The sequence below is a fragment of the Mesoplodon densirostris genome, chromosome 7 (genome assembly GCF_025265405.1).
Source record: "Mesoplodon densirostris isolate mMesDen1 chromosome 7, mMesDen1 primary haplotype, whole genome shotgun sequence".
Lineage (NCBI taxonomy): Eukaryota > Metazoa > Chordata > Mammalia > Artiodactyla > Ziphiidae > Mesoplodon > Mesoplodon densirostris.
Window position 1 is genome coordinate 14,138,331 of NC_082667.1, and position 239,551 is coordinate 14,377,881.

The following is a 239,551-nucleotide window of genomic DNA, read 5'->3' on the forward strand; positions in this document are numbered from 1 at the left end:
GCCCCTGAAAAGATATATCCATATCCTCATCTCCAGAACCTGTGAATGATACCTTATTTAGAAAAACAGTCTTTGCGGATGTAGTTAAGGATTTTAAAATAAGGAGATCATCTTGGATTATCCAATTAGACTGTAAATCCAGTGGCAAGTGTCCTTAGAAGAGTGAGGCAGAGGGGGATAAGACACAGACACAGAGACAGACACACAGAGAAGATGATGTGAAGAAAGAGGCAGAGACTGGAGTAGCATGGCTGTCAACCAAGAGATGCCAAAGAAGCTACCAGATGGCCAGCAGCCAACAGCAGCCAGCAGAAGGGCAAGGAAAGATTCTCCCCCAGAGCCTGGGGAGGGAGTGTGGCCCTACCAACACTTTGGTTTTGGACCTTTGACCTCCAGAACCATAAGAGAAGAAATTTCTGCTGTTTTAAGTCACCAGTTTGTTGTATTTGTTATGGCAGCTCTAGGATGCTAATATACTCCGTATCTGCCATGGGTGCTCAGTATCACCAAGAAGGAAAAATCGTTGGTGAGCCCTCACATTCCCACTTCCTAGCTGTGTCCTAAAGCAGATCTGCACCGCTCTAGGTCTCTTTCCTCGTTCGTAAACTGGGAAGAATAAGTCCAACTGGATAGGGTTGTTACGAGGCTGAGGTGACCAAGTGCTGAGCAGCATACCTGCGATTCCACAGCTACTCCACAAACTTTCCCCCGACCCCCTTTGTCCAGCCTCACCTCAGGCACAGAGCTCTCATTCTGAGGTTGAGCTGCACAGTTTCTATACCTTCTTCCAGGTCTCAGGCTCATCAGTGAGATTCAGGATAGTGCCTGGCCCTGCCTTTTTGACACATTCTCAGATCAACATCTCAAACCTAAACTGTCCAAAGTGAAGTCTGGGGACTTCCCTGGCAGGCCAGTGGTTAGGACTCTGTCCTTTCACTGCTGAGGGCCCAGGTTCAATCCCTGGTCGGGGAATTAGGATCTCACAAGCCCTGTGGTACGGGGGAAAAAAAAAAAAAAAAAAAGACAAAGTGAAGTCTGATCCTCCCCTCTCCTCCTGCCTCTTTACCATTTTCCCCATCCCAGTAAATGACCTGTCTATGTAGATACTCAAGCTGAAAACCAGGGTCATTTTTACTTTGTTTTAATCTATTTTTATTTTTCAACTTCTCATTTTGAAATAGTTTCAGACTTACAAAGAGTTGCAAAAAGGTTACAAAGAATTTTTGTTTTAATGTTTATTTATTTATTTTGGCTGCGCCGGGTCTTAGTGGTGGCACGCAGGATTTTAGTTGCAATATGTGGACTTCTTAGCTGTGGCATGCATGCAGGATATAGTTCCCCGACAAGGGATTGAACCCCGAGCGCTCTGCATTGGGAGCGCGGAGTCTTACCCACTGGACGACCAGGGAAGTCCGAACAAAGAATTTAAATATACTCTTCCCTAATTCCCCAAATGTTACATCATACAGAACCACAATACAATGATCAAGGTGAGGAAATGAACAGGAATGACACTATTACCTAATCAACAAACTTTATTCAAATTTTGTCAAGTGCCCCACTAATGTCCTACTCTGAGTCCTCCAAACTTATGGGAGGGAGTCTTTTTTTTAATATTTATTTTATTTACCTATTTATTTATTTAGGCTGCACCAGGTCTTAGTGGCGGCACACGAGATCTTTGTCGCGGCACGCAGGATCTTTAATTGCGGCATGTGGGATCTTTTAGTTGTGGCATGCAGGCTTCTTAGTTGCGGCATGCATGTGGGATCTAGTTCCCCGACCAGGGATCGAACCCTGGCCCCCGGCATTGGGAGCTTGGAGTCTTATCCACTGGACAACCAGGGAAGTCCCTGGAGGGTGTCATTTTGAAATGTCTCTCCCCCCTACCATGCACACTTGAGCAAATTGTATCGATTCTCTCCCCCGGATACTTCAGGCCACGCACTGAGCACCTCCACGGCTACCACCTAGAACAGGTCCCTATCATCTTGCACCTGATGACTACAGCAATCTCCTAATTGGTCTTCCTGTAATCCAGGAGTTGGCATAGTTTTTGTGTAAAGGGCTTGATAGTAGATATTTTAGGCTTTGCAGGCATGCAGTCACCATTGCAACTACTTAGCTCTGCCACTGCAGTGCCAAAGCAGCCGTAGACCATTTGTAAGCAAGTGAGCGTGGCTGTGTGCCAATAAAACTTTATTGAAAATTTTAATTTCAATAAATAATTGAAATTATTGACACTGAAATTTGAATTCCTTAAAACCTTCACATAACACATAGAGTATGCTTCTTCTTTTGATTCTTTTTAACCATTTAATGATGTAAAAAACATTCTTAGGGCTTCCCTGGTGGCACAGTGGTTAAGAATCCACCTGCCGGGCTTCCTTGGTGGCGCAGTGGTTAAGAATCTGCCTGCCAATGCAGCGGACATGGGTTCGAGCCCTGGCCCAGGAAGATCCCACATACCGCAGAGCAACTAAGCTCCTGCGCCACAACTACTGAGCCTGCGCTCTACAGCCTGTGAGCCACAAATACTGAGCCCACGTGCCACAACTACTGAAGTCCGCACGCCTAGAGCCCGTGCTCTGCAACAAGAGAAGCCACAGCAATGAGAAGCCCACGCACTGCAACAAAGAGTAGCTCTCGCTCGCTGCAACTAGAGAAAGCCCACACGCAGCAACGAAGACCCAACGCAGCCAAAAATAAATAAATAAAATAAATTAATTAATTAAATGTCATTTAAAAAGAATAAACATAGTTATATTAAAAAAAAAAAAGAAGAATCCGCCTGCCAATGCAGGGGACACGGGTTTGAGCACTGGTCTGGGAAGATCCCACATGCCGTGGAGCAACTAAGCCCATGCGCCACAACTGCTGAGCCTGTGAACCACAACTAACGAAGCCCGCACATCTAGATCCCGTGCTCCACAGCAAGAGAAGCCACAGCAATGAGAAGCCCGTGCACCGCAACAAAGAGTAACCCCCACTCGCCGCAACTAGAGAAAGCCCGCGCACCGCAACTAGAGAAAGCCCGTGCGCAGCAACGAAGACCCAATGTGGCCAAAAATAAATAAATAAAGTAAATAAATTTTTTTAAAAAAGGATGAGTTGTATCCTTCTTTAAAAAAAATAAAATAAAATAAAAACCATTCTTAGCTTGTGGGCCATCCAGGCTACAGTTTGCTGATCCCCTGCTCTAATCCATTCCTCACACAACATCCAGAAAGACATTCAGGTCTCTTTTCTGCTTAAATTCTGCACTCAGAATAAAACAAAGCCTGCAGTGTCCGGGTGCTGCCTGCCCCTCTTTACCTCACCCTGGCCCTCTCACCCTCTCACTCACCACGCCTTACCCACTCTACCTTCTTTCCCAGGTCAAGTTCCCATTTCAGAGACTTTGCACACATCAGTCCTTTTGCCTGGAATCCTGTTTTCTAGGTTCCCTCTTTACCTAGCTAACTTCCATTTGTCTTTTGGGTCTTTTGGGCCCTTATGGGGTAGAGAAGCTTAAACTTCCTGAGAGAGATATTCTCTGACCCCCTGACAATTTAAATTATGTTCCCCTTGTTATTATTCTCTCATAGCACTTATCTTTTTTATTGCACTTTAAAACACATATCACAATTTGTAATTATGTACTCAGGCCTTTGACTTTAGTGGGAAACCCCATGGAGTCAGGGACCATGTCTGCTTTGTTTGCACTGGACCAAGCACCCAGCATCGTGTCTTGCATAGTGGGTGTTCCCTGAAAGTCAGCTAGATTAATGGATCCCCCACTAGAACTCCTCTTTCACCAAAAAGGAGGTCCCCAGTGGACTTCGGGGAAGGGCCCCAATGAAGTAGGGCAGGCCTCCTGAGCAGAACCCTTGCCTGTGGAGCTGAAACGTGGACTATGCAACTGTACCTTCCAAAGAATCTGCCCCGGGCAAATTCCTGACTTTCTCTACGGTCCCTGCTCTGAAACCTGCTACACATTTCCACTCTAATGCCATCCGTCTGCTGTTCTTCCTGTGTTCTAACCCAGAGACAGCCTCCCCCACTGAGGTTAACCCTTCTCAATAGCTCGGTCAAGTTTTTCCACCTGGGGTTGCCTGAGATCTGAAAAATATAGCTGTTTAATCAGAGTACCTTACTCAGCTGCCCATCTGGAATGCTGGGGCAATGTCCAGAGGCCACAGAGACAAACAGTAGCCTCCGGAGGAGATAAACCTTGCCTGCAGCCCTCTGCCTCCTCTAATCTACACTCTGAAGGGCTGCCAGAGTTACCTTTTAAAAGGATAAATCTGATCTAGTCACTTCCATTCATACTCCTTACTGTCTATAGGATAAAACCCAAACTCCTTAGCCCATCTTGCAAATCACCGTTCAATCCCAACCCATCTTTCCAGCCACATCTTCCATCTGCCTCTACCCCATCCTGAACTCAATGTTCTAGATATTCTAGCCGGGAACTGTCCAATACAGTTGCCACTGGCCACACATAGCGGATACATTTTTAATTAACTAAAATTAAATTAAATTTAAAATTCAGGGACTTGCCTGGTGGTCCAGTGGGTAAGACTCCATGCTCTCAATGCAGGGGGCCCAGGTTCGATTCCTGGTCGGGGAACTAGATCCCACATGCATGCTGCAGCTAAGAGTCCGCGTGCCGCAACTAAAAAGTCCGCATGCTACAACTAAAGATCATGTATGCCTCAACGAAGTTTCCGTGTGTCGCAAGTAAGACCCAGTGCAGCCAAAATAAATAAATAAATAAAATTAATAAAATTCAGTTCCTCAACCACACTAGCCACATTTCAAGTGCTCAATAGCTACATGTGGCTAGTGGCTACCATATTGGATAGCACAGCTATAGAACATTTTCATTAATGCAGAAAATTCTATTTGGACAGCACCGTTTCAGACAATAAGACCCATCACCATCTCCTAAAACAAAGCTCTTTATTTTAATGATATATTTTACACATAAGTACATTCTCATTGTTAATTTTCAAACATTACAAAACCCTCCCTCACCAATTCTCTCTAGAGAGAATCACCAAAATCAGGCTGGTGTAGAGTCTCTGAATATTTTGAGTGTGCTGCTTTTTCTTCAACAGTGTCTTGGAGGTTTTCATATAAGAGCACATCTCTACCTCCCCTGTGCTTTAGTTATTGCAGAGTAATCCAAGAGCATGAATGGACTTTAGGTTATTCAACCATTGCCTTCATTTTTTAAAAAATATAAATTTATTTATTTTATTTTATTTATTTACTTTTGGCTGTGTTGGGTCTTCGTTGTTTCACGCGGGCTTTCTCTAGTTGCCGCGAGCGGGGGCTACTCTTCGTTGGGGTGTGCGGGCTTCTCATTGCAGTGGCTTCTCTTACTGTGGAGCATGGGCTCTAGGTGCACAGGCTTCAGTAGCTGCGGCTCGCGGGCTCTAGAGTGCAGGCTCAGTAGTTGTGGCGCACGGGCTTAAGTTGCTCCGAGGCATGTGGGATCTTCCTGGACCAGGGATTGAACCTGTGTCCCCTGCACTGGCAGGCGGATTCTTAACCACTGTGCTACCCAGGAAGTCCCTCAACCATTGCCCTCTTGATGGACATTTGTTTCCAGTTTTTCCCTTACTGCAAACAATACTATATGCAAACATCCTTGTACACTTTTCTGGACTTGTACATGTTTGTCTATGGTAGATACTGGAAAGTGGAATTGCTGGGTCACCAAGTCATATGCTAACACCTCTGGGGCTTGGCACACCCAGGTGCTCCCGCCTAGAATGCCTCTCCACATGACTAACTCCTGCTTATCAAGACCAGTCAAGTGTCATCACCTGGTGAAAAGTGGTCTCTTCTGCTTCTGTTTTCCCATAGTACTTCCTGTCCATATTGTATCATTGTCATACCCTTAGGACTCTGCCTTATTTATCTTTGTATTCAACATCCAGCATAGGGCTTCTCATAAAGCAAAAATTTTAATGTTTTCTTAACTGGATGAATGAATGAATAAATAAACACATGAAGGTACAGTGGTTAGGACATTCCAGAAACTCAAGATGAGTGAGTCTGTGAATGTTGTGAACTTGGGCTTTGGACCAACCTGCCACCTGGTGCCCCGGGCCAAGCTACCTCTGGGTTTCTGTCTGTCCAGTCCTCTGACCTTGAGCATCTCATCTTGAACTCTGTTCAAGTTGGGTACCTCACTGATGGAGCCATGTGTGTGTAGGGGCTCTGGCCGCCGAGCACAGCAATCTGAGCACTGGGGCGGCACTAGCCTGGGGTTGGTTTTCCAAGGTCGGCTCTGTGTCCTTTCACCCTGGAAACAGCTCAGTATGCTCGGGTTTGGTTTTGTGTTGGGTTTTTTTTCTCTCCCTACAGTACCTTAGGGGCAATTAAGATCAGTGGCAACATTTGTGCTCTCTGCCTCCAGATTTGAACCCAAGGGAAGCCAGATGTTTACCACTCCGCATTCCCTTCTCCTTGTGGTCTGATGAATAGCCCTGTTTTTTGTTTTTTTTTTTTGTCCCTCTGTGGCCTGGCTTCCCTAGATCCCAAAGCCTGGCTTGCAGTCTTTATTTTTAATAGGGTTTTAATAGGTGGCTCCTGTAATTAATTTCATTCTTGTGTTTTCACACTTTCTCACCAGGTGCCTAAAGGCCCCAGGCACTTGGTGGGATGTTAACTTATCTTGAAAAATACAAAACAGCATGGCTGTCATTAGATATTACCTCAGCTCCTCTCATTTGCAGTCGTTTTATAATCATTAATTGGCTGGGGCACATACCCGTTTGGGAGGTCAGCCCAGTCACCTGTCATGTTTCATAGAGGTAGAAACAGATATGCAGAAAAGGGACTTGTCCAAGCCCCAACAGAGAGTGGGTGTTGAAACTTGTTTCAGAAGCTGCACCCTGAGAGCGCCAAGGCAAGCATCCACTACTCAGGTACGATTGGCCAAACGCGGCTTGTCTCGGGTGCCCCACAGGCGGTTTCACCCTCCCACAAGGACTGCGGAGCGAGTCCGCCCTCAGCGGCTAAAATTACCACCTGAAATTACCCGCCATTCTCTTCAGGGCCCCTTTCCATTTTACGAGCGGATTTATCTGCACAAAGAACGCGTCCGTGATTCCTCCCGGATTTAGAAACTACATAGTTTTGCTATTTTTAAAGTCGCCGTTTACAAATCCGTACACACGTACTCACACTCCTCGGGGAGTGGGGGTGGGATGGGCTTGCGGGGAGTGAGGGCGAAGAGTACGTGCTGGAAAGAGAACAGCGTGGCTCTTGGCTTCCCAGAGCGCCGCGCGGTCCCCTGGGGGCGCACTCCTCGGAGCGCGCGGCGGGGTTCGCAACCGCCATCCGTGTGCGCGGTCTAGACCCTCTGAGTGCCCCCGGCGTCGGACCGCGCAGACCTGCGCTCCCTCCTGCCTGCCAGGCGGAGGGCAAGGCCGCCCGGTCACCGGGCCCAGGAGGGAGAGGGAGGGGCGGGAAGACCGAGCAGGTGGCGATTAGGTCAGCCTCAGAACATTCTTGGACCGCTCCAGTGGATATAAATAACCGATGGACAGGCTCCGAAAAATCCCGGGGTGGGGGGCATGGGGGTGAGGAAGAGGGATTTATTAAGGGGCGGGGGAGTGGCATCGTGGCGATCTGCAAAGATCTACTAACAAAGGGGGTGGAGGGGCGAAGGGATTTAAGAATGAATCGTGGTACAAAATCTGGGAATAAGAACACGGAGGGGGAGGAGCTCGTGCCGTTCTGCCCCACCTCCACTACTTGTCTGCCCAGTCCTCAGAATGGGCCCTCGGATTGGCAAGGAGGGCTGTGCAAGGAAAGGGCACGGCTTTGGAGTCCCGACCCTGCCCGACTACAGATCTTGTGCAAGCTACTAAAGGTCACTGAGCCTCAGTTTTTGCATCTATACAATGGGAGTGCTAATGCTTACAAGGGGATGGTTGTGAGTCTCGTGGGAGTTAAGAAAGGTGTGCTCAGCAAAAAGAGTAAGGCAGGGTAGCCCCCAGGCCTCCCTCCAAAGGGAGCCAGTCCAGGCCCGATCCCTTCGCGTTTCCACCGGTCTCCCAGGCTCTGCGGAGGCCGGGGAGGGGCAAAGCCGAAATCTGACTCCCTATAGCCGCGCGGCGCCACCCTGGGGAGTCGGCCCTGGCGCTTCTCAGGCGGGAGCCGAGACCCCACGGCCCGCGCCCCGGGAAGCGCCGGTCGCTGCTATGCCGGCAGCCCCTACCCCGGCCGCTGGCCGGTGGGGTTGCGGCCGCAGCAGCGAGGAGAGGGCGGGGCCGGGGGCTGGGCTTCCCGGGGGAGGGCCCGGCGCGCACCGGGAGGCGGCGGCCCCGGCCCGGGAGCGGCAGGACTTGGGCCGGAGCGTGGCCGGACCCCCACCCGCCGAGGCGCCCAGGGAGGACGCGGTGAGTGCTGCCCGGGCGGGGCGGGGAGGCGGCGGCGGGAGCCGCGGCTCGAGCACGCCCTCTCCTCCTCCGGCTCCTGAAGTTTGTAATGGCAGTGACTCCCTCCCCGGGAGCCCCCGGCCACCGCGCTCTGCGGGAGGACAGCAAGAGCTGCCGCCGAGCCGAAGGGGTGTATTATCTGCGGCGCCGCGCACCCGGCGGGGACCTGCCGGGGAGAGGGAGGCGTCGGGGCTGGCGGGCCACACCATCTCCTGGGGCCCCTAAAAGGCCCCAATCCGCCCTGGGACCCCAGTAGGGGCCTTACTCCCCAGCGACCCCTCGCCCTTAGCAAAGATCCCCAATTCCTGGGGCCGCAGCCCCGGGCAACCATCTGGAGTTCGAGGCGGCGCCGGCCAAGGCAGGGTGCGCCCCCTCCCCTCAGCAATGACCGGCTGGCCCCACCCCCGCCGAGACCAAGTTCAACAAGTTTGCCCAAGAAGTCCTAGCTAGAGTCTCCATGGCTAGGCCTGGCCCGGCCGCTCCGCGTGGGCTCCATGGGCTCTGGGTCGTGCAGCGCCGGGCCCGCAAGGGGGCCAGGTCGAAGGGAGCCCTCCTTAAGGGTTGAGGTTAGAGACGGCAGCCCCTGGCCTCCGAGGTTTGGTGTGAGCGCTCCGGCTTTGGCGCGCGTCATCTGGGAGCAGGCACCTCAGGCGGCAGGTCGGGTTTCCAAAAGCGCCCCTTTGTTATGCCCCTCCCTGGCCCTGCCTCCTCTTCTTTCCCCGCGCCACCCCCTCCCCCAGCCTCCCGGGCCTCTCTGACTGCTGGTTCCAGTCGCTCTTGCCTAAGTACCCCTCTCTGGACCAGTCGACCGGCCCCTTCTGTGCCTTCAAATCCTCGGGCTGCGGACGGATCGGGAGGGGCGGCTGGGAGAAGAGGTCCTGAGGCCAAGCCTGTGCCTCAGGACAGAGGATGGGCAGGGAAGGGCAGTAGTGCTCCCTCCCAGGGACATGCCCCCGGCTTCTGGAAAGGGTGGGGGCTGGTCTGGTTGGGGGTACATACCAGCCTCAGGTAAGGGAGTGGGTTCTTCCCTGAACTCCAAGACTCCCTACCTTGGCTTAGCAAGCTGTGAGAAGACCCTGCCAAGCCCCAGAGGACTTGTCCCAGCCCGGTAGGTGCTGGGTCTCTGGGCTGGGAAGGTTCATTATCTGCTTTCTGAGCGCTTGCCTGTGGCGGAGCGTGTTCTGGGCACCAATCTGGGTCTCTGCTGGGGTCAGGAGGCACAGGGTGCTGGCCCTTCTCCGCAGGGGCCAAGGCACAAGGCCCACCCCTGCTGCTAGGTCCCGTGGGGCAGTGGGGCCTGGCTGTGCCTGGGGCTTGGGCTTGTGTTTGCTCTGGGAGGCCGAAGGGAGCAGTGCCAGCCCTGCACACACAGCTTGCTCTGTTCTGGGGCCAGAGAGAGGGAACGGGTGGGGGGCAGCTCTCCCGGGAGCACAGAGGCTGGAGCAGGCAGGGGGCCCAGGCCCCTGGATGCCTGACTGGGACAGCTCTGAGGCCCTGGGATTTACAGCCGCAGCTGGGTTTCTCTCCATCTGGTTGGCAAGTCCTTTCTGGGTAAGTGGGACAGACTCAAGTGGGAGCCAGGGGAAGTGCTGAGGACCCTGGTGAGGCCAGCTGCTCTGCTGCTCTGCTGCTCTGGGCCCAGGCACCTCCACTGTAGGCCTGAGCTCTCCCTCCTGCTAGCTGAGTGGTGGAAGCCCACTCAGGCCATGCTTTCTCAAAGCTGCTATAGCCAGTGGGTTTCCTGGTCTTCAGGTGGATGTCATTTGTTTTTTCATTCAGCTACTCACTCACTCCAGTGCCTGCAGAAACACAAACTGGACCCTCAGAAAGTCTCTGCCAGTGACTGGGGACAGATCCTGTCCTGTAGTCACAACCCAATGGGGTATAGAGGGGTGACAGAGGGGTGGGAGATGGGGATGGAGGAATGGGCAGGGGGGCTGGAGAAGGTGCCTCACTCTGAGTTTTGAAGGATGGGGAGGGAGTTATCAGTTTGGGGAGTACTGTGATAAGAGCCCTGCTTTGGGAGCAACAAGCACACTGTCCTCCTGGGTCTGGCGGTGTCCCTTGGGCTTGCTCAGAGGAGGAAGTGATTCCCTTCTAGGGGCTTGAATTGATACTGGGGACAGCTGAGACCCTGCCCAGAGACAGGAGGGGAGTGGCCGCATGCCACTGTGTCCTCTAGCCCCTGAGGGTGGTGGCTCTGGGGTTGGAATCTGCCTTGTCCTCCTCCGCAGTTCTGGAGCACACTGTCATAACTGGCTGATCACCTGTCTGACACCCCGTGCCTCCCCATACTCTGGGCTTTTTGAGGGTGGGGCTGAGTTACTCATTATCCACGGAGCCCTTTGGGACCTCATAGTGGATGCTGTGGAGCAGGATGTGTGTCCCTCGTGACTGTCGGGCCCCTCACATTTCTTGTTCATTGCCTGGTTTGAGTCTTGTACCAGCCCTGGCACAGAAGCAGACCAGGAGGCGGAATTTCCATCTTAGGAGGGAGCTGAAGCCCCTTAGGAGAGGACAGTCTAATGCACTTGTTCAAGCTTCATGGCCAAGATAAGACTCAGGCCTCTTGGCTCCCAGTCTGCTCTTCCCAGCACGGGGAGCTACTGCAGTGTGGCTGGGCACCCTCTGACCTGCCCTGGTCTGGTAAAGGGTCGCCATGTTCAAGGAGAGGCCACAGGGCCCTGGCTTGGGCAGGCGTCCTCTTGTCTCATCTGCGGTTGGGGCAGTGAGAGGCTCTCTGCCCACTACCCACCCCCGCCAGCCATGTAATCCCCAGCTGGACCATGTGACCCGACTGGCATTCTCCTGGTTGGAATCTGGCGCTTCTGACAGCAGTTGCTATATTGGGGGAGCTGGGCACCGCCCTGGACACTGTCAGCTCCACCCTCACCCCCTGCTTTGCTCTTGTTAGCTCCAAGGCAGAATCACAGTGGCAGCTTTGAGAGGTGGACACCCAGGTCCCTGAAGTGAGCTCTAGGCCCCAGGTATATGGAGTGAGGTGGTGGGGAGGGCAGACCAGGGCGAGAGGAGGAGCTTTGCAAGTACCATCTTTGCCCCCGCCCTGGGCCCTCCTGGGGACTTCCAGACCCCTGCCTGCTAAGTCCTGGCTCTTAACGGTTCCTTGGGTAGTGGGGATGGCAGTGGGGGGTAAACGCCAGGGATAGGAGAGGGTCTTTTCCTATCCCCAAAAGTGTGTGTCTGGCTTCCCTGCTTACCCCTCTGCCCTCTACAGCTCTAATCCGCCACCATTCCGTGCTGCGGGGACACCATGGCTCCAGAGGAAGATGGAGGGGAGGCCCTAGAGGGCAGTTTCTGGGAGGTGAGCAGCTAGCTGGGTCCCAGGTCTGGGGGTGGCACAGAAATGCTCACCCCTCTCTGGGCCCAGTCATCCGTCCAAGGGAGGAGCCTAGCTGTCAGCCCCGGCCCTTGCCGGGGTCTCCTCCCTGGTGACACCATCCTTCTCGTATCCTCCCCAGGCCGGCAACTACAGGCGGACGGTGCAGCGGGTGGAGGATGGGCATCGGCTGTGTGGGGACCTGGTCAGCTGCTTCCAGGAGCGCGCCCGTATCGAGAAGGCCTATGCCCAGCAGCTGGCCGAATGGGCCCGCAAGTGGAGGGGCTCCGTGGAGAAGGGTGAGCCTGTGCTTGGGCCTCACTGGGAGAAGAGGGCTGCCGAGGGTGGGGTGACCAGGCAAGGCAGCTTCTTTTTGCACCTCTCGTGGAAAAGTTCGAGGCTTCCACGTCTGCCTTCCCTTTAAAGCGAGACGATCCTCCTGGTTATTCTTACAGCTGTGCTGATAGAGTTCCCAAAGTACCGTCATGAGTCATTTTGATATTTCTAACAACCCTATAATGGAGATGGTCTTCTTCTACCCATTTTCCAGAGGAGAATGTGGCAGTTCAGAGAGGCTAAGTGACTTGCCTGAAGTCACACAGCTAAGAAGAACTAAAGCTTGAGCCCAGGCCTTCTGACGCAGGAGCTTGAGATCTTTCCATCCAAACAAGCTGCCTTCCTTGGGGACGGACACTAGTTCCTCCCTCTGAGGCAATAGAGTATAGTGGATTATACCACAGACCTGGGCTTGAATTTCAGCTCCAATTGTAGCTATAATGCTTTGGGCAATTACTTTCACTTCTCTGGGCTGCCTTTTTGGTTGTTCCATGTTGTTTGTGACACTGTCTTCACAATGGTGGATGAGACAAGGATCCAGTGAGATCTCGTATGTCCAGGTACAGATTAGGTATTCAGTAAGCAGCAGCTGACATTATTTGTTGTTCATCTTTGCATTTCTGCTCCATGTCTGGCACCCAGGGCAGCACCCGACGAGAGGGGGTGGGCTCATTGCAAGTGGCATCCCCGGCCCAGCCCCAAGCCCCTTCCCTCCCTGCAGGCCCTCAGTATGGCACGCTGGAGAAGGCCTGGCATGCCTTCTTCACTGCGGCCGAGCGGCTGAGCGCCCTGCACCTGGAGGTGCGGGAGAAGCTGCAGGGCCAGGACAGCGAGCGGGTGCGCGCCTGGCAGCGGGGGGCCTTCCACCGGCCTATGCTGGGCGGCTTCCGCGAGAGCCGGGTTGCCGAGGATGGCTTCCGCAAGGCCCAGAAGCCCTGGCTAAAGAGGCTGAAGGAGGTGAGCCTGGGCGGGATGGGCAGCAGAGGCACACGCCTTCCTGGGGTGGCCTGGGGCTAGAGGGGGCCAGAGCGTGGCATGCAGGGTCCAAAGTGGTCCCGGTGTGTGTGCCAGGTGGAGGCCTCCAAGAAGAGCTACCACGCGGCCCGGAAGGAGGAGAAGACAGCCCAGACTCGGGAGAGCCATGCGAAGGCAGACAGCGCTGTCTCCCAGGAGCAGCTGCGGAAGCTGCAGGAGCGGGTGGAACGCTGCTCCAAGGAGTCTGAGAAGGTACTGGCTGAGGGACTGGGCTGGCCCAGGTCAGGGCTTCCTGAGTGCCTTTTCCAGTCCCCAGCAGTTGTATTGCTCTCATCCTCACCTGCCACCTTCTCTCCAGATTATCAGTTAAGAGAGGAACCTGAGAAAGATGATGCTTTACTCAGGAGAGAAATGGTGTGGTTTAGGGCACTGGGATAATCTTCGCAGTTGCGGAGAACTTCCCAGCTCCTTTCCTTTCACAGTGTCCCACCTGGGACAAGTTCTCACGTTGTCTACCCTTCCAGAGCGCCCTTCCTCCAGCTCTGCACATCGAGATCCTCCCTGTCCTCTGAGGTGCTGCTCAGTTTCCACCTCCTCCGGGAAGCCTTTTCTGATTTCTCCCACTGCTCCCCATAGGTTGACCTCATCTCACTCTCCACCAGACTCTTAAAGATGCTGTGCCTGAATGCCACCTCCCTTGTTAGGCTCCTGGGGTTCCTCGAGGGCAGGAGCCAGGTTTTGGGACGCTGGTGCCTAGCCCACGGTCTAGCCCACAGGAGGTGCTCAGTAAATACTAGCAATACAAGGTCTTGTCCTCACCAGACCCCCTCCTCTCCCACCCAGATGAAAACCCAGTACGAGCAGACACTGGCGGAGCTGCATCGTTACACCCCACGCTACATGGAGGACATGGAGCAGGCCTTCGAGACCTGCCAGGCTGCCGAGCGCCAGCGGCTTCTCTTCTTCAAGGATATGCTGCTCACCTTACACCAGCACCTCGACCTCTCCAGCAGTGAGAGGTACGGCCTGCAGGGTGGGCATGCAGATCTGAGTGATGCTGGGTCTCCTCCATCTCCCCTGGGCTCTGGCTGGGCTGAATGAGATTGGGGTGCGCAGAAGCCCAGGGCTTCCCAGCCTGAGGGTTGTGCCTGGGGCACAGGTTCCACGAACTCCACCGAGACCTGCATCAGGGCATCGAGGCAGCCAGCGACAGTGAGGATCTGCGGTGGTGGCGCAGCACCCACGGGCCGGGCATGGCCATGAACTGGCCCCAGTTTGAGGTACGTGTTCCAGGCAGGCTGGGGCTGGGAGGTGGGGTGGGCTCCCACTGGGCTCGGCCTGGACCTCAGGAGGGAGGCTGGGGCTTGGGACGAAGGAGGTCAAGGTGGTCTGGGTGGTCCTGGCGGCCACCAGAGCCTGCAGCCCCGCCTGACCCTGAACACTGTCCCCATAGGAGTGGTCCTTGGACACACAGAGGACAATCAGCCGGAAGGAGAAGGGTGGCCGGAGCCCTGACGAGGTTACTCTGACCAGCATCGTACCCACAAGAGATGGAGCTGCATCCCCACCCCAGTGCCTGGGGTCCCCAGGGTGAGAGCCAGGATTCGAGCTGTGGGGAGGAAGTAGCTCCGCCCCCTGCTCTGCCCTCCTTCCTCTGTTCCTTCCCTTCGTTCCCATCACACCTGAAGTGGGTTGAAAATCGGTGCCAGGTACCTTAGGACATGCTTATGAGTTGTAATGATGCCAGTTTTTATGGTGGTTTAGATTTGCCAGGCGTTTCCCACATTCCCTCTCATCTACTGCTCATGTCAGCTCTGTGTGGCAGAAGTGTGCCTGAGCTTGCAGGCATTCATGGCAGAGGTCAGGCTAGAATCTTGCAGCTTTTCCCCACCTGCCTCTCCCTGGGTTCCTCCAGGAGGTAAGCCCTTGGCCCTGAGTCCTAGGCTCTCTCGCTCATGTTCCTTGTGACCTGAGGCTGCCCCTTTGTCCTTCCCTCTCTAGCGGCGGGCAGGATGAGGAGTGGTCAGATGAGGAGAACCTCCGGAAGGTTGCTACTGGGATACGGGTGCGGGCACTCTATGACTACGCAGGCCAGGAAGCTGATGAGCTGAGCTTCCGAGCAGGTACCCTGGAACTCCTTTCTTTTTTTGTTTGTTTGGTTTTGGTTTTTTTGCGGTACGCGGGCCTCTCACTGTCGCGGCCTCTCCCATTGCGGAGCACAGGCTCCGGACGCGGCCATGGCTCACGGGCCTAGCCGCTCCGCGGCATGTGGGATCCTCCCGGACCGGGGCACGAACCCGTGTCCCCTGCATCGGCAGGCGGACTCTCAACCACTGCGCCACCAGGGAAGCCCTGGAACTCCTTTCTTGATCCTTTCCAGACTTCAGCCCCTCCACCCCTTTCCCCTGCCCCTTTACTAGCCTGAGCAGGATTGTGGAAAAGGGAAGCCAGACATCCACTTATCAAGGGCCAGTTCTCTGACTCTTAAGGCTGCTCTGGGTCCAGCCCCCAGGAGTCAAGAGTGTCCGCTTGGAGTCCTCATCTGCCTCTCAAAGTCATCAGCTGGGGCCTGACTGCTGCATTCAGGGTTGGGGGTGGAGTGGCTGACTTTGACCTCCCTGTGCCTGAGCCAGGTCTCTTCTAGCTGGGTTCTCCGAGTACCCCCTCCCCCTCAGTCCTTGACCCAATTGCAGGAATGGGGCTGGGCCAGGACCATTGCCAGTGACCAATCCCCCTTCTCGCAGGGGAGGAGCTGCTGAAGATGAGCGAGGAGGATGAGCAGGGCTGGTGTCAGGGCCAGCTGCAGAGTGGCAGGATTGGCCTGTACCCTGCCAACTATGTGGAGTGTGTGGGGGCCTGACCTGCCCTGGCAGCCCTTCTGCAACGTTTCTCCACCCTGGGTCAGAGCCCAGCTTGTCTGGACAGCGGGACCTGAGGGCCCTGAACCATCCTGCCCCTGCTGCCCCTCCGTCCCTTGAGGAGGGAGGAAGTCCTGGGACCCAGGGAACGGGAGGGGCCTGTGTCTAAGAAGGGACTGGTAGGGAATGGCCGACTGAGTCTAGGCTGAGGGGAAGATGGGGAGGTCAGGAGGTGACAGAAGGGCCCAGGGGTGCCTGGGCCTCCCCAAGAGTCCTCCAGTCTCCCCAGGAGCTGTGGACGCAGTTCCTGATCTCTGTGTTTTGGGGTTCCTGGGGTTGGCTTGGGGTGAGCGTAGTTCTGGGCTAGCAGCGCTCTTTTGTGGCTTGTTCTAGTGTGTATTAAACTTGGAAGAAAAAACAAAACAGGCTTGTATGCATCTTTTTCGCTATTCCACTCTTGCCAGGCTGCAGAGGGCATCTGGAGAGAGGCACTGAGGAGGTCGTGGGCCTGGAGTATATTGGGGGGCGGGGGTTGGGCGAAGGTCTGCCAGGCTGGTACCTGTTCTGGGACTTCGGGACCCCAACCTGGGGTGGAAGGGACTCGAGATCAGAGTTGGTGTGAGCCATCCAGGCTTGGTGGAGGCTGGGCACTGAGTTCTGAGCCAGGCGGGAGCCCAGCCAGTTTATCTTCCCGTCCAGGCCGGCGGGACTACGACTGCTTGGTAGGACTGTTAATCATTACTCACCGTTCGGGAACTGGCCTGAGCTAAGGCCGGGCGCCGGGCCTCGCAACCCACGTTTCTGTGAGGTGGCTCCACCTTCTGGGGATGGCGGGGCCTGTGGGCTGCTCTGCGGCGAGGTTTGGGCCTCTGGGCCGGCCGTCGCCCCGCCCCGGCTGCGGATTGGCCTCGGCGCGGCGCGGCGCGGCGTGGATTCGGACGACCTCGTGGGGCCCGAGACGCTGACGTCTCGGCGCCAGCTCCGCCGGCCGCCCATTGGTCCAGATCGGGACAAATCACCCCACCCCTCGGAGGGCCGGCCCCCGCTGAGGCCCACCCAACTGTGCCGCCTTCGCGGCCGCGGATTGGCCCGTGACGGGACCCGTCGATCGCGCTGGTGTCTGGGAAGGAGAGAAAATGGCGGCCGAGCCGAGCAAGACAGAGATCCAGACCATTTTTAAGAGGCTTCGCGCAATTCCGACCAACAAGGTGCGTGAGAGGAAGACGCGCGGCGCCCGGCGCCGGCCGAGAGGGACTCTCCCGGCTCCCCTGGGTTCTGAGGGAGGGAGAGGGGCCGGCGCGGGCTGTTTTCCTAGGGTGTCAGCGCCCGGCCTCGACTCGGGGCCCCTGACCATTCGCTCATCTCCTTCTCCACCCAGGCCTGCTTCGACTGTGGCGCCAAGAATCCGAGTTGGGCCAGCATCACGTACGGTGTGTTCTTGTGCATTGACTGTTCCGGGGTGCATCGCTCCCTGGGCGTCCATCTCAGCTTCATCAGGTGGGGTCTCCTCGCGGTCGGCCGGGACTGGGTGCTCAGCAGGGGAGAGTGGCTGCCTGGACTTGGAGCGCCCTGAGTTTTGTGTTCGCCAGCTTCTCACGGGAGGCAGCCGCCAGTGTGGGCCCCTTGTTACACAGGCGGTTCGTCTTCGCGTCTGGGTCAAAACTCCGTTATTTCCTGGTGATCAAACTCGACACTCCAAGCGTTAGTTTCAGAGAAAAGTTATCTCCGTTGTTCTTGTCGCTGATGCACTGGAGCGAGACTGTGGCTGTCCTTAAGGGAAAGGCCGAGTCCAAGTTTCGACCTCCTTTCGCATCTGGAAAATAATTAGTACCTTTTGGACTAGATGAATGAAGAGCAAAGTTTTCTTGGACAGGGTAGAGTGGAGGAAACAGGGAGGTGGCCGATGAATGTTTCCTGGGTGCCTACTGCAGCCCGAGGCCAAATGACAGGTGTGGGTCTGCCAGGGAAGCGTCTCCTGGAACCTGCTGGTAGGTGACACACAGCCCTTGCACACAGGTCCACAGAGTTGGATTCCAACTGGAACTGGTTCCAGCTGAGGTGTATGCAGGTCGGCGGGAATGCCAATGCGGTAAAGCTCCTCCTTACCATCCTCCTGCCCCCGTTCTTCTGCCTGGGTACTGACTTCACAGTGACTTCTTGGAGCCCCTCTCAGTTTCTCTGTTCAGAGGATTCTCTGGTCTATGGCCACACTGTACACTATTCTCTAAACTTGGACATTGGTCGTTGTTCTTTTCCAAGGGGCTTTGGATTCAAACTAAACTGGACAGACGTTCTTGGGGGAGAGGCCAAGGGCTTGGGGCCCCCACAGTTGTCTGGGTCTCGTGGGCCTGGATGAAGGCTGGGCAGAGTGGGTACAGCATGCTGTCCTCAGGCAGAGCTGAGTGAGGTCTGGGCTTCAGTCATTCATCGTAGAGGATGGGAGGCTGTGTTTTTTGTAGGAGTTTCTGAGGAACTTTGTGAAAAACTGCTGGTGTCAATAGAGCTTATTGTCCTGTATAAGTAATAACCAGACTGTTAGAAGGAGGTGTCTGTTTTGCTCTGGGGAGAATCACCTGTAGCAACGTTCTCCTCTCTTCTTTGCTCACCAGACAGCCTTCTTCCGCCAACATGGATGCACAGCCAGTGATGCCAACACCAAATATAATAGCCGAGCTGCCCAGATGTACCGGGAAAAGATCCGGCAGCTGGGGAGTGCGGCCCTGGCTAGGCATGGCACTGATGTAAGTGCCTGTTCTCCCGGGCTGGGGTCATGGGGTAACTGGGAATATTCAGAGTCCTGTGTTTCAGTTGTGTCTTCTTTCTAGCTTTGGATAGACAATATGAGTAGTGCTCCCAGTCACTCCCCAGAGAAGAAGGACTCTGATTTCTTCTCGGAACACACTCAAGTGAGTGCACACAAGGAATGTTTCCCACAGTTGTTCCTGACAGGTGGTTTACTTACTGAGGCCAAGGCCCACAGTCATGGGCATGGATTCCATTCGCCTTGGTGTGATACCTCATACGGGGAATGTTTGGGGCCCACTGCTGGATAGACCCAGGTGTTTCCTCTTCCCACGAGTAGCGGTGCAATGTGGCCCTCCTTAGGAACACACCCCTATAAGCTGGGGTGGTAGGGAGGACGAGAAGCTTCTTAAAGGCTCGAGGTATCAGGAACCCCAAATAACTTTTCCTGGATTCTTGCCCTATGAGAAAGGCACTGTGGTTGGGGACAATGAAGGGATTCCCTCCCAAGCAGCCCACCCCTGGGAGGAGGTTTCCCCTCTACCCACCCACTGGGTGCTGAAGTCAGACTCTGTTTGAATCCCTGCTCCTCTACTTAGTCTTTCTAGAGTGGTGGCTAAGACACCTAACCTCAGTCTCTAAGATGGAGAACGTATCTACCTCATAGGCTTGTTGTGATAATTAAACATATTTACATGTAAGAAGCCCTTAGACTTGTACGTGGCACATGGTGAGTGCCCGATGTAATTATTAAATTAGGGGAATGGGTTCTGGCTCTAAGTAAACAGTGAAGGGATGGAGGTGGCTGCTAGTTTTGTGCTGCTTTCTTCCATAGTGAATAGCAACTATAATTTTGATTGCTAACCTCCAGTATTCTTTCCTCATGGGCTTGGAGTAGGGCCTTGTACCCACAAGGTATTTGGCGCTCTTTGCCAGCAGGAATGGCTCATCAAGGCTTCTGTCATCTGGCTTTTCAGCCCCCTGCCTGGAATGCACCAGACACGGACCCATCAGAGACCCAGGAGCCAGCCCCATCTTCAGAGAGCAGTGGTCTGGCACGTGAGTTTAGCCCAGATTCCAACTATGTGCCTTGGTCCTGGCAAAGGGGCTAGGAATGGGACACCTGGCCAAGGTAATGGGAGTGAGGGGTCTCCTACTATCTCTGGGTGGGCTGGGATTCACGTAAGTCCCTCGGAGGAGGTGGTGGGCATTCTTTCTCTATTTTGGTGGCCTCAGAAAGCTGAGGAAAGCCGGTGCCCCTACTTTTACCCCATCACTTCCCTTAAGGGGAGGTCATAGGAAGTTTTGAGTCTTCCACCTGATTCCCATCATTGCATCCACAGAGCCGGAGCACGGCCCCAACATGGAGCTGATTGGCACCTCACCCAAAGCTTCTCTGGGTCAGTATGCCAGGTGGCAGGTGTGGGGTGCCTGGGAGAGGGTGGGCCTCGGGGGTTCTTTTCAGACCTGCTGCTGCCTGGTCATGTGGACTGAGGTCCCAGGAGACTGAGCATCTGATCTCTCTGGAGTGGGGCTTGGGATTGAAGTTGTGGCTGCAACATCGACCACAAGGACTTGAGAGCAGGCACTTGGCGGCCGGTGTCCCAGGCCTGGGATTTGCCTCTGGGGGTGGGGCTGGGGCTGGCCAGCGTGAGGCTGGACACCTAACCCTGGGGGCCGAGGCAGGATTGGCCTGTCTGGTCCATTTCGTGAGAAAGGGGACAAATCTGAGCTGCTAATGGCTGGAGGCAACATTGTCCTTTCTTGGCCAGTCCCTTGCTTTTCAGCTCTTTTTTACTCTTTTCTTGACGTCCTTCAGACTTAGTTCAGGGTGAACAGTCCATTTGCTGCCCTGGTTTGTTCTGTGGACCTTTGGGGATTGGGGCAGGAAGCCAGCAGAATAACCGTCAGTCTGACCCCATGGGAAGGCTGGCATGGCCTTGTCCGGAGTGAGGCTCTGTAGAGGCCTCTGGGCTTGGGAGCTATATGGAGGCTCTGAGGTGGGACCCCCTGTTAGCCACAAGTCTGTTTTTCTCCAGAGTCCATGTATCTGTCCCCTAAAGGGGCCCTTCCTGCCAGAGGTAACCAACAGCTGCTTGGGGAGCCCCTTGCACGCCCGCTCCCTGCTCTAGGAGCCGAGGCTGGTGTTCGGCGCTGCCCCTGCCTGGCGGTCTTCGTGTTGGGTCGGGGACTTTGGTGCTTCAGGTCTAGGTTCTTAGGTCCGTCGGCTGGGAATCAGTAACCTCCTCTAACCTCGTCTGTCTTGGCTTGGACGTCCTGCCACCACTGGTTGGAGCTGGTGGTGGCAGCTTTGCCTTCCCCTGCCTGAAGCTGTCCTTTGTAGACGCTCTTGCCAGGAAGCTGCATGATGTGGACTGAGCTGCTGCCTCTGACCTCCCTTTGTCTCTGCTCACGCCCCACCCTCTTCCTCACACAGAACTGAAAACCTCCCTCATTGGCAAGAAGAAGCCAGCAGCAGCTAAGAAAGGGGTAGGTGGGGAGAGGCAGTATGGCAGAGTGGTTAGGAGCTGGAGTCAGATGCCTGGGTTCCCCCTTTCCTGACCACTTACTGGCTGTATGACTGGAAAGGTGCTTAGCTTCTCTGCACCTGATCTGTGAGGGGCTGTCAAGATGCTTGTCTCTAAGGGGCTCCTGGGAGGAGTCAGTGAGATTGTGCACATAAGTGCTTGGCACATCCCGGGCCTGGTAGCGTTAGCCATTGTCCTCCGGCCCCCAGGCCTCTGCTGGGGTTGTGTGGGCCACGTTATGCTCAGCTCCAACAGAACCGCTGTTCTCCCTCTCCACCATGCTGACGGGGCTCCTATTTTTTTTACACTAAACTTTAAGAAGGAACCCTTTCCTTGTGGGTGTTTCCACGCCGGGGAGGGGATAGAAAGCATTGTGGTTGGCAAAGCTCTCATCACATAATTCTCCCAGCTGGGTGCCAAGAAAGGCCTAGGGGCCCAGAAGGTGAGCAGCCAGAGTTTCAGCGAGATTGAGCGACAGGCCCAGGTGGCAGAGAAGCTCCGTGAGCAGCAGGTGGCTGATGCCAAGAAGCAGGCCGAGGAGTCCATGTGAGTGTTTGCCAGAGGGGCCCCAGCTTGTATGGGATTGGGTGGGCAGGTCGGACAGGTCAGGATGGTGCCGGCCTCTGACACGTTTGTTCCCTCTAAGGGTTGCCTCCATGCGTCTGGCCTACCAGGAGCTTCAGATTGACCGTAAGAAGGAGGAGAAGAAGCTACAGAATCTGGAAGGGAAGAAGCGAGAGCAGGCAGAGAGGTTGGGCATGGGACTGGTGTCCCGAAGGTGAGGCTCAGCTTTGGTGTGTGGCAGGGAAATGCCATTGTTCCCCTGGGAACCATTGAAGGTTCTTCCCAGCAATTTGGGGTTCTAGGCTTAGTCTTCCTCCAAGGCTGAATAGATGACTTTGCTTATTGTCTTCAAGCCCCTAGTGTAGTGCTTGGCACATAGTAGGTACATGCTTGCTAAGTATTTGTTGAACAAATGAAACACAGGATCAGGTGCTCTTTTGATATGTCCAAGAGACTAGGGTGGTATTTCTTTTTTTTTTTTTTTTTTTTTTTGATATTTATTTATTTGGCCGCACCGAGTCTTAGTTGCGGCATGCGGGATCTTTAGTTGTGGCATGTGGGCTCTAAGTTGCAGCATGCGGGATCTAGTTTCCTGACCAGGGATTAAACCTGGGCCCCCTGCATTGGGAGCGCGGAGTCTTAACCACTGGACCACCAGGGAAGTCCATAGGGTGATGTTTCTTAAAAAGGGTGCTAACGGCACTTTGAACGGCAGGACAGTTTTCTCAAGAGCTTCCCAAGAATCGCAGGGCTTTCAGCATTCCTAATACCTGTCCACTAAATGCCATTAGTGTTACCAGATACCATAACACCCAGAAATACCCCCCCGATGCCCTTTGGTTGGGTGGTACCCTTCCTGTTTCAGGACCAATGGGTTTATGTTGCTGTGGTTTTCTTAAAAAAAAAAATAAGAACAAGGGCTGCTAACCAGTTCTCTTATGCATTTTGTTTGCTTCACAATAAGAGTTAGCATCTAGAGATTTTAGTAATACTAGGTTTTTTATCTCTCTTAAAAATTGGAATATCTGGCAGTGCCAGGGTGAGCAATCCTGTCTACAGTGAGCTTGTGCTAAGTGGTGTCTGCTCCTTTCCAGGGGGCCTGAGCTTCGCCAATGGCCTTATTTACTTAAACACAGCAGTGTTATACAGGAGGTATTGTTTTCCCTTTTTACAAATGAGAAAATTGAGACTCAGAGCAATTAAGCAATTTGCCTAAAGCCCCAAAATCTAGTAATTGTTTACAACTAGATTTTGAACAGAGAACTGTTTGATTTCATATTTAGTATTTGTAGCCATTATGCCCTACTTCTCTGGAAGAAGATACAGCCGGGTATTCCTACTTAATCTTTCAGGACATGGCCAGTTGGATTTAAGTTATTCCCTTTTAGTCTGTGTGCTACTGGTGTAACCCACAGTAAGTCAGGTAGGCAAAATTTTATCCCCAAAGGACTTTCCTCTTCCCTGTTCTGGTCACAGGAATGACTGGATTAAAGGGTATATTTAAAACTTTTTTTTTCTTTTTTGCACTACAGTAGAATCGTTTAGACCCAGCCACCTTACTTAAAACCCTGTTGCAAACTATTCACTCCTTGGAGTTCTGCCAACCAAAAGCGGTAGATATTTTTTAATGACTTTATTTAAATGAAATTAATCCTTAAAAGCCTCTGTGGAGCTTAACACAGGAGGGAAGAGAGGCATCACGAGTTGGTACTGGCTGCTAAATTCAATGCCTCTTCTCATTGGGAAACCAAATAGCAGATCCAGGTTTTAGTGCGTAAGGCCAGACTCTCTTCTTTGAAATGCTTTCTTCTTTAAAAAAAAAAAAAAAAAAGGATGGGAGAATTAAGAACTCATCCTTTGATGCCACTAGACTCATTTCCCTGGTTCTGGGGCATTTTTCATCTTTTTTGTTTTATGTGTCTATCTTGGTGAAGGATGTGGCTCATGGTGCAGCAAGTTGAGGACAGAAAGCACTATTATTTGGTGCACATTATTGTTAAAATTAAAACAGGCCAAGCAGTCATTCGTCAGGGAAACCCTACTTGGAGAAAACAAAGCTGATGTGTTGACAGGCGAGGAGTGCTCTCCAGTTTCGCACAGTTGCTAGCACTCCCTGCTGGGTCTTGCCCAGCCCTGGGCACAGTCAGGGGAAGAAGGTTCTGGGTGGTGCTCAGTGAAGGAGAACCCAGGTTTCTGCCAGCAGCTGGGCATCTTCTCTTCTCTCTTTTTTAAAAAATAAATTTGTTTATTTATTTCTGGCTGTGTTGTGTTTTTGTTGCTGCGCTCGGGCTTTCTGTAGTTGCAGCGAGCAGGGGCTGCTGTTCGTTGTGGTGTGGGCTTCTCATCGCAGTGGCTTCTCTTGTTGCGGAGCACAGGCTCTAGTCGCACGGGCTTCGGTAGTTGTGGCTCGCGAGCTCTAGAGCTCAGGCTCAGTAGTTGTGGTGCAAGGGCTTAGTCGCTCCATGGCATGTGGGATCTTCCCGGACCAGGGCTTGAACCTGTGTCCCCTGCACTGGCAGGCGGATTCTTAACCACTGCACCACCAGGGAAGCCCTGGGCATCTTCTCTTGTGCAGTGACACTGAGCCTCACTCCTGCTTTTCTCCACAGTTCCGTCTCCCACTCGGTGCTGTCTGAGATGCAGGTGATCGAGCAGGAAACCCCAGTGAGTGCAAAATCCTCCCGCTCACAGCTGGACTTGTTTGACGATGTTGGTACTTTCGCCTCTGGACCCCCAAAGTAAGGCTGTTGTTGGGGTGCAGACTGGGCTACCATGTTCCTCATCAAGCTTCTCTGAGCCACTGTACTGTCTCCCCAGGTACAAGGACAACCCCTTTTCCTTGGGGGAGAGTTTCGGTTCGCGCTGGGATACAGATGCTGCCTGGGGTCTGGACGGGATGGAGGAGAAGGAGCCAGAAGTGACTGTCTCAAGCGTCCGGCCCATTTCAGAAAGGTGGAGTGCTCCAGGGCAGCACGGTCCAGTAGGCTGCTCTGTGATGCTGGCAGTGCTCTGTATCTGCACTGTGTGCTGTGGTAGCCACCAAGTGTGTGGCTAGCGAGTCCTTAAAAAGTGTCTAGGGTTAATTGAGGAACTGAGTTTTGAATTTAATTTGAATACATTTGAATAGCCACATGTGGCTAGTGGCTACCAGATGAGAGAGCGCAGGAATCAGGCTTTGGTTTGAGCTGTGCTCTACCATTGCAGGAAGCCTCGTAGCCTCTTTTGCTTGAGGTCCATTTCTCTGGCAGGAGGAGCCTGATTTTACGCTTCAGTTCTTTTTTTTTTTATTAAATTTTTTTTTTTTTTTTTGCGGTACGCGGGCACTGTTGTGGCCTCTCCCGCTGCGGAGCACAGGCTCCAGACGCGCAGGCTCAGCGGCCCAGCTGCTCCACGGCATGTGGGATCTTCCCGGACTGGGGCACGAACCCGTGTCCCCTGCATCGGCAGGCGGACTCTTAACCTCTGCACCACCAGGGAAGCCCTACGCTTCAGTTCTGACCGCCCAAGGATTATGTGTCTCTGGCCTTCATCTAGTAATTTTTTAAAAGCATATTCCATGTTAATCGGGGTAGTCCTTAACTGATAAATTATCTGCAAATAATCCATTTGTAAAATGGGGACATAACGAATGACTTCAGAGCTGCCCTAAGGATTAAATGTAATGAAACTTATAAAACACCTAGCTCAGTGCCTGTGGCAGTGCTAGGTGGGAGTGACCGTACACCTTTTCAGCCACACTGGCATGCTTTTGAGAGAAAAAGGCGGGTAATAGTAATAATTACACCAGGAGAGTAGGTATAAATCCAGGCAGACTGAGACATTTGATATCCTAGTGGTTTGGGGCAGAAGCGTCGGCCCCTCCAAACCCTATTTCCATGCTACCTAGTGGAGGGAACATACGCTCTCTGTGCCTTGGCTTCAGTGTGGAGAAGAGAGGGCCCCTGGGTCCCAGAGCCGTAGTCACATGGGGCCATGGTGAGCATCCCCAGAAGGCCACTGGTGCTTTTTTCGGCCTCCGGTAGGAATGGGATAGTAATGCTAAAGTGATACTATTGCCTGGTAGCCATGGAAAGAGAGCTGTCCCACCTCCACCCCTCAGAGTCACAAACCGGAGGGAAGTGGAAAGCCGGAGCTCAGGCCTCGAGTCGAGTGAAGCACGACAGAAATTCGCAGGAGCCAAAGCCATCTCATCTGACATGTTCTTTGGGCGGGAGGTGGATACTGAGGTAAGTAGAGTTGTCCGCTTACCTGAGCCTGGAGGCAGCAGGTAGAAGCAGTTTCTTCCCTGCCGTTTTGGGCTTTGGCACCAGGGTGGCTGGGCCTGGATGAGTTCTTGGGCCGTTGGCCCAGAGGCCCCGAGGCCTTGCCTTTTCTTCACCGCAGCATGAAGCCAGGTCCCGGCTACAGCGGCTCTCAGGCAGCAGCGCTATCAGCTCTTCGGACCTCTTCGGGGACATGGATGGCGCTCATGGAGCAGGTAGGCCCCAAGCGAAGCCTGCGAGCAGAGCTGGGGCCCCCTGGACTAGGAAGGGCTTCCTGCTGGGCTCTGGGTCACCCTTGCCCTTGCTTTGACAGGTAGTGTGTCTCTGGGGAACGTGCTGCCCACAGCTGACATTGCCCAGTTTAAGCAGGGTGTCAAGTCTGTGGCCGGGAAGATGGCTGTGCTGGCCAATGGCGTGATGAGTTCTTTGCAGGTGAGGCTGGGACTGCTTGACCTGGGGTGGGAGGAGACCAAAGGGTAATGCTTGGAAGTTGGCCTTCTCCACCAGATCCAAATGTAGCTGCACGGTAGCCCTCAGCCCGAGAGAGCATTTTCTTTTCCTGAAGGGCAGCTTCCTTCCTTTGAGCTTGGTTTCAGGGCTGGGCCTCTCCCTAAGACGGTGCCATGTCTGCAGTGATTTTCCCCCACTCTTGTCATCTGTACTGTTTCTCCTCCCTCTCCAGCTTCTGTGAGATCAGGCAGGGCTTCCCCCTTGGGATCTGGCCACAACCCCTTTCCTGGGTCACAGTAAAATAGAAAACAGTCTCTGCCAGGGTGAGATTGGTGCCTGATTCCCCCGCCTGCCAGTACCCCAGTCCCGTGGGGTGTGTTGGGGGAGGGTGTGCATGCTGGAAAGCTGATGCAGGTTAGAGACCCTGACTTTGTTTTTTCTTTCCCCATCCCCAGGATCGCTATGGTTCCTACTGATCCAGGCTCCATGGCTCAGACATATGGTGTTGACAGCAGCAAAAACCTCATGATTCCTAGGCCTGGGATGCTTGCCTTGTGGAAGCTGGGGAGGAATTGTTATTTTATACCTGTGGTGTGTGAGTGGGTGGCCTTTGAGGATCTCGGGTGAGGGATGGGCAGTATTAGCCCCTGACCTCTGCCTGGAGATTGAGCCCTTTTATTCTCTTCTTCTCACACTCCCACCCCTGTGTGCTAGATTATTGTTAATCCAGTCCTGCCCCCAAAGCTGCTGCTCACTTGTCCTGCCACACTGGGAGTGAAGGGGGGGGGGAGTTCCCTCAGGATGGCTTATTCTGGGTCCAGGCCTTCCCCGAGTAGGGAAAGTAAAAAGTATAAGGCTTTTTTGCTGGCTCTAGGATCCTTCCAGATTGTCTGGGGGTTTGGCCCCTGTCCTCTGGAACCAGCAAGGAGGTCTAGAAAGAGTTCTGCTGTAGATCAGCCCCCAGGGGAGGGAGGTTCTGGACTTGGCTGCTGCTGTTGCTGCTCCAGTGGTCTCTTCTGGGCACCAGGAGAGGGCAGGGGAGGGGAAGGACCTTCTTCTGGGCCTTACTGAGCGCTAAACACTTTACCTGGTACCTGAAGGTTTCATTTGGGGTCAGACTGGAGGCCCGAGTGATCTTCTCCTGTCTCACGGCCCCTTTTTACAGCGGTCACTTGGAGGGTCACTTCTCCTCCTGGGTGTCTCGGAGGCCTCCCACACCATCCATTGTGGACCACAGGACCCTGTGTCCCTTCTTCTCTGGCTTGGTGGCCATGGTGGGTCTCAACTGCCCTGTGCTCTGCTCTGGATGCTGTGAGTGTAAAGCTGGCCAAGAAAGCAGAGGACGTGAGGGACAGAAGCAGGTTCCTGGGGCTCAGCTTGCTTCCTCCGCATCACGTGGGTCTTGGGGCCTGGACAGCACCCCACCCCTGAGAGCGTGAGGCGCCTACAGAGCTGCAGGTCTCACCCCTCTGGGCCACACACTCATCCTTGGTGCCATCGTCCCCTGCTGCGCTGGCAGCCTGGGCCCCCCCCACCCCGTGGTGGAGGGTTGAGGTCCCAAGCAACACAGACCACTGTTCCCACCACCCCCTCACCCAAAGGGATGTGACTTTCTTTCTGGACTGTTTGTATTGAAACTAAGTGGTGTCAAATAAAGCCCCGACGGGGCCCTAGGCCTCTGTTGGTCTGAGTGAAGTAGTGTCCTCTCTGGATCCTGCCTCCCTGCCCCGTGCAGGCCCCTCACCTCACTCTCTGGGCTCCCACCAATATAGGTAGGGCGTCGGTGCCGAAGCTGAGGGCAATCTCTCCGGGGCCTCCAGCTTGTCCCTTCTCTGAAAGCCAAAGGCCCCCGGCTCCTTGGCCCTGTCCTGCTGTGAGGTCCGGTGCAGCCTCGACCTCACCACCCCGTGGCACGCAGAGGGCAGAGCTGGTATTAGTTGGCCCTTTAACTCACCCACTGAGCCATATGGCTGCAGGTAGGCGAGCGACTTCAGCAGTGTACACCTCATCCTAACGGTAGGCTTGGTTGGTGGGGGGTCTCAATGGAGTTAAAAAAAAACAAATAGACCTTAATGGATCTCTCTTAAATCTAGGAAGGAGAGAGAGAGAGAGAGAGAGAGAGAGAGAGAGAGAGAGAGAGAGTGTGTGTGTGTGTGTGCGCGCGCGCGCGCGCGCACGTACCCCTGGCTTGGCAACCGTTTTCCCCTATAGGGGCTCTTGGAACATCTGTGTGCCACCTTAGGGGTCTTCGGGGTACAACTGTAAACCACTGGTCTGGGAGATGGGTGATTTGAAAGGATGGGTGGAGGGAGCCATGGGGGCTCTAAGCCAGTGATTTCCAAAGGGGGGGGGATCTTGGAGCTTTGGAATCATCTGGAGTGTTCATAATGGAGATTTCTTTGCCCCACCCCAAGCTGGAGCTTGGTCATTTGCGTTGTAAGCAAGCTCCCCAGGTCAGGATTTTTGAACTGCTCTCAATCAGCTGGAGGCTGGAGATGGCTGGTCCTGAGTCCTCACCACATGCCTAGGAACTTCCAGTCCTGGCCCGGGGCTGCAGAGCTTTGGGAGCCAGTCCCTGTAACTATCCAGGGGTGCTGGTCTGGGCAGGGAGGAGCCCAGGAAAATGTGTGTGCCCAGTGGCTTCAGAGGAAGCATCCTGCTCTGGGTCCCTAGGTGGGTGTTCCTGCCCAATTCAAGGACCCCTGCCCAATTCAGGGAAGTTGAAGACCACCTGCCTTACCTTCCAGCCTTGGCTGGAAGCTGGTACTCCTTGGCCTGTCTTGTTCACAGCTGCATCCCCACTGGCCTAACCCTGAGCAGGTACTTAGAAAATGCTTAATGAAACTCTGGCTGAGAGGCTCTGCAACGCTAACCCTTCATGGCCAAAGTCTCTAAAGTTACGGGAACCTGGCCTTGAACCATCTGAGCTTGTTCCCTGAAGGTCCATTCCAGCTGTGAGGCACCTTTCCCATGAAAGGCTGAGGACGTGCAGGAGGTAAGCCCATCTTTGCCATTATCTGAGGCAGTTCTCCAGGCTTGAGTGGTCCTCTGGCCCCCACTTCCCAGTCCTGCCAGAAAAAAGCTGGAACTTGGCACCAAAAACTCAAACTTGCTCCTTCCCTTCACCCCCTCAATCTAGTGGCTTTAGACTCACCACTTACCAGACACAAGGGACTTTATTCATTTCACATATTTAACTATTAGACACAGAGGAGACGAAGCAGTATTTGAAAGTGAAATTTGTCTTTTCACCCACCCTTCTCCATCTTATGGCTAGTGGCTATTCCTCCAGCAGAAGGCCACCATGGCTGTATCCTCCTAATACTTGCATCACTGGGTGTCACCCTTTACCATGCAAGGTCCTGCATGGTTATGCACCGTCTCCCTCTTCCTGGAGTTGCTGTGAGGAGATGGGGACCGTCAGCAAAAGGCTAAAGCCAAGTCACCTTTCTGGTGGCCTCAGCTCAATCTGCTGTCAGCTTGGGGGCCTGATGAAAGGCTGACAGAGCCAGGAGAGTAGGCTGTTAACTTGCTAGGGTCACTGCTTAGCTTGGGCTGATCATTAGAACCCCTCTGGCGGGTCTCTGGGCTGGGGCCGTTATTTGGCCTTTTCACCAGCAGAGGGCAGCATGGCACGGGGGTGGGAGAGGAGGTGGCTGGGAGTCCCAAGGGCTGGAGGGGAGCGGGGGAGGTGGGGGTGGGGGGCGGGGAGCCGGGTACTGGGCGTTGTAGACAGGACCCTTCAGACTCCTCAAGTCTCGGACTCATCTGTTTCTTCGGTGGAGCCGTCGCTCTCTGCATCCACTTTGCGGGCGTGATGCAGGGGTCTCCAGGGGGAGCCAACCCGGGGAGGGGTCCGGGCAGGCAGGCAGCTGGCCTCTGGACTGGCAGTGACCGAGTTGACCAGGCCTGGGATCTGCGCCAGCCTGAAGAAGGGAAGAAGCCCAGGGGGCAGCGAGGTGCCTCCCGTCCGGAGACCAGGACCTCCGCACTCACTCTTGCATGTGGATGAAACCATGGGCTGTATTCCCAAAGGACTCAGAGAGGATCCCTCAGGCCTCTGCTGGCCCCCAAACCCCTCCCCGACCGATGGACAAGTGCTGTGTGACCCATGACAGGGCACTACCGTGTCTGACTGAGGTTTTGTCCCCACAAGGGGGCAGCATCTTCCCACCCGACACTTACAGCCGTTCTAGTTCCTCATCCAGAGCCGGGTCGTCCATCAGGTCCCCTTTGTCAGGCAAAGCTCCTAGGAAATAATTGGGGGCACAAAACTTAATCTGAGGATCCTTCACCCGGGCTGCAGTCACACGGCCCCATGCCCAGCAGATGCCTATGTGCCCCTCACCTTCATGTCTGCCTATTCTGCCAACCCTGGGAGAGCTGATCTAAAAGCTTTGGGGAACAGAAGTTTAAGAGATCTGCTAGGGGGGCAGTAAGTCCTAGGTACTGCTGGAAAAATTTAGTGAAGCCCATTGCCTACCCTCCCCAGTCATAGCTACGAGACATCCCCAAACCTCAAGGTCATTGCACACACAGGACCATCTCCTTCCAAGACTAGATGGTGGGTTGTGAGCAGGTACTGAGGGTTTGGTCCTTTCTTGAGGACCCAGTTACTGAGCTGAAAAGGAGTCAGAGACACAGGATACAGCCCAGGCCCCAAAGACCATAAGTTATCTAGTTTTGCCTCTAAATCAGGGTGACCCCACTTTGGAGACAGAATGGCCAAAAACGCTGCCTCAGCCTCTCCAGGGAGGGTCCCAGGGTGAGAAGAGAAGGCGGGGTCAGGATCAGACCAAACTCTCCTCTGCGTGGCCAGAAGCCACCGGGAGGGCAGCTGTCCCTTCTCGGCCGCAAATCTCTTTGAGCTGGTTTCCTCAGCTATAAACTAAGGGAAGTAATTTTTGGATACTGGGGAAAGGTGAGAGGAGAGGGTCTAGGATGCTCTTTGGAGCAGTTAACAGTGGGAGGGAAGGTAAAGCTGAAGCCTGCAGATAGAAAGACTTTCTTAACAGCAAATTGTTAGAGAAAAGAGCTTCACTGGTGGTCAGAAGCAAGATGTGGCTGCTAACCGTGCTAGTCTCTGGAAAGCCTCAAGCTTAAAATTATCCATCTGGCTCTAGTTCAATTCCTGACTTTTTCAGATGATGCCTCCTGGCCCCTTTTGTTCTAAGTGGTGTTTAAACTATGGTCCGATGGAACCCTCTTGTTGTTTTGTGTCTGTGAGTGGGTGGGGTGCCTTGAGGAGGACTAAGGGAACAGGACAACCCCTCCACAACTGGCTGCACCTGGGGGACCTCAGGTCTCTATTTCATACACTGGAGATGCAGGTGAGGGTAGAGACCATACACTTCTTTCCGTCTCCCACTTGCCCAACGTTAGTGCTCTGTAAGGGAACTTAAATGAATGACTGTCCTTCTTAAAGGCCCAGAAAAAGTGAAGGCATGACGTTAGTCTACGCTGTGACCCAGATGCTACTTAGCTTTTCCTTTTTCTTCCTAGTGGCTGACTTGTGGACAGGAAGGGAGGGTCAGTTACCTAGGAGTGTAAAAGAAAACCTAAGCCAATTCCCCACTCCCTGCCCCCTTACTCTTGACTCCTATTTGCCACATTTGTATTCCTCCTCCAGCTGGTGACCTTGGCTACCAACCTCATTCAGCTGAGGGGTCCCCAGAACCGTGCATTGTGGCGGACTGGACCCTCAGTCAGTCCTGCTGAGGTTTGTGCTCCTGTGCACCCAGGCCACCCCTAGCAGGCTCGCTGTCCTGTAAGATCTAAAGCATCTAGCCCAGCACTTGGGCTGCTGTGGCTGGCATTTAACGAATGTTCAGTTTCCTTCTCTTGACCCCATTCCCGCAACTGGCAAAAGTCTTCTTTTGAGACTCAGGAACCTGGGATCTCAAGCACACCTGGATATCTCTTGAGGAGAGAGACTAATAATAAGAACACCTCTCAAGCTCTGTGGAGATGACAGCCTGGTGGCCCCTCCCCTGGGAGGGCAGCAGGTGTGGGAGGGGGAAGAGGAGGGTGGGTGGGAAGGCCAACCAGTGAGAGTAAAATGATGGACAGGAAAAACTGGGCCAGTGCGGGCCTCTCTCCGCCCCCCGCCCCCCTTTTTTCCCACTCCCTTTCAGACTAATAAGATATTTTTTCCAGATGGGAAAAAGGTCTCCCCAGACACACCTTTGCCCTGTTTACAAATGGGATTCAGGTGCCTCTGATACATAAGCTCCAGAGCCACTGATTAAATAGCCCTGTGTCTGCCCAACCTGCAGGCTACTCCCCAAAGCAGAAATGAGGATTCCATGGGAGGGGCTGGGCACGCCTCTGCCATGGAGAGGCTGCTTCATGTTGGGGCAGGACCTCGGGCGGGGAAGGCTCTCCCTCACCACGGGAGGGTGAGAGGCCTCAGAGGGCACATCTTGTGTTATGCACGTTCTGGCTCCCTAGGCCTCAGAGTCTGGCCCTGAGAAGTCAAGGCAGACATGGTGAAGCTGCCTCCCCCTTGGGATTCTGTCCACCAACATGGGCCGGCTCCTATGTGGCTTTGCACTGTAGGGGCAGGAGAGGCTGGCCACGGCTAGCTCTGGCTTACCTAGGGCTTGATTGATCCCATGATGCTTTGAGAGGGCCACGAGGAATCCATAGAAGGTCAGTCTCTGAACGTTGCTTAGGACCTCTTTGACGAGTGCTGGGGGTGGGCAGCTAGAAGGGAGAATACAGATGCCAAATTCAAAGACTAGTGAGTCTGAGTGCCATCTTTTCATCCAAACCTTCAGGCTTAGGGGGATGCCCAAAGCCAAGACCGAGGGATCTGCCTACCCTGGGAGCCCTAAGACCCTGGGGAGCATAGCAGATCTCCAGGAGCAAGGCCTTGACTGTGAACAGAAAGGCTGGCATGTTCCCTAACTGGTGCTTCACTGGCAGGGGTGGGAGTGGGGGAAACGGTGCTGGGCAAGGCCTCCGCTTGGAGGAGACCAAAACTGGCTGCTTTGTCCCCAGGGGGACTTTGTGCTACACAGGACAGCTTAACCCTCCCTTTCTGTAGGGTGAATTCCTCGCACAGTGAATATTTTTTTCCTTCTCTCTAAAAAGTCAAGACCAATCTATCTCCTGGCAAGGAGAAGGGGCCCAGGTTGGTCATCTACAGCTGCTCTTGCCCAGGTGAAAGCAATCCTTCCTGTGAGCCACCTGGGAAGACTTTCAGTCAAGAGCCTGGACTGGGGGCAAATGGCACTGTTCTAATTTATACTATGACCATCAAGGGCCTAAAAGCCCTGGGCCAGTCAGAACAGCCTGCTGGAGATCTGTTCTGGGCCAGGAGCCTGCAATCCTGGGGCTGAGGTGGGGTCTGCGTGCCTATTTCTCACCTGTACTTGTGCCGGTCACACAGGTTCTCCAGGCACTGGTAGAACAGTGACGCCTCCACGCCCTCCAGCACGCTGGCCTCGCCCAAGGTAGGCCGCTGGCGGTGCTGCCCACTGGACGATGTCGGCACAATCACCGTATTGGGGTTCTTGCCTGACAGCAGGTCCTGATAGATGGCAGCCACGCTCTCCAGGAATTCTGGGTACAGGGGTAGAGGGGCACAGGTCAGGCGGGGACGACACACTTGGTCCCCTCACAGTGCCCTCCCTTCTCTGTGTGTGAGCTCAGCTCCACACCAGCCTCAGTCCTCAGCACACAGTGTCCTGGGAGCAGGGGCCCTCGGCCTCATGTGACCACTACACTCATGAGAGATGACACTAATATGTGTTTCAGCTCAAATGTCCCCTCCTCTGGCAGTTGTTCCTAGACCAGGTGAGACTCCCTGTGACATCCTTTCATGCACCCTGTACTCCTCTGTAGTGCTTATCCAGTGAGGGGTTTTCTGTGTAACTACTTGTTCACTCTGTCTCCTTGCTGGAATGGAAGATCTTGCATAAAGGCCTGGATCATGCCTTGTCAGCCTTCCTGTCCCAGCACCTAGCACTGTGCCCGGCACATAGAAAATGCTATAAATTTTTTTTTTTTTTTTTTTTTTTTTTTGCGGTACATGGGCCTCTCACTGTTGTGGCCTCTCCTGTTGCGGAGCACAGGCTCCGGACGCGCAGGCTCAGTGGCCATGGCTCACGGGCCCAGCCACTCCGCGGCATGTGGGATCTTCCCGGACCGGGGCATGAACCCGTGTCCCCTGCATCGGCAGGCGGACTCTCAACCACTGTGTCACCAGGGAAGCCCTGCTATAAATATTTTTTAAAAATTTTGAAGGGTGAACGTGTGCACACTCCTGCTGGTAAGCCCCATCTTGCGAGCCACCTGCCTCTCTGACTCAAGAAAGCAGGTTGGAGGGCTTCCCTGGTGGCGCAGTGGTTGAGAGTCCGCCTGCCGATGCAGGGGATACGGGTTCGTGCCCTGGTCTGGGAAGATCCCACATGCCGCGGAGAGGCTGGGCCCGTGAGCCATGGACGCTGGGCCTGTGCGTCCGGAGCCTGTGCTCCGCAATGGGGGAGGCCACAACAGTGAGAGGCCCGCGTACAGCAAAAAAAAAAAAAAAAAAAAAAAAAAAAAAGAAAGCAGGTTGGAATACCAGTGTGGGAGAGAAAGCTTGCAAGCTGCTAATTTATTAAACATTTGAATTCGTTTTCAAATGTTAGTAGCTGAGCCCTCATAGGTAAGCAGAGACTTATGGCCCATCTCCCCGCTGCTGCTCCATCCTGGGAGCACTGTGAGGAGAGAGCCCCGACAGACAGCCAAGGGAAGAGGGTCTCCACACGTGGCTGCTCCTTCTCTAGGGCCCAAGAAACTTCAGAGAAATGGGAAACAGACGCCTGGAGCTGCTAAGAGCAGGTGGCAAGACCCCAGGCTCCAGCCCCTGCCTGACCAGGCCCTTGGGCCACCATCAGGAAAACAGAATGTGGCGCCTGAGTGAGGCCAGGGCTGGCTGGGGCCACCCGCTGGCAGGAAGGCCACGTCCAGACTCCAAGGACAGCCTTCTGTTTACTGGAAGAGCCTGTTTTAAACAAGTTTGTTTATGGACATAGCCAGCAATTTCTAAATCCAACATTCCATTTGATGTTGCTGTGTGTGAGCTGCTGGGCACTGGTGTTCATTCATCTATTTTTATTCCACCTGAGCCCAGAAGGTATTTAAGGGCACAGCTGGTGAGCACTGGGGGGCAGGGTGGGAGTGTGAGAGAGGACTGGTGTGCGCTTATTAAAAGCCGTGTGGGTGGAAAATGTGTGCTCACACATCTGAGTCAGGGCCCAGGGGGAGACCCCCGATCGCAGTGACACAGCAAAGTGGCTGAGCACACTGGCTGTGGAGTGGGCCCTCTGCAGGTCTGGGCTCCACCCCCATAAGCGCTGTGTCTCTGGCAGCTTTACCTCTGTGAGCTTCTCTCTTAAAGGACATACCCCTCAGGGCTGCTGTAAGGATTAAGGTGCTTAGTGCTATGCCCGGCACACAGTAAGTGTTCGCTAGTGAATCTATCGGGTGTTGTTCCAATAGTGTGTATTGTTGTTACTGTCGCTTCACTTAAACTGATGCGTCGCGCTGCTGGCTAGAAGCACTGTAGTTTCCTATGTCTTGAGGAGGCCGAGGGAGTCGGCTCTGCAGACTGAATCTAGTGATCACCAGCGAGAACTAGACATCCTGCTAGTGGGTGACCGGCTGTGAAGCACTCCACGGAGGGAGGAGGGGAGAAGTGCATGCGCCGGGCACCCCGATGGAAAGGGCAACAGGGTAGGAGAGGGCACGTGGCCCTGACAGGAGCCACAGGGGTCCTGGGAGGCTCTCACCTGAGTAGTAAAACTGGATCTGGAAGGCAAAAAGGAAATCTGAAAAAGACATCAAGCAGTCCATGGCGCCGTCCATGAGCACAATCCTGAGGGGGAAAGAGAGAGAAAATATGAGAGAATGCGTGTACGTGTGTGTTTGGGGGAGCATTCGAGCGAGCCATTCCTGGGGATCCAGTCTCCCTTGGGACAGCAAGACACTGGGGAGAGGGCTCCCCCAGACAAGGTCCTCCTGGTCATGCCACTTCTCCATCGTTTGGACTCTGTCACCCAACTGCACTGAAGCGGGAGGCAGGCTCCCGCTTCAGTGTCTGTGGCACCAGCTGGAGGATGGGACATGGGTGGGTGCTGACAAGGAGAGGGTGAAGCTGCAACGCAGCCAAGACCCCTTTTCATACCTATAAGCAGTAAACATTTCCATCCTGCAGTGAGGACCATTTAGTTCAGAATAAATACAGCTGATCAGAAAAGGCAAAAAGAACAGCCAAGAGGCTTAAAGGGGTCTTGGCAAGTGGCACTGAGATGTAATAAGCTACCAGGGGCCTTCAGAACGGCGACAGGCATCTCCGTGCTGGGACACAGCTGGCACCAAGAGCAGAGGGTACCGCTGGGGGCCTGCGCTTGACAGGGTCCAAGAACACACCCCACCCTGCGGTGCTGCGGGTCCTCCACGCACGCCGTCCGCTCTCACAAGCTGGCCGCCTCCTGCTGTCTGCTCTCTCTACCCCTCCGCCCGCGCACTCCCCTCGCAGGAAGAAAACCACGTGACCACTAAAGGGCTCAGACCGAGGCCACGTTCCTACTCTGCTCAGGGCCTCACTGGACAGGACAGGAAGAGAAGGAAGTTAGCACTCGCTGGACTCCATCCATGTGCCAGGCAGGGTGCCAAACTCACCTACTGGTGGGAAGCTGGGCCCCCCATCTGTTTCTTTTTTTTTTTTTTTTGACTGTGCTGTGTGGCGTGTGGGATCTTAGTTCCCCGACCAGGGATCGAACCCGCACCCCCAGCAGTGGAAGCACAGAGTCCTAACCACTGGACCACCAGGGAAGTACCCACCCCCACCTCCCCATGTGTTTTTGACTGGGTCCTATCTTTCCTTTAAAAACAAAAAACCTTTTATTTTGCTCTCTCGTGCATTTTTCTAATTCTCTCTCCACCTCCCAGGGTCCGAGAATCCCCAGACTGGCAACTGGATCAGCTCCAGAGAGAGCAGGCATTGCTCACCTCTGGGGAAGGGGCCTTAGAGGGAATATAATGTGAGCGGTGCCCCTGGAATTGTGCCAGGCAGCTGCCCTGGTTTCAGGTCTCCCCAAAGAGAGAAATGGTTCCTACCTCTAGTCTTCAGTTGTAATAATGGTAACGATAGAAACAGGCAATACTGACTGAGTACTTACTTCATGGCAGGCACTGTATAAGGTATTTTACTTATATTAATTAAAATTTATTCCCACAACAATCCTATGACATAGGTCTTGTTGATTATTCCCATTTTACAGGTGAAGAGATCAAGTCTCAGAGCAGTCAGCTTGCTGAGGTCGCACAGCTGGTGAATTTGCTCTACACGTCATGTACTTACTTTCTACTAGGTCTCACTGCCTCTTTTAAAATAAAGATACAGAATATGAACACTTGCACTTTACTTCTTCGTTTATTAGCTGCCTAACTTATCTTTTTTCTTCTCACCTATATCTTAGGGCCTTAACTGTTTCTCATGTATCTCTTGCGGAAGACAAAAGCTGCCTCAACTACCAGAATTCAACATTAAAATTCCAGCTGGAAAAAAATTCGAGGCCAGAGTGGGAGGAAGCAATGCTGCCAACGGCCACAGGAGGGCGTCCTGGTCTCTCCGGCAGAGGCTCCTGGGCCCAAGCGTTGAGCCGTTTGCCAAGTAGTTACCCCGTTTCTCATAACCTCAGGCAGGCGAAAGGGAAGAGAGGGGGCACAAAGCCCAGATTCTGATATCTGGAGGGGGAGAGAGAGGCAAGAGAGGTAGAGAGAGGGCAGGTAGCAGGGACTGGGTGACAGAGACACCCAAACTACAGAGGAAGAGTGAGCTCTCCCAGAGCCCCAGGGAGGAGGAACCACCAGCACCTCCAAGTCTTTCCTTCCCAGGCTCACAGGGAAGGAAAAGGCCCCGGAGGAGGGAAGGCAGTGACCTCTCCTTCCTGCCCCACCCCCAGGACAGCTGAGAACCCGAATGGCCTGAAGATAATTGCTAGGGAAGAGTGCCGGGCTGAGAACACTCCCAAGCAGGAAACCACGACGGGAACCAAAGCCTTTGAAGGTGTTACATGGCTTCTCTTGGTTTATCATCAACCTGGGACCTGGTGCTCCTGTTTATCGCAGTTACGTCCATTTACTATTTCTCTCTTTACCTATTTATTCATTCATTTCATACAGATGGTCCCCGACTTACGATGGTTCAACTTAGGTTTTTTGACTTTACAATGGTGTGAAAGCAAGACGAATTTGGTAGAAACCATGTTTTGAATTTTGAATGTTGATCTTTCCCTGGCCTAGTGATGCACAGGACATACTCCCTCGTGATGCTGGGCGGTGGCAGCTCCCGGTCAGCTACACGGTCACCAGGGCGGACACAGACAGCCATTCTGTACCAGACTACCATTCTATTTCTCACTTTCAGTACAGTGTTCAATCAACTACATAAGAGATTCAACACTTTATTATAAAATAGGCTTTGTGTTAGATGATTTTGTTCAACTGTAGGCTGATGTAAGTGTTCTGAGCACATTTAAGATAGGCTGGGCTAAGCTATGACCTTTGGTAGGTTAGGCGTAAAAACGCATTTTTGACTTTTTATATTTTCAACTTACAACAGGTTTATCAGGATGTAACCCCATTGAAAGTCGAGGAAGATCTGTATTGCAATATAATTCAAATACCATAAAATTCGCCCTTTAAAAGTGTACAGTGGTTTTTAGGGCTTCCCTGGTGGCGCAGTGGTTGAGAGTCTGCCTGCTGATGCAGGGGACACGGGTTCGTGCCCCGGTCCGGGAAGATCCCACATGCCGCGGAGCGGCTGGGCCCGTGAGCCATGACTGCTGAGCCTGCGCGTCCAGAGCCTGTGCTCCGCAACGGGAGAGGCCACAACAGTGAGAGGCCCGCGTACCGCAAAAAGAAAAAAAAAAAAAAAGTGTACAGTGTTTTTTAGTATATTCACAAACTTGCACAATCATCACCACTGTTTAATTCCAGAAGTTGTCATTCTTGCTGATCATCATGCTCCTGAGACAGGCCCTGCCACGCCAGGGCTTCCAGCCAATTGCCATAAGCATCTTCCTCTCCCAGCTGCAACAGGACTGGCAGCTGCAAGCAGGGCCCGCCCTTCCAGCCCCAGACCCGGCTGCAGCTTTCTGTCAGCAGCCATTCTTGACTAGGAACGTTAGCTCCCTCTTCTGAGAGGGTGGCAGTCTCCGGGGGAGCAGGGCGACCCTGCGTGTGCTCTGGTTTTGGCCCCTGCTCCTCGGTGGGCTGAGACTCAGATTGGTCAGGAGGCACCAGCAGGCTAGCTGGGGGAGGCAGACGGGCAGCAGGGCCTTTCTTTCTGAGGGACAGGTGGCTGGAATCCCAGCAGCACCTGTGCCTAGGACTGAGGGGTTTTGTTGATTGCAAGCAGTGAGACGGGCTGCCAGAGAAGCCGACTGGATCTCAGCTGTCATTGACAGCAACACTCCTCTGCTCAGCCAGAAACCTGGAATCCTCCTCACATCCTGGAAACTCCCTCCCTTGCCTGCCTCACATCAGTCGATCACCGAGTCTATCAGTCCTCTTCTGGACATTTCTCTTGAATCCGTCTACTTCTTTCCACTTCCACAGCCCCCATCCAATGCCCACCTCCACCTCTTCTTCCTGGACAACGGAACGACCTCCTACCCAGTTTTCTGCAACATCTTGCCTCCTTCTAATTGAGTATCCATACTGTGGTCAGAAGGATCTTCAAAATGTGAATTTGACCATTTTACAACTCTGTCTGAAACCCTTCATGGGCTTCCCATTGCCCTTAGAGCAAAGTATCCCACCCTTATCCTGGCTTATGAGCCAGCATGACCTGCCCTCTACCTCCGCTCACCTTTCTAGACTCATCGGAGGCCCCAGGCAGGGTCCCTCATGATGTTCCAGCCACACAGATCCTTCAGTTTTTCCTTCCTCCTGCCCTCCATGCCCTTCTCCTCATCGACCTGATTGATGCCTCCTCACTCTTCGGGGTGCAGCCACAGAGCACCCCTTTGGGAAGGCGAGGGTAGGCCTCCCTGCTCTGGCTTCCACAGTTCTCTGTGACCCCCTCACACTGTTCGTGTTTGTCTTTGCCCCAGGACTATAAGATCCACCAAGTTGGGCTTCCCTGGTGGCGCAGTGGTTGGGAGTCCGCCTGCTGATGCAGGGGACACGGGTTTGTGCCCCGGTCCGGGAGGATCCCACATGCCGCGGAGCGGCTGGGCCCGTGAGCCATGGCCGCTGAGCCTGTGCGTCCGGAGCCTGTGCTCCGCAGCGGGAGAGGCCGCAACAGTGAGAGGCCCGCGTATCGCAAAAAAAAAAAAAAAATCCACCAAGTTACACCCGTCTCTCGGTTTGCTGCCTGACTCAAGCGCCAGCGTGGTGCAGGGCACACAGTAGGCACTCAGTAAATATTTGTTGAATGAAGGAAAGAGTGAACAGATGACTAAGAGAGGCTGCGGTACCCTTTTCTTTTCCCCTGGCATGGTGACATCTGGATACTACATTCAGCTCTGGACAGTCCATTTAAGGGGAATAAACTAGAGTCACGGAATAGGGAGGTCAGAGTGGTGGAGTCTGCAAACCAGGATATCAGACAAATGACTGCCTTTAGATCCTTTAGCCTGGAAGAGAAGATGAAGGAGGAAGTGAGGCCGAGGCCCGACTCTTGAAGGGCTGCCTCTGAGGGAGATGTCACAGGGATCTAGAGTTTGGCTCTAGAAGACTTGAAGATGCCCATCTCTGGGACTATGGCTGCTTTGTGAGGGAGTGAGCTGCTTGTTGCTGCAGATATTCAAGCAGAGTACTTCCCAAAAGTATGAAAGAGCTCCTTCTAGCTCTGAGAGAGTGTCATTCCAAGGGTGGAGAGCACTAACAGCTTCTCCTGTTAATGCGGGTTCTGCTGGGGGGAAAGTTGGCTGTTCAGAGGACCATCGCTGCAGAAAAGTCTGAAAGACTTACAAAAAGGTGCTTTTAGAAACATCATATGCTGCACTGTCCATCTCCAGACTAATGCTCTGACCCATAAAAGTTCTGGGCATCTGGCATTGGAGTCTTGGCAGAACTGTGGGGAAAGGCAGGCAGGAGGCTACAGGTCTGTCTTTGCCTTTGGTGACAGGGACAACCCCAGGCTGTAGGCCCTACAACCCACCGACAGCTGCTTCACCCTGAACTCAAACTTGTCACCAGCCCCAAAGGGCTCAAGAGGAGTTTCTTGAAGACAGGTCATCCACGTGTGCTGTTTTCCAGTTGATGGCAGCTGGCTCAAAATCCCTTCCTGCCAGAGGCCTCCTGCTAGCCTGCCAGCTGCGTCTGACACCTGGAGGAGACAGGCCGCCCCTGCTTTGAAGTGGAGCCAGCAGGAAGCTGCTGCCAACGAGAGTCTGTGCAAATCCATTGGATCGCGGAGGGATCCCTGCCGGCCAGGCCTCAGGACTAGAGAGAGGAACTCTGGGGGAGAAGTAAAGGCACTCTAGTTCAGGCTGGCTCTGAGCAGAACCATGTGAAGGGTGGAGTCCAGGGCAGCGACTGGAATGGAGAAAGAGCACTTGGCAGGGTCTGAGCTACTCCCAAGGGGGCTGGCCGTGCTCTCACTCCCATGCTGACTTCCAACAGCTGGGATGGGCTGGCTGGCTGGAAGTTAAGTGGGTGCCAAGGAAGCAACAGCTTTCAGTCCGAACCTACTGACTTGCCAGCTTCCTATTCCCCCTTAAGGGTCAGTATCTCTGGTCTAGTGGCATGAGCTGTACCTGCTTTTTTTTATGTGTGTTTGCAGTTCTGGGTTAGGAGCCCTGGGATCAAATCCCAGCTCTAGAACTGACTGGCCAAGTTACCTTTTCTTGGGCGAGTTACGTTTTCTCCTGGAGTTTCAGTTTCCTCATCTGTAAAGAGGGGATAATTATAGTTCCTCTTTCACGGGATTCTTGTGAAGACTCAATATGGTGATATACTGTGCCTATTCTATTATTATATACGAGTAATCACTCAAAATAAGTGTTAGCTGCTATTAATAAGTGTTCTAGCTGGTTTCAGGTGATGGAAGAGCTCAAAATAGCAAATAAAAAATATAGCTCAGAGGAAGTAAGTGTTGCCAGCACCCGGCCGGGCAGAGGCTCTCAGGCGGAAGCTAGCTATCCTGTTTCAGGTCCACTTTTGGGGGAAGCCAGGCCTAAGCCAGGGCCAGGAAGAACGCTTCCATGAATGCACTTCCTTTGGGAGGTCACACGAGCAGCGTCTTTCATGGGTGCAGCTGAAGCGTGTCTCCGAGTCTGTCTGGGATCTCGGGACACCTCTGTGGACTATGTCTTAAAGTCAGGGCCATGAGTGAAGACGAAACTACACCCTGGCCACCTTCTCCAGGTGTTGTCAAGGTTTCCTGTGACACTTCCTCAGGGTTGCCCCTCTTCTGGACTGTGTCGGAGGCACCCTTGTGCCTCACAAGCTGCCTCCAAGTTCAGGCCCTCAAAGCAGCATGGGCTCTCCCTGGGCTCTGGCCTGCACCTCCAGGGGCTCCCAATCCCACCTGCCCTGTGGTGCCTGAGAAGCTGGATCCAGAGAGTGTGGGAAGCAGCAACAACTACAGCAACACGGTATTCATTAAGGCCTTACTTGGTCAGCGCCATACATCTGTCATTGCATTTTCTTCTCACGTTAATCCTATGAGGTGAGATCAGTGGATATCTTTACCGAGAACATGGAGGCTCAGAAACCTGACCAGGGTCTCAAGGCAGAAGCAAAAGAGCTGTAATTCAAACACAGGCCCCTCTGACTCTAACCACAGTTCCCAGGCCACTGCAGCTGCTTCCAGTAAGAAGTGGCAATAACAGCTCCTGCCGGTGGCGCTGTCCCTCCTCCCACCCTTGGTGTAGAGCCGTGGCCCTCAGGAGGGCTAGAGGCTTAGGTCCGGATACTGCTTCTTCCCTGCAGACACCGTGAAGGGCCCGCTTGGCCACTTCAGCTCCATTATCCTGGTCTCTCCCAAGAAGCTTTATAGATGGTGGGGGTGGGGGAATGTTCCATGATCGTAGGATTAAAAACCCAAATCCAGTGCATGGCCTGTGAGGCCCTCTCTTCTCCCAGTCCCCAAACTCCTCAAACTCCAGGCCCACTGACTCCCCAGTTCCCCTAGGGCCTCAGTGGAGAAAGAGGGGCTTCTTTCCAGGCTGCTTACTTTCCCTAGACAGCCTTTCCCTCTCCCTGCTCCCTCCCTAAATCCTACCCACCCTTTTCACTTTTTTACTTTTTTGGCTGCATTGGGTCTTTGTTGCTGTGCCCGGGCTTTCTCTAGTTGCGGTGAGCGGGGGCTACTCTTCGTTGTGGTGCGCGGGCTTCTCATTGAGGTGGCTTCTCTTGTTGCGGAGCACGGGCTCTAGGCATGCGGGCTCAGTAGTTGTGGCTCGCGGGTTTTAGAGCGCAGGCTCAGTAGTTGTGGTGCACAGGCTTAGTTGCTCCGCGGCATGTGGGATCTTCCCGGACCAGGCCTCGAACCTGTGTTCCCTGCATTGGCAGGAGGATTCTTAACCACTATGCCACCAGGGAAGTCCCCTTTTCACTTTAAATAAAATATTTAAAACATCAGAAAAATTACACAGACTAACATAACAAACATTTGTATACCCACTAGCTAACTTCATCAAAACTTCACATTTTGCCACACTTGCTTCAATGTTTAAAAGCTTTGTAAAATATTACACATATTGATTAAAACACCTGGACACCTGGACACCCTCCCTCATCCGCTTCCTCTACCTTCCTCCTCAGAGATTGTCACTGGGGCTTGAGGGCTTAGCATTCATTCATTTAAACGTGGGCTTGGCATCCCTCCCATGTTTCCATACTATATTAACTCACACAAATGTCTACATTGTTAAAATATTATAGAACTTTGTTTTGCTTGTTCTCAAACTCTATGCATCATTTGGTAACTTGACATTTTGAGATATATCAGTGCTGATGCATATATATCTCCCTGCATTCATTTTAGCTGCTGTATAGATTTCCACAGAATGGAGATAACACACTTTGTCCTTTCTACTGCATAGGGACGGGCAGAGGGTTCCATTGGTAGCTATTACAAATAATGCTACATGTCTCCTTATAACCAGGCACACTTCTTGAACTTTTTAAGATGTGCTCAAATTGCTTCAGAGTGATTATACCAATTTACACTACCACTAGCCGTTTATGAGAGTTCCCACTGTCCCACATTCTCACCAATACTTGTATTATCTCACTTTAAAATTTTTGCCAATTTGATGACTGTGAAGTGGTATCTCAATTTAATTGGCATTTCCTTGATACCAGTGAGTTTGGCCACGAAAATATGCCCAAATGTTTATTAGTTGTTAGGGTTTTCTCTTCTACATATTATCTGTTTGTATCTTTGGACTGTTTTTCTACTGAAGTTCTTCATCTTTTTCTTATTGATTTGTAGGAGTTCTTCATAAGCAATTCTTTTTTTTTTAAAATAGCTTTTAACTCTTTTAAAAAAGATATTTATTTAATTAGTTAATTTGGCTGCACCAGGTCTTAGTTCCTGCACGCAGGATCTTCATTGCCGCGTGCAGGATCTTTGTTGCGGCATGCGGGATCTTTTTAGTTGTGGTATGCAGGATCTTTAGTTGTGGCATGTAGGATCTAGTTCTCTGACCAGGGATCAAACCCAGGCCCCCTGCATTGGGAGCGCGGAGTCTTAGCCACTGGACCACCAGGGAAGTCCCCCATAAACCATTCTTGAGACTAAAAAATTCTGCAGACTAATCTGTTGTTAGTTACATATGTAATAAATATCTTCTAGTCACTGGCTTGTCTTTCAACTTTGTTTACAGAATCTTTTGTTGAATAGAAAATTGTAATCTTAATTCTCCGGTAGTCCTGTGGGTTAGGGTTCAGCACTTGCATCGCTGTGGCAAGGGTTCACTTTGCCATCAGGGAATTTGTGCTTCCTAGCAGATACTTTCCCTTTCTCTAGAATGTCAGCTCCACGAGGGCAGGGGCTTGGTTTTGTTCACTACTCTGTCCTCAGCACCTGGAAGAGTGCCTGGCACAGAACAGGCACTCTCCACGAACACTAGCTGAATGATTGAATAAGTGAATGCAATTTTGCTTGTGGTCAGTTTATCAACCTTGGTATAAATCAATGATACTTCAATAAAAAATAAGTAAAATAAAAAATTTTAAACTGGGCTTGGACTTTAAGAATTTTTATCTTGTTTAAGAATTTTTTAACTGCCTGGTGGCCATAAAAATATTTTCTCCTAATCTCTTTTAAGAGTATTACAGTTTTGCATTTTACACTTAGGTCTGTAATCTATGTGAAATTGACTTCTGAATATGGTCTGAAGTACGGATCTAATTTTATTTTATCCTATGCAGATAAACTGTCGACTGAAAAAAAATGCACAACGTGAGAGTTTTGAGTTAAGTTTTTTTTTTTTTTTTGCTGTACGCGGGCCTCTCACTGTTGTGGCCTCTCCTGTTGCAGAGCGCAGGCTCACCGGCCATGGCTCACGGGCCCAGCTGCTCCACGGCATGTGGGATCTTCCCGGACCGGGGCACGAACCCGTGTCCCCTCTATCGGCAGGCGGACTCTCAACCACTGCGCCACCAGGGAAGCCCATTGAGTTAAGTTTTATTTGGGGCAACATGAGGACTACGGCCTGGGAGATAGCATATCGGATAGCTCTGAGAAACTGCTCTGGAGAGGTAGGGGGGAAGGTCGGTATATATGTGATTTTGGTGAAGGGGACATACATACAATCCAGCACACATTTCTGCAGAAGGCTGTCACTAGTCTTGTGAAGTTTACTGCTGGTCACGAGGAGCAGGTGTCTCCATTAATGATTTTAATGCCTTTTTAGGTATGAGGAGATGCAAGAATTGGGCTCATAAAATCTTCCCTTGAAAATATCTAACTATCTGGGACTTCCCTGGCGGTCCAGTGGTTAAGACTGTGCGCTTCCACTGCAGGGGGCATGGGTTTGATCCCTGGTTGGGGAAGATCCCGCATACAGCGTGGCCAAAAAAAAAAAAAAAAAAATCTAACTATCTGAAGGCCTGTTCTGCCATTTTTCCCCCAGAGCACAGAGCGCTTCATGCCTGATCTCCACTCTGAATCCCACTCAGGGTGTGTTGAAGGTCAGCAGCTGTAGTGGCTTAATCCTTGTAGAGGGAGATGGCAAGTCCCAGATTTTTAGCTGGCATTATGATGGCCTTATAATCAGTCCTAGTAGTTGATAGGGCAAATTCATCTCTTATTAATCCTTCAGGTCTCAGGTTCAACATCTCTGTTTTATGGACAAGTTTTTCATGATTCCCCAGGTTAGGCTGGGTATCCTGTTTATATGTTCCTAGAGCACTTAGCTCTTCATTTATTTAATGTCTGCTGTTAGGCTGGGTATCCTGTTTATATGTTCCTAGAGCACTTAGCTCTTCAGTTATTTAATGTCTGCTGCTCTGTCAGTTTGTAAGTTCTTCCAGGGCTGGAGCAACATTGTCATAGCTCCTCCACAAGCACGACTGGCAATATAACAGGCACTCAATAAATATTTGGTAAATGAAAGAATGGGGAGGGAAAGGATAGTCTGTTTAGGTGAAAGACCTTTGGGTCAACAGTGACACTGTCAGATGACAGGTCAGACCTGGGGAGGAGATCTATGCAGGATGATATTGCAGAGGAGAGGCATGAAGAAAGGAAGACATCAAGAGAGCATAAAGCTGTATCTTCAGGGCATGGCATGAGGTCCGACAGAGAGTAGATGCTCAGTAAACATTTGAAAAATGAATATAGGAATGAAGTATCACTCCCCACTTACTAATGATAATTCTATTCTTTAAAAATAGGTAAGGGAGGGATTTTCCTGGTGGTCCAGTGGTTAAGAATCCGTCTTGCAATGCAGGGGACGCTGGTTTGATCCCTGGTCGGGGAATGAAGATCCCACAGGCCGTGGGGCAGCTGAGCCCATGGGCCACAACGAGCAAGTCCATGCACCACAACTAGAGAAAAGCCTGAGTACCGCAACGAAGAGCTCACATACTAGAACGAAAGATCCTGCGTGCCGCAACTAAGGCCTGATGCAGCCTAAATAAATAAATAAATAAACAAGCAAACAAATAAATAAATAATAGGTAAGGGAATTCCCTGGCAGTCCAGTGGTTAGGACTCTGTGCTCTCATTGCCAAGGGTGCGGGTTCAATCCCTGTTCAGGGAACTAAGATCCCACAAGCCACGCAGTGTGGCCAAAAAAAAAAAAAAAAAAGGCTTTGTGACAGGTATTTTACATACATTATCTCATTAAATCCTAAAATCACTCTATGAGGCAGGTGCTATTATATTTCCATTTTAAAGATGAAGAAATTGAGGCTCAGAGGAGTTGCTCAAGGTCACAAGCCTATGGGTGAAGGAAGTGAGATTTGAACCCAGGGCTGTCTGGCTCCAGCACCTCAGTCCTACACCATTAGGTCATTCAACCTTTGTGATACAGGGACCAGCTGAAAAATGACTCTCTTAAATGGAGGTGACTTGTTAGGTCTAAAACTAGATTCCTTAGAGGAGTTTATGTGCTTTAGAAGCACTATATGTATTCATCATATAACCATGATAAAAGAGCTTTTCCTGTTAAACATATATTACTCACTAGGAAATCTGGCTTTAAGTGAGGGAGAAGTGAGTTAAATAGTGTTTCAGATGACAAGAGTGAGAAGGAAAAGGAATTCCTTTTAAAGCAATCAATTCTAAAATTCCAGAAAGAGATTGGCATGCAATGCTCTAAAGTGGTTCTCAAAGTGTGGTCCCAGACCATGAGCATCCCCTGAGAACCTATAAGGACTATGGATTCTTGAGCCCCACCTCAGACCCACTGAACTCTGAGTATGGGGCTGGGCCATCGCGGTTTAGTAAGTCCTGCAGGCGATTCTGATTCACACTCAAGTCGGAGAACCGCTGCTTTAAATCTTCACCCTTGGAGGGAAGCTTCCCACCCCTGTGTCATTTGGGCCTTGAATGGGTCACAGGTGTGATGGTCCCCCCGGCCCAGGAGGGAGGAGACACAGGCAGTCCTGTCTTTACCCTACTTTTTGTTATATATTATTTTCTGAACTTTGTGAAGGGAAAAAGGGCCAGAAACCACTGCCTTAGGGAACCCAGGAACTTCTCACTTATTTAATTTAATTTTTTAATTGAAGTATAGTTCATTTACAGTGTTGTGCTAATTTCTGCTGTACAGCAAAGTGACTGTTATACACATATATACATTCTTTTTAAATATTTTTTTCCACCATGGTTTATCCCAGGAGGTTGGGTATAGTTCCCTGCACTATACGGTAGGACCTCGTTTTTTATCTATTCTAAATGTAATAGTTTGGGACATCCCTGGTGGCTCAGTGGTTAAGAATCTGCCTGCCAATGCAGGGGACATGGGTTCGATCCCTGGTCCGGGAAGATCCCATATGCCGCAGAACAACCAAGCTCGTGTGCCACAACTACTGAGCCCACATGCCGTAACTACTGAAGGCTGTGCATTCTAGGGCCCGCGTGCCACAACTACTGAGCCTGTGTGCTGCAACTACTGAAGCCTGTGCGCCTAGAGGCCGTATTCCACAAGAGAAGCCACCGGAATGAGAAGCCCACGCACCGCGATGAAGAGTAGCCCCGGGGCTTCCCTGGTGGCGCAGTGGTTGAGAGTCCGCCTGCCGATGCAGGGGACGCGGGTTTGTGCCCCGGTCCGGGAAGATCCCACATGCCGCGGAGCGGCTGGGTCCGTGAGCCATGGCTGCTGAGCCTGCGCGTCCAGAGCCTGTGCTCCGCAACGGGAGAGGCCACAACAGTGAGAGGGCCCGCGTACCGCAAAAAAAAAAAAAAAAAAAAAAAAAAAAAGGAGTAGCCCGGGCTCGCCACAACTAGAGAAAGCCCAATGCAGAAAGCCCAAAGCCAATGAAGACCCAATGCAGCCAAAAAAATACACAAATAAAACCAACCAACCAAACAAATAAATATATGTGATAGTTTGCGTCTACTAACCCCAATCTCCCAGTCCATCCCTCTCTCTCCCCCGCTCCCTCTTGGCAACCACAAATCTGCTCTCTATGTCTGACTTCTCACTTATTTAAAAAAATCTGGTAATAACAATAATACTAACATTACTTTAACAGCAGAAATTATTATTTATTGGATTATATAATGTGCTAAGCAATTTACATATAATTTTTTGTTGAAATCTTACAACCACCCTGAGTTAGTTATTATTATTAGCCCCATTTTACAGATAGGGGAACAGGGCTTGTAGAAGTTAAGAGAGATCCTCAAGGTCATCCAGTTAACAGAGCACACGTGGTGTGTACACCCATGTCTTTCTAACCCTATGATGCCTGTGCTCTTAAAGGTCAAGGTTAATACGACTGCTTCTAACATTGCTCTGCACCAGGCATTATTTTAAGCACATTATATGCTTCTTCAATTATTACAACTATGATTATTCCCACTTTACAAGTGAGGAAACTGAGGCTCAAAGAAATTAAATAACTTTCCCAAGGGCACAAGCTGGTAAGTTGTGGAACCAGGATTTGAACTCAAGAATTTTGGCTCTAGTTGAATGTTCTTAACCGTCAGGAAAGCCTCCCAGTCCTTGGAGGGTGGAGACAGAGATGCTATGGTGACCATTTAGGGATAAAATTACTTAACGACTCCCACTGCTACAGGAGTGTGTGCGGTGGAGGGGCTCTCTGGCTGGGCGCTGTCATGGAGTCTGTTTGCTCTTTGCTCTCCTGTTTCTGGCTCACACCTGCCGCTCCAGGGCCTGGCCACGGTGCTGGCCGCACATAAGTCCGGCGCATGTGGAGCTGCTCTGCCACTGAACAGGCTCTGGCGTACAGCTGTCTGTGGATTACATTCTTTTATGCACACAGCATCAGAGACTGGAGCCTCCTCCTGCGGCCTGTCCCCAGACCTCAGGGCCATGAATACAGTGAGACCAGCAGTGAGACAGGCCTCTTCCAGCTAGAGTAACTGCCTTGGAGGCCTAACCACCCCCATTTGCAGTTCTGGTCAGAAGCCTGGGTTTGTGTGTGAGGAAGTTGGGATCCTGGCCTTCAGGACAAGATGAGAATAGCTTAAACAATCAGAGGGCACTTTCTGGGATGTATGCAATTTTTCCACACACACACCAGCTGGAGTGGAGTGACGAAAGCAGGGCACTGGGGAGGTGGGGTTGACACAAAAGCCTGAGTCCTGAGTTCATCTCTAATTTCGTAGCCAGTATCCTGAGGCTCACGTGGTGCCCTTCTGTTGTTGATACTAGCATCCCCATCATCCCCTCACATTCCCTGCTATTGACATGGACTGGTTACCTTGCTTCCTCTTCCTCAAATGGAAAGGTCTGAAGTTTCTACTGAACAGTAGGCCTCTTGAGGAGGAGGAGGTAAGCTTCTGACACAGCTAGGGGAATGCCACTCCAGAAGCCCCTTGGTATCAGTAATTGTACGAATCTGTGGATCTTAGAGGGTTCCATGCCTTCTAGTCTAATCTTGCCATGCTTACACACATCAGATTGTTTGGAAGGGTCTGGGAGATGGGTGGGGCAAATGCAAAAACGGGGCTGGTGGGGTTGAAAATCATACAGAAGGCTCACCCTCAGACTCGCCCGCTACCTTTCAGGAGTGGGACAGGAGGACAGAGGCTGCTGTGCAGTGACAGAAGCCAAGGTGATGTGACACAAAGTGGTGACAGGCCGTGATCGGTACCCAAGGGCTCCACTTCTAAATCAAATGGCAAGCTCCTTGAGGGGCAGGAACTATATCTTATTCATCACTGTACCCCTAATATGCAGAATAGATCCTGGCACAAAGTTGGCACTCAAGAAATATTTGATGAAAAGAAGTACTGAGACCTGCTACAACGTGGATGGACCTTGAAAAGATAAGGCTAAATGAAAGAAACCAGTCACAAAGGACCACCATACATCATATGATTCCATTTATTTTAAATGTCTAGAATAGGCAAATTTATAGAGACAGAGTGTGGTTGTCTAGGGCTAGGGAGGATGGGGGGATTGGGGAGTAATGGCTAAGGGGTGCTGGATTTCTTGGTGGGGTAGTTAAAATGCTCTAAAATTGACTGTGGTGATGGATGTGAATATACAGTTGACTCTTGAACAACCTGGGTTTCAACTACACAGGTCCACTTATATGTGGATTTTTTTCAACAGCAAATACGCAATCTGCGGTTGGTTGAACCCGCAGGTGCTGAACCCACGGATGCAGAGCCATGTATATGGAGGTACTGTGTATATGGAGAGCTGACTGTAAGTTATACTTGGATTTTCCACTGCACAGAGGGTTGGTGCCCCTAAGCCCCTCCCTGTTCACTAGTCAACTCTACTCTGTAAATATACTTGACTAATTGATTTAGGGAAGCTGGGCATTTAAAAAATTATTATTTAGATTTTACTTTTTTAGAGCAGTTTTAGGTTCACAGTGAAATTCAGGGGAAGGTGCAGGCATTTCCCATATACCTTCTGCCTCCACACATGCTCAGCCTCCCCCAGATCAACATCCCCCACCAATGGTACCTTTGTTACAATCCTTGAACCTACATTGACACATCATCACCCAAAGTCCACAGTTTAGATTTACGATTCACTCTTGGTGTTGTACATTCTATGGATCTGGACAAATGTCTAATGACACGTATTTGTCATGTCTGATATAATACAGAGTATTTTCCTAAAAATCCGCTGTTCTGGCATTTTTCAGAAAACAAGATTTTTGCTATACTTCCATTTGCTGCCTTAGCTCAGGTTTTCAGTTAAATGAGTAAAAGTTAACTGAGGCATAGCCCAACTACCTCATTTGGTTAAACAATGTGAAAGACAGTGAGACCAAATACAGAAATTAGAGGGCTCTAACTATTTCTACCAAGTCTTCCTGGTTCTGGACTAATCTTGAAAACCTTCTTTTAGCATAAGTAATACAATTTATCTCTCCCTCAGTTGGGCTTTATCACCTTCATGTTTTCCAGTCTCGAACTTCAACCCCCTTCATCACAAGTCGCTGTCAAACTTGCCCCATATTTTCTCAGAATGTCCTCTAGGGATATTTCTTTGTGTACGTGCCTCTGTGTGTGTGTGTGTGTGTGTGTGTGTGTGTTTGCCTCTTCATCTCACCACCTCCCAACTCTATCTGCAGACCATAAAACTCCCTGCAGAAACCACCAAAGATCATTTGGCTTCCTTTTGGAAATGCAGACAGTATTGTTTTGGGGCAAATCCCAAATAGACCCCTCTCCAAATGCCAGTTTCTTCCCTATCAGTTTTATTCTCCCCTAATGGTATGTTTGTTTGTATACATTTCAGATTTCTCTCAGAAGCCCGGGCCAAAGAGGCAGCTGAGTTGACTTCAAAAGCCCAGGAGACATACCTGGCTGCTTTCTGAGTGAGCTCCAGCGGGAAATCTGGGCACAGTAATTGCAGCAAGCAGTGATATTCCCTCATGGTCAGCAAATCTGGAGTGGAAATGGATAGGAACACATTAGGTCTCTGCATGTGAAGTCACTGCTGTCTTTTTGATCATTTCATGGGTTTCAGACCTACTCTCAGTAGAGCTGCTCTTTTAAAGGTGAGTCAGTGTTAAGGATGCATTAGCCACTAACCCTCCAAGGGTGAGGTTTTAAGATCAATATTTCTACAAAGTTTTTCCTGGATGGGAGGCACCCAGCTACAACATTTTGGCCTAAGGAGCTTCACTGGTTTGAAAGATGGTCGGGTAAGAAGGGGGAATTAGAGGGGTAACTTTATTAGCCTTCTTATGTATGAAAATCCGCAAGAATGAGTCATTTCAGAGCTGGCTAAGTTTGCTGAAATTCTCTGGCATGGTAACATTCACCACAACATGCCCAAAGACCATCCACAGAATATCTGCAAGCAGTATTAAGGCAAATGCAGTCTCGCAATGTATGGAGGAGAAGAATAGAGCATAGCAACCCACAGACCTTCTTAGTCTGTCATCCAGTATTGTGCAGGCTGGCTCCTTTTGGATGCCTGCACACAAATCTGGTCATCCTATTATAGGAAGCCAAGACAAAGGTCCAAGATATACAATCTAGGCAACCAAGTGACTCCTGATAGACAGAAGCAGTGCTTTGGGAAAGATGAGCCAGGATGAGGCTCTGTGGCCCAGTAGATAAACCCAGAGAGGTAAATCTCAGGGGGGTTTATAGAACGCCAAGGGAGAGGAAATACACTGATGTTTAAAAGTTGTTTTGATACTGCATGTCCCAAAACCAAGAGATTTTAGATCAGTCAGGCAGCTGCAGTCCACAAGTATTCCATATACCAAAGCATTTCAAATATGGAACGACGTGCTGATGGTAAAGCAAGATCAAGCAACCCAGAAGCCCTCCTAACTGGGAGCATGAGTGAGAGAAGGGAATCCAGAGGGCATGGCCACATTTGGGGAATGAAGATGATGATCACAGGCACTTGGTTTCTTTGGACCTAAGTTAGCTCAAGCCACAGGAATCCAGATCTCCTGTCCCTGATAGTTTGGTTGATGCTTTTCCAAGATAAAAACCCCCAATCCCCCGGGACAGGCCTGGGTTCCTACTACTTTTTCATCAAGGCTCAATTCAAGGTGGGGGCATAGAGTTAGACTAACCACACTGCCAAAGTCAGGGACACCAAAGCGACAGACTCAGCGTCAATGTAGGTCAAAGGATCAAGATGGCTTTTGCGGCCTTCGTCTTAGCCACAGTGGGGTGTGCACTTTCCTCTCCTCACTCGCCTGACCTAGGGCACAGCCTAGTAGGAGGTTTTGTTCTTCAAGGGAAGGAGTTATAGCCACTTGTGGGCTCGCAGACTTGGGGTGAGGGACAGGAAAGACGAAAGGGAGAAAAGCCACTGAATCTAATATGTTCCCACTTTATTCTCACTTCAAAACCCCCTGTATAGAGAGAAGTGAGTTCTGGCAGGAACTAAATAAAGGAAAGTTCTATCTTTGAATCATTAGTGCTTTTTTCCCTTTCTTTTTTAAAATTAATTAATTAATTAATCGATTTATTTTGGCTGCTCCCAGTCTTAGCAATGGCACGCGGGATCTTTGTTGCGGCAAGTGGGATCTTTAGTTGCAGCATGTGGGATCTTTAGTTGCGTCATGAGGGCTTCTTAGTTGCGGCATGCATGCGGGATCTTAGTTCCCTGACCACGGATTGAACCCAGGCCCCCTGCATTGGGAGCTTGGAGTCTTACCTACTGGACCACCAGGGAGTCCCCAATTAATGCTTTTCTAGGCTAAGATTTGGTGGATGGATCTGATACCATTCTTAGGGGGAGTCAAAGTATTTCACAGTTATTCATATTTATCCCCCAAATTATCTACAAGATATCCTTGGGAAGACAGACAGGGTAAAGGAAAGTGAGAAGCCAAGAGAGTTGTATGACCCCCTTATTCAATCAAGAAAGACAATGCTGGAAATCGATCTCCTGGTTTCCAGACCCTCAGCTCTCTTTAGGTTCTTGATGATATTCTAACTCATGTGCTTCAAATACTTGCTTCCTAAGTGTAGAAGAATGATTTACAAAAATAATTTTGTACTTCTCCAGTGCAACAACAGTTCTTGGAAATACTAAGTACATCAGAAAAACAGAATACATCCTGTTCACCACTTCTGGAACTTGACTATTCCCAATTTAAAGTGAGGAAGATAGTCAGATAAAGAGATGAATGGGAAGTGCAGGCAAATAAACAACTTAGGCCAGTTTAATTGTGGAAGACAGCAGTTCTATTAAAGTAGAAGTAGGATAATATCAAGGCCAGATAATTTCAAGGGAGAGGCATCTACCACTTGGAGACACTCCTGGGTTTGGGAGAATGGTGAGCACTAAGTGTTGTTCCAAAATCAGAACACTGATGAACAAATGGGAGCTGTCCTCCTCCTGTCCCCCTGGCTTGGGTTCAAATCTTGGCTCTGCAATTTCCCAGGTATGCAACCTTGAGCAAATTGCTCAGTCTCTCTAAATCTCAGTTTCTCATCCGGAAAATGGAAATGATGACACCTACCTTTCAGGGTTGAAGTCAAGATCAAAAACAATGATGTCTATAAAGTACTCAGCAGAATGTCTAGAACATAGTAACACCAAACAACAGGAGCTATTTGGTTTTGTTTTTAAATCCTGGGGGCAAAGGCAGGAGAGGAGGAAGGTGCTTCTTGCTGAGTGTAAATGCTTAAACCCCTTTAAATTTTTTCTGCCTTGAAAATTCAGTCAGATTGCTTGAGCCGAACCTGTTTCTGAATACTCTTCTGCAGTCTGCATTCATTTAATGCCGCCTCCGTTCCCAAGAAGCCAGCGGTCTCCCCAGCTCCAGAGGCTCACACTCAGGCATTGGTTAACCCTAAATGCTCCTGCCTATTTTGGGTCTTTTGGCTTTAAGAGATCTCCAAGATCTGCCTTCCAGGCAGCCCTTGGTGCTTCAGGAATAACAGTAGTGAGACTGACTAGTCACTAAGCTCTGTGCTCAGGCTTTGAATTAGCGTCACTTAACCTTCACAACAGCCTTACAAAGTAGACTCTAGTATTCCCAGCCGCATTTCACAGACAAGGATGTGGAGGCGTAGAGAGATGAAATCAGCTGGTAAGTGAGGAGAGAAGGGTCCAGAGCCTGGGGGACAGGAAGGGGACTTGGCTTCCCAGAGCAAGATCCTAGGCTGGGGTCTAAGGGCTGGATGGGCTTGATAATGATAATAATACTAACAGTTAACATTTATTGAGCACTTACTATGGGCCAGACACTGCTCTTCCAAGGGTTTTACCTGTGCCATCTCATCTTATCTAATCTTCACTATGGTTATCCCCATTTCACAGACACAAAAACTCAGATCATGCTTAACTGCTGGAACTGGAATTCAAACTCTGGCAGTCTGGCTCCAAAGTTTACCCAACTAACATTTTCCGCACCTTGATCTTATCAACCGTCATGTGTGAAGGCTTAATAGCTTGTTCTCCTCCCCAAACAAACTGCAGGAACTAAATAGCTCCAGGTGAACTGGATCAAGGAGACAATTCAAGTGCATTGGGATTTTTTCATGTAAGAAATTAAGTCTGAAAGGTTCTAATTACTGTCAACAGGAAAGACTGCAGCTCCAGCACCACAGCCTTTGCTGAGCCGGAGGCCATGGGAAGGTGGGGGATGAGTACACCTGTGCTGGTGGCTACACAGCCATTTCTCATCCCCGCCCACCTGCCGGTGCTCTCCACCCTGACAGGTGCAGGGGAAGGTAAGCGGTGTGTACCAACAGATGCCTTCTCTAAAGGAATCCCCCCACAATTAGGAAAGCTTCAGCCAGCACGTTCTGAAAGTTCAAAGGCAAAGACATACGACGACTTTGGTATAAGACCAAAATCAGAACACTCCCCACAAATTGGTGCTTCTCTCTTTGTGGGTGGTCAGAGCTGTTAAGTTTTCTTATTCTAAACCTTGTAATAGTCCCATTGACTGTGTGGCTCTGGACCCTCAATCCTATCATCTCAGGAGGCAGCGCAGTACAGCACTGTGGCTCATAGCCTGGACCTTAGAGTTAGACTCTGCCTGGGTCCAAGTCCAAGCTTTGCCACTGATTTCAAATTACTGACCTTCAAGTGCTCTATGCCTCAGTTTCCCCATCTATAAAGTGGTTATAATGGTGGTACCAACATCATTCAGGTGTTGTGAGCTAATGTTAAGAACTAAGAGTAATAGCCCATCGTAAGTGCCCTGTTGGTATCTGCTATCATTATTTTAGAAATAAAGAAACTAGGGTTTCTTTAAGGTTAATTACTTTTCCAAGGAGACAGAACTAGTAAGAGGAGGGAGGACTGAGGTTCAGACAGACGCCTGTCTAGCTCCAAAGGTCCTGCAAGTTCTACTCTAGCAGGTGTGATCTGGCTGGTTAGTGGGGGACTTGACTTCTGATGATAGGAGTGTTTATGCCAGGTGATTGACACACTTTACATCTAAGTTAAAGACTTATTGGGTTGACCAAAAAGTTCGTTTGGGGTTTTTCTGTAACCGTTTACAGAAAAAGCCCGAATGAACTTTTTGGCCAACCCAATATCCAACTTAAACATACAGATACCCTCCAGTTGGGCAGGGCAGTTGTCTTAGTGCAGAGCGCAGACTATGTAATCAGATGACCTGGCTTCAAAACCTGGCCTCCACCACTTACCACCAGTATGACTTGGACAAGTTAGACAATTTTTCTGAACCTTGGTTTCCTCTTAGAAATGTGACTAATCACAGTACCGACCTAATGTGATTGTTGTAAAAATCAAATGAGGTAATTTCTATATAAGGAGCTTGTCTGAAAAATTAGCAAAATGCTCAATAAATGGGAGAATGATTTAATAATTATTAACTGATTAAAACTTGAAGTCCTGAAATTAAGGCATCTTTGGCCTTAACTAAAGCCCTCAGCACAATGCCTGGCATATAGTAGTAAATATCTGTTGAAGGAATGATTGAATAAAAACATGCACCGCACAGTGAGCCAGATGAAAATTCGGAGGGACGAGTTTCTGGTCACTGTGTGAACACAGAGATGGGGGATCTCCAGGCACAGGAGGCATGACTATAAGTTTAGGGCGGTGTGAGGAGGTGCCGGGAGCTGTAAAGTGCTGAAAGTGGAAAACGTCCTGGTTGGTAGTTACCACAGCTCTCAGTGAACTCAATACATTATGGAAGGTGTAACTACATTCCATGGCCTTGCTGACTCCTAGCACTTTCTTATCAAGTGCTCAATCCAATCAACTCGAGTATTTATTTTCATTGGAATAGATCACCAATTTTACCGTGAAAATCAGAAGCCGCTTAGGGTTTACTTCTTAGTGATTCACTTTACTACTGTTACAACTCTAGCTGGAGTTTTGAATACTGGAGTTTTCAAGATAACCAACCCCTGACTCAAAGTATTCTTTTCGGGCTTCCCTGGTGGCGCAGTGGTTGAGAGTCCGCCTGCCGATGCAGGGGACACGGGTTGGTGCCCCGGTCCGGGAGGATCCCACGTGCCGCGGAGCGGCTGGGCCCATGAGCCATGGCCGCTGAGCCTGCGCGTCCGGAGCCTGTGCTCCGCAACGGGAGAGGCCACAACAGTGAGAGGCCCGCATACCGCAAAAAAAAAAAAAAAAAAAAAAAAAAGTATTCTTTTCTTGGCTAGCCCTACTCTAATCCTAGAGAGTGATGGATGAGGTTATTTTGGCTAAGTAAACTAATCTCGTCACAAATTACTGAGGCCCAGTATATTCAAGGGCTAACTCGTTCTCACTTCCTCCTTTCTTGGAAAAGAAGGATTGAAGACCTTCTCTTATCTTTTCTACATCTGGTCTGCCTTCTTGCTGTGGAAATTCTGGTCTCTGAAGCTCTGTGGGGGTAGCCTAGTCATCTCTACATCCTCCTCTCAGACCACCACGTGTGTCCACACATTTGCTCAGAAGAACTGCAGCAGTGTGTGGTTGAAGATTCAGATGCTTCCTGCTCTTCCTAGGAAATGGTGCCTTTTCCAGGGTCAGAGTGGTGTCACTAAAAGAGACCAGTGGAGGAGTGCCAGGTGGAAGGAATGAGGGCCATACCTTTGTTCCTTACTCAGAGAAGCCTTCCCCAAAGCCTGAATCAAGGGTTTTTACCTCCAAAACTCTGGAGGATGAACTGGGGTTTAGTCTGAGTTCGTTTGCATGACTGCCTTCATGCTGAGGGCTGAGTGAGCTAGTGCTGAGACTGGAGCTGGAGATAATGAAATGCTACCAAGCCACGGAGAATCCCAGAGGACTGAACAACCTCTAGTTGGCTGGCTGCATCATCTCAATAGGAACTACCACAGAGGCCAGAGAACACCACAGCCCATGAGTGGACTCTCCAATTTTCAGCTGCAATTGTTTTTATATTCTTTTATGCAGGGGTTGTGAAGGCTCATTCCAAATGACACTCACCCCCAGCCAGGCTGCTCTGCCAAGAGATGCTCGGAAGGACATGGATAATTCAGGGCATGACCATACCACCCCTTCCTTTCCCCAGGGCATTGAGGCTTTGGTACCAGTCCACAGCTGAGTAAATATCTCAGTGCTACTCTGCAAGGAGGGGAAGGGAGAGACGGAGAGTTGGGGGAGGGGAGAGGAAGGAGGCAGACATCTGACAGCTTCACTCCCCACGTGGCACTTTGTACCAAAGTCACAGGAAGATTGCTCACATCCTAGGGCCATGTTCCTGTCAAGCAAAACCCCAGAAGAAGAGCAGACTGTGTTCTTAAATTTTATCTTCTTTGACAGCACTGTTGTTTTATATCGTAAATGGAGGAAAATGATAATTAGTTTACTGAAAGGGAAATGATTTTATAAAAGGAATGAGAAGCAATGGCTTCCAATGACACCTGTGGGGCCATTATTAACACTATCCTTTGCCAACTCATTACTCCCCAGAGTATGTGTAGTGTGTTCAAACAGGGTCAGAAAGCCAGACTCTTTAGTTTTTGTATTTGATTATGACTAAGCCCAACATCAAGTGACTATTACTTTTTGGCCAGTATATATGTTCTAGGCAAAGTACTAAATCAGATATAATAACAATTTCATGGCAATTTTTAGAATGAATAAAAGAAACTTCCCAGGAACTGTTTATATTATACAAAGGTTTAAAGAAATGTGAGCATTTCTAATCAGGGTCTGAAAACTCTTCCCCAGGGATTGTGTGTGGCACATAATGGCAATCCGATCAGGTTTTGGGGCTAACCATGGCCATCTCTAGCCACCACTGTGGGACTGAACCAGTGGGCTGGGCTGATATGTAAGAACCCTCTATACTGTGTATACACCTTGGGGTGTTACCCTCTCTTCTGTACATCCTGATAGGCTCCTGAGAGTTGGAGGACCAAGGCAAGGCTTGGTTCTGGGGGGAGGCACTGTCTTAGACAGCTTTGATAACATGAAACACAACAGGCTGCACATGCCCAGGGTGGGAAGCCACGTGGCATTATGGAAGGAGGCCCCAGCCAGGAAGAAAGAAAGTCTCTCTCCAGTAGCAACAGGGCTAGCTACTCTGGCACAGGCACACAGTCTCCTGACAGTTTACAGAGGAATGGAGGCAGCTTTGGACACTAAAATGTAGAGCAGGATCTTGGCACCATAAGCTCCCAAAGGGCCCAGCAGCCCATCGAGGGAGTTATTTCAAGCCTAGCATTGCACTACCATTTGCACTCTAATCCAAAGACCAACTAGTCCAGCCCTATCAGGTGTTGCTCCTTCACATTTTTGTTTGGAAATGGGAGGATAGGGTGTGCCCTTTGAAGCAGAGGTTTCAGAGCTAAGGTGTAAATTTTTATCCAGGAAGAAGCAGGTGCTGCCATAACCTCCTGTGACCTGCTCCTGTTCTTAACTGAACAGAAACGGTCAAACAGGCACAAGAGCTGGACAATGAACTTCATTTCCCCCTCACGGGAAGTAAAAGTGAGAGGAAAATCCTGCCCTCTCAGTGGTGGTGTATCTGGAATACCTCACTCAATTTTTGAAACAGAGGTAGCATTTTAAAAAGAACTTGGTCTGAGTTCTGCAAAGAACTAATTACATGATACTGGCCACAGGTTTTCTGGACCTCCATTTTCTCACCTATAAAATAAGGATGTCGTGGTATGTGAGGGCTGAACAAAATTTTTGAACGGTATACTTTTTGGAAGGTTTTTTTTTTTTTTGCTGTACCGCATGGCATGCAGGATCTTAGTTCCCCGACCATGGATAGAACCCGGGCTCCCTGCAGTGGAAGCATGGATTCTTAACCACTGGACCGCCAGAGAAGTCCCTAAACAGATATACTTTATAAAAATGGAAATTTTATAAGGAACCTTAATGTATAACATAGATAAAAACAAACCTCTTCTTACCCAACTTTGTCCTCAATAGCCTTCACCGAGGCTAGAGGTGTGGGGATGAGGAGGCTGCGGGAGAAGGCCTGAGGCACTGCTTTAAACTCTGGGCTCTATAGAGGACTGTTTAAAAACCACTGGCCCGGGACTTCCCTGGTGGCGCAGTGGTTAAGAATCTGCCTGCCAACTCAGGGGACACGGGGTCGATCCCTGTTCCGGGAAGATCCCACATGCCGTGGAGCAACTAAGCCCGTGCGCCACAACTACTGAGCCCACGTGCCACAACTACTGAAGTCCGTGTGCCTAGAGCCTGTGCTCTGCAACAAGAGAAGCCACTGCAATGAGAAGCCCGCGCACCGCAATGAGTAGTCCCTGCTCGCCGCAAGTAGAGGAAGCCCATGCACAGCAACGAAGACCCAACGCAGCCAAAAATAAATAATCAATAAGTTAATAAATAAATAATAAATAAATAAATTTATAAAAAACAAACAAACAATCCACCTGCCAATGAAGGGGACACAGGTTTGATCCCTGGTCTGGGAAGATCCCACATGCCGTGGAGCAACTAAGCCCGTGCACCACAACTACTGAGCCTGTGCTCTAGAGCCCGCGAACCACAACTGCTGAGTCTGAGCGTGCTGCAACTACTGAAGTCCGCGTGCCTGGAGCCCGCGCACCACAACGAAGAGCAGCCCCCACTTGCCGCAACTAAAGTCCACGCGCAGCAACGAAGACGCAACGTGGCCAAAAAAAAAGAAAAAAAGAAAACCCCACTGGCCCTGACCCCTAAGTGGGTCTTATATAGTGCCTCACTAAGAGTGCAGGCTCCTGAACCAGCCGACGAGGATCTAAATCCTGGTTCTTAAACTAGCCATGTGGCATTGAGCAAGCCAATTAGAAATGAAAGTGAATAATAATCATCATCACATGAATATGAATAAAGATGATACTAATACTAATCATGAAGAGTTTTTGAGAGGATTAAAAGAGACGATTAAAAAAAAGAGAGAGAGGGCTTCCCTGGTGGCGCAGTGGTTGGGTGTCCGCCTGCCGATGCAGGGGACACGGGTTCGTGCCTCGGTCCGGGAAGATCCCACCTGCCGCGGAGCGGCTGGGCCCGTGAGCCATGGCCGCTGAGCCTGCGCCATGGTCGCTGAGCATGCGCGTGCGGAGCCTGTGCTCCACAACGGGAGAGGCCACAACAGTGAGAGGCCCGCATACGGCAAAAAAAAAAAAAAAAAAAAGAGAGAGAGGTAGTAAACTTAAAGTGCTAGAATATGGCACAGGGCAAGCATTCAATAAAGAGTACCTACTCTTGTTATTACTCTCCCGTGTTTGAGGCACACAGGTGGGATGGCACCTGCATAACAAAAGGCACAGTTCATGGAAGTTCTCCAGCTCTAGCCAGTGGGTGGCTAGAATAATCTTATTCCTTATCTCGTAATTATTTTATCTTGCTTCCTTTGTTCTTATTGACAAGTGAATAACAGACTTCCTGCCTGAAGGCAGGTGTACACCACCTTCCTTGAGAGTCAGTGCACTGCCAATCCTCTCTTCTCACTATTAAAAGTAATGATGAGTCATATTTATAAAGAGACTGTACAATTATGCAAACTGTTTTCATATGCATTATCACTTTTGATTTCCATAAGAAGCTTGTGGGGCAGAGAGAGGAAAATGGGAATAAAAATATTCCCATTTTTATAGGCAAGGAAAATGAGCCTCAGTAAGGGATAAAATCACCAAGTAAATGTTAGAGCCAGGATCAGATCAAGCCTTCCCATTCCAGGGCAAGGCCTCTTTCTATTACACAGGCCAGTTCCCTGTGATGTCTTTTTCTTTCTTGCCATATGGTCCCTGGGACCCTGGGAACTCAGCCTGCTTTTATTTCTTCTATGGATGAAAAACACCTAGCATAGCAAATTCCATAGTGAGAATGCAGTAAATGTTAGCTGCAATGCTATTATTATCATTATTGTTACTATTGAAATCTGCCACCAGCTATTCCACCTCTTTCTATCATCTTTCTCCTAGGCTGACTCCAGTGTCAGATGTAGTCTATCTGGCTCCCAGCTTCCTTTTTGCCCTCCAAACAAACTGACAGAGGCTTTCTATTTTTGGTGACTTGTTGCTAATCTCTATAAGAAAATAGAGAAGGGATAACAAAAACAATAAACACTTAAAGTCATTATTAGCCTGTATCTGCAATGTTAACAGGACCAGACACAGATTAGGAAGAGAAAAGTATATTTAACGTACATAAAAAATACTTCCAACTATCTTTTTCCTTTCCAGTTTAAAATGAGGCTGATAGTTGGCATGGAGTTTCATAAGCTATCAGCAAAACTGTCTGATGAGGACTTGTCTGAGAAAGCAAGCCACAGAAAACAAAAACCAATCAAAGTTATTATTTCTCTGGGCTTTCCACTGTCCAAAGTAGACATAGAATAAATAAGAAGTGGAACAGATTATGCATTTGTTTTGCCTCAAATGCATTTTCCTTCTCTTCTAAATAAACATAATAAGAAGCAGTGGCTAACAGAGTTACTCACTGAGGGTGAGCTGAACCAAGACAGACTAAAAATAAAAAACAATCTAAGTTCCCTGGTCCTCAGTGATTGTGCGAGTATGGGAAGGCTGTTGCCAGCACGTAGGCGTATTTATAAAGACCACAGCCTGTTCTCTTGTCAGAATCCACCAACTTCCACCAATGATGATGGATTTATGGCTACCCATCAACTAAAAAAATAGACTTCAGAAACAAAAAACAGCAGGAGCCAGATAGAGGGTTGGATGTAGATAACACATACATTTCTTCAGATGAATCCACCTCTGTCTTTCCTGCTGTCTTCTGTCGTTTGTGGGCATATAGAACGTAACATATCTATAATTATATGTATATGTGTGGGTAAGAGAAAGAGGCAGCTAGAGACAGACAGTGTCTGACTTTTTTGGGACTGGATGGGAAAGGAAATTGATGTTAGCAGTTTCTGTTCCTTAAAGCCATTGGCTTTGTTTTTCAAAGTATGGTTTTCCTGGTAAAAGATTCTTTGCCTGTAATGTGAGTGAATCACTCATCTTACTTTAAGAAACATGTGAACCAAATGCTACTGGCTCTCCATCCTGGGAAATGACACAATGGTTAGGCTTTCTCAACCTGGATGCTTCTCTTTCAGTGGGACTGGCAGGCATACAAAAGGAAAGGAAAAAGATAAAAAATACCCCAGTGACATCAAAGGATAAACCTACCCAATTTCTTTTAGGCATAAGTATTCTAGAAGACAAAGTCTGGTCTCACTCACCGGAGTTTGGATAAGGTACTTGGTTTGCCCATTGATGGGTGGCCTTCAACTGGGCACCAGCTCTTTATGCCTCAGTTTCTTCCTCTGTCATGCCTCACATACAAATGATCGGGGTCGATGAGACTAAGTTAAATATATTTTAAAGTATGTAAGATTTATACCTTTTGAATTTTGTCATGTTCATGTATAACCCATTTAAAAAATTAAGAAGACAGAAGTATGAGCAGTGGGAAGACATCAACGGGTCTTAAAAAAGCAAGACCATTCAGAACTATAAAAAAATTGCAAATTTTTTGTCTCAATAATCCTCAGGGTTCTATTTGGGTCTAACATTCTAGGATTCTTTAATTGTAATTCTCTGTGGTTAAGGCAGTAGCCTAAAGAACAGGTAGGACATAATTTGCATCTAGGTAGCACATAACTTGCTAGAAGAGTGGGGATGCTATGAAACCCATGTTATTGTCTGCTAGTGCAGTACACATAATAACTAAGGACATGAGATTTGGAATTAAGACAGGCCTGGGTTCAAAATGCCTCTGTTGGGACTTCCCGGGTGGCACAGTGGTTAAGAATCCGCCTGCCGATGCAGGGGACACGGGTTTGAGCCCTGATCCGGGAAGATCCCACATGCCGTGGAACAACTAAGCCCGTGAGCCACAACTACTGAGCCTGTGCTCTAGAGCCCGTGAGCCACAACTACTGAGCCTGCATGCCACAACTACTGAAGCCTGTGCGCTCTAGGGCCTGCATGCTGCAACTACTGAAGCCCGAGCACCTAGAGCCCATGTTCCACAACAAGAGAAGCCACCACAATGAGAAGTCTGCATACCGCAACAAAGAGTAGCCCCCGCTCGCCGCAACTAGAGAAAGCCTGAACGAAGCAACGCAACTAGAGAAAAGACTCAATGCAGCCAAAAATAAATAAAATTAAATTAAAAAAAAAAGCAAGCAAGCAGGCCAGCCAGCCACCCAGCCAGCAAGCAAGAAGATGCAGCCAGTCAACTCTGCATCTTCCTTCAGAAACATATTTCCATGTCCCTCATTCTCAGTGGCTCTATCTGCCCTCTCTAAATCACCTTGTTTTGTCCATAATGAAAAGAGTTTGAAAAGCTGATAATCATCTTTTAAAATCCTTTACAGGCTTCTGGATCTTATTATAATGTCCCTTGGCCCTTCCTTATATCAATACATGCTCACAGTTCGGGCCCAAAGGGGGCACAATAAGATTATACATCCCTTCAAATGAGGGCAGGGGTGGGGGGGAAACACCTATCAAAGTCAGGGCTAAAACTGATTAGTTACAATGCTAATCAGACTTCATTTTTCTTTAGTCATAGTTATTGATGGTTTTCCTTCCTTTCTACAACCTAAGGCGATTCTCTGTTTCCTCCTGGGAACAGTGTGCCTGAGCAGAAGGGAAGGCTCAGAGACTTGGAACCCTGCCTTGGCTCTGCTGGACTACCTCACTTGAGCAGGCTATTTACGCTTTAGGCCTCAGTTTCTTTATCTGTAAAATGGAGATAACAATCAGTTACCTACTTGACAGCAAAAGGCCAGATCTATGATCCTGTGATTCCCAAGGCTCTTTCAAGTTATGGAGCTACAAAATGGACTAACTTCCAATGCTGAGAACAATGAAAATGGATTTTCCAGGTGTCTGTACCCTACACAATAATACCTAACGTATTTAAAACTTAACTAATAGGCAATCTCAAATATCTAAATGCCAATAAGCCTCTAAGTAGGCAAGACAGATGTCACAAAGTTCGCACACTAAAGCTTATGTGGTTAACTTACAGGCTTCTGAGAAATGTCCTGATCATGCTCACAGTTTTAATAAGCTTGGCCATCTAGCTTCTAAACCCAATACAGACTAGACAAAATAACCTAGGAGAGGAAAAGGAACTATAAAAGGCATGTGCAAGGACAGCAATGAGAAATTAGGCATTAACAGCATGATAGAAACATGATAGAGAAGGAGGAAAAAATATTTAAAATACAATTGATGCTTTTAGGGTACACTTCAATAAGCTCTGACGGCAGCAGTGTTTTCCGGCATAACATAATTTATAAGTATATACTTAGATGCCAAGATAAGTTCTATTTAAGAATGCAGGGAACAGTATTTTATACCTATATCTATATCTATATCTAGATATATATATAAATATATTTTGAAAAGATTTCCATGTACATTACAAACAACAAAAATTTTTGGTACTCTAAGTATAAAACAGTAGGCTGTAAAACTGTAACTCTTCTTCTGAGTTTTTCTATGTTTACTGTTTCTGAGCCATTTATTTATCCTGGTGCTGGTTATTTGTTTTTAAGCTACCTTCCTGAGTCCTATACACCCATTACCTCATTTAATCCCTCATAACAGTCCTATTAGGTAAATATTGTTGTTTTCATTTTACTTGCAGATGCAGGGAGGTTAAGTCATTTGCCATTCAGGCCTTGAACCATGGGTCTGCCTGAAGCTAAAGCATGTGCTTTTAAGTATTCCATGATTTATTAATGATATATGTGTCTGTTTGCCCCATTATCACCAAAAGATTGAATCTTGAGAGTGAGGACTTTTATGTACCACAGGGACTGGTACATAGTGGACACTTAGAAAATGTTCCCTGGACTTTCTCTGTGCCTCCTTACATAGATCCCAAGCCCTTAAAGGCAACATAGTATATCCCAATGTATCTCCAAGGATGGTTCATAGATCATCTATATCCCAGACCTACAGAATCTGAATCAGAATCCTCAGGGTTAGGATGTGTGAATGTGCATTTAAACAAGTAGCTCAGGTGACTTTTATGTATATCAAAGTTTGATGGGACTTCCCTGGTGCTCCAGTGGTTAGGACTCCATGCTTCCAATGCAGGGGGTGCGGGTTCCATCCCTGTTCCGGGAACTAAGATTCCACATGCTGCTTGGCATGGCCAAAAAATTAAAAGAAAAAGTTTTTGAGAACTATTGACCTAGTGCTTGAAAGCACGTTCTTTGGAGTTACTCAATCCTGGCTTCAGATCCCAGCTCCACTACTTAATAGCTGAGTGATGTGGGGCAAATTAGTTACTTAAATTCTTTGAGCTTCAATTCCATCATCTTTAAAATGGAAATAACTGAAACACCTACCTCACATGGTTCTTGAAGGGACGAAGTTCACCAGGAATTATAGAACATCTATTGTGTGCCAGATACTCTGCTCTTTAAGGTGCTTGGGATGTATTAGGGAACAAATAGACAAGTTCTTTGCCCTCCCGAAGCTTACCTTATATTGGAGAAGACAGATAAACAAAATAATTAACTATAGAGTAAGTTATTGATAAGTTTAACGGAAAAAATAGAATAGAGCCAGTCGAATAGGGAGTGTGAGATAGTAGTGGTGGCATCCTTTTATAGAAAGGAGTCTAGTTCAGCTTCATGAAGAAGGTGATGCCTAAGCACAGACTTGAAGAAAGTTAAAAAGTAACCTAGGCAGACATCTGAGGGAAAAGCAGTCCAGGCAGAGGGAATAGCCAATGCAAAGGCTATATGGAGGGAACATACCTATTGGGTAAGAAGTACAGCATAGAAGCCAGTGTAGCTACAGCCAAGAAAACAAGAGGGAAAGGACTAAGGAATAGGGTTGGAGAAATAACTGGGACCAGTTCATGTGTGGCCTTTTCGGCCTACATGAAGGATTAAATAAGATAGTCATGTTAGGTGCTTAGAACAGTGCATGGTACATAGTAAACACTTAATGGATGGTATCTACATCTGTATTTACATTAACATCTTCTGGTCCCTAAGCAGAGCTAGTCTGGAAGGTCAGGCTACAGGGACTATAGCAGGTTTTATGTACTTTGGTGGGGTTACAGAATCCTTCAACGTTTCCAAAAGTACAGAAATCAAACAGATCAAAGGCCTGGGTGATCCCCAGCAGCAAGTAGAGATGGTTAATTCTCTGCAGGTGCTCAGAAAACTGAACTAACAGAGACACACAAAGTCAACATAGCATCAATAAAAGACAGGGAAAGAGTGGGGTGTGGATGGGGTGGGCTTGGCTAAAGGCTGAAACCAACAGAAGAGTCGTTAGTAATGTAAGAGAAAAGGCAGTGGAGCGTGCAGCATCGCAGCAGATGAAAAACATTCTCATATCAATGAGACCACAAAGTCAGGAGAAGAATGACTACAAACTGCTGGGGAGTAAGCCAGGGAGCCCAGCAACATGAATGCACTTGTATGGGGGGAAAAGCAAATGAAGAGATTCAGGCAAAACTATCCCGTTTCCTGGTGGAGGAGGCTCTTTAATCTTTAATATCTCTCTCCTGACACTAGGCACTGACCTTGCCCCAAAAAGACAAAGGATAGCGTCTGAGAAGCTATTACTTCTCGATTCGGCAAAGGACTTCTGAGGAGATGAATGCCATGTGGCTGCCAGGCTAAAAGGATGTGTTCTCTCAGTCCTCCTGTTTCACAGCTGGCGATGTCGGCACTAAGACACACCCACCCACCCTCCAGGGCTCTCCCAGTGGGAAGAGCTGTCTGCAGGACCCCGGAGCTCTGGAGAGGGATGTGGTCTTTTTGGGAACTGGAGGCAGGCAAGAGTGTAATAAAGGCCGGATAAAGATACCCAGGCTGGGGGCTTCCCTGGTGGCGCAGTGGTTGGGAGTCCACCTGCCGATGCAGGGGACACGGGTTCGTGCCCCGGTCTGGGAAGATCCCGCATGCCACGGAGCAGCTGGGCCCGTGAGCCATGGCCGTTGAACCTGCGCGTCCGGAGCCTGTGCTCCGCAACGGAAGAGGCCACAAAAGTGAGAGGCCCACGTACCGCCAAAAAAAAAAAAAAGAAAGAAAGAAAGATACCCAGGCTGGGCTTTAAACTGCTTTACATTTTTGTGCCAGTTTCTTCTGGCACCTGCCCTCAGGAAAGCTAAGCCAGGTACTATCCAGTGGAAATCTGGAAGTGGGCCTCCTTTGTGGCCTCAGTTATGCCAGCTTGCCAAGGAAGGGTGAAGTGCTTGGTCTCCATGACCCTGACCTAACCTACTCAATAGGTAACATAGGTGTCACTTTCAGTTTAGTCTGGGTCAGAAGAAGAGAAGAGCAACTCACTTTATGTGATGTTCAACTCAGCACATTCAGTTTGGAATTGAAACCATTATGAAAACCAGTATGAGAAACCTTGTATTTTTATTCCATTCCTCAAACTATTTGTCAGTCTGCTTTCACCATCTCCTGATAGTAACCATATATTTGCTTTGGGGGTTCAGTTAATAAATGTTGTATTTATTCAGTTAATAAATGTTCAGTGCCAACTGTGTTCCAGGGGCTATGCTAGGCTCTGCAGAAACAGCAGTGCATACGACAAAAATCCCTATTTTCCAGTATGTGTGTGTGGGTGAAGAGATAAATAAAATACTTGTAGAAAGTGATAAGGGCGATGACATAAGTAAAACAGGGTGGTGTGATGTGGAGTGACTGAAAGTGAGATACTAGATGGGGTGGTCAAGGATAAGCTCTTTGAGAAGGTGTCATTTGAGCTGGGGTCTAACCAGATGAGAAGAAGCCAAGCATGCGATCTGCGGAAAGAAGAAACAGCACATGCATGGGAACCAGCAGCAAGAGTGTTTTGCTTCCCATTTCCCTACTCTGAACACACATACTACTTCTCTGTCTCTGGCATGTTACAATCTGTTAAAGAAATTGCTCCATGAGGCCTGGGAAAGGAATGATATTGAACGAAACGTAATTCCAAGGCTCACTGATTACTGGAGACACGTAGTGGCATTGGCAGAGGATTGGGAGCATAAGTAGGTACCCTGATCCCAGAGGAAAGATAAGGCAAGGACTCTAGAAACGGCTCTTTCCCCCTTTGTTGCCACATTTCCCTACTATGGTTAATTGGCAAAGCAGTCCGTGTGAATGAGTGCAGGATGTCCAAATTGAAGCACTGTTTCACACATCATCATTTCAAGTCACCAACTGACAGGATTTAGCACTCTGTGTCTGGCAGCAACCAGCAGTGAAGCGGAGAGAATTCCACTGGATTATCCAAAGCATCTGACCCGCAATTGAGGAGTGAGGAGAGCATTAAAAACAACAACAACAACAACTCCTGAATGGTATAATGAGCCAATTCGACACTGAACAGACACACACAAATATCCAGCCACCTCTGAGGCAAAAGGTCAATTTCTTGTGCTTGTCCCTGATCTTCAGAATCCGTTCTTGATCTAAGCTCAGTCCCTCATTTCCAAGCAGAGTCAGGCCAGATGGGCTGCTCTAGGGCAATACTCCCTTGTCTGACTCCAGAGGAGCGTTAGAGATGAAGTGGATGATAGCAGGGTCAGTGGGAAAGGAAGAGGGTACAGTCAGAAGGCAGGACACGTCCTCTAAAGATAAAGTTTTGATAGATTGGTTTTTCAGCTGAAGAAGCTGATATTTGGAGCCAGACCTTTATCTTCGGCAAGCCCACCACAGATCCCAGGTTTGGGATGAGAGGGTAGAATAAAGAAGCAAATTTCCACCTACCAAGAAGTAGACAGTACTGAACTGCCCCTGCTTTGTGGATTTCTGAACATTCTAATTCCCTTAATCAAGTCCGAGACTTCCCATGCCTCATCCTTCTCCCCTCTAAGCCCTCCTCACACAGCTGTTAGGTAAGATTTACTAGATAGAATGTGTTTGCAAAATCTGTTTTATTCATTGGAACATGTTTATCTAGAAAGAAAGAAAAAAAACCCTGTCCCTTCTCACTATTTACTTTTTGGTGACTGTCTTCTGGGATTTGGAACTGGATAAACAGATGGCCTTCACAGAAGGAAGCAGGCGGAACGCCAGGGTGTGTATATATATCTTGATCTCAGTGTATATATCACAGAGAGTTCTCATCCACACAGCTGTGCTGGTTTTGGAGGGAAGTGAGGGGACAGCAACCTCTGGATGAGAGGACTCCCACTGCCCCAAGGTGTAGTGCTCCAAGGGCTCCCTCCCAGGAGTACCTCCCTGGTGGAATCTTGGGCTACAGGATGCCAGACGGTTTCTAGAGTTCCAACCCCAGATATATGACCCCCATTTCGTTTTCTGGCCTCTGGCTGTGGTAATTAAGGTTGTGCCAGATTCAAAACTGTTGCTTATGATTTGTACTGGGTTTGTTTGATATATATGGGTGCCCGCAATGTGCTGAGTGTTTGCATCGTCTATAGTGATTAGTGAGCTTCGAGCGCCTCTGCAATACCTTGGATGCCTCTGTGTTAAGGGCATGCCTGTGAGGGTTGTGGTTGTGTGTGTGTATGTGTGTGCACGCACAAAAGTCATGGAAGGCCTGAAATACAATTATTTTCCAGGCCACGGGAAAAGTCTAACTGCTAGAGGGAACAGGGTACGGCGATCCCTCATGTGACAACAGACTGCTGCTGACAAGGGGTTGGGAGGGTCGTGGAGAAGCAGTTTCCTCCTAATTGTTTGACCTTCTCCGACATAAATGTCTACTGTGCGGGTTGGTGGTGGAGGAAGTAACTCCATAGTCGATATGTTTCAATTCCAAGGTTTGAAGAAACCTCATTACATTTCAGGGGACTCTTCTAATAGCCAAAAAAAAAAAAAAAAAAATCTTCATTTGCTTCACAGAATAGGGTTCAGGTGTATGTTTTCTTCACCCCCCGGCAAAATTCCTTTAAATAACCATGAAAATAAAAGATGACTGTACTGCCCAGACAGAGAACTGGTGCCCAACAGAGCCAACTCAAACCCCCCAGAAATCCCAAACAAAACAACCTCCCTGAGATAAAGTGGTTGCATTCATCAGGTTCAGGTAGCTCAAAGACAAGAACATGAAATGATTAGACTCTAACAGACCAAGGTGCTGGAGGTAACGGGACTTCATAGAGACCGAACAAAAGATTCTGTTTCTAACAAAGGTTCTGCAGACCTTTATACTACAGTGAGCAGTGAGCGTGAGGGATGCTGCCCAGGAAATGAAAGGACTCAGTCGTTCCTCTTCAGTGAGCGGAGACCAGGAGGAGTGTTCCAGGGCACTCTCACAAACACTCTTAAATAATACCATCCAGAGCCTTTGATTCAAGGAACATGCTGAAGAATAAACAGCCTATTAATCGGAGTTTTCTGGTGCGCCTGAGTATACAAAGCAGCAATGAACTAACCCCTTGGCTCTCGCCAGTGTCCCGACGGCGCCCCATCCGCTGCTCCACGGCACTGTTCTGCTCCCCCTCTCCACCGCTGCATGCAATTGGTCCCTGGAAAAGCTTCAGGTTTGGGGGCGCTGATGGTTTCAACTAAGGATGCCCAGGCCAAACCCAGGGTTCAAAGAACTGGAAACAGCGCATCCTTGTTTGGCCATAAGTAGCATAACCATGTGACTTCAGGCTCAAATGAGAACTGTGTGGTAATGTGACTGGGTGAGGAGACAGTCATCAGTCTGCCTCTTTCTGAGCCAAGTTGACAGCCACAGGCCTGGGAAAGGAAGGCCCAGTTTCAATTGCTTCCCAGTCTTGGTTACCTTGGTGGCGGGAAGGGCTCCTGCATGGGTGGGCTTTGGGTGCTATTCTGTGGAAACATTCCTGGGCATTTTGCCTAAGTACAAATTACCAAGTAAGGTCCCTAAGTTTTCAAGGAGGAAAGGAGAAGAAACATAAGTGGCTGTTTCACTCTTAGACTCTTTCACTCTGAGTTGTTCTTTAAAAACAATCAGGTATAGCTTTTGTGATAACAACCATTTGATGAAGGATCAGGGTCTCCTTTCCGCCCTTGAGGAAATCATAGATAAAGAAGCTGATAGTATGAACACTGAGAAATAAACCAGGGTTCAGTTGTTGAAACAGTGTAATTGAGGCTAGGATCATAGGCTCAAATCAGTCCTGAGAGTCAGGCGGCTTCTTTGTGTCCCACAGTCACTGATCTCACACAGGTGTGTGCTTAATCATAAAAGGAACTGGCCTGGTGAGCTGGATAAATCAGTATCAGTGCTACCCAACACACACACACACAAAATCTCAAAGTACACATCCCACTGACCTCAGATTTATATACACAAGGAAACACATCTAGTGAAAGTTTCCTTTCTAAAAATAATTTCAAAGAGGTGCTCTGATTAAAAAAATTAATTCTAAAGTCCTCTGATTCTACTTTCAGAGAACTACTTTGTGTTTGGTCTGTTGAACTAGAGAAAAAGGGCATGGCTCATAAATTTATTTATTTATTTATTTATTTTGGCTGCACTGGGTCTTCATTGCTGTGCGCGGGCTTTCTCTAGTTGTGGTGCAAGGGCTACTCTTCGTTGTGGTGCGCGGGCTTCTCATTGTGGTGGCTTCTCTTGTTGTGGAGCACGGGCTCTAGGCATGTGGGCATCAGTAGTTGTGGCACGCAGGCTCTAGAGCACAGGCTCAGTAGTTGTAGTGCTCGGGCTTAGTTGCACCACGGCATGGGGGATCTTCCCGGACCAGCGCTCGAACCCGTGTCCCCTGTACTGGCAGGCGGATTCTTTACCACTGCGCCACCAGGGAAGCCCAAGGGCACGCATCTTACAAAAGAGAAGGAACAGCACAGAAGCTCACGTATTTTCCATGATTGACTTTGAGATGCCACAGAATGCAGTGATTAGACTGGCATTTGCAGAAAGCATGGATCTTGCAGTCAGACAGATCTATTGTAGATCTGTCACTTGCTGCGTGTAATCTTAGACATGTCACATAAGATCAGTGAGCTTCAATTTCCACACCTGTGAAATAGGAATCACCCTCATGGGATTATATGTGGATTATATAACATATGAAAAATGTTTAGTGCAGTGCCTGGGACACAGTAAGTGCTCAATAAATTACAGCTGTACTTATTACTCTTTGAATCTTCTAAATACAGGCGCAGGAATCAAACATGGCTCTGGGGAGGGACCTAACTGGTAGTCGGCACATGAGCTACATGAAACATAAGTTTCTTCATCTCTTTATTGGACTGGGCTTAGAAGGTCTCCAGATCTTCCCTCAGTACACTGGAAACAAGAGTTTGAGTTTCATGGGGTGATTGATGAAAGGACCATGAGAGATTAAATCCTAGTACTCTGGGGACCTCCATTTTGACTTGCAGATGGACCTGGCATTTTCCCATCCCAGAGTCTGGCTGAGCAGATACAGCCTTCTTCCTCTAGGCTTCCACCTGTTGAGACAGACAGATGTATTCTGAACACAAGAGGGGCCTTGCAGGCACAGATCTGGTATCAGACAGCCTTTCTCGGCAGCATTCCTGGGGTTGTAAAATGACAAACATTCCAGCAGGCTGAACCTAACCCTTCCTGCCCTGTAACTGGGGGCCTTATGAAGCTGCTTCTTGTGATTAGAGCCATCGGTACCTCACTCCAAGACTGTGAGGTGGACTTCATTAATATTGATGAGTTGCAGCTCGTTAACCTCATTTGATGTTTATTTACAACCATTCTTCTCATATGCTAATGAGTGACACTGGGCTCTTCAGATAGAAAGGAGAGAACTGGACCCCCTCTGCCAGCATCTCCTTGGCAAACTCCTGTCCCTTGAAAGAGAAGTTTGCACAGAGGGAATGATGCCAAATGGAGGGAATGCAGCAGAGAGGACAAAATGATGTGAAAAGAATGTCTGCAATGTGATGCGGGAGAGAGAAGCCCAGCTGCTGGGGCCATGGTGTGACTGAGGTTTGGTTACACCCACCTAGTGGGTAACAAAAAGAAGCTGAAGGGTGGGGATCTGAGGAACTATGAAAGGGACAATATGTTAGGTTTGGGAACTGGGGTGGGAAGTGGAGATGAGTGGGCCCCCTGTGGATCAGGGGGCTTGAAGGCCTCTCTCCAATTCATTTCACTTTCTTCTAAGATCTTAAGGAAATCGACAAACAGGGGATTGGGGTAGATTTCTGTAAGACAGTTAAATGCCCACAGCAACTAATGCTTAGCAAATGCTTGGCTTGGAGAAACAGTACTCATTGTCCAGAACATCACTGTGAAATGGGTAAGGAGGGAGGGAAAAAAATCACTGTTTCTCTTTCCTCCAAGTTATGGTTATGTTATGTATATCAAAGAATAGTATAATCAAACAAGGAAGAGTCAGAGACTGGGGGAAAATATTTTTAGAAAATATGGCCATTCTATTGTTTCAGGGATGCTGAGCCTACAGAACACAGGGCCTCTTCCAAATTTCATAGTACGTAGCAAGTCAATTTTGAGACGTCCCATCCATTAAAGAGGTATGAAAGGGGCTTCCCTGGTGGCACAGTGGTTGAGAGTCCGCCTGCCGGTGCACGGGACGCGGGTTCGTGCCCCAGGTCCGGGAAGATCCCACATGCCGCGGAGCGGCTGGGCCCATGAGCCATGGCCGCTGAGCCTGTGCGTCCGGAGCCTGTGCTCCGCAACGGGAGAGGCCACAACAGTGAGAGGCCCGCGTACCGCAAAAAAAAGAAAAAAAAAAAAAGTTATGAAAGACTATATAAGACATATGAGGGGGATGGAAGGATATATAAATGTTTATTAATATCAGCAGCAACATCAAACTTCAAATTTCTTAAACATTTAAACATCAATTCCCACTATATTTCTTGTCTTCGCTCCTTTGCACTTTACATTGCTATTTAGACAATTATTCCCTTCCTGCCTGCGGGGTCCATACCCTCCCTTTTCTCTCAATCTGACGTTTTCTGTGAAGCACTTTGAAGATTGTTCCTATCCTTGATGTGCCTTTCTGTAAGGCTAAAGAGGCAGGAGAAAAAAGGAGTCTCTTACCTTAAGGATTTAACCACATTTAAGTACAAAGTATTGGTTCTAAAAGGATAGATTTTATGTTTGAGTTGTTTGTGTGAGATCATTATCCCTTAGGGTACAAATTTAATCTCTTTCAAGTTTCCTATGAACTCAGTTAATGTTGGAGTGAAGGAATCAATAGCAATCTGCATTCAGTCTGACAATGTGCAGCTCACCTATACTTAGGGACAGACACGTCCAGAAGAGTAATTGACAACTGTATGCTTGTTCTAGACTACAGCAGTGTTTCCCAACCTTTGAAAATCCTGCCCCACCCCAGCATTTTCATACATTTTTTCCAAGTGCCCCACCCCCCGCCGAGAAATTTTCATACCATAGATATACTGTATGTCTATTTTTTTAAGTGGAGGGCCACAAACCACTGTAATATTTAATTTTTTTGCCTCTCAAAGAACCAATATTTTCCCCCTTCAGAGCAATATTGCTCCCACTGAGAATGCATGTTCCAGAGACTTTTTAAAAAGTATATCATCTGATTTCCAGGGTTGAACCCAACATTCTCCCAAAGTGAACCACCAAACACAATTACACCACTGTTCTGATTTCAGAAAAAGAAAGAAAGAAAAAAGGATATCTTTGTGCCTATCTAGTGATAGTTCTTCCAAAGAAGAGAGCAAAATCCTTTTTTTCACACTGGACCTGATCTAGCCACTGAATAATGGCTTACTTTTTGGCTGTGTGTTAACTTTTTACAATACTTCTTTCTGAGTGCTAGAAGAGGTAGTAGATTGTCAAGTCCCTTAGGGACCCCCAAATAGTTCACTCTCCTAAACATCAACAATATATTCCCTTGTAAGAGTAGAATTAAGTTCATTATCTCATTAAACTTCTCCCAAACTCCAGAGGAAGACAGTGATTGGTATTGCTATTCCCCTTTTACAATTAGAGAAATGATATCATCGAGAGATTAGGTAGCTTAATTTAGGTCACAGGGACTGACATTTCTTCATATAACTGTCTTATCTGTCATATAAGGTCACTCTGAGGTTTCTAGACCTCATGTCTTCTGGTTCCTACTTTAATCTAGGATCATGGTACTCTGCTAGAGAAAAGTTTAAGAAGGTTGTTCTGCCTCTGACAACCCCTTTTCTCCATCTGATGACAGAAAAGCAAAAGAAGGTGCTAACAAATAAGAACTGACTGATGGGGAGAGAGGAAGAGAACTCAGGCTATTGTTTCTATTTCACAAGCAAATGGCTTAGGTAGCATAGTACACTGTATAGGGAGGTTCAAAAGTTTTTTCTTTTCTAAGATGAATACCATCATCTTTGTAGGGTTCAGATGAGACAGAGTAAACCATGATATGTTCCTCAGAAGATACAAAGACTCAGATCAAGAACTCCCACAGAGGACTTCCCTGGCGGTCCGGTGGTTAAGACTCTGCGCCTCCACAGCAGGGGGCGTGGGTTCAATCCCTGGTCTAACCAAGATCCCGCGTGCCACGCGGCGCAGCCAAAAAAGAAAAAGAAAAGATAAAAACAACTCCCACAGGCAGTCTTCAAATAACATGAGAAATTCATATTTTATTTAGTAGTTGTGGAAACTGACCACATCGTAGAACTATCCATGCTTGAAACTCACCATAAGTGAGTGAGAGTTGGCAAATCAAATAAAAAGTACTATCTAAAACGGCTCTTCTCTGTAAACTAGGCTTAGGCTCATTTTAATTTTCCCAATTAAATCAGTGTTAAAATTCCCTCAAAATAATATACAACTTATTCGTTCTAAAGAATAAGTGACTACAAGAGATAAAGTCCATCTCATGCCTTCAAGTAGATCTGTATGTAATTAATTCCTCACTACCAGAGTCTACTCTATGAAAACAAAACAAAGACTTCAGGGAAGGTTATTCTGCAATATTGCTTAGTTTAGGAACGTAACACGACACTGAATAACATTATCTCTAATAAATTTCCCTCATATGTGACCTCTGTCCCTCACATTGCCATAGTTCATTCCTTTTTGTTTGAAGAGGTGGAGATGAGCTAATGGTGGGTTAAATGCTTTAACTTTTATTCAGAATGCCCAGAACCAAAAGATACACCCTAGATCAACGCAAACACATTAAGGAGAATTTCAAAGTAGTATACACGTTTAGCTCAACTAGCTTCTGATACAGAAATGTTATGCTAGCCATTTCTTTTGCTATAAACCAGAACAAATTTGAGAGAGGGCCAAAAAAAAAATACAAAAAACAAAAAAAACAAAAACGAAAACAAAAAAACTTCACACTTGACAGCTCCTGTTAGCCAGCCACGAGATTCTCGCGAGATTCGCCTCCTCAATACCAAGCGCCTCTGTCTGGCAGAGCCGGTGTGAGACCAAGAGACAATCCTTCCCAGCCGCCAGGATAATCAAGAGTTTAGGCCGGAACGTTGAACACACACCGAGATAGTGAGGAGCCAGACGGAAAGCACAGACTATGGCGCTGAAACGGATTAATAAGAAACTTAGTGATTTGGCCTGTGACCCTCCAGCACAATGTTCTGCAGGTCCAGTTGGGGACGATATGTTTCATTGGCAAGCCACAATTATGGGACCTAATGGCAGCCCATATCAAGGCGGTGTATTCTTTCTGACAATTCATTTTCCTACAGACTACCCCTTCAAACCACCTAAGGTTGCATTTACAACAAGAATTTATCATCCAAATATTAACAGTAATGGCAGCATTTGTTTCGATATTCTAAGATCACAGTAGTCTCCTGCTTTAACTATTTCTGAAGTTCTTTTATCCATTTGTTCACTGCTATGTGATCCAAACCCAGATGACCCCCTAGTGCCAGAGATTGCACGGATCTACAAAACAAACAGAGATAAGTACAACAGAATATCTCGGGAATGGACTCAGAAGTATGCCATGTGATGCTACCTTAAAGTCAGAATAACCTGCATTATAGCTGGAATAAACTTTAAATTATTGTTCCTTTTTTGATTTTCTTATCCGGCTGCTCCCCTATCAGACTTCATCTTTTTTAATTTTATTTTTTGTATACCTCCCTCCATTCATTCACATGCTCATCTGAGAATACTTAAGTTCTTCCAGCTTTGGACAAAAACTGCTTTTAGAAACTGTAAAGTAGTTACAAGAGAACAGTTGCCCAAGATTCAGAATTTTTTAAAAAATGGAGCATGGGGCTTCCCTGGTGGCGCAGTGGTTGAGAGTCCGCCTGCCGATGCAGGGGACACGGGTTCGTGCCCCGGTCCGGGAAGATCCCACATGCCGCGGAGCGGCTGGGCCCGTGAGCCATGGCCACTGAGCCTGTGCGTCCGGAGCCTGTGCTCCGCAACGGGAGAGGCCACAACAGTGAGAGGCCCGCGTACCGCAAAAAAAAAAAAAAAAAAAAAAAGGAGTATGTGTATTATGTGGCCAATGTCTTCACTCTAACTTGGTTATGAGACTAAAACCATTCCTCACTGCTCTAACATGCTTAAGAATCATCAGAGGGGGAGGGAGATGGATGCTCAGTTGCCACATCAAAGGAAGCAGCATTATTCTAGCAGCATCCATTCTTGTGTAAGCCTTCCACTGTTAAAGATTTGAGGTTACATGATATACTTTATGCTCATAACTGATGTGGCTGTAGAATTGGTATTGAATTTATAGCATCAGCAGAACAGAAAATGTGATGTATGTTATGCATGTCAATAAAGGAATGACCTGTTCTTGTTCTACAGAGAATGGAAATTGGAAGTCAAACACCCTTTGTATTCCAAAATAGGGTCTCAAACATTTTGTAATTTTCATTTAAATTGTTAGGAGGCTTGGAGCTATTAGTTAATCTATCTTCCAATACACTGTTTAATATAGCACTGAATAAATGATGCAAGTTGTCAACGGATGAGTGATCAACTAATAGCTCTGCTAGTAACTGATTTATTTTTCTTCAATAAAGTTGCATAAACCAAAAACAAAACAAAACAAAACAACTTCACACTTTGCCTCAAAAAATGAAACTATAACTATTTTGGACTAAAATAAAAACTAGAGAACACAAGGTATGGAAATCTAAAAAGTGATTCTGGGACTTCCCTGGTGGCGCAGTGGTTAAGAATCTTCCTGCCAATGCAGGGGACACGGGTTCGAGCCCTGGTCCCGGAAGTTCCCACATGCCGCAGAGCAACTAAGCCCGTGCACCACAACTACTGAACCTGCGCTCTAGAACCCACGTGCCGCGACTACTGAAGCCCACGCGCCTAGAGCCCGTGCTCCGCAACAAGAGAAGCCACCGCAGTGAGAAGCCCGCGCACTGCAGGGAAGAGTAGCCCCTGCTCGCAGCAGCTAGAGAAAAGCCCGCGCACAGCAACGAAGACCCAACTCAGCACCCCAGACCAAAAAAAAAAAAATTGATTCTTTTGAGGGATTTAAGTGAAAAATCATTTCCCACCGGGTACCATAAAACAGGAACGAAGCGGGGAGGGGCAAGTCCTTTAAAGTCTTGGACATCAGAACAAAGGAACCAACTGAAAACACTCCGACTTAGAGTAGGTGAGGAGAGAAAGAGAGCCCCACCGAAATCCCATTGGTTGCAGCAGCTGTCAGTGAATTGGAAAGGGCAGTGAGCAGGAATGAGCACCACTGTGCTCCAGTCTTGATTTGCTAATTTCAGAAGCATTTGTCTATCTTGTTCTACCTACATAACTAGTTAAAGAAATAATCCTAGTTTCAGGAAAAGGCTAATTTTTTTCACTGGCAGGTGACCAGAGAAAACACATTCTTCAACGAGCTGTATAATAAGGCAATAAAAACAAGACGGTACTCATCAAACATTTTTATCTGAAGTGCTCAAAACATATGCCAATGTTATACCCAGTTCCCAGCTCCCCTTCACCATCTTCCCACAGCTGTGGGGGAAAAGCAAACCTTCTGTAGGAAGGATGTCTCCTCTGCCTATTGATGTAAGTCTGAATACAACTTTAGGAAAAGGACCTCCCCAAGAGGTTGTGGATGGGGACTTATAGGATTCCTCAGGGTGCCAGATCCTCCAAGCCCTCGGTAAAGACCTTGCTCTACCACTTCAAAGGCAGTGCGGGTAAAGTCCCTCTTGGTAGCCACAGATGCTGCCAAGAAGAACAATTCTGCATTTGGGCCAGGTACCAAAAGGGAGAATTCAGAAGGAAAAGTAAGAAGGCATTTTCCCATCCAGAGATAAGTAAGGAAACAGACCCACTGACTCACTAATCTCTTTTTCTAGAGGTGGTATTGTTATCCTGGTTTTATGCTCAATGAACAGCGGTGTGGAAAGTTAAGTGTTCAAGAAGTAATTCGCTCAAAGTTGCAAAGTAGGTCTGTAACAAAGAGCATTATAGAATCCAAGGGTCAACTTCAGTGATAGATGTAGGTTATCAGAAGGGCCCTTACAGGTTTGAGAATTAGAAGTTGGAATACTTTTTTTTTTTTTTAATGGAGAACAGGAATGTGTAGGAAGACCTTAGGCCAATGATTTATCACGATACAGTGGTCCAACCCCATGGGGACAGAGATCAAAAGCAATTTTATAATGCAAGCTTTAAGTAATTAACAGGTTGTTCCATAGTTTTGCACAAAACACATAATTAGATTACTATGGATCAGACTTATACTGTCAGACAGTGAAGGTCGTGAGTATGTCACAGATACTTGGTCTTAAAAGTTTGAGGAATATGGTTAAAATAAACATTCCAAGTAGTGGCTATTTACTGGGCCTCTGGCACAGATGTCTGAAGTCCTGCTCTGGACAAGATGAAGAGACTTTCTCCCCAGAGTAGTATGCTGAGCACATAAGATGTTCTTTGCTTCACTGGGGTATCTAGAAGAAGCCAGTAGGGCTGCACTCAAGTACTAAATCTTGTGGACCGGATGACTTGAAATTTCAAATTTTTGATGGTTTGAAGTAGATGCCTTTTATAAAAAGAGTTTAAAAAGTCCTAATTCCTCTGTTTTTGAACTTTGGAACAATTTTAATAGTAATATTCTCCTTGTTTTTTTCTGCTGGGCCTTGATATTACAGAAAAATCTTAGAACAATGTAATTGAAAGATGCTTATTAATTTTTAGAGAAAATCAGATAAATATCACCAACTAATCAGTAACCATCTTGAATGAATAGATTTTATAATGAACATAAGTCACGATAAAAATCATTAGGATAAAAGGAATCTACATGATTTCATGAAACCAAAGTTTATAAATATAATTTTCTATTGCTTGAGATAAATCCAATAAATCTGAATGCGACCTTGGCTTGTCATGTCAAGGCACCCAATTAATGTTTGCTTAATCTCACCCATACTCATGCCTCCAGGCAAGAAAGCAATTAAACTTAGGTTAAAAATCAGTTATCTGTCCACTTTTATGAGGTGCCTAGAAGAGGCAAATTCACAGAAAAAGAAAGTAGACTATAGGTTACTAGGGGCTGAGGGTGGGGTAGGGAGAAGCAGGGAGTTACTGGTTGATGGGTACAGAGTCTCAGTCTGGGATAATGAAAAAGTTCTGGAAATGGATAGTGGTGATGGTTGCACAATACTGTGAATGTACTTAATGGCACTGAATTGTACACTTATCAATGGTTAAAATGGTGAATTTATTATGTATATTTTACCACAATACAAATGATATCTTTAAAAAAAAATATCCAGATAAAGGGTTCTTCAATCATCCTTTTATAATAATGTGGCTTAGGCAGTTCCCCAAATTTGTCTGTTCATCAGAATCATCTGAAGTGCTTGCTAAAGTTACAGATTCTCTAGCCATACCTCAAAGTGGCTATTTGGGAACTACTGGACCCCAAGGATCATGAAGACATAATTGGATGCTGTCTGTATTGGGGCACCATGGTGCCAATTCAAGAAGCTTATTAACCCTTAGACCTATTCCTCCGTCCTGTGTTTTCTTTTCTTTTTTTTTTTTTTTTTTTTTGCGGTACGCGGGCCTCTCACTGCTGTGTCCTCTCCCGTTGCGGAGCACAGGCTCCGCAGGCGCAGGCTCAGCGGCCATGGTTCACGGGCCCAGCCGCTCCGTGGCATGTGGGATTCTCCCGGACCGGGTCACAAACCCGTGTCCCCTGCGTCGGCAGGCGGAATCTCAACCAATGCGCCACCAGGGAAGCCCCACAAATTTTTTTATTGTGGTAAAATACACATAACAAAAAAATTCATCGTAACCATTTTTAAGCGTATAGTTCACTGATGTTAAGTACATTCACACTGTTATGCAACCACCACCACCATCCGACTCCAGCGCTCTTTTTATCTTGCAAAACTGAAACTCTATACCCACTAAACAATACCCTCCCATTCCACCAGCCCCTGGCAACCACTATTCTGCTTTCTGTCTTTATGGTTTTGATTACTCTAAGTACCTCACATAAGTGGAATCATACAGTATTTGTGTTTTTGTGACTGGCTTATTTCACTCAGCATGGTGTCCTCAAGGTTCATCCATGTTGTAGCATGTGTCAGAATTTCCTTCCTTTTAAGGCAAGTGATATTCTATTACATGTATGTACCGCTGTTTGCTTATCCATTGATCCACTGATAGTCATTTTGGCTACTTCCACGTTTTAGCTATTGTAAATAATGCTGCTATGGGCATGGGAGTACAAATATCTCTTTGAGACTCTGCTTTGGAGATGTACACAGAGGTGGTAATTCTATTTTTAATTTTCTGAGGAACCATTATACTGTTTTCCATAGCAGCTGCTCTGTTGTACATTTGCACCAACAGTGCACAGTGGTTCCAGTTCCAGTTTCTCCACATCCTTGCCAACACTTGTTCTTTTCTTTTTTTAACAGTAGCCCTCCTAATGGGTGTGAGGTAGTACCTCACTGTAGTTTTGATTTTTATTCCCTAATGATGAGTGATGTTGAGCATCTTTTCATGGCATCTTTTCATTTCATGCATGGCTTATTGATCATTTGCATATCTTCTTTGGAGAAATGTCTATTGTGTCCTTTGCCAATTTTTAAATCAGGGTTTTTTTTTTATGGTTGATGTCCTTGTGTTTTAACAGTTGTCAGATTTATTTTACATAGAGAAGGATATGGTTTGAGCTGCCAATACAGAAGTCATTTTTGAGAGATAGTATGCTGTTGTTTAACTAAGGTTAAACAGTCATTAAGAGCCCTCTCTGTACCAGCCTAGGCACTAGGATTAAAAAATTCAATAAGTTATGGTCTTTGTGCCCAAAGAACTTAAAGTCTAATGGAGAAGACAAAAACTGATTTCAAAACAATCTTGATAAAGTAATGACAGGGAGGACAGGGTTTAGCCTCCTTGGTGGGTTGAGGTAGAGGGCTGCTGAGGGCAGGTGTTCTAGAGGAGGTGCTACCTGAGATGAGTACTGAAGCGGGAGTTTATCCAGGCGGAAAGATGGGGGTGGCAGGGCTACAGGCAGAGCCTCAACAAAGGCATCCCCATGGCAAGCAACATGTGAGATGAGAGGAACTACCAGTACTTGAGTTCAGTATAATCGGAGAGTAGCTTTTCAGGCAAGGAGTTGCTGGAAACGAGGCTGAAGAGGGAGGCAGAGATCAGGTCACAGAAAGTCTTGTGTGCTTCATTCTATAGATGGTGTGGGCACCTTTAAATGGTTTCAAGTAAGAGAAGAATAATAGCAGCACAGTCAGATTTTCTTCGTATATAGATAACTTGACTGTAAAGGGAGCAGAATTTCAAAGGTTCAAGCAAGAACCGGAGCAATGATAAGGCGAATCAAGAAGAAGGGTCGGGAATCAAGAACTATTTTGAAGGGGAAAACAGTGGGACTTTTTAGCTGACTGAATGTGAGAGGAAAAGACGAGTCTAGAATGATAGAGTATAATTTTGGGGAACCCACGAGGAGAGGCAGATTCAAGGGTGAAGGTGAGGAGTTCTGTTTCTGACATACTGAAAATTCGGTGACTGTCAAACATACCAGTAGTGATGCCTGAGGCTGATAGCACACTGCATGTGTGGGTCTGGTGCTCAGGGAGAGTTCAGGGCTAGAAAGTCATTTGCCTAAGGTAGTAGGAAAAGTCAAAGGAGACAAGACTGCTCAGTAACCATGTGTAGTGAGAAAAGTAAGGAGCCAAGAATGGAACCCTGGGATATACCAACATTTAAGACGAATACAGGAGAGTAACTTTTTTTTTTTTTTTTTTGCAGTACGCGGGCCTCTCACTGTTATGGCCTCTCCCGTTGCGGAGCACAGGCTCCGGATGCACAGGCTCAGCGGCCATGGCTCACGGACCCAGCCGCTCCGCGGCATGTGGGACCTTCCTGGACCGGGGCACGAACCCGTGGCCCCGGCATCGGCAGGCGGACTCTCAACCACTGCGCCACCAGGCTAGCCCGAGAGTAACTTTTTTTTTTTTTTTTTTTTTTTGCGGCACGCGGGCCTCTCACTGTTGTGGCCTCTCCCGTTGCGGAGCACAGGCTCCGGACGCGCAGGCTCAGTGGCCATGGCTCATGGGCCCAGCCGCTCCACAGCATGTGGGATCTTCCCGGACCGGGGCACGAACCCGTGTCCCCTGCATCGGCAGGCGGACTCTCAACCACTGCGCCACCAGGGAAGCCCCCGAGAGTAACTTTTTAAAAGACACTGAGGAGGACGTCAGAGAAGTAGGAAGAAAGAGGTAGTGGAAAGGGCATAACTTTGAAGCCAAACAGACTGTTTCGAATCTTTTCTCCACTACTTATTGTATGGCCTTGAACAAATTAGTTGTGAGCCTCTGTTTTCTTGTCTATAATATAGAGACAATACCATGCAGATTGTGATGAGGATTAAATGTGATACTGTAGGAATTATAACTTTAAAAAGTGCCTGTCACAATGCCTACATCATTGTAGGCATTCAACAAATGTTATTTCCTTTTTTTGTTAGTCTGGCCCTTTTGTGTTTCTTTCTCTGTAAGTAACAGGAAGTAGGGTATCCTTAGTTTTTATAATTTTTATATAGCTTTTAGGTTAACTAAGGGTCAAATTGGAGACAGCTTGACCTCGGTCCATCTACATTTACTCTAAACTGAAGCCACAAAGATGCAAGAAATTCAGGTTTGCAATGGTACTCTCAATATTCACATAACTACTGCTAATCTACTATGTTATTCCTGTTTTTCCAGGACACTAGTCCTTGGGAGTTACTTTGCAATGAATAGAATGGGTAAATAATAACATATTTGAAAAAGACTAGGAATTCTAACAGTTGTTAGAGGTGACACCAGTTTCATTTTTGGCTCAAGGAAGATATAGGAGTTTTAAGTATGGCAGTTAGTGAAAAGGTGCTGGAATGCTCCAAAGCATTAACATTAGAAAAGGAAAAATTCTACATGACTCAAAGATTAGTTTGATAAGAGATTTTTTTTCTACTGGAAGCTAAAACACTCTGTCAGGCCTGCTTTTAATAATCGGTAAGCTTCAATGAAGCAATTATCATTTAAGCTTTGAAGGGAGAGAAAAAAGGGTGTTTCAAGTCCCGCAAACAATTTACTGCTCCAGTATTCCTAATAATCACATGAGTATTTTTCCTTTTGACTGGAGAGCAAAGGAAAACGGAAACCTGTGGAAACTGGAGTTGGACAAGAAACAAAGTTCATAGATGAAATCCTGTGTAATACTGGCAACTGAAACAAGACTAACCCCTTACGTCCTTTGCAAAACTGACCCAGCTCAGTCCCTTTTTTTTCCCCTCAGTGATTTTTAAGTGTCACAAAAGGCTCTTCAGGCTGAATGAAACAACCATGGGAAAGTTCTTTCAGGAAAAAGATGCAATGATTGTTGCACTTTGTCTTGACTATGCCCTAGGTAGGCCATTTCCAGGTCAGGAATTTATTTCTCTAATTAGAGTGATGAGCTCAAAAGAAGCAATTTTAAATCAATCAGTAAAAAAAAAATATCTCCAAATAACACAATAGTTTTATTTCTGAGATAATTACCTTCCTTTATTCCAAAATGAAACTGTGACTATCTCTATTTTTTACTGCACGGTTAAAAAAGATGACCTTCAAGAATCTATAAACTAGTTCCTGGGATACAGTAGGCACTCAATAAATTTGTTGAAAGAAAGAATGAATAAATAGAGCAAAACAATCACCTTCTCCTTACAGCCTCTGTTATTCTTGTATTAATCTAAGGCTAATTTAGGTTCATGACAGTCACATCATCCTGTTGCCCAATACTCAACTTAAGTCTCTTGTAGTCTTACTGTTAAGTTGCTTGTCACTATGCCTCTTCTTTTTTTGGGTGCACCTTGCAGCTTGTGGGATCTTAGTCCCCCCCTCACCGACCAGGGATCAAACCTGCGCCCCCTGCAGTGGAAGCACAGAGTCCTAACCACTGGACTGCCAGGGAATTCCCATGCCTCTTGTTCTTTTCTTTCTTTCTTTTAAAAAATATTTATTTATTTATTTATTTGATTGCACCAGGTCTTAGTTGCAGCAGGCAGGCTCCTTAGTTGCAGCTCACCAGCTCCTTAGTTGTGGCACATGGGATCCTTAGTTGTGGCATGTGAACTCTTAGTTGTGGCATGCATGTGGGATCTAGTTCCCTGACCAGGGATTGAACCCAGGCCCCCTGCATTGGGAGCTTGGAATCCTATCCACTGTGCCACCAGGGAAGTCCCCCATGCCTCTTTTTCTTGACCAGCTTTTTCAATTGGGTATTTTTCAAATTCAATTTTTATTTATATTTATTATACTTATATTTTCCTATTTGATTTGTAAAATGAGCCTGTTGCTGGAACACATATCCCTGGAACACAAAGGTAACAGTTAACACACAAATAACAACAGATTAGATTCTCAGCCTCTTTGGCATCCTCTAAATCACCTATCATGACACTCATTATACTTGTATTACTTATGCATTCACTCATCTATTTATTCAACAAATATTTACTAAGTCTTAATAAGTGCCAGGCCCCATTCTCAATGCTGAGGATATAGCAATGAACAAAAGGGACACAAATCCCTGCCCCTATAGAGTTTACATGAGAGTGCAGGCAGGGTCAGGCAAAACACAAGAAAAACAAGTCATGAAAAACAAAATAGTACAGTGTTTGTTCCAGATTAAAAGAAACTAAAGAGACATTACCAAGTACAATGTGTAAACCTTGATTTGACCCTGGGTCAGAAAACAAACAGCTATTAAATATATTTGAGAACAACTGGGGAAATTGTAATTTGCACTGGATGTTAGATTATGTTATGGAATTATTATTCATTTTCTTACATGTGATAACGAGACTGGGGTTATGCAGGAGAAGAGGGGAATGTTCTTACTTTTAGGAGATTAAGTATGTAGGGGTTAAGTGTCATGATTCTTGTAAGTTAGTTTCACATTATCTATCCATCCATCCATCCATCCATCCATCTGCCTATTGTGCACAAATGTAACAAATGTTAGCATTTGGTGAATCCAAGTTACTCCCATAACTTTCTTGTAGGTTTGAAAATTTTTTAAATGAAGAGTGGTGGGTGTAGGGGAAATCTATTGTATCTCTAGTCAGAGATGTGGGACGATTAATTGATTTGACTTTTGTTTCTCAGTATTTTTCCATAAATGTGTTACTCCCTCATCTTGAAAAGATTTCCTTTCATTATACATATAGCAACACTGGTCCCATCACTTCCCCTTTTCTATTGCAGCCATAGGAAAAGCTGGGATATGGGATAGCCATAGGATAGGATATTCTCTCAAAATAAAATACCTCTTTGTTATGACTTTGTTAAATCAACATTTCTTTCTTTTTTTTTTTTTTTTTTTGCGGTACGCGGGCCTCTCACTGTTGTGGCCTCTCCCATTGCGGAACACAGGCTCTGGACGCGCAGGCTCAGCGGCCATGGCTCACGGGCCCAGCCACTCCGCGGCATGTGGGATCTTCCCGGACCGGGGCATGAACCCGTGTCCCCTGCATCGGCAGGCGGACTCTCAACCACTGCACCACCAGGGAAGCCCACATCAACATTTCTTAAGTGGAGCATAGGGTACAGGATATTATCTTGTTCAGCAACAGGCCACAAGATAAACTGAAATAGAGATGTTTATTACGGACAGGTCCTGGAGGAAGCACAAAGCATACCTTAAGGGGCCACAGGGGGAGGTCAAGGCAGAGTGAAGACAGAGAGTGACAGGACCTGGGGCAACAAGACTTTATTAGGGTCTGTGGGTGGAGAACTTTGGGGTTCCTGGGCTAAGGCCGGATTGGTCAATTCAAACCAAAAGAGTGGGCTTTTGGTAAGCTCCCATGGGGGTCTTATCTAAGGGACAAGGTGAAAGCCCTGGGAGGCAGGGGAGACTGCTAGTGGTAAAGTCATATCAGGAACTTATATTTGTTTGTGACTTTGCAGGCTGTTATCTAAGGCATGCACTTGCTGAGGAAGCTGGTATCATTTTAAGGTCTCTGCAGGCCAAACAAAATGGACTGCAAGGCAGCAAAAGCATGGAGCAACTTAGCTAAACTCTCAACACTCCTCAAACTTGATCTGAAATAATGCTTTTATAACTGAATTCAGAAAAGTAATATAATAATTGCAAAGTGTAGGAAAAATATAAGGACAAAGTGCAAAGGAAATAAACCGTGAAGCCAGTAATATGGGGTGTGTATTAGAATCTTATAGTTGCTTTAACAAATTACCATAAACTTGGTGGCTTGAAATTCCTGAAATTTATTCTCCTATAGTTCTGGAGGCCGTAAGTCCTAATTGAGTCTTAACAGGGCTAACATCAAGGTGTCAGAGGCCCGATTCCTTCTGCAGATCCGGGGAGAATCTATTTCTTTGGCTTCGCCATCGACTAGGGGCTGTCCTCACTACTTGGCTTGTGGCCCCGCATCACATCACCTTCCCCTGTCCATTGCTTCCAGCTTTCACATTGCCTTCTTCCTCTTCTGTCATAAAGTCTCCCACAGTCTGCCTCTTATAAGGATACTTGTGATTACATTTAGGTCCACCTGGATAATCCAGGAAAATCTCCCCCATCTCAAGATCCTTAACTTAACCATATCTGCAAAGTTCTTCTTGTCATATAAGATAACATTCACAGGTTCCAGGGATTAGGACCTGGGTATCTTTGGGTGCTATTATTCAGCCTACCACAGAGTGAGAGAAAATAAAGGGTCACATGAATAAGTAAGAAATAAAGGAGGCTGGGACTTACCTGGTGGTGCAGTGGTTAAGAATCCGCCTGCCAATGCAGGGGACACAGGTTCAAGCCCTGGTCCGGAAGATCCCACATGCCACGGAGCAACTAAGCCTGTGCACCACAACTACTGAGCCTGCACTCTAGAGCCCGCGAACCACAACTACTGAGCCCGAGTGCTACAACTACTGAAGCCCGCGCGCCTAGAACCCATGCACTGCAACAAGAGAAGCACTGCAATGAGAAGCCCGCGCACCACAATGAAGAGTAGCCCCCGCTCGCCACAACTAGAGAAAGCCTGCACGCAGCAACAAAGACCCAACGCAGCCAAAAATAAATACATAAATAAAAATTTATTTAAAAAAAAAGAAATAAAGGAGGGAATCTTCAATCATCCTTTGAAAATAAATTAGAAGGCACAATGTCATTCCTCCTCAGAAAGGGTATTTCTCATCACCATAAAACACTTAGACTGAGCTGGGAAACACGAATGGATGTATTCAGACCTTGGTTTGATTCTGTTGCACTAATTATTTAACTGCTATACCTCAATTTCCTCATTTTTAAAATGGAGATAATAATAATACTTAAATGGTGGTTGAGAAGATTCAATATTATAATGCATGTAAAGATTTAACACAGTTCTTCACACATGGTGAGTGCTCATTAAATGATGGCTACCATTATAATTATTTTATTATTCACAGAACAGGCTGTGCAACCCTCATGATGCTGAATCAGTACACAGTTTTTCCAGAGGCCTCTAGTGACCCCTTCTTCTATGTGCATTCTATATAAGTCAATAAATAAAGCTTACTCAAGTGTCAAAACTTAAAAAAAATTTTTTTAAGCATATCTTATCTCTAACTATATCACAAACTTCCTTGGCTTACTAAAAAGATGATAATAAACACAAGTAACCTTTTGTTTATCAACTCTGGTTCAACATTATGACTATTGCTTACTGCCCTGGCCATAACAGAAAGATACCCTCGATGAACAAAAAGATTAATAAAGCGTTTACATGTCCCCTATATGGTAAATTACCTTAAAATACTGTTTGCTTGTTTTAAATATGGATTTTCTCTTGTTTGTCTTTAATATGGATTATCTCTTCACTGGTTCTCTAGTGACTTTCTTTTCTGATAACATTTATCACTGTCAGTGTGGCTAAGGCAACACTTTAGACCCTCCTCACTACTTTTTTATCTGCTGCTGCTGATCAGTACTTGAAGGTTATGCATTTATAAGTAAACGGGTTCTCTGTCAAACTCTTGGGAGACTTTCTGCCTCTCCTACAAAGACACATATAAACTCTGTAAACACTGGCTCCTCAGGGGCCATTTTTACTTACTTTCAAATCAGTGACTATGTTCTGAACATGTTAGAAGTTTGATTGCTATGTTGGTGAGTTGCTAAGTAGCGTTCTACCACATCAGACATTAGCCTGAGGATCTGTCTAATGATTAATACAAATCAAAACACTAGTAAATGAACCAGTTTAGGGTGTAATAATATCTTCAATTTAATGATCTTATCTTACAAAAGTGGCCCAGTGAATTACTCTGTCCACCTGGGGGTTCAAGAGTTCTTATGCTTTTGTTTACAAAGAACTCTAGACAATCCTTGAGGCTAGTATGGATGCTATGTATCCATATGTATATGTAAACAGAGGAACTCTAGGTTACCCAGTGATTTAGCCATATTAATTCTTGTTTCTAAATTTTTACTGTCAACATCAACTCTCTGGCTTAATTGAGCCCTTTGTTGATACACTTTTTTGTTTGTTGGTTTAATTCCCCCCTAAATTACTCCTTGCCCTCAGGGAAGGTGTGTGAACTAGCAAGTCTTCTTATCTTTGCTGCAGACTGGGGCCTCTCAGTCTTAGCTGTGGCCCGTTTCTAGATGGAAAGGAGAGCAGGACTCATACAAGTTGATGTACTACACAGTTAAAATTTGAAGAATTTTCGTATTTGTTAAATATAAATATAGGTGTTTATATTTTATCTTAACAAAACCAAACAAAATCAATTTTTGGATTAACTGTCATTTAAACTATCCGTGTCACTGGTATTTGCAGGCTGACTATACATTTTAAGTATGCCTATTAAGTGTTAAATTTTTTTTTATCAGTTATGTTCTTAATGCAATATATGCAGTACAAAAATAGTTCATTCATTTTAGTTTACAAAACAGATATAATGAATATTGTGATATATGGTGCTTCCTTCTCTGTATTTTCCAGGAATCTAAAAATCCATGAGTTTTCCTTGTCCTGCTCACAATAGATTTATAGTAAGGACCATGTGTATTAGGTGTATATTAGTAACAGTATAAAAGCAACTGCCATTTATGGAGTACCTGCTGTGTGCTAAGCGCTATACGGAGCACTTTGTATAATGTGGTGGTTTTACGGTCCACAAAATTCTATGATACTCCCCTCCCTTCCCCTTGAGTATGGGTTAAACTTACTGATTCCCTTCTAAAGAAGAGAATAAAATAAAAGCGACAGTATGTGACTTCAGAGACTCGGTCATAAAAGGTACTGATGCTTCCTGTTTGCTCACTCTCTGAGATCACTTTTTCTGGGGAAGCCACTACCATATCACGAGGAACTTATGATGAAGAACTGAGGCCTCCTGCCAACAGTGATACGAGTGAGTTTAGGAGCAGACCTCCCAGTCCCATTCAAGCCTTCAGGTGGCTGCAGCCCCGACCCAAATCTTGATTTCTACCTTATGAAGGACCTTGAGCCAGAACCACCTAAGTGAGCTGCTCCTGGATTCCTGACCCTCCGGACCTGTGTGACATACGTATTTATGGTTTTAAGCCTCCACGTTTTGGGGTAATTTATTATACACTGATAGATAACTAATACATATATATTTAACTAGTACACATATATTATCTTTTTTATTCCCACAACCACCATGGAAGAGGTGGTATTATCTTCATGCAAATTAGAAAACAAAGGCTCAGGTGGTTAAGTAATTTATTCAAGGTCATAAGCAAGTAATGGTAGACCCATGACACCAAGCCCATATTCTTTGTACTATATTATACTATGGCTTTTCAGGTCCTGTTTCTTTCAGGCAGCTTATTAGCTACCTCTCCCACCTTTGATTAGCCTGCTATCAATGCTTTCATGCAAATAACGGATTAGAAAAAAAAGACAGGCTTAAGAATAGTCCAGAATCATACTTATGGACTATTCCCTTCAGCATGACATGAACTCATTAATTAGCACATTTTGATACGACTGTTCAACCAGTTTTATGTTGTTTAACCAGCCTGTATTCTTTCTGCTTCTTCACAAGGATATCATGGAGATGTTGTCAAGGTCTTGTTGAAACCCAATTAAACTATACCAATACAATAAATATAGCTAAATATTAGAATAATCTTATGATAAGTACAGCTAAAACTAAGTACAGCTTTCTCCCGATTTGTCTGGTAATGCCTTCAAAAATGGAATAAGTTTGCATCAACTATTTCACTTGCTCCTCCTTCAGGATTATTGCCATTACCATCATTCATCTTTTATCACTCCCGTCACAATCATCACTGATTTTGATAAATAAGTGCTTTACACACATTATTTGACTTACAACTCAGGACAACCCTATGAAGTAGGTTCTCTTATTATTTCTGTTTTGCTAATAAGGAAATTTGGCTTATAGAGATAAATAATTTGCCTAATGTCATTTTACTAAGAAGTGAAACCTGGGGTTGAAATCGGGCCTTCTTTACCCACCAAGCCTGGGCTCTTTTTCTTTTCCTTTTCTTCTCTACTCTACTCATCTCTTCTCTCCACCCCTTCCTCCTTCCCTCATCCCCTCCCACCCCCTTCTTTTTCAATAAACCCTGATAGGCTTACAGTGACTAAAACTTCCTTTTCTAAATACCTACAATTTATTCTTTTTAATAAATAGTTGAAGAATATCACCCAAGATGGATGGCAAGGTCATCAGCCTTCAGTCTGCTGAAATGACCTTCTGACTCCAATCTTCTGGAACTTCTCCTCTCCACCTGCCATGCCACCCTCCCCCTGCCCATCCCCCATCCCCTCCACACAACGTGCACACTTTCTGCTTTCTCAAAGACTGCCAGCAGTGGTTCAGCCAGTTTATCGACTGGGCCTTAGCACCTCAGAATGTAAATTAGGCCCAGAAACTTGAGCTCATTAAAAGCAGTTAGGTGATCTCTTATAATCTCAGTTATATTTGATTTCATTCTCTGGAACCAGTGTTTATTTTATCTTTTCCAGTCCAAAGAGCATCCTCTTTGACTGAGAAGACTAAATCAAAATAAGAGGTTTTGCTTTCTCACTTTCATTCATTAATATTATACCACCCACCTAGTCTTCATTGTTCTTTTTGGCTCTGATGTAATTTTTTTAAAAGGAAGACTTTTTATATCATCTTCAGTATTTTGTCACAATTCTCAGTTTTCCTAGTCTCTTATTTTCCCTTTAATTTAATACAATATAAATATAAACATTCATTTGTATATGTAGTTGATCTTTGAACAATTTAGGGGTTAGGGGAACCAGCCCCCCATGCAGTTGAAAATCTGCCTATAACTTCTGACTCCCCCAAACTTAACTACTAATAGCCTACTATTGACCTGAAGCCTTACTGATAACATAAACAGTCAATTAACACATATTTTGTATGTTATATTATTATATACTGTATTCTTACAATAAAGTAAGCTAGAGAAAAGAAAACATTATTGGGCATACCTGGTAGTACAGTGGTTAAGAATCTGCCTGCCAATGCAGGGGACACAGGTTTGAGCCCGAGCCCTGGTCTGGGAAAATCCCATGTGCTGTGGAGCAACTAAGCCCGTGTGCCACAACTACTGAGCCAGCAAGCCACAACTACTGAAGCCCACGTGCCACAACTACTGAAGCCCACATGCCTAGAACCTGTGCTCCGCAACAAGAGAAGCCACCGCAATGAGAAGCCTGTGCACTACAATGACGGGTAGCCCCCGCTCGTCGCAACTAGAGAAAGCCCGTGCACAGCAACGAAGACCCAACGCAGCTAAAAATAAATAAATAAAACAAACAAAAAAAGACATTATTAAGAAAATCACAAGGAAGAGAAAACACATTTACAGTACTGTACTGTTTTTATACCATTAAGTTTACATAGTCTGTTTACAAGTGAATCATCTGTCAGTATCTACAACAATATTGTCTTATATGATACAAAACACTGTTACATGTATTACTAACACTAGACATCAAAAATGAAAAGATAATGTGAAAAAGAAATTCATATTTATTTCCAATTATAATGATTCATGTATTGATAATTAAGAAGCAGCAATACGATTACTGTACAGTAGCCTAGCCTATACACAAATGAATAAATCATTATAAAATTTGTATGGCATACAGTATTATGGTCATATTCATAATACAGTACTGGAAATATTGCTACATTTAAAAAAAAACCACTTACCTGTGATGACAGGATGATACAAAGTTTCTCCAATTACAAGAAAGAGAGGCATACTGTACGGTAATGTAATTCTTTGGAAGCAAAGTTATGAAACAGGAAGAAAACTAACAGATTGTTAACTTTGTATTAAATATCACTCACGTTATGCTGTGTAAGGATAGACTAACCACCTCAATACCAGTCCTGCACACAGTGTTCTACATGATGAATACTTAGGTGATAATGATGGTGATGACACAAAAACATCTCACACAGTTCTTGCTGTTCAGTTATTACATTTTCACACGAAGATACCCACACATACATACACAACAGATAAGTTTATTACATGATTATTTACTCTTCATTAAGTGGAAGTCTTCATGTTGAGTAGGCTGAGGAGGAGGAGGAAGAGGAGGGGGCGGTCTTGCTGTCCTAGGGGTGGCCGAGGTGGAAGAGGAGGCAGCAGAGGCAGGCACACTCGGTGTAACTTTATGGAAATAGATCATAATTTGTCTGACATTTTTGCCTTTTCATTTCTCTAAAAATATTTCTATATAGTACTGATCCTTCTTTTACTGTTTTAGTTTCAGAGCCTGTATCATAGAAGAATAACTGGAACCCTTCTGCCAGACTATCTAATGTCAGTATGTTTTCTGGAGCTACTTCTAAGTCTTCTTCCTCATTGCCTGGCACTGGTTCAAAAGCACTCAACTCCACCAGGTTATCTTCTGTTAATTCCTCTGGTGTGGTGTCTATTAGCTCTTGAATTTCTCCAAGATCCATATCTTGAAACCTCTCAAACCAACCCCCTCAACTTTTTTTTTTTTTTTTGCCATGTCTACAATCTCTTTCATGATTTCCTTGATTGGCTCTGTTGTGAATCCTGTGAAGTAAATGTACAACATCTGGACAGTTTTTGCCAGCAGGAATTTTTGTTTTGGGCTTGACGGCTTTCACGGCTTTTTCTATAACAAAAATGTCATCTTCAATGGTGTAATCCTTACAGACTTTCATGATGTTCTCTCTACTGGGGTTCTCTTTCATAGTGCTGACAATCCTTTCCATAGAGTACCATGTGTAATGAGCCTTAAAGGTCCTTATTATCCCCTGATTTAGAGGCTGAATTAGAGACATTGTGTCTGGGGGCAAGTAAACCACTTCAGTGCCTTCAGTGTTGAATTCATGGGGTTCTGGGTGGTCAGGGGCTTTGTCCAATATCAAAAGAACTTTAAAAGGCATTCCCTTACTGGCAAGGTACTTCCTGACTTCAGGAGAAAAGTGTCGATGAAACCAGTCCAGAAAAAGGGCTCTCGTTGTCCAGGGCTTCTTGTTGTACAACCAAAAGACTGGCAGCTGGTGTTTATCTTTTTCCTTCAAGGTTTGAGAATTAGCAGCTTTACAGATGAGGGTAGTCCTGATCATGCACTTGACTGCATTTGCAAAAAACAGTAGAGTTAGTCTATTTCTTTCTGCCTTAAATTCTGGTGCTCACTTCTCTTCCTTACTAATAAATGTCCTTTATGGCAATTTTTCTAGGATAGGGCACTTTCATCTGCATTAAAAACCTGTCCAGGCAGATATCCTTTCTCCTCAATGATTTTCTCAATGGCTTCTGGGAACTCATCTGTTGCCTCCTGGTCAGTAGAAGCCCCTTCTCCTATTATCTTGACATTTTTTTAAGCCAAACCTCTTTCTAAAATTATCAAACCATCCTTTGCTGACATTAAATTCTCCAGCTTTAGATCTTTTACCTTCCTTTTGCTTTAAGTTGTCATGTAACAACTTCACTTTTTCTCAAGTCATATTAAAGTCTATAAGCATGCCTTTCTTATAGCAATCCTGCACCCAGATAAAAGCTGCATTTTCAATGAGATAAAAAGTGCAATATTCCAGGGAGATCAGCTCAGTGCTTTGTAACCACCTAGGGCGGGGGGTAGGGAGGGTGGGAGGGAGATGCAAGAGAGAGGAGACATGGGGATATATGTACATGTATAGCTGATTCACTTTGATATAAAGCAGAAACAAACACACCATTGTAAAGCAATTATACTCCAATAAAGATGTTAAAAAAAGGTCCAATATTCAATATTTCTCAAAAAGAGCAAGGTTTGTGCGACTGCTGACCTAGCTGCAATGATCACTTTATGAATTTTCCTTTCTTCTTCTTTTTCCTTTTTTTCTTTTTTCTTTTTTATAATAGTCCTTATATTGCATTCATTTATCTTGAAATGGTGGGCAATTGCAGCTGCAGACCTCAATCTATGGTACATATCAAGCAGTTCAACTCTTTCTTGTCATGCCATGACTTTTCTCTGCTTCTGGGGAGCACTTCCAGCATCACTAGTGGCACTTCGTGTGAGTCCACTGGTGTTTTTCAAGGTTTACAGTGTTGTGCTAAACATGATGAAAAATACGTGTGATCTGCAGGAGGTCACCTTTTACTGTGATAAGCAGTACTGGAGATATGAACTGCCCAGGTGGAGATGATTAGTGTCACATTTTAAGTGGATACTCATGATGCTTAAGCTCATTGCAAGAGCAACAGGAGGTGGCTACAAAATTATTACAGTTGTACAGTATGCACTAGAGTTAATTTTATGCAGTTATGATTTAATATTGCATCTTTATGTTTGTTTACATTTCTCTAGAAAGTGAATGACGCCATATATGGTCTGTAAGTATGTGCATAAGTTTTTATAAATTTTAGCTTTTTATAATATATTTGACTATTTTTATGGTAATAAATGATAAAATAGACCACCATCTACATTTATTTTAGGCATTTGTGACATATTTAATTTTAAAAGAATTTTTTTAGATACTTCTAGGATACATTGGTTCATCTGTGAGTTTTTTCAAATTGTTGCAAATCTCTAAAAAAATTTCCAATATATTCATTGAAAAAAAATTCGTGTATAAGTGGATCCATGCAGTTGAAACCCATGTTATCCAAGGGTCAGCTGTACTCTGAATGAGGCACTTTGCTAGATGCTAGGAACCCAGGGGTAAGCAAGACAGAGAAATGTTCTCATGAAGCTTACAGTCTAATGAAGAAGACAGAATTTAAGCAAACAGTTATATGTACGAAAAATGTAGGAAAAGAGCTTATAAGAAGCATATTAAACCTTATTTAAAAGTTCAGAAAAGTCTGCCTAGAAAAAGAGACACTTAAAAAAGAATATTACCAGTATTACATAAATGCCTTCAGAAGACAGGAGGAAATACTTCCAAACTCATTGTATGAGGCCAGCATCATCCTGACACTCCAGACAGATATTACAAGAAAAGAAAACAGCAGCCTAAAATACATTATGCAGATAGATGCAAAAATCATTAACAAAATATTAGTAAAAGGAATCCAATGGTAGATATATAAAAATGATAATAAATCACGACTAAGGTGGATTTATTCACATCATAGCATAAGGGGGAAAATAATATGTTATCTCAATAGATGCAGAAAACCAATTAAAAATTGAATACCAATTCACAATAAAAATTCTCAGCAAACTAAGAATAAAAGTAAACTTCCTCAACCTAATAAAGGACATCCATGAAAAACCTCATATTTAATATGAAAGATTGAAAACTCTTCTGCCATGATTGGGAACAAAGCAAAGATATCTGCTCTCACCACTTCTATTTAACATTGTAATGAGGTCCTACTCTGTGCAATAAAGAAAGAAAAAGGAAAAGAACCCACAGAGACTGGAAAGGAAGAAGTAAAACTGCCTCCGATTTGCATATGACATGATTTTGCATGTAGAAGATTCTCAGGAATCTACAAAAAAACTATGAGAAATAATAAGTGAATTTAGCGGGCTTCCCTGGTGGCGCAGTGGTTGAGAGTCCGCCTGCCGATGCAGGGGACACGGGCTTGTGCCCTGGTCTGGGAAGATCCCACATGCCGCGGAGCGGCTGGGCCCGTGAGCCATGGCCGCTGAGCCTGCGCGTCCGGAGCCTGTGCTCCGCAACGGGAGAGGCCACAACAGTGAGAGGCCCGCGTACCACAAAAAAAAAAAAAAAAAAAAAAAGTGAATTTAGCAAAGTCTCAGGAAGGGGAATATACAAAAAGGAATTATATTTCTATGTTCTTGCAATGAAAAGTTGGTAAAGAAAATAAATTTTAAAAATAACGCTATTTAGGGCTTCCCTGGTGGCACAGTGGTTAGGAACCCGCCTGCCAATGCAGGGGACACAGGTTCAAGCCCTGGTCCGGGAAGATCCCACATGCTGTGGAGCAACTAAGCCCGCGCGCCACAACTACTGAGCCTGCGTGCCACAACTACTGAAGCCCGCACTCCTAGAGCCCATGCTCCACAACAAGAGAAGCCACCACAATGAGAAGCCCACGCACCACAACAAAGAGTAGCCCCTGCTCGCCGCAACTAGAGAAAGCCCACGTGCAGCAATGAAGACCCAATGCAGCCAAAAATAAATAAAACAAAATAAAATAAAATAAAATAACTTTGAAAACAATAACACTATTTAAAATAGTAGCACAAAACATGAAATATATAAATTTAATAAAATGTGTAAGATCTGTATATTAAACACTATAAAGTATTGCTGAGAGACATTAAAGAAGACCTAAGAAAAAATTTACTATGTTCATGGATTGGAAGAGTCAATATTGCAAAGATAACAATTCCCCCCAAATTGATCTACAGATTCTTCATATCTCAATCAAATTCTTTTTTTGTAGTGAGTTAATAACTTTATTTTAGGTAGAATTAATTCTTTACAGTTTTGAATCTGAAGCTGGAACACAATACAGTATGCCTCTTCTTTCTTTCAGGTCTCCTAATACTTCCTTCCTTAGGTTATTTCTAGAGAAATATCCCCAAACAAAATCTGACCAAACCAAAATTGAAAAAAAAAATCAAACGTAATATCACAATAAGCCACAGTCGAAAATCAACCACAAACTTAGAAATGCTTTTCAATGGATATGTCAATCAAATTCTTGTTAGGCTTTTTTTTGTGTGTAGAAATTGACATTTATTCTAAAAGTTATATGGAAATTCAAGGGACCTCTAATGACCAAAACAATCTTGAAAATGCAAAAGTTGAAGGGCATACACTACCTTTCTATAAAGATAAAGTAATCAAGACTAAAGTTCAACAAATAGATCAATGGAACAACATAGAGAATCCAGAAATACACCCACACTTATATAATCAACTGATTTCTTTTACAAAGGAACCAAAACAATGAAGTGGGAAAGGTGAAGTCTTTCAGAGTGGTGCTGGAACAAACAGCTAGCTATCCATATGGAAAAAAACAAAATAAAACCCTGACCTCAACTTCAAACCACACACAAAAATTAATTCAAGATGGATTATATACCCAAGCATAAAAGCTAAATTTCTAATGCTTTTAGAAGAAAATGTAGAGTAATACTGTTACAAACTTAGTGTAGGCAAAGATTTTTTTAGAGCAGACCCAGAAGGCCTAACCATAAAAGAAAAAATTGATTTTTAAAACTTCTGCTCAATAAAAGACTCCACTAAGGAAATAAATAAACAAGCCAAAGAATGGGAGAGAGATCTGCAATACACATATCTCACTTGCATCCAGAGTATATAAAGAACTGCTGCTCAATGATTAAAATAAAATAAACAACCCACTAAAAATTGGGCAAGGGACTTCCCTGGTGGTCCAGTGGTTAGGACTTCACTTTACAATGCAGGGGATACGGGTTTGACCCCTGGTTGGGGAGCTAAGATCCCACATGAGTCGTGGCCAAAAAACCAAAACATCAAACAGAAGTAATATTGTAATAAATTCAATAAAGACTTTAAAAATTGTCCACACATGGGCCTCCCTGGTGGCGCAGTGGTTGAGAGTCCGCCTGCCGATGCAGGGGATACGGGTTCGTGCCCCGGTCTGGGAGGATCCCATATGCCGCGGAGCGGCTGGGCCCATGGGCCATGGCCGCTGGGCCTGCGCGTCCGGAGCCTGTGCTCCGCAACGGGAGAGGCCACAACAGTGAGAGGCCCACATACCGCAAAAAGAAAAAAAAAAAAAAAATTGTCCACATCAAAAAATAATTAAAGGGCTTCCCTGGTGGCGCAGTGGTTGAGAGTCCGCCTGCCGATGCAGGGGACACGGGTTCGTGCCCCGATCCCGGAAGATCCCACATGCCGCGGAGCGGCTGGGCCCGCGAGCCATGGCCGCGGAGCCTGTGTGTCCGGAGCCTGTGCTCCGCAACGGGAGAGGCCACAGCAGTGAGAGGCCCGCGTACAGCAAAAAAAAAAAAAAAAAAAATTAAAAAAAATTTTTTTAATTAAAAATGGGCAAAAGATTTGAAGAGACATTACATAGAGGAAATGGTCAATAAGCAATAAAAAAGTGTTCATCATCATTAGTCATCAGGAAAATGCAAATTAAAACCACGAGATACTAGAAAGGTTACTTCATACCCATTAGAAAAGCTAAACTTAAAAAGACTATGCTTGCTTCAGAAGCACATGTATTAAAATTGGCACAATACAGAGATTGGCATGGCCCCTGTGCAAGGATGACACACAAATTTGTGAAGCAGTCCATATTTTAAAAAATAACATTATTGTGGTAATTATTTCACCACATACACATATATCAAATCATCACATAGTACACCTTAAACCTACACAATGTTATATGTCAATTATATCTCAAAGCTGGAGGAAAAAAGAAGATTGAGAACAACAAATGTTAGCAAGGATGTATAACAACTGGAATTTTCAGATATTGCTGATAGAAGTGTAAAACAGTACAACCAATTTGGAAAACAATTTGTCAGCAATTTCACCCTTAGATATTTACCCAAGAGAAATAAAAACATATATCCACAAAACTCAGCCTCCTTTTTTGTTTTTTAAATTTATTTATTTAATTTACATATTTTTGGCTGTGTTGGGTCTTCCTTGCTGCTCGCGGGCTTTCTCTAGTTGTGGCGAGCGGGGGCTACTCTTTGTTGTGGTGCACAGGCTTATTATGGTGGCTTCTCTTGTTGCAGAGCTCAGGCTCCAGGTGTGCGGGCTTCAGTAGTTGTGGTGGGTGAGCTCAGTAGTTGTGGCTCACAGGCTCAGAGGGCAGGCTCAGTGGTTGTGGCACACGGGCTTAGTTGCTCCACGGCATGTGGGATCTTCCCGGACCAGGGCTTGAACCCGTGTCCCCTGCACTGGCAGGTGGATTCTTAACCACTGCGCCACCAGGGAAGCCCCAGCCTCCTTTCATGATTAAAAACTCTGAACAATTTGGATACAGAAGGAATGCACCTCAACAAAATAAAGGCTGTATATAACAAGTTCACTGTTAACAGGATATTCAGTGGTGAAAGGGTGAAAGCTCTCCCTCTAAGATCAGGAACAAGACAAGGGTGCTGATTCTCATCACCTCTATTCAACATAGTACTGGAAGTTTTAGCCAGAGCAATTAGCCAAGAAAAAGAAATAAAAAGCATCAAAATCAGAAAGGAAGAAGTAAAACTGTCTCTGTTTGCAGACGATATGATCTTACATATAGAAAATCCTAAAAACTACAATCTAATCCAAAAAACTGTTAGAACTAATAAATTAATCCAGTAAGGTTGCAGGACACAAAATCAACATACAAAAATCAGCTGCATTTTTATACACTAACAACAAACTATCTGAAAAAGAAATAAAGAAAATAATCCCATTCACAATAGCATCAAAAACAATAAAATACTTAGGAATAAACTTATTCAAGAAGGTGAAAGATCTGTACATTGAAAACTGCAAGACTTTGATGAAAGAAATTGAAGACACAAACAAAGGCAAAGATATCTGTGTTCACCAACTGCAAGAATCAATAATGTTAAAATGTTCATACTACCCAAAGCCAACATAGATTCAACGTAATCCCTTTAAAAATTCCAATGGCATTTTTCACAGAAATAGAAAAAAAAGATCTTAAAATTCATATGAAACCACAATAGACCCTGAAGAGCTAAGGCAATCCTGAAAAGAAAGAACAAAGCAGGAGGCATCACACGTCCCGATTTCAAACTATATTACAAAGCTAAAGTAATCAAAACAGTATGGTACTGGCATAAAAACAGACAGAGCAATGGTACACACTCGAGAGCCCAGAAATCACCCCATACATATATGATCAACTAATATTTGAAAAGATAGCCAAGAAAGAATAGTCTCTTCAATAAATGATGCTGGGAAAACTGGATACTCACATGCAAAATAATGAAATTGGACCACTATCTTACACCATGCACAAAAAGTAACTTGAAGTGGGTTAAAGACTAATGTAAGACTGAAATTATAAAACTCCTAAAAGAAAGCATAAGGGAAAAGCTCCTTGACACTGGTCTTGGCAACAAGTTTTTGGATATATGACACCAAAATCACAAGCAACAAAAGCAAAAAATAAACAGGAGGGACTACATCAAACCAAAAAGCTTCTCCACAGCAAAAGAAAGAATTAATAAAATGAAAAGGCAACCTACAGAATGGGAGAAAATATTTGCAAACCATGTATCTGATAAAGGGTTAATATTCAATATATATGGGGAACTCATACAACTCAATAGCAGAAACCCAAATAATCCAATTAAAAAACGGGAAAGGACCCGGACAGATATTTTTCCGAAGAAGACACACAGATGGCCAACAGACAGATGAAAAGATGTGCAACATCACTAATCATCTGAGAAATGCAAGTAAAAACCACAATGAGATATCACCTCACACCTGTCAGAATGGCTATCATCAAAAAGACAACAAAAATGTGGAGAAAAAAGGGAAACCTTGTGCACTATTGGTGGTTTTGTATATTGGTGCAGCCACTATGGAAAACAGTATGGAGGTTCTTCAAAAAAATAAAATAGAACTACCATATGATTCATCAATTTCACTTCTGGGTATTTACCCAAAGAAAACAAAAACACTATTTCAAAAACATATATGCACACCAATGTTCATTGCAGCATTATTTACAATATCCAAGATATGGAAGCAACCTAAGTGTCTATTGATAGATGAATGGATAAAGAAGATGTGGTGTAGATATATAATGGAATATTAGCCACAAAAAAGAAATCTTGCCATTTGCAACAACGTTGATAATCTAGGGGGAATTACGCTAAGTGAAATAAGTCAGACAAAAAGACAAAGTGAGATCTACATGATCTCACTTATATGGGGAATCTACAAAAAAAAAAAAAAAAAAACCAAACAAGCAAACAAAACAAAATGAAAACAGTCTCAATAGACACAGAGAACAAATGGGTCATTGCCAGGAAGGTGGGGGGACAAATAGATGAAGTGGATTAAGAGGTACAAACCTCCAGTTATAAAATAAACAAGCCACAAGGATGTAACGTACAGCGTAAGGAATATGGTCAATAATACTGTAACAACTTTGTATGGGATCAGATGGATATTATACTTATAATGGTGATTACTTCATAATGTATGCAAATGTCAAATCACTATGTAGTACTCCTGAAACTAACATAACATTGTATGTCAACTATATTTAAAAAAAAAAAGACAAGTGGTGGCAAGAATCTGGAGAAATGGTAACCCTCATACATTACTGGTGGGAATGTAAAATGGTGCAGCCATTTCGGTAGGCAGGCAGTTCCTCAAAAAGTTGAACATAGAATTATCATATGATCCAGCATCCCACTACTAGGTATATACCCAAGAGAAGTAAAAGCATATGTTCACACAAAAACTTCTACATAAATGTTTGTAGCAGTATTACTCATAATAGCCAAAAAAGTAGAAACAACCCAAATGTCTGTCAGTGGATAAATATCCATTAAATATCCATAAAATGAAATATTATTTGGCCATAAAAAAGAAATATGGTATGGATATGATACATTCTACAACATGGATGAACCTTGAAAACATTATTCTAAGTGAAAGAAACCATACAAAGAAGCCCACATATCGTATGGCTCCATCTACATGAAATGGCCAGAATAGGCAAATCCACAGAGACAGAAAGTAGACTAGTGGTTACCTAGGGCTGGAAGTGGGTGGGTGAGTAGTGGAAAGAGTAGGCGTAAGTATTTAGTAATTAGAGTTATTGCAGAGTATTTTTTGTGTGTGGGGGGGCAGAGAGTGGGTGATAAAAATGTGCTAAAAATGATTGTGGTGGGAATTCCCTGATGGTCCAGGGGTTAGGGCTCCGTGTTTCCACTGCAGGGGGCATGGGTTCGATCCCTGGTGGGGGAACTAAGATCCCACATGCCACGTGGTGTGGCCATAAATAAACAAATGCAAATTATTTTTTAAAATCTAATCCTTTAAAAAAATAAAATAGAGTGAAGTAAGTCAGAAAGAGAAAAACAAATATTGTATATTAATGCATATGTGTGGAACCTAGAAAAATGGTACAGATGAATCGGTTTGCAGGACAGAAATAGACACACAGATGTAGAGGACAAACATGGACACCAAAGGGGAAAGTGGCGGGGGATGCGGGTGGTGGTGGGATGAATTTAGCAACTGGAATTGACATATACACACTAATATGTATAAAATGGATAACTAATAAGAACCTGCTGTATAAAAAAAATAAATAAAAATTTAAAATTTTAAAAAATAAAAAATAAAATAAAATTGATTGTGGTAATAGTTGCACAACTCTGTGAATATACTAAAAACCACGGAATTGCATGCTTTAAGTAATTGAACTGTATGTCATGTGAATTATATCTCAATCAAGCTACTGTTAAAAAAGTATTTTTAAGAATGGTTTATACAATCTTTTGCTTGAATTTTCTGTTTGTTTCCTTCATTCAATTTTCTACTGAGTTTTTATTATTTTTATTATTGAGTTTTAGGAACTCCATATGTAAGGAAATTAGCCCTTCACCTGTGATATACGTTGCAAATATTTCTCCTTGTTTGTTGTTAATCTTTTATCCTTATTTATAGGATTTTTTTTTGTCAAGCAGATTTTTCATCCCTTTTATCTAATGAAATATATCAATCTTTTCTTTTATGGCTTTGATGTTCTCAGTCATATTAAGAAAGGCTTTGCTTTCTGTTAAACTATAAAAACACTTTTCTGTGGTTTCTTTGAGTATGTTTATGGTTTCATTTTTTTTACACTGAAATTTTTGATCCATCTGGAATTTATTTTCATGTAAGGTGTGAGGAAGGAATCCCTTTATTTTTAAAAGATTATGCACATTGATTTAAAAGGTCCTCCCTCCCCCAACGCAGGTTAACTCCATTTTCATATTTGGGTCAATTTCTAGGCTTCTCATTCTGGTCCATTGATTTTTACTTATCTATTCATGTTCCAGTAATGAATGTTTGTATAGCATGGTGATGAAGAACATGTACACTGGAGCCAGAGTACCTGAGTGTAAATTCAACCTCTGCCACTTATTAACTCTGTGAGCTTGAGCAAGTTAATCTCAATGAGCTGTTGTGAGGATTAAATGAATTATTATAGTGAAAAAGCTTAGAACAGTACCTGGCACAGAGTAAGTGTTTTGTTTTAGTAATTATTAGTAGAATTATTATAGCCTTATAATAATTTCTAATATCTGGAAGAGCTACTACTCTATTATTTCTTTTCTTTCTTTTTGAATTGTATTTTTTTTTTTTTTTTTTTTTTTTTTTTGCCGTATGCGGGCCTCTCACTGTTGTGGCCTCCCCCGTTGCGGAGCACAGGCTCCGGACGCGCAGGCTCAGCGGCCATGGCTCACGGGCCCAGCCGCTCCGCGGCATATGGGATCCTCCCAGACCGGGGCACGAACCCGAATCCCCTGCATCGGCAGGCGGACTCTCAACCACTTGCGCCACCAGGGAGGCCCGAATTGTATTTTTTTTTATACAGCAGGTTCTTGTCATCAATTTTATACACATCAGTGTACACATGTCAATCCCAACCACCCAATTCATCACACCATCCCCCCACCCATCCCCCCATCACTTTCCCCCCTTGGTGCCCATACATTTGTTCTCTACATCTCTGTCTCAATTTCTGCCCTGCAAACCTGTTCATCTGTACTATTTTTCTAGGTTCCACATATATGCATTAATATACGATATTTGTTTTCCTCTTTCTGACTTACTTCACTTTGTACTACAGTCTCTAGATCCATCCACGTCTCAACAAATGACCCAATTTTGTTCCTTTTTATGGTTGAGTAATATTCCATTGTATATATGTCCCACATCTTCTTTATCCATTCGTCTGTCAATGGGCATTTAGGATGCTTCCATGACCTGGCTATTGTAAACAGTGCTTCAATGAACACTGGGTTGCATGTGTCTTTTTTTTTTTAACATCTTTATTGGAGTATAATTGCTTAACAATGGTGTGTTAGTTTCTGCTTTATAACAGAAAAAGTGAATCAGTTATACATATACATATACATATGTTCGCATATCTCCTCCCTCTTGCGTCTCCCTCCCTCCCACCCTCCTTATCCCACCCCTCTAGGTGGTCACATAGCACTGAGCTGATCTCCCTGTGCTATGTGGCTGATTCCCACTAGCTATCTATTTTACGTTTGGTAGTGTATATATGTCGATGCCACTCTCTCACTTTGTCACAGCTTACCCTTCCCCCTCCCCATATCCTCAAGTCCATTCTCTAGTAGGTTTGTGTCTTTATTCCCATCTTGCCCTTAGGTTCTTCATGAACTTTTTTTTTTTCTTAGACTCCACATATATGTGTTAGCAAACGGTATTTGTTTTTCTCTTTCTGATTTACTTCACTCTGTATGACAGACGCTAGGTCCATCCACCTCACTACAAATAACTCAATTTCATTTCTTTTTATGGCTAAGTAATATTCCATTGTATATATGTGCTACATCTTCTTTATCCATTCATCCAATGATGGACACTTAGGTTGCTTCCTTGTCCTGGCTATTGTAAATAGAGCTACAATGAACATTTTGGTACATAACTCTTTTTGAATTATGGTTTTCTCAGGGTATATGCCCAGTAGTGGGATTGCTGGGTCATATGGTATTTCTATTTTTAGTTTTTTAAGGAACCTCCATACTGTTCTCCATAGTGGTTGTATCAATTTACATTCCCACCAACAGTGCAAGAGGGTTCCCTTTTCTCCATACCCTCTCCAGCATTTATTGTTTGTAGATTTTTTGATGATGGCCATTCTGACTGGTGTGAGATGATATCTCATTGTAGTTTTGATTTGCATTTCTCTAATGATTAATGATGTTGAGCATTCTTTCATGTGTTTGTTGGCAATCTGTATATCTTCTTTGGAGAAATGTCTATTTAGGTCATCTGCCCATTTTTGGATTGGGTTGTTTGTTTTTTTGATATTTAGCTACATGAGCTGCTTGTAAATTTTGGAGATTAATCCTTTGTCAGTTGCTTCATTTGCAAATATTTTCTCCCATTCTGAGGGTTGTCTTTTGGTCTTGTTTATGGTTTCCTTTGCTGCGCAAAAGATTTTAAGTTTCATTAGGTCCCATTTGTTTATTTTTGTTTTTATTTCCATTTCTCTAGGAGGTGGGTCAAAAAGCATCTTGCTGTGATTTATATCATAGAGTGTTCTGCCTATGTTTTCCTCTAAGAGTTTGATAGTGTCTGGCCTAATGTTTAGGTCTTTAATCCATTTTGAGTTTATTTTTGTGTATGGTGTTAGGGAGTGTTCTAATTTCATACTTTTACATGTACCAGTCCAGTTTTCCCAGCACCACTTATTGAAGAGGCTGTCTTTTCTCCACTGTATATTCTTGTCTCCTTTATCAAAGATAAGGTGACCATATGTGTGTGTGTTTATCTCTGGGCTTTCTATCTTGTTCCATTGATCTATGTTTCTGTTTTTGTGCCAGTACCATATTGTCTTGATTACTATAGCTTTGTAGTATAGTCTGAAGTCATGGAGTCTGATTCCTCCAGCTCCATTTTTTTCCCTCAAGACTGCTTTGACTTTTCAGGGTCTTTTGTGTCTCCATACAAGTTTTAAGATTTTTTTGGTCTACTTCTGTAAAAAATGCCATTGGTAATTTGATAGGGATTGCACTGAATCTGTAGATTGCTTTAGGTAGTATAGTCATTTTCACAATGTTGATTCTTCCAATCCAAGAACATGGTATATCTCTTCATCTGTTGGTATCATCTTTAATTTCTTTCATCAGTGTCTTATAGTTTTCTGCATACAGGTCTTTTGTCTCCCCAGGTAGGTCTATTCCTAGGTATTTTATTCTTTTTGTTGCAGTGGTAAATGGGAGTTTTTCCTTAATTTCTCTTTCAGATTTTTCATCATTAGTGTATAGGAATGCAAGAGATTTCTGTGCATTAATTTTGTATCTTGCAACTTTACCAGATTCATTGATTAGCTCTAGTAGTTTTCTGGTGGCATCTTTAGGATTATCTATGTATAGTATCATGTCATCTGCAGTGACAGTTTTACTTCTTCTTTTCCAATTTGTCTTCCTTTTATTTCTTTTTCTTCTCTGATTGCCGTGGCCAGGATTTCCAAAAGTATGTTGAATAATAGTGGTGAGAGTGGACATCCTTGTCTTGTTCCTTATCTTAGAGGAAATGCTTTCAGTTTTTCAACATTGAGAATGATGTTTGTTTGGGTTTGTTGTATATGGCCTTTATTATGTTGTGGTAGGTTCCCTCTATGCCCACTTTCTGGAGAGTTTTTTTTATCACAAATGGGTGTTGAATTTTGTCAAAAGCTATTACTGCATCTATTGAGATGATCATATGGTTTTTATTCTTCAATTTGTTAATATGGTGTATCACATTGATTGATTTGTGTATATTGAAGAATCCTTGCATCCCTGGGATAAATCCCACTTGATCATGGTGTATGATCCTTTTAATGTGTTGTTGGATTCTGTTTGCTAGTATTTTGTTGAGGATTTTTGCATCTATATTCATCAGTGATATTGGTCTGTAATTTTCTTTTTTTGTAGTATCTTTGCTTGGTTTTGGTATCAGGGTGATGGTGGAATTTGGGAGTGCTCCTTCCTCCACCATTTTTTTGAAGAGTTTGAGAAGGATGGGTGTTAGGTCTTCTCTAAATATTTGATAGAACTCACCTATGAAGCCACCTGGTCCTGGACTTTTGTTTGTTGGAAGATTTTTTTTTTTTTTTTGCGGTATGCAGGCCTCTCACTGTTGTGGCCTCTCCTGTTGCGGAGCACAGGCTCTGGACGCGCAGGCTCAGCGGTCATGGCTCACGGGCCCAGCCGCTCCGCGGCATGTGGGATCTTCCCGGACCGGGGCACGAACCCGCAACCCCTGCATCGGCAGGCGGACTCTCAACCACTGCGCCACCAGGGAAGCCCTGTTGGAAGATTTTTAATCACAGTTTCAATTTCATTACTTGTGATTGGTCTGTTCATATTTTCTGTTTCTTCCTGGTTCAGTCTTGGAAGCTTATACCTTTCTAAGAATTTGTCCGTTTCCTCCAGGTTGTCCATTTTATTGGCATAGAGTTGCTTGTAGTAGTCTCTTAGGATGTTTTGTACTTCTGTGGTGTCTGTTGTAACTTCTCCTTTTTCATTTCTAATTTTATTGGTTTGAGTCCTCTCTTTTTCTTGATGAGTCTGGCTAATGGTTTATTAATTTTGTTTATCTTCTCAAAGAACCAGCTCTTAGTTTTATTGACCTTTGTTACTGTTTTCTTTGTTTTTATTTCATTTATTTCTGCTCTGATCTTTATGATTTTTTTCTTTCTGCTAACTTTGGGTTTTGTTTGTTCTTCTTTCTCTAGTTCATTTAGGTGTAAGGTTAGATTGTTTATTTAAGATTTTTCTTGTTTCTTGAGGTAGGCTTGTATAGCTATAAACTTCCCTCTTAGAACTGCTTTTGCTGCATCCCATAGGTTTTGGATCATCGTGTTTTCATTGCCATTTGTCTCTAGGCATTTTTTGACTTGCTTTTTGATTTCTTCAGTGATCTCTTGGTTATTTAGTAACGTATTGTTTAGCTTGCATGTATTTGTGTTTTTTACGTTTTTTCCCCTGTAATTCGTTTCTAATCTCATAGCACTGTGGTCATAAAAGATGCTTGATATTATTTCATTTTCTTAAATTTACTGAGGCTTGATTTGTGACCCAAGATGTGATCTATCCTGGAGAATGTTCCGTGAGCACTTGAGAAGAAAGTGTAATCTGTTTTTGGTTGGAATGTCTGATAAATATAAATTAAATCTATCTGGTCTATTGTGTCATTTAAAGCTTCTGTTTCCTTATTTATTTTCATTTTGGATGATCTGTCCATTGGTGTAAGTGAGGTGTTAAAGTCCCCCACTATTATTGTGTTACTGTCGATTTCCTCTTTTAGAGCTGTTAGCAGTTGCCTTATGTATTGAGGTGTTCCTATGTTGGCTGCATATATATTTATAATTGTTATATCTTCTTCTTGGATTGATCCCTTGATCATTATGTAGTGTCCTTCTTTGTCTCTTGTAACATTCTTTATTTTAAAGTCTATTTTACCTGATATGAGTATTGCTACTCCAGCTTTCTTTTGATTCCCATTTGCATGGAATATTTTTTTCCATCCCCTCACTTTCAGTCTGTATGTGTCCCTAGGTCTGAAGTGGGTCTCTTGTAGACAGCATATATATGGGTCTTGTTTTTGTATCCATTCAAAAGCCTGTGTCTTTTGGTTGGAGCATTTAATCCATTCACGTTTAAGGTAATTATCGACATGTATGTTCCCATGACCATTTTCTTAATTGTTTTGTGTTTGTTTTTGTAGGTCCTTTCCTTCTCTTGTGTTTCCTGCCTAGAGAAGTTCCTTTAGCATTTGTTGTAGAGCTGGTTTGGTGATGCTGAATTCTCTTAGCTTTTGCTTGTCTGTAAAGCTTTTGATTTCTCCATCGAATCTGAATGATATCCTTGCTGGGTAGAGTAATCTTGGTTGTAGGTTCTTCCCTTTCAGTACTTCAAGTATATTATGCCACTCCCTTCTGGCTTGTAGAGTTTCTGCTGAGAAATCAGCTGTTAACCTTATTGGAGTTCCCTTGTATGTTATTTGTTGTTTTTCCCTTGCTGCTTTCAATAATTTTTCTTTGTTTTTAATTTTTGCCAATTTGATTACTATGTGTCTTGGTGTGTTTCTCCTTGGGTTTATCCTGTATGGGACGCTCTGTGCTTCCTGGACTTGGGTGGCTCTTTCCTTTCCCATGTTAGGGAAGTTTTTGACTATGATCTCTTCAAATATTTTCTCGGGTCCTTTGTCTCTCTCTTCTCCTTTTGGGACCCTTATAATGCAAATGTTATTACATTTAATGTTGTCCCAGAGGTCTCTTAGGCTGTCTTCATTTCTTTTCATTCTTTTTTCTTTATTCTGTTCCGCAGCAGTGAATTCCACCATTCTGTCTTCCAGGTCACTTATCCGTTCTTCTGCTTCAGTTATTCTGCTATTGATTCCTTCTAATGTAGTTTTCATTTCAGTTATTGTAGTGCTCATGTTTGTTTGTTTGTTCTTTAATTATTCTAGGTCTTTGTTAAACATTTCTTGCATCTTCTCTATCTCTGCCTCCGTTCTTTTTCCAAGACCCTGGATCATCTTCACTATCATTATTCTGAATTCTTTTTCTGGAAGGTTGCCTATCTCCACTTCATTTAGTTGTTTTTCTGGGGTTTTATCTTGTTCCTTCATGTGGTACATAGCCCTCTGCCTTTTCATCATGTCTATCTTTCTGTGAATGTGGTTTTTGTTCCACAGGCTGCAGGATTGTCTTTCTTCTTTCTTCTGCTGTCTGCCCTCAGGTGGATGAGGCTATCTAAGAGGCTTGTGCAAGTTTCCTGATGGGAGGGACTGGTGGTGGGTAGAGCTGGCTGTTGTTCTGGTGGGCAGAGCTCAGTAAAACTTTAATCTGCTTGTCTGCTGATAGGTAGGGCTGGGTTCCCTCCCTGTTGGTTGTTTGACCTGAGGCAACCCAGCATTGGAGCCTACCTGGGCTCTTTGGTGTGGCTAATGGCAGACTCTGGGAAGGCTCACGCCAAGTAGTACTTCCCAGAACTTCTGTTGCCAGTGTCCTTGTCCCCACGGTGAGCCACAGCCACCCCCCGCCTCTGCAGGAGACCCTCCAACACTAGCAGGTGGGTCTGGCTCAGTCTCCTATGGGGTCACTGCTCCTTCCCCTGGGTCCCGATGTGCACAGTACTTTGTGTGCGCCCTCCATGAGTGGAGGCTCTGTTTATCCCAATCCTGTCAGAGTCCTGTAATCAAATCCCGCTACGCTTCAAAGTCTGATTCTCTAGGAATTCCTCCTTCCGTTGCCGGACCCCCAGGTTTGGAACCTTGACGTGGGGCTCAGAACCTTCACTGCAGTGGGTGGACTTCTGTGGTATAAGTGTTCTCCAGCTTGTGAGTCACCCACCCAGCAGTTATGGGATTTGATTTTATTGTGATTGCACCCCTCCTACCATCTCATTGTGGCTTCTCCTTTGTCTTTGGATGTGGGGTATCTTTTTTGGTGAGTTCCAGTGTTTTCCTGTTGATGACTGTTCAGCAGTTAGTTGTGATTCTGGTGTTCTCACAAGAGGGAGTGAGAGCATGTCCTTCTACTCTGCCATCTTGGTTCAGGGCCTCCCTATTATTTCTTTTCTTTCTCAGAATATTCCTGGTTATTCTAGTCTATTTAGTTTTTCTGTATAAGCTTTAGAATCAGCATGTCTCACAAAACATAAGCAAGCAAATAAAATTAAATCCTCTTGGTATTTTTTCTGAGATCATGGTAATTATAAATTAAATTAGAGAGCACTGACAGCTTTATGATTTTTAAGTCTTCCTTTCTAAGAACAGACTATGCTTTTCCATATGTCCAAGCCTTCTTTTGAGTTCTTCAGTAGTGTTTTAAGGCTTTCTTCATACAGTTCTTACATATTCTTGTTAGGTTTATTCCTAGGTATTTTATCTTCTTTTGCTATAAAAAGGGACTTTTGTTTTTGTTTGAATAAATAAAGGCTATTTTTTTAAGATTTTTTTGATGTGGACCATTTAAAAAAAATAATAAATAAATTTATTTATTTATTGGCTGTGTTAGGTCTTTGTTGCAGCATGCGGGATCTTTAGTTGCGGCTTAGTTGTTGGCTTGTGGGACCTAGTTCCCTGACCAGGGATCAAACCCAGGCCCCTTGCATTGGGGGCATGGAGTCTTAGCCACTGGACCACCAGGGAAGTTCCAGCAAGTGTTTCTTTAATGATTAGAAAGTGATAAGCAGGAAAAAAAAAAAGAATTAATCAAGTATACTGTTTTTTGGCTGAATGTGACTTGGAACTTATGTCCTGACGTTTGAAATCCCTGTTGCCATGCTGTCCTGACTCAGGCCAGTTTTATGATCATCAAGAATGCTTTATCTATTTCTTCCATCTGGCTAGCTAGCCCACAGTGTAATCCCACAATGATGTCACTTCTCTTCTGCTCTTCTTTTATCTGAATCCAGATGTTCTCAAACATGCTCCCACCCTCAGATTTGTGTCTAGATACCCATGCAGCTATAGATCTTTTTGACACCAAACTGATTTGCTTCTCTTAAGTCTCTTAAGTATATTTCTTTTTTTTTTTTTGCCCATGATTCTCCCCACAAGACTTCTGAATGACCCACAGAAGGAAGTATCCCACAAGCAAACCTGCTCTTTGGTATTCCTAAGCATTAACTCTCCTTGAGCAAGCATTTTTCTAAAGTTTTTGAACCCTGGGATGTCTCCTAAGACACTCCAAGGAAACCCTTCTCTAGCCAAGATGATGACTTACACAACTTTTGGAGTCATAGTGCTCTTGGAGGAAGTCCAGAAACCATACTGATTGGCTTTATTACAAATTCATACAGTCTAACCTCAACTGGATGCTCTTGGCTACCGGGTAATCCTTTCAGTCATCTCCTTTTAACTTTGTATTGCACTCCTTGCAGCAGCTGCCCCAGACATTTTCCATTCTCATATTTCCAAACTAACCCTTTGTTAGTTAACCCCCCAACCCCCAACTCTCAGCAGATAACTTATTTTATTAAGATCGAAGCCATCTGATTTTTTAATCCTTCAATTTCCTTCCTCTACACCTTAATATTTCTCAGTGTCTTCACTTATCCTCACCTCTTCCATCCCTCTCTTAAAGAAAGAAATCTTTCCCTTCTCTTACTAAGCTTAATCTCTCCATCTGTGCTCTTGAGTCCATGTTCTCTCAGTTTCTCTGGGATCTTGCTCTGTCAATTATCCCCCTTACACTTGCATCCTTCATCTTACCTTCTCCATTAACTTCTTGCTATCTACCCACATATGTTTAAGTGGTCCCTTAATCTAAAAAAACTTTCATAGTCTACTTACCAAAGCCAAATTTCTCAGAAGAGTGTGCTATATTCACTATCTCCTCTTTCTTACCACTCATTCATTCACTCAGTAGCCCCTTCAGTGTTGCTTCCATCACATCAAAACTGTTCTCTTGAAAGTTACAATCTCCAATCACCATAGATTCAAAGGACATTTTTTTAGTTCTCCACCTGTGACAACTGATACAGTTGCCCATCCTATCCTTGAAACTCTCCTCCTTTGGCTTATGTAATGGCATATTATTCTATTTCTCTTCCTACATTCTGCTTCTTCCCTCTTTTTCCTTCTCTCACCCTTTAAATATAAGCATTCCCCAAAGTTCTGCCCTTATCTCTCTCTCTCACTACACTTTCATCCCTCAGTGATCTCATCCATTCGCATGATTTAAATTCTGACTATATCTCCACTTCCAATCTCTTTATCAGACTTGAATCCCTGCTGGACAAGTTCCTTTGAAAGGTTCACTGGTTTTTCAAACTCAGTTGGTTCCAAACCAAACTATGGTAGCAACTCTTTTAACCAACTCCACTTGTCTTCTGTTTTTCATTTTTTAATAATATGCTTATGCTGCTATTTCTTGATTTTAAAATTTTACATTATCTTTGGACTCTTAGTTGAAAATGACAGATTATCTTTTTCACCACCTATACACATTTCCCATCCCTCCATCTTTCTAATATAGATATAGTAACAATTTTAGCTTAAAATATTCAGTATTTATATTTTTATACCACATAAATATTATTCACAGCCAATCCACAAGGTATATTATTATTACATTTTCTTTCTTATACAACATTTTGTTTTTCTTGGAATTACCTCTTCCTTGGTTTGGAGTTTCTAAGTATTAATCACTATTTCTTCAACTGAAGTATTAATCTCTAATTCTCCAACTGAATGTAATCTAACACAACACTTTTATCAGTTCTTTTTAAAAAATTTTCTTGCAGACATTCCTCCTGGATGTTTCTGCTGCTGCAGTCTGAACTGCTTGCTATCTAACTCTCCTGCATAAATGCCTGTCCGGGGACTATCCTTCATTATCATCCTAAGAATTCCTTTTACTTCTCTCCTGTGTTGGATCCCTTTTTCTAGATCGCATAATTTCATCTTTTTAGATTTATTCCCATTTTTGGGTGAAACACATCCTCCAGTAGTTTCATGAGAAAAGCTGCACGGGAGTTAAAATTTATAAGGTCTTGCCTATCTAAAAATCTATATTCTATTCTCATTGTTGATTATTAATTTGGTTTGGTACAGAATTCTAGGTTGGAAATAATTTTACTTTTGTATTCTGAAAGCATTGTTCTATTGCTCTACTGATTTTTAGCTTCCAGCATTGCTGTTGAGAAGCCCAGTGGCATTCTAATTCCTTTATCTCTTTCTGGAAGTCCAATTTTTTAGACGTTATACTTCTGGACTAGGCCTCTAATTCTTTTGTATTTTTCTCTTATTTTCTATTTCTTTGCCTCTTCTGGGCCATTTCCTCAATATTTTTAAATTCCAAGAACTCTTTCTTGTTCTTTAAAAAAATACAGACACACACACGCACACAAACACACACACACACACACAGCCATATATGGCAGGCTAGTCTTTTTTTTTCTTTTTAATTTTTGGCTGCATTGGGTCTTTGTTGCTGTGTGCAGGCTTTCTCTAGTTGTGGCGAGCAGGGGCTACTCTTCGTTGCAGTGTGCGGGCTTCTCATTGGGGTGGCTTGTCTTGTTGCAGAGCACAGGCTCTAGGTGTGTGGGCTTCAGTAGTTGTGGCACGTGGTCTCAGTAATTGTGGCTCGTGGGCTTTAGAGGGCAGGCTCAGTAGTTGTGGTGTACGGGCTTAGTTGCTCCGCGGCATGTGGGATCTTCCCGGACCAGGGCTCGAACCCATGTCCCCTGCACTGGAAGGCGGATTCTTAACCACTGTGCCACCAGGGAAGCCTGGCAGGCTAGTCTTATTTAATGGATCCAATACCTTCTCTGTTTTCCCTGAGGCTATTAATGACAGCTTTCTTAAAGTTTTCTTCTGCTCTTTGTATTGTTACTGCTTCTTCTGAGTTCCCCCCTCCTCTACCTTGTTTGTTTGGTCTTCGTTTCTGGCTATCATGTTAGAGACTTCTCCAAATGCCTGGTGATCCTTGAATATGTCCATTCATATTTAGAGTGAGATGTAAAAAAGCTGGTTTTCTAAATGGATGGAGCTTGCTGACATTGAGCTCCATTGCAGAATGGAGACCTGGTCATTTTACAGTGGAACTCCTAAATGTCAGATCTGTAGGGACTTTTCCTGGGGCTATTTAAGTTTCTCCAGGAAATATTCTAGACTTGTGCTTGGGGAGTATCCATTTGGCAGCCAGCATTCTGAGAGCTAAGCAAGGGAAGGGGGGAATGAGGTATCAACATACAGCATGTAGACGTTGGCTTATTTCCTTGTTTTCATGAGGCCATCTCACCTCTGCTCTGAACCTGGTATTCTTGAGTTGAGACTTCCTTCAGTTTAGTTGCTCCAACCTTCTACTGGACGGAGAAGGGAGTGACCTTGATACTTAATGTGGGGAAGAGGATCTGGGGATCTAACCATTCCTTATAAAGACTTGCAGCAAATCCTGTTTTCAGCTCTCCTCACACTCCCAATTCCAGAGTACCTGACACTTCCAATTCTTGAACCCTTCTAGACCTCTGTGGCATAAAGAGATACCTTTCTCTTTTGTAAATTAGTCATCAGCTTTCTTTGCTAAATCACTTCCTATTTATCCATCTGTAGTCCATCTTGTAAAATTTAGTTGACACCTACTACTTACTGTCATCTCTTGTTCTCTTTTGGCTTTATGCCTTTTTTTCCCCCTTTATTATAAATTTAGTGTGTTTTATAGAGAGAGTGCAAATAAATATGTGTATTTGACCTGACACTACCAGTAGTCTATAACTATTTATTTACATGTCAATTTTCTCTCCAACTAGACTATGAGTTCCTTAAGAATAGAACTATTTCCTCCTTATCCTTTTAGTTCCAGCATCTAGAATAATACCTGGCACAGAGGACACTCAACAAATACTGTTGAATGAATGAATAGATGAATGAATGAGTTCTCTGCTTACTTTTCATCACCTAGCAGCACAGTGCTTTGAACACTGAAATTACTTAAAAATACATGAATTCAAAAAGGAAAGCTTTATAGTTGACATTTTGTATTTAAAATTTCAAACATATGGTTCTCTGAAAGACTTGTTTGCATGCTAAGTACAGTTTACATGGCCACAGTATTTAGAGTGTATAGCACACATTTCATGTAGTCATGTTAACCAAGTAACTAGTAAAAGCAAATCCTGACTCCATTGTTTGAAAAGCCTCAATCTTAATGTCTTTTTTAAAAATAATCTATTTTTAAATAAACTTTTGGCCTCCATCCTTCATACCTTACTTTTTGACTTTTAATACAAGAAAGTGTAGGAATATATTAATCATAAATTAAAAGCCTATAGAAAAAGCCACTGACTGAATTGAGACATGGATAGAAATGACAGGATTATAGAGCACATGGACTGAAGTCTTCCATTCTCAATACACTAAAATAAAGAAATGTTCATGGCAGTCATAGTTTTTGTGTCACTTTAGAGTCAGTATTCAGAATAATTATATTTATTTTTCTAAGATCTGATTTTTAAAATGCTCAAGTATACCAAAATACAATTTGCAATGTATCCAAATAAAGATATGGAATAAACTTGGCAATAAAGCAAATTTCTCTATCACAAATCATATTTGCTTATTACTCTATATAAGCTGGTTTCCTCATTGTCTTTTCAAACACCATTATTATTGCTTCAGTGCTCAAGCTGCCTAAAATGTCCTCCTTCCATCCTCCTCGTCAACTTTTGTCCATCTTTCAAGGTCCAACTCGAGCTTCCTCTTTCCAATGAAAACTTCCACATGACCTCTCCTCTTCCTGGTAGCCTCCAGCACTTCTCTGAACCACGTATGCTGACACCTGATTACACTACACTCTACCACCCTTTAGGTACCTTTCCAACTAGAATGTAAACATACTGGTGGCCAGGTCGAAGCCTTCTTTTCTAATCCTTGTAACTCCTAGTACCATTTTGGGCCCATAGCAGATGGTCAAACAAAATTTTCTTTTTTAAAAAATAAAAATAGCTTTATTTTTATTGTGATTATAAAAATGTTACACAGGCATTATAAAAAACTCAAACCATATAAAAAAGTGCGGAAAAAAAGTAAAATCCTAGCACTGAAAGAAAACCACTAATAACATTTTGGTAAACCTCTTTCCAAACATTTTTGTATGCACATAAATACATACAGACATAAAAATATATAATTTTACATAAATGGTATTATACCATCCTGTTGTTCTGCCACTTGAGACAATAAATGCAGATTTTCAGTGTCTTCCTAAAATTGTATTACTTCCTTGTTCATCATTGCTTCCTGAAGTTAACTTTATTTTAAAAGTAGAAATGCGGGACTTCCCTGGTGGTCCAAAGGCTAAGACTCCGCACTCCCAATGCAGGGGCCCAGGTTCAACCCCTGGTCAGGGAACTAGATCCCACATGCTGCAACTAAAGATCCCGCATGCCTCAACTAAGATCAGGCACAGCCAAATAAATAAATATTTTTAAAAATAATAAATAAAAGTAGAATTTTGCTTCCAAGGAATTATTGGCCAATTTGCATGACAAATAAGGTTTCGAACACTGGAATTATATATTTTTCAGACTACTAATTCTTTTGTCATCAAACCCATTTTGATTATAACATGGTTAAATTCATTTATTTGCTCATGTTTTAAAAGATATTAGTTACCTGGAAAACATTTTCGTGGACTACCCATTAATCTTCATATATTTTGTTACACACCTTTAATAAGGTTTCAATTAGCTAAATATATTCTTATATTCCTCCTGCAAGTGACATAGGTGGTGATAAATACTCTCTGGTATCAGTTTTATCTCACTTGTACAGCCTCTTAGCACTAAAATACCCTTGAATGACAGTGGTGATGGCAGAGCCTACTTTGTATAATTTGTTCATGCACAATCTATCAATACTGGGTTTTTGAGAAATGATAATCTAAAGCTCTAAAAGTCCTTCTTGGTCCTATGTATCTAGAAAAACAGCATCTCCATGCCAGATAAGAACTTCTCGAACTGTTTTTAAAATCAGGGCAAGGGGAAAAGAACAGGGCAGGGAATCCTTGGCAGCAACAGCCGGATTCAAAGAATTCAATGTGCTGGGAACAACAGCTAACTGGGTGCGACTGCCTGCACCCTTGCACCAAAGCCAGAGAACAAAGATGAAGGGTGAAGAAATTAAGGAGATTCTTAAAGCGACTTCCCAGGAGGAATCTCAGACCAGCCACACCCAGTCCCTTCATCTTAGTAAATAATTCAGCAAAGCTGCAAATGGGTTTAGCTGAGTCCCTGCAGGAACCTCTCCCACAGAGTGGGGGATTTCTTCTTCATTGCTCCTACTTGCAACTTCCCAGACCCAAGCTTGCCTGCGGGGGAAGTGTGTGCTCTCCCCAAGTCATGGCATGTTTATCTGAAGATGAACAAACAAACAGCAAATAGCTCTTGGAGGGTTTTCCCTATTTCCTGGCAGCAGAAGGAGAGCAGCTGTTGTATGGTTAAACTGGGGATCCGGGCTTTTTAATATAGTTTTTAAAGTTTTTAGTAAAAACCCTACTTTCTGTCTATCTCTGATGGTTAAACTGAAATTTGACTGCTTCTTCCAAGATAGGCCAAACTTACTGGAAATGGAATATGAATAAGCCTGGCCCATCCAATCATCCAGCAGACATTCATTAATTTATTCTTCCAGCATTTACTGAGCACCCACAACAAGCAAAGGTACTGAATGGGGCTTCAGAGATAAACTATGCTGTCTCTCCCCTCAAGGGAACTAACAATGATACCTATCACATGACACAAACAACTGGCATTGATGAAGCAGTTATTATGTGCCAAGATTAACAGGTGCTTTAGTCCATTATCTCATTTAGTTTTCACAATGTTGAAGTAGTATACTCTCCACTTTACAGATGAGAAAACTAAGGCCTGGAAAAAGTAACTTAACCATGGTTACACAGCTGTACCCAATTTAAAGTCTTCTCTTCAGTGCTTCACATGGAGCTTGATATTACACAAGCTGATTTACAAGCTGGATGGAGAGGTAGGAAAGACAAAATCGACTTATTCTTAACCCCGTGTGATATCTTAGGAAAGAAATTATATGTTTGCCAATAACTAATATAAATATGATAGAATAAGTGCCATAAGACAGATCACTTATGGAGGTAAGGGAGGGCAAGGAGGGGAGGAAGTGGGAATTACGAGGACTCTTAGAACTGGGTTTACTTGAAGATGGGCAGGAATGTGACAGACATGCAAGAAAGTGCTACACAAATAGAAAAGCAAAAACAAAGGTGTGCTGGGGAAAAGCATAAGGAGTGTTTGGGGGAAAGTGAATGTCTGTGTGTGGTGAGAGTGTAGGCTGTGAGTAGGAAAGTAGTGGTTGGAACGGCTGAGGTTAGATCATGAGTGGCCTAAATGTAAGGTAATGGAACTCATATTTCATAAGCAGGCAATACCAATAGAACCTTTGATGTTCTAAGCAGGGGCGACAAGCCCAGGGCTATGCTTTATAGAATTATATTTATAAAAGGTCTTGCAGTAGCTCTCAAGCTTCAATATACATCACAATCACCTGCAGAGCTTTTAAAATGCATGGGCCCCACAAAAAGTTCTAGAGCAACAGGAACTCTCATAAACTGCAGTTAAATGTGGAAAATGGGGCTCCCCTGGTGGCACAGTGGTTGAGAGTCTGCCTGCCGATGCAGGGGACGCGGGTTCATGTCCCGGTCCGGGAAGATCCCACATGCAGCGGAGCGGCTGGGCCCGTGAGCCATGGTCGCTGATCCTGCGTGTCCGGAGCCTGTGCTCCGCAACGGGAGAGGCCACAACAGTGAGAGGCCCGCGTACCGCAAAAAAAAAAAAAAAAAAAGTGGAAAATGGTACAATCATTTTGGGAACATATGCTAAAGCTGAACGTATGCATTCCCAACAATTCCACTCCTAAGTACATACCTAACAGAAATCTATACACCAAGAGACATATAAAAGTATGTTTATAGTAACATTGTTTGTACTAGCTTGAAACTGAAAACAACCCAAACACCACCTACTGTAGAATGGATAAACTGTGATTTGTACATAAAATGGAATTCTGTACAATAATAAAAAAGAACAAACTGTAGCTAAACCCAACAACAAATCAGAAATATGTTAAGCAAAAGAAGCCAGCCCCTGAGGAGTGCAGGCTCTATGATTCTAGCTACATAAAGTTCAAGATTAGGCACATCTAGTTTATGGTGATAAAAGTTAGACTAGTGGTGACCCTATAGGGGATTCATGACTGGAAGGGGACCTGGGAGAGGCATCTGGGGCGCTGGTAATGTTCTCTATCTGGATGGACATTACATGAGTATGTTTATTTTGTAGAAATCCATTAAGCTGTACATTTATTATTTTGCACTTTTCTCTAAATGTTGTACAGCAATAAAACCTTTTTACTTAAAACATTAAAAAAAAAAAGTATACGTCCCAACCCATAAGATTCTGATTAAATCGATCTATGATGGGGCATGGGCATCGGTAGTTTTTAAAAGCTCCCTAAATGAACTTGACGTGCAACCAGGGTTGAAAACTGCTGATGTAGAGTAAGGACTGGAGCAAAAGAAAGAAGTTAAGAAGTTATTCAATACTCCCCACACGAGTGATTTTAAGCGTCACCTGATGCTTGTTAAAAAATAAATTTCCGGGGGCTTCCCTAGTGGTGCAGTGGTTGAGAGTCCGCCTGCCGATATGGGGGACACGGGTTTGTGTCCCGGTCCGGGAGGATCCCGCGTGCCACGGAGCGGCTGGGCCCGTAAGCCATGGCCGCTGAGCCTGCGCGTCCAGAGCCTGTGCTCCGCAATGGGAGAGGCCACAACAGTGAGAGGCCCGCGGACCGCAAAAAAAAAAAAAAAAAAAAAAAATTCCCGGGGTCTGGAGTCAAGATGGCATACTAGGAGGACGTGGAATTCGTGGCTTCTCACAACTAGGGCACCTACCAGGGACCAGTGGGGGACCACAGACACCTAAGGGGACGGAAGGAAACCCCAGCAACCAGAGACATGGGGAATGGGGGGAGTGAGGGGGGAGGAGAAGTGGAGGCAGGACGGGACTGGCGCCCCTGAGGGGCGGCTGGGGGAGGGGAAGGGATCCCATGCCCCAAGGGGGAAATTGGGGGACCACTGGGAGGGCAGAGGATCAGAAGGGAGTGTGGCCAGGTTTCCCTGCCCACTTGGGCCCTCAGGAACCTGTTGAGATCGGGGCCTGATCCTTTGCCCACTGAGGCCCTCTCCAGCCGCACGGGTCCTGAGGGAGTGGAGGAAGGGAAGGGGGAGTAAAAGTAAAGGCCGGACTTACGGCACCAGCCTCCCTGAAGGGCGGCTGGGGTAGGGGAGGAGTTCTACACCCAGCAGAACCCACCCACAGTTAGGGGTCTGGCAGCGACAGGGGAGACCCCGGGGGGAGATGGTGGGGGAGGGGCACGAGGTAACAGAAGGGAACAGGACTGGGGCTTTCCCTGTCCACTTAGGCACTGAGAAGCCTGTTGGGCTCCCTGGCCTAATCCTCTGTCCTCAGAGCCTCCCTCCTGCCATGCAGAGCCCAAGCCCCACCCCACACCCTCACTCAGGGCCCTACCTCCAGACTCCGCAACTCCACACTCCAGAGGCCCTCCTTTCCACATGCTGCCGCTCCCCTTCTGCACAGGTCCTAAGCAGAGGCTCCACCCCACACTTGAACGTCGCCCCACCTAGGCCCCACCTCACGCTCAAACGTCACCTCCCCACCAGCCTAGGTCTGGCCCCACTGTAAACACCCCGCCCCTGCCTAAGTTCCAATCCGCCCCCATAGTCAAGACTTTCATTTTTTCTTTTCTTTTTTCCTCTTTTAGATTGGGGTTCTGTTTTACCTTGTTGATTCTTTTATATTTTTATTCTCCTAATAAATCTTCTATTTTTCTAATTTTATTTTATTCTTTATAGTTTGTTAGTGATCTCTCCTTTTGGCTTGTCCCGCCGCCTTTTTTCTTCTTTTTTCTGTTGTTGTTTTATTGTACCTTGTTGCAGTTATTTCAATTATAGTTTTAGTTTTCCTAACATCTTTTATTTTTCTAATTTTTTTTGTTTCTTTTTTTCTTATTATTTGATATTGTACTGCTCCTTTTTTCCTTTCTTCCTTTCTTTTCTTTTTTTTTTTTTTTAACTGTGGCACAAAGCTTGTGGGATCTTGCCTCCAGGCCAGAGGTTGGGCCTGAGCTCCTGTGGTGGGAGCTCCGAGTCCAAACTGCTGCACTAACAGAGAAGCTCAGACCCCAGGGAATATCAACTGGAGTGAGGCCTCCTGGAGGTCCTCATCTCAGCACCAAGACCCAGCTCTATCCAACTGCCTGCAAACTCCAGTGCTGGATGTCTCAGGCCAAACAACCAGTAAGACAGGAATAGAGCACCACCTACCAAAAAAAAAAAAAAAAGAAAGAAAGAAATGACAAAAAAATTTGTTACAGACGAAGGAGCAAGGTAAAAACCTACAAGACAAAATAAATGAAGACGAAATAGGCAACCTACCTGAAAAAGAATTCAGAGTAATGATAGTAAAGATGATCCAAAATCTCAGAAACAAAATGGAGAAAATACAAGAAACATTTAACAAGGATCTAGAAGAACTAAAGAGCATACAGTGATGAACAACACAATTACTGAAATTAAAAATACTCTAGAAACGGGCCTCCCTGGTGGCGCAGTGGTTAAGAGTCCGCCTGCCGATGCAGGGGATACGGGTTCGTGCCCCGGTCTGGGAGGATCCCATATGCCGCGGAGCGGCTGGGCCCGTGAGCCATGGCCGCTGGGCCTGCGCATCCGGAGCCTGTGCTCCGCAACGGGAGAGGCCACAACAGTGAGAGGCCCACATACCGCAAAAAAAAAAAAAAAAAAAAAAAAAAAAAAAAAATACTCTAGAAGGAATCAATAGCAGAATAACTGAAGCAGAAGAACGGGTAAGTGAGCTGGAAGATAAAATGATGGAATTAACTGCCAGGGAGTAGAACAAAGAAAAAAGAATGAAAAGAATTGAGGAAAGTCTCAGAGACCTCTGGGACAACATTAAACGCACCAACATTCAAATTACAGGGGTCCCAGAAGAAGAAGAGAAAAACAAAGGGTCTGAGAAAATATTTGAAGAGATTATAGTCGAAAACTTTCCTAACATGGGAAAGGAAATAGTCAATCAAGTCCAGGAAGCACAAAGAGTACCATAGAGGATAAACCCAAAGAGAAACACACTGAAACACATATTAAACAAACTATCAAAAATTAAATAAAAAGAAAAAAATATTGAAAGCAGCAAGGGAAAAGCAACAAATAACATACAAGGGAATCCACATAAGGTTAACAGCTGATCTCTCAGCAGAAACTCTGCAAGCCAGAAGGGAGTGGCAGGACATATTTAAAGTGATGAAAGGGAAAAACCTACAACCAAAATTACTCTACTAAGCAAGGATCTCATTCAGATTCGATGGAGAAATTAAAACCTTTACAGATAAGCAAAAGTTAAGAGAATTCAGCACCACCAAACCAGCTTTACAACAAATGCTAAAGGAACTTCTCTAGGCAGGAAACACAAGAGAATGAAAAGACCTACAATAACAAACCCAAAACAATTAAGAAAACGGTAATAGGAACATACATATTGATTATTACCTTGAGTGTAAATGGATTAAATGCTTCAACCAAAAGACACAGACTGGCTGAATGGATACAAAAACAAGACCCATACATATGCTGTCTACAAGAGACCCACTTCAGACCTAGGGACACATACAGACTGAAAGTGAGAGGATGGAAAAAGATATTCCATGCAAATGGGAATCAAAGAAAGCTGGAGTAGCAATACTCCTATCAGATAAAATAGACTTTAAAATAAAGAATGTTACAAGAGACAAGGAAGGACACTACATAATGATCAAGGGAACAATCCAAGAAGAAGATATAACAATTATAAATATATACACACCCAACATAGGAGCACCTCAGTATGTAAGGCAACTGCTAACAGCTATAAAAGAGGAAATCGACAGTAACACAATAATAGTGGGGGGGGGGACTTTAACATCTCACTTACACCAATGGACAGATCATCCAAAATGAAAATAAATAAGGAAACACAAGCTTTAAATGATACATTAAACAAGATGGACTTAATTGACATTTATAAGACATTCCATCCAAAAACAAATTATGCATACAAAAACAAGATGCTTATATATGCTGTCTACAAGAGACCCACTTCAGACCTAGGGACACGTACAGACTGAAAGTGAAGGGATGGAAAAAGATATTCCATGCAAATGGAAATCAAAAGAAAGCTGGAGTAGCAATTCTCATATCAGACAAAGTAGACTTTAAAATAAAGACTATTACAAGAGACAAAGGACACTACATAATGATCAAGGGATCAATCCAAGAAGAAGATATAACAATTGTAAATATTTATGCACCCGACATAGGAGCCCCTCTATACATAAGGCAAATGCTAACAGCCATAAAAGGGGAAATTGACAGTAACACAATAATAGCGGGGGACTTTAACACTGCACTTTCATCAATGGACAGATCATCCAAACTGAAAATAAATAAAGAAACACAAGCTTTAAATGACACATTAAACAAGATGGACTTAATTGATATATATAGGAGATTCATCCCAAAACAACAGAATACACTTTCTTCTCAAGCGCTCATGGAACATTCTTCAGGATAGACCATATCTATCCATTTGGGTCACAAATCAAGCCTTGGTAAGTTTAAGAAAATTGAAACTGTAACAAGTATCTTTTCTGACCACAACACTATGAGACTAGATATCAATTACAGGAAAAAAACTGTAAAAAAAAATACAAACGCATGGAGGTTAAACAATATGCTACTAAATAACCGAGAGATCACTGAAGAAATCAAAGAGGAAATCAAAAAATACCTAGAAATAAATGACAATGAAAACATGATGACCCAAAACCTATGGGACGCAGCAAAAGCAGTTATAAGAGGGAAGTTTATAGCAATACAATCCTACCTCAAGAAACAAGAAAATCTCAAATAAACAACCTTACCTTACAACTAAAGCAATTAGAGAAAGAAGAACAAAAACCCCCCGAAGTTAGCAGAAGGAAAGAAATCATAAAGATCAGATCAGAAATAAATGGAAAAGAAATGAAAGAAACAATAGCAAAGATCAATAAAACTAAAAGCTGGTTCTTTGAGAAGATAAACAAAATTGATAAACCATTAGCCAGACTCATCAAGAAAAAAAGGGAGAAGACTCACATCAACAGAATTAGAAATGAAAAAGGAGAAGGAACAACTGATACTACAGAAATACAAAGGATCATGACAGATTACTATAAGTAACTATATGGCAGTAAAATGGACAACCTGGAAGAAATGGACAAATTCTTAGAAAAGCACAGCCTTCCGAGACTGAACTAGGAAGATAGAAAATATCAACAGACCAATCACAAGCACTGAAATTGAAACTGTGATTAAAAATCTTCCAACAAACAAAGCCCAGGACCAGATGGCTTCACAGGCAAATTCTATCAAACATTTAGTGAAGAACTAACACCTATCCTTCTCAAACTCTTCCAAAATATAGCAGAGGGAGGAACACTCCCAAACTCATTGTATGAGGACATCATCACCGTGATACCGAAACCAGACAAAGATGTCTGAAAAAAAGAAAATGATAGGCCAATATCTCTGATGAACATAGATGCAAAAATCCTCAACAAAATACCAGCAAACAGAATCCAACAGCACATTAAAAGGATCATACCCCGTGATCAAGTGGGATTTATCCCAGGAAATCAAGGATTCTTCAATATACACCAATCAATCAATGTGATACACAATATTAACAAATTGAAGGATAAAAAAACAATATGATAAACTCAATAGATGCAGAAAAAGCTTTTGACAAAATTCAACACCCATTTATGATAAAAACTCTCCAGGAAATAGGCATAGAGGGAACCTACCTCAACATAATAAAGGCCATATATGACAAACCCACAGCCAAAATCATTCTCAATGGTGAAAAACTGAAACCATTTCCACTAAGATCAGGAACAAGAAAAGGATGCCCACTTTCACCACTATTTTTCAACATAGTTTTGGAAGTTTTAGCCACAGCAATCAGAGAAGAAAAAGAAATAAAAGGAATCCAAATCAGAAAGGAAGAAGGAAAATTGTCACTGTTTGCAGATGATGTGATACTATACATAGAGAATCCTAAAGATGCTACCAGAAAACTACTAGAGCTAATCAATGAACTTGGTAGAGTAGCAGGATACAAAATTAATGCACAGAAATCTCTTGCATTCCTATACACTAATGATGAAAAATCTGAAAGAGAAATTAAGGAAACACTCCCATTTACCACTGCAACAAAAAGAATAAAATACCTAGGAATAAACCTACCTAAGAAGACAAAAGACCTGTATGCAGAAAACTATAAGATACTGATGAAAGAAATTAAAGATGATACAAACAGATGGAGAGATATACTATGTTCTTGGATTGGAAGAATCAATATTGTGAAAATAACTATACTACCCAAAGCAATCTACAGATTCAATGCAATCCCTATCAAACTACCAATGGCATTTTTCACAGAACTAGAACAAAAAATTGCACAATTTGTATGGAGACACAAAAGACCCTGAACAGCAAAACAATGTTGAGAAAGAAAAATAGAGCTGGAGGAATCAGGCTCCCAGACTTCAGACTATACTATAAAGCTACAATAATCAAGACAGTATGGTACTGGCACAAAAACAGAAATGTAGGGCTTCCCTGGTGGCGCAGTGGTTGGGAGTCCGCCTGCCGATGCAGGGGACGCGGGTTTGTGCCCCGGTCTGGGAGGATCCCACATGCCGCGGAGCAGCTGGGCCCATGGGCCATGTCCGCTGGGCCTGTGCATCCGGAGCCTGTGCTCCGCAACGGGAGAGGCCACGGCGGTGAGGGGCCTGCGTACCGCAAAAAAAAAAACAAAAAAAACAAAAAAAAAACAGAAATATAGATCAATGGAACAGGATAGAAAGCCCAGAGATAAACCTCCTTTGATAAAGGAGGCAAGAGTATACCATGGAGAAGCCTCTTCAATAAGTGGTGCTGGGGGCTTCCCTGGTGGCGCAGTGGTTGAGAGTCTGTCTGCCGATGCAGGGGACGTGGGTTCGTGCCCCGGTCCGGGAAGATCACACATGCCACGGAGCGGCTGGGCCCGTGAGCCATGGCCGCTGAGCCTTAGCGTGCAGAGCCTGTGCTCCGCAACGGGAGAGGCCACAACAGTGAGAGGCCTGTGTACCACAAAAAAAAAAAACACACAAAAAAACAAGCAAACAAAAAAATAAGTGGTTCTGGGAAAACTGGACAGCTACATGTAAAAGAATGAAATTAGAACACTTCCTAATACCATACACAAAAATAAACTCAAAATGGATTAAAGACCTAAATGTAAGGCCAGACACTATAAAACTCATAGAGGAAAACATAGGCAGAACGCTCTATGACATAAATCACAGAAAGATCCTTTTTGACTCACCTCCTAGAGTAAAAACAGAAGTAAACAAATGGGACCTAATGAAATTGAAAAGCTTTGCACAGCAAAGGAGACCATAAACAAGACGAAAAGACAACCCTCAGAATGGGAGAAAATATTTGCCAATGAAGCAACTGACAAAGGATGAATCTCCAAAATATACAAGCAGTTTATCCAGCTCAATATCAAAAAACCAAAAAACCCAATCCAAAAATGGGCAGAAGACCTAAATAGACATTTCTCTAAAGAAGATATACAGATTGCCAAAAAACACATGAAAAGATGCTCAATATCATCACTCATTAGAGAAATGCAAATCAAAACTACAATGAGGTATCACGACACACCAGTCAGAATGGCCATCATCAAAAAATCTACAAACAATAAATGCTGGAGAGGGTGTGGAGAAAAGGGAACCCTCTTGCACTGTTAGTGGGGAATGTAAATTGATACAGCCACTATGGAGAACAGTATGAACGTTCCTTAAAAAACTAAAAATAGAATTACCATATGATCCAGCAATCCCACTACTGGGCATACACCCTGAGAAAATCATAATTCAGAAAGAGTCATGCACCGCAATGTTCACTGCAGCACTATTTACAATAACCAGGACATGGAAGCAACCTAAGTGTCCATTGACAGATGAATGGATAAAGAAGATGTGGCATATATATACAATGGAATATTACTCAGCCATAAAAAGAAATGAAATTGAGTTATTTGCAGTGAGGTGGATGGACCTAGAGACTGTCATACAGAGTGAAGTAAGTCAGAAAGAGACAAACAAATACTGTATGCTAACACATATATACGGAATTTAAAAAAAAGTGGTTCTGAAGAACCTAGGGGCAGTACAGGAATAAAGATACAGTCGTAGAGGATGGACTTGAGGACATGGGGAGGGGGTAGGGTAAGCTGGGAGGAAGTAAGAGAGTAGCACTGACATATATACACTACCAAATGTAAAACAGATAGCTAGTGGGAAGCAGCTGCATAGCACAGGGAGATCAGCTCAGTGCTTTGCGACCACCTAGAGGGGTGGGATAAGGAGGGTGGGAGGGAAACGCAAGAGGTAGGGGATATGGGGATATACGTATGCATATAGCTGATTCACTTTGTTATACAGCAGAAACTAACACAGCACTGTAAAGCAATTATACTCCAATAAAGATGTTTAAATAAATAAATAAATAAATAAATAAATAAATAAATTCCCAGGTCCCTCCCCTGCTGACTCTGATTCAGTTGGTTGGAGATGGGATCAAGGAATCTGTCTTTTTGACAACCTCTCCGATGTGGTTAGTTAGGGTCCTAAATTAGGGCCCAGTGGCAGCAGTGGGAATGAAGAGCAGGCTATGCCAAGCAAAATAAAACTGGAAAAGATTAACTTTTCAACACTACTTATACTTGCTTGTATACACTTCCAGCTTAAAACCCACCAAAACAACCAAATTTGAGTATGGTTTATTAAACTGACATTTTTAACCTAAGGTGGCTTTATTTTGGCTCACAGTGTATACACTTTAATTTAGTCTTTTACTTTTGTTTTTAACTGAATCATGAGAGCAAGCGATTTCAGAAGCCTAAGAGGTACCATTCTGTTTTTGGGTACATCTGCTTTAGAGAATGGGTTTAATAACATCTCATGGTAAAGTCTCACTTTAGCCTAATTTTTAAAAAACCCTTGGTTGTATTTTCAAAGAACTTCCAAGTTCTGCTTGTTGTCCTTCAAAGTATGAAATATGCAGTAAAGTAAGTACTATACTTCCCTCAGTAATAAGAATCATGATTTTTTATTTTAAATAAAAGACAGAATAACAATTTTTTCTCTTGAAGACAGGTAGAGTGGAACTTAAACTTTCCTCCATCTGTTAAGGCAATCAAAGAAGATAGAAAATCACACACAACTGCAATACATTCTTAAACCTTAACTAATCTGATCACATTCTGGGCTAGAAAATTATACATTGATCTCAGAGGCTGAATGACATAAACTATATTGATGTGCATTAAGCATCAGGGCAGAGCACTTGATGCTAATAGCAAGAGCACTTGGTGAGAGTCAGAAGACTCTCTGGGAGACCTCAGGCTTCAATTTTATACCTGTGTGATGGGGAATGGGTAGAGAAACATCAGTAGTTTTCAAACCAGAAGGCTTGAGTTTTTCAGAGGCATTGGTAAGTTTCTACAAATGTTTAATATTAACAGTTTTCTTATTAAAAATATACCTTTGGGGGCCTCCCTGGTGGCGCAGTGGTTGAGAGTCCGCCTGCCGATGCAGGGGATACGGGTTCGTGCCCCGGTCTGGGAGGATCCCATATGCCGCGGAGCGGCTGGGCCCGTGAGCCATGGCCGCTGGGCCTGCGCATCCGGAGCCTGTGCTCCGCAACGGGAGAGGCCACAACAGTGAGAGGCCCGCATACCGCAAAAAGAAAAAAATATATATATATATACCTTTGTTTAAAATTTATAAGAAAAACAAAATGCACACTAAATAGGTTACACAGTAAATTTGAACATATAGACACTACCAACCTGTGTTCTCAGGTTAACTCATCGTGGAGCTTCTCCTGCTCACAAATATATGTATTTGAACTTGTAAATGTGTCACTGACTAGGAAGCTTTTTATCTGCTCTAGCCTTTTTCTTTTCTTTTCTTTTCTTTTTTTTTAAATTTATTTATTTATTTTTGGCTGAGTTGGGTTTTCGTTGCTGCATGTGGGCTTTCTCTAGCTGTGGTGAGCGGGGCCTACTCTTCATTGCAGCGTGCGGGCTTCTCATTGCTGTGGCTTCTCTTACTGAGGAGCATGAGCTCTAGGTGCATGGACTGCAGCAGTTGTGGCACGCAGGTGCATGGGCTTAGCTGCTCTGCAGCATGTGGGATCTTCCCAGACCAGGGCACGAACCTGTGTCCCCTGCATTGGCAGGCAGACTCTCAACCACTGCACCACCGGAGAAGACCCTCTTTTCTTTTTAATCCAGGACAATATTGGCGTAAAGGCTGTGATTACATAAAATCTTTAAATTCTACTGGATGAGAGTACAGATGTTATCAACCCCTCCTTATACTTGTTCCTATACGATGTGGTTATGGAACAAAACAAAGTAGATTTATTACTCTATAAAATAGCTTGATAATTACAAAATAGAAGTATTTAAGTGTTAAGATACTAACAAAGTGGTAAAAATGTAATCGTTTTTATACTGGGACTGGAAAAGCAATGGCAGAAAAAATTGATGGAATAGTGGATCACAGAAAACACAGGCCTTAAAATGTCATTAGATGTTGTGTAGATAAACACTAGCAGTTAAAATTATGTAGGCGTTTTTCAAAACACTATTGGATAATGTTATACAAATTGATACATGCTGTTAATTTTATTAGGATGAGGCTTTTAAATTGTAGACCTTTCAGAGTCATTTGCAGACATATCAGTAGTGATACCAGAATTTATTCTTTTACACTAAAGTTTTCTGACTGATATAAGGCAGTTGTCAGAACAACAGTCAAATAAAATAAGAAATTACTATTATTTCTACCTTAAGTACATCCATTAAATGTAAGTTTATCAACATGGAAATCTTACTGATATTTAAATAAACTGAACAGCTCAATTTAGGCTTATAACACTGCCATACTTACCACCTCAGATAAAATATTAGTGATGAATCAAAACAGGATTTAGATTCAAAATGCAAAATAAAATTAATTTTTCTGTGCGAAAATTATGAGCAAAAATCTGGCCTCTGCCTTAGTCTGCTCAGGCTGCCATAACAAAATAGCATAGACTGGGTGGCTTAAACAACAGAAATTTTTTTCCTCACAGTTTGGGAGACTAGAAGTCCAAGACGGAGGAGCCAGCAGGCTCAGTGTCTGGTGAGGAATCTTTCCTTTGTTGTAAAAGGCTGCCTTCTCACTGTGTCTTTACATGGCGGACAGAGGGGGAAGGCTCTCTGATGTCTCTTCTTTTATTTATTTATTTATTTAATTTTGGCTGCGCTGGGTCTTTGTTGCTGTGCGTGGGCTTTCTCTAGTTGCAGCGAGTGGGGGTTACTCTTCGTTGCAGTGTGCGGGCTTCTCATTGCGGTGGCTTCTCTTGTTGCAGAGCACAGGCTCTAGGCACACGGGCTTCAGTAGTTGTGGCATCTGGGCTTCAGTAGTTATGGCATGTGGGCTCAGTAGTTGTGGCGCATGGGCTTACCTGCTCCGTGGCATGTGGGATCTTCCTGGACCAGGGTTCAAACCCGTGTCCCCTGCATTGGCAGGAGGATTGTTAACCACTGCGCCACCAGGGAAGTCCCTGATACCTCTTCTTATAAGCACACTAATCCTATTGGAGAAGAGCCCTACCCTAATGACCTCATTGAATCTTAATTACATCCTTATAGACCCTACCTCCAAATGCAGTCACAATGGGGGTTAGGGCTTCAATATATGAATGTGGGGGGGACACAATTCAATCCATAGCAGCCCCTGGGGTACCTGATCTTTTAAGAAATAACACTATTGAACAACTCATATGAGATATTATAAGATACATTTATTTTTCTCCAAACAATGCAGTTTTTAAACTAGCTGAGAAAACTCTTCATTGATTTCTCCAAAGTGATTACACATCAATTAGGAAAGTAACTCAGCTTTGGCACAAAAATTTACTATCACTACTTTTTTTTTTTTTGGCCTTGCTCTGTGGCTTGTAGGATCTTAGTTCCCAGATCAGGGATCAAACCCAGGGCCTTGGCAGTGAGATGGCCGAGTCCTAAACACTGGATTGCCAGGGAATTCCCTATCACTACTTTTTTGAATATGTGGATCAGTATAACTAAAAAACTTTTTTTGACCAGATGTCAAGATGTTAAAAATAAATCTATTAGTATTTGCAGCTACTTATCCATGTTAATCACAATTTTCCTGACATACTTTTATCTTAAAACCAAATACTAGAAAATTTTCCCCCAAAATCAGGAACAAGACAAGGATACCTGCTTTTGCCACTTCTCAACATAGCACAGGAAGTTCTAACCAAAGCAATTAGGCAAGAAAAAGATATAAAAGGTATCCAAATTGTAAAGGAAAAGGTGAAACTATCTCTATTTAAAGATGACATGATCTTCTATGCAGAAAACCATAAAGATTATACACATACACAAATACATAAACTATTACAGCTAATACATGAATTTTGCAAAGATGCAGGATACAAAACCAACATACAAAAACCAATTATATTTCTATAAACTAGCAATGAAAAATGTAAAAAGGAAACTAAGAAAAACAGTTCCATTTACAATAGCATGAAAAGAATAAAATACTTAGGGATAAATCTAACAAAGGAGGTGAAAGACTTGCACACTGAAAACTATAAAACACTGCTGAATGAAATTAAAGAAGACCTAAATAAATGGAAAGACTTCCCATGTTCATGGATAGGAAGACTTATCATTGTTAAGATGTCAATTCTACCCAAAGCAATCTACAGATAAAACACAATTCCTACCAGAATTCCAACAGTTTTTTTCCCACAGAAATAGAGAGCTGATCCTCAAATTCATATGGAATTGCAAGGGGGCCCAAATGGCCAGGACAATCTTGGAAAAGAATAAAGTTGGAGGGCTCAAACTTCCCAACTTTGAAACTCAATACAAAGCCACAGTAATTAGAACAGTATGGAAATGGCATAAGAACAGACATATAGACCACTGGAACAGAAGAGAGGGCCCAGAAGTAAACCCTCACAGTAAGATCAATTGATTTTCAAGAAGAGGCCAAGGGTACCATTCATTGGGGAAAGGACTGCTCAAAAAGTCTTTCAGTAGTGGTGCTGGGAAAACTAGATATCCTTCTGCAAATGAAAGAAGTTGGGGGGACTTCCTTGGTGGTTCAGTGGCTAGGACTCCATGCTTCCACTGCACTTCCACTGCGCATGCCATGCGGTGGGAAATAAAAGAAAAGAAAAGAAAAGAAAGAAGTTGGATCCTTATCTCACACCTTATCTAAAAATTAACTCGAAATGGATCAAAGACCTAAACTTAAGAGCTAAAACTATAAAACTCTTAGAAGAAAACAATCCAACAGCTTCTTGACATGGATTTGGCAATGATTTCATGGATATGACACCAAAAGCACAGGGAACAAAAGAAAAAATAGATAAACTGGACTTCATCAAAACTAAGAACTTTGGTGTATCAAAGGATACTGTCAAGAAAGTGAGTAGACAACCTACAGAATAAGAGAACATATTTGCAAATCACATGTCTAATAAGGAATTCATGCCCAGATTATGTAAAGATCTCCTACAACTCAACAACAACAACAACAATAAACAACACAATTCAAAAAAGTGCAAAGGACTTAAATAGACATTTCTCCAAAGAAGATATACAAATGGCCAATAAGCACATGAAAAGATATTCAACATCATGAGTCATTAGGGAGATGCAAATCAAAACCACAATGAGATTCCACGTCACACCAATTTGAATGCCTATTATCAAAACAATGAGAAATATCATGTGTCGGTGAGGATTGGGAGAAATTGTGCATTGCTGGTGAGAATGTAAAATGGTGTAGCCACTGTGGAAAACAGTATGGCAATTCCTTAAAAAGTTATACATAGAATTATATGATCCAGCAATTTCACTCCTAAGTACATATCCGAGAATCAAAGACAGGGACTCAAACAGACAGTTGTACACTCACGCTTATAGCTGCATTATTCACAACAGCCAAAAGGTGGAAACAACCCACGTGTCCATTGACAGATGAATAGATAAACTAAATACGATATACACACAGTGGCATATTATTCAACTATAGAAAGGAATGAAATTCTGATACACACTACAACATGGATGAACTATGAAAACATCATGCTTAGTGGAATAAGTCAGACACAAAAAGACAAATATTGTATGATTCCACTTATATGGGGTACCTAAAATACTCAAACGCATAGAGACAGAAAGTAAAACAGTGGTTATCAGGGGCTGGAAGAGGGGGGAATGGGGAGTTATTTTTTTAATGGGTAAAATGCTTCAATGTGGGAAGATGAAAAAAGGGAGATAGATACTGGTAATGGTTTTAAAACAATGTGCATATAGTTAATACCACTGAACTGTACACTTAAAATGGTAAATTTTATGTTATTTATATTTTACCACCGAAAAAAGATTTCTCAATTTAAAAAGTGGTTAAAATAGCAAATTTTATGTAATGTATATTTTACTGTAAAAAAGAGAATATTAAAAAAACCTAGATTTAGTTTCAAGATGAGAGGACTTTATGGTCCCTTCTAAATATAAAAAATTTTGAGACATCATGATAACAAGAAGAGAGAAAGAGCATCTAGTTGAGGAATAAGATCCTGACTCCTTGTTCTGAATTATGAGTGTAACCTTACCTTTCAAGTGGTTATAAATGGACCAAGAAGTTCTAGCAATGATAGCAAACTCAAATGCCTATAGAGGCCAGGCAGGAGACGTAAGCAGGTGAAGCAAGGCAGCTGGGGATGGTGGTAAATCTGAGTCTACATGCCCTGTCTAAAGAGAGCAGCTGTACCTCTGTCCTGGCGGTAAATCTGAGTCTACATACTCTGTCTAAAGAGAGCAGCTGCACCTCCGCCCTGGCAAACTGTCTTCTTGTTAGAATGTGGTCATGGTATTGGGAGGACTTTCCATTTTTAAGTGAAATTGAATTGAGATTTTTATGTTAAATGTTGGTATCTAATTAAAAATGTGTATTTTTAACACCGCAAACCAAGAAAACATATCTGCAGGCCAAGGCACATGCAGTCAGCTGACCACTAGTTTGTGATCTCTTTCATAGCATAAAGGCTGGACCGGAATACAAAAGAAGGAAAGGAAGTACTACTAATCAGATCCACACCAATGTTTAAAGTTTGCGGGACTTCCCTGGTGGTCCAGTGGTTAAGAGTCCGCCTTCCAGCACAGGGGACGTGGGTTTGATCCCTGGTCGGGGAACTAAGATCCCACATGCCATGGGGCAACTAAGCCTGCGTGCCACAACTACTGAGTCCACACCACAACAAAGGACCCCGCATGCTGCAACGAAGATCCCACGTGCTGCAACTAAGACCCAACGAAGCCAAATAAATAAATAAATAAAATATTTTTTAAAATTAAGTTTGCGGGCTTCCCTGGTGGCACAGTGGTTGAGAGTCCGCCTGCCGATGCAGGGGACACGGGTTCATGCCCCGGAACGGGAAGATCCCATATGCCGCAGAGCGGCTGGGCCCGTGAGCCATGGCCGCTGAGCCTGCGCGTCCGGAGCCTGTGCTCCGCAACGGGAGAGGCCACAACAGTGAGAGGCACACGTACCGAAAAAAAAAAAAAAAAAAAAAAAAAATTAAGTTTGCATACAGATCATGATCTAAATCTTTCTAATCCTTGTTTAGAAGCACCAGTGGGTATTGAATATTGTTTTAATTAGGTGTCATTTAAAATAGTATAGCTTTGAATGGGTCAGTTTTTAGTGGGACACTTAGAACATGAAGTTTAGTGCCTTGCATATAGTAGGTGGTCAATAAGTGGTAGCTACTATTATTTTAAAACAAGGCTCCTACACAATATTGAAAAGTTAGTGTAAAACAGATTTTCAAAACCAACCCTACACCCAATAAAAGAAATGATAATATAACCCATTCAAAAATCTATCCTCTTGTAGTGATTGGGAAATGGTGAGCCTTCATATTAAATAACAAATCATTTATATATGTTGGGTGCTAGGAATAGTTATTGGCAAAACAAGGTTCTTGCCCTCATAAAGGTTACAATTTAATAAGGGAGATGGACATTAAGTAAACAGTCATCCCAAAAATATTTAGTCAGAAACTGTAATAAATGATGACTGAAAATTACAGGATGCTTTGAAAAGAGTAATGAAAGGATTTAATTCAGATGAGGAAGGGTCATAGGGAAGCCCCCTTTAAGGAGCTGACCTTTAAACTAAGACCTAAAAGGATAAAGAGAGGTCAGCAGCCTAAGGGTATTATGTATGGAGGGTGAGGAGGGTTGGGTGGGAGAGGAGGTTGTGACAAAAGCATTCCAGGAATGCTTGTGTGACATGTGTGACACCTCCAAATAACCAAAATAGAAAAAAGGAAAAATTAAATAGAGGGAGGACTTCCCTCGTGGCGCAGTGGTTAAGAATCCACCTGCCAATGAAGGGGACATTGGTTTGAGCACTGGTCCGGGAAGATCCCACATGCCGCGGAGCAACTAAGCCCGTGCGCCACAACTACTGAGCCTGCGCTCTAGAGCCTGCGAGCCACAACTACTGAGGCTGAGAGCCACAACTACTGAAGTCCACGTGCCTAGAGCCCGTGCTCTACAACAAGAGAAGCCACCACAATGAGAAGCCCGTGCACCACAACAAAAGAGTAGCCCCCACTCATGGCAACTAGAGAGAGCCCGCATACAGCAACGAAGATGCAACACAGCCAATTAAAAAAAAATTAAATAGAGGGAAAGAGTAAAGTTATTGGAGGTAGAGAGGGGACAGATTTGAGGGGACATCAATTGTCAATGTTGTCCCTGGAGAAAAGATTCTGAAGAAAGAAGTAAAAATGAAAAAATAAGAGAACATTAGGAATAGAGAAGAAATAAGTAAAATGGGAGCTAGGAAGCACGAACTTGAGGTTGAAGAAATTATTTGTTTACTTATTTAACCTGGCCACATCAGGTTTCCGGGGAAAGTGATGAGAGGTGAAGCACTGGTGGGAACAAGTGGAGAGAACCAGCTGCTAGAGGAGACCTCAGGAGTGAAGAGATCACACTGAAGGATTTTTGTTTGTTTGTTTAAAAAATTACAAAGGAAACAAATGCTCTTTAATATTTCGGACAAGACAGCCACCCCACTCCTGCAGTAAGCACTGTTAATCCTCACAGAATGGCTTTTAGTGGTGAGGATGAGGATTAGTGACAAGCAAAATCAAGTGGAACTTTGAGGCAGTTACATAGAGAAGTCAGACCAAAAGCCTTATTTCAGCCTAAAATGTCTGCATTTTCCTTTGAGATCACTTCACCCACTATAACGTTCAATATTTTAAGTAATGAGTTGTTATTCTATGGTCATAAAGACCCACAGCAATTCCCTGATTCCCGGAATGTGAATTCCTTTTATAAAAGCAGGGATTTTCCCCCCAATCTCTAATTATGAGACCAAACACTCCATGAGAGCAAGAACTTCTGTCTAACCCACTCACTGCTTTATCACTAACAACCAATACATAACTGTTTATTGAATGAATAAATACACCTAGACTATGAAGACAAAACCACAGCAAATTCAGAGTAAAACATCAAAGGTGCAAGGGAAAAAACAAAAAAAAAAAAAAAAAGGAAAGGAAAAAAGGAGGGGAGGGATGAAATTGGAAATAGTTTAGCTTCCAGCATTCATTTTTGACTCTTTTTCTCCCACACACTATACTCAATAAATCTGTAAGTCCTGTCAAACCATCTCTTTAAATAACTTTTCATCTCCATGGCCACTACCTGTTTGATTACAATTGTCTCCTACCTGGTCTCTGGCTTCAGTCTTACTACCTACCTTCCATTCTGGTTTCCATGCTTGTGCCAACGTCATATGTGAAAACACCACACAGATTGATAGGGTTCTACTGTCTTTGGGAGAAAGCATAAACTTTAGAGCACACAAAGCTCTTCGTTACCTGGGGTAGCATGTGTTCAGTCAGTCTAACAGAGTTGTTATGACTGTGGCCTGGGTTTCCCTGGTGGCGCAGTAGTTGAGAATCTGCCTGCCAACGCAGGGGACACGGATTCGAGCCCTGGTCTGGGAAGATCCCACATGCCGCGGAGCAACTAGGCCCGTGAGCCACAACTACTGAGCCTGCGCATCTGGAGCCTGTGCTCCACAACAAGAGAGGAGGCTGCAAAAAAAAAAAAAAAAAAAAAAAACCAAGAGAGGAGCCCGCAATAGTGCGAGGCCCGCGCATCGCGATGAAGAGTGGCCCCCGCTTGCCGCAACTAGAGAAAGCCCTGGTACAGAAACGAAGACCTAACACAGCCAAAAATAAATAATAAATTAATTTAAAAAAAAAGACTGTGGCCTCTGTGAATGAAATAATGCCATTTGCAGCAACATGGATGGACCTAGAGATTATCATATTAAGAGAAGTCAGAAAGAGAAAGACAAATGCCACATGATAGCACTTATATGTGGAATCTAAAATCTGACACAAATGAACTTATTTATGAAACAGATTCACAGACACAGAAAACAAACTTATGGTTACCAAAGGGGAAAGGGGGTGGGGGAGGGATAAATTAGAAGTTTGGGATTAGCAGATATACTACTACACATAAAATAAACAACAAGGTCCTACTGTATAGCACAGAGAACTATATTCAATATCCTGTAATAAACATAACAGAAAAGAATATGTATGTATGAATAACTGAATCACTTTGCTGTACACCAGAAACTAACACAACATCGTAAATCAACTATACTTCAGTTAATAAAAAATGAGGCCTTTGTGAAGACAAGTTTGAATATGAGCTGTGCTCCTTAGAAACTATATAGCCTGTGCAAGTCACTTAACTTCTCTCTCAGTTTCTTTATGTATAAAACAGGATAATAATCACATCAACTCATGTTTGTTGTGTGAATGAAATGAATGAATACATGTATAGCATTTTGCTCAGTGGCTGGCACAATAAGCATTCGGCATCATTTTCTGTTGCCACATTGTTCTTCTTACCATTTTCCAAAGGAACCATGATGTTTCATGTCATCACACTTTCAAAAATCTTGTTTTTTCTTTTTAGAATGTACTCCTTCTTTGCTTAACAGCTTTCTACTACTCCAAGATCCATCCTAATTGTCTTTACTTCTTTTGAGCCTTCCCCAACTTCTGCAGGAAGAACTATTTCTTTCCTTGTGCTATTACTGACTCATACAGGCTTTACTAATCACTTATACTCTAAGGAAACTACTTCTAGGATACTCTGTTTCTTCTCTCGGAATGTGAGCTCTTTGAGGGCAAGCATTGTCATTTACTTATCTGTATTTCCAGCATTTCATACACTCTCTGATGGAGAACACATTACACATTAAAAACCTAATACTGTCTCAAGTCAGCTCTCTGGCTTCTGTTTTTTGTTTGTTTGTTTGTTTTTGCGGTACGCGGGCCTCTCACTGCTGTGGCCTCTCCCGTTGCGGAGCACAGGCTCTGGATGAGCAGGCTCCGCGGCCATGGCTCACGGGCTCAGCCGCTCCGCGGCATGTGGGATCTTCCTGGACTGGGGCACGAACCCATGTCCCCTGCATCGGCAGGTGGACTCTCAACCACTGCACCACCAGGGAAGCCCTCTAGACCAGTTATTTAACTTTCAAAATCTCAGTTTTATTTTCTGTGCAAAGGAGATAATAAAAGTATCTACCTAATACACAGGATTAGAAAAATGAGATAATCTACATAGGAAGTACTTAATAAATATTAACTGCTATTATTATCATTATTTTCATTTCTGATGCTGTATTTCATGTCTAGAAATTCCATTTAGATCTTTCTAATATCTTCCATTTATCTCCTAATCATATTCATATTTTCCTTTACATACTTGAGCACATCTATATGACTTAAAATAACTGTCTAGGGGCTTCCCTGGTGGCGCAGTGGTTGAGAGTCCGCCTGCCGATGCAGGGGACACGGGTTCGGGTACCGGTCCGGGAGGATGCCACATGCTGCGGAGCGGCTGGGCCCGTGAGCCATGGCCGCTGAGCCTGCATGTCCGGAGCCTGTGCTCCGCAACGGGAGAGGCCACAACGGTGAGAGGCCCAAGTACTGCAAAAAAAATAAAATAATAACTGTCTAAAAGTCCTTGCTAGCTAATTCCCCCATCTCTGTCTTTTCTGAGTCTGTGTTTCTATTGATTTATTTTTCTTCTGGTTATGGGTCATATCTTCCTGCTTCCTGTAATTTTTAGTTGGATGCCAGACTTTGTGAATTTTATGTTGTTGAGTGCTGGATTTTGTTGAATTCCTTTAAGGAGTACTGAATTTTGTTCTGGTATATGCAGTTACTTGAGGATCAGTTTAATGCTTAAGCTACTGAGGACTCTATCCAATGCCCAGTGTATTTTGAGGTTTCTCTACTCAAGATGGTAGAAGTGTGAACTAGCCTTGTGAGTACTCCAGGAATTGTCCGGCCTACTGTTTTCTAGTGGTTCTTTTTCCAACCCACACATGTGCAGAGTTTGTAGTCAAAGACTCAAATACCTCCTTGCAGCTCTCTGGAGCTAAGTGTGCAACGCCCTTCTCTCTGGTACTTGGCCTTGCAAATACTGGCCACCTTGGCCTCCCTAAACCCCAGCCTCTGCCTCTTCAACTCAGTAAGACCACCAAGCTCTTTGATGATCTCCCTGTACTGTCACTTGGTAACTGCCTCTCAGGGACCATAGTTCCACACTGACTCTTGGTCCAATGTCTGAAACAGTTGTTTCAGATACTTTGTCTGATTTTCTAGTTGTTATAGCAGGAGGACAATTCCCTTAGTATCATTATTTTATTAAATGAAATATATATATTCATCAGTAAAAGCACAAAGCTCAAAACTAAATTCTCATAAACTGAAAATAAACTGTGGACAAAAGCTCTTTTGAGCCAATATCCCTAAATAGAAGTAAAGATTTACTTCAAGGGAATTTCAATTTCTGCCAACTTGGAAAATTTAGATTAATATTTCTGTATTGAAAAAAATACCAAAGTGAGAAGTTGAATTTTAAAGGCTTATTACATTTGAGTAGATCTTTTTGCTTGAAAGAGTCTAAAGTTGTCTAGATAGCAAGAGACTCACTACAGTTTTCATGAGGTTATTTGAAATTCAGACACAGGGAAATTAGCATCATTCAATACTCAGTCATGCAGGAATGACACTGCATCTCTGTACTTGCTAAAAACTGGGAAAAAATATTTCTTGCCAGAAGGGATCAAGGTCCTTAGTTTTCAACAGGTAGCTTCACTTTTAGATATGTTACGCTGGAACCCAGCTCATCTTTTGCTACCTCCCAGAAGAGTTAGTTTCCTCTTGATAATGCTACAATATGTACATGATGTTCTAAGGAAGTTATCTGCAGGAGAACAATATAATAGCAGCTCCACTGAGTAGATGTCTGGTACTTGGCATTCTAATTGAAAAAATGGGACTTAATAAATACTTTCCTTTGGAATCTTGCCTCTGAGTGTTTTTGCTCATTCTGGATTAAAACTGGAGACTGACACATTGTGGGACTGAAAGATGTTCTGAAGTTTCCTGGAGGAAACTGAGAATATATTAAAACTATTTAACCAAAGATCTTAGGATCACCTAGACACAAATGTTGCATTTGGTATTTAAGAAATCAGAGACTGTCTGATTAAGAAGCATGACAATAAATATCCAGCATAAAATCTAGGTCCTACTGGTGGCACAGGAGAAATAGGGAGAACTTGGAGCTGCTTCCTCTCAGCAGCTGGATGAATCATTGGCAGCTGCTATAAGAAAGATAAAGCAAACCACATCTGCTTAGAGTCCACCACTATATGGATCCCTTGTGATAATAAATAAATTACTGAAGAGGGCCCACTTGTAAGCCATGAAAAAAATTAAGGATATCTGAAGATTATTTTCCATAGTTATCTCCATGTGCTATTTCACAGAAACCAGCTCTAGCTATATGCACCATTCTTCGATATAATGAGTATTTAATATATATTTGCTGACTGGTTAAGGGACAGAGAAAGGATTAGGAAAGACAGGTTCTGATGAAATAGTACAAAATTCATCTATACACTCACAGCTCCCAGTTTTGTTTATGTGGAGACCAACAAGATAGTTTTTCTGAGCTAGTTCACTTAAAATTGAGTTCACACTGATTTTTGACCACTAGTCATATATTTTGTAAAGAAGATGATGCTATTCTCAGTACACTTGCACAATAGTGTAATTGAGATGGATGATCTCTAGAGTTACTTGTCATTAGTAGAAATAGCATATTAGTAAATCTGGGTTCTATTTCCAACTTTGCTACTGTGCAATCCTTCTGCAAGTTACACAGTTTTGTTATTTACAAAATGGGCACAATAATATCTACCATACCTATTTCTTAGGATAGTGAAATGATCTAATCAGAAACTAGGTAGAAGGAATTTTAGCAAAAAAGTTTCAGTAGCTATATATAAAGTAGCAGTAGCATCAGTTAGAGCAGCGTAGGGGATCCTGCGAATTCAATGAAAGCAGGGAGCGTACATATTTTCTTACTATAACCCCAGCACCAGGCACATGGTAAGTCTACCAGATATATTTGTTGAATGAATGAGGAAATAGTTTAGGCCTTCCTCTACTTTAAGTTAGGTTTACTATAGAGACTGTCAAAGATATTCGATACTTATTTGGAAAAAACATAATATGAAGATGGGAATAAGAACAGGCCTTTGAAAACAGACGTGAACAAAGGTTTTGATGTAGAGACTCTATATCTGAAAATTTTGGAGCAATTTAATCTATTTTAATATTCGGAATGTAAGAATTTAGTGCCATTTTTTAAAAAGAAGCTCTCAGTAAGGGTCTTTCACCCTTCACATCACCAAAATAAAGTCTCAGTAAACACATTTTTGATCAGTGTATTTTTTAATATTGTCCTTGGGTTATAATCATAAGATGCTGAACCAACAATATGCAAATTGATCCTAAGTTTCATTTGTTATAAAATGGGAATTATAGTATCTACCACAGAGAGACGTTGTGAAGATTAAATGAATTACTGCACGTAGATCTCAGAGTTACACTTGGATCTTAATAAGTGCTTCAGTGACAGTGATGGTGATGGTGATAATAATATTGATGGCAGTATCTCTGACACAAGACAGATAACTCCTTAAAAGGTGTTCCTAGAGCCTTGAAGAGTATGCACTAAAACAGTATCATACTGAGCAAAAGAAAGAAGTTTGGAGGGAATAAAGGAAGGCAAGAAAAGAATTTGGGAAGACTTACCACCATTTTTGCCTACAGTTCGGAAGCATCTCCAGAAGGCCCGTAAGAATGATGCCCTATTGTGAGGGGTGGCTTGGATGAAGCTGAATTCCCGAAAAAGAATGTGAGTTCCCTGACATACACTGTTAAAACTGCAAAGAGAAAAATCAAGAAATCATCATTAGATGGATAGTTACAGAAGGCTGGAATTAGAATGAAAAGTCAAGAATATATAGAACAACTGCCCAAAAGGAGAAAAAATTTTTTTTCTCCAAAAAAACTCTGAACTATAGATTAGACCAAGTCCTTCTATGAGAAATTCTCTTCACATAACTATATCTCTTTGAAAACTCTTGGAGTCCAATTCCTCTGAGTGCTTCCCACCTCTTACACACACACACACACACACACACACACACACACACACACACACACACACACTGAGGAAGTTTTAATCAGTCATTAGAGCATCTCATATAGTGGGAAATCTTTGTCTTTAGCTGGGTGACACTGGCACTCATATCTTTTTGGAGAATACTTCTCCCTCTACCCCACTTGAAATTTATGTTTCCTTAAAGATATTCTTTTTGTATTCTCTCTGACCTGTATCAGCTGTCTTAAGAACAACATGGCTTATGGGAACATAACTGGATTGTCCGTTCCAGTTTGGGGGTGGTGTTGTATACCTCTCTGACAATAACGTTAGAGGAAAATCCATGTGCCAAAGGATATAAAAGGTTCCAGACAGACACTAAAGGCAAATAAGAAAAACAAGGGTAGAAAGCGGCCCCTGAATGAGAGTATGAAGTAAAGCCCTAGGGCCCAAGTGAGTCATTGTTTAAGCTGGGCTGGGGAAGGGGAAAAAATATACTCCATTGCCTTTGGGTTCTTCTGCCAAAGAAATAAAGGCTGTAGAGCCTGATGTAATCTAAAAATGGAAAATCCACCAAAGAATAGGCAATTATCCAGTAATCATCACTACCAAAGGCAGACTTCTGGTTCCAGAAAACTCCTAAAGTCCCTGACAAGTAAATCATGAGTGGAAAATATGTCAATCTTTGTAGAGAAGCAGACATTAAACTGAAGATGGCAAGCAACAGAGGGATAGTGGTAATTCCAAATGTCACTTTTCATTTGTTTAGCATTTAAAGGGGGAAAAAATTCTGAATCTCTGAATTGAACAAGAAAAAATTTCAGGAGCCATCTAATCCATTTTCCTTTTCCCTGACCAAGTTCAGAGGGAAGTGTTTAACCTGTCTTTAACATAGAGTATATTATCACTTAGGATAAAATTAGCCTCCTTCTGTCAATATTAACAACACTGTACGAAAAAGCAAATTACATACCCTTCTTCCCCCATGGAAGACTAGCATACAAACCTAAGATACTATGAGGAATTCTGAGGCAAAGAATTAGAAGAGAGATATTTAAAAAGCAACGAAAGTGTTAACCTAATTACGCAGTTTGCAGTGCTGTTGTCTTGAGTAAAGGAAAATGAAAAATAAAGCAAATGAGCTGTTACAGGTAAATGGAGTAGGCCACATTTCTAGCAAATGAAGTCTAGCAAATGATAACATTCTAGCCTAAATTTATGAAGCTACCCAGTAAAGAATTAGTCCCAAAGTGTGCTACACAACTCCCAGGGGAAAAATGCTGGTGTCTAGGTCATGGTCTAGGCTGTAAAGGAACTAATACTAGTAAAATTATATCCTTAGTGTAGCTTTTAAAAAATATCTTTTTTTAAGCTAGGGTGTAATTTATGCATTGAAGAATCTAGCTGAGTCTCATTGTATAGATGAATAGAATATACAGAAGAATTTATAAAATAGGAATTTTATACAACAAACTGATAGGGCAAAGTCTTACAATACTGAATATAAAAAGACATAATGGTATTTACACTGCTGCCTTTAGATAATTCATACCAATAAAATTCACATTTAATTAAAAATAAAAATAATTAGAAATGTTTGATTAGTATGGAGCTAATCAGATGATCAGTATGGAGATCAGAATCACTACCTAAAGAATTAATAGACAATCTTAGTATAACCAGTGAAATTCTTTTAGATAAGATGGCTGTAAAGAAAAAGCAGAAAATGCGATTGCTCAAAGCTTTACTGTTTCTCTTCAACCTGAAATATCTTTTTCCTACCTCCATCTCTTAAAATTCTATCCATGTCAAATACCATGTTTTGCATGAAATCTTTTCCTGATTCCACCCACCACAGCCAATTCCCATCATATCTCACTTATAACTCTCTAATGGTACAATTTGCTGCCTTGTTTTAAAGTTACTGGATGTATTTCCTCTATTAGACTCTATACAGTAATCAATTAGGCTGCACTCATCTTTGTCTCCATTGCATTACCTAACACATAGTAGATACTGCTCCATAAATGTCTGTGGTAGTTGATTTAGAAAGAAAAGAAAAAAACAGATGAATAACACCAGGCAGAAAGTATCAGGATTTATGTTTGTAACTAGCCATACTAGTGATACTGAAAGTCAAATTTCTACCATCTTTTTAAAAGTCCAGGACTTTGGTCTGATATTAGTATTGTAATACTGCAATACCAGCTATTATTTTTTTTTTTTTAGTATTTGCCTGGCATATCTTTTTCTATGCTTTTAATTTCAATCTTTTTGGGTAATTTTTAAATGATACTTCTTGGGCTTCCCTGGTGGCACAGTGGTTAAGAATCCACCTGCCAATGCAGGGGACACGGGTTCGAGCCCTGGTCTGGGAAGATCCCACATGCCGCGGAGCAGCTAAGCCCGTGTGCCACAACTACTGAGCCTGCGCTCTAGAGCCCATGCTCCACAACAAGAGAAGCCACTGAAATGAGAAGCCCGCACACTGCAACGAAGAGTGGCCCCCGCTCGCCACAACTAGAGAAAGCCCATGTGCAGCAACAAAGACCCAACACAGCCAAAAAAATAAAAAAATAAAAAAAATAAAAAGATACTTCTCTTGTGAGTGCTGTACAGCTGGATTTGGTTTTTTACCCAATCTTACATTCTCTGTATTTTAGTAAGTTTTTTTAGATATTTGATTAATTTCTGCCATCTTATTTTGTCTTTTTTTAAAATTAATTAATTTATTTATTTTTGGCTGCGTTGGGTCTTTGTTGCCGCATGCGAACTTTCTCTAGTTGCAGCGAGCAGGGGCTACTCTTTGTTGTGGTGCGTGGGCTTCTCATCACAGTGGCTTCTCTTGTTCTGGAGCACGGGCTCTAGGTGCACAGGCTTCAGTAGTTGTGGCTCGCAGGCTCAGCAGTTGTGGCTTGGGGGCTCTAGAGCGCAGGTTCAGTAGCTGTGGCGCATGGGCTTAGTTGCTCCACAGCATGTGGGATCTTTCCAGACCGGGGCTCGAACCCATGTCCCTTGCATTGGCAGGCGGATTCTTAACCACTGTGCCACCAGGGAAGCCCTTATTCTGTCTTTTAAAAAAATATTTATTTATTTGGCTGTTCTGGGTCTTAGCTGCAGCACACGGGATCTTCGTTGCCACATGGGGGATCTTTGTTGCGGCATGCAGGATCTTTAGTTGTGGCATGCAGGATCTAGTTCCCTGGGATCACACTGGACCACCAGGGAAGCCTCTTATTTTGTCTTTTCTGTGAACTGTTATTCTTTGACTTTTTTCTCTTTTCCTACTTTTTAGTGTGTTAGTAAAGTTTTTTAAAAATATCACCCCCCCATTAGTTTGGAAGCTATGACAGAATCTGTAATCTTTTAGTATTTCTCTTAAATTTAACATACATATTTAGCTATACTTTTTTTTTTTTTTTTTGGCAGTACGCGGGCCTCTCACTGTTGTGGCCTCTCCCGTTGCAGAGCACAGGCTCTGGATGCGCAGCCTCAGTGGCCACGGCTGATGGGCCTAGCCACTCCGCTGCATGTGGGATCTTCCCGGACCAGGGCACAAACCCGTGTCCCCTCTATCGGCAGGCGGACTCTCAACCACTGCGCCACCAGGGAAGCCCTAGCTATACATTTTTTAAATGTCAAATTAATCATCTTTATCACTCTCCAAAACAAGGAACAAAGTACACTTAAATAACTTATTAGCACTCTTCTCATCTTCTGATACTATTTTCTAGAATTTGAATTCTACCTTTTTTTTAATTGAAAAACTTTTTTTTATTGTGGTAAGATATATGTAATATTTATCATTTTAACCATTCAGAATATTTATCATTTTAACCACTGTAAATGTCCAATTCAGTGGCATTAAACATATTCACAATCTTATGTAACCATCATCACTATCTATACCCAAAACTTTTTCATTATCCCCAACAAAAACTCTGTATCCATTTAAAAAATTGCTCCCCCTTCTAGCCTCCTCCCAGACTCTGGTAACCTCTATTCTACTTTCTGTCTCAATGAATTTGCCTATTCTAGGTACCTCATTTAAATGGAATCATACAATGTTTGTCCTTCTATTTCTGGATAATTCACTAAGCATAATGTCTTCAAGGTCCATCCATGTTGTGGAATACTTCAAATTTCATTCCATTTTAAGACTGAATAGCATTCCATTGCATGTATATACCACATTTTGTTTATCCATTCATTTGTCAGTGGACACTTGGGTTGTTTCTACGTTTTGACTGCTGTGAAAAATGCTATGGACTTGGGTGTACAAATATCTGTTCATGTCCCTCCTTTCAATTCCTTTTTGATACATGCCAAGGAGTAGAATTGCTGCATCAAAGAGTAGTTCTAAGTTTAATAGTTTGAGAAGCCACCAAACTGTTTTCCACAGTGTCTGTACCATTTTATATCCTCACCAGCAATGCAGAATGGTTCCAATTTCTTCATGTTCTTGTCAACGTCTGTGATTCCACCACCTCTTTTTCATTTTTGGCTGTGCTGTGTGGCATGCGGGATCTTGTTCCCTGACCAGGGATTGAACCCACGTCCCCTGCTATGGAAGCATGGAGTCTTTTTTTTAAAAATAAATTTATTTATTTATTTATTTATTTTTGGCTGCGTTGGGTCTTCGTTGCTGTGCGTGGGCTTTCTCTAGTTGTGGTGAGCGGGGGCTACTCTTCGTTGTGGTGCATGGGCTTCTCATTGCAGTGGCTTCTCTTGTTGAGGAGCACGGGCTCTAGGTGCACGGGCTTCAGTAGTTGTGGCTCGCGGGCACTAAAGCACAGGCTCAGTAGTTGTGGCGCATTGGCTTAGTCGCTCCACAGCATGTGGGATCTTCCCGGACCAGGGCTCAAACCCATGTCCCCTGCATTAGCAGGCAGATTCTTAACCACTGTGCCACCAGGGAAGCCCTGGAAGCATGGAGTCTTAACCACTGGACCGCCAAGGTAGTCCCAACCACCATCTGCTTTTTTAATACCTCTCTTAGCAGGTGTGAAGTGGTATCTCATTGTGGTACTGATTTGCATTTCCCTAATGACTAATGATGTTGAATATCTTTTCATGGGCTCATTAGCCATTTGTATATCTTCTTTGGAAAAATGCCTATTTAAGCCCTTTGTCCTTTTATGAATTGTGTTGTTCACTTTTTGTTGTTGCTGAGTTGTAAGAGATCTTTACATAATCTGAATATGAATCCCTTATTAGATATGTGATTTGCAAATATGTACTCTCATTCTGTAGGTTGTCTTCTCACTTTCTTGATAGTATCCTTCGATGTACAAAAGTTCTTAATTTTTTTTTTTTTTTTTTGCTGTACGCGGGCCTCTCACTGTTGTGGCCTCCCCCATTGCGGAGCACAGGCTCCGGACGCACAGGCCCAGCGGCCATGGCTCACAGGCCCAGCCGCTCCGCGGCATGTGGGATCTTCCCAGACCGGGGCACGAACCCGTATCCCCTGCATCGGCAGGCGGACTCTCAACCACTGCGCCACCAGGGAAGCCCAAAAGTTCTTAATTTTGATGAAGTCCAATTTACCTATTTTTTCTTTTGTTCTCTGTGCTTTTGGTGTCATATCCATGAAATCATTGCCAAATTCAATGTCAAGAAGACATTGGATTGTTTTCTTCTAAGAGTTTTATAGTTTTAGCTCTAAGTTTAGGTCCTTGATGCATTTTGAGTTAATTTTTATATAAGGTGTGAGGTAAGTGTTCTTTCCTTTGCAGATAGGTATCCAGTTTTCCCAGCACCACTTGTTGAAAGACTTTTTGAGCAGTCCTTTCCCCAGTGAATGGTACCCTTGGCTCCCTTCTTAAAATCAACTGATCTTACATATGAGGGTTTACTTCTGGGTTCTCTCTTCTATTTCAGTGGTCTATACGTCTGTCCTTAAGCCAGTTCCACACTGTTCCAATTACTGTGGCTTTGTATTGAGTTTCAGAGTTGGGAAGTTTGAGCCCTCCAACTTTATTCTTCTTTTTCAGGATTGTTCTGGCTATATGAGGCCCTTGCAATTCCACATGAATTTGAAGATTGTTTGTTCTATTTCTGTGAAAAAAAAGCTGTTGTAATTCTGGTAGGGATTGTGTGGTATCTGTAGACTGCTTTGGGTAGTACTGACACCTTAACAATGTTAAGTCCTCCTTTCCAAGAACATGGGATGTCTTTCCATTTATTTAGGTCGTCTTTAATTTCATTCAGCCATGTTTTACAGTTTTCACTGTGCAAGTCTTTCATCTCTTTGGTTAGATTTATTTCTAAGTACTTAATTCTTTTAGATGCTGTTGTGAGTGGAATTACTTTCTTAATGTCCTTTTTGGATTGTTGATTGCTGGAATAAAAACACAACTGATCCTGCCTCTGTGTATCCTGCATCTTTACTGAATTCATTTATTAGCTCTAGTAGCTTTTTTTGTGGATTCTTTGGGATTTTCTATACATAGGATCATGTCATCTGCAAACAGATAATTTTACCTCTTCCCTTCCAATGTGGATGTCTTTTATTTCTTTTGACTCTACTTTTTTTAAATGTAAAAAATAGATATTAATTTTTAGTCAATAGTTATTTAAGTTTACAAACATTTCATACCAATTTTCATCCTCACTACTATTTTTTGCTCCTTCTCTCTTGGTTCAATTATTTTCTTGCTAAAGTTCATCCTCTAAGAAATGTCCATTTCAATTTTTTGGATTTGACACCAAAAGCAAAGGCAACAAAAGAAAAAATAAACAAGTGGGACTATATCAAATTAAAGAACTTCTGCACAGTAAAGGAAACCAGCAACAAAATGAAAAGGCAGCCTACTTAATGGGAGAAAATATTTCAAATCATATTCTGATAAGGGATTAATATCAAACTATATAAAAAACTCATACAACTCAATAGCAAACAAAAACAAAACAAAAAAACAATCTGATTAAAAAATAGGCAGAATAGACATTTTCCCAAAGAAGTCATACAGATGGCCAACAGGTACATGAAAAGGTGCTCAGCAGCACTAATCATCAGGAAAATGCAAATCAAAACCACAATGAGACATCACCTCACACCTGTTAGAATGGATATTTTTAAAAAGGCAAGAAATCGCAAGTGTTGGCAAGGATGTGGAGAAAAGAAAACACTTGTGCACTGTTGATGGAAATGTAAATTGGTGCAGCCATTATGGAAAGCAGTGTGGAGGTTCCTCAAAAAATTAAAAATAGAACTACCATATGATCCAGCAATTCCACTTCTGAGTATTTATCTAAAGAACTGCTCAAAAAGATATCTGCACTCCCATGTTCATTGCAGCATTATTTATAGAAACCAAGATGTAGATGCAAGCTAAGTGTCCACTGACGGATGAAGTGATGATAGAGAAAATGTGATACATATACACAATGGAATATTATTTGGCCATAAAAAAGAAGTAAAATTTGCCATTTGTGACAACAAGAATGGACCATGGGGGCATTCTGCTAAGTGAAATAAGACAGAGAAAGACAAATACTGTATTATCTCACTTATATGAAGAATCTGAAAAACAAAACAAAACAACAAAAAAACAAGCTCATAGATACAGAGAACAGACTGATGGTTGCCAGAGGCAACCATTTTGGGGGATGGGCAAAATGGGTGAGGGGGTCAAAAGGTACAAACTTCCAGTTATAAATAAGTCATGGGGATGTAATGTACACCATGTGACTATAGTTAATAATACTGGCACATTTAAAAGCTGCTAAGAGAGTAAATCTAAAAAGTTCTCATCACAAGAAAAAAATTCTGTAACTATGTGCGGTGATGAATAATAACTAGGTTTACTGTGGTGATCATTTCACAACATATACAAATACCAAATCATTATGTTGTACACCTGAAACTAATAGAACGTTGTGTGTCAATTATACCTCAAGGTAAAAAAAAAAAATTGAAAGAAAAAAAAGAAAGGTCCATTTCACAACATATATGTATGTCAAGTCATTATGCTGTACACCTTAAATTTATATAGTGTTGTATGTCAATTATATCTCAGTAAAACTGGGGGGAAAAGTTGGAAATTATTCAAGAAAAAAAGTAAAGAAAGAATGGTCCACAATCACTTATCTGAAATCCTTGGGACCTCTCTGTTTTGGAACTGACAAATTTTTGGGTTTTATAAAGGCAACATGTTGGACAAACTAGCTGTGGTATAACACAACCACTGGGGCTGGGGAAGCAGCCCAGAGTCAAGCATATTAAAATTTCCACAGTGAAACATATAGTCACACTTGGTAGGATAAATAAAGACCAAAGACAGCCTCATAAACTAGTTCAGGTCAAGTGTGCCCACAAATGAGTTTGCTGAAAACTTACCGAAGAAACCTTGTTTTTTAAGCTTTTTTGATTTCTGAATTGTGAATTTCTGAATACTCATAGACCTGTCATTTACACAAAAGTCTGTGGGTGGTAAATACTCTTGCTTTTCATATGCCTGAAAATATCTTTATTTTACCCTCTGGAGTTATGATTTAACCAGGTGGAGAATTCTGGATTGCCATTTATCTTCCCTCAGCACTTTAAGGGTACTACTCCATTGTCATCTGGCACCTAGCATTGTTGTCAAGATGCCACCAGTCAAACTCCTGACATTCTTGATGGAGTTAATCATTCTTATCATTCATATAAGCTATATTCTTTATTGTTAATGTTCTGCAGATTCTACAATGTGTCTACCATGTAGGTTTATTTTTGTTTATCTTGCTCAGGACTTTCACCTGACTTATGTGTTCTGTCAAATATGTAAATTTCTCAGCCAGTATCTTTTAAAATATTGCTTCTTTGCCATTTTCTCTATCCTTTTCTTCTAAGTCTCCTATTAGATATACATTGTTGTGTCTCAGTGTCTCTCACCTGTCCTTTTATAGTTTTTAGCTCTTGATCTTTGTGTTACACTTAGTATTATCTTCTAAATTATGAATTCTCTATTCTATTATGTCTGGTCTAGAGTTCATTCTCTCTCAGTTTTTAAAAAATTCAATTAACTTTTTTATTTCTAGAACTTTCAACTCATCTTTTAAGCCTTATACATGGCTTTGTTTCATTTTGCCTGTTCTTGTTTCCCAATTTTTGTTCTCTCTTAATTTTTTTATTGAAGTATAATTGATTTACAATGTTGTGTTAGTTTCTCATATACAGCAAAGTGATTTAGATATATATATATGTATATATTATTTTCTATTATAGGTTATTATAAGATATTGAATACAGTTCCCTGAGCTTTACAGTACAACCCTTGTTGTTTATCCATTTTTTGTTCTCCTTTTATATTACTACTATTCCTTCCTTTTTCTCCCTGAGGATCCTAAACTTCATTTCAAAATCAATTTAAAATAATTAATTAACTTTATTTTCTCTGGAGTAAATTTATATTTCAATTGCTGGGTTTATTGGCTCTTTTTCTTAGCATCAGTTTTCCTTATATGTTTTGGAATTGCAGTGTGCAAACTCATCTTAAGTGGCAGGCTTTATTCTCTCTACTTGTTTATTCTCTCACTGTCTCCTGGAGACAGATCCTAGTTCAGAACTAGGTATTATATTGGATGACTTAAGACTCCATTCCTGATGATACTGGGGATATCACAGAGACCACAGAGACTATCACTGAATCCCTGAGTAGCTTAGACCTGAGTAGCAAGACTAAGTCCTGACTACAAGGGTGTCTGCTTCCTCTTGTACTCCCAGGTTTTATATAAGCCATTTCCCAGATAGCAATAATAAGTTTTTTTTTGAATCCCCTTTAAAGGGGTGGAAGAAGAAAAGTCTGGCTTTAGTCTCTTGCCCTGTGTGTGACACTTTTAGTCTTTACTATTCCACGAGAAATGAGCACTTAGTTACCTATGCTTCTTCTGAACCCAGAGCACAGGAGGCCTAAGGTTTTAGTCCAATTAACATTGTGGTTTTGTTTAGTTCCTGGTCTATAGGTGAATTTATTTTGATTTTACACATGGCTATATCCTTTAAATTTTCTCTCAGAAAATTTTATCATTACCATGTGTTTGGAATGGATAGGAGGACCAAATCACAAACACTGCAAACCATTATGACCAGAAATCCAAAACAAACTTTCTACCTGCATAAAAATGTACCTTCTTGGGGCTTCCCTGGTGGCGTGGTGGTTGAGAGTCTGCCTGCCGATGCAGGGGACACGGGTTCGTGCCCCGGTCCGGGAAGATCCCACATGCAGCAGAGCGGCTAGGCCTGTGAGCCATGGCTGCTGAGCCTGTGCATCCGGAGCCTGTGCTCCGCAATGGGAGAGGCCACAACAGTGAGAGGCCCGTGTACCGCAAAAAAAAAAAAAAAAGTACCTTCTTATTAATTTTTCATTGTATTTAACTAAACTGAAATGTTCTTTAATAGTCATGAATCTTGAGAACAAATTAGTGGTTACCAGAGGGGAGAGGGGTAGATGGAGGGGCAAAATCAGTGGAGGGGATTCAGAGGTACAAACTACTAGATATAAAATAAATAAGTTACAAGGATGTAACGTACAACACAGGGAATATAGTCAATATTTTATAATAACTTTGTATGAAGTGTAATCTATAAAATATCTAATTACTATTCTGTACATCTGAAATTAATATAATATTGTAAGTCAACTATACTTCAATAAATAAATAAAATTGGATCACAAATTTTGAAAAAAGAAGTTATCAATCTTACTTGTAAAATCAAACAAAAAAGTTCCTAAAAATATCTTAAAGGCCATACAAAAGTATATCAGATGCCTGCCTCAAACAGAGTTCTCCAAAAAACAGTATTTAAACTTCATTGAGCAAATTCTTTCATTTTCCTTAAGTTGTTGGTTTTATTCCCTTGAGATGTCAATTTTTTTTAGTTTGAAATAATTTCAAATTTACAGAAAAGTTACAAGAATAGCACAAAGGATTCCTGTATATCCCTTACCTAGATTACCTGAATGTGAATATTTTACTACATTTGCTCTCAGTACAACATTCTTTCTCTCTCATTCTCTCTCTACTCTCTGTCACACCCATACATATATGTATAAATATAGATATTTATATATATTATATTTCAGAACTGTTTAACAGTAAGTTGTAGACATGATGCTCCTTCACCCCTAAACACAGTATGTATTTCCTAAAAAATAAGTAATTCTCTTATGTAACAATAGTACAATGAACAATATCAGAAATTAAAATCAATATAATACTTTTATCTAATCTACAGACCTTATTAAGATTTCACCAATTGTTCCAGTAATGTCTCCTTTATAGGAAAAGAAAATTCAAGATGATACATTGCACTCAGTTGTCATGATTTTTTAGTCTCCTTTAATCTGAAACAGTTCCTGGGTCTTTCTTTGTATTTCATGACATTGACATTTTTAAAGAGTACAGATTGTACTCCAATTTGGGTTTGTCTGATGTTTCCTCATGATTAGATTCAGGTTATACTCTTTTGGCAGGATTATCACAGAAGTGATGCTGAGTTTTCCCAGTGCATCATATCAAGAGGCACTTGCTGTGGATTAGTCTAATTACTGGTGATATCAACTTTGGTCATTTAGGTAAAGCAGTGTCTGCTAGGTTCACCCACTGTGGAGCTATCCTTTGTAATCAGTAAGTATCTTGTGGGGAGATACTTTGAGGCTGTGGAAATATACTGTTACTCTTCAAACTTTCATTTGCTACTTTCAGCATCTACTGATAATTCTTGCCAGAAACAATAAAAATTATGATGGTTTTGCCAAATGGTTATTTTTCCCCTAATTACATCATTTCATCTACCTTTATAAGTTGACTTTCTACAATAAAGAGAAGATACATGTAAATATTTTTATTTCTTGTTCCTTCTTATACTATAGGTAGCATAATACAGATATTCTTTTGTCCAATTCATAGGGATCTGATGATTTTTTTTAAGCTGTCATGAATAAAAAGTTCAAGAACTCTCTGTTTGGATCCTCTGGCCACAAGAGGACCAAAGATATCAAAATTAAAATGTCTCTGAATTATATCATTTTTATCTTAAAAGGTATAAATAAATTTATTAGAATGAAATTGAGAACAAATGTCTCAAATTGATTTTAAGAAGAAAATAAATTATTTAAATTTCATAGTTTTCGCATTTTATTTGCTTAATAGTTAATTCTAGAGTAACAGATCAAGAAAATACAGCAGAAGCTGTGTTTAAAATTAATGACTTTATAACCAGACATTTGTAAACATGTTAAGTAATGAGTTCTTGATAAAATTTCATTTTCTCATTTAATAACAAAGGCTGTTTACACAGAAAAAAGTCAACAGACTTCTATTAAATGGTATCTGTTTTCTCCTGAAAAACTAAAGAAGTTCTAAGAATTCGTTTATGGTATCAATTCCACATAAACACCTCAATTTTGGATATTAAAAAGCAAAAAGTCAGAATTGATTTAAATTACTTTGGTGAAGTGGCCAGTAACTCAAGGACTACCAAGGAAAGAATTAAATATAAATGTCATCGTAGTAGATTTACATACATAGCCACTCACATTCTAGATAAAGAAATAACAAAGAGCAAAAGGACCAAATTAAAATATTCCAGTTCATTTTCAATGTGCCAAGAGGCAAAAGTTCAAAATTCCTATAGTATTTCATATCTTCCAGGTACTCCTTGCTCTTACTCAAAATGAAAACTGCCAATGAGCACTGACCTACACAGTTAAATTGGATTGCAGCAGTTTGGTCTTCTTAGGCCAGTCTCTTATCTCCTTTTTTCTTTCTAAAATCAGGCAAGCTCATTAGAATATACTATCTTTTGTTAGAATTGGGACTGTTTTTTGCTGTTTTGAGATGAGCTTTATTTGCAAGAAATCCTAAACAGATCTACCAAAAAAGTAAAATATGAGAACAGATCACACCCAATTATGCAGCACAAACTGGCCACACCAAGGTGATAGATACACAGGGTAGAGATCAACCTCTGAAAAATAAATAAGATCAAAGGTCCAAACATTTTAGAAAGAATCATGATTTAAAGTAACCCTTTATTGCTTCTGGAAGCAGAAGGAAAAAAGATATTCCATATAGAGGGAATAGAAAACTTTTGTGGCATATTTCCCATTAATGGATTGGAAAAATTAGCAGACTGGCATTTTGTGCTGCAGAAAGTCACCAAACCCTAAAGATGTATTCCTGGGGCATGGTTTGGTCCCCAGAACTAACTAAGCCTGGGTTTGTTCTTTCCTTCCTTGTGAAGTTCAGATGAAGCCTAAGCTCTTAAATGTTTTCTTTCCATTGCCTATCTGCTATAGAATTTTGCAATGCTAACTTGATGAGAGAAATCAGTGAAGCATGTCAGCTTGGTCTATGTTGCAGAACCCCAAAGTATTATAGTTTCAGCAACACACTTGAATAGAAGTTACCTCACACCAATTTCTTTATTATAGTGCTACAAAGAAATTTCTGCATTAAAGTTCAATGCAGAATTTCTAAAACCATCTAACTCTCTACTGAGCTGTTATAATCTATTGTTCAAACATACAATACACCTATAACAGGAAAAAAATAAATGAACATCATGACCCTGTATCCAAGGAGAAATTTGACCAAGTGTGTGTGTTTTTTTTAAATTAATTAATTAATTGATTGATTGATTGATTGATTTTTGGCTGCTTTTGGTTCTTCGTTGCTGTGCGTGGCTTTCTCTAGTTGCGGCGAGCAGGGGCTACTCTTTTTTTTTTTTTTTTTTTTTTTATGGTACGCGGGCCTCTCACTGTTGTGGCCTCTCCCGTTGCAGAGCACAGGCTCTGGACGCCCAGGCTCAGCGGCCATGGCTCACGGGCCCAGCTGCTCCGCAGCATGTGGGATCCTCCCGGACCGGGCACAACCCCGTGTCCCTTGCATCGGCAGGTGGACTCTCAACCACTGTGCCACCAGGGAAGCCCCAGGGACTACTCTTCGTTGCGATGCAAAGACTTCTCATTGCGGTGGCTTCTCTTGTTGTGGAGCACAGGTTCCAGGTGCGCGGGCTCAGAAGTTGTGGCTTGTGGGCTCTAGAGCGCAGGCTCAGTAGTTGTGGTGCACAGGCTTAGTTGCTCCGCAGCATGTGGGATCTTCCCAGACCGGGGCTCGAACCCGTGTCCCGTGAATTGGCAGGCAGATTCTTAACCACTGTGCCACCAGGGAAGCCCACCAAGTGTGGTTTTAACATATGGTACATTTGGAATATGGTTCTGCTCATAGATATGCATCAGGTGAATCGACTGCAGGTTATCTTCTCTGTTGGCCAGGAAGATATAAGTGCAAGCAGTATAGAAAATAGAAAGCTGCCATGCTGCAGGTGGACGCTCACAATCCTCTTCATCTTCTCATTCTCAGCACTGGCTAAACCAGAACTAGAATATCTGAGATCATTGGCTTCTAAAAAAAAATCTCCAATTTAGGAAGAAATCCAATAGGGACTAATCAATCTTCAGTCACTGTCTAGGGATAGGTGAACAAATTTGTGAGAACTGAGCTGCCCCTGTGGTGGATGAGATTGGTAATTTCTGCAACAGTAAAACAACTAAATCAGAAGCTTATTGGTTCACTCTAATGCCTTAGCATTGGCATTTCATACCAAGGTTTTTTTCTGCCTGACTGAGTAATCCTCAGTAGCAGAGCTAGTTTTCAGACCATGACATCAGTGAGATCATATTCTACTGCATTATGAAGTGAAAAACTCATGAGACAGCCTCAGGCCCCGAGAGCTATGAAAAGCTTCTGCAATGGGAAGCATAAGCAGTGCTGAGCTTTCTTTCCTTGGTTACTTCACGAAGTACTCTTCTGTCACCAAACCCCAGAAAGAATCTTCTTAAAGCAGTGGAAGAGAGCACTTGTCCCATCCTGGGCAGATGCCAAGGGGAAAGGAGAGTGTTTCCAGATAGGGTGATCACCAAGCAAATTCTCCCCAGAAGACTAAGCAAAGGACTTCGTTCTCATATGCTGCTTCTCTGAAAGTAAACTGCTCTCCTCTGGATTTTTATTCATAACTCAGTTAGGCCCCCTGCCAGAGTTGAAAAATGTTTCAAACTCCCTTTTCAAGCCTTCCAACTTCAAAACTGATTGCCGAAGGCCTGGCATGCTGTGGTAAACTCTCAACTGCATATCAATTCCTTACCCACTTGTATCAGTAGAAAAGCAAGATGATTCATTAACATCTGTTTATCCCTTGCAGTTTTAAGTGTTAAGGAACATCTCTTTTATATTGCTCTTTACTCCATGCCAATAGAAACAGGCAAATACATATACCTCAGGATGGGAAATCAATGCACAGAGAGAGCACTGGGAGAAAATTACTGCATACATACTCTTTACAGCATGCTAGAAATTTAAATTACAAAAAGACAACGTAGCAATTTAGAAAATGCTTTTCATATACTATAAAAAAAAGGAAATAAAATTATGTGTACATTATAATTTTAACTACAATAAAGTAGGTCTACAATAAGGAAAATGATTTTAAAAATTTAAAAGAATTATATTTACTCATTGTATTAGGATTGTTAGCTTCTAATTGATTTCTTTGTCTTCCATATATTCTACAATATTATTATATGTTACATTTTTGTAAGAAAAATATTTTTTAACAACAGTTACCATAAATCTCTAGTTTTTCTCATTCCCACAAGGCCTTTAAACACAGGTCTTGATAACAGAACTTCCAGGAGCTTGCCTAATTTCACTTGAAATCAAGAGTAATTGTGTTTCCATGATTTCTCTGGGGAAACATCTCCTAGCCTTACAGGAAAAATGTCTGGACAAAGAATGTTCCTCCTTAGAATGCTGCAGTATTTCTGTTATGTCTTACCTCCTGCTACATGTTACATCTCACATATTTTCTTATGTGGTCTCTAAACCTGTTACCTGTTATTTCTTTCTCTTTGGCTCTACCTTTCAACCTCTGTATCTCTTTTGTCAACAGGCTCATCCCACCGGTACTATTTTTTTCTGTTACTGAAGTTAAATTTAGTGCTGCAGGTAAGGCTCTCCTTAGTCATCCTGCCATTCCTTCCCTACAGTGTGATTACTCTCTACCTCCAGACCTCAAAACAGCTTTTGTCTGTTTTACTGCCAGATCACATATCATATTCTTATCTAATTTCTTGTCAGTTTTCTTCTTTAGCTTTTTCAGCTCAATACTAGTTTCCTTCCAGGTTTTTCTCACCCATTGCACATCTGAGCTTTGTACAACAGTAGATGACATTTTAAGGAACATTCTATTTTCTGCCTACAGCTATAGCTTCTAGGATTTTTTGTATCATCCTTTTGTTCTCACTAGGATCCCCAATATGGTCCCATTAGCATCACCTGTAGATCTCATTGAAGACCCAACCCTATTTTTTGGGTCCCTTAAATGTTAAAAACACTTTCCCTGCTACCCCCCCCCCGCCCCGCCACCCCATTCAGGAGCTGGAGGCGTTACATTTATCAGCTCTCTCGGTTCAAAGCCAGCAAGTAATTCTCAAACCACCATCCTTTGTTCTTGTTCAAGATGATATGAATTAGGCTGAGAAAAAAAATGCTTCATACAAATGCTTTAGTCATAGGCCAAAGTCTTGGATTTGATTATAATTCAAAATGATAATAAAATTGAAGAGGTGTTGGAAACAAAGCAAACAGGGTTTGTTCTGTTAGAGCCACACACATCAGTCTTGCGGCTGCTGATTCCATTCTCTTCTAGGTTATTATTTCATCTTATCATGTCTTGTGTTACACTATTACCATTATCTCCAGAGTTACCTTCTTTGTGTTGTTTTTTGTTTTATCTCCAAAGTTGGTCTCACTTTTTAGAAAAATAAATGCAGTTTCTTTTGGTAGCCATGTATACTTATTTATTTAAAGCTACTGGTAAATCCATTTATATTTTTAAAATACTCATTTTCCTGACTTTAGGTGAAAGCTATTTTGTTTTCTCTTACCTTTCCAAGTTCAAGTCCATTCTTTTCAATTTTTTGCATTAGCTAGGAACTCCTAAAATGAGAGCTCCATGCATACATGATTAAAGTAGCCTTAATGATTCAGTAGTCTATGATGGAAATAAGTCAGTTTCTTCCTGATACCTTTATAAAAATCTCTTCAAATTTTCTTATTAACTCATCAGATTTCAATGTCACTTTGATTTGTTTTCTTATTTCCAACAGAGAATTTTATTTCTAAATATATATGAGGGAAGCACATGCCGTGGAGCAACTAAGCCCGTGAGCCACAACTACCGAGCCTGGGCTCTAGAGCCCCCGAGCCACAACTACTGAAGCCCGTGCGCCTAAAGCTCATGCTCCACAACAAGAGAAGCCACTACAATGAGAAGCCCACGCACCACAACAAAGAGTAGCCCTGGCTCACTGCAACTAGAGAAAAGCCCACACGCAGCAACAAAGACCCAATATAGCCAAAAATAAATAAATAAACAAATAAATAATAATAAAAAGATATATGAGGGAAGAACTCTAGATAGTAGGCAGGTTCTTACACAAAACTTTTGTAAACACTGAGAATCTAATGTGTTATTTGGTTAAAGACCTCAGAGAAAGAGGTGCCACAAAGTTTCTGAAGATCCTAGGATAGTTACTCCAGGAAATCTTAAAGAAAGAACATAAAAATTTAACAAGGGCCTCCCCGTTCCCCAAACACCTGTTTGTCAGGTGAAGTCTTGAATTCATTCACATAAAACTTTCTCTGTGACATAAAACTTCTTAATATTGACTTATTTTAGAACATTACCACTCTCTAATTCTTTACTTGGTGCCATTTAACCAACTACCAGTCTTCTAAAAAACAAAGGACATTTTTCAATATTCTTTTGTGATTGCTTGAAAATCACAAAGCAGCTATAGATGACAGAACCTAATGAAAATCTATACTGAAAACTCACTTTTCCTGCCAAACCTTTAAAGATTCACTTTAAGTAAGAAATATTTTTTCTTTTTTTTTTAAAAAGAGGGACACAAACAATAACTTGGACATAAACTTGTACCTTAGAAAGTAAGATATTGGTAGAATGACCATATAATCCAGCAATTTCACTTCCAGGTTTACTGTCAAAAGAAATGAAAGTAGGGACTCAGATATCTGTACACCCATGTTCATCATAGTATTATTCACAATAGCCAAAAAGTGGAAGCAACCTAAGTGTCCATTGACAGGTGAATGAATAAACAAAATGTGATACATGCATACAATGAAATATTATTTAGCCTCAAAAAAGGAAGAAGATTCTGATACATGCTACGACATGGATGAACCTGGAGGACATTAAGCTAAATGAAAAAAGCCAGTCACAAAAAGACAACTATTATATGATTCCACTTATATGTGGTATCCAGAGTAGTCAAACTCATAGAGATAAAAAGTAGAATGGTGGTTATCAGGGCATAGGGGGAGGAGGAAATGGGGAGTTAGTGCTTAATGGGTACAGAGTCCCGGTTTGGGAAGATGAAAAAATTCTGAAGATGGATGGTGGTGACGGCTGCAAAACAATGTGAATGTACTTAATGTCACAGAAATGTAGACTTAAAAATGGTTAAAATGGTAAATTGTATGTTATGTATATTCTACCACAATAAAAATAAAGAAATGAAGATACTGGTTAAGATAATAGTAGTAACGTAACACAAAAACCCAGTATGTATATTTATAGAATTGCCTGATGGAAGGAGAAATTGGAGGTTATAACCAAAACATTTTTTAGAGTGGGTCTGAAGTAAGAATGTCTACAGCTTTGTTACTGAAAGTGTGGACCAACGACGGCAGCATGGGTGTCCCTTAGAAGCCTCTTAGAGATCAGAATCTAGGCCCCACCCCAGACGTAATAAACCCCATTCTGCATTTTAACAAGATCTCCAGGTGATTCATAGACACATTAAAGTTTGAGAAGCACCAGTCTGGGGCAAATCTTACCACTTTTTAGCTGTGTGACTTTGGGCCAGGTACTTAACCACTTTGTGCCTCAATTATGTTTTATCTGTAAAATGGTGATAATAGGAATGCTTACTATATAAGGTTGCCAAGGATTAAATGTGATAATAATGCCTGTGGTATAATTCTTGGCACATTCAGGGACTATTAGCTATTATTATTACTTTGCTGTACAGAAAATCTGTGAAAGTTGATTTCAGGGACTTTTCTAAAAATAGTAAATTTAGGAAGTCAATATTTTCCAGATGATATGAATGGTGCCTGGCTTTTAAGAGATAATTGTGAAAAAGGATATATGGGAGGTAATAGTTTTGACAAAGTATGAAGGGGTGGAAATGACTTTCTTCAGAAGACCCAATATAGTAGAGAAAAGGTGTCAAATTCATTCACAGTGGGGGAATTTTTTCTTGTTAAAGTATGTGAGGACCAGACAAACATTATTTACAAAATATAAATGGAATAGAAATACCTTTTGATGACAATGTCATATTTGAAAAATATTTTAGGGGATAAATGGTATGTTTTTCACATGTCTGAAATCCCCCTGTGGGAGATAACCTTTCAGCTGAAATATCACAAATATATTTGACTTATGTGATAAAGGACCAATATTTGGCTAAGGAGCAAGCTGGAAGAGAGTGAAATAGTAACAAGGTGGGGAGACAAAAAGGACAGCTACATAGGCGTCCATGAACTTCTAGCACCTGGGTCACAATTCTCAGAAGATGTCACCGAGTTCCTAACCTAATTTCTCTAACTGGGGATCTTTCCTTGTCCCAGAAAAGACTTGAAGACAGAGAGGATTAAAAAAAAAAATATTGTTAAGAAGCGAGGTTGCTGGGCTTGCACTTTACTAGCCGGAATCCCTTTATCTTTCCTGAGAGCCCCCCAGATCTCTTTTATTCTAGGTCAGTTATTTAACACTCTCAGCTCTCAATTCAAAGCCAGTAATGACCTTGCTGTGCTGAATTATTAGCTTAGGATATAGAAAGAGAGAGAGAGGGAAGGGGGAAAAAAAAAACCCTAAAAACAACAGAGGCCTTTTGATCAGAGCACCAAACTGCAGTTCGCTGTAACTCAAGCTGCCCATTCTTATATGGCAGGTATTAAGGACTCCCCCTGCCAGGCAGGACCCTATTAAAAGACAATAGCTGTTTGAAAAGGGTAAGCAAGTTGATATGGATATAATAGGCCACATATGGGGGCCCTTTTCTACTCTGAAATAAAGCTCCTTCTTAAGAGTTGTGAGCTGGGAAATCCAGTATTCAGTAAGGCAGGAGGAGGAGATATAATAGAAGAGAGTGGGTAGCCATGCAGAAATGCTTGAAGGTGCTTCAGGAAAAAGGGACGAGGGCTTTGGGGAGCCTGCAGCGATGAGCATCAATCAGTGAGCGTAGAGGCTTTCAGAATGGCCAGGTGCTCTTAGGTCCCCAAGAGGTTTTTAGGACCAGTGATGACAAAGATTTGGCTGGAACTAATATAGTGGTTAGTTTCTCTAATGGGTTAACAACAGCAACAAAAAACCAAGCAGCAAACTAGTAAGCTCTTGCCAGGAATGATGCAGCTGGCAAAAAGTAATCCTTTCTGCCTTGTTTTAAACAACCTAACATGCAAACATCCTAAACTCCTGATGAGTACCATCTAGTGCCACTAAATGTTCTTGTTATCTCTAGGATGATATTTTTAAAAAAAGAAAGAAAGAAAGAAAAAAGTCCTGCAGAACAGAGACAGTGAACTCCAAAGAAATTGCCTCTTGCCTGCAAACTACACACTTCCTCTGATGCAGAGAGGTAACCGCAGGACCTGGGACTTCTCACTTTATTAGCTAACCCATACTTGCTTATCTATCACCAAAACACTATGCCCATTAAAGGATGATGCTTTTTGAGGATCTTAAATCCACAACAGAATTTCCCAACTGTTTTAGCTATCTCTAAGATCTTGTATGTTACAAAACAAGGAAGGATTTAAGAGCGATTCAAGTGAAGGATTTAAGTGAATTAACAATTCAAAACAATTCAATTGTCTGAATTGAATTCAAACAATTCAAGTCGTTTATGACTAAATTCTGAATCCCTAAATTCCTAAGCAAAAATATCAGAAAGGTATTTTTCTTTCATCCACCACCCTTTGCTAATTGCCAAATGAACAGCTCTCCAATTCCCAACCACTGTAATTAATGGGCTAGCTTGATGGAATTTACAACCAAAGAAAAAACACAAGGGATCTCTTAACACTTGCTTGTTCCACTGAGCGGTCAACAGGGCACAAAACTGATCTTTAGCAAATTAAAGGGTTTTGCTGATTAAAGAGAAAATCTGGATTCCTAAGAAAAAAATTCTGTCTTACCACTAGGCTTAAAACTCCAAAATAAACATACGATTTTTACAAAAAGTTATTACAGATAATTGTTTCCATAAAATATCACAATTCTAAACTACTCTCCGTTATGTAGTCTCATCTCAGATAGGGTCATCATGTAAGAAAGGAGGGACGAGCAATGGAGAGCAATGAAAAGAGTAACGGGGAACATCAAACACCACGCTCATTCCCTAATTCATGCCATAGCATATGGTGACCGTATTGTCGGAAGTTCAAATTGGGACACCTAGTCTAAAAAAGTTTTTATTTGGTGTGTGGGCCACTTCCAGGTGTGAGAAACAGCCTATAGATTTTTTATATATAGATATAGGTATAATGATTATGTTTAAATGCCATGCTAATTGATAAATATTAAATGTCATATCATTTGATAAATCTTAAAAGATATACAGCCTATATAATATGAAAAATAATATTCATTATACAGAACAGCATGAAGAGTATGATACCATTGATATAAAGCTACATGGGTGCATATGCAAGTAGACAAGATGTTTGAAAGAACAGAGAAAACGAAGGTAAGAAAAAAAATTGAAGAAAATTTCTCAGAACTGAAAGACATGAGTTCCCAGACCAAAAGGATCCTTAAAAGCCCAGCACAGGGCTTCCCTGGTGGCACAGTGGTTGGAAGTCCGCCTGCTGATGGAGGGGACATGGGTTTGTGCCCCGGTCCGGGAGAATCCCACATGCCGAGGAGCGGCTGGGCCCGTGGGCCATGGCCGCTGAGCCTGCGCGTCCAGAGCCTGTGCTCTGCAATGGGAGAGGCCACAGCAGTGAGAGGCCCGCGTACAACAACAACAACAACAACAACAACAAAAGCCCAGCACAATGAATGAATATAGATGCGCACCAAGGCACATCACTGTAAAAAATTAGATTCCACCATTTTTTTCTTTAAGTGAACAAGCCAGTTTCTTTTTGTTTGTTTTTTTGTTTTTTTAACTTATTTTTTGGCCGTGTTGGGTTCTCGTTGCTGCTCGCAGGCCTCCTCTAGTTGCGGCTAGTGGGGACTACTCTTCATTGCAGGGCATGGGCTTCTCACTGAAGTGGCTTCTCTTGTTGAGGAGCACAGGCTCTAGGTGTGTGGGCTTCAGTAGTTGCAGCATGCAGGCTCAGTAGTTGTGGCATGCAGGCCCTAGAGCACGCAGGCTTCACTAGTTGTGGCATGTGGGCTCTAGGGCACGCGGGCTCAGTAGTTGTGGCTTGTGGGCTCTAGAGCGCAGGCTCAGTAGTTGTGGTGCATGGGCTTAGTTGCTCTGCGGCATGTGGGATCTTCCTGGACCAGGGATCGAACCCGTGTCCCCCTGCATTGGCAGGCAGATTCTTAACAACTGCACCACCAGGGAAGTCCTAGACTCCACCTTTTATGGAGTGTGGCAAGATCACTTTGTAGAAGAACATGTAGGATAGGAGACATTGGTGCAGCTATCTTTGGAAAATATAATCTGCCATAGTTTCCCTCCCAAATTTACATTCCTCCCAAATGCAAAATACACCCTGCTCTCCTAAACCCCTAAAGTCTAACTCCATTTCAGCATCAACCCAAACTCCAGGATCTTGTCATATAAGTCAAAACCAGGTGCAGATGAAGTTCCTCAAGTACAACTTTTGGGGTACAGCTCCACAGTCTGATTACTCATCTAAATACCTGTAAACTGAGGAGATAAGTTATATGTTCCCATATGTACAATGATGATACAGGCACAGGATAACCACAATAGACTTCCATTCAAAGAGAGGGAGAATAGGAGGCAATATGTAATCACTGGTCCATTGCAATTCTGAAATCCACATAGGCACATGTCTTATTTCCTTGATTTGGGCCCAATACCTCTTCCTGGTAATGATTTTCCATGACCTTTGACTCTATACTCTGAGCTTTTGGTTCCATCTTCTGAATCATACTTTCATTTCCATGAAACATTGCTTCAGTTTGTAGTGGAGGAGCTTTCTTGGCTTGTTTCCTGCCCATAGAAGTCTAGGGGTCCTAAGGTAACTTTTTGTTTTGTATTATCTCTATCCCCTTTAGTCCAAACTGGTGGTACTTCCCCCAATACAATTCTCTTGAAAACATAGGTTTTTCTTCATCAGACAAAAGCTGTACACCCAAATCTCCCTGAGACAGGCCTTATTTGGGTTTTCTTAGGCTGCAATGAGACAACACCCTTAAGATCTTTAGGTCTTTTGTCTATCTGAAAGTGTCTAAGAAGCTCCACCTTGAAATCTTTCTGAGGTTTTAACAAACAGTACATCTTTACTCTAAGACCACATTTTTCTGACAGCACTCTGGATTTGATCTTTGCCTTGAGGCACTTTCTTACTTTGAGTATTTTTTATGGTTAGAAAGACTGTCCCAAGCTCTCTATATTTCCTCTAAATCCTACCTGAAAACCAAACAGTTCATTTACATTTCCTATTCTTTCACATTACCAAAGGTAAAAAACAGTATTGACAAACTTCCTGTCACCGTATAACAGGGGTCCTCTTACCTCCAGCTTCCAATAACACTTTCCTCACTCTTTATTAAACCTTCATTGATAGCCTCCTTGAGGCCCATCAGACTTCTACTAACAGCCTCCTCAAGGTCTTTCTGATTTCTGCCTGCTGCCTGGTCTCAAAGCCAATGATGCATGTTTTAGGTTTTTGTTACTGCAGCAACTCACTCCCAGGAACAAATTTTGTTCAGACTTCTACTGCTGCGTAACAAACCACACCAAACTTGCTGGCATAAAAAATAAAAATTTTACTATGCTTGTGCATTCAGTAGGTTCAGGAATTATACAGAGTGCAGCAGAGACGCCCTGTCTTTACTCCATGATGTCTGGGACCTAAATTGGAAAGGCTTGAATGGCTGGGGTCGACGCAAAGGGTTGGGGATAGAATCACCTGGAGGCTTCTTCACTCACATGCTGGGTGCCTAGACTGGGATGACTTGAAGACCAGGCTTGTGGCTGGGCTTCTTACACATGGCAGCTGGTTAGTAAGAGGGGTCCTGAGAGGGAATTTCTGAAAACCGAGATCCCGGAAACAGAATCCACATGGCCTTTTGTGACCTAGCTTTGGGAAGTCACAAAGTGTTACTTTATTATATTCATATTCAAGGGGAGGGCACATAGACCCCACTTCTCCACGGCAGGAATACCAAAGAATGTGGGGTCCTTTTTTAAAACTATACACCAAAAACAAGGAAGAAAGAAGACAGGGAATCTGAAGGGTAATGGTGAAAGTCCAGAGATCCCTGATAACTGCTGTATAGCATATAGAGAGATAAAATAATAAAGATAAAGCAGATCAGAAGATTCTGGAGGAGACTTCTTTAAGGAGATAAAACAGAGAGAATAAATACATACAAATATTAATGTACTTGCTTCTGTCAGAGTCCTGGCAGTTAACAGATAATGCATTTAAAAAGGATAGCTGAGGAAAGTTTTTTAGAAAAAATATTTACAAAGGTGTGGACAGGGCTAAGGGAAAGTGGATTACCTAAGGGCCAACAACAGTTAGGATCTGTTTTTACCCCTAGGCCTGAAGAGACAAGCAGAGGGAATGCTTCCTTGAATCCAGAAAGAGTAGGGACCATTCGACTTGAGCGGTGACCTTCAGTAGAGGAACAGAGCCAATGCAGCCCACAGCAAACTGGTAGAAAGAGAAACAAGTGAATAGATATCCCAATCTCACTCTCTCTCCTCCTGCCCTTCAATCTCCTGCCAGTACCTCCTACTGGCTTTAGCCCAAATGGAAGCCACAGGGCAAGGGAGCCTATGGATTAAAATCCATACAGATCAGTCCTCCAGAGCAGAGAAATGTAGAGAGTGGATCTGGAGAGGCAAGTGGAAAATAAATAGCACAATACTAAAGGGAAATTTACTCAAGTGGGTAGAATTTGGTTCAGTTGGTGATAAGTCTACAGGAAATTAACCAAACAAGAAAAAAGAGGGAGGGGGGTAATTGTAGGGGCGAGAAGATTGCACAAAATAGTTCAGGGGTCGACAGTGTTTGTATGGTTATAAAATATAAACACTGAATAATGATACAACAAAAACCTTGATAGGAGTATACTGGGAGTTGTGGTGGGTGAGCAAAGGCACACATGTGCAGTAAAGGGTGTTAAAGGGCATTAGGGTTATATCTTACACAGCAGGAAGTCAATAGATAGCGCCTGGATTTGAAAAAAATCAAGAAGTAGCAACATAAGCTAGTCATTTAGAGGTCTAGAAATAAATGCCAAAAAAATCACTCTGAGTTGAAAGTGGTTATCTCTGAGGAAAGGGAAACTAAATTGAGAGTTGGAGGAATGCTTTTTTTTTTTTTTTTTTACAATTCTTATAGAACTATTTCACTCTTTAAACTGTATGCATGTATAACTCTGATTTTAAAAAATAAATAAATTAGGAAAAGAATACTCAGCTTAGAAGGCTACCTGTTCTGTGACACCTTCCCTGACCCTTCAAGCTTAATTAAGATATCTGTCCTCTGGACAGTCTTATTCTTAGCACCTTAAACCTCTAGTTAGCTCAAATCACAAGTAATTTAATCATTGGCTTATTTGACCGTGAGTACCCTCAAGGTAGGGACCATGCCTTATTAGTCATTGTTTCTCCAGCACCTGTCATAAACCAAGGCATAACAGGTATGTAAGAAATATTTCCTGAATTGAATGATCTCAGTCAATGGCACCAATACCCTACCAGTCACATAGGATAGAAAACTATCTTTCTAACCCCTCACTGAAATATCTTCCTGAGCTCCATTACCTCACTTCAATAGGCTGAATATTTGTGTCCCCTTCAAAATTCATATGTTGAAACCTAATCCCCAATGTGATTGTATTTGGAGATGGGGCCTTTGGGAGGTAGGTCATGAGGGTGGAGCTCTCATGAATGGGATTTGTGCCCTTTTTATAAGAGGCTCAGGGGAGCTTCCTCGCCCCTTCCACCATGGGAGTATACAGCAAACAGATGGTCATCTATGAACCAGAATGCAGGGCTCAGCAGACATGGAATCTGTCAGCCTTGACCTTGCACTTCAAGCCTCCAGAACCGCAAGGAATAAATTTCTGTTGTTTATAAGCCACATAGTCTATGACGGTTTGTTATAGCAGCTCGAACAGACTAACCCACTGACCACAGACCTTCTGTCATTCTCTAAATACACCAAACCTCTGTGCCCTTGCTCATGCTGTTTCCTTGGCTAGAGATGCACTCCTTGCTCAGCTCCCATTCTCCATTATTCATCTTCTAAGGACCATCTGAAGCTCAAAATTCATAGTCAGAATGAATCTCTTCTTCCACTTATCCCAAAACATGAAATTCTACTTGGTACTTATTTAATAGCATCTTGATAATTATGCTTACTTCTGAATTTTCTCCTTGAGTTCATAAGCTCCTCGAGTTCAGTTGGCTTATTCATCTTACATCCTTCAATAGCATGGTGTCTAGCATACAGTGGGTCCACAAATATTGTAGAATAATAGCATTTTTCTGGTATGTAAACTGCCATTATTTCTACTTCCCATAAGAATGACAGTGAATTCCTTGAGGACCATGTCTGACACAGTGACTGGCATTTAGTAGGGCTTAATAAGTTAAATTTTAAAATTTAATTTTAAAATTTTAAAATTTTTAAATTGAATTTTAAAAATTAAAAGAAGACCAAAGGCTTCCCTGGTGGCGCAGTGGTTAAGAATCTGCCTGCCAATGCAGGGGACATGGGTTCAAGCCCTGGTCCGGGAAGATCCCACATGCCGCGGAGCAACTAAGCCCTTGTGCCACAACTACCAAGCCTGCACTCTAGAGCCCATGAGCCACAACTACTGAGCCCACGTGCCACAACTACTGAAGCCTGTGTGCCTAGAGCCTGTGTTCCGCAACAAGAGAAGCCACTGCAATGAGAAGCCCTCGCACCACAACGAAAAGTAGCTCCCGCTTGCCACAATTAGAGAAAGCCCATGCACAGCAATGAAGACCCAACGCAGCCAAAAATAAATTAAAAAAAAAAAGACCAAGCAGTGAGTTTACTTCTCAGCCTTTATAAGGTATTTTTACTTTGCCTTTCTTCTTATCTCAATATAATTGAGGCTTCCACAGACTGACCCTTTCCTAATTATATATTTCCTGTTTGTTGCTTTTCAACGTGTACTGGTCCTCCACAAGTCAAGTTAGACTCCTTTATGACCCCTCGCAGTGTATGATATTTGCTACTTCTGCTAATATAATTATATTCCACTAGAATGAAAGTTCCAAATACTTCCTCTTACAATAAAGGTAGACTAAGTAATTTAGACCAATCCTCCTGGCTGAGAAAAACTGGATGAACTATTAAAAGCATCTATCTGAAGTCATCAGAGAGCCACCAAGTCAAATGAAGAACAACAAGGCCAGGTATAAGAGGAGAATAAAATCCAAAGAGGTGAGCCCAGTGTTTGGTGCCACTCTTCCCAGTGGGCAGGAATTCTAAACAGAAGCGTCCATGGATTGAATTCAAGGAATCTACAAACTTGGATAGGAAAAAAATTACATCTTTATTTCTACTAACCTTTAACTGGAATTTAGTATTTCCTTCAACTATGAATGTAAACATATAGAATTAGCAGCTCCTGTGATATTTTCAACAATAGAAATCTCAGATATTTTCATATCATATTAAAGTTGTTACAGATATCTCACAATATCATTTATAGTCATCACCACTTCAAAAATAAGGTAATATTATACCCACTAGTAGTTCCAAGGGCCTCTGCTAGTCATGAAAGAGGCAGCTGATAGACTGAGCAGGTAATGGTTTTGAATTAATGTTAAGTTCTTGAGTTTTCAAATGATTTTTAAGACTCGGCAGCCAAAAAACTGGAGTTCAGGACCCACCAAGGCTGGGGAGAGGGACTCTGGTAAATCCTTCAGGCTCTGGTTGGCACCATGAAAAGCTATATCTGGAAATATTGATAGATCAGCCCTCCCTGATACTTAAGCCCAGCTTCAAATGATTTCAACCCCTGATTGAACTGAGGTAATCCAGGATTGTGAGTGCTCAAGCCATCTGCCAAACGCAAATGTAAATCCTCTCTGAAGAAAGATAACATCATTCTAGGCCTCATATTATCTCTATAGTTTTTCATATATTGATAAAATATACAACACTCAACTAAAGGGGGGAAAAGTATACTACAAGATAAGACAATGGAGTAAAAAACCAGAGACAGAGTAGGTAATAGACAAACACCCACAGAGAATCCAAATAATGAATGACAGACTGTTTATAACCATGCTTTACTATGGTCAAGCAAATGAAAGATAAAATCTAGTAAAGAAACCATTAAAAAAGAACTGAATGACAATTGTTTTTTAAAAAACTTTATTGAAGTATAGTTGATTTACAATGTTGTGTTAATTTCTGCTATACAGCAAAGTGATTCAGTTATATATATATATATATTCTTTTACATATTCTTTTCTGTTATGGTATCCTGTTAGCACAGGATATTGAATATAGTCCCCTGTGCTATACAGTAGGACCTTGTTCTTTATCCGTCCTTTATACAATAGTTTGCATCTGTTAACCCCAAACTCCCAATCCTTCCCTCCAACTCCCCTCGCCCTTGGCAACCACAAATCTGTTCTCTATATCTGTGAGTCTGTTTCTGTTTCATAGATATGTTCATTTGTGTCATATTTTAGATTCCACATATAAGTGATATCATATGGTATTTGTCTTTCTCTGACTTACTTCACTTAGTATGATAATCTCTAGGTCCATCCATGTTGCTGCAAATGGCATTATTTCATTCTTTTTTTTTTTTTTTTTTTTTGCGGTATGCGGGCCTCTCGCTGCTGTGGCCTCTCCCGTCGCGGAGCACAGGCTCCGGACGTGCAGGCTCTGGACACTCAGGCTCAGCGGCCATGGCTCACGGGCCCAGCCGATCCGCAGCATGTGGGATCCTCCCATACCGGGGCACGAACCCGCGTCCCCTGCATTGGCAGGCAGACTCCCAACCACTGCGCCACCAGCGAAGCCCCTATTTCATTCTTTCTGATGGCTGACTATATTCCATTGTATATATGTACCACATCTTCCTTTTATCCATTCATCTGTTGATGGACATTTAGGTTGTTTCCATGTCTTGGCTATTGTAAATAGTGCTGCTATGAACATAGGGGTGCATGTACCTTTTCGAATTATAGTTTTGTCTGGATATATGCCCAGGAGTGGGACTGCTGAATCATATGGCAACTCTATTTTTAGTTTTTTGAGGAACCTCCATACTGTTTTTCATAGTGGCTACACCAATTTACATTCCCACCAACAGTGTAGGAGGGTTACCTTTTCTCCACACACCCTCCAGCTTTTGTTATTTGTAGACTTTTAAATGATGGCTGAATGGCAATTCTAGAACTAAAAAAATATAATGATCATAAAAGGCTACATATTGTATGATTCCAATTATATGACATTCTGGAAAAGGAAAAACTATGAAGACAGTAAAAATATCAGAAGTTGGGGTGGGAAAAAGGGATAAACAGGCAGAGAATTTTTAGAGCAATAAAAATACTCTGTGTGATACTATAATGATGGATATATCATTACACATCTGTCCAAACCCAGAGAATGTACAATACCAAGAGTGAACCCTAAGGTAGATTATGGACTTTGGGGGAAAATGATGTGTCAGTGTAGGTTCATCAATTGAAACAAGTGTACCACTCTGGTGGGATGTTGGTATGAGAGAAGCATGCATTTTTAGGGGGCAGAGGGTATATAAAAAATCTCTACCTTCCTCTGAAATTTGATGTGAACCTAAAACTGCTCTAAAAATAAGTCTTTAAAAAACAAACAAGAAAAGCATATTTGAACTACTATTTTAAAACAAAGGTTTTCACAATAAACTAGAGGAATAAACTATAGAAAGTAAGCTAATTAAAATCCTCTTTGCTGCTGGAAATAAAGATAAGAAAGAATGAAGATGCACTGTAGGGGAGGCAAGACTAAGAAAAGTATGAGAAATACTAGTAAACAAGTCCTAAGGTTTCTTCAAACTAACTTTCAACCATTTACAGTTTCTCCAACTTGCAATTTCACTTTTTTTAAACATCTTCAGTGGAGTATAATTGGTTTAAAATGGTGTATTAGTTTCTGCTTTATAACAAAGTGAATCAGCTATACATATACATATATTCCCATATCCCCTCCCTCTTGCATCTCCCTCCCACCCTCCCTATCCCACCACTTTAGGTGGTCACAAAGCACTGAGCTGATCTCCCTGTGCTATGCGGCTGCTTCCCACTAGCTATCTATTTTACATTTGGTAGTATATATAAATCCATGCCACTCTCTCACTTCGTCCCAGCTTACCCTTCCCCCTCCCCATGTCCTCAAGTCCATTCTCTTATGTCTGCGTCTTTATTCCTGTCCTGCCCCTAGGTTCTTCACTATTTTTTTTTTTTAGATTCCATTTATATGTGTTAGCATACGGTATTTATTTTTCTGCTTCTGACTTACTTCACTCTGTATGACAGACTCTAGGTCCATCCACCTCACTACAAATAACTCAATTTCGTTTCTTTTTATGGCTGAGTAATATTCCATTGTATATATGTGCCACATCTTTTATCCATTCATCTATCGATGGAAACTTAGGTTGCTTCCATGTCCTGGCTATTGTAAATAGAGCTGCAATGAACATTGTGGTACATGACTCTTTTTGAATTATAGTTTTCTCAGGGTATATGCCCAGTAGTGGGATTGCTGGGTCATCCAGCTTGCAATTTCTTTCTTCTTTCCTTTGCATTTAAAAGACTGATCACAAACAAAAACAAAACAATACTTGGAGTTAAGAACTCAATAGATGGGTTTAACAGCAAATTAGACATAAATGAAAGGAGAATTAATGAACTGTAAAATAGTCAGAAAAAAATATTCACAATGAAGCATGAAAGACAAAATGATGAAAAAATGCAGAAAAGTGCATAAGAGTGGACACCATGAAAAAGTCTAATGTTTGTGTAATTAGAATCCCAGAAGGAGTGAAGATAGTGGAACAGAAGTAATTTGAAAAGCTAAAAATTGAGAACTTTCCAAAATTGATAAAAGATGTAAGTTACACATTCAAGAAACACTGAGAGCCCCAAATAGTTTATAAATATAAAGAAAAGCAAACCTAGGCACATCATAGAAAAACTACCAAAAACCAAGGACCAAATATCCAAAAGTAGCCAGAGATTATTGTAAAAGGACAGATTATTTTCAAAGGTGTAAGAATAAGACTGATAGCTGACTTCTCAACAGAAACAGTGTAAACAAGAAGATAAAGGAATGGTATATGCAAAGTGCTAAAGGAAAATAACTGCCAACCTAGAATTTATATAAGAGAAAACTGGCCTTCAAAAATGAAGGTGAAAATTTAAATAAGGTCTATAGATAGTTAATAGTTTTCAAGTAATAAGTCTCTGATTTTTGTAATTATACTATGGTTATAGAAGACGTTAACATTGATGGAAGCTGGGTGAAAGGGTTATAGGAACTCAATAATATTTTTGCAACTTTTTTGTAAGTCTAAAATAATTAAAAGAGAAAAAAAGTGAAATAAAGATAGTTTGAATGATAGCTAACTTCAGAATGGAAGCTCCATGAAGGGTGAGATTTCTTGTCTGTTTTGTTCACTTCTATCCCCTAGTGTCTAGAAAACTAACAAAATGCACTCATAAATATTTTTGAATGAATGAACAGTAGCAGTAGCTATCATTTATTCAACACTTAGCGTATCCTAGGTAGAATGCCAAGCACTTTACATTCATTATCTCATTTAAACCTTCTATCAGTCATATAACATGGAATTTTATTTTATTATATGAGTCTCCCTATTTTATAGGTGAGGCTAAGCAACCTGCCCAAGGTCAAATACTATTAAGTTAAATGGCAGGCTCTCGAACATAGATCTGATTCCAAAGTCTGTGTTGTTAACCACTACACTACAGTGCTTTCATGTCACATAAAAATACTTCTTTCTTTTTCATTTATCCCTATTCTACTCACCTTTCCAGGTTATATTAGTCAGTGTTATTCAGAGAAACAGAACCAATAGTATATATATAAATATATGTGAGGAGATATAGCTTATCTAATTATGGAATTGACTCATATGATTATAGAGGCCAAGAAGTCCCATGATCTGCCATTTGCAATCTTGAGAACGAAGAAAGTTGGTAAATTCAACCAAATCTAAAGGTCTAAGAGCCAGGGAAGCCAATAGTATAAGTCTCAGTCTGAGTCCAAAGACCCAAGAATCAGGGGGCCAATGGTGTTAAGTTCTAGTTCAGGTTTGGAGGCTTGAGAACCAGGAGTGCCGACGTGCAAGCACAGAAGGAAATGGAAATCCCAGCTCAAGCAAAGAGAGCAAATTTACCCTTCTTTACCTTTTTGTTCGAATCAGGCCCTCAGTGGATTAGATGATGCCCATATGCATTGGTGAGGACAATCTTCTTTATTCAATTTACTGATTCAAGTGCTCGTCTTTTCTGAAAACACCTTCATAGACACATCCAGAAATAATGTTTTACCAGCTACTGGGGCACCCCTTAGCTTGGTCAGGTTGATACATAAAATTAACCATCACAGAGGTCAAAACAAACTCCTCTATGATGTAACTACTGTAGTACCCATTATTTCACCTTACTCTCAGATCTCAGAGCACAATTTAATGCCATTATATAAGGTCTTGAATTGTTCTCTAGCTGTTAATCAATAAGCATTATCTCCTCAACCAGATTACACCCCCTTAGGCATGTGACCATATCTTATATTCCTATTGATATAGGCCACATTTGAAGCTCTATAACAATACTTGCTATTTCGGTAAAGGCATGAAGAAAAATATTTAGTTGGAAAAACCATGCAAGGAACAGTGTTTTGGGATGCTTTAGAGATAGGACCTGTATGGTTTAAGATTCTAAACAACAAATTTGACTCAGAAAAACACTACCTTAAAAAGGTGGTTTGGGTGGGCTTCCCTGATGGCGCAGTGGTTGAGAGTCCGCCTGCCGATGCAGGTGACACGGGTTTGTGCCCCGGTCCGGGAAGATCGTACATGCCGCGGAGCGACTGGGCCCGTGAGCCACGGCCGCTGAGCCTGCGCGTCCGGAGCCTGTGCTCCGCAACGGGAGAGGCCACAACAGTGAGAGGCCCGCGTACCGAAAAAAAAAAAAGGTGGTCTGTGGACTTCCCTGGCGGTCCAGTGGTTAAGACTTCGCCTTCCAATGCAGGGGTTGTGGGTTCAATCCCTGGTCAGGGAGCTAAGATCCCACATGCCTCAAGGCCAAAAAAGCAAAACATAAAACAGAAGCAATATTGTAACAAATTCAATAAAGACTTTAAAAATGGTCCACGAAAAAAAAAAAAAGGTGGTTTTTACATCAAGTTTTCTATAATACCTTTTTTTCCTTACGGCAAGTTAGCGGATGTTCAGGGCAATTTGGACAGAGCTGCACAGTTCTCTAGGTTAAACCCCCTTGAGAGGGCACATATATTACATAGAAGGTGAAGTCTGAGAGGGTGCAGATGAGCAATTACCCCCACACGTGTAAATTGCAGCTTGTATGGTGTAAATATATGTCTCTGCCTGGACCTGCCGGTGTAACATTCTCTCTTTGGGCTCTGTGGTTTCTCAGTACATCCAACTGTTTGGAGGCTGGAGCTTGGCTCAGCAAGCACAGATAAACAGCTTCCTGGAGCAAGCTGCCAGTGTGACGAGCAATGACCTCAGCAGAGAATGTCTGCTTTTCATTACCCTGAGCACATCACTGTACTGCTAGAGCTAAGAGCAGGAACAATACAAGCTGGATAGCCCTGACTAGCTCAGGTCTCCCATTACACCTTGAATTTTTAATATCTTGGCAACCAGAGGAAAGAGGGTATAGACAGGAAGTGAGGAAATGGCTTTTTTGTGAAAAAAAAAAAAAAAAAAGAAGAAGAAAAGAAAAAAGAAAAGCTTTCTTAGGCTATTCTCTGAATAAACTAAATAATGAGTGAAGTGGCTAACACTAAATGGCTAATAGTCGTGCAGAAAATCATCAAACGTCTTTAATCTCCAAACAGTGCAGGGTAAGCAAAAAGAGTTACAGAAAACAAGACAGACTAAAAGTCCTCAAGGTCTTCAACTTTGATACCATTTAAAGAGAAAGAAGAAGACTATCACTTTCCAAAAACGCCATGAAGTAGGAGCGAAGCAAAAATCCCAGAAAACTGGAGCTAAAGGGGAATGAGACTTGATGAAAATGAATTACATATAGTCAGATACTTTACACCTGTCATTTCACTAGATTTGCATAACAACCCTATGAGACAGGTATTTTCATCCCTAGCAATTGTTTTGACTTGGAAAATATAACACAAGTGGGGCTTCCCTGGTGGCGCAGTGGTTGGGAGTCCGCCTGCCGATGCAGGGGGACACGGGTTCGTGCCCCGGTCCGGGAGGATCCCACATGCCGCGGAGCGGCTGGGCCCGTGAGCCATGCCCGCTGAGCCTGCGCTCCGCAATAGGAGAGGCCACAAGAGTGAGAGGCCCACGTACCGCAAAAAAAAAAAAAAAAGAAAAAAGAAAATATAACATAAGGACCTTAACAAAGGCATTTGTTATTAATGCTATTTAATGACAAAGGGATAAATTCAAGGCTGCTTCTATGGCCACACCAGAAATGGCATTACCTACTGTGGCAGCCCCAGAACTCAGTAATCCTGGAATGATGAGTCTTCAAATAAATTTACATGCTCATAACATTTTCTGATAAGGTAGTTTCTACCGTGCTGCTCAGAGCTGCATTTGTTAGCTGAAGAAAGAAATCACAGTTGTAGCCTCAGACAAGAACCTGGTTGGATATGACCCCTCTTGAAGGACCCTGAGAATTTGTTTTGTGGGGAAGTCGGAATACAAAGATGCACCTGCCATGGGGCCAGAGGCTACGGACAAACATCTTAGTAAATCACAGTAACAGAGAGAAGCTTCATTTGACTTTCATTTCACTTTTCTCAGGGAAGAAGGACCTTTGTGTGGCTGCCAAAAGTCTAACTGTCCATCCTCCTTCCCCTTTCTCCCCTCTGGCCCCATCCCAGGTCATTAACAACCCTCTGGTTAAAGGTGCCAGATTGTGTCATTCTTTCCTGCTCTCATGCCAGGCCTGTGCTGCCAGCGCCACAGATCTTCGAGAGTTCTGAGCAAATTTTGGAAGAAATTAAAAGCACTGATGAATTTAAATTGCTCTATTGTTGATGAGGTAAAGTTTCTTAACTTCTGATTAGCTATTTTACATCGCTAATAGCACTACTGACATGTTACTTCAGATTTGTGTGTGTCTACCTGATTGCCAGAGTAGTATTCAGGGAATTAGCAGAGTGACAAGGAATATCAGGGCTTGGATTGGACCAAGTAAAGGTTCTTTATATTATTTATAGATTAAAATAAATCAAGTAATTTCTCTAAGGGGAAATATTTTAGTGTGGAGAATTATACCTAAAATTTATACTAGCTAGCTGTAAAAGCAGCTCCCATGAAAACAGAAATAATATCGCCGGGTCTTGAGAATACTTCAGCCAAGGATGGAGTTCCTTCATTTCCTCTTATCAAACAGTTTCACAACAGCTAAATTTCTCTTAACTTGTAGCAGGGAGGGTGTGGGGAAGTAAGGTCTTTCCTGACAGGGAGACTCTGGGCCCAATTATTACTTCCATAACCTTTGACTGCAACTTCTAAATGTGTCAGGGGACCAGTGGGCTGTGAAATGGCTTCCTCAATTACCAGGTCAAGTGCTGCTGGATGGTTTCCTATAATCAAAACATGAAGGGACTGAAGAAGAGAGATGGATTCTAAGCAAATAAGCAGCTTCTTATGTCCTCAATGAACCTGGATTTTTAAGTTTCAAAATAGATTTTGGTGACTCTCAACTCACCACTATGTTTCCCTGGTGTCCTTTTGCTATAAGATACCTCTGGTAATATGGAAAAGAACCAGAATCCTCTATAGATTTCACAAATGATGACTTAACAGAAATGCCTGGGCCAATAACAGTGAGGATAGGATTGCTTCAGTTATGGCAAAATCTATTCCTGGCAATTATCTGAGTCTGAGAATCCAGATGTTGACAATGAAAAATGGATAATTTTCTGTTACAGTGTGTCAACTCCAGCTAAGAACTGAACTATGGAAAAAAGATGGGGGTGAGGGGTAGGCCGGGAGAAGCACTACACCTTTTGAAGAAGACAATGATAGGATTAGTCACCATTCCTTCACCATACCACATTTTGACTCAATTTAACAACAATAAATTGGGAAAACATGGAGCAGAAATGGCCCAGAGAAGTCTTAAGTCCACCCCTCATTCAAAGCTATGAGCCTGGAAATCAGTGAGTTCCTAGTTTGTTCTGATGTGTTTCTTGTTGCTCCAAATCCACTCCTCCGTTACCATGGGCACAAGAAGAACCCAAAACATTACTTATATGCTGGGTGGTGGATAATCCTAAAAAATTTGCCAATTTTAGAACTGAAAGTTTACACCCTGACCGTTCTAGATTACTGAGGAGAGAAGTGGGTCATCTTTCATAGGGCTTAGAGCACCTGTTTTAAAAAAGAAGAAATAATACATATTTTATAATCTGCATTGCTTTCATTAGGTTACATTTTAAGTGACTTAAGAATATGCACTATTGGAATCTCCTTTTTTTCTCCAAGAGTGAATTAATGAAGTTCACATTTCATGGACTTATTCTAATTAAAACAATAAAAAAAGGAAGTTGAGGCTGGTACCTTTTACTACAAGAGTATATAAAAAGGCATGTAAGTTCCCAACTGAATTCTGATAATTAATATGTATCACAATGGAATTATTAATGTTCTTTTTCCAAAGATTGATAAATACTTCCATCTCCATATTTATACTATATATTAGATAACACAAATAATTTTATGACTAATTATTTTATTATTTTTACTTATTATATATGAGCAATGCATGAGGGAGGCCAATTACCTGTAAGAGAGCTTTCTTTTTTTTTTTGCGGTACGCGGGCCTCTCACTGTTGTGGCCTCTCCCGTTGCGGAGCACAGGCTCAGGACGCGCAGGCTCAGGGGCCATGGCTCACGGGCCTAGTTGCTCCGCAGCATGTGGGATCTTCCCGGACCGGGGCACGAACCCGTGTCCCCTGCATCGGCAGGCGGACTCAACCATTGTGCCACCAGGGAAGCCCTAAGATAGCTTTCTATGACTACTGTCTATTAAGGGTATTCCACTCTGAGAAGCAGCACATAAAATCAATCAAATTATCTTTTTTGGACACAGAAAGCCTAGGTAATAAAGGTGGACAAAAAGAAGGTAGGTCACCTGAGCTGAGATAACTTATCGGCTCTCAAATGGGATGAGCCAGTCATTCCATGGGGTAAGCCCTCAAATGCCATCTCCTCCAAGGGGCCTTCCCGGCCATCCTATATATCACATTATCCTAGTTACTTCCTTGTTGTTTATCTTGTTACACTTATCAGCTGTGTAACCTTGGGAATGTTACTTTTGTGTGCCTGAATTTCCTAACGTATAAAATGAAGATAATACTAATATTCCTCCTCATAGTATTTTGAGAATTAAATGAGATAATACATGTTATATGCTTAGAACCATGCCCAGCACATAGCAAGTATTTATTAACTATTAGCTATTGTCGTCATCGTCAGTTTACTTGTTTATTGACTATCTCCCTCACTAAACAGCTAGGTTCATGAGGGTAATTACCTTATTTGTCTTGTTCACCACTATATCTTCTTCACTGCCAAATACACATAGGCACACAGTAGGTGCTCAAAAATAATTACTGAATGAATGAATTCATGAAGGAATGCTGTCTTATATTCTCACATATCCTTAAAAAAACTTCCATCAATGGAGGATATCTGTATACGTACTTGAAACCAAAACAGTCATCATGAAAACTTCCCTAGGAAGGTAAAATCATCATTTAAAAAAAACAAAAACAAGACACTTGATTATAAAAAAAGAGTCCTCCTGGGCCCACCAACCAAGACCACAGAGTATCATTCTTTTCTATATTAGTATGTGGAGGTCAAGCTCTCTGATGCCACAGTGTTATAACTATCAATTCAGCCTGGGAAGAAGGGTTCCCAAATGTGATAGGAATTCTCAGATTTCAGCCTGTTTTTCCTCTCATCATTATTTTCCAATGTCCTAAAAAAACACATTTCTCATTTTATCTTTACCACAAGAACCTGGTCACACTCTGCTGTGGTTTCTAAGTTACAGCTACTCTAGCCTCATTTTCTTGTCTGTACTTCTTCAGAGGTCCTGACCCCGTGCCGACACTTGGTCTATTCTTAGAGCGGCACCTCTAAATATTAATTCCTTTTACCTTTCATTGGTTGAAAGATGGCATTCAGAGGTAGAGGTTACACACAACATGAAAGAAAATCCTATGGGATTTCGTATACTTCTTTCAAGAGTGTCCAGAAGAACATGATCTGAAGAGCTCACAGTCTTGCAGACACACACACACACACACAGTACAGCTTAGCTACTCATGTTTTACAGCTTATCCAGATTTGCTGGAACAATCATTGATTTGTTGGAAAACACCAAGCACCAAGGAGTGACAGCACAGGTGAGAGGGCAAGCCGATCCACAGAAGAAAATCAGCAGAAAAACCTTCCAAAAACAATTTTGAAGAGTATTTTTATCATTGTTCAAAGGTAAATTAGCCACCATTAAATGTATGAAAATCTCAATGTCTGAACTTGAAACTGAGAGATGGAAGTGCACACTTAACACATTTTTTTAAAAAATTATGTTTCCTATTGTTTAGAGACAGCTCCAATTGTATCCCCTCCAAAAGGACAATATAAAACATTTAAATGGCAATGAACTAAGGTCACCAGACAAAGCTATGTGATAAACTGTGTGAAGTACAGTTCATAAGGGAAATTTCAAAGAATCCAGAAACCATAGCTAGAAGAGATCTCATATTAGTATCTGGTTAGGCCTCCAGCAACATTAGGCATTGTAGCGACTTGGAGACAGTACAGAATAGTGGCCTTTGTAATACTGCAGAGGAGGCTTGGTTCCTAATTCTGTCCTGTGTTAGCTTGTGAACTTAAAGAAGCTGTTTTAACTTTTCTGAGCCTCAGTTTCCTCATCTATAAAATAGAGATAATAATATTACCTACTTCAAAGAATTATAGCTGCTGAAACATAGTATGAGTTTAATAAAACATTTTTTATTATAATATATAATTATTACATTATTTTTATTAGCACATTAGACTTTATTATACTTATTTCACAGATGAGGCAACTGAAGCCCAGAAAATTTCAGAGGGACTTCTCTGGTGGCACAGTGGTTAAGAATCCACCTGCCAATGCAGGGGACATGGCTTCGATCCCTGGTCCGAGAAGATCCCACATGCCACAGATCACATGCCACAGAGCAACTAAGCCAGCGTGCTACAACCACCGAGCCGGCGCTCTAGAGCCCACAAGCCACAACTACTGAAGCCTGCGTGCTCTAGGGCCCATGCTCCACAACTACTGAGCCCGCGTGCTGCAACTACTGAAGGCTGTGAGCCTAGAGCCCAAGCTCCGCAACAAGAGAAGCCACTGCAATGAGAAGCCCGCGCACCTCAATGAAAAGTAGCCCCCACTTACTGCCCCCACTTACTAGAGAAAGCCCATGTGCAGTAACGAAGACCCAACACAGCCCCCCCCCAAAAAAAAGAAAGAAAGAAAATTTCAGAAATTTTCCCAAGATTATGGAGTGAGGACTTACAAGGATAGGAGCTCTTTTTCCTCCCAGGGCAGAGCTCTTTTCACTTCATTATGCTTCTATAAATCAATACAAAACTGAGGTCTGCAAAAGAAGGATTTTCAGTAGATAAATTCACAATCAAAGGAAAATCAGGAGCTTCTACCATTCAGGTCTCCTTGTCTACCAAATACTACTTCCTGTTCAATCATATACGCACACCTTTCAAGTTGAGTTTTGTTTTTTTTGGTTTTTTTTTAAGGATTTTGGAGCTTTGATGCTGGCTCACCTCTTAAAATAATTTGCCTCAGGCCAATATGGTGTTTTAGAGTCATAGAAACGTCAGGTAGAATGGCCATTACCAAAAAATCTAGAAACAGTAAATGCTGGAAAGGGTGTGGTGAAAAGGGAACCCTCCTGCAGTGTTGGTGGGAATGTAAATTGATACAACCACTACAGAGAACAGCACAGAGGTTCCTTAAAAAACTAAAAATAGATCTACCATATGACGTAGCAATCCCACTTCTGGGCATATACCCTGAGAAAACCATAATTCAAAAAGAGACATGTACCACAATGTTCATTGCAGCAGTATTTATAATAGCCAGGACATGGAAGCAACCTAAGTGTCCATCAACAGATGAATGGATAAAGAAGATGAGGCACATATATACAATGGAATATTACTCAGCCATAAAAAGAAATGAAATTGAGTTATCTGTAGTGAGGTGGATGGATCTAGAGTCTGTCATACAGAGTGAAGTAAGTCAGAAAGAGAAAAACGAATACTGTATGCTAATGCATATATATGGAATCTAAAAAAAAAAAAGAAATGGTACTGATGCGGCAGGGCAGGAATAAAGACACAGACATAGGGAATGGACTTGAGGACACGGTCGGGGGGCTTGGGAGGGGGAAGCTAAGGCGAAGTGAGAGTAACATCGACATATATACACTACCAAATGTTCAATAGCTAGTGGGAAGCAGCCGCATAGCACAGGGAGATCAGCTCGGTGCTTTGCGATGACCTAGAGGGGTGGGATAGGGAGGGTGGGAGGGAGGCTCAAGAGGGAGGGGATATGGGGACATATGTATGCATATGGCTGATTCACTTTGTTGTACAACAGAAAGTAACACAGTATTGTGAAGCAGTTATACTCCAATAAAGATCTATTAAAAAAATGTCAGGTATGTGCCTTTCACATAGATTATGTAATTTTTAGTTTTCTAAGGACAAGAAACTGCTCACTTGGCAACTAGATTTCTATCAGCACTGTGGAAAAAAGTTTTAAGATTTTTTTCCCAACAGTGTAATGCTAGATAAAAGCAGTAAAAGATAAAAGCTATAGTCAATAGCATTTGGAAACAGTTATAAGCCTTACTAGAGTTTGGTATTAGTTACATACACCAGTGGGTTCACTTTTGGAGTGCTATATACATGGTATACAGCTTTTTTTTTTTTTTTTTGCTGTGCTGCGCGGCATATGGGATCTTAGTTCCCGATCGGGGACCTAACCCGTGCCCCCTATAGTGTAAGTGTGGAGTCCTAACCACTGGACCGCCAGGGAATTCCGGTATACAGCTTCTTAAATGGCAGGATATAGAACTTTATCAAAAAGAATCAAGAAAAAAGACAGAAAGAACAAGGGACAGTCCTTATTCATAATAAGACCAAGAATAAGAGTGGATAATATACAATAACCTAAAATACAGATACAGCTGTAGATTCAACATTTACCTAACACCTATCATATAATAAGCATCATGCCAGGTATTGGGAATACAGGGCTGAAGAAGAAATGATGCCTACCCTCAAGGAACCAGCACAGTAGGGAAAAGACTTATAAAGGAGATGGGGGAGGGAGAATAGAGTAAAATGAAAAAAGCCAGGATGAAGCATTGTCCCCAGAAGAATCATATTTCATTTGGCAAGGAGCCTCAAGGGTGCTCGTACAGATTAAATAGCCTAGAAACTTGACCCCTAGGCTTGTCAGTTCTGTAAAAGCAAGCAAGGCTATTCCATCTCAGTCTTTATTCCCAGCTCACCTCATTTGCTTCAGCCCATACCTCGAGAACAAGCGAGATTCCTTGCTCTACTTCACCCTCCTTTAGAAGACTGGGAGAAGAGAAGGGACCAGCTCTGATCCTGGAAAGCCTGTTTTTCCCAGGAACTTGAAATTCTAATCCGTAAGAAATCTAGATTTTGTTTGCAAGACTTATAGCTCAGCAAAAGAGCTAGGGGGAGTCAAGAATTCCCCTAACAGCAACCCAAGTTAAGGCCATTAGAAGAGATGTCTGATCTTCAAGGAACCTCTGGAGAACAGAAAGGAAAAAGAAATTGTTTTCAAGGAGGATGGACTTGAGCTCATGATGCACCATAAGTAGAAGCCTATAAGAGGCTATTCTTCCTTTTTTAGAATGCTTACAATAAACCAGAAAAAAAGGAAAAAGAAGACATTTGTCTTCTTATATTATTCAACATATTATATAAACATATATATAACGTATAACATATATTATTATGTTATATATAACATATATGTTTATATATAAACATATATAACATATAACATATATTATTATGTTATATATAATAACATATATATTATTATATAACATATATATTATTATTATATTATTCAACATATTATATAAATATGTTGGCATTTTGGTAATAAAAATAATTTTTTGTATTTCTTTAGCATATCCTTTCATGAAGACCAAGGTATTTTAAACTGATTATTTCATTCAGCCTAAAAACAGTTCTGTGATACCAAAAAGAAAGAAATAGGTAAGAGAGATTAAGAGATTTCAGTTGCAAAATAAATGACTTATGGGTATGAAATGTACAGTGTGGGGAATATGGTCAATAACTATGTAATACCTAAAAAAGAAACAAAAACAAAAAACTATGTAATATCATTGTATGGTGAACTATCACAACTAGACTTATTGCAGTGATCAGTTTCAAATGTATAGAAGTATCAAATCACTATGTTGTGTAACAGGAGCTAACAGTGTTATAGGTCAATAATTCAAAAACAAACAAACTCATAGAAAAAGGGATCAGATTTCAGGTCATCAGAGGTGGGTGGGGGATAGGAGGAATTGGATAAAGGCAGTCAAAACTTCCAATTATAAGGTAAACAAGTACTAGGGATGTAATAATGTACAAGATGATAAATATAATTAACACTGCTGCATGTTACAAATGAAAATTGTTAAGAGAGTAAATCCTAAGAGTTCTCATCAAAAGAAAAAAGTTTTTTTCTATTTCTTTAATTATCTATCTATATAAGATGATGGATGTTCACTAAACTTATTATGATAATCACTTCATGATGTATGTAAATCAAATCATTATGCCATGCACCTTAAACTTAGACAGTACTATACGTCAATTATATCTCACTAAAACTTGAAGAAAACAATTTTTTAATAAATTAAAAAATAATCATTTTGACTTTTACATACTCCAAGCATACTTTTTTTTTTTTGGTACGCGGGCCTCTTACTGTTGTGGCCTCTCCCGTTGTGGAGCACAGGCTCCGTACGCGCAGGCTCCGGACGCACAGGCTCAGCGGCCATGGCTCATGGGCCTAGCTGCTCCGCGGCATGTGGGATCTTCCCGGACCGGGGCACGAACCCGCGTGCCCTACATTGGCAGGCGGACTCTCAACCACTGCGCCACCAGGGAAGCCCTCCAAGCATACTTTATAAAGAAACACTACTCCTCAACGATATAATCTGTGAAAGATGTCCTGCCTCTAGAAATAATCTTAAATCATTAAGTGATTGACACAGCATCCTGTAGAAAGAAAACTGCAGAGGAATATCATCCTAAGCATTTCCATGAAAAAAGCCAGCCAAGAAAAACACAGGCTAAAGGAACACTGACTAAAGGAAATCAGAGTGAATATTCTGAATAACAGGGAAAGTTAAAAATTATACGAGGAACCTAAAAAAAAAAGATCTAATAGATCAAACAAGCAGCAGTTGAATTTTTATAGTTATCACCACTCATGAGACTTATCATTGGACAAAACTAGCTGCACCAAAGGCATGTTCCAAAACCTGTTTGGGCAGCCCTCAATCAGTCTACCAAAACTAAGCATTCACTGCCACTACATAATCAGCATTGTCCTGCTCTACTTTTCATGTATCTTGCCTGCTTCCAAAAGCCTCCTCTGGGCCCACGCTATAGGCAAAGCACTCATGTACTTACTATTCAGTGAAGAACCTGGCAATGCCATATTGGCTAATATCTTCCTTGTTCTCTAGCAGCTGGCATACTGCATCCTCCATGTATGTGAGGACATGGCGCTGGGCTACAAAAACAAACAAAGACAGAAAGAGAAAGTGAGAGGGATACAAAAAAAAAGTCCTTCCAATCCCAGTAGGCCATGAAAGTCAATCAAGGTGTTGGTTCTGTTCTAGGAAGTGGACTGGAATAGGCAAACCAAACTTGCTGGCCCTAACTGAGCTGGTCTCAATGGGTAGAATGGGAGATGCTGTAGAACATAACCTATTGCCATGTGATTGGCTGTTAGTATTAATATCAACCCTTCACTCCGCATTTCAGTGATTAGGGTGAGGAGCTTTAGCACCATTTAGCAGATGCACCTGGGGATTCTTTCTTCGTACCTCCTTCCACCCTCTTCCACTTCTGCATGTCCCAGAAATTTATCCCAGGGAGTAATGATTCTATGCCTGAAACATGGATGATCTGACTGCAAGGAAAACTCAATTCTTTAATTTAAAAAAAAGTCACTGAAAAAGTTTAAGGACCATGAAGATTTCAGTAAAGTTGTCATAAGTTATTAACCTTAGTAAATAATAAGACCATGAAATCTGTGTGGCCCGGTTTATCAGAAATCATGTTTTCTACATTTGTTGTGACGGGTAAATGTGTGACTTAATCATGGGCTTGTAATACAGGGTGTGATGAGTAGTAGAATTAGACAGACCTGGGTTGGAATGATGGCTCTGTCTGATAGCTTAATCTTGGATAGTTATTTAATCTGCACCTGTTTTCTTCTTTATCAAGTGTGGAAAGAAACATTATTTAGTTTAATTAATTTATTTATTTATAAATTGAAGTACAGTTAATTTACAGTGTTGTGTTAGATTCTGGTGTACAACAAAGTGATTCAGTTATATATATATGTTCTTTTTCATATTCTTTTCCATTATAGGCTATTACAAGAGATCTAATATAGTTTCCTGTGTTATACAGTAGAACCTTGTTGTTTATCTATTTTATGTATAGTAGTTTGTATTTGCTAATTCCAAACTCCTAGTTTATCCCTTCCCCCTTCCCCTTTGGTAACTGTAAGTTTGTCATCTATTTCTGTGGGTCTGTTTCTGTTTTGTAAATAAGTTCATTTGTATCATAATTTATTTTACTTATTTTTTTATACATTTATTTATTTATTTTTTGGCCGCATTGGGTCTTCGCTGCTGCATGCGGGCTTTCTCTAGTTGTCGCAAGCGGGGGCTACTCTTTGTTGCGGTGTGCGGGCTTCTCATTGCAGCGGCTTCTCTTGTTGTGGAGCACAGGTTCTAGGCCTGCGGGCTTCAGTAGTTGTGGCACGTGGGCTCAATAGTTGTGGCTTGTGAGCTCTAGAGCGCAGGCTCAGTAGTTGTGGTGCACGGGCTTAGCTGCTCCGTGGCATGTGGGATCTTCCCGGACCAGGGCTCGAACCCATGTCCCCTGCATTGGCAGGCGATTCTTAACCACTGTACCACCAGGGAAGTCCCTGTATCATATTTTAGATTCCACATATAAGTGATGAAAGAAACATAATTTAATTCTTTCTCAAAACATGGTCAATCAACTTCTTGATCTGAATCCCTTGAGACACCCTGTTAAAATACAGATTGATCATCTGACAATATCTCAGACTTGGTGACCTTAAAATTCTAACTGGAGCCCAGTAATTTTTAACAGGTACCCTTGATGTTTCTGATGTAGTTTAAGAATCACTGGTTAAGAACTTGGGCTTTGGAGTTCCAAGACGCTTGAGTTCCATTCTCAGCCCCACCAAGTGCTAGCTGTGTGACCTTGAGCAAATTATTCTGCAAGCCTACTTCCTGTGGATACTAATACCGTTACTATTCATAAACCACAATACCTGGTTTTCTCGATAACATATTTTATTAAAAGCCTATGTCAAAGGGCTATTGGAGGTTTACTTCAGTAATACAGCAGAGCTTCTAATATAGCAGGTGCTCACCAAATGCTTGTTCCCCTTCCCTGAGTTTTGTCTTTAGGTATAACAGTGGTATCCTGGCACACTTCATATAGAAACTTCCAATTCAGTACTTCCATTTACCATCCTATTTTTTTAAAAAAAGCAAAACAAATAAAACAACTTTCGTCTGGAACAGTAAGAACAAAAAACCCAAAAGTAATAAATATCCTGCCAAAAGCAGTTCCACAAAGTTGTTACTGAGATGGGCATTTGCCTCTTTCACATTTTCATCCTTCAGGAAAATATGAAAGAATTACCTAAAATTTGTAAAAATAGGTACTTCAAAAAAACATTCCTGAAGTCCTGGTAGTTTAGTAAGACTTATAAAGCAAATAAGTTTATCTACCCAAGCTGTACTCAAGTGAGTCTTTATTTGACAGTGGTTACCTAAAGTTTCACCATGTTTACACCAGCCTAAAGTCCAGATGAATGACATGTTTACATTCCATGACTTATTCTATCAATATGAGTGCTTCCCAAAGCTAACAACTATCAGCTACCACAAACATTCTCTAACCCTGACCTCAGAAAAAGATGTGAAAACAAAACCAGTGCTTCATCAACAGTTCATCCAACTGGAAAACTATTTCGCTAAGAAATGACCAAAACTGACAGTGAAGTCGTGAGATAACACATGACAATCTCTTGGGACTTCCCTGGCGGTCCAGTGGTTAGGACTCGGTGCTTCCACTGCTGTTGGCCCTGGGTTCAATCCCTGGTCAGGGAACTAAGATCCTGCAAGCCACGTGGCATGGCCAAAAAAAAAAAAAAAAAAAAAAAAGACGATTTCTGGCATTAATTGTTTTATAATTAAGCATATATGAAATTGGGAAGAAAAAAATGGCCAAACCAACATTAAAATCAGGTATACTTTCACCTCTGAGTTTCCTTCCCTTATTCCACTCACTTATCCTGGTCTTACAAAAAGATTTCTTCCTTGGGCTATGTAGGCTTTTATGACTTAGATCTACCTAAGGCTACTACAAGATTAGGGGTGGTTTTTTTTTTGGTTTTTTGTTTTGTTTTTTGGTTTGGTTGTTTGTTTTGTTTTTTGATGGTAGAAATGAAAGAGCTCTACTTAGAAGCAAATCCTGCTGCTTCTCCCTAGCTCCAGGGAGTAAAAGTCAATGTGAAAGCTCTTTAAGGGAGAAATGTTTTCAGAGCAGTTAAAATCAAAGTACTTTTGTCCTCCTCAAAAAAAAGAGGACTTTTCTGGAAAACAGACTTTGCATGAGAAAAAAAAAAAAAAAAAAAAAAGCAGGGGGGGAGAGGGGAAAGGAAAAAAGAAAACAAATATAAATAAAGGACTATATTTATTTAACATTCAGCTACCAATCAGACATTTAGAGTTTAATATTACATATAATAATGATAATAACAGCTCTACCAATTTTGAGGACCTGTGCAACTTAATGAACAACAATGGGCCAGAGACTGTGCTAATTGTTTTACATGAATGATTTTATTTAGTCTTCACAACAATCCTATGATAGATATTTTGATCATGTTTCTGTTTTACAAATGGGAGAACTGAGATTTATAGAATTAAAGTAACTTGCTCAAGATCACACAGCTAGTGAGAAGAGAAGCCAAGATTCAAACCAAGGTGTGTCCTACCAAGAACCCATGCTCTTAACACTATACACCACACTGCCTCATCATTGACACTTTATAATCAGTTTTAGAAATAAATATGATCTTCATTTTACACAGAGCACAAAAGCAGGGGTGTATGTTGATAGTAAAATCATCTGAGAGATGTGGTCCACTTGTGTCCATGTGAATCCATATGTGTGTATGTGAGTGTGTATGTGTATATCCTGTCCCCACCTGCATAGGTATGCATGCTAATCAGCATTTGTGTGAAGTTAAAACTTGTCCCCAAATTTCAAAGTTTCTTACAAAGAACCACCCCACCACAAAGTATTCACCCCACCCATTCCTAGTTCGGAAAGTAGAAACAGAAAGCCCTAGTGCTCTTTTCATCTGTGCGCGAAGCGAAGGAGCTAAGAAGAGCCAGCAGAGGTAGGAAAAAGTTCCTCCCTGAGAATTTCACACAAGCCAAGTGCAAAGAGCTCTCTCTAAATTGCTGCTCCCTAGTGGTTTCCTTCATGTGCAGCTCTTATCATTCCAATGTTCCTTCTGTGGTTAAGGGTACCACCCAGCCATGGAAAATTCCTTGTACTTTACCAAACTTCAGCGAGACAGAAGTTCAAAGCTCTTGTCTGGCAATAAAACATGGAGGGTGTCATTTCATGTTATTTTTTAAATGCAAAAGAATAAGCTTTAATTTATGTGAATGATTAAAGAATAAAAACTGCACACCTGCACCCCTGGAGGGCAAAGATATCTGGGCACCTTAGCTGCCCTCTTGGAAAAGGAAAAGCATTTCAGATTGGCTTTTTCTCTTCTGCTTTGCTGTGATTTCCACAAGACCAGGATTAAGTTTTCTGACATGAACCAATATGCTCTATTGTTCTGAAATCCACACTAAGGCCCAAGAGTCCATGTCTTGCTCAGATAGCATCATTCACAAGGTTCATAGAAAGATCATACAGTGTTTACTTATCTTTTACTTAGATATTTCAGTGCATTGTACTGAAGCTATAAGTGCTTATCTCAGACTGCACTGCACTGCACTAAGTAAAAGATAAGTAAATAGGGCTTCCCTAGTGGCGCAGTGGTTGAGAGTCCGCCTGCCGATGCAGGGGACACGGGTTCGTGCCCCGGTCCGGGAAGATCCCACATGCCGCGGAGCGGCTGGGCCCGTGAGCCATGGCCGCTGAGCCTGCGCGTCCAGAGCCTGTGCTCCGCAACGGGAGAGGCCACAACAGTGAGAAGCCTGCTTACCACAAAAAAAAAAAAAAAAAGATAAGTAAATACTGTATGATCTTTATATGAACCTTACGAGTGAAAGCAATTGTGCATCAGAAACTTCTTGGTTCTCCGTTGAATCACTTCCTGCTGATCACTTAATCTCTATATACCAGTCACTCTTGCTATAAAATGGGTATGACATTAAGACTATGTCTAATAATAAACTGCTTCTTTAGAATACATTTGATATACACAGAAGGTAACATATTAATGATTATGTTATTTTTGCTACATACTAATTTTACCAGATTAAAACAACATAGCAATTTATTGCAATGGTTAAGAACATGGGCTCTGGAGTCAGGCTGACCTGGATTTGATTTCTAGCTCTGGTACTTATTAGCTGTGTGACTTGAAGCAAATTACCTAATCTCTCTGCCCTTTTCTGTAAAACTGGGAAATAATACCTACCACCTAAGGTTGTAGTGAGGAGTAAATAACTTATGTAATAATCTTAGTATAGTGCTTGGCACATAGTAAATATGCAATAAACATTAGCTATTATGTTTATTATTGTTGTTTTATTACAGTTGTTACTACATATCCCTCCCAAACATCGCAACTCACAAGACATTGGGTTTCAACATTAATGAACACCCAGAGGCCAACCTACTATAGCCCCCTACTCACTTATTTAAAGTTCTGCTCATCTAACCAAGGATGTTTACAGATTATCTTCAAGGATTCCTGGGCTATATAAAACCCTACACATATGATAATACACATAATCTATACCCATTTCGGCTATAGCCTTTAAACTTGTGGGAAGCATTCACTTATTAACCGTTAATTACTCAGGAGGCTCTAATTTATACGGGTAAAGTCCAAAACTATTTCTTTTTACTCTCTTCCCAAGCCTAAATACCATCAAAGCATTAGCTATTTATTTTGCAATTAAATGATAAGGGGTCCCATTTGAAAATTTTTGCTTGACAGGCTACCTACATCATTTAGACCACTCATTTTATTATATTATTATTTTATACAGAGTCCCTGTATTAGAATAAACAAGTTTCCCTAGAAAATAATCACATGAATTACAATATGTGATATTAATAGATACAAGAGCAAGAGCAGTGTAAGTGAAAAGCAGAGTACATACATATATTCAACTTTAAATCTGACTTTCTTCTCCCTTACCAGAGTCCTTCTGAGACACATTTTTGTCTTTGAAGCCTCTTGAGATTTAGATGCTGGCTGGCACAAATAAGTGCTGAATTAAATTGACTGTTCTCTGAGATTAGAAAAGTAACCCTGCTAACCAACGACCTGTCATGTAAACTGTTTAGAAGCTTCAAGTTTAATATCATATATAAATCACTAACATGATATAGTATTTGATCTTGTGAAGTACATATAGATAGCTTAATGGTTTAAAAAGTTAATAAACCTCTAAAACTAATTATTTACCTCCTCCATCTTTACTAGTATGTCCTGATCCAGGGACACAGTATGTTCTGGTAAAATATTTTATCACCCATACAAGACCATCTTTGATCTTAGACCACACTAGACCAATTTCCTTTGACCAAAGGAGATGGGGAAATGAGGAGAACCAGCATATGCAATACTTATACAACCCAATGAGGTAGGAAATAGACTTTTTTGAAGCTCAGAGAGGTTAAGGAACCTGCTCAGTCTTAAAAAATGGCTGAGCTAGAATTCAAACTTAAGATTTAACTCCAAAGCCCATGCCCTTCCACTGCAACCCTAGCTCTCAAAAACAAAAACAAAACAAAATAAGAAAAAGCCAAGAAGCTACAATGTGTCCCATTTTATACTGTATTATCTAGAAAACGCCGGCTCTCCATTGTTAATACTAGAAAAGAAACTTCAATTGGTAAATCAGATAAAGTATTGGCATGATCTTTAAACTTAAAAAAAATGTTTATTTATAATTACATACTTAATTATTTTTAAAGATTCAAACAATATAGAAAAACTTAAAAACCAATCCCAGTTCCCAATCAGTTTGGTACTCATACTTTAAAAAATATATAAACACAGTTTGTGAGCTTGGTTTTGTTTTTAAGTAAATGACATATACTTTTCTGTACCTTACTATTTTCACTCAACCATGTTTGGAAATCTTTTATGAAACAATATGGAACCAATTTATTTGCCAATGGTAAATACTTCTCTATTGATAAATACTCAGGTTGTTCCCACATTTTCACTATAGCAAACTGTGCTGGGAACATTGTTGTACTTGTTTTCCTGTGCATACGTGCAAGAGTTTTTCTAAGGCAGATATCTCAAAATTGAATGGACATGTCACAGGATGCACATATCCTCATAGTTTTTTTTTTTAGTTTTATTGAGAAACAATTGACATACATTACTGTGTAAGTTTAAAGAATACAGCATAATGGCTTGATTTACATATACTATGAAATGATTATCGCAATAGGTTAAGCTAACATCCATCTTCAAACATAGATACAATAAAAGAAAGAAGAAAAGAAAAAAAGAAAAATTTCTCCTTGGATAAGAGCTCTTGGGATCTACTCTCTTAACAACTTTCCCATACATCATACAGCAGTGTTAACAACAGTCATCATGCTGTACTTAACATCCCCAGGACTCATTTACCTTATTCCTGGAAATCTGCACCCTGTCCTACCATCACCCCCACCATCCTCCTATTCTCCCTCCCCCAACCCTCTGCCTCTGGCAACCACATGTCTGATCTCTTTTTTCAGAGTTTGGTGGGTTTTTTTATATTCCACATATAAGTGAGATCATAGAGTATCTGTCTATCTCTTTCTGACTTATTTCATTCAGCATAATGCCTTTAAGGGCCATCCATGTTGTTGCAAATGGTAGGATTTCCTCATTTTTTATGGCTGAATAATATTCCAGTGTGTGTGTGTGTGTGTATTTTTTCCACAACTTCTTTATCCATTCATCCATCAATGGACACTTAGGTTGTTTCCCTATCTTGGCTATTGTTAAGTATGTTGCTATGAACATGGGGATGTAGGTACCTTTTCCATTTTGTGCTTTTGTTTCCTTTGGATATATTCCCAGAAGTGGAATTGCTGGATCACATGGTAGTAGTTCTATTTTTAATTTTTTGAGGATTCTCTGTACTGTTTTCCATAGTTGCTGTACCAACTTACAATCATAACAACAGTACACAAGAATTCCCTTTTTTCCACATCTTCATGTTTACTAGATACATATACACAGTTGCTTTACAAAGCGTTATTCCAATTTATATTCCTCCCCACCACAAGAAAATCTGTTTTCACTATGACTGTTTTCACTAAGGCTTTGTGATTTTTGCCAATTTAACAGTTATAAAATAGTTTCTCACTGTTGTTTAAATAGTTTAGTCTTCTTAATTACTTAATTAAATAAAGTTAAGTATATTTTCATGGTTACTTGTATTTCTCTTCTGTGAATAATCTGCTAATATCCTTTGCCCATTTTCCTCTCTGGTTGTCTTTTTTCTTTCTTGATTTGGAGGTTTTTCTAATTCTCTATATGTGCAAATATGGGTTTTCTACCTTATGGGTTTTCTTCTCATTTGTTTTTGGTACCTTTCATTGCACAGAAGTTTAAAATGTTGATATAATCAAAAGTATTTATCTGTGCCCTTTGTGCTTTGCGTCTTGTTCAAACAGGCCTTCTGTACTCCAAGTGTATAAACCTATTACCCTATGTTTTGTTCTGGTACGATATTTAATTTAAGCTAATTACATCCCTTACCAAAATTGTGAGTTCACAATTAACATAGTCAGTATAATACAAAAAGAAATTTAAAACTTGTGGTGGAGAAAAATAAAGTAAAAGCGTTAACCCAAAATCAAGCTTCTCTAAACACTAACTAGCTCTGAATATAAAACAGCTGCATGTCAAGTTTAACTTTGGGCCCCCAGAAAAAAACTGTAAATGGATCACAACTTCCAGATCAATATCTTGAGAAATATCCTTTATATAAATGCAGGAGGCCTCGCTCTTTTAATAGCTCTTGATCATTACAGAGTTTGCTTAATGGTAGCTAAACCTATAAATATAATAAAATGACAGCCAACATTTATTAAGTTCTCTATGCAAGACAGCATTCTAAGCATGTTATAGGTAATAATTCATTTACTGCTCAGAACAATCCTATGAGATGGGTACTTTTATTATATTTCCATTTTACAGGTGAAAAAAGGAAGACTCAGACATGTAATTTACCTAAAGGTTAAAGGGCTGGTAAGCAGCAGAGACAGGATTTGAATCCAGGCCTTTGGTCTGCACTACACTATATTGCAGCCCTTAAAGAGCTACGGAGCATATGTATCAAATGGAATTTTCTAAGAACAAATGTACAAATTAAGGAAAGATCTTTTACATTAACAGTTATAAAACAGACAAAACTAATACATTGCATTTGGACACCCAAACCACCACAGTGCTGCTATACAGCTAGTCAAACTCAAATACTAAAAGATAAGCCAGGAGCAAAGAAAGCATTACACATATGTTAACATCACCTGTGACAACCAGAAAACAAGAGGTGACTAAAGGTCTTTATGTAAAGTAGAAGACAAAAAACTAAAGTCTACTTCCTTCAACCAACGGTGGTATTGTACAGGTTAACAGCTGAGTCCCTTGATGTTCAGTTTCTAGTCAACCATTAATCCTCCCCTCTCCCTTCTCCTTCCTAAAACTGGTGGGGTTTTTTTGGGGGGGTGGCGGGGAGAGGGGCAGATGTCAATTAAGGCTAAGTACTTAAATCTTATTGCTTCAGTATTCCCAGCCTAAATCTCATAATACAGAATTAGTACGTTTGAGTCTTGCAATTTCAAGTGCCAGAAACTACAGAAATCTTTTTTCTTTTTTTTTTAAGGAAGCTATTACAGAGATCCAAACTTAAAGCACTCAGATAGCTGACCATAACAAAATGCACTGCCTAAATGCAGAGAAATCTAAAGTAGCACTTAAGTTTCCCACAGTTATGATCTATGGGATACATGAAGAATCCAAGTATTGTCATGACAAAAGCTTTGCAAAAATAGTTACTCATAGAGCAGTATAGTTATCAAATCAACTCCATAAACATTCACAATACCATTTTCCAGAAAGCAACATGAATTAAAAAAAAAAACCTATAAACTGACAAACATGGAGAAATCATAATGTCATAATGTGCTACTCATAATGTCATGTCAGGCAGGGAAGTATTAATGTTATAGGGTGAAAATTAATTGTGCTACATAGTCATTAAAGGTTGTAGCCTTTGTGGCAAACCATGCATTTAACAGATTATCAGCAATTATGTTTGGTAATATGCAATTTAACTATGAACATACAGATTAGTGATATTAATGCAGCAAGGTACTAATGCAACAACTTATCAATTACTTGACATTTTACATTCAAACTATTTCATAAAAATTAGTTGGCACTCACAATAACTCATAAAACAGCAACAGGGTCTCATTTAATCTAGTGGCAGAAAGATACAGAAGAGTTCTAATTAAAGGCAGCTGAAGACTCATGGGCTTAGAATTCCCAATCATCTCTCTTCTGATTGATACTGCTTCTGTATGAAGGTGGAGATTCTTTTTCAAATGAGAGTCTCACATGTCAAATCCCCACTCAGAACTATGTCTACACCCTGCTTACGGGATATGGCTACAATAATGCTCAATAATCCCTTTGAGTTTCTATTTTTGTTATGAAAGTAAAGGATGCTAACATAGATATTTATAGATGCCTAGAGGCCTAGGCCAAAGCGCACAAAAGTCATATGCGGTGAATGACTGGAACAGCATAGGCTAGACAGAGAGGCCTTAGTTTAGTTTACACAGAAAATTCATGCCATCATTTAACATATCATCTAAATTAATGGTGTGGGGACTTCCCTGGTGGTCCAGTGGTTAAGGGTCCACGCTTCCACTGCAGGGGGGGCGGGTTCGATCCCTAGTCAGGGAACTAAGATCCCACATGCCACGGCCAAAACTAAATTAATTAATTAATTAAACTTTTTTTAAAATGAAAAAGAACAGGTGGTGTAAAACACCAAAGTACCCTATAAAAATATGCTTTGGATCTATTTTACCAGAGCCACATAATTTTTGACTTATTACTCAAATGAGTAATGGAATGTTGCAATGTTGCCATGTCCAAGCCTACCTTTCCTGCCAGGCTCAACTCAAATGCCACCTGGTCAGGAAGCTTTCCCTGATTATCTCCCAGCCAGAAACAACCTTCCTTTTCCTGAACTCCCTAAATACCTATCCTAAATATTTCCAATGGCACTTTCTACTTTGATATAGAGTTATTTCTATTACACGTGTTACCTCCTTTGTTAGACTTCCTGCTCCTTAAAGACAGATAGGTACCATAACTCATTTGTCTTTTATCCCCTATAACACTCAGGATCACTCAGTGTCTTCCACATAACAGTCATTCAAATATTTACTGAATGAGTACATAAAATGTATCACTATTTATAAACTGTGGTGTTATTCTTTATTCAACTCAACCATTTCAGGACTGTGCCTTCCAGGTGGGAAACACTAAGTGCCAAAACACATTCTGTTACAATATTAGGGTTCTTACAGAAAGCCATTTTTGTCCTGTTCTCAACCCTTCTTTCTGTTGCCTTTTTACTGTTCTGTCTCTCTATTCCAGTGAGAAAGTACTTGTCTCTTCTATTGTTACCAAGAGCCTCATTATGTTCAAGGTAAAGTGAAAAAATGCATTCGATGCAATTACCAGTTCCTCACACATTTGGGGGCTACTTGTCATTTCAACATTCAACACTTGAATAAAAGAAAGTCCAAATTCTTTTCACTCCTAAGAACTATTTTCTTTTTTTCTTTTAGACAAAATGGAAGCACACAGCACAGGAAGCAGTTCTCAGTAAGCCACCGTTCATAAACAGCTTTGCTCAAAGCGTAACAAAGGTTCTGTTGTGCTCTTGCACGGCAGGGCCAGTAAGCAGCAGGAGCAGATGAACTCTTTAAGAAACAAAGGTTCTGTCTTCATGCAAATGTTTGCATTAATAAAAAATGAAGGAAAAGATATAGAAAATGCAGGCTAGCTGGACATAATGGGTCTCTAAACGGGAGGTTTTTCACATTTTTCAGGCGGAGTCAGCAGGTCTTTTAAAAACTTTGTCATTCTGAACATTTCACAGACATCACAAGAAAGACATGCAAATAACAGAAGCAAATCAAAGGACATCCCGCTGCTCTACTGGCGCCTCCCTCATCCATGCCTGGTTTGTCATTTTCTGTTAACCCTAGTGCCGGCTGCTGTTTCGTTGAGGAATGGAGTCCCTAGACTATGTGGCAGTACATGTCCAGCCAGCTGGCCCCTGCACTGATGACATTACAATGCAAGCCATGTACTACCACTCAGGGACACGTGCTGCCAGGCAACAAGTCCAGTGTCTGACTTTTATACACCCAGCTTGCAAATCTACATTGGAAAGAGCCTCTAGACTAACCACTTAATATAATCTTGAGTGTAAGCATCACTGAGTAGTTCTCTGAAGATGGACTTACTAAGGACCAGCCCTCCCCAGTGAAATCTACAATAAGGGCCTTAAAATAAATATAGAAAATTTAAAACTTTGTGAGGGGAAAGGTTTACCAAATGCTTACTATGTGCCAATCACTATACTATGTGCTTACCATGCATTATCTCATTTAATCTTCATATCCACCATTTAAGGTAGCTACTTATTATCCCCATTTTACAGCTGAGGAAATTGAGGTTTTTGAAGTTATTCACTTGCCCAAGGTCACACAGTTAATAATGGCAAGCCGAGACTCAAAGCTGTCTAATGACAAATTTCTCTCCATTCTTTGCATTTTTCTCACCCCTTACTTCTGTGTCTTTTGTGATTGAAATCCAGCTTACTCTGAAAATATCACAATGACTATATTCATCTACTGCATGACCACTGAAGTGTATTATTACTTTTTCTCCATTTTAATTACTTGGAGTCTTTATCACTCATATTTCAAGGGTGAGCGGCTTTTTGTTAGGTCATGATAAGAATCTAATTAAAGCTGCAAATGCTTCCTCAAAGAAAAATGGATATAATTTAATATGCTGTGTATAATTTTAGAACATTCAAGAACCTCCTAAGGCTCATCTATAGCTCCCCTGAGGTTTCATGGCCTACACGTTAAAAAAAAAAATCCAGCACCCAAATCTCTCTTCCTAGACGCACATGGTCAGTTTTCTTTCACAATGATGATCTGTCGAATTCCAACCCGAAAATTCCTTGTCCTCCTCAACTTCTACTGAACACACTATTCCTCTTCACCAGGACATGAAATCACTTATGTCCTTCCACAGATTGTTCCATTGGCCTCTCTTTTTGTACTTAACTTGGAATCAGTAGCCAGTCACTTTGTCACTATTCTCACCACTGCTCCTGAATTATAAAAGCTTAAGGAGTAGAAGGACTTTAAGATCGTATCATTCAACTCCAGTCATTTTAGAGATACAGAAATTGAAGTCAATCTTCATTCTTTTTACCCTTGATTCAGTAATAGAAAGTCCTTGGGCTTGCTCAAGTGCATCCCTTAAGTTCTCCATATTTCCATCTATAACCACATTGCCAAAGTTTTTCTTTGTACAAACAAACAAAAGGAGGGGCTTCCCTGGTGGTGCCGTGGTTAAGAATACGCCTGCCAACGCAGGGGACACGGGTTCGAGCCCTTTTCCAGGAAGATCCCACATGCCGCGGAGCAACTAAGCCCGTGCGCCACAACTACTAAGCCTGCGCTCTAGAGCCCGTGAGCCACAACTACTGAGCCCTCACGCCACAACCACTGAAGTCCACGTGCCTAGAGCCAAAGCTCCTCAACAAGAGAAGCCACCGCAATGAGAAGCCCGTGCACCGCAACGAAGAGTAGCCTATGCTCGCCGCAACTAGAGAAAGCCCGCGTGCAGCAACGAAGACCCAATGCAGCCAAAAGTAAATAAATAAATTAAAAAACAAACAAACAAAATGAATCATGGTAGCAACTGAATTATTTTCAAATATTTTTTTCATACTCCCTGAATGGACCTAACTTTTTAAAAGTAATGGTCAAATGATATTATCCAGCCTTCTTTTATCCTACTGATAGTCCATTCAGGCCTCTGGTACCAATCATAATTCAGAAACAACTATAAAAAAACTGTTTTTGTCCTATAATAAGTGATATAATAAGTATAATAAAGTATAATAAAGAAGGTATTAACTTTAATATAACGCTGGGCTGAAAGATAATCTAAGTACTGATAATCAGATTACTGAATTTTACTGAACTCTTAACTTGAAGACAACCAGATGAGGCAAATTATTACATGCCTTTATGATAAAAGGCAGGAAAAGAGGTTATTCTAGAAAAAGTAAAGAAGGAAGCTATTTCAGGGGGAAAAAATGGCAAACCTCAACAGTACTGGAAACTTGGAGAACCAAAATATAATCATATCAAATGGATTTAAAAGAGCTGGTTGAATAAAATAAAAGCAGTTGTCTACAGAACATATGAGGGGGGAAAAGGGTAAAATGTGACAGGGTGAGAACAACTCCTCTCAATGTATGCCTTATTATATATGTTTTGAACTATTACCTAGTCTATACATATATATATATATATATATATAACATATATATAATAAACACATATTAATACTGTGTATGTATATACACATTCTAAAAAGATTACAGGTTGAGACAATGTTGACTCTTATAACTGATATAGTATTATTAATAAAGCATTTATACGATAGGACTTCGATTTCCTCAGAGATGAGAAAAGGCTAAAGTAAAAGGAACTAAAGACATTTATAGATAAGAGGGTTGAAAATTAAACCAATATACCCCTTGTATTTCCTAGGGTTTTTCCTTTCTCATTTTTCTTCCCTTTTTTATTTACTTATTATATTTTTCAAAATTTTTCAAAATTTAATGTTTACCATTTACCATTCTATTTACCATTAGAAATATTGCTTTATACAAATATTGCCAAGTATAAAAATATATCCCTAGAATTTTCAGTTTTCCCTGCCCAAAGAACTTTGCTATCTCCCTAAGGAGATATACCCATTTTGATTCCTTGACTAATTCCTCCAATCCCCAGTGATCTCCTTTTTCTCCTGAACTCCTATTACTTCTTACATAGCACTTGATTTCGTACTGACTTAAAGTGTTCCACTTATTTCATCTGTGAGTATCCTCAACTCAATTACAATACAGTTGAAAATATTCCTTTGTTTAATAATTATTTAATACCTAAGCATGGTCCTTGCCCTTGAGGAGTTTATTTACCATCTACTGGAGAAGCAGACATACAAATTAACAATGACAATATAGTATGATAACTGTTATAAAGGAGATATGTAAAAAATGTAAAGAGAAAGAGTGCCTATATCTGTCTGGGAGAAAGAGTGTTTCAAAGGATCTGAAAAAATTTTCCAGGTGAACAAGTGGAGGGAGGAGGGACTTCCCTGGGGGTCCAGTGGTTAAGAATCCACCTTCCAATGCAGGGGACCCGGGTTCAATCCCTGGTCGGGAAACTAAGATCCCACATGCCGCAGGGCAACTAAGCCTATGCACCGCAACTACTGAGCCCCGCGTGCCACAACCAGAGAGAAGCCGGCGCGCCACAACTAAAGAAGCCTGCACGCTGCAATGAAAGATCCTGTGTGCCGCAACGAAGATCTCGAGTGATGCAACTAAGACCTGATACAGCCAAATAAATTAATTAATAAAAAAAAAGTGGAGGGGAGATATTTAACACAGACATATCAGCACATGCAGAAGCATCAAGATGTGAAAAGCATGGTAGATCTGGAAAGCTAAGAACAGTTGAGTATTGCTAAGAGATAAGGCTGGACAGCATCATCACCATAAAGGGTCTTATAAAAGAGCACAGATTTCAGGAAACCACTGAAGGATTTTGAGCAAGAGAGTGACAATCAGATTACTATTTCTGAAAGATCACTCTGGCAGCAGTGTGCAAGAACTGAAGGGAGGAAGATTAGAGGTACAGGTAAGAAGTAGGGCAGTTGTTGAAACAGTCCATGTCAGAGATAGTAAAGGCCTGAATTAGGGAAGTAGCAATGGGAATGACAGATAAAAGCAAAAGAGGAAAAATCAATGGAAGTTGGTAATTGATTGAATATGAGAGGTAAAGGATGGGAGGGAATTTAGGATTATTTCTGGGTTCCTTTCTTGGGCATTTGGGAATATGATGGTTCCATTCACTAAGACCAAAATACAGGAAGAAAAGTCTGTATTATACCCACTATGCATATTTTGCAGTATCAAGCATAGTGCTGAGCATACACATAATCAATTCATTCCACTGGTCAACTGGCTGTCTTGAAAAAAGGCCACAGAACCTTTTGCTTAATGACCTCAACTGGTTACTCTTCTAAAGCTGGCATCAAGCACTATGCATTGACATGATTCCTGGGCACAGGATAACTGAAATGGACTAATTTACCCAGGAAACAAGCAAAATGAAATAGGCAGCACTTACGTAAATGTGAGGTACATGCGAGTGTGTGTGTATGTGTGCGTGTTGGGGATGGGGTTGGGGGGGGCAGTTCATAACAGAAAACATCCATATATTTATATAATGCTGTGACAGAGACTGCTAGTTGCTGACTCTAGTAACCTTTTTCTCTAGAAACGTACTCCAATTTTTACCTGGGTACATGGCCACTGGCATAAAGATCACATTTCTCAGCTCCTCTTGCAGCTAGGCTTTAGTCGTGTGATTAAGCCATAAAATATAAGCACAATATGGCGTGGGTCTCCTAGAAAGTCCTTAAATGGAACTAATTCAGCTGAAAGATGTCCCTTATTTACCTCAGAAGATAACAGAGAGCTACTTCAGTCCTCATGGATCATGAGGCAAAAGATGGAATCTATGGGTAGGATGTTGGAGTAAAAAGACCAAAACCTGAGTTCCTGATTACATCTTGGAGCATACCATATCATCCATGGACTGCCCATTTTCAGAATTCTTTTCCACAAAAGAGAAATAATCTTCTAACTCAATCAAACCACGTTATTTTAGGTTTTTCTATTGTATTCAGACAAACCTAATATAAACATAAAACATCCATGTATTTGCCCAAAAGTATAAATGAAGGGATCAAACTAGCATACCAATCAGAAGGCTCATTGGCCTATCCATTGATTTAGGTTAGTGCATGCTAGGCTAGCATAAAATGTTTCCAGACATTATCCTAGCATCTGAAGAGATGTACTGTTCTCTTCAATGCTGGACCATTGTTGTAAACACGGTAAGGTCTTACTGACTTTTGTAACTTGAACAGTAACATCTGTAATGCCCCTGAAAGTTTACTAAATACTTTCACATACATTATCTCATTGAACCTTGCAACCAACCTAGGAGTCAGATAAGGCTGGGATTATTCTCTCCATTTTACAAATGATGAAATTGCCCAAGGTCATTCAGTTTATAAATGATAGAGCAGAAACTTGAACTTTAATCTCGTAAGTGTAAACATAACCCACTGAATCACAGTGGATAATTCTTAGAGATATTCAGAAAGTTTAAAATGACCATGATTAATAATAATTAATATGAACATAAATACCTTGATTGCAAAATAGATCACAAATCAATATCTTAGTATTTCATAGAACTTACATAAAGACATTTAAAAATAAATTTTTCCATTTACTAACCGAGGAAGCATTCTGTTCAATTTCTGAACTGATGACAGCACCATTTCCTTTGATCCTGCATTTTGCACTAGAGAGGAAAATGAACAAATGAGGGGTGGCACATGAAGTAAGTAAGTAGCAGAGGGGAAGCAGAATTTCTCTCTAATGGCCCCTTCTCTTTGGACAGCCTAGGTCAGATTCCATCTAGTTCCACCTGTTGGTGGTATAAGCCACTTCTACAATTGCTTCCAGAAATCTCTTATCAGGAAGTTTATACTGCTCAAATAATTCAACCCTTCAAGGAAAGGTGAACTGACCTTTAGTCCAGCTCTTAAACAGTGAATTGATCCCAGCCCTGCACTGCCATCCCACAGAGAGGCCCCCAGGCTAACAGCCTGAGCAAAGGGTCTTGTTACATGAGCCCAGGTTTCTAATCCTTGTCTTATAGATGGCTCCATGGGGCATTATGCAAGGTATTTAACCCCCCTCCAAACTGAATTTTCCTCATTAGATTATGGGGGAGAAGGATACTCTTTAGAACTATTTGGAAGCCTGATTAAGCATAAGTGAACATTTTGCTTTTGTAACAGTTAATATAAATAGATATGGAGAATGAAATTACTGCATTCTCTTCTACTTCTCTGAATTTATACTTTGTCTTCCCAAAACAAAATGACTCAGTGCAGAGACTCATTAATGGACCTAGTTTAAGGAAAATATTAAACTAAGGACAAAGATATGAATGGTGCTAGAGAGAGAAGGAAAAGATCAAAGCAACATGACTTTCAATTTCACTTTCTTAAGATTATAAAAGCATAGAGCTGACAGCAACCTTATTAGGCCATCTAGTTTAATACGTTTTTAAAATTAGAAATCAATATTGTTATTGCATTTTAAAACATTATTGAAACACAGAATTCCTTTATCTTAAAATAGCAAGAATTTACATATCTCTATGGTCCCTTCTCATTTTCACCAAAATCCATAGGTTTATATTTGAGTTCTACTTTTTAAAAAAATTTGTACATGCTTTTTCACACACACACACACACACACACACACACACACACACACATATAAAGTCTTCTTAGGAATTATTTAATGATATAATAATATAATATTCCACTGTATTAATCTACCTCAGTTTGCTTCTGGATTATTTCCAGTTTTTTATTAAAAATAATGTAGCTATAAACATTTTTATACAATTTATTTTCTCTTTTGAATTGCTTCCTTAAGATATCTCCCAGAAGTAGGGCTTTAGGATCAAAAGATATACTAATTTTTATGGCTCGTGTTATGCGTTGCCAAACTGTTCTCCAGAGAGACTATGCCACCTTCAAAAAAAGAAGACCAATTTCTTTGCAGACATCCCAGTATAAAGCTTTTTGTTTTAACTAACTCAAAAATATCTTAACTTGCAAAGCTTAAATTATTGTTAATCTGAATATTTAGTTAGGTTATCTTTCCTCTTATATGGACTTTAAAATTTAATTGTAAAAGCAACACATGAATGTAACAGACCAATACAGAAGGGTATAAAGTAAAAAGTGAGGCTTCCTCATTTGTAAGCACTTCCTTAATTCAATTTCTCAGAGTATTCACTGTCAACAGATTGTTCTACATCCTTCCAGAACTTTTTCTATGTGTAATCATACATATATGTACAAATGTTAACTTGTTTTTTACAAAATGTAACCACTTTGTACACATTCTGTAACTTATTTTGTCACTTAATACTTAATGTACATCTTTCCATATTAGTCTAACGCATTCTTTTCAACGGCTGCATGGTAATACCTATTATAAAAATATCATAATTTATTAACCATTCTCTTACTGACGGGCATGCAAATTGACTGTAATTTTTCACTTTAAAGTTTTTAAAAGTATTTTAACACTTTAATTCAACTAGAATTCATTGCAGCACATGGTATGAAGTGTGAATCTAAATTTATTTCTTCCATATTCCTTCCAATTATCTCAACTAATGAATTTTTCACATTATTTTGTTACTCTTAGTTTGTCACAAATTAAATGGATATGTACTTTGGCATCTATTTCTGGGACCTCAGTTCTATTTTACTTGCGTATCTTTAGGTTAAAAACTAAGTAACACAATTTTTAAAAAACTTTCTATGAAAGTATCATAGTATACAGAAAAATATGAATTTGCACTTATAATCAGTACCCTAGAAAACCTCCTAGAGTCTCCTTCCAGCTGTAAGCCCCCCAAGGGTAAATACATAGACTAATTTTTCCTGTTTTGGAAATATGAAATCATGCAGTATGCAGTCTTTTGTGTCTGGCTTCTTTCATTCAACATCATATTTGTGAGGTTTGTCCATACAGCTGTGAGTTCATTAATTCTCACTGCAGCATAATATGCCATTATTGAATATACCACAATTTATTTATCAATTCCCTGTTGACAGCATGTTTTCAGTTTCTAGTTTGTGCCTATTATGAATGGTGTCACTATGAGCACTCTAGCATAAGTCTTTTAGTAAACTTATGTCTGCATTTCAGTTGGTTCTGTGCCTTGAAGTAAATGACTGGGCCATAGGGTATGAGTATGTTCAACTTTAGTATATAGTACCAAAGAGCTTTCCTGGTTTACAGATGACCACCTTCTTCCTCAGGGTGAAAAGAGTGATTATCTCTCTTGTGTCTCTTCATATAATCCCATGATGAAGGCTCCACCCTCATGACCTAATTACATCCCAAAGGCCTCACCTCCAAATACCATCACATTGGAGATTAGGGTTTCAACATAGGAGCAGGGCATAAGGACACTTTCAGGTGATGAAAATGTTATATCGTAACTGAGGTGATAATTACATGGCTATATACATATATCAAAGCTTATTAAATCTTACCCTTATAATTGGTGATTTATGGATGATAAATTACACATCCATAAAACTGACAGAAAAAAGAAAGATGACAGTTTTTTCTGAGTTAATGACAAACTTTGTAATTTATGAACTATTTGTTTATGAAAGCTCACAAAAATCACCAACTTGTTTGTGTTCTTTTAGTTTTATTATTTAATTCTATTTTATATTTTCTTTGGTTTGCTACTTTGCTCCTTTTCTAAATTCTTTAAGCTTAATTACCTTTTTATTTCTTATTAATTTATAACAATAATTTTTCCTTAAAGTATTGCTTTTTGCCCATAGATTTTAATTGTGCTGGGATCAAAAAATAGTTTATTTCTCAAATTTATTATCTAACACAGTTGTAGAGGAAAGTAATTTTTAAACTATCCTTGTGGTTAGGTAACTTTTAAATTATACTTTCATTATCTCTAATTTTATTTTATTATAGCTTGAGGATGCAATATATATAATTTCTACCTTTTATTAACCAAAAACTTCTTTGCATATGATAAATGTTTGCAAAAGATCCATATATTTTTTATTTCCAAATTTTCCCCTTTAGTCTTTTCCTAAATGTTCTAAGTTTACCTTATTGTTTGTACATGTTGTTTGTACATACCACATGACTAATGTATACATACCATTTCCTTAGTGATGATAAACACTGAATATTAACTTAAGCAAAAATCATAGTTTTATTAGAAAGCTAGGAGGAAGGAAATTTAGAGGATATAAAAGCACTAAATCCATCATAAGAAGTCATTAGATAACATCTATAACTGAAAAATCAAGGAGAGTAGTTTAAGCATGTTACTTTAAAATATGTAGCAAAATATCAAAAGACATGGTGAAAAAATCTGTAAGTAGTCTTCTCTGAGGAGTGGGATTTAGAGGCGAGAAGTTTGGGTGGTATGGTACTATTGTGTTTTGTTAAAACTTCCATAAATCCATTTGACTGATAAAATTCTGTAGCTAACAAAAATATACATTAAATTAAACAGTTTTTGTTCTATTTGGATTTTCCCTCTTTACCCATTATTATTATTATTTTTTTATTTATTATTTTTTTTTTTGCGGTACGCGGGCCTCTCACTGCTGTGGCCTCTCCCGTTGCGGAGCACAGGCTCTGGACGCGCAGGCTCAGCGGCCATGGCTCACGGGCCCAGCCGCTCCGCGGCATGTGGGATCTTCCCAGACCGGGGCACGAACCCGCATCCCCTGCATCGGCAGGCGGACTCTCAACCACTGCGCCACTAGGGAAGCCCTACCCATTACTTTTAACATGTTGTTTTCCTAAAAGTTTTTCAATCATTTCATCTAATTATTACTTTGCAATATTTTTGTATTTTTTTCTTTTAGAATTTACATAGTCAACTTTGTTCCTATTTACGTTCTTTGTTGCTTCTTTTTTCAAAGGATTTATTTATACATCCTTACTTCAAATGTCTTAATGCTGCTCAGAATTCTTATACTTGTCCCTAGTCAAGCTATCTTTCTTCCTTCCTACAGCAACTTGTTTCTTCTTTTCCTCAGCAATACAAATTTTCTTTGCTCTCTTTTATGCCTTTTACTTTTGTTTCCCTAACTCTAAGGAGATAACCTTGAATCTTACTTCAAAGACAAAGACGAGGTTAAGTGGTCAGGTAAAGAACATCAAATTTCAGCTCCATTTCTAAGCTTAACTCTGTCCTTCACAATTTTTTTAAATTAATTAATTTATTTATTGTTGGCTGCGTTGGGTTTTCGTTGCTGCGTGCGGGCTTTCTCTAGATGGGGTGAGCGGGGGCTACTCCTCGTTGTGGTGCGAGGGCTTCCCACCGCGGTGGCTTCCCCCGTTGCGGAGCATGGGCTCTAGGCGCGCGGGCTTCAGCAGTTGTGGCACGTGGGCTCAGTAGTTGCGGCACACGGGCTCTAGAGCGCAGGCTCGGTAGTTGTGGCGCACTGGCTTAGTTGCTCTACGGCATGTGGGATCCTCCTGGACCAGGGCTCGAACCCACGTCCCCTGCATTGGCAGGCGGATTCTCAACCACTGCACCACCAGGGAAGCCCTCCTTCACCATTTTTACTTGCTGTCTGTTGTTCAAATACAATTATTCTTTGTAGAGTCAGGGTTTGTTTCCTTTTCTTTTTTATTGATATATAATTGACATATTATATTAATTTCAGGTGTACACTATGACGATTCAATATTTGTATATATTGTGAAATGATCACCACAGTAAGTCTAGTTAACATCCATCATCACACACAGTTACAATTACTTTTCTTGTGATGAGAACTTTTAAGATCTACTCTCCTAGCGACTTTCAAATATACAACACAGGATTATTAACTACAGTCACCATGTTGTATATTACATCCCCAGGATTTATTTATTGTATGACTGGAAATTTGTACCTTTTCCCCACCTTTACCCATTTCACCCACCCTCCACCCTCCACCTCTCTGGCAATCACCAATCTTTTCTCTGTATCTGTGAGTCCAGGTTTTTTAAAGATATTAAATATTACCTACCTATTAGTGAGATCATGTGGTATTTGTCTTTCTCTAACTTATTTCACTTAAAATAATGCCCTCAAGGTCCATCCATGTTGTTGTAAGTGGCAGGACTTCCTTCTTCTTTATTGCTGAATAATATCCTTGTAGAGTTGTTTTAAAGCCATCTTAGGACCTGATTTCTCACTTGGGAATTCCTGCTAACTGTGAAAAATCTTACCTATAAGCTGCTTTCAAATATAATAAAATGTTTGTCCACACTAAATATAACAATAAAAGTGACATTATACTATGTTTTATAAATGTATAATTAAACATTTACCTATAGTTTAGGGTCAATAAATATTTTATAGGTATCAAATATTTTCAAAGATCTCAAAATAGTTTATAGATTAGGCACAATGCCTATAGTGCCCAATGGATAAATATAGCCCTGATTCCCACCTCCCAAAACAAGCTTGCTCCTCTGCCTTGATCCTGGAATTCCCTCCCACCTCTTCTGAAAAAGCATTCTATCATTTAATCATCTTGTTCTTCTCTTGGATCCTCCCTCTCTCCTCTGCTATGGCTCCCTTTCCTTCAGCCTATAAACATACTCAAGTCTCTCTGCCACCTAAAAACTTAAAAACAACAATAAACTCTCCCTACTCTTGCTATCACCCCCCCTCCTCCTTCCCCAATCCACCGAACTTCTGGAAACAAATCCAGCCTACCTATTGTCTCTAATCCCTCACCCTTCCCATTTACTCTTCAATCCAGGAAAATCTGGCATCCTACCACACTACTCCACTGAAACTTCGCACTTAATGCCACTAACAATCTCTTCTGCAGCTCTTATCTTATTTGACCTGAGACAAGTGATATTACTGAACACTCCCTCCATCTTGAAACTCACTCCTCCCCCACTTTCTGTGGCACCGCATTTTCCTTGTTTTTCTAAAACTCTCACTCTCAGTATAGGAAGATAAATATCTTTACTTATTGTAAAACTAGCTCTCTGGAAACAAGATTTAAGTTCCTACAATGGGTCCAACTCCCACTCAGAGAAGTTTTATTTGGCAGCAAAGTAAGCCCCAACACCGAGCAGCCAACACAACAGTAGAGAACTAAAACGCTAACATTCCATGTGCTCACTAAAGTGTAGAAAGGGACTATTCTGATCAGTTGGAAATGTTTACAAAGGACAGAGAAGTGTTCCAAGAGAAATGACAGGAGACACAGAGTTAAGAAAGAAAAGAATAATAAAAAGGGAGCAACCATGGGCTTCCCTAGTGGCGCAGTGGTTGGGAATCCGCCTGCCAATGCAGGGGACACTGGTTTGAGCCCTGGTCCGGGAAGATCCCACATGCCACGGAGCAACTAGGCCCATGCACCACAACTACTGAGCCTGTGCCCTAGAGCTGGAGTGCCACAACTACTGAAGCCTGCGCACCTAGACCCTGTGCCCCGCAACAAGAGAAGCCACCGCAATGAGAAGCCCATGCACCGCAACGAAGAGTAGCCCCTGTTCACTGCAACTGGAGAAAGCCTGCACACAGCAATGAAGACCCAACACAGCCAAAAATAAATAAAATAAATAAATTTATTTTTTTAAAAAAGGGAGCAACCAAGCTCAGTAGTAGCATAAGGCAGAAGAGTGGAGAACACGGACAAGGGATAAAATACTCTATACTTAACAGAGGTAGAGGTAGGGGAGGAAAAGTCAAACACCCACTGATACATCTGTGCTTCGCTTCTGAATGAGGGCAAGCACCTACTAACAATACACATACCAGGTATGGCAGGTTATTGTTTGCACACCCCAAAATATGTGCTCCTGTTCTTCTTACACACAATTATCTGGTTGGACTTCAATTCCCAAGCTCCTCTGCAATTAGCAGGGGCCTTATATTAAGTCCTCACCTATGAAATGTGAGCACAAGTGATGTTTGCAACTTCTGCCTTACTTGCTTAAAAGGTGTTTGCCCTGGACTTGTTCCTTCCCCTTTTCATTTCTATAACTGGAAATGGCTACAATGGAGGCATCCTCAGAAACCATGGGTTTCAAATGGCATGGCTGCCCTGCTAACCTGAAATCCTATGAAATCCTAGAGCAGATCCTGCCTTCTGCATCCTGGACTCAGGTTAAGTTAGAGAGAAATACAGTTCTCTCTTGTATGAGCCATTGCACTGGAGGGGCAGTTGTGGTGGTGGATCTTTTTATAACAGCTGCTCAACCATCACCCTGAGATCAGTGGCACAAAAGCACCTAAAGTACAAAATCTCAGTATACCTCAACATCTTACTGACCAAGTAGGAAACATTAGTCTGGAGAGAGGGGAGTTTTGAGCATAGGGGGAAGTTCTTATCATTAATTAATAATTATAAAGTCAGATTTAACTAACATTGCTTGAATGGCACCCAAACCACTAAATTTGGAACCAGAAGTACTAGAGTCAAATCTTAGCTCCACCTACTGCTATCTATTATATATAAACATTGGAAATTTTACTTAAGTTCTCTGAGTCCCCGTTTCCTAGCATCCACCCTCATGAGTAAATGTCATAACACATCTACAGTACAATATAATAAATGATGTCTCAAATAATGACACCACAACATAAAGAAATGTTAAATTATGTTCTATTATACCAGAGAATCTGGGGAATATATCATATATTCTGTAGACATTTCTGTTAAAATATTAAGTTCTAACCCTTCAATCCTTGTGAACTGAATAGGAAAGAGGGCTTTGAGAAATCAGACCTAAAAGCAAAGCAGCTAACAACACAGGCTCTAGGGTCAGATAAACTTCATTCAAGCTTCACCTCCACATTTACTAGCTTGGTGACCTTGGGCAAGTTACATAACCTAAATTTCAGTTTTCTCATGGAAAAGTGAGGATCAGGCTGGTACCTGCCTCACAAATATCTTGTAAGGACTGAATGAGATTGCTGTCTATCTCCAGTCCTCCTGTATATGAGAACGACTCCAGCTGCCATACCAAGAACATCTATTTGAATATATTTCCCACTTAAGACAGTATTTGGGGGGCTGGACTTACTTAGAAGTTGGAATATTATCTCTGTATTTTAAAAAATGTAAGAGAAATAATCTCTGCTAAGGATTTAGAATTTAAATGAAATAGTGTTTCCCATTTAGTGTCATCTAATAGAAAATTAAATCTGGGAAGTGAGGTTACCCAAGTGTTACTATACTTGGAAACAACAGATGAAATTTTAAACTTGAAAATTACATGAGGGGGTCTTCTCAGGTTTTGTTGCCTAAAACCTTATGAAAATACCAACAAAAATGGAAGCAGAGATGTTAGCGATAATTTTGTCAATTAAAAAATATAAATTCTCTTCTGGTGTCCCCTCTCCTCTAAAGATAATAACTAAAGCTGGTTTTATTACTTGGCTGAGTTTAAGGACTTTCCAGTTAGGGAACTCGATGTCAGGTCCTTCAACAATAATTATTTTCTCTTAACCACTAAGAAATATGATAAGAAAAGTTCACAGTGTGAGACAAAATAATCACTTCTTTTCCTTATGAGTTTGTTTCTTTAGAAACATGATATGAAAACCAAATTCTTACTGGAAGAACAAAGGTCAAAACAGTCTCTACCTATGTCCAGACATGGCAACAAAAATTAGCAAGACTCAGACTTCCCTGGGGGCGCAGTGGTTAAGAATCCGCCTGCCAATGCAGGGAACACAGGTCCAAGCCCTGGTCCGGGAAGATCCCACATGCTGTGGAGCAACTATGCTCGTGTGCCACAACTACTGAGCCTGCACTCTAGAGCCCGCGAGCCACAATTACTGAGCCCTCGTGCCACAGCTACTGAAGCCCGCACGCCTAGAGCCCATGCTCCTCAACAAGAGAAGCCACCTCAATGAAAAGCCCGTGCCCCACAACGAAGAGGAGCCCCCAATCACCGCAACTAGAGAAAGCCTCCGCATGCAGCAACGAAGACCCAATGCAGCCAAAATTAAATAAATAAATTAATTTAAAAAAAATTAGCAAGACTCCAAAGACTATTCATAGGTATAACCTTGAAAAGAAAAAAGGCAGGGCCATTCTTCCTGAAGACCTAACCTATTGTCTTCTACCTGTATATTCACTATCCTCTACCATGCCAATCCTTGAAGACAAGGCAAAAGATTGATGACACATATAAGACTTTATAAGTTAATCATGTGTTTAAATATCAGGTTTGGTGGCCTAGAGACTATCAAGAAAGACAATCAATTTTAGGTCTCATTAAATAGTTTACTTTAAGATACGTGACATATATTAATTAATTCATCCTCTCAACCTCCTATGAGGTAGCTTTTATCAACTCCATGTGTTGGGGAAATTTGATGAAGGAGAATAATAATACTATTTTCTATTTACAAAATACCTTTCTTATAAAGAGCTCCACATGTTTTATCTTCTCAGTCTTCTAACATTCCTGTGAAGTAGGTGGTAATATTACCTTTTCCTTTCTTATAGGTAAAATGCTAGGGCTCAAGAGGCTTAATGACTTACTCACATGGTAGCTTGTATTTTATCCACTAATTAGAACATACTGCTTGGGATTAACACTAGACCATGGACTCAAGTCTAAACTGCACATAATTCAAAGGTGTCAAGCTTCTAGTTTTCTCTACAGCCGTCTTTCAACACATCACATTCCAAAAAAGAGTGGGGTCATGCTTGCTGTTTAAGCTCATGTGCTCACTGTTTATAAAGCTTATTATCATTTCTCTAAATTGCACTATTTGAGTTTTGTCTAAATGCCTGAAAGCTAAATTATTTTTTGTTTACTCTCTGTGCACTAGCATTATAAATGATGTCATCAGGAATATACAAAACTGTTAGACAAAGCTGCAGGGCCAATAAAAGCAACTCACTTGGGCAAGAGTGTGCTTCTTCTTCTCCCCCCAGCCCCCGCCCTCCTCCTTTTTTGAAGTAGGCATCACACAAAAAGATGACTCATTAAGCCCAAAAGAGTTGACTATGCCATGTAAGGGCTTCTTATGCAGCCCTCCACAAAGAGACCTGAGTGGCAGCATAAGGCCTCCTCTTCTGTGCATTTTCCTCCAGGCAGAATGTGCATTTGTGTGGCTACATACACAATTATAATCTCCCCTGAAAAGCAATTCCTTCCATATGACAGGCTGAACAGTGGCCTGAGTGCTAGCCTCATGTTGCCTGTGCAGTTAACATGCTGAAATAGCAGACACATTTAATCTCTCCTTTCTGAAAAACTAAGATAGGACAGAAGAAGCAAAGCTGGAAAGAAATCCACACAGAGAGAAAGGAAGCCAGCCCAAGCGCCCAAACTCACTTTCTCATGGGCTGAGCTTCTTTGTGTGTTGTCTACTTACGTGTCAATTTGCAGGACTTTAGGGCATGAGAACCATGGAGCCGAGTGGTTCTGGCAGCCTCTCCATTTGACAAGCAAAGCCAGAGACATGCGGCCTTTTGGTACATTTCACATTCAAAAGTGTTATTGTCTCAAGCATGCTTATTTTAAAATATATAATTTTCCCATTTAGTGCACATGTTGTATGTAAGTTGGCCACAGGAGGAGTTCTGCCACATGATCTTTAAAGAAAAAAAAATGGCAATGGCTCTAACGTAGCCCCATCCCTGCCAGATACCTTTGTTTACTGTGGGGGGCAGTGGGCTATCCCAGGTGAGAGAAGTCTGAATTTAACAAACACCTGATACAAAGGCCAGTGCACAAACAGATTTCTGTCTTAGATTACAGAAACTGAAGCCTGTGTTTTACCACAATTACCTGTAATCTCAGGGCCAGATAATAGTATTAACAAGACCTTGAGCTACACAATAGGACAGCTGGAAAAAGGCTCTTACTCTCTCCAAAGAACGGTGCTTTTAAAAAGCTAATTCAATGAAGAAAAAGAAAGGGCTCTGAAAGTGCCTTCTCAAACAATATTTACTTTTACTGCGTTCCTGCTAATCAAACAAAACTTAGTCACAAGCTTTTATGAAAAATCCATTGGATGATTTCAGCAGTAATTACTTTGTTTAAAGAAAGGTGCTTAAGAGAAAACATAGCTAATGGGATCTGTAATTTGGTAAGTTCAGATGTGTTTGGGAAAATCCCTCCTCTCTTTGATAAATCATTAAAATTCTGCTCAGATAAATGTGTTTTGACTTGAAATTCCAATCATAGAATGATCAATTTCCTAAGGCCCGTAGGGAAGTAGCGCAAGGGCATCCCAACACAGTGGACCCAGGGATTAGTTGACAAGGGTAATTCCAGTCTTAGAGCATATTACTCTGCCCAACTGAAGATGGAATCTCAAGGAGATGCCCCCAAATTGTATAAAATCTCCTTCCTTCATAAAATATCATTTTATAAAATGAATTAAACCTTACTGTTGTGTAACCGAAACAAAGAAAATGTGTCAACCATGAAATTAAATTTACTCATTTAGCAAACATGGTATTTATGCAAATAATAGTGATCCCCAACTTTGGGACAGCATTCAGAGGAAAGATTTTAATCAGTCATCCTTTTTTTTTTTTTGTCAATGAAAGAAGGAGAAAAAAGCTTAGTGTCTCTCACACAGTAGGAATTCAATAACTATTTGTTGAACTGGAGTCCTTTCTCTCATTTGAAAAAAAAAATTATTTTACTACTTAAAGCAGACTATTCATTTAACAATTGCGCACTTAACTTGGGCCAAGCACTGTGTTAGATTTTGGAGATACTGAGAGAATAAGCCTGCCCTTATGGCTTACATTCTAGTAAGAAACAGACAGTAACAAAATATACAAATAGATAAATAAGATAATTGTGATAAGTGCTAAGAAGGCTATAAACAGGATAATGAACTAGAGATAAGCTAATGGCTCATTTTGTCTCTTCTGATCTACTATTATTAGTTTTTAAAACTTTAATTACCTACTCAGCTTCCTAAATTTACTCATTTAGCAAATGTGGTATTTATAACAAATAAAAGATATCCCCAACTTTTGGACAGCATTTGGAGGAAAGATTTTAAGATTAATTGAATATATAAATGATAAGCAAAGTAAATAATTTACAGAACCCTAGAATTTAAACCCTAGAATAACACTGACATCACCTGCAATCAGTTACCTTGGAGAAATGGGGATGGGTAAGGGTCAGCAAACAACATGCCTTAGAACTCACTTGCTCTTTTTTCTCCCCAGCAAAAACATTATTAGGGCTTCCCTGGTGGCACAGTGATTAAGAATCCACCTGCCAGTGCAGGGGACATGGGTTCGAGCCCTGGTCCGGGAGGATCCCACATGCCGTGGAGAAACTAAGCCCATGCACTACAACTACTGAGCCTGCGCTCTGGAGCTGTGAGCCACAACTACTGAGCCCACGTGCCACAGCTACTGAAGCCCGTGCACCTAGAGCCTGTGCTCCGCAACAAGAGAAGCCACTGCAATGAGAAGCCTGCGCACCGCAACAAAGGGTAGCTCCCGCTCACCACAACTAGAGAAAGCCCACGTGCAGCAATGAAGACCCAACAGAGCCAAAAATAAATAAATAAAAATTTAAGGAACACATTGATTACATTTACTAAGTAGTTTACAGAATTCTTAGAAAGGTGAAAGAAACAGAGTCTAGGCTGAATTTCCAGGAACAAATCCCAAAGTCACATCCCAGAACTGGGCCACCTAGGGAACTGCTGCCCCTGTCATGACAATTTGTTTTTTTGCTTTTGGATGAATCCTGATAAGCAAACTTATTTTTGTTTGAATATAATTAGTGAATCTTCCAAACCCAACCCTATGCTAGGAAACATTGCTATTTACAGTAAGTCAACAGAAATACTGTTAGGACTTTAGAATGCTTGGGTTGTTGCAGAAAGAAAAAGAAATATTACAGATGTTACGCTGACTTCCTAAATCTTTGGAAACTAGGTTTATAATATATAAAGCTGGTCACTTAAAAACAGTAATGAACATGTTCACAAAACCATCTCTTTCCTTTCTTCTTCCCCCCTTCCCCTTCCTTTCTTTTCTTCCTAATTGTTCCTTTCTTTCTTTCTTCCTGAATACCTTCTCTAGATAAAGCAAAGCATGAATATAAAGTGTTCCTCCCTACAGGAAACTTATGCCAGAGATGGGAAATAACTGTCGTTATAGAGCAAGTGAACTGTACGTATGCAGGTGTCTTGGCGATTTCCCAGTTTGGTTGGCACTTATTAACACTGTCACTTTGTGTTACAGTCATTTATGAATATGTCCCATCTCCCATCTTTGGCATAAGTTTCCTGTAGGGAGGAACACTTTATATTCATGCTTTGCTTTATCTAGAGAAGGTATTCAGGAAGAAAGAAAGAAAGGAACAATTAGGAAGAAAAGAAAGGAAGGGGAAGGGGGGAAGAAGAAAGGAAAGAGATGGTTTTGTGAACATGTTCATTACTGTTTTTAAGTGACCAGCTTTATATATTATAAACCTAGTTTCCAAAGATTTAGGAAGTCAGCGTAACATCTGTAATATTTCTTTTTCTTTCTGCAACAACCCAAGCATTCTAAAGTCCTAACAGTATTTCTGTTGACTTACTGTAAATAGCAATGTTTCCTAGCATAGGGTTGGGTTTGGAAGATTCACTAATTATATTCAAACAAAAATAAGTTTGCTTATCAGGATTCATCCAAAAGCAAAAAAACAAATTGTGTCTGGCAGTGAAACAAGTAAATATCATGTGCTATGATATCAGCAAATGCAAAATAATAAGATTAGTTACACTTAATAATCTTCAACATAGAAAGAATCATATGTCAGAACCTTTGTCAAGGCTTGAAAAAACTGTATCAACCTCATGACTGGAAGGGACTATATCAGTTACTGTTGGATGTTGTCTTAGTCCAGGTACTCTGAGAAGCAGACAAGAAGACAGGATCAGACATGCAAGAGATATACTGAAAAGCCCATGAGGGAAAACGGGGAGGGAGCTGGAAGAAGCTGGGAGAGCTGACAGACCACAATGCAGGGTTGACCCTTGTAAAGAAGAGCGAGGGAGTGAGAGTATTAGACTGCAGTGCAGTGGGAGTCCTCAAGCCAAAGTCACCATCAGAGGAGTCACACTTCTCATAAAAGTGGGTCTTCCCCACCCAGTCATCCCCTGGGAGCAGACTGTGGGAAGTGTGACCTCAATGTGAACAAGGTGTTGGATTGAGAGCTGGGCTTCAGAGTTAATTACCCTCCCCTCCACATAATAGGGGATATGAGAGGCACAATTTCATGGCTGCCACAGATGTATTACATTTTTGTTAAAATGTAGGAGTAATAATAGCAGCTAATATTTATTGAGCACCTACCCAGGTGCTCTAGAAGGAAAGGTATCTTACTCATCTTTGTGTATCCGCTTTTTACCATGTAGCAGCCAGGCATTGCTCTAAAAGCTTACATGTATGAGGTAAGTACATTGTGCATATCAGGAAACTAAGGCACAGAGAGGTTGAGTAACTTCTTCAAGGTCACACAGCTACACAAAGTACATAGATTATTGTCATTAAAACTCTCCTAAATGGTTTATTTTTAGAAGTTATCTTCCTTATTGCCTGCCTTTGAGAGATGAGTCCAGTGGCAAGAGGGAACTGGAATTTTACTATTCCCTGATCCATCCTGGTTCCTAGGATGCCCCCTCCTGGCAGAAATGTTAAATTAAGCCCTTGGAGTCACCTGAACTTACTCCAGAATCCATGCAACCATTATAAGCAGGTCTATGCAATAGTTGGAGCCTCACTGTTGGAGTTGCTCAAGGTAGTCATAGCATGGAGTTTAACAATGTGGACTCTGGAGTCAGATTGCTAGATTAGAATTCTGCCTCTAGGACTCACTAACTAGTTATTTAATACCTCTGTGCTGTAGTTTCCTCATATGTGAAATGGAGATAAAAATTGAAACTATCTTCATGTGCATTACTGTTTATAAAGCACATAAAATGTTACCTGCAACAGAATAAGTACTTAATAACTCTTAGTTATTGCTCACATATTGCTCACATTTGGGGGACCCTAAGTTCAGATTATTCATGTTCAATTTAACACATATGTACGTATAAAGTGTCTATATTGTGAAAGGTAGGTATACAATGATGAGAAAGATACAATTCCTGTCTTCAGGAAACTGATTTGCAACTAATGAACTGTTTAAGAACTCCATTCTTAAAAGGGAAGCAAGTGGGCTTCCCTGGTGGCGCAGTGGTTGAGAGCCTGCCTGCCGATTCAGGGGACACAGGTTCGTGCCCCGGTCTGGGAAGATCCCACATGCTGCCAAGTGGCTGGGCCCGTGAGCCATGGCCGCTGAGCCTGTGCGTCAGGAGCCTGTGCTCCACAACGAGAGAGGCCACAGCAGTGAGAGACCCCCCCACAAAAAAAAAGGGAAGCAAGGATCACTGCCCTTTACAGGCAATAGATATTTTGGTTTGTTTATTTTTATCTTATTGGTAGAGAGGAAAAAACAGGCATGGAATCCAGTAAACCTGGATTTGAATCCCTGCTTTTATGTATCATCACCTATGTGACTTTGTACAAATCAATTAGCCTTTCTAAGCCTCAGTTTCCTTATTTGTAAAATGAGGAGACGATATTAATAACTACTAAATAGGACTAATAATAATACTTACCTGTATGGTGGTTGTGAAGATTAAATGAGTTAAGGCACAGTGCTAAGCATAAATGAAGTGCTCAAAAACTATAGCTTAAAAATAACTATCCAGTTTATTGTGATTCCTCTAAAACTATAGCCTCCAAAGGACAAAGACCATCTCTGATTTCCTGGAGTTATCTATTATGCCAATCCACTACCAGTCTTAGTGAGAATAGGCAGTAGCCATAGAAACAGAAGAGGCAAATTGAAGCATAAGTGAAAGCAAGCACCTTACCAATTTAGGTGGGGTAAAATAATAAACCTCACACCCTCATGCTTACACTCAGGGCAGCACGTAGGTAGTGTGTTTTGCAAACTGGGACCAGAACAGGCTGCCCTTCAGCTCTAGAGAACTCTCCACACCCAACCAGATACACAGACACACCTCAGCCTCTGGCAGAAGCTTCCAATAAGTAGCTTTCATAAAGTGGAAACCTTTCAAAGGCTGTATATTTATTTCATCTCCTTACCAGACTCGACTCTCTCTATTCACACCTGGGCATTAACATAGTTCCTATCACTCCATTCTGATGACTGCAGGCACGAACATCATGGAGTCAATTCTGTAATGATGATCTTAAGATCCTAAGCCATTCCAGGCCATGATTACAGGTTCCTAATCCACAAAGTCAGCAGGGAATGGATCAGTTTACCCAACAAGATGAAAGACTGTTTTCTTCACTAGTAGTCAAAAAGGTAAATATAAGCCCTGGCTAGCAGGTAGAAAGGAAAATCTATGGATATTCACTGAATAGGTATCCCTGTCATTTATACCATAATACTAAAAAGAGGTCTCCAGACACACTTACCAAGGGATATTGAGCTTTCAATTTTCTGATGCACTGAATACCTAGAGCTTTCCTATCTATGCAATTTTCTTTTTTTCTATGTGTATTTTCTTCTCTAGGCCTACACATGTGACTTTATAATTTGTTTAAAAGAAAAAGAAGAAGAAGAAGGGGAAGGAGAAGGAGGGGGAGGAGGAGAGGAGGAGGAAGAAGAAAAGCCAAGCGAAAAATAACCTCCAGGGCTTCCCTGGTGGCGCAGTGGTTGAGAGTCCGCCTGCCGATGCAGGGGACACGGGTTGGTGCCCCAGTCCGGGAGGATCCCACATGCCGTGGAGCGGCTGGGCCCGTGAGCCATGGCCGCTGAGCCTGCGCGTCTGGAGCCTATGCTCCACAACGGGAGTGGCCGCAATAGTGAGAGGCCCCCGTACCGCAAATAATGATAATAATAATAATAATAAATAATAATAATAAATAACCTCTGTAGGTATTTAAATTTTCAAATCAGAAAATATTTTATTAAATTAATCTGTAAGGGGTGATTTTCAGTGGTCATTATATTGAGGGTGAATGCTTCAAAACAGCAACAGCATGCTCTAAAAGAGACCAAATTGTAATGGGCAGGGTTGTTCTCAACTAAAGACAAATGCATTTCAGCAGAGGTGTATGGTCTGAGGAACCATGAGGAAGCCAATGAGTAGTATGACCCTGCTTAGGGCAGTATGAACGTCCAGACGGTGAATGGGACAGGGAGTTAAGGCACTTAAATATGCAACAGAACCTGAAGGAGGTTCAATAATCCAGGGTTCAATAATTAGACAAGTGGTTGGACACTGAAGCTTTTACAACCAACCTGAAATTTTGATTCTGTTTATACATTAATTATCAACATTGCCACTGAATTAGTGGCTGAAAAAAGTCACTTATGGAGGGACCACCAACTTCTACTCACCAAAGCACCAGTATATTAAATATGTCAAGACTTTGAGACATATAATTTAAATATGTTAAGACTTTGACGCAAACATCCAAGGAACTGAACAATAGACTAGGCTTTTCAAATATTTCATAGATTCATTAGTACTGAGTAAATAAGATAAAATACATAAAATCCTTAGCAAAAGTCTAGGCATCGTTAGACATTGATATTATTATTCATTGGATGCAAAATTATCTGCGATATAACAATGCTCTTTATATATATATATTATATATATATATAATATATATATATATACACACACACACCTTTCAAAAACCACACAACCCTTAAACCTGGTAAAAAGATGCTCAACTTCAGAAAAGAAATGTACATTAAATCTACCCTGGGACTACTTGTCACTTAACAGGTTGAAAAACTCTGACGGTTTGAGTTTGATACACTTTGTTGGAAAGACTATGGGGAAACAGGCATACTCTTACATTGCTAGTGCAGTGTAAAACGGTACAACCCCTGTGAAAGACGATTTGGCAATATCTATCAATATTTAAAATGCATATGTCCCTGACCCACCAATTTCACTTTGTGGAATTTATCCTTGCAGATATACTAGCAACAGCACAAAATTACAGGCTATTCAGTGGGGTATTTTCAGTAATAGCAAAAGGCTAAAAACAACATGTGTACCAACAGAGAATTGGTCAAATAAATTATTTAAAATACTATGTAGCTAAACATTTTTTTAGAAGAATGAGAAAGCTCTCACTGACACAGAAATCACTCCAAGATATACTGAATGAAAAAAGTGTATTCTCTCTTATATACATAATAAACTAAACTCTGGAAGGATACACAGGAAACCAGAAATAGTGGTTACTAGTGGGGGGCTGAGGATGGATGGAAACTGGCAGATGGGGGAAAAGGGGTTGGAAGAGACTTTTCATTCTAAACTTCTTTATGTTTTTTAATCTAGTTTCCATACTAGTAATTCAAAAATTTAAACTAGAATTGTTTTTCATTAAAAAATGTGTATAGTACATCCATACAATTGAATATTATTCAGTGATAAAAAGAAATGAACTATCAAGCCAGGAAAAGACATGGAGGGACCTTAAACGCATATTGCTCAGTGAAAAAAGCCAGTCTGAAAAGGTTACTTACTCTATGATTCCAATTACATGACATTCTGGAAATGTAAAACTTTAGAGACAGTAAAAAGATCAATGGTTGCCAGTGGTTGGGGGACAGAGGAAAGGATGAATAGACAGAGCACAGAGGATTTTCAGGGCAGTGACACTATTCTGCATAATACTATAATGGTTGGTACATGACATCATGCATTTGTCAAAACCCATAAAACTGTACAAAACAAAGAGTGAACCCTAATGTAAACTGTGGATTTTAGTTAATTATAATGTATCAATATTGGTTCATCAGTTGTAATGAATGTACTATATTAATGTCACATGTTAATAATGGGAAGCTCTGAGTGAGAGAGAGAGGGAGTATATGGGAACACTCTATAATATCTGCTCAATTTTCTGTAAACTTAAAATTGCTCTAAAAAATAAAGTATATCAATTTTTTTTTTCTTTTTTTTTGCGGTACGCGGGCCTCTCACTGTTGTGGCCTCTCCCGTTGCGGAGCACAGGCTCCGGACGCGCAGGCTCAGCGGCCAGGGCTCACGGGCCCAGCCGCTCCGCGGCATGTGGGATCCTCCCGGACCGGGGCACGAACCCATATCCCCTGAATCGGCAAGCGGACTCTCAACCACTGCGCCACCACGGAAGCCCTAAAGTATATTAATTTTTTAAAACGTGTGCATACGTGTATGTATATACATACATACACACAACATATATATATCCTTCTTTCATCCAGTAAATGCCTTACACACTGAAGGTGTTACAGTGTGTGTAAAGTATTACAGCCATAGCCTTAATGGTCAAGAGCTCAAGCTCAGGAGTGGGCAAATTAGGTTCTGATCCTAGCCCTACCATTTTATAGCTGTGTGGCCTTATTTGTGCAAGTCACCTCTTCAGCCTCAGTTTCTCCGTCTGCAAAATGGAAGAAAAACACAGTCTCCTCCTGGGGCTGTTATGAAGATTCAATAAAGAATGCACATAAAATGCTTAGCATAGTGCCTAATGTAAAAGAAATGCTCGAAAATGTTAGTTGCCGCTATAACGGTTAAATGATTGTTCACAGAATGACTGATTTGGCACTTCAAGGTTCCAAGGTTACTCCACTGGCAGCATATCAGTAATACCCCCAAAGGCTCCTCAATTCTCAACTCCAACCTAGCCCACTTAGGGCACAATCCACACTGTCTGAGCTCCAGCGGGTACACTTCAGCATTCTTTACTCCCAGATGCTGTTTTCCTCCTCGCTGGGCCTTACAAGTTCAGGCCCTGGCCCGCCCCCACCCCGCCCCTCCCTAGCCCACCCTACCCGTTCCCACTCAGACCTCGCCTCGGCCTCCTCCCCAAACCCTGGCCTAATTCGTCTGCACTTCTTTCCTTCCCCGAAGCTGAAGGAAGTGCCTACCCAGATACTCGTAGTCCGGTAGGGCTAGGCGTTCCGGACTCAGCATCCTTTGACCAGGGTAGCTTCAGAGATCCAGCTCTCCCGCTTCCGGAAGCCAGGTCAAGGGCTCTCTCTGTTGCCATGGCACCCACGCGGCGGGAGGAGAGGCTAGAGGCGGAGGGGGTGTCACGCCAACAGTCTCCGTATCGCAACGCCAAGTTGGCCACACTAGTTCCGGGAGCTGTCTCTTCGCGGCGGTCATAGTTTCTTTGGAGTCCCTTTCTTGAGGCGTTGGTTTTAGAGGAATTTGAGGTGGAGAGTTCCTTTGAAACCATCATATTTCCCGGTGTCGAAAAATTATTGCCAGCCCTCCATATACCCACAATTTCTGAATTTCATAACTACTCCTGCTTTATACAATTGTTATCCTAAATCACAATAATAACTCCCACCCCTAAATTCCCATAAACATTTACTATCCCATTACCTATTTTTATCTTATTATCATCTTAAATTACTACAAAGTGCTTTCACATGCGTATATCTTGGCTGCTTTTTGAGGTCAGGGATGTGTCTTTTCTGCCTGTGACAAGGCTGGGCGTCCAGAAAGTGCTCATTAAATTCTCTATGACTTCATTGACATTTCCTCTCAAATTCCCCTTTATCTTTATAGCCCCTCCTTCTACTTCTATCCTTTACTATTTGGTACCCTTCCCAAGTGTCTTCTCTTTTCCTTTTTTTTTCTTACGAAGACACTTCACTTCTTGGGGGGATGGGATGCACAAACAAAGACACCTATTGGATTTTTTCCCTTATATCCCTAATTGCTCACTTTTCCTTTAAGAGGGGAGAGCGTTCATTGGTTTTCAAGTTCCCAGATATCTGGATATTTCTCTTTTTGCACCTCTCCACGCCCAACAATGGGTTAGTGGTGTGTACCACTTGTCACAGTTCAAACATAGTAGAAAAGGTCACTGGCCTCACTTTTTAAGTTAGCTCTCCCCCACATGAGGTGAGGTTTTGTGGAAAGAAAGAAAACAAAAATCATTCTATCAAAGGAATGATTGGGAAACCAGTGGACCACCTACACTGGGAGAAAAAGGAAAGAGGAGGTTCTTCTCTTTGTGTTCTGAGTGGTCTATTCTTAGCCTTCTCCAGCAGAAGCTTCAAACCTCCTAATTCTCCGTTTCCCTTAAAATTGTATATGTGTCTCATTTCTAGGCTCCGGTGAGTCACTCTGAGTTTGGATGTGGTAAGGATAAAGGGACAGAGCCGAACTCAGAGCAGCATTTATTATCTTGAGGTAATAAGTTAACTAATTTGGTATTTGATGTGAAGTCCTGCACATAATAAAAAAATATTTGCCTTCTACCTCCACCCTTGCCTCCCAACCCCTCCCCTACCCCATGCACCTTGAGAGTTATGCGAGTTTCATAACTTTCACAGCTGTGGCTTTTTACTATATTATTAATAAAGTAATAAGGGGCTTCCCTGGTGGCGCAGTGGTTGAGAGTCCGCTTGCTGATGCAGGGGACGCGGGTTCGTGCCCTGGTCCAGGAAGATCCCACATGCCGCGGAGCGGCTGGGCCCATGAGCCCTGGCCGCTGAGCCTGCGCGTCCGGAGCTTGTGCTCCGCAACGGGAGAGGCCACAACAGTGAGAGGCCCGCGTACCGCAAAAAAATAAAATAAAGTAATAGTAATAGGATGGTAATAATGAAAGATTACAATTTCATTTTATTTCCAAGCAACCTGAAGCTATTCTCAGATCATTTCATTTGTCCTCATAAAACTTTCTAATGCACTTCTTCCTTTTCTAAGTAGGGAAACCGAGGAACATGTCGGGAAAATGACTTGTCTAGCATCATCCAGCCAGTCAGTGGGAGAGCTGGAACAGGATCTCAGCGATCTCAACCTCCAGGCTAGTGGTCTGACCGCTAAACCACACAGCCTCTTTTTTTAGGGTTTGTTGGCTTGGGTTTTATTTATTTATTTTTCTTTTTGCTCTGCCCTGCCAGCAACTGGAAGCTCCCAGACAAAAGAAGAGAATTTTGAGTCCAGGCTGAACATTTGACATCCCCTTATTTGTGGGGCATTATCCTGGGACTCGGACGGTGCTGCTGTTGGGGTCTGTGTGGTGGAGCTGGGAACCAGCCCCAAGAATATAGCTTTGTTTGGGCATTAACCCATTTGTGGTTATAATAATGATAAGTTTCAGCACCAGTGGCGCCCGACTGTTAATGACTCAAAGAAAGCTAAATAAGAACAAGATGTCATCTCTGGAGCAATTTGTAGGTTTTTCCTACAGCTCCATCCCTTCCATAAAAATCCTAAGGGCCCTTATATTTAAAGTCAGTCTTCCACTCAATGTCCTAAACAGTCTATTGAGGAGGAAGACTTAGAAAAGGGCAGGTGGTCGCTAAGCTAAGGCTTCAAGAAAATTTGGGGTTGCACAGAAATAGCAGGTAGCCTTTTTAATGGTGGTGGAATTACTGCTTACATTTTTCTTCTTTATACTTTTCCATATTGTTAATTTTTTTCTATAATAGGCATGCATTATAACCTGAAGACAAACAAACAATAAATGAGTGGCTTAAAAATCTTTAAAAAAAATTTTAGCAGAAATGATGACATTCCATATAGTGTTTGTTTTTCCCAAGAGGGAGCCATTACTTTTAGATTTCTCTTCTGCCATACATTACACAAATAGGTTTTGGCAACCTGTCAGTAGTGAAGGAAGTTTTTCAGTGAAACATACACAACATCAGGTCTTAAGAAAAGGGGAAATACACAAGAATTGTTAAAGTCAAGTTTATTTCTGTGACCCTGTTGAATGTAAGAAAAGAAAAACATGTCAGCCTTCAATTTCGATGTGCTTTTCAGCTTCTTAAATTATCATTACATATGTCTGAAATTTTTACCTAAACAAATAATCATCCAGATAGACCAGTAAATCAGAAATCAACTCCACAATCCTGAAAATAAGCAAGTATTATGAAAGTGGTCAAAACATAGAGAGTGCTTGAGGTGCGACAGTACTACTGCATAAGGAATGGAAACATCAAACTCAAAACCATAGGAAAAATACTCACAAAAGAGGATATGCTGAGACACCAATTTATCAGATTGTAATTTCTAATTATAAAGAGAAAATTAATAGACATCTCTGGCTCTGCAGAGGACCTATGAAGAGATTGATAGGGAAGAAAATCCTCCCTGGAATTGAAAACCACAGAAGAGCAAATATAAATGTACCAAATAGTTTTAAACTTCAAGGAAACAATAGAAAGAAAAAATGCAGTCTGACTTATTCTTACAAAGCAGATTCAAGAAACTAGGACAAGCTTTTATCAACTCACCAAGCAGAAAGATGCTAAAGGCGAAGTAGCTACTAAGAAATGCAGGTCATGAAATTCATGCTGAGCTACTAGGCTCTTCTTCAAAGACTTATCTTCCATAAAAGCAAAGCAGAAACTACGTGTGATGCCACTGTATGAGATTTACATGTTTAGTTTAAAATGCTATTTACAGACAAATCATTTTGGACTGCCACAGTGGGTCAACAGACCAGAGCTTTGGGAGAATTTGCAAGGAAAAATAAATGTTCCCATTTCTTGGGCAGTTAAAGAAAACTAATGCATTTCGAGAAAGTGGTTAAGAGGACATGGCTTAAATTGAACTGGAGCTCAGAGACAATTACAGACTTGTACCTTCTTGTTATTTTATATTTTCAGTGCTGCAAAAAGAGTTGGGAATTACACTTTCATGTAGTGTAAAACAGAGGAGGATTTTCTGATCCTTCTTGGTAGCCCACAAAAATTAGCTGTGCCTTCCTCTGTCCTGGAGTATGCACAGCGATAACTATTTGTGTCATTTTCACTAAGGGAATAGTAGGACAACACTACTCATTTAACATATTAGGTAAAATGGAAAAATTCCTTGAAACCCAAACTAACAAGTTTCACTCAAGAATAAACAGATGGGCTTCCCTGGTGGCGCAGTGGTTAAGAATCTGGCTGCCAATGCAGGGGACACAGGTTCAAGCCCTGGCCCGGGAAGATGCCATTTGCCGCGGAGCAACTAAGCCCGTGCGCCACAACTACTGAGCCTCTGCTTTAGAGCTCTGCGACAAGAAAAGCCACCACAATGAGAAGCCCACGCACCGCAACAAAGAGTAGCTCCCACTCGCCGCAACTAGAGAAAGCCTGCACTTAGCAACAAAGATCGACCTGAAAAGCTGTATATTTATAAAGAAATTGAATTTTTAGTTTAAAATTTTCCCACAAAAAGAACTCCAATCTTCAAAAATGTGATTTTGTACTTTTATAAACATTTAAAATTATAAACTAAAATAGAAAACTTTATCTAATTTTCCTTTGGAATTCTTCATTGACCCATGGGTTATATAGAAGTGTATTATTCAAAATTTCCATATATTGGGGGATTTTCCAAAGGTTTTTCTGGTTTTTTTGTTTGTTTGTTTGTTTTGGGTTTTTTTGTGCAGCTTGTGGGATCTTAGTTCCCTGACCAGGGATTGAACCAGGGTCCTTGGCAGTGAAAATGTGGAGTCATAACCACTGGACCACCAGGGAAGTCCCTGATTTCTAGTTTAATTCCACTGTGGTCAGATATACCTGGAGAAACCTTATATGACTTGAATCTTTTCTGCCTTTATTGAGAATTGTTTTATGATCTGGAATATGGGCTACCTTAGTAAATGTTCTGGGTGCTCTTTGAAAAGAATGTATACCCTATTGTTGGGTGGAGTGTTCTATAAATGTTAATGTACACAGGTTATGCATGTGGATAAGGACTGGAAATGAAATTGAACCCATATTTTTAAAAGTAGACTTAAAAAATATTTATGTCATTAAAAAAAAAAAAACAATTTGAATTATCCTACTAGATTCTGAGTTCCTGGAGGTCAGAGACAGTCTTCATTCATCTTTAAGTTTCTAGAATCATGCACAGTGCCTGACAGAATAAATGCCTGTTAAATAGACTTTTTTCCCCACTTTAGACTAAAAGTTTAGAAAATGAAAGCCATCCAATCCACAGGACTTATGGTTGCCTCACAGGAACCAGTTCATGAAACAAATTTATTAAATAAAAAGGCCAGCAAATGGCAAGGCATCATTGAGAAGGAGATAAAAAATCAATCAGAAAGCATTGGCATCTCCTCCTTACACCTAAATACTATGTGTGACAGATCACCATATCTTAAGAAATACCCAGAAAAAAAGCAACTAACTCAACAAAAGGCATAGAGACGATGCTGCAAGTAGACAAGCTAAGATAACTAGTTCAGGAAGATGAGAGGGAATCTACTAGGAATCATTAAATAAACTTAGGAGATGAACTGGATGAACTGGAAGTTCCCAAGCTTTAGAATATTAGGACAAAAAGCTGCAGTCTAGGGCTTCCCTGGTGGCGCAGTTGTTGAGAGTCCACCTGCCGATGCAGGGGACATGGGTTCGTGCCCCGGTCTGGGAAGATCCCACATGCCGCGGAGCAGCTGGGCTCGTGAGCCATGGCCACTGAGCCTGTGCGTCCAGAGCTTGTGCTCCGCAACGGGAGAGTCCACAACAGTGAGAGGCCCACGTAGAGAAAAAAAAAAAAAAAAAAAAAAAAAAGCTGCAGTCTATGTGTCTATTTTTTCTCCCGCAAGCCATCCTCTACATTGTTACAAGAGTTTATTGTTCTAAATGTTAAATTTGACCATGTTACTTCCTTACTTTAAAAACATTGCTAACTCACCATTACTAGGATGAATCAAAAGTCCTTAACATGCAGACATATATATTCCTTCACAGTTGGGTCCCAACCTACTTTTCCAGCCACTGTACCATTTACTCTTCCCTACACACTTAATTCTCTAGCTATACCTTTCTACTCACTATTCCCAAACATACTGAGCTCTTTCACACCCTCTTGCTTTGGGATAAGCTCTTCTCTCTGCCTAAAATGTACCTCTCCCACATTTTCTGTCTAGTAAACTCTTACACGTCCTCTAAGACTTTGGCAAAATGGCACCACCTCCAGGAACCCTTATCCAATCTCCTATATAAAACAGGGTAAAGGCTGAGTGAGAACAACGCAAATGCAAGATGGTAAGCTCTGAGGCTATGACATTGAGCTGGGAGCGGCCATGGAAGGGTCTGGGGAAACAGCATTCTAAACAGAGGAGACAGCTCGTGCAAAAGTTGTAAGAAATGATAGCATGTTACAGAGCTGAAAGAAAACCAGTGTGGCTAGAGTAGAATGAGTAAGGGGAAAAGTAGTCAAAGAATTAGGCAAAGGCCAGCTCATGAAGGACCTCAAAGGACATGTAAGAAGTACAGCTATTATTCTAAGTGCAGTAGGAAGCCATTGGAAGGTTTTAAACCTGGTAATAACATGATCTGATTTGTTTTTTAGGAAGTCACTGTGGCTGCTGTGTAGAAAATGAATTATAAAGGGGCATGTGTGAAACAGACCATTTACATAGATGCTTGAGTCATGTTTGTTACTAAATGAGTATTTATTCATTGATCCATTTGTTTATCCACCATTCTAAACTCTTCTTTGCTACTGAAATAAGCAAGACATACTGAGACGTTTGCTGCAAAAGCTCTACTTATACGTGCCGGGTGTGTGACTATCAAGCTTCCAGGAGATTAAAAAAAAAAAAAAATCTGGGAAGTCTCACTTTTCAGGGTGTGCCCCAAGTTATGCCAGGGAACTGAATCAGCCATGGTACCCAGATCCTGGCTCAAATACTACTGCTGAGCTGGAACGTGAAAAGTGTTGGTACTTGAAGTGGTGGTATGGAGGGTTTGCAATTAAAGAAAGCACAAAAATGCAAATCAGACTATTCCCTTATACTTTCTTTTTTTTTCTTTTTTCCTGGTCTCCAGTAGTAGCCCCCTGAACCTAGATAAAAGCATACCATTACTAAAAGTTAATTATATTTTTCTATAAATCTTTCCTGGCTCAGGGCCTTTGTACATACTGTTCCTTCTGCCTAGAAGACCCACCCCATCCACACTTAGCCTGATGAATCGTACTCAGCATGCTAGTGTTAGTGCCTCTGACAGGCCTTCCTTGAACCCCCAAATCTAAATCAAGTCTGTCCTTTCATAGAACCCTGTACTTTTCCTAGAATGCCCCTATCATTTGTAGCTTTAAATTCATTTGTGAGATCATTCTTTTAATGCCTCTGTATACTTGTAGCCTCCCCAACCATCAGACTGTAAGTTCCAGGGACCCAATATATCTGTTTACTACTGCTTCTACAGTGTCTGGCACATAATATACCCATAATAAATATTACTCCCACTAAGTGAGTTAATACTGTAAATAGGCATCCTTAGGCAGATAGGTATAGGACTCTTTTAGCTCCTTTAGCTGTGCTTTCTCTTGTTTCTCTTGTTTTCCATTCTGTAGCTTTAAGAACTCCTTCCTCCATTCACACAAGAAAGTGATCCTAGAGATGGAGTAATTCTTTTTTTAAGACTCATGTTTTTAATTTTTTAATCAGGGTCTCTCAACCTCAGCACTATTAACATTTTGGGCTGAATAATTATTTGTTGTGGGGAGGGATGTCCTGCTTATTGTAGGATGTTTAGCAGCATCCATGGCCTCTACTCATTATTTGCCAGTAATACCTACTCCCAAAAATGTCTCTAGGCATTGCCCCATGTCAGCAAAAATCACTCCTGATTAAGAACCACTGTTTTAAAGTGTGGAAATGTCAAACCTTTTACTCTTTTAGAAGAATTATGTTTAGAATTCAGGTTGTTGAATGATGCCTGGGTTGTAAGAGGATTCTACCAACCCAACTGGATCAAAATAGTGCCCATTTCTATCTTGTTTCTGTAGCACCCCCAGGGTATCCTTTGAAAAGGCCATTAGTGATGGTCTAATTCAGGGCAATATTCTGATCTTAGAAATTCAGTCCCCTGGTCTGTCCTAGAAGGATGAAGGAAAGGGGTGGTGTTTCTGAGGAAACGAATGTCTCTGAGACCCTTCTGGAATTGGTAATCCCCTACAATTTTCCTAGGGGCATGTCCCAGGGGACAATAAAAGGGAGACAAACAGCCCATTCTGGCATGCTTTTCAGGATCTCTTACTCCAAACAAGACAGTCTGAGAGGCCTGGTAAAAATAAATATGGCTTAGCGCTCCTGGCACAAGAGCAGTTTCTGACAGCCAAGACTTAACTCACCCTAGGGGGTGACCCAGCCAGGGACTATGCATGAAGTTCATTTCTATCCATTGATATTCCCAGTGACTCACAGCAGCCAGGGATGGCTCTGTGCACCAGAACTGTGTTGAACCATGGAGGAGGAGGACTCGGGATGCACACAGAAAATTCAGTCTCTTGAGCCTGAGTCAGACAGGGACAGCCAGCTTCCCTGTTCCTCCTCAATCCCAGAAAAACAACACAAATCATGCCTTCTGGAAAGGAACCTGTCTTTTGAATACAGAGCGGAAACTGTTTATAAATTCTTAATCCCCTGACATTGAAAGTATGGTGACTGCCTGTTCTGAATTTTTGGGGGCAAATGTATTAATTATACCACATGTCCTTAGTTTTCATTGTGGGAAAAAAAAATGGTCTCCAGAATCCTAAGGTCTTCCTCAACAGGTCAAAAAGCAAGTCTTCGTAAGCAACGTATATTGAAACCTTGAGACTGACGAAGGCTGTATCAATAACGTTGTGGGGAGGAGGGATTGAGAATCAGCCTCTACTTTTTCACCCTTTTCTCCTTGGATTTTAGGCTAAGATGACATAGGCCTTAAAGGTTGACTTTTTCCTAGCAGTAAGATCAAGTAAGCCTGACCTGACTCGACTGCCGCCTTCAGTCAGCGAAAAGAACTACATACACAGAAAATGCCTCATGGTATTTGTTACCATGGTGACGTTAGTTCAACATTTCATCTGCATAAAAATTTTAGGCAAAACAGAATAGAGAAATACTGGCTAAGAAGCAGTTAACAACGCATTTTTCCCTTGCTATTGCAAAGTTAATGTTAGCTTTGGTCAAAGATGGTAATTTGAAGTGAAAGCCTTTGAAAAATTGCAGACAAGCGAGGATGAAATGGCAACCAATCCATTGGAGAAATCTCCCAATATCCTCTTTGCACTGTAACAAATTACTCTCCCCTCAGCTAACATGGCACATTTGGGGCTTCCTCACTCTATTTACTAGTGAGAAGAAAGTGGTTTAACAAAATTGCAGATGATCCAAAGCCAGAAACTGTTGGCATACCAGCTTGGAGGGAAAAGCGATATACAGGACCCTAAGGAAGTTGGGGACTTGGACAAAAGTAGCAGGACAAGATTCAACCTAGAAAATGGCAGGTGGTAACAAAATTAATCCATATGATTAATATGCACTGGGGAGAGGCGTAGGCCACAAAGCTAAGACAAGAGAGGAATTTATAACTTTATGTACTAACCCAAAAGTTAAATATTGCTAGAAGGCCCTAGAGACTGAAGCTGGGAGGAGGCTGAGGTCTCTGAGAGAATACAACTGCAAGCGAGGGCTTACTTCCTTACCCACTTCCTTTCTTGCCAGGATCTTAAAGTCAAAGAAGGTGAAGAGGCTAACTACGCTGATTTACGAAGACAGCCAGGAGGAACTACGTCTGGGCCAATTCTGGACGTCCGAGCGGGGGCGACAGGACCCAGACAACCACCTCAGGAAATGAGTAAACGAAAAGGGGAGGTCGCAGAATTATTTAGCTCTAGAACAACGCTGCCTAGGCGGGGGTCGGGGGAAGGGGTGGGGGAGAAAATCTCAGGAAAGGAATTTTGACAGTGAGAACGTTAGTTAAGACACAGCACTCCAGGCCCCCTGATGCCCCTTGTTTGATGTCCATAAAGACCGAGAGGATTATGCATTAGCAAGCCTTGTGTATTCTGAGACATCAATAAAGTCTGGACTTGGGGCCGGTAGGGGGGCCGGGGTCACGTCCAGGCGACTTCGGTCAGCCTGGGTGCACCTCTCTGGCACAGAACTAGAGTGAGCGGGATCCGAGAGTTGCTGCTAGGATTAAAC

The 239,551-nt window shown here is 42.4% G+C and overlaps 3 protein-coding genes and 2 pseudogenes across 12 annotated transcripts; 4 read left to right on the forward strand and 1 right to left on the reverse strand.

Annotated features, from left to right (window-relative positions):
* Positions 1 to 8,303: 8,303 nt before the first annotated feature.
* PACSIN3 (protein kinase C and casein kinase substrate in neurons 3) lies at positions 8,304 to 16,351 on the forward strand. 2 transcript variants are annotated; one of them, XM_060103716.1, is made up of 11 exons: positions 8,304 to 8,402; positions 11,356 to 11,428; positions 11,677 to 11,763; positions 11,921 to 12,077; positions 12,836 to 13,071; positions 13,186 to 13,341; positions 13,933 to 14,108; positions 14,249 to 14,369; positions 14,543 to 14,679; positions 15,091 to 15,212; positions 15,834 to 16,351. In XM_060103716.1, exons 3-11 carry the CDS (start codon positions 11,713 to 11,715, stop codon positions 15,947 to 15,949), a joined length of 1,272 nt encoding a protein of 423 aa, XP_059959699.1. In that variant the 5' UTR covers positions 8,304 to 8,402; positions 11,356 to 11,428; positions 11,677 to 11,712; the 3' UTR covers positions 15,950 to 16,351. The 2 variants fall into 2 exon arrangements, with proteins under 2 accessions (XP_059959699.1, XP_059959698.1); XM_060103715.1 differs by lacking the exon at positions 11,356 to 11,428.
* A 681-nt stretch (positions 16,352 to 17,032) lies between these two features.
* ARFGAP2 (ADP ribosylation factor GTPase activating protein 2) lies at positions 17,033 to 28,188 on the forward strand. Of its 3 annotated transcripts, none has more exons than XM_060103282.1 (16): positions 17,033 to 17,155; positions 17,326 to 17,444; positions 17,964 to 18,036; positions 18,557 to 18,688; positions 18,773 to 18,853; positions 19,667 to 19,748; positions 20,033 to 20,089; positions 21,127 to 21,179; positions 21,627 to 21,763; positions 21,864 to 21,995; positions 24,391 to 24,519; positions 24,599 to 24,733; positions 25,881 to 26,007; positions 26,132 to 26,258; positions 26,357 to 26,475; positions 26,949 to 28,188. In XM_060103282.1, the coding sequence occupies exons 1-16, from the start codon at positions 17,084 to 17,086 to the stop codon at positions 26,967 to 26,969; spliced, it is 1,596 nt and encodes a 531-aa protein (XP_059959265.1). In that variant the 5' UTR covers positions 17,033 to 17,083; the 3' UTR covers positions 26,970 to 28,188. The 3 variants fall into 3 exon arrangements, with proteins under 3 accessions (XP_059959265.1, XP_059959267.1, XP_059959266.1); XM_060103284.1 differs by having other exon boundaries at positions 26,361 to 26,475; XM_060103283.1 differs by having other exon boundaries at positions 26,165 to 26,258.
* A 1,462-nt stretch (positions 28,189 to 29,650) lies between these two features.
* CSTPP1 (centriolar satellite-associated tubulin polyglutamylase complex regulator 1) lies at positions 29,651 to 229,632 on the reverse strand. 7 transcript variants are annotated; one of them, XM_060103126.1, is made up of 11 exons: positions 229,530 to 229,610; positions 209,265 to 209,331; positions 187,482 to 187,562; positions 165,361 to 165,421; positions 147,020 to 147,150; positions 52,915 to 52,999; positions 36,273 to 36,358; positions 33,864 to 34,059; positions 33,089 to 33,198; positions 30,679 to 30,742; positions 29,651 to 30,419 (listed from the first exon to the last, which is right to left on the reverse strand). In XM_060103126.1, the coding sequence occupies exons 4-11, from the start codon at positions 165,390 to 165,392 to the stop codon at positions 30,245 to 30,247; spliced, it is 879 nt and encodes a 292-aa protein (XP_059959109.1). In that variant the 5' UTR covers positions 165,393 to 165,421; positions 187,482 to 187,562; positions 209,265 to 209,331; positions 229,530 to 229,610; the 3' UTR covers positions 29,651 to 30,244. The 7 variants fall into 7 exon arrangements, with proteins under 7 accessions (XP_059959109.1, XP_059959107.1, XP_059959106.1 ...); XM_060103124.1 differs by lacking the exon at positions 187,482 to 187,562 and adding an exon at positions 191,683 to 191,785; XM_060103123.1 differs by lacking the exons at positions 187,482 to 187,562; positions 209,265 to 209,331 and adding an exon at positions 191,683 to 191,785 and having other exon boundaries at positions 229,530 to 229,619.
* LOC132493050 (ubiquitin-conjugating enzyme E2 D3-like) lies at positions 78,713 to 79,578 on the forward strand (annotated as a pseudogene).
* Positions 102,463 to 102,562, forward strand: LOC132494562 (U6 spliceosomal RNA; annotated as a pseudogene).
* Positions 229,633 to 239,551: the final 9,919 nt, after the last annotated feature.

Bases quoted from the DNA above. Each gene is read 5' to 3' on its own strand.
- PACSIN3 (XM_060103716.1), top strand. From the start codon at position 11,713: ATGGCTCCAGAGGAAGATGGAGGGGAGGCCCTAGAGGGCAGTTTCTGG. The intron at 13,072-13,185 runs GTGAGCCTGGGC...TGTGTGTGCCAG, and splicing joins GGCTAAAGAGGCTGAAGGAG to GTGGAGGCCTCCAAGAAGAG. The intron at 14,680-15,090 runs GTGAGAGCCAGG...TTCCCTCTCTAG, and splicing joins CAGTGCCTGGGGTCCCCAGG to CGGCGGGCAGGATGAGGAGT.
- ARFGAP2 (XM_060103282.1), top strand. From the start codon at position 17,084: ATGGCGGCCGAGCCGAGCAAGACAGAGATCCAGACCATTTTTAAGAGG. The intron at 17,156-17,325 runs GTGCGTGAGAGG...TTCTCCACCCAG, and splicing joins GCGCAATTCCGACCAACAAG to GCCTGCTTCGACTGTGGCGC. The intron at 24,734-25,880 runs GTGGAGTGCTCC...TCCACCCCTCAG, and splicing joins GTCCGGCCCATTTCAGAAAG to AGTCACAAACCGGAGGGAAG.
- CSTPP1 (XM_060103122.1), bottom strand. From the start codon at position 229,575: ATGCTGAGTCCGGAACGCCTAGCCCTACCGGACTACGAGTATCTGG. The intron at 191,786-229,529 runs GTAGGCACTTCC...TTGTTTTTGTAG, and splicing joins ACCGGACTACGAGTATCTGG to CCCAGCGCCATGTCCTCACA. The intron at 33,199-33,863 runs GTGAGAAATAGG...TCTCCCTTCTAG, and splicing joins TGTGACCGGCACAAGTACAG to CTGCCCACCCCCAGCACTCG.